The sequence below is a fragment of the Bos taurus genome, chromosome 15, assembly GCF_002263795.3.
Source record: "Bos taurus isolate L1 Dominette 01449 registration number 42190680 breed Hereford chromosome 15, ARS-UCD2.0, whole genome shotgun sequence".
Classification (NCBI taxonomy): domain Eukaryota; kingdom Metazoa; phylum Chordata; class Mammalia; order Artiodactyla; family Bovidae; genus Bos; species Bos taurus.
Genome location: NC_037342.1, coordinates 37,878,038 through 38,166,395, shown reverse-complemented (window position 1 = coordinate 38,166,395; position 288,358 = coordinate 37,878,038). Strand labels below are relative to the sequence as shown.

The following is a 288,358-nucleotide window of genomic DNA, read 5'->3' as shown; positions in this document are numbered from 1 at the left end:
GCTAAGTCGATTCAGTCATGTCCGACTCTGTGCGGCCCCATAGATGGCAGCCCACCAGGGTACCCCGTCCCTGGGATTCTCCAGGCAAGAACACTGGAGTGGGTTGCCATTTCCTTCCCCAATTCACGAAAGTGAAAAGTGAAAGTGAAGTCGCTCAGTCGTGTCTGACCCTCAGCGACCCCATGGACTGCAGCCTTCCAGGCTCCTCCATCCATGGGATTTTCCAGGCAAGAGTGCTGGAGTGGGGTGCCATTGCCTTCTCCGCTAGGTCCATCTACATTATTGCAAATGGCAACTTTTCATTCTTTTTAATGACTGACATATTACATTGTATATACATATTCCACATCTTCTTATCATTCATTTGTTGACAGACACCGAGTAATTTTTGATTTATGCTCCAGGGATAAAGATGGCATATTGTCAGGAAATCACATAGTATCTACTATTCTCTGCAGATTGAGCATGGCAGACAAGGTACAAAAGGTGAATGTGACTATTTTGAATAAAGAAGAGCTAACTGGAATCATGTGAAGCACTTTATGTACCTTCTCTTATTTAATCTGCAGTGTGAAGGAGGTACTATCATCACTGAGGTTCACAGAAGATAAGTACAGTCTGTCTTCATTATTTGTGGGTTCCATATTTGCAAATTTTCTTACTCACTAAAATTCATTTGTAAGCCCAAATCAATCCTCTCGGCACTTTAGTCATTCCCAGACAGCGCAGGGCAGTGAAAAAACTGATTTCTCCAACTTGCACATTCCCAGCTGAGGCAAGCAAGGCGACGCTCTCCCTTCTTGTGTCAGCTCGTATGCTGTAAATAAGTTTCCCTTTTGTAATTTAGTTAGCACCACATTTTTCACTTTTTTGTGCTGTTTATTTGTGATTTTACTGTTTAAAATGGCCTCTAATCATATTGTTAAAGTGCTACCTAGTGTTCATAAGTACAAGCAGCTGTGATATGCCTTACAGAGGAAACGTTTTAGATGAGCTTTGTTCAGGCACGAATTACAGTGCTGTTGGCTGTGGGGTCAATGTTAATGAGTCAATAATACATGTTTAATAAGGTGCCTTTAAGCAGAAGCATGGGCTTCCCATGGGCTTTCCAAGGGCTTTCCACGTGCTAGTAGTAAAGAATCCACCTGCCAATGCAGGAGACACAGAAGACACAGGTGCAATCCCTGGGTTGTGAAGATCCCCTGGAGGAGGCCATGGCAGCTCACTCCAGTATTCTTGCCTGGAAAATTCCATCGACAGAGGAGCTTGGCAGGCTGCAGTCTGTGGGGTTGCAAAGACTCAGACACGACTGAGCAACTGAGCTCTCACACACGCAAGCAGAAGCGTACATAAAATAAAGTTATACAGTTATATATTGATCGGTTGTGAAAATGTTTCACTGGAGACTTGCGAGAACCTAACCCTATATTTCCCCTATGAGTAATAGTTTCATATTACTAATTCAGTGTTTGCAGAGATTTACAGAACATAACTACCGTGAAAAACAAGAATCAACTGTGATATGTGTAGGATCCGACAACTTACAGGAGCGTGGAGAGCCCAGCTGCAAAGTCTTGCCTCTCTGATTCTAGACACCTGTGCTCATTTCATCCCACCCTTTCAGAAGAGAAAGAAAAGCTCTTCTGCTCAGCTTCCGGTGCTCCTTCTACTCTATGACATTGCTTTCCCTACACCTTGTTGCCTAGGTGGGAAATGAACAGGTATGAAACAACTGTGAAAAACACATCATAATCATAGCACATTTACCATCACCATTCCTTAAATATATGTGGCTGACATGGCTGCTCTATCACAACCCGTTTTCCTGCTGGAGCCCAAATGGAGTTTCCTGATTTTTAACACAAGACTCCAGGCAATCACTACCAGTCCATCAGAGTTGGCATCTATGATGAAACTTTTATCTTCCTTGTATGATGACCTGTGTTTTTATAAGATCAAGCATACACTTGTAGTGATGTGAATGAACCTAGAGTCTATCCATCATACAGAGTTAAGTCTGAAAGAGAAAAACAAATATCATATATTAATACATATATATGGAATCTGGAATATGGTATTGATCACCTATTTTCAGGGCAGGAATAGAGATGCAGACATAGAGAACACATTTGTGAACATGGGGGTTTGAAGGGGAGGGTGGGATGAGTTGACAGAGTAAGACTGACATATATGTATACACTACCATGTGTAGAATAGCTGGTGGGAAGCTGCTGTATAGCACAGGGAGCTCAGCTTGCTCTTCTGCGATGACCTAGACGGGTGCGATGAGGGAGGTAGGAGGGAGGCTCAAGAGGGAGGGGATATATGTATACATAAACTACCACACCATTTAAAGCAATTATACTCAAAAAAAAAAAAAAAAAAAAAAGCATACACTTAGAGGGTCCAAGCCTCCAGGCTTAAGGAATTTTAGAGTTTATACTGAGTTTCACTCTGTTTCAAAGCCTAGACCCTTAAGGTAGCTCTGAGTGTCTGGCTGACTCTGCTTTGGAAAGGCTTTCTGGATTCCTTTACATAGTTAAGACTGTTCCTGAAAGATTCATTTTGATGGAAACAGCCTTCTTGTTCATCTTTCTATCACCTGTGCCTAGAACACTTTTGGCTAAATGTTCCTCATGATTTTGTTCAGTGAATGCCTGGCCTCTTAGATTGCCATCTATTTTTCCTAGGGAGAATGAGCTCTGACATGGGCCAGTGACAGAATGGAATCCTTACTGGCAAGAAGCAGGGGCCAGTATAGCAGGGGTGGAGCTTTCAGCTGAGGAGGAGGTTTTGGGGGTAAGCAGTCAAGAAACTGTACATGAAACTGAATAGAGAAGCATTTGACTGAATCTCTCTGCCTCTTTTCTTCATTTCTCTTCATGTTCTCTCCTATGGATTACCTCTTTACCTCTGGTAAGATGGATTTGAGAAACCCAGGCAGGAATGGGGTCAAGGCGTACAGGGAAGAGGAGGCATGGGGTATGCTGCCTGGGAGCTCGTCTTAACTCTGAACTAGTGTTGGAGAAGACTCTTGAGAGTCCCTTGGACTGCAAGGAGATCCAACCAGTCCATTCTAAAGGAGATCAGCCCTGGGTGTTCTTTGGAAGGAATGATGCTAAAGCTGAAACTCCAGTACTTTGGCCACCTCATGCAAAGAGTTGACTCATTGGAAAAGACCCTGATGCTGGGAGGGATTGGGGGCTGGAGGAGAAGGGGACGACAGAGGATGAGATGGCTTGATGGCATCACCGACTCGATGGACATGGGTTTGGGTGAACTCCGGGAGTTGGTGATGGACAGGGAGGCCTGGCACGCTGTGGTTCATGGGGTCGCAAAGAGTCGGACACGACTGAGTGACTGAACTGAACTGAACTGAACTGAAAGGACTCCAGCCTTCAGCTTCTAGTCTGTGGGCACCAGTGTTGCCCATTCTCACACAGGGCTCAGGACTCTTAGCCCTCTACCTGCCCAATTCATCTTCCTCTCCCCAGCTCCTGTTTCCTTTCTCTTACACATAGCAGATGTGGTTTGTGAGGAGATAGGGAAAAGGAAGTTAGCCCGGGGAGACATGGATATATTTGACCGGGAGCCTAGGAAGGGAAAGTCACTCAGTGCACCAGTGTGGAATGGGAGAGTTGAAAGTACATTAGATATCTGAACCAGGTTTATTATTTTATTATTGGAAGTGGTTTTCAGTCAAAATCTCTGCCGTGGTATTGGGAGGACCACAGGAAGCTGGGGCTTCCCACTCTGCAGTGGGTTCTGGAGCAGTGTGGTACTCAAGGCCTTGGGGGACTGTGATAAAGTACCTAAAGGCATGGGCTTTGGAATAAGACTGAACTGAGTTACCATGTTCTAGGTCTGTAGTTTGGGGCAGGCTCCTTAATCTCTCTGGATTTTAGTTCTTTTATGTATAAGATGCAGATATTAATGGTATGCACTCTATTGGATTATGATTCTCACAATCATTAAAAGAAGTGAGGTCTGTGATGTTTTTGTGAAGCGTGCTTAGGAAACTCAAATGTTATCTATTGCTATTATTCATAATACTACCATCTTGTGGTATTTTCTTACACCTGGTGAGATATTTCCTTTTCTTCTCAGCTCTGAGAATGAAAGCAAAATGTACAGAATTTTGAAGAATCTGTAAGAGCAAGACAGGTACTCACAGGGACACGTGAGCCTGAGTCTGAGAAGCAATCCTGACTGTGGAAGTGTCAGGACACCCGCAGGATTGCCCAGCAGGAACCAGAGTGGGGCCTCTGGAGATCATTCATTCCTGAGATCATTTGGTGACTGATTAAAAAAGGCACTGAAGGCTCACTTTGGAAAAGTATGCCCGTATTTCCTCTTGCCCTACTTCAGCAGGCTTGAAGGGGTAAGGAGTGGCCATCTCCAACTTACCCAAGAAATGAACCAATGGCCCAGAGCGATGGCTATGAAGCTCTTGTAAGCCTTGACACGCTGGGCTTCACCTCCCCGGCTTCTGTGATACTTGTTTCCCACAGCTGGGCTCACAGATGCATCCCTCCTACCACTGCCTTGTGGAATCTCCCAGCGTTTGCCCATCACCCATTGTATTAGTTTTCAACTGCTTCTGTGTCAAATTATTACAACCTTGGTGGCTTAAACAACACAAATTCATTACCTTAGAGTTCTGCAGTTTAGAAAACCAAAATGGATCTCACTGGGCTAAAATCAAGGTGTCATCAGGGTTTTCTTCCTTTGTAGAGGCCTTAGAGGGGGCAATGTTTCCTTACCTTTTCCAGCTTCTAAAGACCACCTGCAGTTCTTGGTTTATGGCCCCCTTCCATCTTTAAAGCCAGCAATGGCAGGTTGAGTCTTCACATCTGCTTCCATCAACACATGTTCTTCTGATTCTTCCTCTTCCACACTCAAGACCCTATGATTACATTGGGCCCACTTGAGTAATACAGGATACTCTCCTTATTTTGAGGTCAGCCAATTAGCAACCTTAATTCCATTTGCAACCTTGCCTTAATTCCAGAATTCCCACTTGCCATGTCATATTACATATCCATAGGTTCCAGAGACAGCATGTGGATGTCTTTGGGGGCCATCATTCTGCTTTCAGCAGCCATTACTCACTGCGCCCTGCTCTCTGATTCTAGAATGAGTAAGCTCCCTTGGATGCCAGGCCTGAGCCATCCTCTTTGTGCTGGGATTCATGAATCCCATACTAAGGTGCTGGTCTCTAGCCTGACTGGAGACCCTCCAGTCCTCCCCTTCACTTTTATATAAAGTGATCCAAAGTGCCTTATACTGAGCATGAGGGTGCTCTGACTGCTGTGCCCAAATAGGTGGGTAGGAGAAATTATTCTTTATTTCTTCAAAAACATTCATATTCTTTATTGTGATAGCCAGGCTAACACTAGTAGATTCAATTTTTTTTATTAAAATTTTCAAACAGGGATTTCCAGTGGTAGCCCAGTAGTTAAGACTCCACGGGTGATCCAGTGGTTCAGGCCCTGCTTCCACTGAAGGGGCCACAGATTCAGCCCCTTGTAGGGGAATTAAGATTCCACATGTCACACGTTGTGGGAAAAAAAAAATACAAACATAAGAAGCCGATTTGTTCATTCTATGCTATCCCAGTCTTATCTGATAGCACTTTCATTAACTTAATTAATGCCTGAGGACAGTTTTCATGGACTGCAATAATCATTAGCTGCCAGTACTGAAAACTCTCCATTGGTGACCTGTATGTTTCTAGACACATGCATAAAGGCACACTCATCTACACGCACAGTGCTCAGTGTGGTGGGGAAAAGATGTTAAACTATGTTGAAGATGTGCTAGCTATCATCCTACCTTAAAGGGAGGGAAAAGAAACGGATCTAGCATTTATTGAGAAGCTGCATTGTGCTGGGAACTTTATATTCATAAACTCACTGTAAATCTTATTAGAACGCAGGAAAGCAGCTTTCATCAACTCCATTTTACAAATGTGAAAATTGAGGCCCGAGAGTCACATAACTAGTAATAACTCAACGTGTGACACCTGGACTGTCTGACTCTAAAACTTTTTCCTTTCCCTTTCACATGACCAGCTCTTAAAGCAAGAGAATAGATCAGAATAAGGACATTCAAACTGAGGTTAGTGGAACAAGCCCTGGAGCTTCTTGGAGATACTCAGGGAGTCTACATGTCAGGATTGAAGGTGTTTGGTAAGAGGCAAGAAGAGTGGACTGGGTTTTGGGCTCTCCCCACCTTTAATCAGACCAGCTCTACTGTTACCAGTTTTATATATTGGGATTCAATGTAATATTTCCACAGGAAAAGATGGGACGTAGTTCTGCTAACATAGACTCTTAAAGGCTATGAGACTGGAATCTGACCTCCACATCCCTACAGTTCCAGAATTCTGTCCTAGTTATGCCCAGCTAATCGGTCAATTCTTCCAGTGCCTTGATCATCCACTAAATGTGGTCAGAGGCTGTGGGAGGAATGTAGTGGTGGTGGTTTAGTCGCTAAGTCATGTCCAACTCTTGTGACCCCAAGGCCATATAGCCTGCAGGCTCCTCTGTCCATGGGATTCACCAGGCAAGAATACTGGAGTGGGTTGCATTTCCTTCGCCAGGGGATCTTCCCTACCAGGAATTGGACCCGGGTCTTTACACGGATCTTTTGATATTGATATCAAAGATATTCTGAGAGTCTGCCTAGACATGACACTGGTTGGCTCAGAGTGAGTCAATAAGATACTTTCAAAGTGAGCAGAGCCCTGTGAAATGAAGGAGATAACAACTTTGAAAATTTTAAGTTAGCACCTCATAGGCTACAATGTCTGGGTGAGTCATTATCTTAACAAAGGGTAAAATGAAAGGTACATCTTCTCTTTATGTGGGGATCTTCCCGACCCAGAGATCGAACACAGGTCTCCTGCATTGCAGGCAGATACTTAATCGTCTGAGCTACCTGGGAAGCCCCTTCACTTGGGGACACTCTTATTTCTGCTTCCCTGAGTTACTCCTTAGTAATCCCTCAAGGAAGTCTATTAAAAATAGCCAACATTTATTGATGGAGTACATTAATCTTTACAATAAGTAACTCATGTAACAGAGCCTCAGAATGCCACCCCCCTACCAAACCCACCTTGTTCCTCATTCATGGCCATAGGATTCCTGATTTTTAGCTGTGCACAAGGCTGCCTGGAATTTCCCAGCCTCTCTTGCAGCTTAGATGTGATTGTGTGACTACATTCTTGTCAATGAGATATAAGCAGAAATAGTGTATGGCAGCTTCTGGCAATTTTCTTTAAAAGACAGATGGTACATGCCCTTTACCCTTTCTTCATCCCTTTGTCCAGTCTGCTTCATGGAAGACAGATGCAATGGTTGCCAGTCTAGTCACAATCGAGGACCATGAGGCCACACAGAAGGTATGGAGAGCAGTGAAGTGGCCCTGGGTCCCTGAGGACACTGTGGAACAACTCTGGAGTTTCTACTTCAGAAACTACACACACTTTGGTGTGAAAGAAAAACAAAAGAATATTGTTGAAACTGTTTATATTTCTGTTTCTCACAGCCAATATGAATCTATATAGGATAGACCCTATATGCTATGTACTATATTTTTCAATTTTTCAAATAAGAAAACTGTGGGTTATCCAGATTAAATCATTTTCGAAAGTCACCCACCTAGTAGACGAAGCAGTTAGGATCTGATTTTGTCAAAGCAAAATATACTTTCCTCCTGTTCAGTGTTCACTTTCAGACCCCGAGGATAGTTTTTGACCCTCTATAGTTGGCAATAGCCTTTCAGCAAAGCCCTCTGATAGGGTCTGGTCATTGAATCATACTCTTCAACTTGCCCCTCCTTTATCTCTTTCAAAAATTCATGAGTTCCAAGGATCATGGTGAGGCTCAACTGCATGTCACCTTGAGAGTTCTGGGAGGTCAGTGCTGCCACCAGGGGTCTGATTGCATGAGGGCTGTTTACAAATTTTTATAGTTTACTTATTATATTTATGTATTTATTTACCTTGTGCTGGATCATCATGGCTGTGCACGGGCTTTCTCTAGTTGTGGTGATCAGGGGCTGCTCTCTAGTCGTGGTGCTTGGGCTTCTCTGTGGAGCACGGGCTCTAGGGTGTATGTGCTTCGGTAGTTGTGGCACTGGGTTCAGCAGTTGCAGCTCATGGGTTTTAGAGCACAAGCTCAGTAGTTGAGGGGCATGGGCTTAGTGGCCCTGAGTGGCATGTGGGATCTTCCTGAACCAGGACTGAACCTGTGTCCTTTGCATTGGCAGATGGATTCTTAACTACTGGGCCACCACGGAAGTCCTACATGAAGACTCTTAGACCTTCCAGGATAAAGGATAATAATGACCATGGGAACTAATGATTGAGACCCTAGACAGATGGTAACTCTGAATAGAGAGGGAATGATGAAATAGGCCTTAATCCCAGGGGGAGGGCAGAGGTGCTGAGAAAGCAGAGCAGGATGTAGGTGAGAGCAGAGTGGTAGTGGGTAGCAGAAGGGGATATCCGTTTCACTGTGGGCACACACCAGGCAGGTGAGGCAGGCTGAGGTAGATGGTATCACAGGGTGAGAAACAAGTGAGACACACGTGTTTAGATGCCAGACTACCTAAGGTTTGTTGAAAAATGTTTCACTCTTTAGAACAGCAACTTCATTCCACTTTGGGGTTAAAGAGGGCTGTGGTGCAGTTAAACAGAGCTAACACTGGGAGTAGTGATCAAGGTTGGAGGGCAGAGGAGGCAAATTGGCAGCACCAGCAAACACAATGGAAAGAAGGTAGATGCCTTCCTCTTGACTGCACTCATCTTCCTCAAAGGGAAAATCAGAACCAGTGGTGGATAAGCGGCAGGTGGCTGGTTTACTTGCAGATCTAGTTGAGACATGACCCGGGGAATGTATGACATGTTCCTTAGGAACTTCGAGGGGATATTTTAAAAATATGTATCATAAACGGAAAAATATTGTATCATTCCACTTATTTGAAGTGCTGGATGAGCTGCACTTCCTAGGTTGTGCTAGTGTTAAAGAGCCCGCCTGTCAATGCAAGAGACATTAGAGATGCAGGTTCAATCCCTTGGTCGGGAAGATCCCCTGGAGGAGGTCATGGCAACTCACTCCAGTGTTCTAGCCTGGAAAACTCCATGGACAGAGGAGCCTGGCGGCTACAGCCCATAGGGTTACACAGAGTCGGGCATGACTGAACCGAGTTAGCATGCAGCACAGATGCATGAAATTCATAGAAACAGAAAGTAGAACAGTGGCTACAAGGGGCAGGAGGGAGCAGGAAATGGGGAGTTGTTGTTTAATGCGTACAAAGTTTCAGATTCACTTCAGTTCAGTTCAGTCGCTCAGTCCTGCTGACTCTTTGTGATCCCATGGACCGCAGCACGCCAGGCCTCCCTGTCCATCATCAACTCCTGGAGTTCACCCAAACTCATATCCATTGAGTTGGTGATGCAATCCAACCATCTCATCCTCTGTTGTCCCCTTCTACTCCCACCCTCAATCTTTCCCAGCATCAGGGTCTTTTCAAACGAGTTAGCTCTTCACATCAGGTGACCAAAGTATTGGAGTTTCAGCTTCAACATCAGTCCTTCCAATGAACACTCAGGACTGATCTCTTTTAGGATGGACTGGTTGGATCTCCTTGCAGTCCAAGGAACTCTCAAGAGTCTTCTCCAACACCACAGTTCAAAAGCATCAGTATTTTGGCACTCAGCTTTCTTTATAGTCCAACTCTCACATCCATACATGACCACTGGAAAAACCATAGCCTTGACTAGATGCACCTGTGTTGGCAAAGTAATGTCTCTGCTTTTTAATATGCTGTCTAGGTTGGTCATAACTTTCCCTCCAAGGAGTAAGTGTCTTTTAATTTCATGGCTGCAGTCACCATCTGCAGTGATTTTACAGCCCCCCAAAATAAAGTCAGCCACTGTTTCTACTGTTTCCCCTTCTGTTTGCCATGAAGTGATGGGACCAGATGCCATGATCTTTGTTTTCTGAATGTTGAGCTTTAAGCCAACTTTTTCACTCTCCTCTTTCACTTTCATCAAGAGTCTCTTTAGTTCTTCTTCAATTTCTGCCATAAGGGTGGTATCATCTGCATATCTTAGGTTATTGATATTTCTCTGGCAATCTTGATTCCAGCTTGTGCTTCTTCAAGCCCAGCATTTCTCATGATGTACTCTGCATATAAGTTAAATAAGCAGGGTGACAATATACAGCCTTGACATACTCCTTTTCCTATTTGGAACCAGTCTGTTGTTCCATGTCCAGTTCTAACTGTTGCTTCCTGACCTGCATACAGATTTCTCAAGAGGCAGGTCAGGTGGCCTGGTATTTCCATCTCTTTCAGAATTTTCCACAGTTTATTGTGATCCACACAGTCAAAGTCTTTGGCATAGTCAATAAAGCATGATGCAAAAACTCTGAGGATGGAGACTGGTAATATTGCACTAAATTTTGACTGAACTCTATGCCATTGAACACACACTAAAAATAGTTAACGTAGTAAGTCTTATGTGTATCTTACCACATGTACATAAAAAGGTATGTTTCCACATGCAGGGCAACCTCTATCCCTCACTGAGGAGAGGTTAACTTAGCCACAGGTAGCCTAGCACTATGGCTAGAAATCCCATTCCTTTCAGACATTCTGCCTTGGCCCCGTCTTTGCTGTGTTCCTGTATTTAGTTGCTTCTAAAACTGGGCCCCTTCTTCCATGTTTGACTATCCCTTATTCCTTGAACTTAATGTGGATTTGACTTCTAAGGTTCAATCTCTGACATATATTCCTGGAATATATTTGCTTTTCACCTCTGTCCTGGTTATATTCCAACTGTCTGGGCAACTCTACACCTCTGCTCCCCAAAACTATTCCTCCCGCCTGGGCCGCACTTTTCCTAAGGCCCTGCCTGCCTAATCTGGCCTCCTTCAAGGGCAAATCAGACACCTAACCACCGAGGGCCACACTGCTGACTCCCTTCCCTAAATTCTTAGACTCTAGGATGAGAGCACTTATCTACATACTTTCTTGTGACATCCCTTGTTGGGGGATGATAAGACCCGAGGTCAGAAGTGACCAGACCATTCTGGTGATGAAGAGAAGATGGTGAAAACACAGGACAGCAAACAGACTGTGAGGACCTGGAGGATAGGTTGGGTGGGTGGGTGGGAGGGAGGTTCAAGAGAGAGGGGATCTATGTATACGTGCAGCTGATTCACTTCGTTGTACAGCAGGAACTAACACAATATTGTAAAGCAATTATACTCCAATTAAAAGAACCAAAAACAGACCAGCCCCAGATAACCACTAGGTAAGCAGAGAGGTCTGTGAGTGGACAGTGGCTCACGCAACCAGCCTAAAGTTCCGGGAATTCTATCAGCAGGAGCCACAGGCCATTTTATGTTTTGCTTTCTTTCTTGCTATGACCCAGATGAAAGCTGAGGCCTCCCTGATTAATGAGCCCAATGAAATCACCTCAATCACTTGATTCTACACTGTGGGATAACACACAACTTTCCTCAGATTTGGGGGAATTTTCAGAAGCTAGTAGTCTCCTGACTCTGCCCCCAGGTTTCTGTATTTAATCGTACTGGTTCTAATTTACCAACCTGTTTTCCCAAGAGCTAGAAAACACAGTGCTTTCACCAGTTCAGTCAGTTCAGTTCAGTCACTCAGTCGTGTCCGACTCTTTGCAACCCCATGAATTGCAGCACGCCAGGCCTCCCTGTCCATCACCAACTCCCGGAGTTCACTCAGACTCACGTCCATCGAGTCGGTGATGCCATCCAGCCATCTCATCCTCTGTCATCCCCTTGTTTGCCTCCCCCAGTCCCTCCCAGCATCAGGGTCTTTTCCAATGAGTCAACTCTTCGCATGAGGTGGCCAAAGTACTGGAGTTTCAGCTTTAGCATCATTCCTTCCAAAGAACACCCAGGACTGATCTCCTTTAGGATGGACTGGTTGGATTTCCTTGCAGTCCAAGGGACTCTCAAAAGTCTTCCCCAACACCACAGTTCAAAAGCATCAATTCTTTGGCGCTCAGCTTTCTTCACAGTCCAACTCTCACATCCATACATGACCACTGGAAAAACCATAGCCTTGACTGGACAGACCTTTGTTGGCAAAGTAATGTCTCTGCTTTTTAATATGCTATCTAGGTTGGTCATAACTTTCCTTCCAAGGAGTAAGCGTCTTTTAATTTCATGGCTGCAATCACCATCTGCAGTGATTTTGGAGCCCAAAAACATAAAGTCTGACACTGTTTCCACTGTTTCCCTATCTATTTCCCATGAAGTGATGGGACCAAATGCCATGATCTTAGTTTTCTTAATGTTGAGCTGTAAGCTCAACAGTTAACCCCAACCAAAAAGTCTGTAGGTTTTACAAAGCGGTAAGTAATATTACCATTGTTTTACAGAGGATGAAACTGAGGCACAGAGAGGCTAAATAACATGCTCAATGAATATCTGTAATTTGGGGAACTATATTTGACTTCTTTTGGTGTGTGTGTGTGGGGGGGTGCTGCTGTTACATTGTATGAGCTTAACCTATCACCATCTTGCATAACTTCTTTCCCTTCTTCTTTCTCTTCCCTAATTTTTTCCATCCCAGGGGGCCCTCCAAATCTCAAATTCACCTTCTCTTTTACACGAAAGGATTTCCAATCTCACTTTTGGATTCTAGCAGTTATTAAAATATTTCTTCTCAAGTAGTTAATTCTTCCCTAATAGAAACCCTAGTATATGCACGCGTGTGTTGCTTTAGTTCTCTCTGACTCTTTGCGACCCTGTGGACAGGAGCCCGCCAGGCTCCTCTGTCCATGGAATTCTCTAGGCAGGAATACTGGAGCAGTTGCCATGCCCTCCTTCAGGGTGGCACTTCCCAACCCAGGGTGGTGGTAGTGGTAAGAACCTGCCAGTCAATATCAATAGGAAGACTAGTATGTATTAACCTTTAACATAATATGATTTTCTCTACTGTTATACTCTTTTAGTTTTAAATTTTCTTGTATCAACCAAGCCAGTTTCAAAGTAAAAAGTATCAGAGTCACTCAGAATAAAAGGTTTAAAACTTCTCAAATCAGACCTTATATGATAGCCATTCCTTTATTTAACCCACAAGGATTCCCATTTTTTCCAGCCTCCTTAGATCTTGCAGCACGGTCTAAACTTGGCTGTATACCTGGGGATCTCTGGGATAAAGCCTTGGGCCAAAGTGCAGAGATTCTAATTCAGTGTATGAAAGTGGGGCCTGGGATTCTGCATCTTCAAATCCCTCAGTGATTGTTGAAGAACACTGATTACACAGGCTTCATTTCAAGGGCTCAGTAGCCGCATAGGCCTACTGTATCAGACAGTGGGGATACAGAACATTTCCATGACTGCTTGACATTCTAGTGAACAGTGCTGGTCTAGACCATTTAAGGTCCATAGAACTTTCACTGTGATGCATAGCAAATGTGATCTTCCCTTCCTTTCTCCACCTTCCCGACTCCTCTCACTCCATTTGGACTGTCCCTCCCTAGGCAGGAAACTCTCCTATAACCTCAGCCCGTTCTCTGACAGCTCCCTCTACCTCTTGGCCTTCATTTATTTGCTCATTTCAGGGCCAGGATATGATGTTAGGGTCCTCTTTGCTCCCTGTAAGTGTTTCCACACTCTTGTGAAAGACTCAGCCACTTGGAGGCCAGTGCATTTGGCTCTGGTCATGCTCCTCCTCCTTACAGATTTATTACCAGCCTCCTAGTCATCTCACTTGATTATTGAACACTCATTCATGTGAACAGGCTCACGGTGTTCTTGCTTACCTCAAACCTTGCCATCATCTCAGACGATGCCAGTGTCCAGCTAACAATTGGCCCCTCAGTTCTTTGACCTTCTCATCTCCACTTAAAACGTTAAGGATAAGAGTTAACACTTGCTCTGTGCCAATCACTAGTCTAAGAAATGAGCATATCCTGTATTAACTCATTGAATTCCATGACAGTCCTACAAGATTGATCACTGTTATTACCATCTCCATTTTATAGATGAGGAAACAGGTCTGCTGGTGGTTGTTCTGCTATTGAGTAGAGAAAGCAAGATCTCAACTCAGGCACTCTAGTTCCAGACAGTAATTGCTTTACTACTACTCCAAACTTTGTCCTTCCAGTGACAGTCTTCTGTTCAGCTTCCACTACCTCCACTTCCACTGTCGTACCCTGAACTCCACCACCTCCTCTACCTGCATCATCTTCAAATAACTCATTAAAGCATTTCATAGTCTATCAACTTCCTCTTTCTCAAGCAGATCAATAAAAGCAACATAAAAGTAATGCTAATACTAGCAAACACTTATAGAGCCTAAGTGCTTTTAACTTGTCAACTCATTGATTCCTTTTTTATGAGTGAAGGGAGGTATTATTACTATTTTACAGAAAAGGAAATTGAGGCACAGGGAAGTTAAGTAACATGTGCAATGTCACACAGCTCATTGGTGGCAAAGCTAACATTTGAATCCAGTCAGATGAGAGGCCATGTTCTCATCTCCTGTGTTAAAAATGATAAACCTGGGACTTCCTTGATGGTCCAGTAGATAAGAATCTGTCTGCCAATGCAGGGGATATGGTTTCGATTCCTGGTCCAGGAAGATTCCACATGCCACCGGGCAGCTAAGCCAAAGTGCCGCAACGACTGAAGCCTGAGCCCCCTAGAGCCCATGCTCCGCAGCAGGAGAGGCCACCGCAGTGAGAAGCTTACATTGCAACAAGAAAGTCGCCCCTGCTCACTGCAGCTAGAGAGAAGCCTGCACGCAACGACAAAAACTCGGTGCAGCCAAAAATAAATACATTAATTAATTTTTTAAAAAGAATGATAACCTGGAATTGTGGGGGAAATCATTTTCACCTGCCTTTTTTTTTCCCCCTAAAATACCCATGCCTATCCTCCAGTTTTAAATGTTTGTTTGTTTTCTGTTTTGAAAGAGCCTCTCAGATAATTTGGACATTTATTTCACATTGAGAATTGCAAATTAGATTCTCTCAGCAGCCTCCCACCCTGGTGTTCTGGTCAAGTTCGACTCACTGCTGTCCTGCCAACTGTGGTCAGGACAGCTTCACACAAACAGGTCAGGGCTAGGCCTGGGAGTGGAGGCATTGTGACCGGGACAGCTGAATGAAAAAAGCCTCAGTATCAATAGCCTGAAGAGGCTGAGGCAAGCAGGGCTGGACCAATTTCTTCATGGCTACGTAATTCCTGCTATGTTTTTCTCTCATGTCCATCTGATCAGTCCAACAGGCAGGAAGAGGAGCAACTGCTTTGCTGTGGATTGCTCAGAGCCGCAAGCAATCTGTCCTCATTAATGCGACAGCTTCTAAAACAAGAAGAAAATAGAATGAAACGAGGAAAGCAGAGAAGGTAGTCTTGGCATAGGTCCAGGGGAAAAGCAGTCTGGCTGAAACTGTTCAGCTCCCTTGGCCAGGAAGCGGCAATCTACGTAAACAGGAAGTAGAGAAGGTTGAGGGAGAGGGCAGTGGTTAGCTGGTGAGAGCAAGAGCTGACACCAGATGGGTCTAAGTGGTTACATGCAAACGTGACTCTGACATAGGCCAGGACTCTGCATGCGAACCATCTCGGCTCTCTCCTGAGAGTCCTTGTTTCACCAGGATGTCTGTGTAGTATGTGTTGGGTCCTATTCTCAAATGGATAAATCTTTGAGCACCTGTGGTGTTGTTTTTTTTTGGCTAATTGTCTGCTGGGTATCATTTATTTCATTTAATAATCTAAACCAGGGGTCCCCAACCTCTGGGAACTAATGCCTAATGATCTGAAATGGAGCCAATGTAATAAGTCATAGAAATAAAACACACAGTAAATGTAATGCACTTGAATCAGCTTGAAAATATCTCCCTACCCCCACCTAGGTCCATTGAAAAATTGTCTTCCATGAAACTGGTGCCTGATGCCAAAAAGGTTGGGGACTGCTGATCTAAACACTCTGTGATGACATGATTACTATTTCCATGCTTTTAGGTGGAGAAAATTGGCTCAGAGAGATTGTTAACTTGCCCAAATTCATTTGCATTCTACCATTTATAGAATGGTAGAAGTTTTGAAACTTGTCTTCCCTCTGAAAAGTGACTTTCATGTACAACTTATTAAAAAGAAACTGTCCAAGTTTCCTAAGCATGCTGTAACAAATGATCACGAACCAGGTGGTAAAACAACTACCAGCTTGTTTATTTTCTCATCATTCTGGAGGCCGGAAGTCTGAAATCAAGGTGTTGGCAGGGCCACACTTCTTCTGAAGGCTCTGGGGGAGAAGACTTCCTTTCCTCTTTCAGCTTCTGGGGGTTCCAGACATTCTTTGGCTTGTGCTATATTGCTTCAATCTCTTCCTTCTTCTTGGTCCCTGTCTTCTTCTCTTCTGTCTCTTATGAGGACATTCATCAGGCTGATCTCATCTCAGTATCCTTAATTACAACTTCAAAGACTCTTTCCAAATCAGGGGGCCAGATACAAGGACATGGACATAAGTTTTGGGGGGCTGCCATTGAACCATCTACCGAGGTTATCATTATTCATATAGTCATGAAGATTTTGTAATGTTTTAATTAGAACCACAGAACTGAGAGCTTATTAGACACTTATTCCCATGGCCAGATCCCCATTCTTCTTTTTTTTTTTTTGGCTGTATCGGGTCTTAGTTGCAGCACCACACGGGAGCTTTGGTGCCTCATGTGGAATCTTTCATTGTGGCTCATGGACTGTCTAGTTGTGGTTCCTGGAGCACAAGGGTTCAGTATTTGCAGCACACAGGCTTAGTTGCTCCACAGCATGTGGGATCTTAGTTCTCCGATCAGGGATCGAACTTACATCCCCTGCATTGCAAGCTGCATTCTAAATCACTGGACCATCAGGGAAGTGCCCCCACCCCCCCACTCTTTAAAAGAATGAACTTTTTCAAGATGCTAGTCTCTCCAATCAACCCCCACGCATCTTCCCAAATCTCAGGTCTATCAGAATCTCAGGGCCAGAGGGCAGTGTATCACAAAGACATATGTATGTGTTAAGAAAACACACATCAAGTGAAAGTGATATACCTCTCCACAGATGGCTGGGAATTGCTTCTCTGAAAGGATGCTGTAACCCTGGCTGATTGGTGAAGGAACCTTCAGGGTACACTGCTCATTGAGGAAAGAGAAATATGACAACAGTGGTCGTGGTCGTGGAAGCTAAAATTTAGATTAACCTGAAGAACCTCAAATTCAAAAAGCAGGGCTGCACAAAAGGGACTGATGACGACAAAGCAGTAACACTGTTGTCTAATGTGATCTGTCGGAAATATAAATGTAATCATGTCACTCTCTGCTTGAGATCTTTCGGTTGATCCCTAGGAATACTGGATAAATCCAACGTTCCTCCTCATAACACTTCATGAGTTGGTCTCTAAATTTTTAGATTCATCTCTCATCACTTTCTCTCAAAAACTGTCTTCTGCCACAACAAAGTTCTTGCTATTTCCCAAACAAATCATGTCCTTTATTGCATTTCTAGCCTTGAACACGCTGTTCCAACTGCTTGGAATCCTCTTCTCTGCCTGGTAATTCCTGCTGGCACCTCAAGACCTGTTTTCTTTGCACCTCATCTGCCATCCTTCATTAACAACCCTCCCTGCTCCCTTCCATGAGTTGGCACCTCCCTCGACTGTGACTCCACGTCACTTCATTCATGGGAATTGTTGACCTTGTCTCCTATCCAACCTCCTTCCAATACTTTGAAGGCTTTAGGAAAGAACCATGTCATACTCATCCCTAAATCCCCATGCCTAGCAGGTCCTCAATAAATATTTGCTGAAAAAATGAAAGGACTAGGTCAACATAGCTTGAAGTCTGAGATATTTGTTTTAATGCTAGTGGGCCAGTTGGACAAATCACTTAACTTCTCTGTGCCTCAGATTCCTCTTTAGTGAAATGGGTTTGATAAGAATAGTGCATACCTCAGAAGGATACATAAGCCCTTAATAAGAATGATCAATAAGCATTATCTATTATTATAACTATTAAGAGGCAAGTACAAAAAATTGTAATTATTTGAGGTGGTGAATGTAACTAACCATATTGTGGGAATCATTTCACATGAGGTACTTGCATCAAATCGTGACCCAATGATATATGTCAATTATATCTTAATAAAGCTGGAAGGGAAAAGAGGCAAATACAGTAATGAACCATCTTCTGAACTAGTAGTTTTTTTTTCTAGTATAGCGGGACCTGTATTAGTCAAGACTCTTTCAGATACAAATGACAGAAACCCAGCTCTAACTGGCTGAAGCAAAAAAGAGGGCCTAATTAACTTGTCTATCTGAAAAACCCAAGGTTATGTATATTAGCTTCAATATAGCTGGTTTCAGGGGAAAAACCAAATTGGGAAAGGAGTATGGCAAGGCTTATTTAACTTATATGCAGAGTACATCATCAGAAATGCCAGGCTGGATGAAGCACAAGCTGGGATCAAGATTGCCAGAGAAATATCAATAACCTCAGATACACAGATGACACCACCTTTATGGCAAAAAGCAAAGAAGAACTAAAGAGCCTCTTAATGAAAGTGAAAGAAGAGAGTGAAAAAGCTGGCTTAAAACTCCACATTCAGACAACTAAAATCATGGCATCTGGTCCCATCACTTCATGGCAAATAGATGGGGAAACAATGGAAACAGTGAAAGACTTTATTTTTGGGGGCTCCAAAATCACTGCAGATGGTGACTGCAGCCATGAAACTAAAAGATGCTTGCTCTTTGGAAGAAAAGCTGTGACCAACCAAGACAGCATATTAAAAAGCAGAGACATTACTTTGCCAACAAAGTCCATCTAGTTAAAGCTATGGTTTTTCCAGTAGTCAGATATGGATGTGAGAGTTGGACTATAAAGAAAGCTGAGTGCCAAAGAATTGATGCTTTTGAACTGTGGTGTTGAAGAAGACTCTTGAGAGTCCCTTGGACTGCAAGGAGATCCAACCAGTCCATCCTAAAGGAAATCAGTCCTAAATATTCATTAGAAAGACTGATACTGAAGCTGAAGCTCCAATACTTTGGCCACCTGATGTGAAGAACTGATTCATTGGAAAAAACCCTGATGCTGGGAAAGACTGAAGGCAGGAGAAGGGGATGACAGAGGATGAGATGGTTGGATGGCATCACCGACTCAATGAAACTGAGTTTGAGCAAGCTCTGGGGGTTGCTGATGGACAGGGAAGTCTGGTGTGCTGCAGTCCATGGACTTGCAAAGAGTCAGACACGACTGAGTGACTGAACTGAACTGATGAGGACTTGGCTTCTTCTGAATTTCTCAGCTCTGCCTTTATCTACTAATTTTATTCTCAGGCAAGTTCATTTTGTAGAAGCAAAATGCAGTGTCAGACTTTCATTTCCACAACTTAACAACCATGATAGAAAGATCTAGCAACGGACTTTGCTTGCGGTCCAGTGGCTAAGACTTCATACTCTCAATGCAGAGACCCAGAGTGGATCCCTGGTCAGGGAACTAGATCCCACATGCCAAAACTAAAGACCTGATGCAGCCAACAAAAGAGAAAAAGTCTGGGCTCGATTCTGACTAGCCCAAATTGGATCATATGCTTATTCCTAAACAAATCACTTCCTCTCTTTTTGTCTAGGCCTGGATCTGTGCATAACCACTGAATGACTAGTACGGCCTTTCCACAAAGACAAATTAAGGTGTGGTGACCAGTAGAAAAGCAATGGAAGCAGACAGGGACAGATTCAGGTTTTGTGGAGCCTGATACTTCAAAATTTTCAGTCTTTCCTCAATAAAAATAACACAAACATTTTTGTATTTTTGAAATGCAAAATACATTTTGAAATACAAAATTTTGAAAATACATTTTGAAATACAAAATTTTGCATTTTTGAAAATACAAAAATTTTTGAAAGTGAACTTTGTTTAGAATGAGGAAATAAGTCGCAAAAAATTACTGAAATGTGAGCGATTCAGTTCTTTTCTGCTGAGGTCTGTTTAGGCAATTTCCCAGCGATGCTTATATTTAAATGCTTCTTGATTGTTACGTGGCTTTTGCTCCCCTTCTGCAACACTCTGTAACTCCTAGAGTCTCCCAGCACTTCCTGGGACCCATGCAACTGAAAGGCTCGGAAGCTTCCTAATAAATCCGTCTCTAGACCTAGAGCAAGAAAAAAATAACAGAAACAACAGATGTCTATTTCTTAATAGAACATTCCTTGTTTTAAAGAATGGACATATATTCAAATAATTCTGCTCAGGCCACCACGTCTGGGGAAGCGTGGGTCTTGGCAGAACAAGCGATCATCATTCTGTACTTTGCGGCACTGGCCAAACCCAGCTGGATTTTTGCTACACTGATTTTAACAGCTCTGCACTCACGTAATTCAGTGCTTTAAAAGGCCATGTTTTATTTGGCACCGATGCCTTCAACAAACTAACAGGGACCGTTGGCCCCAGGAGTCAAAAGCTGAACCTGTCCTGCCACAGCTCCTGGCTGTGTCCTAAATCTCCTCTTTCTCCTTCTTCTCATCCACCTATTTTCACACTTCGTACTCCTCTTTCTCCTCCTCCTTTCCCTCCACTCTTTCTTTTTACTTCTCCTCTTCCTCCCTGAGTGTTTTGATAGCCCTTTGAGTTCAGACAGTACATCACACATGAGGCCCAAATTATGAGCAAATTCCACTGACGTCAGGCCATTTGTCCATCCAGCAAACTTGGCTCGTTTTTTGGCATCTCTAAGCTGTGTCCATTGGAGACAAGTGCCTTCAGGGCAATGGAGGCACTCCAGATGGTGGTGTTCAGATAGCCTCCGCAGCACACTGCCTCCCATCTGGGCCAGCGCTCTGAATGCCATAGGCCACCCTTAGCACATCCCCACATGCTGTTGACTCTTGGAAGGAGCGCAGCAAGCACACTGTGACTTATCAGGGGAAAGCTGCAGATGATTAACTCTGGGCCCATTATATGCTACATTTCCACCAAGCAGACTCCAGGCTGGGGGTAAGAGCAGTGTAGGAGAGAAGGCAGACCAGGAGTTTGGCAGCAATTGTAAATGTTTTCCCCAGCAAAGGACACACAGCAATAGAAAGGGGGGGAAAACACCACATTTACAGAGAGACAAACGTGGGTGCAGGTCCCTGCTATTTCCCTCATTACCTGTGAGAGTTTGATAGATTGTGGGGGGTATCTGCCAGACATTCTTTCCCACACTTCTACTTCTGGACACAGCAGCCTCTTTCCTCGGGGGCTCTTCTCTTCTACTCCATATGGCCTCAGGGCTCTGTTCTCCTACCTCCCCCCAACCCTTCCATTCTCTCTCCTCCTCAGTGATGGAACGCAGAGGGGCCAAGTACAGAGTCACAGGTCTCTAGCCATAGCGAATATGCCCATGAGTTATGCTAGCTCCTTGTAGTCCTTCCTTGAAAGTTTTCCAAATTTCTACATAGGATCAAAGCTATAAAAGAATGCTAATATACCTTATGAGTCCACAATGAGGGAGAAAGGAAAATAGCTGTCACCTAGCTAGGAAAAGCGGAGAAACCTAAAGTTGAAGAGTGGAAGCATCTAAATTTAAAAAGCTATGTCTCCACTTTTCTGAATTACTGCCATAGCTACCTAGATTTATGGGGACAGTGTGGGATTACACATATGTGAATTTTCCTGGCAGCTGAAGATTACCCTTCCAGGGTAAAAAGACCTCTTTTTTTTTTCTTTTCTTTTTAGCCATATTATTTGCAGTGTTTTCCAAAATGTTTTCTACACTTCCCTTTTTAAATGGGAGGCATCACATTTAACCTCTTCTGGGTGGCTCAGGGTCATCCAAATGAACATCTGCTAATAGGCCGTGCGATAACATGGTCTGATTTTTTCGTACGTTTTTTGGTCTTTGTTTTGTGTGTAAAGATCGTCCGACCCCGCATTTCCTAACTCCTTCCTGCTCACCCAAGCTCCACGGGGTGAGTTCCCCAAAAGAATGAGCCTCATTCATAGCCAAAGTTCTGATCCTCTTGCTGTCGTGCACACCGCTTCCCGATGTGCTCTTGCATTCCTCTGGCTCCTGAACTTCTGTTTGCTTCCTGCTTTTAGTCTGGCAGTTTCCCCTTAGATCTCACCTGTGATACAGCTGCTCTGAGACTGACCTTTGATCTTCTTCCTCATATGCCATTCTGCCTCTGCCTTTGGGCCCTGATCTGCCTCCAGCTGGCACCTGTACTGAGCCAGGCTAGGGTCCCATGACAAGAGATCAGATGTTAGTGTTCCTGACTCCTTTCACATGGTTAAATGGTTAAATGGATTGGAGTCATTTACTGCGGAGACAACCTTCCACACCACCACAACCCCCAGAATAAGACTTAAAATACCTGGGAGTGGAAGAAGGGTTACAGGAAATATTTGTACTACTGCAGAGGGCATACTTTAACTGGGTAGTGCAGATATCAGTTTTCCAGGGAGGAACAATTATTACTGATTAATTGGGGTAGGGAAGCTTCTTTGAAGTTGCGAAATTTCCAAGCCTGACAGCTAGGCTCCTTCACGGGCCCCTATCTTACCCAGGACTAGTTGTCTCTTCTTCTCCCTGTCCCGACACACGAGCCCAAGGTGACCCAGGCTACAACATTTTCTTTTTGCTTCAACAGACTCATCTCTTCACCTCCATGAAAATTGTTTAAAGATGAGTTAGTAAAACATGAAAATGTATGTTTACATGTGTTGAAAATGGAACTTATACTTCTTAAGGGCTAAAGGGGGCTCACATGCTTAAAGTATCTTAGCTTTTAGTTAAAGCTATAGGAAATGTTGCAAATGATGAATCATGCAAACATAAATGTGTAAGTATAAACTGCTTAGTTCCATATAAAGAACTCAGGAAAACGCCGATTGATCCCATGTTCTCAGTGGCCTACTGAGCAGCTGCTTTGCCTCCTTCACATGGAACTGGCCCATCCGGCTGTCCAGCCACAGAAAGTACTTAAGAGCTCCGCCTGGATGCCCCACCTCTGTTATGCACCCAGAAATTTCTCCTCTCTTTCCACTTCTCCTGCTTGTTGCTGTTCAGTTGCCCAACTCTTTGCAACCCCATGGACTGCAGCACACCAGGCCTCTCTGTCCCTCACCATCTCCCAAAGTTTGCCCAAGTTTATGTCCATTGCATCAGTGATGCCATCCAGGCATCTCATCCTCTGATGCCCTCTTCTGCTGCTCTCAGTCTTGCCCAGCATCAGGGACTTTTCCAATGAGTCAGCTGTTCGCATCAGATAACCAAAATACTGGAGTTTCGACTTCAGTATCAGTCGTTCCAATAAGTATTTAGGGTTGATTTTCCTTAGGATTGACTGGTTTGATCTCCTTGCTGGCCAAGGGACTCTCAGGAGTCTTCTCCAGCACCACAATTCGAAGGCATCAATTCTTTGGTATTCTGCCTTCTGTTCCCATTCTTACAACCGTGCATGACCACTGGGAAGACAATAGCCTTGACTATACGGACCTTTGTTGGCAGAGTAATGTCTCTGCTTTTCAGCACACTGTCTAGGTTTGTCATAGCTTTCCTGCCAAGAAGCAAACATCTTCTGATTTCATGACTGAAGTCACCATTAGCAGTGATTTTAGAGCCCAAGAAGAGGAAATCTGTTACTACTTCCACCTTCTCCCCCTCTATTTGCCATGAAGTAATGGGGCTGGATGCCATGATCTTAGTTTTCTTAATATTTGGTTTTAAGCTAGCTCTTTCACTCTCCTCCCTTCATGGATCACTGCCGCGTTGTGGCAAAGGGGCTTTCGTAACTCGATGAAGCTATGAGCCATGCCGTGTAGGGTCACCCAAGACAGACGGGTCATGGCGGAGAGTTTTGACAAAACGTGATCCACTGGAGGAGAGAACGGCAAACCACCCCAGTGTACTTACCATGAGAACCTCTCCTGCTTATCCCATGCTAATTTCTGCTCACCCTGGCTCTGGGATCCCACAGCATGCTTTTATTTTTTATTTTTAAAAAATTTTTTTTCCCTAATTTTATTTTTAAACTTTACATAATTGTATTAGTTTTGCCAAATATCAAAATGAATCCGCCACAGGTATACATGTGTTCCCCATCCTGAACCCTCCTCCCTCCTCCCTCCTCCCTCCCCATACCATCCCTCTGGGTCGTCCCAGTGCACTAGCCCCAAGCATCCAGTATCGTGCATCGAACCTGGACTGGCAACTCGTTTCTTACATGATATTTTACATGTTTCAATGCCATTCTCCCAAATCTTCCCACCCTCTCCCTCTCCCACAGAGTCCATAAGACTGTTCTATACATCAGAGTCTCTTTTGCTGTCTCGTACTTATGCAGTGGTCCTCAACCCTGGCAACACACACTGAAATCATCCAGGCCCAAGCACAACCAATTAAATGAGAATGTCTGGGGCTGAGGCCCAAGCATGAAATCCACCTCCACCTCCCCCCAGTTTCACTGAGAAAATTTCAAACATATAAGAAAGTTGAAAAAAACTTATAAATCCATCACCTCCTAGATCTTAGCATTAGCATTTTATTATACATGACTATATATCTCTTAACATTTCATTACCATGTTTATCCATCCATTAACATCCCTCTACCTATCCATTCATCCATCTTATTTTTAAATATGTTTTACTATCATCATTATTATTTTGACTGTGCCATGTGGCTTTCAGAATCTCAGTTCCCCAACCAGAGACTGAACCCAAGCCACAGCAGTGAAAGCCTGGAATCCTAACCACTAGGGTACCAGCTGCTACTGCTGCTGCTAAGTCGCTTCAGTCGTGTCTGACTCTGTGCAACCCCATAGACGGCACCCCACCAGGCTCCCCCATCCCTGGGATTCTCCAGGCAAGAACACTGGAGTGGGTTGCCATTTCCTTCTCCAATGCATGAAAGTGAAAAGTGAAAGTGAAGTCGCTCAGTCGCGTCCAACTCTTAGCGACTCCATGGACTGCAGCCTACCAGGCTCCTCCGTCCATGGGATTTCCCAGGCAAGAGTACTGGAGTGGGGTGCTGTTGCCTTCTCCAGGGTACCAGGGAACTCCCTAAATATATTTTAAAGTAAATTAATTAACAGTGCACGTGGAGACAAGGGCTACAGTTATTCCTTAATGACTACAGAGATTCCTGGAGTGATGAAAAAGTTTCAGAAACAGACAGTGGTGATGGCTGCACAACAATGTCAATGTAATTAATGCCACTGAATTGTATGAATACACACTTTTTTAAGGTACAATTAAAAAATGGCTATAATAGTAAATGTTATCATATATACATACACAGATATGTGTATGCATATGTGTTTTTTAAACCATAAATATTTTAAAAAATAAACTGCAGATGATGGTGTTATTACTTCCTAAGCCTGGATGGTGTGTATGTGTTTGGTTTTCATTATTCTTTATTTTTCTGGGCTCCAAAATCACTACAGATGGTGACTGCAGCCATGAAATTAAAAGATGCTTACTCCTTGGAAGGAAAGTTATGACCAACCTAGATAGCATATTCAAAAGCAGAGACATTACTTTGCCAACAAAGGTTTGTCTAGTCAAGACCATGGTTTTTCCTGTGGTCATGTATGGATGTGAGAATTGGACTGTGAAGAAGGCTGAGTGCCAAAGAATTGATGCTTTTGAACTGTGGTGTTGGATAAGACTCTTGAGAGTCCCTTGGACTGCAAGGAGATCCAACCAGTCCATTCTGAAGGAGATCAGCCCTGGGATTTCTTTGGAAGGAATGATGCTAAAGCTGAAACTCCAGTACTTTGGCCACCTCATGCGAAGAGTTGACTCATTAGAAAAGACTCTGATGCTGGGAGGGATTGGGGGCAAGAGGAGAAGGGGACGACAGAGGATGAGATGGCTGGATGGCATCACTGACTCGATGGACATGAGTCTGAGTGAACTCCGGGAGTTGGTGATGGACAGGGAGGCCTGGCGTGCTGCGATTCATGGGGTCGCAAGGAGTCGGACACAACTGAGAGACTGATCTGATCTGATTCTTGACAATGTGCACATATATATAGTTTTTGCTGAGAAGGAAGATTTTTTTGAAAGACTGAATAGCATTCTTTACCTGCAGGAAAATGCTTAAGTGGTTCCTTCTTCAAGAATGCCTTCTCTCTTTTCTTTGCCTACAGGAATTCTCCCTTTCTTTAAGAATCAGTGTGCCTTCCTCCTTCTGGGGGGTCTCTCCCTTGCTACTGCAGCCACTGTTAATTTCGCTTTCTTTTGAATTTGCTTAAAATCACTGCCACTCATCCTTTGTTGTTACTATTTAGTTGCTCAGTCTTTTCTGTCTCTTTGCCACCCCATGGACGATAGCCCGCCCAGCCCCCTGTTAAATACTATTTCTTTTCATTTCGGGTGGAGAGAACATGCTTGCCCTGGTCTCAGGCCCACCCCCACCCTGCCCAGGCTCTGCTCTCACAGGCTCTCTTGTTCTTTGATTCTTGATAGGTTAAAGCAATAAGAAGCACCGGGAAAGACTGGAAGCAGAGGAAGGGAGAAGCCAGGGGAGTTCTCGCTCTTTCTTTCCCTGCTTCCTGTGGAATCTGGCAGGGTCCTGGTGGACAGCCCCTCCCTTCCTGGCCCCAGCTCTCCCTTGGGCAGGTCCCCACCGTGGTTCTAGCTTCCTGTGCCTGACAGCCCAGGCTTCTGGGCTCTGGTAACATTGCCTTCTCCCAGAATCACTCATACAGCAAGGGGAACGACCTCTCGATTCTGCTAAATCTCTGGGCTGCTTCACCATTCCCTATTTGGTTTCTTCACTCTTCCATTCATCTGTGTAACTAATCCTTTGTAAGAAAAAAAAAATGTCCCTTCCTCTGAAAGCCCTGTTTATTTTCCTGGCTAGATCCCAATTGATACAATGTATAGTGAAAAGAGCACAGGCTTGGAAGCTGGAGGGATCTAAGCTTGAATCCTGTTGTTTATTCTATGAACTTGGACACGCCGTTTAACCTCATTCTGTAAACTGCAAGTTAGAACACCTACCTCATTGTGTTGCTTTGAGTGTTAAACGGCACGCCTGCACCGTAGTTAGGATTCAATCAATGGTAGCAGCTGTTATGGATTTATAAACTCCTTGACAATATGGTCATGCCATTATTCTCTTTATGTCCTAGTGCTTACATAAAGGTGTTTGTCACATCCTACCTTGTATTTTTATTTTATTTTTTAAAAAAGTATTAGGGATTCCATCGTGGTCCAGTGGTTAAGAATCCACTTTGCAATGCAGGGGACATGGCATCAATCCCTGGTCTGGGAAGATCCCACATGCCACAGGGCGCCTAAGCCCACGCACCACACTGCTGAGCCCACGAGCCACAACTACCGAAGCGCACCTAGAGCTTGTGCTCCGCAGCGAGAAGCCAACACAAAGAGAAGCCTGAGTACCGCAGCTAGAGAGTAGCCCCCACTCTGTGCAACTAAAGAAAGCCCATTGGCAGCAACGAAGACTCAATACAGCCAAAAAATAAAAAATGTTTAAAAAGACAAAGTCTGAAAAAAATGTATTGATTTTTGGCTGTGCTGGGTCTTCGTTGCTGCCTGGGCTTTCCTCTAGCTGCAGTCAGCAAGGGTTATTCTTTAGTTGCGGTGCTCAGGCTTTCCGTTGCAGTGGCGTCTCTTGTTGCGGAGCACAGGCTTTCTCGGTGCGTGGTTTAGTTGCTCCACCACAGGTGGAATCTTCCCAGAGCAAGAATAGAACCCATGTCGCCTGCATTGGCAGGCGGATTCTTAACCACTAGACCACCAGGGAAGTCCTCTGCATTTTGTTTCATCAGCAGCTTATTGAGCACCTGCCACACACTAGCAATTGTTCTAGGCACTGGTTCTAGAAAAAAAATGATGAAAAATAAAGACTTTGCTTTCAGTGTGCTTACAGTCTAATGGGAGTGAGAGAAGTGATAACTAAGTCTACAAAAAAAGCAATCTGATGAACACAGCAAACAGAGGCACGGATGACATTTATGGTACGTGGCTGAAGGAGTGAGGTGCTGACTCTGCCCAGGGGTATCAGACAGAACTTCAGAGGAGTGGGAACTCTGCTGATTCTGAAAGAAGAGAAGACATTCAACAAGCAACAAACACAGGGAAGGCGAGCTCAGGCTGAGGGAATGGAATAAGCTCTGATCAGGCATGTACACTCACTACAATTTAATGCCATTTAATGCCTTTAATGGGAATTTGTCAACAGATACCTCGAGGAAGACCTTGAAATCCTTGCCAGTTTATGGACATGGATTTGATTCTACAAGTAAAAATATCAATAGAAAAATTTGAGGAGAGAAATGATTTGATCTAACTGTAACTTAGGAAATAGTACAAGAGAGTTTGGAGGCCTTTTAGCAAGTTCCTCCGATTCTTCTGTTGTGGTATAACTCATGACACTTGGTGATTGGTTGATATGGGATGAGCAAAAGAGTGAGTTAAAACTGGCTCTAAGGCAGCATTTCTCAATCTATGCAACAGAATAGTATTTCATGAATAACAACCGTCATAGCTATTTTTTCAATGTACTTAGAATATATATATACACATATTTGTATATGTAAATTCTTTGCATTGGCCTATGTTTATACCCTGAGGTTCATCTGACCCAGATGAATTCTTGGACCTCATATCAGCTCTTCCCCTTGCTCAGTGTGCTTCAGCTTTATCAGTCACAGTTTTTAGCTTGAACAGGCCAACTTTGGTTCTGATTGAGGACTTTCACGGTTGCCGTTTCTTCTGCCTGAAAGAATTTCACTTCAGACTTTTGCTTATCCTTACATAATCTGGCACCTGTTATTATTATTATTATTTTTACCACTCTTTTACTTACTCTCCTTTTAGGCATTCTAACCCATTTGCTATTCCTTGAATATGTTAAGCACACTCTTGCCCCACGACCTGGTTTCTTTCAGCTGGAATTATCTTCCCCCAGGTTTCTGCATGGCCACATCCTCATCTCTTTCAGGTCATCCTTTGCTTATGTGTTTACCTGTTCAATGAGGGATCCTTGAAACCCCTTTAAACTTTAAAGCTAAAATTAACTATTCTTTTCCCCCCTTTTCTGCTTTTCCCCATAGCACTTAGCTACCAGGTTGCACACTACATATATTTCTTTTTATTTTCCTGTACCAGAATGTGAGCTCTGTTAGGGCAGATATTCTTTAAAAAAAAAAAAAAAAAGAATTTATTAATGTACTTATTTAATTAATTTATTTATTTTACCTTTTGGCTGTGGTGGGTCTTCATTGCTGTACTTGGGGCTTTCTCTAATTGCAGCAAGCGGGGGCCTGCTCTCCATTGCAGTGGATGGGCTTCTCATTGCAATGGCTTCTTTTATTGCAAAGCATGGGTCCTAAGGCTTGTGGGTTCAGGAGTTACAGCACATAGGCTCAGAAGTCGCAGTTCTCTGACTCTAGAGCACAGGCTCAGTATTTGGAGTGCAAGGATTTAGTTGCTCCTCTGTGTGTGGGATCTTCCCAAACCAGGGATCAAACCCTTGTCCCCTGCATTACAAGGCGGATTCTTAACCATTGGGCCACCGGGGAAACCTCAGAGCAGATATTCTTATCTAATTTTGTTTATTGCTCTATTTTCAGTGCCTAAAACATTCCTGAAACATAGTTGAAAAGTGAAAGTAAAAGTCGCTCAGTCATGTCTGACTCTTTGCCACCCCATGGACTATACAGTCCGTGGAATTCTCTAGGCCAGAATACCAGAGTGGGTAGCCTTTCCCTTCTCCAGGGGATCTTCCCAACCCAGGGATCAGACCCAGGTCTATGCGCATTGTAGGCGGATTCTTTACCAGCTGAACCACAAGGGAAGCTCACGAATACTGGAGTGGGTAACGTATCCCTTCTCCAGCGGATCTTCCCGACCCAGGAATCGAACTGGGGTCTCCTGAATTGCAGGCGGATACTTTACCAACTGAGCTATCAGGGAAAGATTGTTGGTGCTCAGTAAATATTTGTTGAGTGAATGAATGAATAAATGTTAAAGGACTCCAGTCTTTTTCTTATATCAGATCTGAAATAAAATGCCTTCTTCAGAAATGCATTATCTCACCCTCCCATCTAAAACTACCATTCTCATCCTAGTTACACTTTGTATCAATAACATCATCATGTTTTATTTTACTCATAGTATTCATCATCATCTGAAATCATTCTATTTATTTATTTTTTATTTTCTGTCCTCTCCCTCCTCCATTAGAAAGACCTGGGACCTCGATACACAGTAGGTAGTCAGGTTAAATGACTGAAAAGATCTGTGCTAAAGGCTTCACATGGATTATCTCACCTCTTTCTCCCAGAAACCCCCATTACTAGACCCTCTTTTTCTCAAGTAACAGAGGTTTAAAGAGCTTGCACAGCTAGAAAGTGACAGAGCCCAGAAAATATGCAGTTTGATTCCAGAACTCAGAGTCAGTTTATTTAACTGCAGGACTTCTCAGAGCCTCTCAGTCTGCAATCTACAAGAAAATGAAACCATATTCAACATTGCTCAAACTACTTGACCGCAGAATCCTCTTTTTTTTGTGGCATATTCCTAGAGTTTCATGGATGTATTTTGGAAATGTTTCCAAAAAGTTTCTGACCCATTTGCCTGGAAAGTTGGTAGAGCTTTATTTACAGATCAATAACATATAACTCTGTTGTAATCCCCTGTGGCCTAATAAGCCTCAGAGATATGGGATAAAAGTCTTCTCAATAGGAAAGCAAAGGCAGTCCAGGGTTACTGTCAAAAAAGCAATAGAGGAGAACAAGATCCAGGCAAGACCAAAAAACCAAAACATAGTCCTCCTAAGTGTAAGGCACAAGATCACCTTTCTTTCAGCAAAATCTATGACTGTTCAGTATGTTGGACTGAGTAAGTAAGGCAGCAGAAAGTTAAGTTTGGTTTATAACACAGAGGAGCCTGCAGATCCTTTGTGGAGGAGGAGTAGACACTGGCATTGTTTACTCATCATCTGTTCTCTTTCTTCCTCTTTCTAACATGTTTCCCCTTGTAATTTACCCTTTTCACTCAGTCTTGTGCTTCCTTAAGCCAATCACTCTCCTCGTCCATGAATGGTGTAGAAATGAATCAGTCACCTTATGCAATTCTGGTCAGTGAGACATTAAAGATGAGTCTATTTGGGGGCTTCTGGGAAAGGTTTGCCTGTTCATGGAAAAGAGACACTTGGGGAGGTATTGTTGGGTGTGCCTGTGATGCTTGGAACTAGACAGAGTTAACAATAATGAGAATGGTGGAGCAGAAAAAGAGATTATTCCTTATTCTCTTAGGTACCACTTTTTTTTTTTTTTTAAACTGGCTAACCTGGGGGGCATATTAAAGGGATCAGTTTTAGATAAGGAAATAAGTCACTCATTTCCAGGGAGGAGCACTGTGCCAGGCAGAGTTTCAGCTATGATTCCCCATTTCAGGTGGCTGTCAGTTGACTGCTTCAGGGACGAGGGGCTGGGCCTGTTATGCCTGTGGTTTGCACAGTGTTGCAACAGAGGAGAGGGCCAGTGCCAGCTCAAAGATTGCTGCTAAATTGGTCAAAGTGGGACTTTGTTGGAAAAGATATGAGGAGAGTAGCTGTCAGGTGAGTAGTGTAAGACTGGAGTAAAGAGCTCCAAACAACTGTAGCCAGGAGCTGTAGGGATCCTTCCCATTCCTACACTTGGTGCTCATCTCTGGATGCCCCCAGTTGCATGGCTGTCCGTGGGTCTTGTGAAATTCCCACTTGAAATCCACAATGCCTTCTGTCCTTCCACCCCAAAACATGAGACTTTCTGCCTGTATTCTTGCCTAAGAGTCCCCAGACACAGCCTAGAGAAGAAGCATATCCTGTCAGATGCATCTAGAGAGTTGTTGGTTACTCTGGAGGAATGGAGACTCAATAAAAATAGAAAGTGGCAGGTGGTGTCTCTTTGCCCAGATAACCCTGTCTACATGCTCCCTGCAAAGTTATTTGACAACTATGGGCTTCAGAGTCTGATTTCAGTGGATTTTTAGATCTCATTAAGGAGCAGAAGTGAGTACTCCTACCTTTATTCCATGTACTTGCTCAGATAGTTTGTCCAAGGCTTCACATTTACTAAGTAGAGGTGTGAGAATTAAAATCCAAGTTACCTACCTCCCAACATCTGTGTACATAACCATTACACTAAACCAGACCTGTCCATGTTTGTCCCAAGTAATCATGCATAAGAATATCCGGTGGGACTTCCCTGGTGGTACAGTGGATAAGAATCCACCTGCCAATTCAGGGGACACAGGTCTGATCCCTGATCCGGGAAGGTTCCACATGCTTTGGAGCAACTAAGCCTGTATGCCACAAATACTTAGGCTGTGTGTGGCAAGTGGTAAAGCCGGTGTGCGCTAGAGCCTGTACTCTGCAACAAAAGAAGCCACCGCAATGAGAAGCCCGCACACTGCAATGAAGAGAAGCCCCCACTGACCACTGGAGAAGGCCTGCTCACAGCAACGAAAACCCAGAACAACCGGAAAAAAAAAAAAAAAGGAAGAGCATGTGAAGGGCTTGCAGTCAGAAAAACATAGTGAAACTGATTCCCTCACTGGTCACAATTCCCCACCTTTCACTTCTACCTACATTTTAGTAAAGCCTCTCATTTTCAGTATGGAGCACTGGTGGCTCACTCTAGCTGTATAGTTGCACGCTTCACACCCTGCATAGCACAATTAGGTAAGTGGGTTCTCCCTCAGGCTCAAGGAGACCACCTTTGTGGGCACATCTGTCATTTAGATACGTCCTACCAGAGGCGGAGGACCCCACAGGATGGAGGAACCCACCAACTGCTAACGGTTTATTGGACAGGGAATCCCATTTACTATGATGGAAATGATTTCCCAGAAATGGGCACTTGGGCAAAGCTGTCTTAGGCAATGAAAAGGCTCAGCTATCATCAAGTTATTTGAGAGCAGCACAGAAAGTTGTCTTATTCATCACCACCTCTGGGACATTTGTTTGGGAGAAAAGAGTGGACCTTGTTTCATACTTTCATCCTTGACTTGGTACATTCATTAAGCAGGGAGCTCTGTGCCAGGCTTTCCAGCTCCCTTCAAAGCCATGAAAGAATGATAGTTATTGAAACTTGTTTATACATAAAATTTTATATTTTATAATTATATACATAATTATAATTAATTATGCTGTAAACATAATGTTTATATACTGTAACTATAATATTAATATGATTTTATGTTTTGTCATCTTATCTATGTAATTGTTATTGTCTTATAAGTTTATAATCTACAAAATGCTTATAGTGTGACCCTACATTTTTTTGGAAGGGGGAATAGGAAATTATGCTTATACTTGGAGTAGCCATATTTGCAATGGATGAGGTGGTGATAAAGTTTAAATAAACAAGCTTGGATAGACAAGACAAGAAGCTGAAGATGTTGGTCTAAAGTGCAGAGAAAGAGAAAGACAGAATGCAGCCTGCGTTGAGTGCACTGAAAGCAGGGACAAAGATGGCGTTTCTCATGGATTCCACGTGGGTTCAGCTGAAGAGAGCCAACCTGGACCCATTTCAAATTTCATTCAAGAGTTATCCTTAGAACTGTGAAGTGACCCAAACAGAGGGTTGGTTCACCTGGTTCCCACTGCTGTGGGAGGAAGCATAAGTCAGCCGATGGAAGCAAATGTTTTACCCACAGGACAGGCAGTTCAATGTGGGAGCCTCCAAAGTGCCCGTGAAACCACCCATGAGAAGAATAGTCAGCTTTGAACATCAGCCAGAAGAAAGAGCTTTAAACATTTTGCCACAGCTAAAGAAAACCAGTGCCAGAGTCCCTTGGTGCCAGTCAGGCAAGACATTTCCTGCCCCTTAGTTCTTATTCACCTCCCTCTTTTCACTTTGGATGGCAAGAGGGAAAGGAGGAGCAGAAGCATCAAGTTTCATCAAACAGATGAAACTGACTAAGCTTTCTCACTGTGAGCACTTTATCAAGGGTTCTAACCCCGTACCAGACATTCTACATATAATTTAAACACCAAATGTACATCAGAATGAGTTTCCTAAAATAATGTCCGTCTTTAAATTCTAGCTCTCTCAGCTTGGTCAGAAGAAATGTATTTTAATGTTGGGAAGGACTTGCCAGAAGCAATTTTTCAGGGGACTTGTGGGGAATCAAACACAAGATCATGCACTGACTTACTCAAGAGAAACTTAAATATTCATCTTTTTCCCCTCATATAGGAATCAAGTCACAACCTCGATCCCTGTTAACCGAGCTATAGAACTAAAAATTCTCTTTGCAAATTTCTTCTTACTTTTAGAATTATCTTTTTTTTTTTTTGGCTGCATGTGGGATCTTAGTTCCCACATCATGGGTGGAACCTGTGCCTCCGGCACTGGAGTCATGGAGTCGTAACTCCTAGACTACCAGGGAAGCATGTGGCACCCTTAGTTATGTCCAACTCTGTGGAGAAGTCTCCTGAAATATTTCTTGATACTGATTTCCAATTCATACTTTTATGGATCTACATCTGCCACTACATCTTCGCATTTTGAAAAAAATGCTTAAAATTTGTTTCTTGCATTTGTAATTAAACAGTTGACCAGTGTAAATCCAATAAGAATTTAATTGAGGCCAAATACGTGCTGCTTGTAGCATGCCTAATTATTTCCATCTTTGTCTTACTTGAATAGTCCTAAGTATTAGCATTTTATTTTTCTGCTTTCCACTTATTTTTATAAAATAGGTTTAAAGAAAATATTCAAATCACTGCATAAATCAACAGTGCTTTACAGACAATAGAACAATCCAGAAAAACAGAACCAAGGACCAGGAGTGAATGCCTAGAAAGTGTGGAATAGATATATAAGTTTGATGAATTTTGCTTGAATTTTAAGATTAATTCTTTATCATTGTAATTCTAATTCCTCGACTATTATGTTCAGGCTGCTTGAAATACCTAAATCAAGCCTTTCCAGGTTCCCAATACAAAGATGAAAATACTGGGGGAAAACACAATTTTGGTTCACTCCTTGTCCTGTGCTAGAGGTCAGCATGTGAGAACAAGATAATTAGAAGATACGTTTTCCTTCAAATAACCTCTTTGGAAATATTTGTCAAGACATTCAGTGAGAGATTTCAAATGTTACAATTTAGAGTTTCAAAATAATCCAGATAAATAAATGCAAGATGACAGAACCAAATCTTACCAACACTACTAATGTACTCACTAGTTTAATGTTTCTAATTCATGTGTATCAAAAACTTTCATCATGGAAATAGAACTATAATAAGAAATGACAAAATGAGAAAGCATAGAAGCTAAGGACTCGACCTTTCCTTGAATTGTTACTCTGCCACTTGTTAGCTGTATGATCTTGAGAATATTGCTCATCTCACTGTATCTCGGTTTCCTCCTAGATAAAAAGGGAAAGATATAATATATATAATCCATCTCCATACCAGAGTTCAGCACCAATTATGGGGCAGAAAAGAAGACAGATGGTGATGAAAGTATCACCTGCTAAACTTCTACAGACCAGGATTGAATATGTGGCTTAGATGTATCACCATCATAGGCTTTCCCACATGCAACCCCAGTGGAACCTGCTTGTCCCCCACAACCCCACCCCACAGGAGCCCAACACTGTAATCCTATAGCATGAAGGAACAGGATAGAGGGCGTGCTGTCTGTGGATCCCAAGTTAAAATGAAACAGGAAGGGGCAGAGAGAAGCATTTAAAAATTATTCTAACTCATCAGGAAGAAAACCACTCCCTCTTTCCCTGTGGAAGGAAACAGGGGTCGACAGAGAGTGGACAAAGGGTATTACATTAGTGAAGCTCCTTCTAAAATGAAAATATCAGAATAAGAGGAAGAAAGTTGTACCCCTAAACATTTCCCAGACATTTGTTCTCTTAATCCACTGGACTTGACCATTTAACTTATAATCAACCAGGCTCTCTGGCTGTGCCCTTGAGGGGAAAAGATGAGCAGATTTTCAGGACAGTACAGTTCTTACTTTCATAGGGTTGTTCCATCAGAGGAGTTAGTCATGCTCTTCTATGGGTCCTCCTGGTATACCCCAGGTCCATAGTGTTGCTTCTACCCTAGAATGTTCTGAAACAGGCCAGATGAGTACATTAAATAAATTAACTTAAAGGTAACCTTGTGCCCCAGGATGAAAATAAATTCTTTACTTATTTCCCAACCTACTTTGTTTAATACTCTAACCATCCTCAGCTGTTGGCTGGGAGTAGCTGGTTGGAAAGCTGGCCTTAGTGTAAACATGGTGGTGGATCCAGAGACTGTCAGTCCATCGAACTTCCTGCAGATGGAGATCTGAGCAGTGCATGTTCATGGCTATAGTATGCATATAGCTCATTAGGATTCCACAATGGTACCAAGTGATGACATAAACATACTCCAAATAACATCCTAACAATAAGATACTTCACATCCCATAATCAAATTCTATGGAGAAATTATATTTAAAAAAAATTAGATTCCCCCTTCTTGGAAGTGAAGTCCAAATAAGTTAAAGTCCAAAAGGATTAAAACCCTAGATCAAATTCTCTTAACTTTATGAGTTAAAGTTAAAAACATTAAAATCCAAAATTTATCTCCTCTCATTTTCCTATCCTCTTAATCTTAGTCAAGAGAAAGCAGATATGTGGGTGTGTCCCCTCAGCACCGAATCACCTGAAATCGATATGGTTCCTTCAAGAACCCAAAATTAGAATTTGTCTTCATGATCCCGACTCCTATAAAAAGTCCAAAGAATTCCTAGAACATACAGATTAAAAGAGTCTTAGCTCAAAAACTATACAATTTATAAAGCAAACTAATCCTTAGATCATAATGTTACCACAGGAAAATATGCTCCCAGATCACATCACTTAATGAGGCCAAAGACTCTATCAAAGGTACCCAAATCAAGGTGAATAGATGAAAATAATCAGGATTTCTGTCTCACTAAGATTCATTCTTTCACATCACAAATAATTATTGAATGCCTACTAAGTTCCTGGAGGTATTCTAGCAGTGAATGAAACAGAAAAGTCCTTGCCTTCATGGAGCAAAACTGCATTCTACTGGGGAAGACATTCTCTAAATGAGGTAAATAAGTAAATATGTAACATGTTAGTGACATATTGGGAGGGGATTAGAAATTTAGCTAGGATAGTCAGGGAAGGCAATTTTGAATAAAAACCTAGAAGATGTTAAAGAGCAATCCCTGGGGTTAATCTACAGAGAGATTCTTAAGGGCAGAGAAAATTGAAAGGTGGGAGGCAGGAGTGTTCCTGGCATGTTTAAAAACAAGGAGGGCTGTGTGGATGGAGTTTAGGGAGCAAGGCGATGAAAAGTGATAAAAGATGAAATTAGAGGGACACAGAGAGCCAGACAGGTGGAGCCATGTGAGCATTCAGTCTGATCTGGAAGCCACTGGAGTGGTCAGAGCAGAATATTGACTTGAACTGAGAAGATCACCTGGATGCTGGGTTGAGAAGAGACTCTAAGGACCAAGTACCAAAGCAGGAAGATCATTTAGGAAGCTATTGGAATAATCTAGGGAAGGCAGGATTGTGGCTTGGACCAAGTGAAAGCAGTGAGAGGGATGATAAGTAGTTGGGTTTCTATATACAGTTTGATGGCTGTCACTTCCAAATTTTTGGAGTTGAGAAAATGTGAGCTTAAACTCAATTGGGAGAAATCACCCATCAAGAGGTTAATTTCTCAGTTCTGATGTGGAAGGAAGAGCCAGATCTCCTTTCTCAGGGAGAGACATTTGCAGTACTTCTGGCTTCTAAAAACATTTAAAACTTTTCACATGATGTCAGTTCCCATCAGTAGGTTTTACATTGAAGTACCATTCCTTCCTGTCAAATGTATTCAAAACCTCTTACTTTCCCCTTTCCCATTGAGTCTCATGGCTCTAGGATCCCACGCTCAAGAGTGGGGCTTTATCTCCTCACATAGCCTACATGCTCTCTTATGAACAGCACTTCAATCTCAATGCACAGGGCTTGTTGCCTTCACCTCTTGCCTCCTCTGGATGACTTCCTCTTGCTTCCTACAATTGTTTCAACAGGATAATCACCCTCAGCAGTGACCTGAACTAAAACTGCTTTTGGAACCTGTACCCCTATGGGTCTAGGGAGTTTCTATTACCTATCTTAAGTCCTCCTGAAGACCTTGTCTTTCCCTTGGAATGTCACAAGCCTTCAGCAGCATTTCTTTCAGCAACATCTTTTTCTGCAGCAAGAGAGCAGACACCTCGTGTTACATTGCCTTCCTCTGTTCTGCTGTTATTTTTCAGAAAGACTCATCTGAATTTGTAACGGTTCAACCTGATTTTAGATTGCTGCCTTTCATTCTCAGCTTATAGTAAAGCTAGGGTTGTTTGCTGAATTTGAGCCTCTCCTTTCTTCTGTTTTCTTACACACTTTTAATTTTGTCTCTGTTTTTGTTTTCTGGCCCAGACATGTGTTTTTCTTACACAGTCCTCTAAGTTTTGCTTTGTGGGATCTCTAATAGGGAGACATGAAATCTATGTATTGTGTTTGCCTGAAGCAAAGAAATGCTTACCTTCACCTTTCTGAGCTGCATAATATTCCCAGGAGACAGTTTCCTAATAGGTCAATATGAAACCTAGGGTCTGGACTTAAGACTTGTCATTGTCTCTTCCCAAACTTACAGGGGTAGGACCTGTACTGCTCTGCTGCTAGCCTCACTGAGAGCAGACCAGAACACATGCTTTTTTGCAGACTGGACTATGTGAAAGAGAACGGGGAAGAGGAAAGAAACAACAAGGACCATCAATTATATTTGGTCTTTGTCATGTGCCCTGAGTCTCATCCCAAACTCATCAAAGTTGCTTATCCTCTCCTGGGAAGTAATCAGTGTATTCAGGCATGGGCAGTTACTCTAATGGATGTTCTCCCATATGCACGGCAATATCAGGAGTGAGGAGCAAGTGTTACCCTATGAAACTATGTAAAATACTCAGCATAGTGCCTGAAAAGGGGTTAGAGCTCCATGAATGTTGACTATTATAAATAGAAAAAGAATTAAAATATTGAGATGAAAATTATTTTCCAGTTCATTATTTATAGGAATAGCTAAAGGGGAAAACTATAAATAATAGAAAATTGTAAATTAAAAAATTATAAATTAGGAGCATAAATAATAGAAAATTATACATAATAGCAAATTCTACAATACTGGATTATTTAGAGGTTTTTGTTTTTTAACAGTAACCGCCTCTCCCCCCAAAAAAGAGTAAACCCCTATGCCTACATTGTCCTTTTAATGCTCATCTATGAATACAACCTACTTCAGACATGGAAACAGCCCCCAGACAAGTGAACATGATTTGGTCAAGTTTTTTCTCAGATCTCAGGACCACAGAACTGGGTTAATCCTAATCTTTGGTTATGCCACACTGTCCTCATTGGTTCCTCTCTCCCTCCTCCCATCTCTCCCTCCCTCCTCACATCCCTTCCTCCTTCCATCCCTCCTCACCCTGCCTCCTTCCAAACTGCTCCCTCTCCTAAAGAATCTTACAATATCCACACCTTATTCAGAGTGGAACAGAACTTTAGGATTCTCCTGCCCTCCCCTCCTTCTCCTTGCAGGCAACTGTCTTTAGTTATTGGGCTGAGTCTGAAATTTATTTAATAAACACTGAAAGTGACAGGCTGGCCACATCTGGAAGAAGACACTGCTGTTTCTTTTGGTTTCTCCCAGAATTCTAAGTGTATCCCCAAAGCTCAAAGGAAGGGTGTGGTTTTGACTCAAACTTTGCCCTGTTTGCCAGCCTCAGGGAGTCTGGGTTGAGTTAGGGGGAATGTAACAAAACCTGACAGTGAACCAGCCTGATGTAGTTTGGAGTTCTATTATGAAACTTCTGTGTAGTTCTGCTTTTCACCCAGTTGTGTCATAAGAAAACAACCAAAACCTTCATTTCAGTTTTTGTTAGCCATCTTTTAAAATAATACAAATACATATTCGGTATTTAACTATTCTGTAACTATCAAATTATCATATGTTGTTGAAAATGTGTTATGTAAAGACACACAAGTCAGTTTTAAACTCTTCTTTTACTTTCTTTTATTGTAAGTACAATCATATGTGTGTGCAAATATATATATATATATATATATATATATATATATATACACTATGTATAATACCACAGGCCCATATAAAAATAAACACATTAAAAATAGTTTGGGGACTTTTCATTATTTTTATTATGCAAGCAATTTATATTCATTAAAGAAAAAGTGGACAATGCAAAAAATTTAGAAAGAAGGAAAAATTATGTATGGAACAGTTTATCAGTTTATTCCACTGGCAACTGCTATTACTGTGCTGGGTGCTGAGAAAAATACATAGACGATGAGGACATGGACTGTACCCTATAGGAGAGACATATTAAGTACATGTACTTATTCAGTGTATTCAGTGAAACTCAGGGTATTCAGTGAAAGATAAAGTTTGTCAAGCATCTTCAATATTCCTACATCTTCCTGTTACCTTTAACTCATTTAGAGGTAGGCTCTGTTTACCCAGAAATCAGATGATCTGTGGGTGCCTGGCTGTGTAATGATTTAACTTGAGATCCAGCTTTCTTTAGCCTGCATGTATCTGCACTTCATTCTTTAGAGAGGCAGCAGTTGGAAAGAAATCTTTCTACTTGTTACAGGGACTGGGAGGGCTGGGTGGATGAGTGATAAAAGGTTCAGGGTTGATAGTATCCACTGAAAACAAAGAAACCACACTAAGATGAAGGTAGGAAAAGGGACATGGTTGTGAAGTGTATTAATGACTCACTCCAAATTTCACAAGCAGAAAGTTGTTTCTAAGTTATTTTAAATAAAAGTTTGAAGAGGATTTTAAGAAAATAGAGTTTAGGCAATAATTTAACATTAAAAAAAAATCTTTTGGCCTCACTGAATGTATGTGGGATCTTAGTTCCCTGATCGGGGATCAAACCCATGCCCCTGCATTGGCAGCACAGTCTTAGCCACTGGACCACCACGGAAGTCCAAATTCAGCAATTTTTGATTTGTAGATTAAGTCACACTGTCATCATGTGTAAAGTTAGAAGTCAAAATTCAACTCACAGGTTTCAGACTCACAGAGAATGAGATTATGATTAGGGAAGTAAGGGGAAGGGAAGGGGGAAGGACAGTTAGGGAGTTTGGGACCGGCGTGTACACACTATTCAATTTAAAGTGGATAACCAACAAGGACCTGCCGTATAGTACAGGGAACTCTGCTCAATGTTATGCAACAACGGAAAAAGATAAAAGAATTCGGAAAAAAAAGGTACATGTATATGTATAACTGAATCTCTTTGCTGGACACCTGAAACTAACACATTGTTAGTTAACTCTACTCAAATGTAAAAGAAAAACTTTTAAAAAAATCAATTGGTTTTACATGTGCCTCAGAGTGTGCTATTAATGGTAGACTTCCACTGGTTTCAGATAATTAAAACAGTATTTCTAAGATTTCGAGATAATTATGCTGGAATTATACCAAAGAAGTAAAATTGTGAGACTCTATATCAATAATCATTTAACACAGCAAAGAACTGGAAGAGAAGTATTTCAGTCCTTCTTAGGTGAGGTGGTTAAGGCAGCTGGACACAAAAGAGAAACAGGGAATTATCTAATTCTGACTTTCTTCCACTGATGAAGCAAAACCAGACAGTTTCTAGTTCTCCCTCGATTATGATTTTTACATACACACAACTTCTAACAAAATCAACATTAATATAAACTATTGCTTTCATTTATCCATCTACCATCCATTCACTCAGTAAATATTTATTATGTACCTGCTATGAGGGAAAGCACTTTTTCTGGGCACTGTATTACCAAATGCCTCAATTGAAGAACAATTGCAAGTCATGAAATATGGGTTCATATAATAAAATGAAGCTGTTACGAGAAACTGAGAATTTATTTACAAAATAAATTAGTTTAAACTTAAGAAGCAAATAGTAGTCAGTTTTCAAAACTGAGGGTTGTTTGTTTGTTTAGTAAAGAACACTGCTAAACTACCATGCAAGTCTCAGTTATGAGTTTCTATCACTAATGAGCAAATGAAAAATGCTTCCCATGGCAAGGAGCACCAGCAATGGATTATTTGATTCTCATTGTGATTTACTTCATTACACGATGAGTTACATTTTTTCCTGTGTTAGTTTCAGAAGTTGAGAAAAATCTGGTGGCAATACTTCATATAGGTTACAAAAAAGAAATTGTTGTTCTCCAAACTGTGTATCTGTATTCTCCAAACTCCCAAGTCTCCCTCTAGACTCCTAGCCAGCTTTTATTCATTGCCAACCAGACATTTCCCAGCTAGTGCTCCACAAGCCCACAAACGCTGTGTGTACAAAGCTTGAACTCTATGTAGTCTCCTACAAGCCTAGTCTTCTTGAATAGAACCACCATCTACTGATATCTAGTTCCTCAAACGAGAAATTGGATGCTCATTTAGAACTATCTTCGTTGGCACTCCCGTAGTTATTTTAACAGGTCTTCAAATTCTGTTAATTTTATCTTCAGAACAGATTCTTTGCTTCATCAGCCTTGCCACTGCTTTAAGTGCCATTCACCCTTATCTTGCCTGAGCCTCCAAAATGATCTTCCTGCTTCTGGTTTCTCAATACTCTACTCTATCCTCTCTACTGACATTAAAGTTATCTTTTTCTGACTTAAATACATTCATGTCAGTCTCTATCTCTCTGAAAGTCTTTGAATGGATCCTGACTAACTACAGGATTGGGTCCGATTATATAGCACGGCCTTTAAGAATTTTTGTAATCTGGTCCTAACTGTTCTTTTCAGGCCCATGTCTCCACAAATATTATGTCTTTCTACCACATGGGACTGCTTGCCTACATATACTGTGCACACTGCTTTTATATCCACATGCTTCTGAATATGGGAGAAAGCAATGGCACCCCACTCCAGTACTCTTTTGCCTGGAAAATCCCACGGACGGAGGAGCCTGGGAGGCTGCAGTCCATGGAGTCGCTAAGAGTTGGACATGACCAAGCGACTTCCCTTTCACTTTTCACTTTCATGCATTGGAGAAGGAAATGGCAACCCACTCCAGTGCTCTTTCCTGGAGAATCCCAGGGACAGGGGAGCCTGGTGGGCTGCTGTCTATGGGGTCGCACAGAGTCGGACATGACTGAAGCGACTTAGCAGCAGCAGCAGCAGCAGCAGCAACCCCTACTTATCTTTCAGAATGTAGCTCAAATATTACCTCCTCTAAAAGGCTATCTTTGAAGTCCTCTGGAAGAGTTAGTTCCGCTACTTTCTATGCTGGGCTATTCTTTGCTTGACCTTTTTGACACCCTCTCTACCATTCTCCATCTATCTTGTGCCCTGGGAGGCTGACCTCTTTCGACAACATTAACCAGGTTTTTTTTTTTTCTGACTTTCTGGTAGATTTAAACAATGAGAGGCCCTGGAAGAAGCTCAGAAGGCAGAAGAGAGTTAGATTGTAGTAATATTTCCCTAACTCCCTCTTTTCCTCCCAGGCCTTGGATTGACAAGGGCTGCATTAATCTACCAAAAGAGTTCCTGTTAGGTAAACCTTCCTTATAGCTAGAGCTGTCTTTCTGGATTTTGGTAATAGCTCCTTTCCTTTTAGGACTAGGAGTGGGAGCAGTTTTTCAATGTTGATGCTTAATTACCCCTAAATCTGCTTACAATTTTCTAAATAAATTATTAAACTCTCTTTAATCATTCTTTTTGAGTATGCCATCTGTTTCCTATCCTGACTGCTATACTGCTTTTGTACAATTTAGATATCTCCTTGGCTGTATTTGACACATTGTATTCCAATTATTTTTGCCTACCTGTTCATTTCCTCCATTAGACTCCTCAGGGCAGGTCTGAATCCAGAGAAAGAATCCTTGTGACTAGGTAGAGAAGAGCCTTCCTCTCTTAGAAGGGCTTTGCAAAATCCAGAGTGGGACAGGCAGATGCCAGAGTGAGGAGGGATCTCTACAATGCATAGAAAACCTGAAGGACCTGGCAGGAATCATTGAGAATCAGGTAAGCAACTGCCTGCCTGCCTTGATCAGAGGGGCCAACCTGGCTGAAAAGAGAGTCTAAATTTAAAAGGAAAATCAGAAAGCAGGGACTGAAAAATGACACAATTAGCTTTGTCAATTTCTGCCTCACTTGGGCTAAAGTCTGAGATCCTTTGCCTGACATTTGGAATCCAGTAATAAAGCCTTTTGGATTTCACATAATAAGGGAACCAAGAAGTATAAATAAAAGGACAATGATTCTGTAAACCATATAAGGTTTCTTAAACTTTTACAACTGTTGGAAGTAAGACTTGGAGGATCCCAATCAGTAGCACTTGTCCTTCCTGCCCAACTTTTCAACAAATTGAGAAATAAAAGACTAAGACAGATGGAGCCCAAAATAATAATGATAATAGCAATGATAGCTCACATTGGTAGAGCACTTTTGTAATAGGCACTATTCTAAGAGCTGTGTATGTATGAACTCAATCTTCACAACAGTCTGTGAGTAGATACTCAGTCCCGTTTTTGTGGGTGGAGAAATTGGAGCACAAGGAAGTTAAGTAATTTGGCCAAAGTCACATGAATGTTATTAAGTGACAGATATATTGCCTTTTGAAATGGGAGACATTTATTATGGATAAACCTGATGTTGGAGATTTATATCTATGAACAAGAAGGATTTCTAATACTGAACTTCTAGTGATGGCAGTCCTGAACTTCTACACGCTTCCTTATATGGAACTTGTTTCTGGAAAACTCGGGGCATGAAAGAGCAAAGAAATGATCTTCCTTACAGGCAGGCTGGTTGCAAGGAGAGGGAGAGAAAGAGTAAGAGAGAGAATAACAGACAGGCAGACAGACAGAAGGGATAAACAGGGAGCTTGCCTAAGCATGCCACTTCTCTTTTCATAGTCATCAATCAGATTGAGTAAATTCTCCTTTCCTGAGGAAAGATGAGGTGTGGAGGAAATTAGGGATATTAACATTAGGGGCTTCCCTGGTGACTCAGCAGTAAAGAATATGCCTTCAGTGCAGGATTCTTAAGAGATGCAGATTCGATCCCTGAGTCAGAAAGATCCCCTGGAGAAGGAAATGGCAATCCATTCCAGTATTCTTGCCTAAGAAATCCCATGGACAGAGGAGCCTGGCAGGCTACAGTCCATGGGGTCGCAAAGAGTCAGACACGAATTAGCATCTGCATAATAACAACACTAGTGGAGCCCCTTGCATCTAGAAGGAAACATCAGGAATTGGAAAGAGATATTTTCCCCCTCAATGTGATGTACCTATATACATTCCTTTTTACAGTTCTCAATATCAGTGCTACATTGTGCTGCAATTATTTGCTTGTCCGTCTCTACGTCTTCCTTCCTGCCTCACCTACATTCTTCTTAATAGCAGAAATCTTTTTCTGTTCATCTCTGAATCTTGGGTGACTAGTACATAGTACATGGTTGATAATTGCTTGTTAAGTGAAAGAACAAACAAATTTTTTGCTAAAAATCCCAGAAAATACAGAAGTAAGAATTTAACAGCACACTAGGATTTGTTGTTGGCTCAGGAATCAATTAGTTGTTTCAGCTCCTAGGCCTTAGGTCATCCTGAGCCTCTTTAATTCCTGGCTTTTATTTTTAATAAAAGAGCATAACAGGTGAGCTGGAGAAGTGGAAAGCTTCCTACTTACTGCTGCTGCTACCCATGGCTTTTCTGCAACTGGAATCAGACAACAGAAAGAAACAACATAGCCTAGCAGCTTGGCATATATCTTGGTTTTCCGTTGTCTAGAAAAAAAGAGAACTTGGATTTTGGTGGCCTTCAACCTGGTTTTGAAAACCCAGTTTGCAATTTACTAGCTGTGTGACCTTGGGCAGATTATGCTTGTGTATAGTAGTTACGTTCTAGCAGTTTTTAGGCAGCTCCCTTCTGCGAGGACGTCATCAACTGTTCAGAAAGGCTCCAGTTGCACTGCTTTGATGGAATTACTCATACCCTACCTCATTGCCTCCCTTTCTATTTTTGAAATCAGCCTGCTTTATCTTCCAGACATCAGATTTTGCTCTCTGATAGCATGTGACTCTCGAGAAATGTGATTTCTCCTTTTACTTCTTTATCCTGTTTTTCTAGTTTGTGATTGTATCTCAATTAACCATTTCCTTAGTTACTGATTGACTAATGGAAACGAGTTTCATTGACATAATTGTGGACTTTGACTACCACTGACATCTATTTGAATCACAGTAGCTTGTCAAATTGCCCTGATATTTTTACTGCATCTTCCAGAACTGTTGAAGCTTACTACCAGTGGTCCCTTCAAAATGCGGCAGTTATTTTAGCCTCTCAGTAGTTATCCAAATGTAACTAACACATGTTTCCCTGACCAATCAAGTCTGTGTATTTTGTACGTAGGAACGCATATCTCTGGTAATGCTATATGAAATTATTCAAAACCTAAGCATCTAAAGAAATGGTCATTTATCAACTAGGGCCCATAAATGAAAAATTGGGAAAGATTTCAGCAAGACCCAGTTTTTCAAAACTGGACTGCCACTATATTATGGGACAACTTCATGTCATCTTGCTTCCATTTACTAATCCTTTAATGATCCTCTTACTGAAGTAAGCCAAGTTCATTCTTGTCCTCACAGATTTAGAAACTATTCCCTGAAGGCTACTAAATAATAAGTGCCAGTGACATTTGCCCATATTTACCCAGGTTTGTAAAATGTTTCCCACCCATTCTCTCACTGGATTTGAGTTCTAAAACAGAGGATCTTATATGGAGCCATCTTTAGATAGAGTAATGATTTTTTGTTTTATGTTTTTCACACCCTAGGTGTGTTTCTGTCTCCAAGACTACTGCTCATTTATTAATTCATTTAACTAACATTTACTGAATCTGCTGTTTTAGCACTGTGCTAGAAATTCTGGGGGAAAAAAAGATGAACATGATTTGGTTCCTGCATGTAAACCAGGGAGAAAGATTTAAAATTAATCAAGAAAAATACAGTGTTAAGGGGACTTCCTTGGTGGTCCAGGGAAGACTCTGCTCCCAATGCAAGGGGCCCAGGTTTAACCTTTGATCAGGGAACTGGATCCCACATGTTCCAACTAAGAGTTCACACGCTGCAACTAAAGATCTCACATATGGCAGCTAAGACCCAGTGCATCTAAAAATAAATAAATACAATATTAAGATACTGTGATATAGATTTATATAAAAGCTGTAAGAATACAGCAAGAAGAGAGGCTAATTCAGGCGCTAGCTTTAAGGTGACTTAGGCTTCAGAGAAGAGGAAATTATTTTTTTTAAAAACTAACAACAAAATTAAACCCTGAAGCAAAGTACGATTAATTTCAATTCATTTAAAAATTTAAAAATTCCATATCATAGATTGATAACTTTTTTTCTTGGGGCTGTGGGGGACAGTATGTCAGGAGAGAGAGTTGTGAAATCTAACAAACAAGATGGGGTGTCCCTACTTCAAAGGGGTTAGAAATCATTGTCCTGCTATTCTAGAAGTTTAAATGCTTGCTCAGCTCTTGTTGCACACAATTTAGGTCATGAGTACTGGGAGAAATTTGTGCCTAATACACAGAGCAAAGGGTTTTAATAACATCACTTATCTTTATCTTAATATTTATGATAAGGTGACTACATAGTATCAGAATCTAGACAAGCATCTCCCATTTCATAAATAGGGGCATTTTAAGTTTTATACTTGAAGGATATTGGGAAAACATCCTTAATTCTTGTGTTGTGTGCATGCTCAGTGGTATCCAACTGCAACCACACGGACCATAGCCCGCCAGGCTCCTCTGTACATGGAATTTTCCAGGCAAGAATACTGCAGTGGGTTGCCATTTCCTCCTCGAGAGGATCGTCCCTACCCAGGGATTACACCAGCATCTCCTGCACTGCAGGTGAATTCTATACCACTGTGCCACCTGGGACCTAATATTGATAGTAAAGACAATAGCAATTTTTTTTCTGCTCAGTTAAAAATATTCTTGCTTTTGTGTGTGTGTGTTGGTGCACGTGTGGGTGTGTATGTGCAAGAAATGGTATTTTTAGCACTAGAACATACTGAAACCTCTACTTTTTTAAAAGCAACTCTAAAAGAAGAAAGAACAACAGGATTTCCTCTATAACTAATATTGACTTAACTTTATAGGGTCTCAAGCCTGAACTCCTCTGTTTACTCATGAAACAGATCCAGGCTATTGGTCCATTCTGATTTACTTCCAAACTTCCCAGTTCAGACAGTACAGCCAGTTTAACTCTTGGCCTCTCAGGTGACACGATTTTCAAGGGTAATAGAAAAGACACAGTGGTGCTGGGAGGTTGTGAAAGAAACCCATATTCTGGCCCACTGCCCAGTAGACAAGAGAGTCCCTCAGCAAAAGAGAGTTTCCACTGGTTACACTTGGGAGTTACCCCCAATTTAGCCTTTGTCTCAAACCATCTGGATGTCAAAAGTGCTAATAAGCAACTGACTCACTGGTGGAATAAACTCAGTCTGGTGATTTTTTCTGGAAGACTGTTAGGACAGAGATATTGGCAATAAAGCAACAAAGCAACTTCCTAAGTTTTGAAGTTGTTTGAGCTTCGCTTGTTGTAAGATGGCATATTGGTAACTGCGAAAGGGTACTGAAAGTGTCATAGTAGCTCAGCTCTTTTTGTAGGTGAAAGAAGTCCTGTTTGTATTTTGTCCAACACCCTTTTCCTAGCTCTCTTAAAAGTAGCAAGTGTGGATCCTTTCTTAGAAGCCCTGGAATTATTTCACAGCTGTGACAATTGTTGGGAAAGTTTAATGAGACCTGGCAGTTCCCTGAGAGTCATCAACATCATTTAAAATTCAACCACTAAGCGAACACCAGAGGATAATAGCTTTGAGTCTGCTTAATCACAGTATTATGCCCAAAAAAGAGATATTTGTCCTAATGAAGACTAAGTGGGTGGGTGGGTGGGTGGGTGGGTGTGTGTGTGTGTTTTGTCTGTGTTCTGGCATAATACTTTGTCATTTTCCTATATTGGCTCTTACATTGACAGAGATGAAAAATGTGAATATATGCATTTAAACAGACATTTAGGTAATGGAAAAGGTCATTTTTGTGAGATGGCTAGTGAGCACAAGTGCATTTATTTAATTTTAAGACCATGTTTCACATTTGTCAAGAATTTCAACTTCAGTACTTCATGAAATTATCTAAAATAGAGCAACACTTGTAATGCATTGGCACACAGCAACCACCTTTTTTCCTCCCATTGGGTTAAATGTCTGTTTCTATAATAGCTTTAAGGTCATTTTTCTTTTGCATTTTCCTTGGAAACTTCACACCTCAGGAAAAATATTCCAGGCACTTTCATTTTAAAGGGCAACTCACATCTGTCACATGTCATTTAAAACATCGGTCAAGAAGTTAACCTAATGTCACAACTCTCTGTCCTATATGCTAGTTCTCTATGACCCAGAAAATAAAGTTAATGAGGTACACTATGTGCTTTTTAGGCACCAGGCAGAGCTGTAAAGGCTTTACATTTAGTAACTAATTAATCCTCATACTGACCCTATGAATTAGGGTTGCTGTTCGTTGCTCAGTAGTGTCCAACTCTTTGCGACCCCATGGACTGCAGCACGCCAGGCTTCCTGTCCCTCACCATCTCCCAGAGCTTGCTTAAACTCATGTCCATCGAGTTGGTGATGCCATCCAACCATCTTGTCCTCTGTTGTCCCCTTCTCCTCCTGCCTTCAATCTTTCCCAGCATCAGGGTCATTTGAATTAGACCTCATCTAAATCAACACATATACAGAGTACATCATGAGAAACGCTGGGCTGGAAGAAGCACAAGCTGGAATCAAGATTGCCGGGAGAAATATCAATAACCTCAGATATGCAGATGACACCACCCTTATGGCAGAAAGTGAAGAGGAACTAAAAAGCCTCTTGATGAAAGTGAAAGAGGAGAGTGAGAAAGTTGGCTTAATGCTCAACATTCAGAAAACTAAGATCATGGCATCTGGTCTCCTCACTTCATGGGAAATAGATGGAGAAACAATGGAAACAGTGGCTGACTTTATTTTTTGGGGCTCCAAAACCACTGCAGATGGTGATTGCAGCCATGAAATTAAAAGACGCTTACTCCTTGGAAGGAAAGTTATGACCAACCTAGACAGCATATTCAAAAGCAGAGACATTACTTTGCCAACAAAGGTCCGTCTAGTCAAGGCTATGGTTTTTCCTGTGTCATGTATGGATGTGAGAGTTGGACTGTGAAGAAAGCTGAGTGCCGAAGAATTAATGGTTTTGAACTGTGGTGTTGGAGAAGACTCTTGAGAGTCCCTTGGACTGCAAGGAGATCCAACCAGTCCATTCTAAAGGAAATCAGCCCTGGGTGTTCACTGGAAGGACTGATGCTAAAGCTGAAACTCCAATACTTTGGCCACCTCATGCGAAGAGTTGACTCATTGGAAAAGACTCTGATGCTGGGAGGGATTGGGGGCAGGAGGAGAAGGGGATGACAGAGGATGAGATGGCTAGATGGCATCACCGACTCGATGGACATGAGTTTGGGTGAACTCCGGGAGTTGGTGATGGACAGGGAGGCCTGGCGTGCTGCGATTCATGGGATTGCAAAGAGTCGGACACGACTGAGCAACTGAACTGAACTGATATCAACACCTGTAGGCTTCTTCTTTTTTTTCATGTAAACATGTTACTTTTTTTTTTTTTATTAGAGTATAGTTGCTTTATGCTGCTGTGTCATTTTCTGCTTTACAGCAAAGTGAGTCAGCCATATGCATACATATATCCCCTCTTTTTTGGATTTCCTTCCCATTTAGGTCACCACAGAGCACCGAGTCGAGTTCCCTGTGCTATATACAATAGGTTCTCATTAGTTATCTGTTTTATGCATAGTAAAGTATACATGTCAATCCTAATCTTGCAATTCATCCCACCCCTAGGCATCTTCTTGAATTCAATTCCCAATTTATTAAATCATTTATAAAATACTTACAGAATGTATGCAAAGTACTGGGTGTTCTAGATACAAATGTTCTAGAATGTATGCAAAATGCTAAGTGTTCTAGATACAAAATATGTATAATGCTGGATACTCTGTCTTTTAGTAGTTCAGGGTTAAGTAATTAGTAGTTCTAATTGCAGCTGATTTGCTAGACATTGTATAACTGATGGAGCATATTAATAAGGCTTCAGGCCTGTGGTACGTAGCTATCTATATGGTGAATGAATTCTTTTCTATTCCAGTTAGAAGAGAGGATCAGAAATAGTTCACATTCCTGTGGGACAGACAACAATATACATTTAAGCTTTTGACTTGGGGCCGTATTGACTTTTCTGCCCTCTGTTATAATATACTCTGAAGAGATCTGGACTGCCTGGAAATCCCACAGAACATCTCACCAATACATTATTTTGATGGCATCATGCTGATTGTTCAGGACAAGTAAGAGGTGTCTAGTGTGCTGAAGGGTTTCCCTGGTGGCTCAGAGAGTAAAGAATCCGCCTGATGCGGGAAACCTGGGTTCAATCCCTGGATGGGGAAGATCCCCTGGAGGAGGGCATGGCAACCCATTCCAGTATTCTTGTCTGGAGAATCCCAAGGACAGAGGAACCTGGTAGGCTACAGTTCAGGGGGTTGCAGAGTTGGACACAACTGAGCAACTAAGCCCAGAAGCGTGCTGAAGGCCTTGGTAAGACACAGTGTTCCAGAGGGTTGAAGATAAAAATTCTCTGAAGATTCAGGAATCTGAACCTTCAGTGAAGTATTTAGGGGTCTAATGGTCAGAAGCATGACAAGGTATTCTACTCCAAAGTAAAAGAAAATTGCTGCATCTTGTATTTGTAACCACAGAAAAAGGAAACACAGTGCCTAGTAGGCCTGTTTGGGTTCTGGAGGCAGCACATTCCAAATCTACAAATACTGCTCCATATACTGAATGACACTGACATCAGCCAGCTTTGAATGGAAATGTCCACGTTGCAGAACAAACAGTCCCACCACTTGGGCCACACAGTCCAGCAGATCTTATGGTGTTGGAGGTGTTGGGGTAAGAAAGATGAACTGTCTTATGACAAGCCCCATTGGGAGAATAACAATGCAAGCCTCTGGGATTCTGGAGCAAGACCATGCCTTTTGTAGCATAGAATTATGTGCCTTTTGAGGAATAGCTATCGGTGAGATACTGGGACTGGTAGAGGTAGACTTCTTCATGGGGCACCAAGTGACTGTAGATCCAGGGCTGCCCATTATGAGCTGGGTTCTGTTGAGTATATCAAATCATAAAGTCAGATAGGTCCAATAGCAGTCCATTCTAATACGGGAATGATGCATTTAGAACCGAGCGCCAGTAAGACAGAGGACACTGTAAACTGTATGTGACTCACCATAGCTGCAACAGAACCTTTCCTCAGCTTGCTTCTAGGGCCATGTGGGAGACCCTGTATGAGCAGCTAAACAAGAAGGGAAAGCCCCAGCTTGATTTATGGGTGTGGGTATAGGCTGGACATGGACCATGGCTGTGTTATAGCCACATTCAAGGATAACCCTGAGAGACAGTGGCAAGGGGAAATCTTCTTGATGGGCAGAGCTGCAGACAGTACCCCTAGTCAGCTTCTGTTTTGTGGAATGAGAAGTGGTCTATCTAGTATATGCAGACTTGGGAAGTGGCTTGGAAAGAAAAAAAAATGGGAAAATTGGAGACAAGAAGATAGAGGCATGTAGGTGAACATAAAGGGCTTCCCTGGGGGCTCAGATGGTAAAGAATCTGCCTGCAATGCAGGGCACTCGGGTTCCATCCATAGGATGGGAAGATATCCTGGAGAAGGAAATGGCAACCCACTCCAGTATCCTTGTCTGGAGAATTCCATGGACAGAGGAGCCTAGCAGGCTACAGTCTATGGGGTCGCAAAGAGTTGGACAAGACTGAGCTACTAATATACATGCACGCGTGCGCGCGCACACACACACACACACAGATGAACGTAAAGAGTTTTGTATTATACATTACAGCTCAACAGAAAGCATCCACCATAGAAGGGGAAGTGAATAGCATGTAATAACTAGACTATTGGACATAAGCTAGTTTTTGTCATTGGCCATCCTGGAACTGCCATAACAGACACATGAACAAAGTAGCCATGGTAGCAGAGACAGTCTTACAGTCTATGCGTGGGTTCAATAACGTGGAGTTTTCATTACTGAAGCTAATCTTGCTTCTGCTGCTTCTGAATGTCCAACTTGTCAACAACAAAGACAAATGCTGATATATCATTATTTCTTCATAAGACCAGCTGAGAACTTAGTACTTAGTACAAGAGCTTAGTGGGTTGTCCTCACAGTGATAGATACTCATTTGGGGTACAGTTTTATCTTTCCTGATTGCATTGCCTCTGCCAGCACTGCAATCTGGAGGCTTAAAGAATGCCTGATTCACAGGTGTGAATCCTACACAATGAACATCTGGACAGGTGATGCATTTCACTTCAAAGGAGGTACAGGCCTGACCTCACGACTGTGGGGATTCATCAGCCATATCATATACTGTACTGTACAGAAGCACCCAACCTCACAGAACACTGGAATACACACAGTGCCTTTAAAAGGGCACTGCTCTGAAGTGACTCTCTGAAAGGATGCAGTGCTATCTTTTTGGAGAAAAGCACAGGCTTTTTTTTCTCCTCCTCCAGCTGGTCATATGAGAACCTTCTCCCCCTCTAATCCATATAGCCATAGGTATCAGCTCAGGGCAGGGATGGGTGATGTCACCACTGTGGTAGATGACATGGGGATCTGGACTAAATCAGAGACCTTTATAGGTGTCATGTCCCCAGTAGGAAGAACACAATGAACACCAAGCTCTGGAATCAGGAATAGCCTTATATTACTTCTGATAAACCACTGTGCTGCCTATACCGGAAATCCTGGGCTCTGCAGGGCTGGCGGTTCTGGTGCCCAGAAGGGGTGTACTCTCCAAGGGACAGAGCAAGTATCTCAATGAACTGTATAAGCTGGGGATCCTGCCAGGGCACTTTGGATTCCTTGTGTCCAGAGACCAGGACGCAAAAAAAGGAGTCGTCATTCTGGGAGGAGTAACCCATCCTGATCATCAGGAGAAGGTAGTGCTGCTTTTACACAAGGATAGGAATGTGTATGGAAAGCAGGTACTCCCTTGGCCCACTGTACCAATGGATAGGCATGGGCAGCACCCTTGACTTGCAAAAGGTATGACTGCCAAGGACTAGTACCCATCAGGAATGAAGGTATTATGTTCCACCCTGAGGTAAGCTAACAAGACTTGCCAAGGCGGTTCCTGAGTAATAGGAATTTAGAAAGGACAATAGAGGTGGGAGAGGGTGAGTACCAGCTGTAGCCCCAAGACCAACTGCAGCCATGGAGCTCTGGTTCATCTCACTAACTTTCTTCTAAGTTTTCTCTCAGGAAGAAAGGCCCACAGGAATCATGGAGGATCTGCACAGAGAAGCAGATTCATCCAGAGTACGGGTGGACTGTGGAAACCATGAAACTGTGCCACTGAAATCTGCAGCGTTGGACCCAAACTTCACCTGCTGCATCCACCCTTGTTTTTGCACGGGGCCATTACATCCCTTGGGCTTCCCTTAGCCAGTGATAAAAGTACACTAACCTAAGCCCATTTCTGTGATACAGCGACTCCTTTAACAGGTGACTTTGGCTTGAGGACACTCCTCTGGCTTGGCTGAAACTTTCTCAGAGCTGTGCTGCAGTAAGACTCCTTCTACCTCAATCTTTCCTCCCCTCTCTTTCACTGGTGTCAGGCTTCCATCCCAGTCGGAAGGCTCTCCCCAGTCCTCTCGCTGTCTTTTCTTTACCTTTACCAGCATTTCCCTCAATAAATCTCTTGCACGTCTAATTCTATCTTGGCATCTGCTTCTCAGAGGACACAAATTAACATAATGCCATTGGGAAAATAAGACCTTCTCTAACAAGAAAATGGTAGAGAGTATTAAGCCTCAGAGAACCTACTTTCTTGTACTGGATCTTTTACAAACTGTTGATATAATGTTTGCATTGTCATCTGAGAACACTAATTCACAATTTATTGTTTACACTACCCTAAAAAAGAAGGAAGTGCTACCAAAAGAAAATGAAAGTAGAGGAGTCACTTCCTCTTCTTTAACTGCTCTTTCACTTTTTTTTTTCTTTTTAGTTTCTATTATTACTTAAGCTGTAGTCCATTGTACAGCCTGGTATTACACACATTTATCTCCTTGCTATCTGAGCAAACATATTCCTATTACTAGAAAACCACCAAAAAGTATGTGCCATAAAGGCCTAAAAGCATAATCTTAATTCATATAAATGGGAGAATATTATTGCCTAGTCGATCATCTGAGAAGAACACCAGACTTAGGAATCTTGGAGAGCATTCTGATCTCATCTTTCCTATTATGTTTGAATACACCTCTTAAATTCCTAAAACCATATCTTACTTTACTAGAAAATAGGGGTAAAGGTATTTGCTTTCTAAGCTAAAGAAAGATATTTTCCCAGATGGGTCCTTTATATAATAACCATACTTGATGGTGTGTGTATGTGTGATATAGGAAAAAGAAGCTTAAGATTTGTGATTGGAAGTCCTGAACTCAGTCCTACAACTTGTAAGAAACCTGCACCAGTCCTGTTGCCTTACTGAGTCTGCCTTACCTTAGAGGTTGTTGCAAAGTTCAAGTGCAACAGAGCAGGTGAAAAGACTTTGTAAACTATAAAATGCCATATAGACCTCAGCTCTGATGATGGTGATGATAATTAGGGATCTTTGGCACAGCTTCTGATATATGAATGATGTTTGTAGCTTAAGAGAAGCAAGAAGTTGTGGAACTCCTTGTACTAGTCTACTTGTACTAGTCAATCTTACGGGAGATCAAGCCTGAATATTCACTGGAAGGACTGATGCTGAAGTGGAAGCTCCAGTATTTTGGTCATCTGATGTGAACAGATGACTCCTTGGAAAAGTCCCTGATGCTGAGAAAGACTGAGGGCAGAAGGAAAAGAGGGCGTCAGAGGATGAGATGGCTGGATGGCATCACCAATGTAATGAACATGAACTTGGGCAAACTCCAGGAGACAGTGAGGGACAGGGAGGCCTGGTGTGCTGCAGTCCATGGGGTCGCAAAGAGTTGGACACGACTGGGCGACTGAACTACAGCTAGTCTACTAGGGCTACCATAACAAAACACCAGACTAGGGGCTTAAACAACAGAAATTTGTTCTCTCATAGTTCTTGAGACTAGAAGTCCAAAACAAGATGTGGGCTGAGTTGGTTTCTCCTGAGGCTTTCCCACTTGGCTTGCAGAGTCTTCTTCTTGCCACATTTTCACTTGGCCTTTTCTCTGTTTAAACACACTCCAGGTGTCTCTTCCTCTTCTTGTGAGGCTACCCTGTCATCTGGGATTGGAGTTTCACTCTTATGATCTTATTTAACTAAACTACCTCTTTTAATGTCCTATCTCCAAATACAGTCACACTGGGAGTTAGGGTTTCATTATATAACTGAAGGGGGATATAATTAATCTCATAACACTAATCATTAAGTATATTCAAGGCCATTCTGTGTGTGCATGCTGTCACTTTAGTTGTGACTGACTCTTTGCAACTCTATAGACCGCCATGCTCCTCTGTCCATGGGACTCTCCAGGCAGGAATACTGGAGTGGGTTGCCATGCCCTCTTCCAGGGGATTTTCCTGACCCAGGAATCAAACCCATGTCTCCTGCATTGGCAGACAAGTTCTTTACCACTAGCATCACCTGCTGCTGCTGCTGCTAAGTCGCTTCAGTCGTGTCCAACTCTGTGTGACCCCATAGACGGCAGCCCACCAGGCTCCCCCATCCCTGGGATTCTCCAGGCAAGAACACTGGAGTGGGTTGCCATTTCCTTCTCCAATGCAGGAAAGTGAAAAGTGAAAGTGAAGCCGCTCAGTCGTGTCCAACTCTTAGCGACTCCATGGACTGCAGCCTACCAGGCTCCTCCGTCCATGGGATTTTCCAGGCAAGAGTACTGGAGTGGGGTGCCATTGCCTTCTCCGTAGCATCACCTAGATCCTGCTAAATATTGCCCTGGTCTGTCTCAGGATATTGTGGTTCCCGCATCTGGATCACTTGAGGTGTGTGGGGAAAATGCATATTCCACAACCTCATCTTGGGTTTACTAACTCAGAATTTTGGGGGTTTGGGGTTCAGCAATCTGTGTTTTTACCATGTGGATAAAAGTTGTCTATCTAAATGATTTTTGGGTATCAAAGTTTAATAGTCACCAATACAATGGAAAGAACTGAGAGAGTTTGGAGTCTGGTGCCTATATTAAAATTCTGGCTTCAACAATTACTAGCTGAGTAATATTTGCTGAAGAACTTAATTTCTCTGTGCCTCGATTTCCCCATATGTAAAATGGGTATTATTATTACTGGGCTTCCCTAGTGGCTCAGTGATAAAGAATCTGCCTGCCAATGCAGGAGATGCAGATTTGATCCCTGGATCGGGAAGATCACTACCTTCAGATTGTTGTAAGGAATAAAGGTAGAAGATTAGAGGACCTGGTGTGCTATATGTGTTTCCTAATTTTTAAATTTTTTCTTATCATTCTTCATTTTATGTTCTGATAATGGTGAACTTCTTCACCTTTATGCTCTTTTTCTTTCTTACAATGCCCTCCTCTCTCATCTCTAAATCTTAACCCATCTTTTAGATGGGTTTTTAATCCTACCTACTTCATGTCACCTTTCTTAATCCCTACTGCATTCTGGCTATTTCTTAGTGTATTCTCTTTTGCATTATAATTATTTGTATAGGCCTTGTTCCCCACTGGCCATTGACAAATGATTCCATCCTCAAACACATACACACATGCGCAGCATATATTTCTTAAGGGTAACTGGAACAAGGCTTAAACTAATAAATACTTGTTGAATGGAATTAAAGGGGATCTATTTTTTCAAGTTTAAGATTTGGCTTAATTCTTTGCAAAATACACTATTTTTATGCCTGTGATATACTACAAGAAGTAGCTCATAATTTGGAGGCGGCTGGTGTACGGGAAAATTGGAAACAGAATTTTGACAAATGTAAATATTTACAGGGAGTGAAGCTAACATTATCTCAATTCTCATGTGCCTGTAATCAAATAGAAGTGGACCCTTTAGTTCTTATTATGAATATGTGGCCAGAGAAACTGCTTGCACTGTAGCTCTGAAAGAGCAAAGAGCTTGAAAACGAGGTTGATGAAGGATGAAGGAATTTTGGTTGTTAGAGAAACTTGGAGCCTACAGTTCATTTTGAAACTATTTTTAGTAATGATTTAGTCAGGATCATTCCTATGAAGGTTTGGATATGTCTGGTCTACTTTATAGCACAATAAAAATTCATGGCTTCCTGGTTAGCTGGTATTTGTTTTAAGAAAGTGGGTTGCTGGTGCGGAAGGCATTTGAGAGGTTCTAATGAGCGGAAATCTGATGTAAACCTTTTCACCTGTGAAAAGGAGGGGTTGCTCAGGAATAAAATCTGCCATACCCATGAGGTTTCCTGGTTAAAAAACCATAGTTTTGATTTGTTTAAAGTCTTGTCCATATTTGAGTGGATGTTTATCATCCTTTCAAATGTGATTATATGTCCCCAAAAGACAGTATTAAAATCTTGAATTTATATAACGGTTCTTGTTATTTTTTCACAGTTTGCACTTACATTTAATATAGTTTCCAAGGCACCAAACCATGCTAGAGAGTTGTCACTGGTAACAGGCCAAGCATAATTCTGCTGAAGACTGAAGTTAGGTTAACTGGAGGATTGCAGTGAGTCTGGGTTATTTAGCAGGAAAAGGACTTTAAATATGCTTCCTTGTGTCTGAATTATCTAATCAGATATATATTTTTTAATGCTCTAAATATACAAATTTACATCTTGCTTTTCATTGGATTTAGTGACTTGTTTACTATTCCCAGAAGTGGTGAAAGTATTGTGATTTTAAACAAAGAATGTTAAATGAGATGACTTAAATGATCTTATCATCCAAGTCTTTTTAAAAAAGGATTTCTCACTGACTTCAAAGTGATATGAGAAAAAAAAAGAATCAGACTAAGATCATATTACTCATTAAAGCTACATAATAATCGCTTAGTTTAAAAAAAAAATCTCTCAGAGCTGTATTAGACGTTTGTTTCTGTATAATATAGAATCTGTAAACTTATTGTCTGATTTTTTATTCCTTATTTGTAGGACACCACAATGAATACAAAATAAGTACTAGTTTATAATACTTATAAAAATGTAGGGAAACCTGCAAGTACACCATTAAGGGAAATCTGTAATTATTATTTTTAATACAGGAGAAAATGTGTGTGTGGTCTTTATATTGTATCAGCAAGCTATTTACATTTCTGTGTGTGCTATGTATATTTAGCTAAAACTAACAAAGATAATGATAAAATTAAACGTAAAGCTTCTTATTGGCTAAACTTTCTAGAAAGAAACTTTTCTTAATGTCAACATAAGTATTAATTTATTCCTCAATCCACTGTTCCACATAAGGTTGACAATGGTTTGTGGATACTTTGTTGTCATCTTTTTAGGATGTGGCACTTTATGTCTTTTGTCTCCCCTTATTGCAACTTCCTTATTTTGATATGTGACAACACTCTTGCCTGATTCTCTTACTTTGCCACTTCCTTTTCAGTCATCCTTTTGAGCAATTCTTTTGCTCTTTGTCCTTTATATGCTGATACTCCTCAGAATTCAGATACTGATCCTGTCCTCACACTATATACTCTCTTGGGGGTGTCTCATTTCCCTCCCAGGGTTCCATTCTGCCTGCATACTCTAGGCTTTCAAACTCTCTTTCTAGTCCACACTGCTATCTTGAGCTTCAAACTCATATATCCAACTGCCAAGAAACATCTCCACTTGGATTTAAACCTGTTCAAGGTGAAATTCACAATCTCTGTTACCAATGATTACTCTAATATTTCCTATCCTAGTTAATGGTTTCAAGATATTGTAGTCGCCTAGGCTAGACCTAGGGAACCCTCATTGAATTCCCCCTTTCCCTCTATGGGACTGATCTGAAAGGTCTGTAGTTGCTTTCTACTAATTCAGTCCTTTCCTTCCAAATGTACTTCCATTGCCTTAGAGAATTTTATCGTCCCTCTGACCTATTATAAAGGTTTCTGAAATGATTTTCCTGGCTTTGGTTTCACACTCCACCAAACTATTCAAGTGGTGCTAGCATTGAGATTTGAAATGTACAATTAAAATTGATCATGCCCCTCCCTTCCCAAAAAACGATCATGCCTGTTCCTTGCTTAAAAACCTTTAACAGTTCCCTGGGAATTCCCTGGCTTCCCAGTGGTTAGGACATGGGCTTTTCCTGCCAGTGAACCAGAGTTCAATCCCTGGTCAGGGAACTAAGATCCCACAAGATGCACGGCTTCGCCAAAACAAACAAACCCCTTTAAAGTTCCTTATCTCTCACAGAATAAATTCCAATCTTCTCAGGATGGCTTCTAGAGCATCCCATAATTTGACTTCCACCCTCCTGAGTGTTAATCACTTAGTCATGTCCGACTCTTTACAACCCTGTGGACTGTAGCCCACCAGGCTCCTCTCCAGGAATTCTCCAGGCAAGAATACTGGAATGGGATGCCATTCCGTTCTCCAGGAGATCTTCCCAATCCAGAGATCGAACCTGGGTCTCCTGCATTGCGGGCAGATTCTTTACCATCTGAGCCACCAGGGAAGCCACCTATCCAGCTTCATTTCTCCATGTCCACCTTCCTTCCAACCCAAATGACACCTACCTGGTAACAGATCCAAAAGTGTCTGTGCTCTCACACCTCCGTGTCTTTGCACATGCTGCTCTGTGTGGATGCTCTACCTTCTCCTTATCTACCTGGGAAACCTCTATGTGTTCTTTGGTACCCAGGGTAGCGTGTCTTCAAACCGCCGCTATACTTTTTTTAAAAATTAATTTAATTGGAGGCTACTTTACAATATTGTGGTGGTTTTTGTCATACACTGACATGAATCAGCCATGGGTGTACATGTGCCCCCTATCCTGAACCCCCTCCCACCTCCCTCATCCCATCCCTTGGGGTTGTCCCAGTGCACCTGCTCTGAGTCCCCCGTTTCATGCATTGAACTTGGACTGGTGATCTATTTCACATATGGTAATATACATGTTTCAATGCTATTCTCTCAAATCATCCCATCCTTGCCTTCTCTCACAGAGTCCAAAAGTCTGTTCTTTATATCTGTCTCTTTTGATGTCTTGCATATAGGGTCATCATTACCATCTTTCTAAATTCCATATGTATAAGCGAATATACTGTATTGGTGCTTTTCTTTCTGACTTACTTCACTCTGTATAATACCTTCCAGTTTCATCCACCTCATTAGAACTGATTCAAATGTGTTCTTTTTAATAGCTGAGTAATATTCCATTGTGTATATGTGTATATAGCTTTCTTATCTATTTGTCTACAGATACTTTTAAAGAGCTATATTAGAGCATTTCATATGTGCTGCACTTGTTTACAATGTTTACATATCTTGTCTTCTACCAAATGGAGGGCAAAGGCTATAGCTTATTCATATTTGTACTTTTAGTATCTAGGGCAATGCTTGGCACAGTCTGAATGAATAGACTTTTGCAAATAAAAATGTTTGTCTTTACTGTGATTTATGTTATTATGGATGAAACTGGTTGTAAGGTTTGACTTTTTTTTCTTTTTCTCCATGTTATCATTGATGGGACCTTAATCAACATCTTTTTAGCAGAATGGGATCTCAGATGTGTAAACCCATAAAATTATGATAATACTGTGTAGTCAGTCATTCCTTTAAAAATTAATGTATTAAATTTGTTTGCATTTATAGTAAAGAATTAGAATAGAGCATAAAATCCCTATAGCATTTGCCTTGTGATGAAAGAGAGCTGCTAATTTATCTATCTGTGTAGTTAGAAAGACAGATTCCTGGTTGATTGATATAGCATTGAAAGGAATTCTTGAAAACAAGTTGAACAGATGATATAATCTGGGGATCTTGGAAAAACCCAGCATTGATAGAATCCTGGAAAGTCCGGAAAGGATGAAGAATGTTAAGAGAATAGGATATAAGAAAAATAAACTTACATTTATAAAGCATCTAGTCATTGGTAGTCATTTTACAGATTAACGATGACCCTATGAGGTAGACACTGTTATTCCCATTTTGTAGATGAGGCAGGTAACATGAAACATTAGGTAACTTCCAAGGTCCTGCAGCTGCAAAGTGGTAACTAGATCTGATTGACTCTAAAGTTTCCTTCCCTCGCAGCATGCTGCCCTGACTTTCAAAGTTCCCAGAGCTGCCCTGCTGCAGTGTGGAGCTTAGCAACACACACAAAGACACATTATTTGCTCCTCTTTGCAGTGATCATATGTATGTGGCTCACTTACTAGTTAACAGCAATCATTTTATTTCCAATCCCAATGCTCATTTTGAAAAATTTAGTAATGAATAGTCTTGCCTTTGTTGATGATGCTAGATAATGAATTGGAAGAATCTTTCTGAGCTTCTCTTAAAAAACAACACAAATACATTTGAAGTAGGTTTAGTGGAGAAAGCATACTTCTAAATTTTCCTAGTGTGCCTCACTTCTGGCTCCACTGGAATCCAGAAACAACGGCTGCCTGGGGTAAAAGGCAGTTTGCTCTTCCTGCCTCCTGTACGTTGCTTAGCCTGGCAGTGTGTCACCCTCCTGGGCAAGAATCCAGCTTGTGGTAGTGAGGTGGTTTTGTGGCAGAACTCCACAATTAACCACAAGTTCAGTGTCAACGGTAGGCTGCCACCGTCGTGGCTGTGACCCTTCAGATCTGCTGGGATAGCCAGAGCTGAAGAAACTACCGCTTGTCTAAGGAGGGAACAGGAAACTTGGAAAGAGTCTGCATTGCTGTTTATTGTTCAAGATTCGGGCTTTAGGTTTAATTAAAAAAAAAAAAAATCCAAGCAATTTCAGATTAACAGTTTCAGGTCTATACTTTGACCAGTTACTTTTGGTAAGAATATAGTGGATTTGCTTCATAGATACAGTTGTTGCTCTGAAAAAGAGACATAAAAAAAGGAAAATTCTTAAAGCAGTAGAATATATTCTTTCATGGCAAAAGAAATCTAGGTACTATCACTTGAGTAAAAAAAAATAATTCGCCCACACATCTCTTAAACATTTACCTTATAGTGGAAATCAAATCAAGCTTAATAATTTCTATAAATCTAAGAGAAAGTGTTCTTTTACTGATTTTGTGCAAATGGATGTTAAGAAAAATATTTTTCAGTAATAATATGGAAACTTTAAATCAGGTATTAAAAGTTTCAGTGAAAACTCATTGACTAATAAAACAATAACAAAACCAAAGGGCATGCAACTAAAAAACTCTGATGTAAATTGTTTTACTTCAAAAATTTTTGAGCATTAACTGAGTGCTTATGCATTAACTGAGTGCTTATGCATAGGATGGAGACTAAGACAGGATTCTTATGTTTGAGGAGTATATTGAAGACTTTACTATGTAAACAAACAAATAGAAAAGGAACATTTGTATAACAAATCGTAACAATAAATTCCAGTTTCATGTTAGGACCATACCATCTCTCTGCTGCTGCTGCTGCTGCTGCTAAGTCGCTTCAGTTGTGTCCGACTCTGTGCGACCCCATAGATGGCAGCCCACCAGGCTCCCCCGTCCCTGGGATTCTCCAGGCAAGAACACTGGAGTGGGTTGCCGTTTCCTTTTCCAATGCATAAAAGTTAAAACTGAAAGTGAAGTCGCTCAGTCGTGTCCAACTCCTAGGACCCCATGGACTGCAGCCTACCAGGCTCCTCCATCCATGGGATTTTCCAGGCAAGAGTACTGGAGTGGGTTGCCATTGCCTTCTCCATACCATCTCTCTAGCCTCCTCAATTCCTTACACTTTTGTTCTTTCCCGCTTCATATCTTACACTCCAGCCCAATGCACTGTTCTTCCAAAACTTTAAACTCACTTGCTTCCTTTGTCCAGGCTATCTTTTCTCCTATTTTATTTAGTTAATGTCTCATCTTTCAGTGAAAGTGAAAGTGAAGTCACTCAGTCGTGTCCGACTCTTTGTGAACCCACAGACTGTAGCCTACCAGACTTCTCCGTCCATGGGATTTTCCAAGCAAGAGTACTGGAGTGAGTTGTCGTTTCCTTCGCCAGGGGATCTTCCCGACCCAGGGATGGAATCCGGGTCTCCCGCATTGTAAGCAGATGCTTTTACCGTCTGAGCCAGGAAAGTCTGGAAGGCATCTTTCAGTATGGAGCCTCAAAATCTCCTTCTCTGATTCCTCAAGAGCATTACTCCTTGCCCAATACTCCACCCTTGGTCTGGGTTAGGTTCCCTCCTCTGAGCTCGTTCAGTACACTGAGCTTACTTACTTTTCTAGCTTTCACCATGAACCCTGAAGGGAAGGAATCCCATCTTTCATCATTGTATCTTTGTCAGCTAGCACAGTCCCCAGCACAATGTCAGGCACTTGATAAACGTTGAATGAATGAATGCATTCATTACGGGAGAGAGGTTCATCGCTGGCAGAAGGGAATGGTGCGTAGGAGAGCCGAGGAAGTAAAAGAAGTGAGGGATTAAATATAGAGATGAGAGAGAAAAGAAGTGAGGGATTAAATATAGAGATGAGAGAGAGAAGGTGGGCAGAGGGGAGAGAGGGAGGAAGACAGCCATCCAGATACTGGGGAGAGGACAAAACTTGAAAACGAGCTGAGATGACCACACAGGAGGGAGACTCCAGAGAAGAATGACTCTCTCCTTTCTTAATAGTTCTCAAGCACATTCCCAAGTTTTTTTTTTTTTTAATCATGTATTCTCTTGTGCTCTTTAAAGATCTATGTACATAGGCCCTACCTCCCACATAAAACTGCATCTTGAGGAAGCTTCTAGAAGTTTCTACAGTAGTTTTTAATTATTCTGACTAGCATCTAGCATGACGCTCTGCATATAGAGGGCAATCAATAAATACTTGTTGAGATGATCTAAAGAGTGAGTCAAAGTGAGGTTCAGATTCTGAGATGAGTATTAGCTGGAAGAAAAATAGGTAGTATTAACACACTTAGATGGAGAAGGCAATGGCACCCCACTCCAGTACTCTGGCCTGGAAAATCCCATGGATGGAGGAGCCTGGTAGGCTGCAGTCCATGGGGTTGCTAAGAGTTGGACACGACTGAGCGACTTCACTTTCACTTTCATGCATTGGAGAAGGAAATGGCAACCCACTCCAGTGTTCTTGCCTGGAGAATCCCAGGGACGGGGGAGCCTGGTGGGCTGCCATCTATGGGGTCGCACAGAGTCGGACACTACTGAAGCGACTTAGCAGCAATAGAAGCAGCAACACACTTAGGCAACTGCCACTGCATATTGAAAACAGAACAAACCTTTCTGTACCATAGGAATAGAATATACCTTTCTTTCCAGAGAAAAGCCAGTCTTCTTGTTTTCAAATGTAAGTTTGAAAATGTTATTTCTTTCATTCTTTCAATACCTTTTAAAGTTTTCTCCTATCTTAAGAAAGCCTTCTAGTTTTGGAATTTGGAATCTCAGTGACACTGCTTAATTTATTGGCTATTTATGAAAATTTCTTTTTCAGACTGCTTTATATCTTTATCCCTGAAAAATTAGGATTGCTTTATTACTGAATTCTGAAAAGTTACATTTTAGAAAGAGAACGCAATCCTAACCACTTTCCAAAATCCAATTCAGATCCATTTTACAGTCTATTACAGAGGCTTTAAATCTTCCTTCCTTCTTCCCTCCCTCCCCTTTCCTCCTTTCCTTCCTCCCTCTCTCCCTTCCTTTCTTTCTTTCCCCCATCTCTCCCTCCCTCCCTTCCAAAATTTTTTCCCTTTTCTTTCCCTTCCTCCCTCCTTCCCTTCTTTGTTTCCCTCCTTCTCTACTTTCTTCCTTTCTTTTGGCCCAAGGATTCCAAAGAGGGGCTTCAGATCAGAGTAGGAGGTGTCAGAGACCTGCTAGTAGTCAGGCTCTGACCCAGGACATCTCCACTTCAATAACGGTGTTTGTCACACAGTCTTGTCCAACTTTTTGCGACCTGCATGGACTGACTGTAGCCTGCAAGTCTTCTCTGTTCATAGAATTCTCCAGGCAAGAATACTGGAGTGGGTTGCCACTTCTTTCTCCAGGGGATTTTTCCGACTTAGGGATCAAATCCAGGTCTCCTGCATTGCAGGAGGTTTCTTTACCCTCTGAGCCACTTCAGGGAGGCCCACTTCAATAACAAGTCTGCTTTTATTTGCATAACAATTCTTTTGAAGAAATTTGAAAACTAGGGCTGAGAGATGACAATACAGAATAAGAACTGTAATTTAAAAAGTTCTTAAAGAACTGATAATCTTTATCTGCTACTGTTCAACTGTTCTTAGCAAATCTTTAGGCTCCTCCTTAAATTGAGCTGAGGAGTCAGAACCTGAGAATTCACTTAATCATGGAACAGTGATAGTGACTGGATAGAGTCTTAGCCCTCATCCATTCACCTTTACCCACCCTTTCCTACTTATATTCCATGATAATATGATTACCAATATGTGTAGGGACTATGATCCATTTAAAATTTTTAATTTTGGAAGGGAATTTCTGGGAATCCTGCTCTAGAAATGGATTTTCTTTACATCTGGATTTTAGAGTTTAGGAAATCCTGTCTTCTTTTAAAAAGGAGACTGAAAGCACAAGGTATAAGGATGAGGAGTTAAGACTCATCAGAGGACAGAAGAAGTGGGGAGGAGTTGCTAAGACCTAAGAAGAGGTCATGTGTTATTTTGGCTTCCTTGAGGACAAAGGACAGAACAAGAGAATTCACACAGAGAGCAATTTCCAAACAAGGAATAATGAGACCCAGAGGTCCCACATGAAAAACTGGGTGTTCTAACATTTGGGTTGAGCCCAGCAATGGGACATCTCATTTGGTGCCTGTACGCTTAGATAAGTGGGCAGGCAGTGGCATCTAGAAGGCCCACCAATCGGGTCCTTACCAGTAGACTACTGTTTATGGGCAGAGCTTTTGGCCCTGACACTGGAATGAGCCAGGCACGATTTTAGTTCTTCCATAATTAATTGCATCATTGGCAGCTTATTGATTTGGGGACCTAATATAGAGAACAAAACAAAATTCTCATCCTATAAACTGGGGCACATGGGAAAACTGGGTCTTCAGGGTTTGAGGGCAAGGACCTCCTATTCAGAATACAGAAATAGACGGGGGTTGCACTGCACCAGAAGGACTCAGGAGCTGGGTGGTAAGCACCAGGATCCTATGTGAGGGATCAGTAAACTGGAAGAATGAGTCCAGTGGGGAGATTATGTGTCAAGACATGAGGGAAGGCAAAGTCAGGTAAAAATGAGGCTGAGATAGAGATGGTTGAGAAAAGTCAAAAGTATGTTATCACTTTAGGTCTTTTTTTTCCACAACAGATAACGTTCGTACATTCTTAAACCCAAAGACAGGAGCTAAATAATTCTACTGGTTGCTTAATAGTGGCAAAAAAATAAATAATTTGAACTCTAAGACATGTGACCTACTAATAATCTCAGACAAAAACTGTAAAGAGAGAAGGAAGTTGTTATAAACATCGCTAGCTGATTCATATTTTTAGTTAAGTAAGTGAAAGCGTTCTTCCCTGGTGGCTAAGACGGTAAAGAATCTGCCTGCAATGCAGGAGACCTGGGTTCCATCTCTGGGTTGGGAAGATCCCCTGGAGAAGGGAATGGCTACCCTCTCCAGTATTCTTGCCTGGAGAATCCCACGTACAGTGGAGCCTGGTGGGCTACAGTCCATGGGGTCACAAAGAGTTGACACAACTGAGTGACTAACACTTCCACTTTTAGTTAAGTTAACTGATGGTCTTTGGGCATGTCCTTACATTTTATTTTGCAATCTTCTCAGGTGCTGGAATTGGTTCAGGGAAGGAGAACTGGGAAGTACAAAGAGGACTTTGCATTTTATTTTCCAGATAATAGTCCTTGGATACAAATCCTTTTATCTTTGTCAACACAGAGTTTGCTTTAGTTTGGTGGTATGAATAATTCAAAGGTTGCTCGTAGCAATTGTTGTTGTTCAGTCGCCCAGTCGTGTCCGACTCTGAGATCTCATGGACTGCGGCATGCCAGGCTTCCCTGTCCCTCATCATCTCTTAGTTTGCCCAAGTTCATGTCCATTGCATGGGTAATGCAATCCAGTCATCTTATCCTCTGACACCCTCTTCTCCTTCTGCCCTCAATCTTTTCTAGCATCAGGGACTTTTCCAATGAGCTGGCTATTCGTATCAGATGACCAAAATACTGAAGCTTCAGCTTCAGTCCTTCCAATGAATATTCAGAGTTGATTTCCCTTGAGATTGACTGGCTTGATCTCCTTGCTGTTCAAGGGACTCTCAGGAGTCTTCTCTAGGAACACAGTTTGAAGGCATCAATTTTTTGGTGCTCTGCCTTATTTACTTTATTACTCTTAGCAATACTTGGATCCTAAAAATGCCTATATATTTTTGGCATGTAGAAATCACAGCTTTTTAAAACTGGAAGTGATTTTAAGATCATCAAAATCAAATTGCTTCACTTTACAACTGTGGACACTGAGGCCTGTAAAAGTTACATGACTTGCTTAATGCTGGGGTATGAATGGCTGGGCCATGACTAGAAACAATGAAATGGATTTCTAGTTTACCACTATTTCCATTACCATGCCTATCCTACTTCAGATGATAGCCTAAGGTTTTAAAACAACAGTAATAATGATAACAACTGTATTTATTAACAACTTTAATCTGAATTTATTATATCAGAGCAATTTATTATTTCCAATTAGAATTTATAATGGGCATTTCAGTGACGCTGACACTAGCCTGCCATGCCCTTCTGTACAAGCTCAAAATGTATCCATCAAGCTTCCTAATTTACTCTTTGGTAATGATGAGTCCTGTTTATTTTTAAATACATTTAAAAATGTATTTGCGGAGTTCTGTTGAAATGAGATATTTTTAAAAAGAATTTCAACTGTCCTGGTGAAAAAAAAGACCCCATGGATTTTTATCTCTTAGGGCAAGCATTTGAGTAATCAATTTGAAAACTCTATTACATATTTTTTCCTTTATCTAAGAAGCAGACAAAAATTCTGGTCTTTTTTCATCTTGGTCCAATTCTTGTGCTAATTTCACTGTGATTTCTGCTATGCATGTGAACTATGACCATATACAAAAATGGTCTTGGCTGTGGGCAAAGATTAATTGGTGAAAAATGGGCCTGTTTGTGGGATTTACCACACAGTAAGGTTTCACATCTCCCTGGAAAAATGTGGAATTAGCTCTTTGAGACATGCAGGCCTGTCATGAGGTGGAAGGGAGAGTTTTGGAGGAGGGAAACACAGTTCAGTCACTAAGATAGTTATGATTGGTGAGATTCCAGAGCAGTCCCTTCCGTACAGCAGTTCTTCCCGCTTTCGAGTCCGTGTTTCCCACATGTAGCTAGTTTCATCAGTAATTCACAGATAGCATCTTATTTGGCTTCTCTCACGGCCAACTGATCCAAACCTGGCAATGGTCTTGGAGTGAACTCCTAATCCTCCCATTCCCCCCACCCCCAATATGCAGTTACAGTGGAAAGCCTTCAATGTGGGAAGATCTTTTCGACAACAGATTTTCCATGCTTCCTGAGGCAGAAACAGATGTGGACCCACTGGTAGTTTGGCAAGGGTGCAGGGACGATGGGACGGTAGCTCCTCCCTTTATTAAGATGGTTCTTGAGGAAGACAGACTCGGTAATACCGACTAGGATGCTCCCAGGGAGCGCTCGACGTACGTGCTCCTCCCTAAAAAGCCACTGCAAGGGCCTGCTGCATGGCTCAAGAATCCCCGCTGCTGTTAAGGACAGACCTAGCCACAGTGATCAAGGCTTCTTCCCCATGACTTTGGTGGGGACTGGCACTTACCAGGTCGCAGCTCGGCTTGGACATCCCAAGGGTCCACCCTAAACTGGGATGGGGGTAAAGGCGGGACCCGTCGCCTCCCCACCTCAACTCGGTTTCTCTACTAGGCACTCCCCTTGGGGACCATAAGCGCCCTCTTTCCCTACGCCCCCAGTGGTAACCTGTCGGAGCCTGCCTGAGGTCTGTGACTTACCCCAAAGGAACCTGAGCGCCTGGGGGGAATCCCAGGATGGCGGGCTTGCCCCCTTCTATCCGAAAAGGGTCCCTCCCATTCCTCCCAACCTGGATCGGTCTCCGGGCGGCCGCAAGCCGCGCTCTCCCCAGTCTGGGAACGCTGAGGCGGCTGGGGTCCCCAGCCCGCGATGGGGCAGGCGGCCGGCAGGAGCGGCGGCGCCCTTGGCTGCCGGACGGGCCGGGGCGCGGGCGCGCGCAGGCGGGCGGGCGGGGCGCGCACCCGGCCGGGACAGCGGCGGGGGAGGAGCGCCCGCCCGCCGCTCGCGCGCCCAACGGACCAGGCTGGGGCCGAGAGGTAACTGTTGCAGCCCGCGGGAGCCGGGAGGCGACGCGGACACTCCAGTCCCAAGAAGTGCCCGGGGTAACAGGAAGGGGGGCGGGGTCCGGCCACCGAAGTCCCGGAGAGGAGCCCCCTCCGCCCCTCTTCTCAGCCAGCATGTCCCGGACCCCGCCGCTCCTCCACCCGCGCGGCGGGGACCCCGGGCCGCGGCGGCGGGCGCAGCCCTGACGCGCCGCCGAGCCGGGGGGCGCTCCGAGCGTGGGGGCCAGGCGGGAGGGAGCGCGAGCGGCCGCTGCGGTCCGAGCGGGGCGTGCCGAGCCCCCGCGGCCACCGGGCGTCCCGGCCATGAGGAGGGACGAGCGAGACGCCAAAGCCATGCGGTCCCCGCCGCCGCCGGACGGGGCCGCCTCGCCCCCCGAGAGTGTGAGGAACGGCTACGTGAAGGGCTGCGTGAGCCCCCTGCGGCAGGACCCTCCGCGCGGCTTCTTCTTCCACCTCTGCCGCTTCTGCAACGTGGAGCTGCTGCTGCCGCCGCCCGCCTCCCCTCAGCAGCCGCGGCGCGGCTCCCCCTTCTCCCGGGCGCGCCTCTTGCTGGGCGCCTTGGCCGCCTTTGTCCTCGCCCTGCTGCTCGGCTCGGGGCCCGAGAGCTGGGCTGCTGGGGCCGCCCGGTTGCGGACCCTGCTGAGCGTCTGCTCGCAAAGCCTCAGCCCCCTCTTCAGCATCGCCTGTGCCTTCTTCTTCCTCACCTGCTTCTTGACCCGGACCAAGCGGGGCGCCGGGCCGGGCCGGAGCGGCGGCGGCTCCTGGTGGCTGCTGGCACTCCCCGCCTGCTGTTACCTGGGGGACTTCTTGGTGGGGCAGTGGGAATCCTGGTCTCGGGGGGACGGAGACGCCAGGGCCCCGGTCCCGCACACACCCCCAGCGGTGGCGGGCCGGTGGTTCTTGGTGCTGAGCTGCGTGGGCTTGTTGACGCTCGCGCAGCCGGGGAGGCTCCGGCACAGCATCGTGGTGCTGCTCTTCTCCAGCTTCGTCTGGTGGGTGTCCTTCACCAGCCTTGGGGCGCTGCCTCCAGCCCTCCGGCCCCTGCTGTCCTGCCTGGTGGGGGGCGTCGGCTGCCTGCTGGCCCTGGGGCTGGATCACTTCTTTCAAATCAGGGAAGCTCCCCAGCAACCTCAGTTGTCCAGTACCGCAGAAGAAAAAGTGCCTGTGATCAGACCCCGGAGGAGGTCCAGCTGCGTGTCATTCGGAGAAACTTCAGGCGGTTACTATGGCAGTTGCAAAATGTTCAGGAGACCTTCGTTGCCTTGCATCTCGAGAGAACAGGTATGTTTCCAGAAAGGAAAGGTTTGCTAAGGAAAGGAGGGCGGTTTTATCGCTTCAGTTCCTGAATTGAATTAGTGCGTTTGAAAGCTTGTTTACTTCCAGGGTGAAAAAAAAAAAAAAGTTTTATTCTGGAAATAACTCCTAAAATACAGGAAGCTTAGAAAAACAAAAACAAAAAAACGCAGAAGTACCATTTATCTTTGAATAGAAATGAAATAGCAGACTAAGCATGCTACACTTTTTAAAGAGATTGTTTATGCAGTAGATGCGTTCTCAGAAGAATGAAGTGAATTATTTGAAGAATTACATTATGACACTTCTGGTGTCATTTATTTGTTGCTGTAATAATGGTGCTGTTTCCCTCAAAGATAACATACAGCCGTTAGAATGAGTGAATATATAGATGTGTGAATTTTAATCGGTATTAAATAATCAGTATTATTCTTGATAATAGGACAAATCTTAGGTCTTACAATTAAAAGAAAAGTGATGAGTTTTGGAACAGAGACTTGTTAACTTAGATGAAAAGACCGTTGGGGATAATTTTAAGAGGTTTCTTCCCCCACCCCCACCCCAAATTTCAGCAGTAATAAGCTAATATAATCTTTTACAGACTAACTCGTGGTCCTGTGTGTTTGTTGCATAATTAGGAGAATGTTGTAACAATTTAACCTTTAATCTTAGTAATGTTTGGAAATATACCAAAAACGTTTACAATTTATTTTTCTGTAGGTTTACATTTTTTTTTTTAAGGAATTGAAATCATTATTAGGGAAAGAGTTTGTCTTGATAGCCTAGGGAAATCTTACCTGTTCTACATTAGGAAGAAACTCACTAAGTATAGCTACTATTCACTGAGCATTTTACTAAGTGCAAAATACTTGTATTGTCTTAAACCTTCACAAGGACACTGTATAATAGATGACATTAACCTCAAGTTAGAGATGAGCAAACTGAGGCTTATAGAGATTACCCAACTTCACACATTATCATTAACAGTGGAAGTGCTGGGATTTGAACCTAGATTTTTCAGTTTTCAATACCTTCTTCTAAGCAGCTAAGAGGATAAATGTAGAGGTTTGCTTAAATGAGCAAGTCTATGGGGTCGCACGGAGTTGGACTCGACTGAAGTGACTTAGCAGCAGCAGCAGCATCAGGAGTTTATACCCTTGGTTTTCAGACTTTTTGATTAGTGAAACATCTTACACTGGGGACCTAATATATCTGAAACAGAAGTTTCTTATTGTTACTAATTCTGATTTTTTTTTTTTGCTCTTTGCTCTTCAATATAATCTATAAACTACTACACTATCTGTAGTGCTCAAAGAGACAAACACCTTGCTTCCTGAAAAGTGTTTTCAGAGGCCGCTTTTGTGGTCTGTATTTGGTCAAATGCTTGAAAAAAAATTGTTCAAAAAATATCATGCGTTTTGTTTTCTCAGTTTACTACCAATGATAATAGTAGACAATGCCCAGGAAAACATGTATCAGGAGAAAAATTGTCAGAAGAAGATTCACTGTAGAGAAAAGTCATACCAACTATTTTCATAGACAGGAATAACATTGGATGGACATTTGACTTTGTGTGAATAGATTGCATTTTTTAACACCAGGAAAGTGTTTTAACATAGTTTCATTACACTGGTAGACACTTTTCCTGAGCGTAGTAGTATTACAGTTTAACATAATTGTAGTGTGTTGGAGTAGTGAATTATGGCTGTTATCTTATTAATTGAAAATTCCTGGTTTGGTGCTCTTTCCATCACAGCAACCTTTTTTCAACAGTTAACCAGGTGTGGCATTGTTATGCTAGGTAGCTTTAATTGTTATTTGTATTAGAGGAAAATACAATTTGTGCTTTTAAAAAAAGGCATATTTTATTAGTACAGAAAACACTTCACATTCCACTATGAATAGGAACATTTTTTGGGGGGTCTTAAGTATATGCTAATAGTTCAGGGGTTTATATATGGTTAGCTAATGTTCAGGGTCAAACTATAATATTCTTTTGGTAATACTAGAAACTACTAGATGTTTTTAACTTGGCAGACATTGTAATAATGAAAATTTTTACTTATGCTTTTTTCCTGAAGTTCAGCAGTGGATCTGTGGTTTTGTTTGCATGTACCTTATATGAAAGAAATTAAGTGGAAACCTATACTTTTATAGAAGTAAAAGATTAAGGGATTTTCTAATTTTAAAAGTGCCAAACTTTGTATGTGATCATTGTAAAGTCACTCTCTTATTTCAGAAAATGAAGGGAGACAAACAGTTTTGGGTAGAATCTGATATTGGGGAAAGTGCCCTGGATTCATAGAGATTCAAGGGTAAAGTCTTGGGTCTACTGTCATATTGGAAAAGTTGGTGAGCTTTTCTGAGTCTCAGTCTCTTGTCAAATCAGGGGATCCAGTAGATGAATTCTATACCACCTTTCAATTCTAGAACTCATTTCTTGTAGTTAGTTTACATTTTTTGTAAGCTACAAATGCAAGTATAAAAAAACTTCACAAGTTAATAGATCTTGAAGTTTTACTTAAATGTTTAATGTTGATATTGCTAGCCTATATTTTCCAAGGTATGATAACTGAAAAATATTAAGAAATAGTCTGTATTTTTTAATAGAACTTTTCTTTTAACCCGTATATGTGGACATTCATTTTTGGATTGATAAATTTATTATACTTCATTTCCTTACGAATTTAAACATTTTTATGAACATCTTTGAAAAGCAATTGAAAACTCGTGTCAATAAAAATGTTTTTAATTGTGTGAAAGTAGATGTTAGGTAATTTTTAACTTTTAGATTGTTATGTTGGATACTGTATTGAAGCATAATAGCATATGTTTGTAAAACATGATTTTCACAGTTAGGTTTACTGTTTAGTTACTGCTGACTATGTTCCTCCTTGGGTTAATGGAAAGAAGCACTAAGTTTGGAGTATATTTGCCAAGATTCAGCTGAAACTAATAGGAAGTTAAAAAAAATTTTTTTTAGTTGCCTATATGAGATACTTTGGCCAGAATTTAACAAACTACATTTCTGTGTCATTTTCATTATACTTTCTACAGTGGAGATTTCAGCTGTAAACCAGATCATTTTGTGTGTGATAGACTAGGTAAATACGAGGTTAGTCTGTTTGTGAGATATTTTTCTATACCTAAAATGCTGAGTGCTTTCTAAATGGTTAGGTAAATATTTTAAAATTCTGTGGCCTTAAAGCACATAAATATTATTTAAAGTGTTAATTTTATTTGAAAAAGGATACACATGTAGTATGAAGCTTTTAAAAAGATTTTAGTTTAAGTGATTATTTTCCTAAGGAATTTGCAAGGCATAACCTTCTATGAATTTTTTAAAGAATACTGTGAAATTTGGCCAATTCTAATTTCGTGTTAATATTTTACAATGAAACATCAGCCTACATAGTGTTTTTTATGCTTTATTTTGTAAATATTATATGTACCTTGCCATCAGAGTTATCGTTCAAAAACAGATTTTTATCAAATCACTTGCTGTGTTTCAGAAATCTCTTATGGCTTTTCATTGTACACAGAATAAGGTTCATGCCCTTGACCCTTACTTGCACAGCCCGTAATTATCTGTTTTTAGCCTTGTGTTTTGTTTTTTTAAAAAGCCGTTAGAACTTATGGAACACCTTTTCCCTGCATCCATCCATGGCTCTAGCTGTTTGAGGACTGCTTATTGTTCCTGATGTGTATGTAGAGTTTTTCTTTTGCTTTTACCATTCACACTGATTAAAATCTCCTTTAAGAAATGTATTAAAATGTGTTAAGATTAAGAAGCCTTTTGATACCAAAGGGATGCTCAAATTAAGTGTATAAGCTGAGAACAAAACTGCGTGGTAGCAGAGTTGGCCGCGTTTAAAAATAAAAGTTGACAAGTCCTGTGGAGCAGTGATGTGATGATGTGTGAGAGAATATTTTCATTGTACCACATGAAACAGTAACATCTCCATAGTTTGTTTTCCCACACAGAGTGGAAGGTAAACAGGGCCAGCCATAAGTAAAACTTTGGCTTCAGTCAAGTTTAGTGAAGTTTGTTTTTCGTTGTCCTCTGATTTTTTTAATCCTTCTCAGTGGCAGGCCCTTTTCTGAGTCTCTTTCCTTGTTCTCTTTCAGTTACCAAGTCAGCCTGTTTCCTTAGCGAATTCTCCTGCCTTCTTAAACCTTTCCTAAAGCAGAAAGAATCTATACATGCTGGAAAAGTTTATCTAGAAATTAGCATGTTTATATAGATATAGAAGAGAGAAGAGAGAGAAGAGATTTGTAGAAAGGAAAAAAATTCAGCTCTGGAGAAAGAATATTGTCTCTAGGTTATGACATGAGATATTATTGGGATTCAGGACTAGAAGCTTCGTCTTGACTCCAAGTTCCCCTAGTGCTTGCTATAAAGAGCATATGCGCCTGTGGTCATGGTTTTCCAAGGCTGTACTTAATTTGCCAGCCATCTCCAATTACTTGATAAACAGTGTCCCTGGTTAAAAGAGGTTGAGGGTAGTGGTGGGAGAGAAAGGGAAGTGAGAGACAGGAGGTACTCTTGAAATCACATAGTTCATGATGACGTCATAGGTAAACTTGGTACCTGATATTGTTATTTCAGGGTGACTTATTAGGATGCAGCTGGACTCAAACTCAGGTGCCTTCAGAGGCCAGCCACAGAGCCTTTTTTTACGTTGTATGTTGAGGAAGGAGGGGAGGTGAGGAAGAATGGAAGTGAATGGACTGTTGCCTGCTTTACCTAAGGGCTTTCAGTTTGACCAAAACAAACTGGACAGCTGTGTTAGCCAAGCAGAACTTTAGTAGAGCTGGGCTCTGTCTGCGGGCAGTTCCTGACAGTTTATAACATTGTTCACCATATTATTTACAAGCTGCTTCATGTTTGTTTAAGAGATTGTTGGAAGTCTGTTCTTGGAATTTGGGGAAGAGGAGTATTTCCTACTTCCTCTTTTATAGCCTACAACTTTTTCTCCAGTATTGATTTACCTGGAAGGTATCTTATCTTTATAGATTTTTCCCTCCTCTATCAGATAGAGTACATTATTTGGTTGCTTCCTTACATTTTGTAAAACTTGCTTTCAGCATATTTTAAAGTTAGTGTTCTTGGCTGGAGAATCCCAGGGACGGGGGAGCCTGATGGGCTGCCGTCTGTGGGGTCACACAGAGTTGGACACAACTGAAGCGACTTAGCAGCAGCAGCAGCATTTATATTTGTTAATGAGAAATGCCATACATAAAAGACTGTACATATATATATATTTTAAATATGGTTTAAGGAAGAAAATAAGACAAAAAAGAAAAATATCAAGTATTTACCACTCATTTCCTTTGTGTTAACTTCTTTTGTATCCCCTTTTCTCTGTCCCAGAGACAATACATTTATCTTGATTTTTTTTTTTTTTTTGCTATTCATTCCTTTACTTGGCTTTATAACTCCCCTGAACATGGGCTTCCTCAATGGCTCAGTGGTAAATGATCTGCCTGCAGTGCAAGAGACAAAGGAGATGTGGGTTTGATCCCTGGCTTGGGAGGATCCCTTGGAGAAGGGAATGGCTACCCACTCCAGTATTCTTGCCTGGAAAATCCCTTCAGCAGAGGAGACTGGCAGGCTATACTCCTTAGGGTTGCAAAGAGTTGGACATGACTCTATTATTATTTATTACTAAATAATAGAAATAATATGTTGTCATTATTGTCTGCTTTTGAACCTTAACAGAATCATGCTATATGAATTTTTCTGTAACTTTTTTGCTTAACTTTTGAGATTCATTCGTGTTGATGTGGATAGATGTTGTTCATTTTTCAATGCTGTATAGTATTTCATCTTATGAGCATAATAAAATTTATCCATTCCACTGTTTATGGACCTGTGGGTGGTTTTCAGTTGTTTGCTATTATCTACAATGCTGCTGTGAAATTTTTTTTTTTTTTTTGCTTTTTAACATTTCTAAAACTAGAAAATGTACCACTATACTCGAAAAGAACTAAGATTAAACTTATCTGCCACGTCAGTCAGTGTAAATGAGCTAAACTTGACTTAAAAATAATTGCTTTGACTCCAAAACCAAACAGTTCAGTTCAGTTCAGTTGCTCAGTTGTGTCCAACTCTTTGCGACCCCATGAATTGCAGCACACCAGGCCTCCCTGACCATCACCAACCCCTGGAGTCTACCCAAACTCATGTCCATCGAGTCGGTGATGCCATCCAGCCATCTCATCCTCTGTCGTCCTCTTCTCTTCCTGACCCCAATCCCTCCCAGAATCAGAGTCTTTTCCAATGAGTCAACTCTTCGCATGAGGTAAATGTCTCCTAGGTGCATGCATGCATCTAGAATCGCTAAGTTGTAAGGCTTTCCTGGTGGCTCAGTGGTAAAGAATGTGCCTGCCAATGCAGGAGACTTGGGTTTGATCCCTGCGTTGGGAAGATCCCCTGGAGAACGAAATGGCAAGCCACTCCAGTATTCTTGCCTGGAAAATCCCATGGACGGAGGAGCCTGGTGGGCTACAGTCCATGGGGTCTCAAAGAGTCAGACATGACTTAGCGACTAAACAACAACGAGGTATGTTCATATTCAAGTTCACTATGTGTGGTTGGCTGAATAATGGCACCCCAAAGGTGTCCATGTAATAATCCCTGCAATTTGTGGGTGTGTTGCCTTATGTAGCAAGGAAACTTTGCAGATAGGATTAAGTTAAGGATCCTGAGGTGGGGAGATTATCCAGGATTATCTTTTTAGACCCAATGTAATCACAGCTTCCTTAAAAAATGAAAGAAGAAAGCAGAGATCGGAGGAGAAGGGACAATGGAAATAGGATTGGGGTAATATAGTGTAAGACTCAGTCTACCTTTAGCTTTGACAGTGGGAGAAGGCCAGGAGCCAGAGAAAGCAGGCAGGCTCTCGAAGGTAGAAGAGACAGGGAAGTGGATTTTTCCAAGTCCTCAAAAGCGGCAGCCCTTCCAACACTTTGATTTTAACTTAGTGAGACCTGTGTCAGACTTCTGACCCGCAGAACTGTAAGATGATAACTCGTTTTATGTGACTGAGTTTGTGGTAATTTGTTACCGGAATGTATTAGTTTGCATTAACGACTAACAGTTTGCATGGGTTGCTATGCCAAAGCACCCCAAACCCAGTGGCTTAAATAACAGAAGCTTATTGTCTCACAGTTCTGGAGTCTAGAAAGCCAAGGTCAGACTGTCCCAGCGTTGGCTCCTTCTGAGGACTCTGAGGGGAGGATCTGTGCCATGCCCGTCTCCCACCTTCTGCTGGTTTTACTGGCAATGTTTGGCATTTTCCAGCCTTTCAATTTGTCACTCCACCTCTGCCTTCATCACATGGCACTCTCCCCATGTCTCTTCTTACGGTCTTCCCTCTGTGCCCTGTCTCTCTGCCTCAATTTACCCTTTTTATAAGGACCCCAGTCATATTGTACTAGGGCCTACATCCTAATCACCTCATTTTAATCTGATCACTTCTGTAAAGACCTTGTTTCCAAATGAAGTCACATGCTAAGGTACTGAGAGTTAGGACTTCAGTATATCCTTTTTTGAGGGACAGGGTTCAACCCATACACATAGCCGTAGAAAACTAAGACCCTCTGGGAAGTTGAATTGTTTTTCAGAATGGTCACGTAATTTATGTTTTGCTAGTAGAGAATGAGAATGCCCTTGAACCAATGATTCCTATTTACTGACTTTAATTTTTGTTCGTCTAGTAAAGTGTGAAGTGTATTACTTTGAGATTTTAATTTGCATTTATATAGTTACTTAATAAGGCTGAATATTTTTTATGTTTATGGAGTGCATTTATTATTCAGGGATTATGTGTTCATGTCTTGCGCTGTTTTAAAAATTCAGTTTTGTTCTTTCTTAGTTCATGAGTTCTTTATATATTTTGGATATAATCTTTTATTGGTTATTTCGGTTGTAAATATCTTCTTCCAGGTTTCATGGTGTCTTTGAAACTGAGGTTCTAATTTTTAATATTATCAAGGCTACTAGTCTTGCCCTCTAATGGTGTGAGACCCTCCATGTCTTCCCTACTGGAAGTCAGAATAGACTCTTGTGTTGTTTTTTCAGAGTTTTAAAGTTTTGCCTTTCAAATAGTTTTCATCCACCTAGAATTGATTTACATGTATAATGTGATACAGAGGTCCTAGCTCATTTTTTACCCATATAGCTCTTTTTTAACCCATATACCCACTTACATCAACACAGTTCATTGAAAAGTTTATTTTCCATTTATCAGCAGTGCTGCCTCTGTCCTGTATCAAATTTCACTATGTGTATGAGTCTATCCGGCTTCTCTGTTCTGCTTCATTGATTAGTTTACGTGCCCTGTGTTAGTACCATGCTGTCTTAATCACAATAGCTTAGTGTGACAGTATACTGTAAGTCCCCTCTTCTTCTTCTTCTTTTTTTCTCCCCATCTTATTCTTCAAGAATCTGCCGTTTACATTAGGACCTTTGCTTTTCAATATAAATTTTAGAATAAGTTTCTCAGGTTCTACAAAAATTCATATTGGGATTTTGATTGCCATTGAATTAAATCTTTTGAACAATTTAGAGGAGAAGTTGACTTTGAAAATTTTAAGTTGTATTTTTCTAGAAATTTTAGTATAACTTGTCAAATTTATTTTCTTTATAATATCTTTTTATTATGTTTACTTTGTTCAACATCTGCTTTTTTGTCTTCTTTTTCATTCCTAACATCCTTTCTATCTTTTTTCTTTGTTTCTGAATCAATCCTACTAGAAATTTGTTTTCTAATCTTTTTAAAAAACCAACTCTTGGGACTGGTACTTGTTTTATTTATATCAGCTCTTTTATTGTTTCTCTTTTTGAGTTTATTTTCTTGTTCCTTTTTTTTTTTTTGACTGCACTAGAAGGCTTGTGGACCTTAGTTCCCTTACCAGGGATTGAACCCAGGCCCTTGGCAGTGATGAGAGTAAGGAGTCCTAAACACTGGACTGCGGAGAATTCCCTCTTGTTCCTTTTTAAAATTTATAATTGAGTTGCTAAGCCCATTTTAACTTTGCGCTTTTCCAGCGTATGTATTTAAGGTTATACATTTCTCTCTAAATATTGCTTTAGTTGAATTTCACAAATTTGGGTGTGTAGTATGGTTATCGTTCAGTCCAAAGAATTTTCTAATTTTCATTTTGATTTCCCTTTTTGACTAACAATTATTTAGGAAAAAATCCTAATCATGTGCAAGTTTTCTAGTTGTTGTTGATTTCTGATCTAAGTGTCATGTGGGCAAAATATGTGGCCTAACATATGATCTACTGCTGCTGCTGCTGCTAAGTCGCTTCAGTTGTGTCGACTCTGTGTGACCCCATAGACGGCAGCCCACCAGGCTCCGCCATCCCTGGGATTCTCCATGCAAGAACACTGGAGTGGGTTGCCATTTCCTTCTCCAGTTTTCATAAATAATCTATGTGCTTGAACAAATACATTTTTCAATTGTTAGGTACACTATTTATTAGCTATCTGGTTGATAAAGTTGTAAAATGTCCTTGTCATACCTTCTGTGTTGTTATTGACTTTTTTATCTTCTTTACCTGTCAGAAACTGGATAGAGTATTAAAAATCTCAGTTTCTTGGTGGATCTTTCAAACCACCCCCCGTAGTTTGTGGGTAAATGTGTAGAGACTAGAACTTTACAAATTGGATGAAATTACTTATTGGAGGGACAGCAAAAAGGATGCATGAGAGAGAGCACATATCAAATGTTTAGTCAATGTAGGTAAGTAATATGCTAAGTGCCACTTTCAGTATATAACAAGCCCTTAAGAACTCAACCAATGGAAACAACTAAGCTACAAGTTTAAGCATTTTAGAATATATCTTTTGAAAGAAATCACTGAGTAAGAAAAATCTTGGATCCCTAAAAAGAAGTGGGAGTAGTATGGGGAAGGAAAAAATTTCTTTTCTTCCCTTGTAGGCTCTTTGGCTGAGCTAGTAATTCAATTGATAAAAGACAAATTAACAGGAAAAAAACAAATTTAATTTTGTGTGTATGGAAGCCTCATAAAAAAATGAGACTCAAAGAAGTGACCCAAGTAGAAAAATATCATACAATTAGAATCAGAGTACTTATTTAGTTTTTTATCTAAAGTAATGCTGCATATGTAGACTTAGGAACCTTAAGTGAAAAATGTAAAGTGGTCTCAGATAAATAGAAATAAATTAAAATTCTCTAAGTAAAATAGAAGTAAATTCAGATTTTCTTAAGACATCAGATAATTCCCCCAGATGAAGTTCCAAGGAAATTGAGCAGTACATAGTAAAAAGTGAGCAAAACTTGCAAAGAAATAGGACACTATGAATAAGAACCTACAGAAAAAGGTATGCAACAAAAGAAACCCACAAAGGTTTCAGAGCTTGGAGCTATTATATATAAGATATCAAAAACATGTTTAATATGCTTAAATGAAATAGAAGCTTGGGGAAATGTTTGCAGAACAGAGGATTAAAGAATAATCATATAGATTTGAAAATAGAACTTTTAAAGATGAAAAAATTATCACAGATTTAAAATCTGATGCACATGTTAAACAGCAGTTGAGTGACAGAACCTGTGAATCAGAATATAGATCCAAAGAAATTGTCCATAATGTTTTGCAGAGAAAAAAATAGATGAAGTTATAAAGAGGGATCAAAAAAGTTAGACAATAAAAAGTTTAACATGAATTTAACTGAAGTTCCAAAAGGAGATAATAAAAGGGAGAACAGGCAATATCTGAAGAGATGATGGCTGTAAAATAGAACTTTACAGAACTGATGAAAAATACCAGCTGATATCCAGAAAGCCCACTGAATCCCAGCAGAACAAAGAAAAAGAAATCCACCCTTAGATGCCTTTGTTGCAGAATTCAGAACACACACAGAAGAGAAGTTCTAAAAGAGAGCAGAGAGAAAAGAGAAGTTGCTTACCAAAAAAAAATGAACAGCAATTACACTGAAAGATGACTTATTAATAACAGAATGGAAGCCAGAAAACAGTTGACTGTTATTTGTCATGTGCTGAAGGAAAATGGCTGTCAAACTAGTAAATGCCCAGTAAAATCTTCTAGAAAGAGAAATAAAAACTGAGTTTTTTTTTGTTTTTGTTTTTTTTTTTTTACCAGCAAAAGTACACATACTTCAGACAGGAAGAACTGAAATCAAGAAGGAATGCTAGTGATAAATATATAGGTAAAATTAAGTAGCCTTGATGTCCTGAAACATTACTCACAGCGCCAAATTTGTGAGGGGAAAACAAGCCAGAACTGTAACTAGAAAAAAATAGCCTTTACCTTGGAAGGAAAAATGAGAATAGTGAGATGCCCTGAGAGTCTTCTCTCTATAGTGAGAATACTGCAGTGGAGACACAGAGAAGTATGAACATTTTCATATGAAGAAAGAGAGGTCTGAAGATATTTCATCTCTGGCTGTCTGAAAGGTGAGTGGTATTGTTAGTCAATGTAGGCAGTTTGGGAGAAGCACCTGCTTTAGGAGAAATGACAAAGAGCTTGGTTTTCTTGATTAATGCATGTTTTCTCATGTGCATACTTGCTATGTCCAAATGAGATGTAACCTTCCTGACAACAGGGATCAAACATCTCTATTTAGTATTTCTCATAGTATATTTTGGAATTGACAGTGGTTATCTATTATTGTATTTACTCTTACTGTCATTTCTCTTGATAGTTCATGTTGATCTTGAGTAAGGAAAGAACTCTAGGTGGAGATGGGTCTCCATTCCCTACTGTCTTTGGAGTTCTCATTAACAATAAGATGTGTTGTACAATGCTGAAGCCAGACGACTTCAGAGTTTAAATGGCATCTCTGGATGCCAGAGGGTATTTCCAGGATATTAGGCAAAATATTAACTTCTCTGTACTTCAGTTTCCCCAGGTATAAGCTGGAGGTAATAAAAGCATCTGTCTCACTGATGTGAGGTGGTGTTGTGAGGATTAAATGAGTTAATAACCTGTTGTTGTTGTTTGGTAGCTAAGTTGTATCTGACTGTTTTTGACCCATGAACTGCAGCATGCCAGGCTTCCTATCCTTCACTATTTCCCTGAGTTTACTCAAATTCTTGTCTATTGAGTCAGTGATGCCATTCAAGCATCTCATCCTCTGTTGCCTCCTCCTCCTCTTGCCCTCAATCTTTCCCAGCATCAGGGTCGTTTCCAGTAAGTCAACTGTTCGCATCAAGTAGTAAAAGTACTGGAGCTTCGGCTTTAGCATCAGTCCTTCCAATGAATATTCACATTTGATTTCCTTTAAGATTAACTTGTTTGATCTCCTTGCTGTCCAAGGGATTCCCAAGGGTCTTCTCTAGTACCACAGTTAGAAAGCATCAATTCTTTGGTGCTCAGCCTTCTTTCTGATCCAGCTCTCACATCCATACATGACTACTGGAAAAACCATAGCTTTGACTAGACGGACCTTTGTCAGCAATGCGATGGTTCTGCTTTTTAATACTCTGTCTAGGTTTGTCATCGCTTTTCTTCCAAGGAGCAAGTGTCTTTTAATTTCGTGGCTTCAGTCACTGTCTGCAGTGGTTTTGGAGCCCAAGAAAATGAAATCTGTCACTGTTTCCACATTTTCCCCATCTATTTGCCAAGAAATCATGGGACCAGATGCCATGATCTTAACTTGTGAAGTTCTTGAAACAGTGTCTGGCACCTGGCAAGGATGCCATGCAATATTAGTGTTGTTATTATAGTTAAAATTTTCATTATTGAACTGCTTGGTACTTTATGCCAGATTACTTTAAAATCAATAGTAGTTCAGTTCAGTCGCTCAGTCGTGTCTGACTCTTTATGACCCCATGAACCGCAGCACTCCAGGCCTCCCTGTCCATCACCAACTCCTGGAGTTCACTCAGACTCCCGTCCATCGAGTCGGTGATGCCATCCATCCATCTCATTCTCTGTCGTCCCCTTCTCCTCCTGCCTTCAGTCTTTCCCAATAGCAGGGCCTTTTCAAATGAGTCAGCTCTTCGCATCAGGTGGCCAAAATATTGGAGTTTCAGCTTCAACATCAGTCCTTCCAATGAACACCCAGGACTGATTTCCTTAAAGATGGAATGGTTGGATCTCCTTGCAGTCCAAGGGACTCTCAAGAGTCTTCAACACCACAGTTCAGAAGCATCAGTTCTTCTGCACTCAGCTTTCTTTATAGTCCAACTCTCACATCCATACATGACTACTGGAAAAACCATAGCCTTGACTAGACATTACTTTGTCAACAAAGGTTTGTTGTACTTTGTTAACAAAAGACACAACACTCCAAGGAATAAGCGTCTTTTAATTTCATGGCTGCAGTCACCATCTGCAGTGATTTTGGAACCCAAGAAAATAAAGTCAGCCACTGTTTCCACTGTTTCCCCATCTATTTGCCATGAAGTGATGGGACTGATCTGATCTGATCTGATGGGACCAGATGCCATGATCTTAGTTTTCTGAATGCTGAGCTTCAAGCCAACTTTTTCACTCTCCTCTTTCACTTTCATCAAGAGGCTCTTTAGTTCTTCTTCAATTTCTGCCATAAGGGTGGTATCATCTGCATATCTGAGGTTATTGATATTTCTCTTGGCAATCTTGATTCCAGCTTGTGCTTCATCCAGCCCAGCGTTTCTCATGATGTACTCTGCATATAAGTTAAATAAGCAGGGTGACAATATACAGCTTTGACGTACTCCTTTTCCTATTTGGACCCAGCCTGTTGTTCCATGTCCAGTTCTAGCTGTTGCTTTCTGACCTGCATATAGGTTTCTCAAGAGGCAGGTCAGGTCTGGTATTCCTGTCTCTTTAAGTTTTCCACAGTTTATTGTGATCCACATGGTCAAGTGCTTTGGCATAGTCAATAAAGCAGACATAGATGTTTTTCTGAAACTCTTGCTTTTTTGATGATCCAGCGAATGTTGGCAATAAATCAGTGGTAAGGTTAATTGAAATTTATATTTTTCAGACAATGCTTTTTATTGTCCTGGAACTCCTTTTGCAGCCTGTATTGAGTAAAAAGGCTGTGCATAAGGGATTATATGGGGAAAAATCTTTTAGCAGTTGTTTATTATTAGGACAACAAAGATGCAACTGATGAGTTTAAAAGCGATTAAAAGGGATAATTGGGGCTTCTTATCTTTTGAAGTTTCAGAGTTAAAGGTTAAGAACCTTTGGTCTACCAGATGAAGAATCTGTCAGCTACTGCAGCCATCATTTTTGTCACTTAAACTTTTGTTCCAGTTGGTCACTTTGGGGTTGGAGGTACACTGGAACTTCAAACAAATGCCTTCACTCATAATTCTTGCTTTATAGCTCACTGTCTGCTAAGCATGCTGACAGTTATGCAGCCCCACCCCAGGGCTGATAAGAGATAGACAACAGATGATCGAACAGAAGGAAGAGAAACTGTATAAAAAAAGTGATTCCTCCAGCCCTCCAGTCATTAGGCACTGAGCTTTACTGCTTCTTCAATTTAACACTCTGTTCTACCTTTTAAAGTTCCCTAAAGATCTTTCATTACTTACATGGTAATGGTTTAAAGCAGACAGAAATAATTATGGATGTGAATTTTTACAAATATATGGAAAAATATTTTTTGCTAGGGGGAAAATACCTACATACACATAGTGAACACCTTATTTACTACTTTATACGTCATTTTATAGTTTGCTTTTGTTGTAAATTAAGTGGTTCAGTGGTAATGAATCTCCCTGCAATGCAGGAGACACAGGAGATGTGGGTTTCCCTGGGCAGGGAAGATCCCCTGGAGGAGGGCACGGCAACCCACTCTAGTATTCTTGCCTGGAGAATCCCATGGACTGAGGAGCCTGGTGGGCTACAGTTCATAGGGTCACAAAGAGTCGGACATGACTGAAGTGACTGAGCACACAAGCACCATAACGAATGAGCTTTACTATTTGAAAATTTATTGCTTCAGCAAACATTGCTAAGACAAAAGTTCTGCTAGGAATGATGAGGTCTTTGAAGAAGAATCATGTACATATATTACACCCAGCTGCTTAGTATAAGATGAAAGTGAAGGTTTTATTTTAAATGAGAAGACACTGTAATTTAGTTGTGTCTGAGGGGTCTCAATAAATAAAACCCACATTTCTTTCCCAAATTCTGAACAAACTGAGAAAAGAGTGACAGATGAGAGATCAGAATACCACCTTTATTCCTGATAAAGCTCATGTTGCAGGACATAGGTTATGTATGCAGGCAGTTTTGCTTTCTAGTCATAAAGCCTAGAGCTAAATAGATATACCTGCACACAGGCAGGACAGGGCCAGGAACATCCTCCCTGCTTGCTAGGAGAGCCCATCTGTGGAGGAGCACTTGAGAATTACTTCCAGCTAGCAGGTAGGCCCCCAAGAGCAAAAAAGCAACAGGTAGAATTATGCTTAAGTAATTCTTTAGTCTAAACTTACCAATCATGTAAGTTACTATTCTTCTAGGAGAAAAATAGTGAGGGAATAGCGAGAGGCCAGGGGCTTCCCTGGTAGCTTAGCTGGTAAAGAATCTGCCTCCAATGCAGGAAACCCTGGTTCAATTCCTGGGTCAGGAAGATCCCCTGGAGAAAGGATAGGCTATCCACTCCATCATTCTTGGCTCCCTTGGTGGCTCAGACAGTAAGGAATCCTCTTGCAATGCGGGAGACTTGGGTTTGATCCCTGGGTTGGGAAGATCCCCTGGAGGAGGGCATGGCAACCCACTCCAGTATTCTTGCCTAGAGAATCCCCATGGACAGAGGACCCTGGCAGGCTCCAGGCCATGGGATCGCAAAGAGCTAGACATGACTGGGTGACTAAGCACACAGAGGTTAGAAAGTTAAGGGGAAATTCCAACTCACAGAAACTCGTAGGATTGAGGACAAGGCATTGCCTTTCAACATGAAAATAGGAAAAGCCATTTGTAACCCTAACACATTTTATGCAACAAGTATTTTAAATTTTGCATGGCCTCATTTTTGCTACTGTAGTTTTTCACATAGTTGCATGGCATGTACTTAATTTTAAAACTGCTACAGATTTTACTTTTGTTCTTTTTTTTCCTTCTCTTGACAAAACTGAGTCACTTCCTTCTCAGTGTTCACCTACTATTGTTCTTAACACTGAATATATTTGTTGACAGGTCTTTCTTGCCTCTTTCTTGCCTTCTTTAAATGCACAGATAGTTTTTCATTCATTTATGTATGCCCTGTGCTTGGCATATACCAAATAGGTTATTGCATTGAATTACTGCATTAAATACTCTTCTTTTTATCACTTAACATGGCATTATTTTTTCCTAGTCGCTGGATACTACTTATAATTCCAGGGCTTCCCTGGTTATTCAGATGGTAAAGAGTCTGCTTGCAATATGGGAGACCTAGGTTTGATTCCTGGGTTGGGAAGATCTCCTGGAGAAGGGAATGGAAACCCACTCTAGTATTCTTGCCTGGAGAATTCCATGGACAGAAGAGACTGGTGAGCCACAGTCCATGGGGTTGCAAAGAGTTGGACATGACTGAGCTACTAACACACAGGCACACACTTATAATACCGTTGTCGAAAATAGCAAGAGGAGGAGAATTCCTAAAAAATACATTCTTGAAATCACAGAACCCAGCAGTAATCTTCTCTAGCCAGGGGAGGGATTACTTTAGGAGTGACAGAGTTTGTAAGTGAAGTGTAGAACATTCAGAGCTGGGAGACTAATGTAGACCTTATGGGTAGGAATTCCCTCTTAAAAAAAGAAGTGGCTTACAGTGGTGATTTGAAGTGACATTGGAGTGGTTCAGTAGTGCTATAAACAACTTTGATGTTAGTTTTTCAGATATGGCTTACAAAAAATGCTTAAATTTGGTTTGAATGGTTCTCAGTTAACCAGTGTTGATAGAAGGAAAACTTTCAGTGCTTAGATGCACTTTAAAAAAAATTTCTAGGGAGAACTTTGCATACAAATCTGCTAGTTTTTATAGTTTGCCAAAGAGGAAAGTGAAAGTGAAGTCACTCAGTCGTGTCCGACTCTCTGCGACTCCTTTGACTGTAGCCCACCAGGCTTCTCCGTCCATGGGGTTTTCCAGGCAAGAATACTGGTGTGGGTTGCATTTCCTTCTCCAGGGGATCTTCCCCACCCAGGGCTCGAACCCAGGTCTCCTACGTTGCAGGCAGATGCTTTACCCTCTGAGCCACCAGGGAAACCAAAGAAGAAGATGATAGTAAATTATTAGTTGTAATTATTTAGCAAGCTCCAGAGATGTGGTTATTTTAAACTAAGTACATTTATGCCTGGTAACTGACATTTATCTTTTTACAGGTGATTAGTTTAAAAGCATTTTTAATGTGACTGTTTCTCATATGTTTCCCCCTGTTTCTGCTTACTGACAGATCTTGATGAAAATAGTTCATTATTTCCCTAAAAAGTAAGAGTTTTCATTTTACACTGTTTCTCTTACTGTGCTGTGATAGAAGGATGCCTTAAGTGCTTTATAAAGTCTCCTTGCCATATAGTAAGTGATCTCAGACTTTTTTGTATCTTGAGTTTTTACCTGCTCTTTAAAGGTTATTTTGCTTGCTTGCTTATTGTTCGCTGTTATTTCTCACTTATCAATCTTTAACACACATCCTCCCTACCTTTCCAATTTGCTACTGATTATCAATAGTAGGTCAGGAAGCTAGTTAACCAAGCTAATTGGAATTGGGTGTAAATGTAAGGATGAAAAGGCCTGAAAGTCTTTCTCATGGATAAAGTGTATGGACTTTGTAACATCTATTTTGTCTGTTCAGAGACCTTTTTTGCTTGTTTTAATAAAGAATCTCTGGATAAATGAGGTGTTAGCCGTATTGATTCAACATAAGCAGCCACATATAGATTTATTTTTCCTTTTCTTTTTTAGTGAGATCTACTGTACATACTGTAAAGTGAACAAATGTTAGGTGTACAGCTCAACAAAACTTCATATACGTATATACCCATATTATTACTACTCAGATCAAAATAAGGAGCATTTTCAGCACCATAGGTGGCTCCCTTGTGTTCTTGCCCAGTTAATCGCCACATCCAGAAATGTCCACGATTCTGACCTTTATCCTAATAGATTAGCTTTCTTGTCTTTGAATCTTTATAGAAACTGAAATTTGGGTTTTGTATTTTTTTTTGTGTCATGAAGTATTGTTCTTTTTATTTTTTAATGTTATGTCCCCCCATTTATTCTTTTAAAAATAATTTTATTTGTTTTTGGCTGTCTGGGTCTTCCTTGCTGCGAGGGCTTTTTCTCTAGTTGAGCAAGTGGGGGCCGCTCTTCACTGCAGTATGTGGGCTTCTCGTTGCGATGGCTTCTCTTGTTGCAGAGCACAGACTCAGTAGCTGCAGCACAGGGGCTCAGTAGTTGCAGCTCCCAGGCTCTAGAGCACAGCTTAGTAGCTGTGGCCACAGGGTTAGTTTCTCTGCAGCATATGGGATCCCATGTCTCTTACATTGGCAGGTGGACTCTTGACCACTGAGCCACCAGGAATGCTCCCCACTACCCCCATTTACTCTTGAAACATTCATTCAGTGCCTACTACAGTAAGAAATTAATGATTTGGGAGAGTCAAAGATAAATCTAGCGCAGGGAAAAAAAAGTGCTATAAAGGAAGTATAAACAGAGAAGGTGTAGGCAAAGAGTGGTGATGTGTCAGTGAGGTCCTTGGCAGAAAATAGATGATATACTCAAATGGGTAAACTTGGGAGAGCTTACCATAGGAGTGATTTATAGAAGTGTGGGAAGGGTTAAGGGAAGCTGACATGGGATAATGAAGTATCTAGTGAGCAACAGTAGGTAGCCATCACAGCCTTTGGACACGTAAGGGCAGGAATAGGAGGTTATTGTCAAGACTGTGAGGGCATTTGAATAGAAGCTTTGGCTTCTGGTAGATTACTAACTAGAGGTGACATTACTCCTCGCTCATTCTTTTCCTGTCTCCATTGGCTGAATTTACCCAAAAGACTGGGCAAAGGAGACTGTTATTACAGTCTATTCAGGACAGCCTTCTGGGGACAGACAACAGAGTGGAGAAAAATGGAGAATGGCTCTGGAGGGGCAAATGAAATATACCCAGCACAACTGGCTTTTTAAAAGCATAGTAGAGGACTTCCCTGGTGATTCAATTGGTTAAGACTCTGCACTTCCACTCGGGGGGCATGGGTTCAATCCCTGGCCAGGGAACTAAGATCCTGCATGCTGCGAGGCGTGGCCAAAAATAAATAAGTAAATAAAATTTTAAAATGAAAAACACAGTATATACCATTCTCTGCAGAAGTGGAATAGCTGCTTAGGAAGAGAAAATCATGAAAACAAAGGTAGAGAAGTAGTGAAATAAAAATTGTGCTCTGAAAATGGAAAGTATTTCAGTTTGGAGTCTGTGCTGAACAAAGAGGAATAGTAGGCCATAAAAATGGGTAGTATTTGCAGGGAAACATTAATTTTTACACTGCTTTTCCTCTTTTTATTAAATTTACATTATATCATGGCTTTTATAAATGCATGAGAATCAGTGTTGCCTTCATCATTAGGTAGAAGATATGGAGTCAAGTTTTGAGCCTTAGCATTGCCATCTGAGTGTGTTGCACATGGTGACGGAGCCCTAACAGTAGAAACAGCAGGAGTCATTTAGAGAGTGAGGTTAATAGTTATGAATGTAGGCTCTGGAATTGGATTGTCTGTGTTTGTAGTCTGGCATCAGAATTCATTTTCCAGCTTGATGACCTGGACAAATTACCTAATCCAGGCCTCAGTTTTCTCATTAGTAAAATAGGCATAGTCATCATAACTTTACCATAGAGAAGTTGTGAGTATTAAATGAGTCATTCATATGAAGTGCTTAGCCCAGGGCCCAGCAGGCACTGTCAAGAGATGTTCTTAATATCTATTTTAAAAATTATATTTAGGAGGTTTTACTTGTCTTCAAATATTTAAAAGCTTGCCCTATAAAATAGGGATTAAACTTACTATTTTCATGTGAACTTCTGGGGTCAGAACTGAGATTAAGGCAATGGCACCCCACTCCAGTACTCTTGCCTGGAAAATCCCATGGACAGAGGAGCCTAGTGCACTGCAGTCCATGGGGTCGCTAGAGGTCGGACACGACTGAGCGACTTCCCTTTCACTTTTCACTTTCATGCATTGGAGAAGGAAATGGCAACCCACTCCAGTGTTCTTCCCTGGAGAATTCCAGGGACGGGGGAGCCTGGTGGGCTGGTGTCTATGGGGTCGCACAGAGTCAGACACGACTGACGCGACTTAGCAGCAGCAGCAGCAGCAGCAGGCAGTTTTTTGACAAACATGAGAAAATCTTTTGGTCATTTAAAGGTGTTGATCAGAGTTGATTACTTCATGAGCTAATGATCTGCATGCCAGGCGAAGTATTCAAGAAAAGACTGGGGATGTTTGAAAGAATATTAATGCATCATGAAAACACAACAAAATCTTCAGGATACCTCACAACTGTAGCTTTATTCTTCAGAGTCTGTAAAAGTTGAAACACTGGATAAACCATGTTGATTTCCTTTTCTCCTTCTCTGTTTATTCCTCTTGACAAGGTCAATCCCTCCTGCCCTCCCCCCTTCCTTAATCCATCTTAAATGTCATCTTTCTTTAGCAATATTTATTGAGCACATACAAATGTGCCAAGTTTTGTTCTAGATACTGTGATTAGTACTGGGAACAAGATGCATGAAGTTCTTGCTCTAATGGAGTCTTAAAAATTGTAGCACAGGTAAATAGAAAATAAAAACATGGTAAAATAACTTGAGGTAATTCTAAATTTCATGAAAAAGTAAAATGGAATAATGGGCCAGGGTGGTGGAGGTGGAGGTGGTGCTTTAGGTAAGATCGTCAGGGAGACCCTCTCTGAAGAGACATTTTAACTGACACATGAATGTTGAAAAGGCACTGGTCACATAAGCTCTGGGGGAAGAACATTCTGGGCTGAAGGACCTAGCAAAGATAAGGTCCCTGTGGTGGGAAGGACCCTGGCATACTTGGGAGTTAGTAAGAAAGATGGCTGGGTAGGGAGTGGTAGGAGAGGTAAGAAGCACGTGCATCACATAGGGCCTTGTAGACCATGTTGACACTTGCACTTCTTTCTAACTGCATTCTAACGGGAAGCCATGAGACAATTTCATGGTATAATTTATGCTTCAAAATTACTATTCTGGCTTTTTTTTAATCGACTATTGGTGGGGAGTCGGTAGAGTGGAAGCAGAAAGGTAGGTGGCTGTTGCAGTTGTACAAGTGAGAGAAAACTGGCTTGGACTATTTCAGTAGACTTTCTACCTCTACCCCTCTGATCCCTTGGATAGAATGTCCTTTTTTTTTTTAACATTTATAATGTTTTATATATGCTACTGTTAAAGTGCCTGTAGTTAAGTATGTGATTGCCTTCCTGTTTAGATGTTGAGCTTCTTAAGCACAGGGGCAGTGTCATCCCTCTTGCATTCCTTATCCTCAGTTCCGTAGGTAGCGCTGTAGTTAATGTAGCACTTAATAAGGATCTATTAAGTGAATTCAGGCCTGTTCTTTATTAGATTAGAAAAGTCTCTTTCTGTTCTTAGTTTGCTGAAAGTTGAATGTTGTCAAATGAGTTTTCTGTGTCAAGTGTTATGGTCATAAAGTATGTCTTTTTTGTTTCTTTACATTGTTAATTTGTCGGATTACATTGCTTGTTTTTTGAATATTGAACCAGCTTTTGCATCACAGGGTTAAGTACCACTCGGTTCTGGTGTATTATTATTCTTGTGCATTGCTGAATTTGATTTGTTAGTATTTTATTGAGAATTTTTGCATCCATGTTCATGAGGGATATGTATATAGTTTTCTTGGTACTGTTTTTGTCTGATTTTGGTATGGAGTAATGATGTCCCAGTATGAGTTGGGAAGTATTCCCTTTTTTGTTTTCAGAAGAGAATATGTAGAATTAGTTCTATTTATTCTTTAAGTATTTAGTAGAATATTCTAGTGATAGCATTAGGGACTAGAAATTCCTTTTTTCTCTTTGGAAAGCTTTAAACTGTATATTCAATTTATTAATTTTCTCTTGTTTTCCTGTTGCTTTTTCATTGATATGTGATTTTATCATTGTTACCTTTTTTCTGCTTGCTTATAGGCTTATTTTGTTCTCTTTCTAATTTAAGGCGGAAGCTTAGATTATTGATTTTAGATTTTTCTTCTTTTCTAATATTAATATAGGCATTTAGTGTTTTAGCTTTCCCTCTAAGGACTACTCTAACTGCATGTCATAAATTTTAATCTGTTATATCTTACTTTTTATTTGGTTCATATTATTTTCTAATTTTCCTTTAAATTTTCTCTTTGAATTATAGCTTATTTAGAAGTTATTTAATTTCTCAGTGTTTGGAGTATTTCTGTTATCTTCTTGTTGTTGATTTCTAGTCTAATTTTAAATTTTATTACAGTTAACTTTATATAATTTCAATTCTCTACATATATTAGATGCCTGTGTATTATCTTTTCTTTGCTGTGTTTTTCCTGGATAGAGTTCTAGGTGGTAGGCTATGTCTATGCTTCAGTTTTGAATAATGCCAAATGGTTTTGCAAGTGAAATAACTACATAAAACTACATAAAACTTTGTATAGGTAGTGTGTGTGTGGGGTGTGTGTGTGTGTGCGTGTGCTCACTCACTTAAGTTGTGTCTGAATGTTTGTGACCCTTTGGACTGTATTGGTAGAAAAATTATTAATTGTGACTTCCCAAATATTTATTTAAATTAAAAAATCATAGTAAGTTTATAATAAGTTATATTGAATTGATTTGAAATATTTGAATTTTTAAATAGAAATGGAAGTTGTATCCCAAAGAATATAAAAGTTGAAAAATATTTTAGTAGTTAGAAAGCCATGTGGGGACTGTGAGGAAATATTGTTAAATGCTGTTAGAGAAACAATGGAATTGTGTTCATTTAATATTAATGAATTCTGAAGGTTTCCTGGAAATTTGATTGGTTTTGCTGCTAATCAAAAGTAGTTTAAGTCCATCTAATGCATGGTGTACCAAGAGCAGATGAAAGTTCCTGGGGGAGCTTTCCCACTGACGTATAATTTGAGATAGGATTATATTAATAGTTATGGAGCTACAGAAAGTTGCCACTGTTTCTATTTTCTTGCCTACCAAACATATTTCTTATCGCCTCTTCACTCATAGATCATACAGGTTACATAAAATTCACTTTACTTATTGTCTAATACATTCATTTATAATCTTAAGATTATAATTCTAAAGGTGAAATGGATCTTAATTGAGTAATTTAGGAATTTACTCAAATCACTACATAGTTTCCTTGTTTTGAGTAACGCAAAATGTGTAGTTCTCTTATTGTACAGGTTCAAAACGTTCCTGACTAAATAGATAATTTTCTTTTATAGTTGCATTCAGAATTTTATTTCTGTGGTAGTAACTTGGAAGTATGCAGTTTCCCTTTTCATTTCATTTTATTGAAATTGATTTTTGTTGCTGTTTTTGGTAAAGAAATTTCAAATTTCACTAACATTTGATTTTTAACCATAGGGAAAATGTGTTTTCAAGAAATTAGAGATTTGAATTTGAAATACTTTTTATGTTAAATGTTCTGCCAACTTTTTGTTTAACCATGGACTCTTCATAACATCAAAGAGTTGCATGTTTTAGAGCTTAGAGAAAAATGGACACAGTGAATCCTAGCAACTGAAGGCAAATAGACAGATACGTCAGTGCCACGCTTATGTCAGCAGTTTGTCCTATTTGCTTGGGAACTCTTTTGTTTTAGTAGTATGTTTACAATGGAGTCTTTCACTGGAGCAGGACTACATGACTGAATATGTACTCTGTGTTGTCTGAGGACATTCTGTATACAAATTTTAAGACGTGTATGCAGGCATATTTATTGTTATTTAGTTATTGATATTTAGTCTTATTTATTGTATTTGATTTCTTTCTCAAAAGTCTTTTATCTGTTCATGTTTGATAACTTGCACTAGGCTTTGCATTTCTAATTATGGTGTTCTTGTATAGGGTACTGAGTGTGATTCCAGGTTAGGTCTGTATGGCTTATGAGCTACGTGACTTATTTTTAAAAGGGAAGTTTAAGCAGTAGAATAATCTGTGTTCTTCTTGAACAAGGCCTATAATTTCATTGTGCCTTAATTTTCTTAAATGTTACTCTGAAAATTTTTTACTAGGAGTTTAAAAGGTATTGCTGCTGCTGCTAAGTAGCTTCTGTCATGTCCGACTCTATGTGACCCCATAGATGGCTGCCCCGTCCCTGGGATTCTCCAAGCAAGAACACTGGAGTGGGTTGCCATTTCCTTCTCCAGTGCATGAAAATGAAAAGTGAAAGTGAAGTCGCTCAGTCGTGTCCGACTCTTTGTGACCCCATGAACTGCAGCCCACCAGGCTCTTCCGTTCATAGGATTTTCCAGGCAAGAGTACTGGAATGGGGTGCCATTGCCTTCTCCGTTAAAAGGTATTACTAAAATGAAATTAGTACTCTGAATTGAAGATTATAGGTTTGAAGCTTGAAAAGAGAATGAGTCTAGAGATCAACTTTCAGAGCTACTCAGTATGTTTCCCTGAAGGCCTCGGGGAAGTGTGATGCCTTGGGGTCAGGCTTTTTCCTGCAGAGCACAAGGCTGACATATCACTTTCCCATAGAGTTGATAGTCTAGTCACTACATTCTAGAGTGAGGATTATTTGCTAAGTCATAGATGAAGCTTGAGAATAGATGAGATGTTGAGCGGGGGGTGGCGCAGGTGGGAAAGAAGTGCAGATGAAATTAAAAAAATTAAGGACAACATGACTTTGGGAAGTATCTGTATTATGCAGGTTTTCAGGAGAAAAGCAAAAATTGTGGGAAATACTTCTGTTTAGTGGTTGGCATGTCACAGAGCAGTCCGTGAAGAAGAGTGGTAGGATGTGGGAGATTTACCACTTGTGCAAATTTCTTCTATGACTTGGGGAGAAAGGTGTTCACATGGCCACACATTTCTATAGGCTTTCCAAAAGTAAAGTATTTTAAGTGAAGAGTGCTGTCTCTTCCCATTCTTCATTTTCCCTCATGTCATGTAGCATTGGAGTGCCTATAGGTATTTTTGGGATCCAGCTAATGGAAAAGGAAAGTTGAACTGGGGATACATTTAGTTTGGGTAGCATATGTTTATGTGGTTCATTATTACTTCAGAGGATAGTTAGGCATAGGAATGTTCCTGTTCCTTCTGCTATAGTAGGGAATGACATTTGGAATACAGTTGACTCTTGAATAATTCAGGTTTGAACTGTGGGGGTTTACTTACATGCAGATTTTCTTTTTTTAGTAATAAACAACTATAGTACTATGCTATCTGCAGTTGGTTGACTCCGTGGATGTGGAACCGTGGCTATGAGGTGCTGCCTATATGGTGGGCTTACTGTAAATTATATGCAGGTTTTCAGTGGCTCTGAGGGTTGGCACTATTAGCCCCGCAGTTGTTCAAGGGTCAACTGTGCTCTTGTTACTTACTGTACTGACTCAGTGTTATAAAAAATATGCAAGGCTAGAGATTATAGATGATATAGACACATTCTACAGAATCTGACGCTAGAAGTATGTGAATAGGGTAAGAGAAACACAATTTGAAATATACAGAACCAGAAGTTAGTATGGAGAAAACTCTTTTGAACCTGATAGCTTATAAAGAAAAGAAACAAAGGTAAGTTTCCCCAGATTTGACAATACTAAAATTTGTGACACAGTAAATTTACTAAATACTAAGTTTATGACATTGCTAGTAACAGTTTGTGAACCTAAAAGAATATTTTCTAAAATGTGAGTAGTGATTTAGTCATCAGAAAGTTTTTTTTAAATCGGCCTCTTTATGAAAAATCTTACGTATTTCCATCTCCTCATGGAAAATCATAGAAAATCTTACATATCATTGTCACATGAAGAAGTGTTCATGAAAAATATACAATTAAAATGTAGAAGACGTATTCTGGAAGTTTGTCAGGGAGTTTATTACTGATAGAGTTATGATGTTATTTTTCTATATTTTAGTGAAACTTGTGATTCTCCCCCCATTCTAGATAAGTATTCACCTTTATATCAAAGTTCATATTTGTAATTTTGCTTTTTTGACTTAAAGAGGTTCCCCTAAATTGTTTAAAGTCAAGGCCCAACAAAACCTGGGAGGCACAAAGTCATGGATGTCATGAGGATAGTTTAAAGATGGAGGATGTGTTCTGTTTTAAATGATGCATTGAGGTCGTACAGAAGGCAGTGTGACTTGGTGACAAAGGTCGTTATTGGTGGTCATGTGAATTTGGGAGTAGGGAGTGGAGGTTGTATACTTTTTGAAGGAAGTGGCAGTACGTCAAATAACACTGTTTTGCAGGGGTTAAAGCAAGGTCCAGGCAAGTTTTATGTGTGTGTATGCTTCAAAGATAGATGCATATCTAAATTTGTTAGAGAGGCCTTCCTGATGGTACAGTAGCTAAGAACCCACCTGCCAATGCAGGGGACAGGGGTTTAGGGGTCGCAGAAGATCCCACATGCTGTGGCACAAATAAGCCTGTGCACTACAACTACTAAGCCTGTGCTCTAGAGCCCAAGAGTCACAGTTACTGAGCCTACATGCTGCAACTGCTGAATGCTGTGCACCTTAGAGCCTGTACTCCACAAGAGAAGCCGCTGCAGTGAGAAGCCCGTTCACTGCAGCATAGCCTCCTGGTTGCCGTAACTAGAGAAAGCCCCCCTGCAGCAACAAAGACCCAGCACAACCACAAATTAAAAAAAAAAATGTTAGAGAGAGGGAAAAGATATATACATGGTGTACATATATATGTGTGTGTGTGTGTGTGTGTGTGTGTGTGTGTATGTGTGTGTGTGTGAAATGAAAGTCACTCAGTTGTGTCCAACCCTTTGGGACCCCATGGACTGTACAGTCCATGGAATTCTTCAGGCCAGAATACTGGAGTGGGTAGCCATTCCCTTCTCCAGCGGATCTTCCCTACCCAGGAATTGAACCAGGGTCTCCTGCGTTGCAGGCAGATCCTTTACCAACTGAGCTATTAGGGAACCATATATATATATATAAATATATATATATATTTATATATGCATATATATGTGTGTGTCTATGTATAGATACACATATATAGCACAGAAGGAAAAATTAAAGAAAATAGCAAGAGAAGTTAAAGCAAAGCAGAGATAGTAGCTAGAGCAGAGAGGTGAGGAAATGGGGTTAAGACAAGAGAGTGCATTAAACAGAATTCAGTGAAGGTGCAAACATTCATCCTTACACACTTAAGTAGTGTTTTTTTAATTGAGATTTAATTGATATATAACATTATATTACTTTCAAGTGTACAAATAATGATTCAGTACTTGTGTTTAATGCAAAAAATGTCTAGGTAACATCCGTCACCTTATATAGTTATAAAAATTTTTTTTCTTATGACAAAGACTTTTAAGATTTACTCTTTCAGAAATTTTAAAATATGCAATAAAGTATTATTAAAATAATCACAACTTATTTTATAACTGGATCTTTGTACTTTTGACCTCCTTCACCAATTTCGTGCACTCCCACAGCCCCAACTGTAGCAAACCACTAATCTGTTCTCTGAAATCTGTAGCTTATTTGTGGATATATGGACTCACACACACGTATCACAGTTCCTACTCCTTCATCCATCAATGGACACTTAGGTTATTTGCCTATCTTGGCTATTCGTAAATAATGGAGGACTTCAGTTGTTGTATAGTTATCACTGTTTTAGCTCTGTGTTAATGCTGAGTATTAACAATGCTAGTTTTCTAGCCCCAAGCACTTCTTCCTGAAACTGTGACCTACTCTGTGCTTTGTTGTTTGATGTTCAGTCTCAAAGTCATGTCTGATTTGCAACGCTATGGACTGTAACCCACCAGGCTCCTCTGTTCATGGAATTCCCAGGCAGGAATATTGGAGTGGGTTGCCATTTCCTTCTCCAGGGGGTCTTCCCAACCCAGGGATCCAACTCGAGTTTCTTGCATTGGTAGGTGGATTCTTTACCGCTGAGCTACCAGGGAAGTCAGCTCTTTGCTTAGTTGGCTCCAGAATAACACAATTTGTGACGTAATTGGAAGATAATAATCTTTATTAGTTTAACCTGTTAAACTCAGTCTTCTAAATTCTTGTTTGTATAAAGTGATTCAACCATATTAAAGATATATATCAAGTCTTTTGCTGGTAAGGGTATATAAACATTTTTATCAAAGACATGGAATACAGTCATCTTCTTTTAGTTTTATAGATATTATGCAAAAGGGAACAAATTGGGAGTCAGGATATTTATTACTACTTTTCCATTCCATCCACTAGTATTATTAAGTGTCTACTGTATGCCAGACATGCGTCTAGGTGCTGGGGGAGAGCTATGAACAACATGGCCAAGGTCTCTGCCTTCGTGTAACCTACATTCTAGTGGGGGAGATAGAAAATAAGCAAATAAGCACATATATTATCAGATAGCAATGTGTGTCATAAAGAAAAGTAAGAGAGAGATGACATTGTATTGAAGGAGGATATTTAGATAATTTGATAGGAAAGCCAGGTAGGATATTTAGATAAAGTGATAGGAAAGCCAGTTGGGATATTAACAAATCACTTTTTGTCAGTATATTTAGAAACCTATTTTATGCAAACCAAAATGTGTTTATGAAGATCAAACCATTTAAAATTGAATAGGAGCAACATCTATTCACCATAAATTTCTTATGTCTATTATTATTAATAATAGTACCTGTCCTGAAGTTTTGTTAGAGTTTAAATAAGATTCTGTATGTGTATATATGTGCAAGTATAGCCTTGGCACAATGCTTGAGTTATTATTGACTCTCAATAAATGTTGAGTCTCCTTTTTAGCATGACTTTATTTCCATTTATTTTATATGCATTTTTTTGAACCAAATAGGTTATGAGTTGACCAAGTCCTCTGTTAAATGCTTTCTTTTCCTGCAGATAGTTCCAAATTCCAGATTGAAGCTTTTTTTAAAATTTAGAGAATACAGAAATTTTAAATTGAGGTATAACATATACACTAATCTTAAATATACTGCTCAATGAATATTTTCATAGGTATATACATATGTAATTACCACTCAGATCCAAATATACAACATTCCAAACACACCAGAAGAAATCTTTGTTTATTCTTGGAGACATTACTCCCTCCATATATTAACCACTATTCTAAGTTCTATCTCCATGAATTTGTTTGGCCTATTTCTGAATTTCATGTAAATTGTTACATAGTACATTATCTTTTATATCTGGTTTCATTTGCTGAAAATAACCTACAATATCCAAAAATATTGTTCAGTATATTACTAGTTTATTACAGTTCTGTATAGTATGGTACAAATGTATTATTCATTCTCCAGTTTATAGACACTTGAGTTACTACCATTTGGGAGGAACATTTACGAATAAAGCTGTTGTAAACATTCTTATACATCTTTTGGTGGACATATATTAATTTTTGTTGACTATATACCTAGGAGTTGGGTTTACAGAATCATTGGAGGCTTCTCAGGTGACTCAGTGGTAAATAATCTGCCTGTAATGATTGAGCTTCGAGTTCCATCCCTGGGTCAGGAAGATGCCTTGGAGAAGGAAATGGCAACACTCCAGTATTCTTGCCTGGAGAATCCCATGAACAGAGGAACCTAACAGGCTACAGTCCTTAGGGTTGCAAAGAGTTGGACACGACTAAAGCAGCTTAACATGCACGCATGCAGAATAAGTATATATTCTTACACAGAGTGAGTATATGTTTGACTCTTGGCAGTTAAGTGCCAAGTAGTTTTCCAGAGTTGTATCAGTTTACACGCCCAGTAGTAGTTGATGACGAGTTCCAGTTATTCCACTTTCTAATCAACACTTCCATTGAATGTGTAGCCATTCTATGAGTTGGATAGTGGTGTGTTATTGTCACTTTAATTTGCATTTCTTGGACGCTAATGATGTTTGAATACTTTTCTATATATTGATGGGCCATTTGGATTTTCTCTTTTGTGAAATTCCTAACTAGATCTTTTGCCCATTTAAGAAAATGGATTGTCTTTTTTTTTTTTTTTTTTTTACTGACAGTGGATTGTCTTTTTTTTTCCCACTTGCTTTATAGTAGTATTTTATATTCTTTATGAATTCTAGATATAAAACCTTTTCTGGATTTACGTACTGGTAATATCTTCTGGTCTGTGGGTTATCTGTTTGCTCTATTAATATTTTTTATTTTAAATTTATTTTTTAATTGAAGGATAATTGCTTTACAGAATTGCGTTGCATTCAGTTCAGTTCAGTTCAGTCGCTCACTCGTGTCCGATTCTTTGTGACCCCATGAATCCCAGCATGCCAGGCCTCCCTGTCCATCACCAACTCCCGGAGTTCACTCAGACTCACGTCCATCGAGTCCGTGATGTCATCCAGCCATCTCATCCTCTGTCGTCCCCTTCTCCTCTTGCCCCCAATCCCTCTCAGCATCAGAGTCTTTTCCAATGAGTCAACTCTTTGCATGAGTTTAGCACGCACGCACGCATTCATCAAAAGATATTCATGTTGATGTTTGGCAGTCAAACATCAACATGAATATCTTTTGATGAATGCGTGCGTGCGTGCTAAGTCGCTTCATCTGTCCAAATCTTTGCAACCCTATGGACTGTAGCCCACCAAGCTCCTTTGTCCATGGGATACTTTGGGAAAGAATACTGGAGGGGATTGCCATGCCCTCCTCCAGGGGATACTCCTGACCCAGGGATCGAACCTGTGTCTCTTTTGTCTCTTGCATTGGCAGGCAGGTTCTTTACCACTAGCACCACTTGGGATGAACTAGCACCCCTTTTGCTGAACAGAAGTTCTTAATTTTAATGAAGTATAACTTATTTTTTTCTATTAATAGTTTAGTAACTTGAGTTTTTAGTTAGCAGTTTTAGTGACCTTTTGAATATTTAAAAAAATTTTTGCTTACATGAAGATCATGAAGGTATTTTCTTATATTTTCTTCTAGAAGCTTTGTAGTTTTTACCTTTGGCTTTTAGTTTTGTGGTCTACCTTGAATTAACTTTTGTTAATGATGTGAAATTGAGCTCAAGGTTCTTTGTTATTTCATACTAGTTTCCAAAACTCTAGTGCCTTTGATTGAAAAGACTGTCTTTTCTCCACACAGATTTTCAGTGACATCTTTTTCATAACAGGTGACCATATATGTCTGGACTTGTGTTTGAACTCAGTATCGCTGGTATATCTGTCCATCCTTTGGCCATTGTCACACTATCACTTTATAATAAATGTTGAAATTTGGTTAAGTCCTTTAGCTTTGTTCATGTTAAAGTTTGAACTTGGCTATTCTAGGATCTTTGCATCTCCAGATAAATTTTTGGATTGATTTGTCAGTTTCCACAAAACGTCTTGCTGGGATTTTGATTAGGATTGAATTGGGCCTATAAATTAATTGGGGGGGGAATTGGTTATCATAATAATATTGAATCTTCCAAACTATGAACCATGTGTATTTCCCCATTTCTTTTCATTTTTAAATTTTTTTCTCATTTTTTTTCAGTGTAGTTATCTTACTTATCTTATGCAAAATTTATTCATTATTTGACTTTTGTTATTATATAATACTGTTTCATAAATTTCATTTTCCATTTGTTTGCTGTTACTTTATAGAAATACAGTAGAAAAGTCTTAAACTCGTATCAAAACAACCTTACTGGGTTCTTTTATTCATTGTAGTTGCTTGTTCATAGATTGCTTTGCATTTTCTTTGTATATAATCATGTTATCTGTGAGCAAGAACAGTTTTACTTTTTCTGATCTTTATACTTTTCTGCTGTTTTATTGTCTCATTGTAATGACTAGAATCTCCAATACTAAGTTGAATAGGAGTGATGACAGTGGACAATCTTGTTTTCTCCCCAACTTCTGGGGAATAGAGTCAGTATATAAACGTCAAAATTGATGTTAGCTGTAGGTGAGGATGTGTGTGTATTTTTTTGTGTAAAAGATACCTTTTATCATATTAAGGGGCTTCCCAGGTGGCACTACTGGTACAGAACCCACCTGCCAGTGGAGGAGACATAAGAGATGTGGGTTCAGTCCCTGGGTTGAGAAGATAAACTGGAGGAGGAAATGACAGTCCACTCCAGTATTCTTGCCTGGAGAATCCCATGGATAGAGGAACCTGGTGGGCTACAGTCCACAGCAGTGCGAAGAGTTGGACAGGACTATAGCGACTTAACACAGATCAGATTAAGGAATTATCCTTCTATTTCCAGATTGCTAAGAGGTTTTTAAAATTATGACTGTTAAATTTTATCAGATACTTGTTCTGCATGTTTGAGATAATCTTAGGATTTCTCTTTTTTATTTTGTTAATGTGGTGAGTTACTGTGGTTTATTTCCAAATGTTGAGACAACATTATTTTCTTGGAATAAATCCCACTTAGTCATATGTATTATCCTTTATTATATTTTGCTGAATTTACCTTGTTAAATTATTATTATTAATTTTTTAGAATTTTCATCACTGTTTATGAGAGACGTTGCTCTATAATTTTCATTTCTCATAATGGCCATGTCAGGTGTTGGTTTTAGGGTCATGCTGGCTTCATACAATGACTTAGTATTTCCTTTTTTTCACTATTTGCTAAAAAAAAAGTTGTGTAAGATTGATTTCTGCTACTTTTAATTTGTGAGATCATCTTTTTTTTTTCTTATAAAGCTTATGAAGTAGTCATCAAAATATAGAGTATGATTGTCTTCTCTATAGTTAGGGAACCAGAATTAGGCAGCTGGTAGTTACTGATCTGATTATTAAAAACTAGATCTGTCTTACTTCAAAACCTATGATGCATAATGTACATGGAGGAAAGTGACTGACCAAGTGGTCATATGGAGGTCTTAAGAAATATTATTAACAGAAGTTATTCCTTTGAAAGCTGAAAGAACTTTTGAAAATGTACTTTCTGCTAGCCTAAGAATCACACCCTTGATGACTGCTTCTTAGCTGTTTGTGAGGGTTGTGGGTTAAAGTAGCTTAGCTTTATAATTCTCAGCTGGCTCTGTCCAATGAAAAGCTCGTCCATTCCAAAACTGAACAAATCAGTTTTATTTCTCTGTGGTAACAAATGGTTACTTGGAATTTACTGGAATTCCTCTTTTTCCAAATCCACATAGTCCTGGCAAAAGTTCTTTGACTTTGTAGAAGTTAAGATATTTCCTTGCATATGATAGGTTCAGAGAGTCAGCTTATCCTATACTGACAGGACCAAGGATAGGGGAAAAAACTTTATACAAAGGAAATATAAGGTGGTTTTTAAGACTTATCTAGTACTTTATTTCCCCTCAACTTCAGGCATTCTCATCAGAGACCCTTTCTTATAAAAAGAAAGTTAACTTTTATTCCATGTAGAAGCATCTCCTCTTTCTAGGGGACACAAAATACATGAAAAGGGGTACTTGTTCGTCAGTCACTAAAAACTTTAGGTTTTCAAGCAGTTATTTATTAATGACTTCTCATTTTATAACTTTCTGTTTTATTTTTAGAATTGTATTGGAAATGCTTGATTCCTTTATGATTTTTCAGCAAGTTATAATGTTGTTTAGTCACTAAAATTTATATTGTGCCAGTGACATTATTTTCTTCCCTTCGTATGAAAGCCTCAATAATTTTTTCTCGTTTCCAGTTAATTAGAAAGTCTGGCTCCCTTTGAAACACTTTCTCATTTTTAAAGCATAAAGTGTTATTTAGTGAAGCTTACAAAAGAATAATATCAGAGAAGGTAATTCTTTTTAGGAGAAAAATATTCTGTGGTAGTGAAATCTCAGAGTTTGAGAGCTGAAAGCTTTTCCAAGAGATCATTTAATCGTTTTAGTACTTGGGATATTGATATCTTAATGGGATTATTTTGCTGACAAATGTAGTATTTATTGCTTTCTAAAATCTTTGTTAATTATGGGTGCCTCCCACAATGGAGACACAAATTTAATTTAAAGGAATAGATATTATCGAGATAATATATAAACAATTTATTCAGTTTTTCATATACTAAAATTCGATGGAGAGCATTAGGTATTGTGCCGGGTGCTCGTAGTTATGAAAGCAACACAACTGTTGCTCTCAGTGGTCACAACCATTGGGGAGATAAAGGAATAGCTGTTATTTTTAGTCTTGGTAGCCTTTAATATTAGAGTTAAAAGTATTGGCCTGCTAGTCTTTTACTTTACATCTTATTCTTTTGCCATTTTATAGGTCTAATTGGTTAATATGTGGATTCTAATGTTTAGTGAGGTTAATTATTAGTATGAGAAGGATTTCATTTGATTTCTATATAAAACCAAATGAATAGACTTGATAGTTAATTATTTGTGCTGAATAATAAAAGTTTAAGTTTGGAGGTTCTGTGTATTAATGGAATTAGAAACGCTTGCCCTAAAAGTTGTATTAAAATTCTGAGATAGTAGAAGAGGAAGTGGATTGATTTTATTATAATAACTTTGTGAATCAGGAAGAAATTTTAAATTATCCAGGTAAGCTGTCAAAATGAGAATTTAGAAAGGAATGTTTAGATGTTGAATTACTTATGAACTGACAACTGTAATAATCTTTTGCCACAATTAATATCACAGTACAGTGCTTTGAAAACTTCATAGCAAAGGCTTGTCAGTTTATTCATTTTTAGGAAAAAATTTTAGGGTATTATTTTTTAAAATATTTGTTGAATAAAAAGAAAAATCACTAATATTCCAGGTGAATTTTTTCTTCTAAATGAAATTTTCTTTTAACCTCTGTTTTCACTTGTAAAGTTCAAGTGATTTTATTGCTGGCAAGATCTCTTGACTAGTGAATTTATTCTCCTATCGTAAATGTTCTGATGTCATCATTCTCTTCTCTTTCTTTTATCGTGGCTGTCATTTTATGGGAAAATGACACAGTGAAAGGCAAAAGGTTAGCTGGAAAGGAAAAGAGATGAAACTGAAACTAAAAGTGACTAAATATATACTAAGTTATCAATTGCTATTTGCATATTATCCATGGTAAATTTTATTTTTGTACTGGCTTTTCTTTGGTTTTTTTTAGGAGCCCTGCTTGGAGTATCTCCTTTGGTCATTTAGTTAACAAAACTAAGGGCTGATTATGTGCCTAACATTTCTGTGAATGTCTAGCTCATTGATTTGTGATAGTACCCAGTTTTAATATTAACTTTGTAAAATATATAGAGCTTAACGTTCTCCATATATGAGGCTTCATCTTCCCAACAGATTATATTTTCTTGGTGTATTTTAATGGCAAAAATAAATGGGTTTATTCATATTCTGTCTTCCCTTAGCACAAATGAATAGTTTTAACTATATTTCCTGTTAGCATTTTCTTAAGTTTTACTAAATGAAATGTCTAAAATGAGTAGTAGATATTTCCTGTGTTGCAATTATCTTTGGATTCCAGTTATTATACCATCTCTTTACAACTGATAATCAAAAATAGTTTCAAAAACTTGAACCATTTTAGCATAAAATTTTTGTTCTGCTTTTATAGTACATTTTTGTTTCATCCAAAGTAATACATACACATGGTTAAAAAACCAAATAGCACTAAAAGATTAACATGAAAAATTGCAGTCCCCTCTCTAATTCTTCCCCTCTCTCCAGTTCTGCTCCTCAGACATAATCACTCCTAATTCTTTTCATTATTTCTTGTGGTATTTATCTACATAATTAAAAATAATATGCCTCTTCTGCCAATTTCTTGACTTAAGTAATTCTTGTATGTAATTGAGATTTTAGGTTTCAGAGTCCTCCCCTTTTACTCTTATTCCATTCTTTTACTATAGCTATGTCCCAATTTTAAAATCTGTTTTTGGTATTTACATTCTCAGATTATAAAAATATTTTTTACTGTTAAATTAAGTCTACTTTTTAAAAAAGCATCCACTGTTACTGTTAAAGAGTCTGAAACTAATCTTGATTTTTCTCTGGAAGCTTTTAGGATTTTCTTTATCTTGGTCTTCAGAACTTTTGTTATATTGTGCCTTAGCCCGTCTTTTTTTCAGTCATGTGCTGATATATATATATTTTTAATTTAGGAGATTGATATCTTTTAATTTTGGGAAAATTTCCTGTAGTTTTTTAATAATTTCTCTTTTTTTTCTTCTTTTCAATTCTTTCTTTCTGGATTTACTATTAATTTGCCATTGTTTCTCCTATTTGGACATTGTATCTCTTGGGTTAATTGCATAATTTTTTTAAATCTTTTTTTTTTTCTTCCAAAGTACAACTGTTAGGATTTTTGTTTTTCTTACTGTCTTTCACTTTATCTTCTCATCCTTCCACTGACTTATAAAATTTTTTTGCCATGGTTTTAATTTCTCCTAGAGCTTTCTTATTCTCTGTTCCCATTTTAATATTACATTTTTGTTTCATAGATAGAATATCTACTTTTATCTCTGAGATTATTAATAACAGTTTATTGATGATTTGTTCTGTTTCTTTTTCCTGTCATTTCCTAATTTCTTGTGGCTCAATTTAATCTTTGCCTTTCTACAGGAAGCTTTCATCAGATCCTTATAGTCTTAGTCTCGCAAAAGCAGACTCTTAAGATAGGGAGATGATTCCAGGAATTATAATCAGAGAGAATGGGGAAGTGAGACAGTACAAGAGGAAAACTGTTTAATAGTAAAGAGTATATTGATTGAGTAGGTTACCACTGTGGGCACAGCTAAGGATTCAGTATTACTAGAGACTCTCAGACTCTGTGCTGTCACGTGTTGTTATTTAATATTAAATTAAATAAAATTTAAAATTCAGTTTTTGTTCACACTAGCCACATCTCAAGTGCACAATAGCCACTTGCAGCTAGTGGCTACCATATGGGACAGTGTAAATATCAAACATTTCCTTGGTGGTTTAGAGCGTAATAACCACAGACTTGTCTATCTGAGGTGCAGGAAAACTGAGCAGTTTATCTACCAAAATCTGTCCCTTGTTGGTTAAAGTTGCTCCTGGTGAGGTTAACTACCTGTTACTTTTGGCCTGTATCAGTATGCTATGTCACGTCTGCTTTCTACTGCTGATACCAAATGCAGAATTTCTCTAGATGTCTGGTCTCTGTAGAATTCCTCCAGAGACCAACATTCTGGTCTGTCAGTCTGAAGGGAAGTAATGGCTTGACTGAGCATGATGGAGGTAGCATCTTAATTAGTATGAATATGTAGGTTTTCAATCAAACTCCCAAGATTTTAGTGGGAAGTCTTACCCCAACATTCTGTGGCATTGAGATCTTCAAGTTCTAAGTATTTGGAGGGTTCTGTGAGTAAATTGATTTCCTATTCTTTTTCCCTACTATGGACATTATTTAGGTTTCAATCTTTTTTATCTGAGGATTACCACCCCTTTGGAGCTTAAAAAAAATTATGACATATAGTGTTTCAAACTTATGGAAAAGTATAAAGAAAAATATACTTGCAATTCTTGCAATACTGTGGTAAACCCAACTAGGTCTTGATGTGCTGTTTTTTCTCTTCTCTTCCTTTTCTTAATGCCAAGATATTTTATTTAATTACATTTTAGGAGACTTGCCACCACTTGTTGATACCAAGGCAGCTAAGCTTATATTGGTTTTTCTCCTCTACTTTGCTGTTTAGTTTGGTAATATTTTATTGAGAATTTTGTGTCTATTTGCATAAGATATTTTAGCATTTAATGTTCTTTTCTTTTAATGTCTCTTCTCATCTGATTTTGATGTCAGGGTGGCACTATACTTATGAAAAAAGTTGGTGAGTGTTACCTCTTTTTCTGTAATCTGAAACAGTTTGTACAAAATTGGGGTTAGTTGTTCCTGAAATGCGTGTTTGAACTGCTGAGTTCGGGGCTAGTAGTATTTTTTGTGTGTGTGCCACTCTCCTTCCTTCTGTTTTAATATTTTTCTTTCTCATATAGAAATATCTTTTAGTTAGGTTCAGCTAGTGTAAGCTCTTTTTGTGTGTCTGAAAGTTTTTTTGTTTAACTCTCACTCTTGAATGATAGTTTACCAAGACATAAAATTTTTGATTGTCAGGGTTTTTTTTTCTCTGGAGTTTTTCTTCCTCAAATATCTTCTGAAAAATTTCCAAATTTCTTCTTTAAAAAAAAAAATGTATTTGTCTGCACAAGGTCTTAGTTGTAGCATGCAGGACCTTTTAGTTGTGGCATGTGAGATCTAGTTCCCTGACCAGGGATTAAACCTGGGAAACCTGCATTGGAAACTCAGAGTCTGGACCACCAGGGAAGTCCCCCCCCCAATTTTTTCTTTTTTAAGTTTGGCTTGATGACCAGGGGCTTGATATTTAACTTAGGTCTTATCTAAATATTAGATCTGTAGTCTAACAAATGGAAATTAATTTTTAAATGGGTATCCCAGTTTCTAATTACACGCCAGTTATATTTGTGACAAAAAAGTTCTTTGTAGTCTCAAATATTTTTAATTTTAATGAAATCATTCTCTCTGAAAGATTAAATCAGCATTTCTGAATCATAACTCCATATTAGAACCTACTGATTTGATTGGTTTGGGATGGGGGTCTAGCTAGGCTTGAGTTATCTTTTGATGTGCCCAGATAATTCTAATGTATGGATAGAGATTAAGAAACACTGAGTTACAAATTGATCTGTGCATTCAGTGAAATTTTAATACAAACTTCAGGAGTCTTTTTGTAAAGTTATTGATCAGATCAGATCAGTTGCTCAGTCGTGTCCAACTCTTTGTGACCCCATGAATCACAGCACGCCAGGCCTCCCTGTCCATCACCAGCTCCTGGAGTTCACTCAGACTCATGTCCATCGAGTCGGTGATGCCATCCAGCCATCTCATCCTCTGTCGTCCCCTTCTCCTCCTGCCCCCAATCCCTCCCAGCATCAGGGTCTTTTCCAATGAGTCAACTCTTCGCATGAGGTGGCCAAAGTACTGGAGTTTAAGCTTCAGCATCAGTCCTTCCAAAGAAATCCCAGGACTGATCTCCATTAGGATGGACTGGTTGGATCTCCTTGCAGTCCAAGGGACTCTCAAGAGTCTTCTCCAACACCACAGTTCAAAAGCATCAATTCTTCGGCGCTCAGCCTTCTTCACAGTCCAACTCTCATATCTATACATGACTACTGGAAAAACCATAGCCTTGACTAGACAGACCTTTGTTGGCTAAGTAATATCTCTGCTTTTTAATATGCTATCTAGGTTTGTCATAATATATTGCTCATTAATAAATGGGTATGAATTATGAATACATATAACATGTGAATCTCAAATCACTAAAACAGCATGCTAAATGGAAGAAGCCATATACAAAGTAATAAGTGCTGTATAATTCAGTTATATAAAATCCTAGAAAATGAAAATAATTTACAGTGTCACAAAACATCTGCTGCCTAGGGCCATCAGTAGGGGGAATTGAATGTAGAGGAATTTGAGGGAACTTATGTTGGTAATGGAAATAGTCATATCTTAATTTTGGTGATAATTACACAGTTATACAGTATTTGCCAAATACCATCACACTGAACATTTTAAACACCTATAAGTAATTTTTACTTCAATAAGTCTGAATTTAAGAAAAGTGGCACTGGATTGGACAATCTTGTATTCTTGTCCAATTATCGTAGTATATAATTATGTGTCCTTTTCAGTTTTTATTTATTACTTTACCATTATGGGTTTATACTAACAGTTTAGTTTGTGTTAAAATTTGAAAATCAGAATTACATTTCAAGAAAGATTATAACTTCTGTTTTTAACTTTGTGTAAGTGCACTGTGTGCATAGAATCTTTACTATAGGGCTTCCTCTTCTAAAACAAACCAAAAATAAACAAACGGGGAATTGTAGCTTTTAAATACTACAGAACAAAACAGTCCTAACATGTAGTCTGAAACCAGAGAATAAAACAGGTAAAAACAACTTGGGGGATGAAATTGTAGCTTCTGGCTTTTATTTTGTGACTTCAAATCCATGTTCGTGGTTAAACTACAGTGTTCATGGTTGAATGTGTAATATTTACTATGGAGAAAGTATATGTATGGTCTTGGCTCATTTAGAAATGAAATAATTTAACCTTTAACTGAATGTTGATATAGCATGTATTTTAAGTGTATGTTACAATTGCATCCTGTTGTATAATACTGGGAATGTTTTTATTACTTATATAGTAATAAGGTGAAAACTGTGTACTGTTTAAAAAATATGTGCAGCGTCACTTCAGTCGTGTCTGACTCTGTGTGACCCCATAGACGGCAGCCCACCAGGCTCTGCCGTCCCTGGGATTCTCCAGGCAAGAACACTGGAGTGGGTTGCCATTTCCTTCTCCAAAGCAGAAAACTCAAAAGTGAAGGTGAAGTCGCTCAATCGTGTCCGACTCCTAGCAACCCCATGGACTGCAGCCCGCCAGGCTCCTCCATTCATGGGATTCTCCAGGCAAGAGTACTTAAGTGGGGTGCCATTGCCTTCTCCAAAGAAATATGTGGATACTAGCTATTTCAGATCTTTCATGTTGAGCTTATTAAAAAAAAAAAGGTTAAATACCCTTTTGTATATGTTGAATTAACTGCTGTACAAAACAGGATGCAGTGACCATGTTTTTAGACTGATAGAGCGATTGTAAACAGAGGCAGAAGGGCTGAATCAGGCAGTCCAGGACTTTGACAGTTGCCCTGGAAATGGTGTGCATTATACTTGCTAGCAGTAATTGCCCTCCCTCCTTGTTTCTCCTCCTCCACCTCTTCTCTCCCCTCCCTTTCCTTCTTATTGATGATGGCAGTGCAAGTCAAATTCGGATATTGATCTAGGCTCACACTTAATGTAAATAATTTTTAATTGAGTTAAATGAATGAAAATCAAACTACATTATATATAATACCTGAAACTAAAGGCTCAATAAACTGACTTATCTTTTAAAGTATTACATGTTCTTAATTCTTAACATCTGTTTTTCAGTTAAGAAGGTAGATTGAATTTGTAATTTACTAAGTGACCTTAGATAAATTAAGCCCGCTTTCTCAGTTTTCTCATTTGTAAAATGACAACGGTAATAGTACTGCAACTCCTAGTGTGATGTAAGGATTAGACGAGCTAATGTGTTTAAGGTGGTGGCACATAGTAACTACTCAACAAACGTTTACGTACCATCATCACGATCATATCAAAAGCAAAACTTCTGTATCTCACTATGGCTATTTTAATATATGTGTTACTAAGCAATATAATGTAGTTTAAAGAAAAATGTTGGTAACGACACTTTCAAAGAAACAAAATATATTGTAAATTTTAGATCATATATATGATTGGGGTTTTAAATTATATTTGTTGCCAGTGTATTAGGTTTATGTAATGATCATTTAGACAGGAGCAATATTCATTCATTTTTTAGAATTCTTGGTCATTTTCATAGATTTCAAAATAGCTGTAAAGACATAATTGTGGTTTTCATATACATATATTTTCACATTTTGGTGGATGCTATATTAGATTATATTGCCAACATCTGAGAGAATGTAGTGGCAAGATTGATTTCTCCCTAATTCAATCATCTAGCAAATACATATTGCGTAACTACTGTGTACCAGATACTGGGGATATCACAATGAAGAAGATAGTCAAGATTCCTGCTGTCACAAGGCTTAGAAATCATTGTTGAGGAAAATACTGGGGAAAAATGATTGGAAAAATAATACATAAAAGAACAAGACAGCTTGAAATAGTGTGATAAGTCCTGAGAAGAAAATAAAATAGGATGGTGGGGTAGAGTGTGCCTGGAAGGACTAATTTATACTCCATGGTTATAAAAGTCCTTTGTAAGAAGAGGACATTTGAGCTGAGGCTCGAATGATGAGGAGATAGTCTCATGAAGAACTGGAGATGGATTTTCTGGTTAGTGGGAATAGGAGTGCAACTACTTCTCAGGCTTGATGGGCTTGGTGTATTTGAATACTTTAGAAAATGAGTATTGCTGAAGGATAATGATTGAGTGTAAGAGTGATAAAGGAGACAGGGTGTAAAGATAGGCAGGGACATGTATTTCACATATAGCCCTGGGAATCATTTTGTACTCTGTGAACTTTGATGTCACTAACAAAAAAAAGAATGGAAAACATGTGGTTGATATTAACAATGTGGCTTTTAGGAAACCAAAAAAATATCCACAAAGGTTTTTATTGGGGATTTGGAAGTATAATAAAAGAAATAATTGTTAATTTTATAGTCTCTGGAGATAAACCAGGCCTGACTGATTCCTGGCTTCTTTTTAGTGAAATAACAGGTTATAAAAATTGTTTTAAAAGCAGTGGAGGAGAAAACTTGTATATATAGCACCTTTTCCTTCCATTATTTATATATGTATTTGTTATATAACTACATAAATATGTTTTTATATGTGGATGTATATATACACAAGGCTTCCCTGGTGACTTAGTGATAAAGAACCTGCCTGCCAGTGCAGGAGATGGCAGGTTCAATCCCTGGGTCAGGAAGATCCCCTGGAAAAGGAAATAGCAACCTACTCCATTCTTGCCTGGGAAATCCCATGGACAGAGAAGCCTGGCAGGCTACAATCCATGGGGTCACAAAAGAAAAAACTTAGCAACTAAACGACAACAGATGTATATAATGGAGTCTAATAGATCTAGACACATACATGAGTATTAATAATTTTGGTTCATGTTTTATGAATGCTATTACAAGATATGAACCTTTCATATTTATATAGAATTACCAACTATGCAGTTTGCTAGTAATTTTTTATTTTGGATTAATGTACTTTGAAAAGTGAAAACGAAGTCGCTCAGTCGTGTCTGATTCTGTGCGACCACATGGACTGTAGCCTACCAGGCTCCTCTGCCCATGGAGTTCTCCAGGCAAGAATACTGGAGTGGGTTGCCATTTCCTTCTCCAGGGAATGTACTTTGAGGAATTGCGTTAATCTTTCAGTCACTGGAATAGTGACTAAATAGTTACTAGTGAATAGTGAATAAGTCACTCTTTACTTCATTCAACTTGATAATTTAGTTGAATATCATGGATTTTATGAAGGGACTGGCTGACTTGTTCAAGTTTTTCCTTATAAATTTAACTTCTGTCATGTTGGTAGGTAATTTTTCTCTTTTAGGGCCATAGGCCACAAGTATCCTTTGCTCTGGTCAGCCATCTAGAAATTTTGTGCCATTGATAATTACTAGAAAGATAATAATAGAAAAATATTGGCTGTGTGTGCAGCAACTGCTAATTTCCCCTTCTGCATTGGAGACTAGAATTAGAATATGAAAAAATACAGTTTTATGTTATTCCTAGCAGGTGATCATTCTTTTTATTTCACTTTCAGTTGTGATTGCTAGTTTACTTTTGATATTTAAAAAATTGTCACAGATTAAAAAATATAAACAACTCTGCTTTTGATTAGCAGTTTAAAAAGTAGAATAAGATGTAAAATGGAAAGTAAAAGTTCCTGACTTTTACATTCCAGTCTTATTCCCCAGATATGAACATTGCTAACAGGTCCTTGTGTTTCCTTCTAGAATTTCATATGCTTATGTAAACACATGTAAGCATGTGTTTGTGTATGTAAATTTACATATATAGTATGTCCTCCCTTCCTTTTTCTTTTTACATATATAAGACCTGCAGTACTGTTATACAACATTTTTGTCACTTAACATTTATTATAGGTGTCTTTCATAGACCCATCTTGTTTTTTTATAGTAGCTGCATGGTAGTCCATTCTTTAAATATAGTGTAATGTATTGACCTGGCTTCTATTGATAAAGGTGCTTCCAGTTTCTTATAATTTGTGTACTTGCATCTTGTATAAGTTTATCCTTAGGCATATGCCTTTAAAAGTTTTAGAGCAGTTGCCAAATGGTCCTTCAAAATAGTAGCAACAGTTTATATGCCCCACGTTTGTGTTCTAGTACTTTCCCTTCATATTCTAGCTAATGCACAAAAAAGAAGAGTTGATAGTAAATAGGTAAATTTTAGTGATAAAATATTTTGGGTTATGGCAAAAGTACCAATTATTTTCATTATTTTTTTAGGCCCTTGTGACATATTTATAAATACTTACGTGGCAGAATTTGAATTTTACATTTAATTTCAAAGATAAGTAGCACAGTGCTCATCATAGTTGTTAGAAAACTAATACAGGCCATGAATGAGCTAAAGCAATTAAAATTAATAATATTTATTTTAGTAGTTTTATATGCAAGCTAAAGTTCATGTAATTCAAATAACAATAAGTACAATTTTAGACTTCTCAGTATAGACTTTATCTGTCATTAAATATAGTTAATATAGTTTTTAAATGAATTATTAAAATGGATTTAAATTTTACAGATTGGATCAAGCAATCTGATACTATTAATAAAAAATACAGAATACTATTGGGCTGGTTGACAAAATTAGAATAGGGCAGTAGATTTGATAAAAGCATTTAGCAGTGTTGATTTTTCTGACGTTAACTGTATGGTTATGTAAGAGAATATCCCTATTCTTACAAATTTACACTGAAGAATTTAGGGATAGAGGGTATGATATAAGAACTTTTCTCTTAAAAATTTCAAGAGGAAAAAAATAGAGTAAGCATGCAAGAGAGTGTATATGATAAAACAAATGGGACAAAATGTTAACAATAGACAGGTCCAGGTAAAGGACAAACAGGGCTTCTATGAATTAAATCTTGTTTTGCAACTCTTCTGTAAGGTTGCAGTTATGTTCAAATAAAGTGTTTTTAAAATGGATTAAAGATTTTTTAATGAAGATGAGCTGTTTATAAACCCAAAGATCTTTTTTATAAACTCAAAAGATTTTTGATCAGTGGTATTTTATTATGTAGCAAGTTATTGTGGTTCAGTCACTAAGTCATGTCACCTCTTTGTGGCCCCATGGACTGCAAAACGCCAGGCTTCCCTGTCCTTCACTATCTCCCACAGTTTGCTCAAATTCATGTCCATTGAGTTGAGAGTATTAACATGTACTAAGTAGGGAGAAATAATTCCAAAATCTAGCTGTATTGTCAGAAATGCTACTAATTCTGTTCACAGAGTTTCTCATGAAGAACAGTATGGCTACTATGAGTAGCAGGTATTAACTATTGTGTTACAAACTAAATATTTTTAGAATCTTGAATTGAGAAAGACTGGTTATGGACTACATGTTAGGACTGTGAAGAAAGTGCAAAAAGTTTGTGTGGTAGTAGGGGTAGTGAGGTGAGATTGGGGAATTGGAAGGAATTGGCTAGAGAGTTCAGAATTGGAGAAAGTGAATTTGGAAGTAAATTTTCATTTAAATGCTACCACTGTAGAGTGTGTGGTTTCCAGTCTTTTCGTACCTCATTTATTTTAATATTCACCTCTCCCCCCAACTCCGATGTGTTAAAAATTCTGGAATCTGGATGTGCATTACAATCGATGGTATCTGACAATCAGTGTCAGTGTGGGTTGAAAGTCAGTTTTTGCATAAAAGATTTGTGTTTGCTTCTGGCATTGCCTGGGGTCCTAGCAACCTGAGACCATTTTAAATTAAATTTAGTGGTTGAGTATTTGAACTGCACTAGTAGTATGAATTCCGATTACAAGTCTGTTAGTTCTGGATGGTGTTTCAGATCTGAAGCAGAGTTATTTGCCCCCCAACACACACCTTCAGCTTGTGCCAAAGTTAAGAAGATAAGTTTCTGTGCTGTTGCTTTTCATATAATACGTTTCTCTTTTTTCCTGTGTACTTTATGACATAGCTTTATTATGGGGCTTCCTATTACCCTCCTCATATTGGGCATTTTTTTTTTGTTCTTAGTTGTATACAAGAATCACTTCAGTCGCTCAGTCATGTCTGACTCTTTGCGACCCCATGGACTGCAGCACGCCAGGCTTCCCTGTCCAACATCAACTCCCGGAGCTTACTCAAACTCATGTCCATTGAGTCGGTGATGCCATCCAACCATCTCATCCTCTGTCGTCCCCTTCTCTTCCTGCCTTCAATCTCTCCCAGCATCAGGGTCTTTTCCAGTGAGTCAGTTCTTCACATCAGGTGGCCAGAGTATTGGAGTTTCAGCTTCAGCAGCAGTCCTTCCAATGACTATTCAGGACTGATTTCCTTCAGGACGGACTGGTTGGATCTCCTTGCTGTCCAAGGGACTCTCAAGAGTCTTCTCCAGCACCACAGTTCAAATGCAGCAATTCTTCGGTGCTCAGCTTTCTTTATAGTCCAACTCTCACATCCATACAAGACTGCTGGAAAAACCATAGCTTTGACTAGATGGACCTTTGATGGTAATGTCTCTGCTTTTTAATATGCTGTTTAGGTTGGTCATAACTTTCATCCAAGGAGCAAGTGTCTTATAATTTCATGGCTTCAGTTACCATCTGCAGTGGTTTTGGAGCCCCCAAAATAAAGTCTGTCACCGTTTCCATTGTTTTCCCATCTATTTGCCATGAAGTGATGGGACCAGGTGCCATGCCTAGTTTTCTGAATGTTCAATTTTAAGCCAGCTTTTTCACTCTCCTGTTTCACTTTCATCAAGAGTCTCTTTAGTTCTTTGCTTTCTGCTGTAAGTGTGATGTCATCTGCATATCTGAGGTGATTGATATTTCTTCCAGCAATCTTGATTCCAGCTTGTGCTTCATCCAGTCCAGCATTTCTCATGATGTACTCTGCATACAAGTTAAATAAGCAGGGTGACAATACATAGCCTTGATGTACTCATTTCCCAATTTGGAACCAGTCTGTTGTTCCATGTCCATTTCTAACTGTTGCTTCTTGACCTACATACAGATTGCTTAGGAGGCAGGTCAGGTGGTTTGGTGTTCCCATCTCTTTAAGAATTTTCCACAGTTTGTTGTGATCCACACAGTCAAAGGCTTTGGTGTAGTCAATAAAACAGAAGTAGATGTTTTTCTGGAACTCTTGCTTTTTTGATGATCCAACGGATATTGGCAATTTGATCTCTGGTTCCTCTGCCTTTTCTAAATCTAGCTTGAACATCTGGAAGTTCACAGTTCACATACTGTTGAAGCTTGGCTTGGAGAATTTTGAGCATTACTAATAAGAATAATGGTGATAAAATACCCTTTTTCCCTCCTCCTGGCTAACTTTCACATCCTTCCTATTTGAATGAAAGTGGAAATGTTAATTGCTCAGTCATGACTGACTCTTTGTGACCCCATGGACTGTAGCTGGCAAGGCTTCTCTGACCATGGAATTCTCCAGGCAAGAATACTGGAGTGGGTTGCCATTCCTTTCTCCAGGGGATCTTCCTGACCCAGGGTTTGAACCTGGGTGTCTTGCGTTGCAGGCGTATTTTTTACCATCTGAGCCATCAGAGAAGCCCTACTATTTGGATATATGTCCTTAATTATATTATTCCTGTTTATGGTTTCACAGTATCTTTAATCTTGCCTGACTTAGAGGAATCCCTCTAAAAGTAAAACAGTACCTGCATTTATAGTTCAAGCTCCCTTGGTGAGAGGTTGCAATGTACAATGTATCACTGTCCGTTTCTGATTTGGAAGACATTTGGGACGACATTATAGAAAAGGTTAATGAGTATACATATGACTTGGAATTAGTCCTGCTTTTAAATCAGGACTTTTACTGGTTACTTAAGCTTTCTGAACCTTAGTCTCCTCATCTAGAGAATGGATATGGTAATACCACTCTGATGATGTTATTGTGAGCCTTCCACGGAAATATCATATGTAAAGGTCTAGTGTGACATCTGGCATGGGTGTGGTGCTGAATTTTTTGATTAATTAATTGTTTTGGGTTCCTCAGGATATTCCCTTCAACCCAACCCCTCTTTTAGAAATGAATCTTGGCCACCCATTCTCCCCCTACCCTAGCCCTCCCAACCATCAAAGAGGTGGGCACATTACTCATTACATGTGCTTTAAGTTCTGCTTAAATGATAAAGCTAAGGAGACGCTATCAGGGATAAGAGTTGAGTGTGGGGGGAGGGTGGTTAGGGAGAGACACACACACCAACCAACCAAAGGAGACCTACTCCCATTTTTTGAGGCCCTCCTTTCTATAGTTTTTCTTTCAGAACTATGCCAGTTTCTGCCCAGCTTTATAAGCCACTAATGTCTTTTTTGGGGGGCTTAATGTGGCTTGAGTTAGCTTTCTGTCACTTGCAATGCAGAGTTCTGATGGGTAGAATAATGATACTATTTGTCCCAATAATTTTTCTTGCTCAAAGAGCTACCTTTATTGTTTCCATGTTGAATATTCAGAAACTGGTGTTTGACAGACCATTAAATGGAGGATAAATGCCTGGGGAAAGACATAAAATTATAATTTTTTAAGGGAATATTCCTGAGTTTAAGATGTTTTTCTTGTCACATGATTCTTTCTAGTGATGCTACAGAGAATACCATATTTAAAGTAAATTTCTATTTAAACTTGCAAAGAAAAATTGCAGTATGATTTTAATTAGAAACTTAGCCACATTTATAAGCGCTGATTAAAAATATAATGGTCAAAAGGGGATAAAATTTCATTTGCAGCTTTTCGTATGTTGGTTCTTTACTGATTTTGCTTTTTAAGACTCTCAGGTAGAGTGCTGCTGCTGGTGCTAAGTCGCTTCACTTGTGTCCAACTCTGTGCGATCCCATAGACGGCAGCGCACGGCTCCTCCATCCCTGGGATTCTCCAGGCAAGAATACTGGAGTGGGTTGCCATAGATAGAGTGAGCAGGGCCTAACCTGTCTGAAGTTAAGGCATGACCAGAATGCAGGCAAGAGGACCAGAACGGTAATGAATCAGTGTCAGCATTCACAGCTGGTAAAAATGCTCTTTGTGTTCTCAACTGGAATAGTCGGTCTGAATAGGGGCCAAGGATCATAATATGGCCACATGCAAATCTGCAGTTTGATTAGAACCTGAGAACAGGTTAGGGAAGAAAATTATTTCCTTTAAAATCATGCTGCACACTGAATACTTGGAGTGATAGAAATGCTTTAAGCTGAGAAACAAGAAAAAATTTAGTCATGTTGCAAGTCTTAGGATCGCTGTGTCTAGAGTATAGTGCAAAAACTTCTACCATGTGTACTTCTGGTTTCTTTATGTGTGTTTGCATTTCAATTTTACCCAAGATTGGAAAAGTGGTTTACGTGGGTGTGCAAGAGATGTGTTTTAAAAGTAGATAATAGTCCTGTGGATTGACAACTAATCTCCTTTGCAAGTGGTTGCATAGGAGAATTACATACAAGTTCAGTTCAGTTGTTCAATCGTGTCCAACTTTTTGCAACCCCATGGACTGCAGCACGCCAGGCCTCCCTGTCCATCACCAACTTCTGCAGCTCACTCAAACTCATGTCCATTGAGTCAGTGATGCCATCCAACCATCTCATCCTTTGTCATCCCCTTGTCCTCCCACCTTCAATCTTTCCCAGCATCAGGGTCTTTTCAAATGAGTGAGTTCTCTGCATCAGGTGGCCAATGTATTGGAGTTTCAGCTTCAGCAACAGTCCTTCCAATGAATATTCAGGACTGATTTCCTTCAGGACGGACTGGTTGGATCTCCTTGCTGTCCAAGGGACTCTCAAGAGTCTTCTCCAACACCACAGTTCAAAAGCATCAATTCTTCAGCACTCAACTTTCTTTGTAGTCCAATTCTCACATCCATATATGACTGCTGGAAAAACCATAGCTTTGACTAGATGGACCTTTGTTAGCAAAGTAATGTCTCTGCTTTTCAATATGCTGTCTAGGTTGGTCATAACTTTTCTTCCAAGAAGTAAGCGTCTTTTAATTTCATGGCTGCAATCACCATCTGCAGTGACCTTGGAGACCCAAAATATAAAGTCTGACACTGTTTCCACTGTTTCCCCATCTGTTTCCCATGAAGTGATAGGACCAGATGCCATGATCTTCGTTTTCTGAATGTTGAGTTTTAAGCCAACTTTTTAACTCTCCTCTTTCACTTTCATCAAGAGGCTCTTTAGTTCTTTGCTTTCTGTGGTGTCATCTGCATATCTGAGGTTATTGATATTTCTCCCGGCAATCTTGATTCCAGCTTGTGCTTCTTCCAGCCCAGCATTTCTCATTACCCTCCATATAAGTTAAATAAGCAGGGTGACAATATACAGCCTTGACATACTCCTTTTCCTGTTTGGAACCGGTCTGTTTCATGTCCATTTCTACCTGTTGTTTCTTGACATGAATACAGATTGCTCAGGAGGCAGGTCAGGTGGTCTGGTATTCCCATCACTTTAAGAATTTTCCACAGTTTGTTGTGATCCACACAGTCAAAAGCTTTGGCATAGTCAATAAAGCAGAAATAGATGTTTTTCTGGAACTCTCTCGCTTTTTCAGTGATCCAGTGGATGTTGGCAATTTGATCTCTGGTTCCTCTGCCTTTTCTAAATCCAGCTTGAACATCTGGAAGTTCATGGATCACATACTGTTGAAGCCTGGCTTGGAGAATTTTGAGCATGACTTTACTAGCATGTGAGATGAATGCAATTTGCGGTAGTTTGAGCATTCTTTGGCATTGCCTTTCTTTGGGATTGGAATGAAAACTGACCTTTTCCAGTCCTGTGTCCATTGCTGAGTTTTCCAAATTTGCTTGGATATTGAGTGCAGCACTTTCATAGCATCATCTTTTAGGATTTGAAATAGATTGTATGTATAATTACATACAGGTCCTCCTACTAATGTCAGGTTTAAATAATGTCATAAAGCGTAGTGTCTTAAAAATACTTTGACCATACTAGAGATTGTCCTATGATTCCTTTAATGCCTCATGAAGTTGTACGAAAGAATGATATTGAGATCCTTTACTGTCAGGCACATAGACTTGCTTCATTTAGTATTTATTAAAAAATTTGATCACCAGTTTATATGTAGGACACCATGATAAATACAAAAATGCAAGAAATAGTCTTTAGGCCAATTACATTCATACAAATATCTGTTACTCAAAGCATTATATATTAAATATCTTGTGCCGACTATCAGTGTTTTAAGGTCTATAAAGTCTTATATAGCAAGATTTCATTAGGTAAAGATGGTAAAGAAAAACACTTTCAGCAGAGGAAATAGCATGTGATGGAAACAATCTCAAGTAATACAATTTGGCTAGATTTCAGGGTGTTTCTACTGCTGTTTTGTATTTCAGAAGAGTTGTGGGAAAACACATTTTACCACAAGCTGGGTAGTACTGGATGGTGCTGGTGGTGGTGGTTATGTGTGTGCAACTTTTAATGACTATAGCAGGTGGTTTGATTATTGACTAAAGAGAAAGCCTACTTTCTCAGCATCCTAGGTAATCTAACCTGTGATAATTTTTCATTACTTTGACAAGGGACTAGGGAAGAGATTCTAGTCCAGGGGAAGAGACAGTTAGATTCAGAGAGACTGTAAATGTGTGAGAGTATGTATGTGTGTGGTGCTAGTTATGACCAACCTAGATAGCATATTCAAAAGCAGAGAGATTACTTTGCCAACAAAGGTCTGTCTAGTCAAGGCTATGGTTTTTCTAGTAGTCATGTATGGATGTGAAGAGCTTGCTTCTCTATTTGTGGATCTAAGTTACAGAAAGATGTATATTACTTTGTAATTCATGTTTATTATTGAGCCCTTGAATTTTGGCGAGTATGGTTAAGAAATGGAATTTTAAGTTTAATTTTGATTAAATTGTTACATATGGCTAGTGGCTGTTGTATGGGACAGCATGCTTATAGAGCTTAAACAGTTTTGACATGTTTTTAGCTCTATGGTATTGAAAGGGCTGACCAGATAGTGTTTTCACTCACATATGGTTAAAGTAAACACATTTTAAAAATAGAATATTATTTTAAGTGTATTTGGGCCTTAGAAAGCATCACTAGGAACAAAGCTAGTGCAGGTGATGGAATTCCAGTTGAGCTATTTCAAATCCTGGAAGATGATGCTGTGAAAGTGCTGCACTCAATATGTCAGCTAATTTGGAAAACTCAGCAATGGCCACAGGACTGGAAAAGGTCAGTTTTCATTCCAGTCCCAAAGAAAAGCAATGCCAAAGAATGCTCAAACTACCACACAGTTGCACTCATGTCACACGCTAGTAAAATAATGCTCAAAATTCTCCAAGCCAGGCTTCAGCAATACGTGAACCATGAAATTCCAGATGTTCAAGCTGGTTTTAGAAAAAGCAGAGGAACCAGAGATCAAATTGCCAACATCCTCTGGATCATGGAAAAAGCAAGAGAGTTCCAGAAAAACATCTATTTCTGCTTTATTGACTATGCCAAAGCCTTTGACTGTGTGGATCACAATAAACTGTGGAAAATTCTGAAAGAGATGGGAATACCAGACCACCTGATCTGCCTCTTGATAAAACTATATGCGGGTCAGGAAGCAACAGTTAGAACTGGACATGGAACAACAGACTGGTTCCAAATAGGAAAAGGAGTACGTCAAGGCCATATATTGTCACCCTGCTTATTTAACTTATATGCAGAGTACATCATGAGAAACGCTGGGCTGGAAGAAGCACAAGCTGGAATGAAGATTGCCAGGAGAAATATCAATAACCTCAGATATGCAGATGACACCACCCTTATAGCCGAAAGTGAAAAGGAATTAAAAAGCCTCTTGATGAAAGTGAAAGAGGAGAGTTAAAAAGTTGGCTTAAAGCTCAGCATTCAGAAAACGAAGATCATGGCATTTGGTCCCATCACTTCATGGGAAATAGATGGGGAAACAGTGGAAACAGTGTCAGACTTTATTTTTGGGGGTTCCAAAATCACTGCAGATGGTGATTGCAGCCATGAAATTAAAGGACGCTGACTCCTTGGAAGGAAAGTTATGACCAACCTAGATAGCATATTGAAAAGCAGAGACATTACTTTGTCAACAAAGGTCTATCTAGTCACGGCTATGGTTTTTCCAGTAGTCATGTATGGATGTGAAAGTTGGACTGTGAAGAAAGCTGAGCACCAAAGAATTGATGCTTTTGAACTGTGGTGTTGGAGAAGACTCTTAAGAGTCCCTTGGACTGCAAGGAGATCCAACCAGCCCATTCTGAAGGAGATCAGTCCTGGGTGTTCTTTGGAAGGACTGATGCTAAAGCTGAAACTCCAGTACTTTGGCCACCTCATGTGAGGAGTTGACTCTTTGGAAAAGACTCTGATGCTGGGAAGGATTGGGAGCAGGAGGAGAAGGGTACGACAGAGGATGAGATGGCTGGATGGCATCACCGACTCGATGGACATGAGTTTGGGTGAACTCCAGGAGTTAGTGATGGACAGGGAGGCCTGGTGTGCTGCAATTCATGGGGTCGCAGAGTCGGACATGACTGAGCGACTGAACTGAACTGAAATGTTTTTGGTGGTTTCATAAATAAAATTTGAGATTATCAACTCTATTAAAAACTAGTTAATAATTTAATAATTGATTACATATACTCTTCCTAATACCAAATACTGTATGTGAGTGTTAAGTGATATACTAATAATGGAATTATTAAAATGATGATGAAAGAGCCATATAATAAAAGAAGACAGAATAAGGACAGGAGGGGAAGAAGAGTCTATAAAAGTCTAGGTGGAGATTAAGTTTGACCAAAAAATTTATCTATACCAACGATCAGAATAAAAAGAGAAATCCAATAAAAAATAACACCTTTGAATAGTAAAAAGACATATGCCATTTTGTCAAGAGAAAAACTTCTATAAGATGAAACAGAAATTTATTGAATTTTTATAGGGGATGTTGAATAGCATAATGGGTGGCATAATTTCATAACAATTTTATAAATGATGGGAGACATTTTCATCATATTGCTTACATCAGGTCTCGTTAAAAATTTTTGAAGACCTAAAGTCTGCCAGCGACTATGTGAAGAGCTTAGGAGCAGATCTTTTAGCTCTTTTGAGTCAAGATGACTGCAGTCTTGGCTGACAGCTTGACTACAACTTCATGAGAACTGGAGCCAGACACTCAGCTGGGCCATTTTCAAATTATTTACCCAAAGCTATGAGATTTAAAAAAAAAAAGTTTGTTTCAAGCTGCTCAGTTTGGCATAACATTTTTTCCCCAGAGGAGATAACTAATATATATTTACTATATGTTTATTATGCTGTGATTTTTTTTTTTGAGGATGCAGGTACTTGGTATTAAATGTTGAATAGATATAATTTTCTAAACTTAAAAAATTATTTATGAAAATATATTGAATTTAGTTTAAGGTAATATAAGTTAGAAAAAGGTAAAAATAAGGTACTTAAATTCGCCAACCTAAATGGCTATTTGAATGAATGAAAAATAGCTAATAGTAGCTAACATATAGTGAACTTTTTCTGTGTGTCAGAAACTATGCTAAGCATCCTATGTGCAGTATGTATTTGATCCTCACAGAATCCCATGAGGTACTTCAGGCTTTAAGAGATTAAGTAACTTTCCTAAAGTTACAAGGACAGATGCATTTGGGATTTAAATCCAAAGCCTTTTGACTCTAGTTTAGCCAGTCAGTGTACCATACTGCCATCAGAGAACTTCTCAGGTTCAGAAATCCATGGCCTGAGCATCTGAGGAATTCTTAAATTTTGGCGGATGCTGGAGATGCAGTGGTGAAGAAAGTGAGACACAATCTCTGCTCTCACAGCATTTATAATCTTGTGAAAGAAACAGACATCAGTAAAATAAGTATTTACAACCTGAGGGAAGTGCTATAAAACTGAGTACAGGGAGATTCTTTAGTAAATAAACTGAAACAGGGAGATTCTTTAATAGAAATACAGTCCTGTTGCAGGTGAGTAATGACATGCTTAGGAGCTGAAAGAAGACTGATGTGGTTGTAGCACAGAAAGCAAAAAGAAGAATGATGTGAAATTAGGCCCGAAATATGTGCACGGGCTAGGCTGGCCAGCCTTGGCAGGTGGCATATTGTTATTCTCCCTAAGAGGTATGAGAAGCTTTTGAAAAGTTTTATGTAGTAGATGTTAAGGCTTTCCTTTGGAAAAGATGATTGTAGCTGAAATATGGACAATTAGATTGTACTGTTACCAAAGTAACTGTGGGGAGATTATTAGGAAGTATTTCAATAATTCAGCTAAAGAAGATGGATTAGGGTGATGGTGAACGTCTTTTCAGAAAAGGAAATAGATTTGAAAAACGGTTGCAAGATAAAGTCCACAGGACTTGGTGATAGATTGATTACCAGGGGCTGGGGGAGGAGGTATCAAGGATGACTGAAATATTTCTGACTTGCCTATCTGGATGGATGGTGATGCTGTTTATTAGGATACAGAATATTGGAAGTGGGACAGGCTTGGTGGCAAACTAGTTAGAGTTCACTAGGTAGCTTTTACTGAATTTGAGCTCACTAGTTAGCTCTCTTGCTGAATTTGACATACCATTGATTCATCCATGTTGAAATCTTAAGAAACATATACGAGGTTGGATTTCAAAGAACTCTGGCCTAGAGGTAAAAATGTTCAAAAAATGGGCAAATAGATGGAGATTAAAGTGTTAGGTAAGAATACCTTGTGAAAGCTAGTGAGAGGAGAATCTAGAAATTGGGGTGCTCCATATTAACTGGCTAACCAAAGAGAATACAAAGGAGAGGGTAGGAGGTTCTTTCACTCCTTACTCATCCATTCAATGAATATTTGAGTGCCTGCTATGTATCAGGCAATATTATAGGATCTAGGGTATGGCGGTGGACAAAACCATCAATGTCTTTACCCTCTTAGAGCTTGCACTATAGAGGACAGTATATAAGTAAACTAAATAATTCAGATAGGGACAAGTGCTAGAAGGAAATAGAAAGGGATTATGTGGAAGCATCTGAGATGGGGAAGATTGAAAGAGGAACAAGGTTTTTGAGGTAGATAAAGAACTTTCATTTAGCCTGCTACTTTTGAGGTATCTGAGAGCCAAGTGGGTGACAGTGACTGCTTCCGGCTAGTAGATAGCACCGTCATTCACGCAGTTCGTCAGTCATTCTTTATTCCTTCTGTTTGTCTTAAATCCCATATTCAGTCTCTTAGAATAACTGCTGACAACTCTCTTTAAAATACATGCCCAATCTGATTACTTTGATTACTGATACTATCTCTTCAGTGGAAATCACCAGTTCTCCCTACCTAGACAGTTACACTAACCTCTTCTGTGGCCTCCCAGCAGCAGTCATGTCCCCATGTAATCTGTCTGGCACATTGCAGCCAGAGTGGTCTTTTGAAAATGAATATCTTACAATGTCACTTCCTTGATTAAGTACTCCAGTCTTTCTCCCTGTCAAGTTTAAACACTTTACCATGGCTATAATGCTCTATTAGACCTGGTCACATTCTGCTTTTCTCACCTCACATTCAGATGCATTTTCACTCTACTTCAGAGTATCAGCATTATTCTTGAATTTAGGGTATTTACATTTGCTGTTTCTTCCTCTTCGATGCTCTTCCTGTATATTTCCATAGACCTTGTTCTCATTTCATACCAATTTCTGTTCAGGTGTAACCTTGTAAGAGAGGTTTTTCCTGACCATCTCTTCATGACTGCCTATCATTCTATATTTCCATAAGCCACTTTATTTTTCTTCATTCCACTTACCACCCACCCCACACAGACACACATTTGTTTATTATCTTTTTCCCTATCTAAAATTCAGAGACCTTTTCTGATTTATCTCTGTATCCCAGTAGCCTGTAATAATGCCGGGTGCATAATGTGTGAGTTCAATAAAGATTTGTTGAATGAATGAATATTTAAGTCTAGTGCTCAGGGGAGAGTTCAGTGCTGAAATGTAAATTTAGGAGTAGCATAGAGATGGTTTTTTAAAACCATAGGAGATTATCAAGGGGCACTGTGTAGCCATAGCAGAACAGGGGACCCAGATTTAAGCTGTGGGCTACCTTTGCACTTATAAAGCAGAATAGAAGAACCCAGGAAATTAGGAATACCAGAAAAGAAACATCAATGAAACAGAGAGAGGAAATATTCTAAGGATACAGCTGTGTTGAATGATACTGAGAGGGTGACCAAGATGAGGTTTGTGAATTTAACCATTGAATTTGACAAGGCGAAGCCTGTTTTGTGGGCTTCAGGACTTATTTCAGTGGGATGGTTGGGGCAGAAATGAGATTTTAGTGGCAGGAATAAAGGTCAAGAAGTAGAAAGAGACAAGTAGAAAAGTCCTTCGAGGAGTCTTGCTGTGAAGGGGAACAGAGAATTGGGAGATCACTGAAGGAAGGAAATGAAAGCATGGGAGGGCTTAAACATTTCCTATCCATTTCTCGTCTTGGGATCCATCCGTCTTCTCTTGGATTGAGGTTGAGCTGTCATCAGTTAACTGGTGCATTTGCTTATAATGTCTTTTTGCGAGAACCTAGCTTCCTCCCCCGGAGAAGGCAATGGCAACCCACTCCAGTACTCTTGCCTGGAAAATCCCATGGACGGAGGGGCCTGGTAGGCTGCAGTCCATGGGGTTGCTAGGAGTAGGACACGACTTCACTTTCACTTTCACTTTTCACTTTCACGAATTGGAGAAGGAAATGGCAACCCACTCCAGTGTTCTTGCCTGGAGAATCCCAGGGACGGGGGAGCCTGGTGGGCTGCCGTCTGTGGGGTCGCACAGAGTCGGATACAACTGAAGCGACTTAGCAGCAGCAGCAGCTTCCTCCCTAAACCTTCTATTTACCAAGATACTTTTTCTTTCTTCATTTCATTAGAGTCCTTGATAAATGCTTTCTGTTTCTTTAAGTGATAATTCATTAGTAAATTAAGCTTTTCCAGCTGTTTGCTTTGCTTGATGATTTTATTGCATTGCATAGCCATCATAGATACTTTCAAGTGTCAACAGTAGCAGTAGTGATTGTAATAAGATGCTAATGTGTATTATTTACTGTGTACATGGGATATTTTGAAGAGATTTTCATGTGTTTATTGAGTTAGTATTTCAAAACAACCCTGGGAGACAGGTGCTATTATTATTCTAGACAGAGGATCCAGGAATATGAGGTGCAGAAAGCTTGAACTAATTTCCTCAAGATTATACAATTAGGAAGTGGCTGTCAGTATTGTCGGAGAGCTTTTGCTCTTAGGCACTATGCTAATCTGTCTCTACCTTAACAAAGCAAGTGTCTTCAAGTATGTTAAACATTTATGCCTTTGGTTAAACGTTTTGGTAGTCAAGAATTCTCCTCCTCTCCCTTTATGTCTGTTATATGAATTCATGTTTTGGACTGGGTTATTGGTAATTCCATTATTTTTACAATAATCAGGTTTCAGAGATAGATGAAACATTTAATTAAATAATGACTGGAATAAAATTTACTAATCAGATAGACTTGTTTCCTAAATCTCATTTCTTTCCCTGTATCTTTTTTGGCCTACCTCTGTTAGCTATGAACTTTAATTTTAGATTTATTTGTGCTTATATGAATAAGCACTATTTATTCTGTGAGTAATTTAATTAACCTTACAAGACTTAAAATTTCCAGAATGTCAGAGTAGCCATTATCAAGTTCACACTTCTTAAACATACTCTTTTGGATTCATGACATTCCATTTTGACAGTGATAAAGAGCATACTCATAGGCATCATTGAAAAAGAATGTTGGAACTGTTTATGTGATAGTTCTACACATTTCTTTCATTTATCTAATACAGAAGGGTCTTATCAACATGCCTACAGTAGAGTTTATAATATATGAGTAGATTTTATAAGATAATTAGTAATGTGTTTAATGAAAGATAAAGAGATTTTAAGAATTTAATTTTGGAATTATTTTAGAATTAGAATTTAAAATTTTAAATTATGAATTAAGTTTACTCATTTCAGGTCATTGGCCAAATCAAATGTGGCTGATAAAATGATGATGATGTCCTAATATTGAAAGGCTAAAGTTTGTTTAAATAAATTTTTGTGTTTTTATGAAAGTCACATTTAAAATTTAAAATAGTTTTACTGCTACCATTGTGAAGAAACTGTAAGAACCTAGATTTAGACAGTACTTTTCCCTGGTGGCTCAGATGGTAAGGAGTCTGCCTGCAATGCGGGAGACCTGGGTTTGATCCTTGGGTTGGGAATATCCCCTGGAGAAGGAAATGGCAACCCACTCCAGTATTCTTGCCTGGAAAATCACATGGACAGAGGAGCCTGGCAGGCTACAGTCCATGGGGTCACAAAGAGTTGGACATGACTGGCTGACTTCATTTTTTTTCTTTTCATGTTAGCAATATAAAGAATGCCAGAGGCAGTGGAGAAAAGTTAGGAGGATCAGAGAAAAGAAAGAGGAAGTAATATTTTTTTGAGCATCTCTTACACTCTTAGAAACTCAGTGGTAGGGTTTTTACCTACATTATCTCATTTAATTCTCACAAAACTCTTGTAGGGTAAGTATTAATCAGTTACCTTTTAAAGATGAGGAAACTGATGTTACAAAGATTATCTTGATCTTTATCAACACAGGTAGAATTAGAATTAAAATCCAGAGCTATTTGATACTATACTCTTGCTTCATGGAGTTGTTCTTTGACCTGGCTAAGCAGAAAATTATTTTATGTAATAGCAGAATTTCTATGATATTTAAATTTTAGTCATGTAGTTATCATAAACATCAAGATACGACACTACTTCTAAATATGCTTACAAGTCTTTTCATAGATGCATATCTTTTCGAGTTGCATATCTGCCTTATCTGTCAGTGATATAGAATACTTAAAAGTAATTAAAGTAAATGTCTCAAATATGTATGGTCATTGATATTTTTCCACAGCCCAGACATTTTTATAGCAGTGTGACTCCAGATCATGCTCACTACCATACTGAAGATAACTCATGAACAATCTTATCTTTATCTCCACCCAGTTCATTTATCTTCTGTAGGAGCTCCTAAGTTAGACAACCTTCCCTTTTACTTCTGATATAGTTTTAGATAAGGGCATAATAAGTGTTTCTTGGAGATATTTTCTTTAGCATTTACCTTAGAACGCCAATAGCAAATGCATCCTTGACTGTTGTAGATAAATAAGAAAGCATCAAGCCTTTTATTGATGATCATAGTTCAGTTGTTTTAGGAATTCCAAATAAAATGATAGTAGTGTATTAATTTGATGATTCTTTTTGAAATTAATTTGAATATAATTAATCTCAGTTCAGTTCAGTTGCTCAGTCATATCCGACTCTTTGCGACCGCACGCTAGCAAAGTAATACTCAAAATTCTCCAAGGCAGGCTTCAACAGTACGTGAATCGTGAACTTGCACGTTAAACTGGATTTAGAAAAGGCAGAGGAACCAGAGATCAAACTGCCAACATCTGTTGGATCATCGAAAAAGCAAGAGAATACCAGAAAAACATCTTTCTCTGCTTTATTGATTACGCCAAAGCCTTTCACTGTGTAGATCACAACAAACTGTGGAAAATTCTTCAAGAGACGGGAATAATTAATTTACTTCTGTGTTTACTCCTTTTTTATATTTTATAACATTTCAAAGATCGCATTGTGCTTATTTCCCCAGTGACCTCTGACCAAAAGCAATAAAGTTCTAGCCTGGGTGGAACCTGGCTAGTTGTAGTTTCTCAGATTTATATAATGATAAATGTTGCTTTAGTAAAACTGAGTCATATTTTTCACTGCCCCCTGTATTATTCCATCTTGGTTGCAGAAATTAACTACTACATAGTGAAATACCAAGATTTTACAGGTTTTTATATTTTAATTTGTAAGCCAAAAGTTCTACTGAAACATTCTATTATTTGTTACTAACAGAAGTCAATTTTGACTGTTTTAAAAACTGAAAAAGAAATGCTGAAAGAATATAGAGCAGCTCAGAGAGTCCCTGGGAAATCTGGAAAACTAGTCTCAAAAAAAGGACAAAAATAAAGAGAAGTTGCACAGCAGCAGACAGGACTACAGCCCCAAATCACAGCACAGCATTCATCTGATGAATATATGTATGGCTGCCACCAACAGTGACTACTTACTGCACCTTAATTATCCTAACTCACAAATGTTACTTGTTAGCTCTGACACTGTTATGTCAGAACCTTGGTGTTGCTATCACCAGTTTCCATCTGTCTCCAGAATGGATTCTCTAATGTTCCCCCCCACTGTATCATTATCCCCCCAATTTAAGGCCCTGATGTGTGTTTCTGAGTAGTTGATTTAAAGACATATGCTAATACCATAACTCCAGAAATGATTGGGAAGTGAATGTCTGACGTTTTCAGGTTGTGTAGAGGGCAAGTGAACTCTGCGGGCCATCAGAATTCATCAGGTAGGGAAATGCTCAAATTCTGAGGTAGAGAATTTCTCAAATATAGAATTTCTCAACAGTCATCAGGAAGAGAATTTCTCACATGTAGCGTTTCTCAGATAAGAAATGTAGAGAATTTCTCAAATGGGTTTTATGTTTAGAATTTTGTTCCTATTCTGAATAGTAACTCTTGATTATACCCCACTACTGTCACTTTACTTTTGTATAGTTTGTAAACTTTTAAAGCCTTTTACTTTGATTTTATCCTTATGACACCCTTATAATGTCAATTTTATAGATGTGGAAATTGACATATATAGAGGAAAAATGATTTCTTTCAGATCAGTCTTCTAAATAGTGATTATGTACTTTATTTAAGGACTTTTTGGTATATAACTAAGTCAGAGCATGTTTTAATGGTTTTTTTTGATAATGTACTATTATTTCAATATTATTACTTTTTTTTCCTTAGTAGAAATGCTTTTCTGTATGGTGCTATTTAGCCATCTGGCTGTAATTTAGTTCCCATAAAGGAACTGCCCTCAATGGCCTTATGCTAGTAGCTGCTGCTACTGCTAAGTCGCTTCAGTTGTGTCCAACTCTGTGCGACCCCATAGATGGCAGCCCACCAGGCTCCCCCATCCCTGGGATTCTCCAGGCAAGAACACTGGAATGGGTTTTCATTTCCTTCTCCAATGCATGAAAGTGAAAAGTGAAAGTGAAGTCGCTCAGTCGTGTCTGACTCTTAGCGACCCCATGGACTGCAGCCTACCAGGCTCCTCCGTCCATGGGATTTTCCAGGCAAGAGTACTGGAGTGGGGTGCCATCACCTTCTCCAATATACTAGTAGAAAGAAAGAAAGTGAAGTCGCTTAGTCGTGTCCAACTCTTTGCGACCCCATGGACTGTAGCCTACCAGGCTCCTCTGTCCATGGGGTTTTCCAGGCAATAGTACTGGAGTGGATTGCCATTTCCTTCTTCAAGGGATCTTTCCGACCCAGGGATCGAACCCAGGTCTCCCACATTGTAGACAGACGCTTTACCGTCTGAGCCACCTAGTAGAAGAAGACAGAAAATAAAGGTGAAAACTAATAATGGTCAGCTGTTGATAAGTGAGGGCCATGGTCAAAATTAAGTAAGGAAAGGTAAAAAGAGAGTTCTGAGGGTGGAGAGGGGAGTTGTAATTTTAAACAGGATAGTTGAGGAAGACCTTCCTAGGAAGTTGACATCTGAGCAAAAAAAAAGACCTAAAAGAGGTTTGCGAGGGAGACATGCAAGTATCTTGAAGAAGAACATTTAAGAACAAGGGCATTGGTTCTGAGACAGGCGTGTGTCTCACATGTTCACGTTAAGCAAAGGAGACGGTATGTCAAAAGCTGGGCAAGCAGAGGGGCAAGTAAAAGGAGATAAAATAAAAATAATAAAAAAGCTTACTAAGAAATATTTTTTTCTTCTATCTAGATTACATACTGGTACCTAACTGTCCTGAATGTTTCCATTGTTAGTAAGAATTGTTAATGCTCAAACAGCATGTCAGAGGATGGATGGGGTTTGAGTGACTGTACTTTATTGGGGCACCTAGGTTGAAAACCATGGCTCAAGAATAGTTGGATGTGATGAGTAGGTCAGATTAAATATCCTCTGAAGAGCTATTTGTAATTTGAGGCCTTTTTTAGTGTCATTTTTAATGGTTAAATAGTTTTGAGAGGAAAATAATTATATTAAAAATACAGCTATTAAAGAAAATATACTAGGATGGATCATGTATTTGCCAAATCAAAGAGAACAATTTAAAATATTTCAGGTTAAAACTTTAAATGATACAATAGACCAGTTAGGCCTAATTGATATCTATAGGACATTTCATCCCAAAACAATGAATTTCACCTTTTTCTCAAGTGCTCATGGAACCTTCTCCAGGATAGATCACATCCTGGGCCATAAATCTAGCCTTGGTAAATTCAAAAAAATTGAAATCATTCCCAGCATCTTTTCTGACCACAATGCAGTAAGATTAGATCTCAATTACAGGAGAAAAACTATTAAAAGTTCCAACATATGGAGGCTGAACAACACACTGTTGAATAACCAACAAATCACAGAAGAAATCGAAAAAGAAATCAAAATTTGCATAAAAATGAATGAAAATGAAAACGCAACAACCCAAAACCTGTGGGACACTGTAAAAGCAGTCCTAAGGGGAAAGTTCATAGCAGTACAGGCATACCTCAAGAAACAAGAAAAAAGTCAAATAAATAACCTAACATATCTAAAGCAACTAGAAAAGGAAGAAATGAAGAACGCCAGGGTTAATAGAAGGAAAGAAATCTTAAAAATTAGGGCAGAAATAAATGCAAAAGAAACAAAAGAGACCGTAGCAAAAATCAACAAAGCCAAAAGCTGGTTCTTTGAAAGGATAAATAAAATTGACAGACCATTAGCCAGACTCATCAAGAAACAAAGGGAGAAAAGTCAAATCAATAAAATTAGAAATGAAAATGGAGAGATCACAACAGACAACACAGAAATACAAAGGATCATAAGAGACTACTATCAGCAATTATATGCCAATAAAATGGACAATGGGGAAGAAATGGACAAATTCTTAGAAAAGTACAACTTTCCAAAACTCGACCAGGAAGAAATAGAAAATCTTAACAGACCCATCACAAGCACGGAAATTGAAACTGTAATCAAAAATCTTCCAGCAAACAAAACCCCAGGTCCAGACAGCTTCACAGCTGAATTCTACCAAAAATTTAGAGAAGAGCTAACACCTATCCTGCTCAAACTCTTCCAGAAAATTGCAGAGGAAGGTAAACTTCCAAACTCATTCTATGAGGCCACCACCACCCTAATACCAAAACCTGACAAAGATGCCACAAAAAAAGAAAACTACAGGCCAATATCACTGATGAACATAGAGGCAAAAATCCTTAACAAAATTCTAGCAATCAGAATCCAACAACACATTAAAAAGATCATACACCATGACCAAGTGGGCTTTATCCCAGGGATGCAAGGATTCTTCAATATGCGCAAATCAATCAGTGTAACACACCACATTAACAAATTGAAAAATAAAAACCATATAATTATCTCAATAGATGCAGAGAAAGCCTTTGACAAAATTCAACATCCATTTATGATAAAAACTTTTCAGAAAGCAGGAATAGAAGGAACATACCTCAACATAATAAAAGCTATATATGACAAACCCACAGCAAACATTATCCTCAATGGTGACAAATTGAAAGCATTTCCTCTAAAGTCAGGAACAAGACAAGGGTGCCCACTCTCACCATTACTATTCAACATAGTTTTGGAAGTTCTGGCCACAGCAATCAGAGCAGAAAAAGAAATAAAAGGAATCCAAATTGGAAAAGAAGAAGTAAAACTCTCACTGTTTGCAGATGACATGATCCTCTACATAGAAAACCCTAAAGACTCCACCAGAAAATTACTAGAACTAATCAATGATTATAGTAAAGTTGCAGGATATAAAATCAACACACAGAAATCCCTTGCATTCCTATACACTAATAATGAGAAAACAGAAAGAGAAATTAAGGAAACAATTCCATTCACCATTGCAACGGAAAGAATTGGCTGTTAAGTTTTCCTTTAGCCAGTACTCAAACACCTGCAGATCAGATATGTTGATTATCCCAAGAGGACATCACTGTATTTGTGATTTTTTTTTTTTTTAGTTAGGAATCATACTAAGCCTAGGGGTAACTTCTATACAGTATGGATATTAGAATTTCTAGAATAAATGCCTTAATTTTTTCCAACTAATGTTTGTTTTGGACTTCAAGGCACAATAGTCTTATTATCTGGTTTCCGTGGTTGACTGCCACAGACAAAAAGCTTGAAAATTAATTGTGTGAGTATTACAGTAGAGGTGTTGAGGTTAATCCATTTAATTTTTCTATAATATCTGCTGGCTATTTGGGTGCTACTAAAACAAATGAATTTTCTCAGTATGCTCAATTTTTGTAACTTTTATTGTTAGATCCAGACTGTAAAGCTTTGGGGTGGGAGGACAATGTATGTATTTAAACTGCATTGGCAGTATAGATCAATAATATCTACTGAACACTTTGTGCTTAAACACAAACACTATGTTAAGTGATTTATACCTGTTATCGTCTTTAATTTTAAGTCCTTTGAAATTGATTACAAAATTAGCTCCATTTTTACAGATGACTAGGCAAAGTTAAAACTTTTTCCAGGGTCACACAGCTGTTTAAGTAGCAGAGCCAAGATTTGAAGTCAACTCTGGGAAAGCCATACTTTTTATTGCATTGCTGCTGCTACTGTTATCTGTTTAACTCTGTTCTACAGATGAGGAAACTGAGGTACAAAGAGGCTAAGTAAGTTTCAAAGAACTTTGACTAATTGGCCCCCCTGCTGATTCCTCATCTGTTATCTAGAATAAATGCTAAGAATGTGTTGCCTTTCTTGATTCTGGTAAAGTGACAGCTATTAACAAAATTTGATTAGTTTGATACATTTCATACACAAAAGTAATATAAACATGTTAAAAAGCATGAAAACGTTAGAAACCTCCTAGATGATCTTAACAAAATCTGTGTTGTTTTAGAACTGCAATTTGAGAAGGACTTTACTCAGATGCTAATTTTGATCCTTTTTAACCAAAGAGCAATCCACAGGGATAACCAAGAGATGGCCCCTGTCTGAAATGAGCTGTCCTTCCACTGCTCTCACTATCCTCCCCCATTCCGGTATTTTCATCCCTTTCCTCCCCCCAACCCCCTTTTTTTCTGGAGTAATCAGATCCTACTTAACCTTCTTCCTTAAAAACAACTTCTTCTTCCTTTGAACTTCCATAATAATTGAACTGTTTTTCTCTTGCTCAGTGTATTCCTTCATTGTGCTAAAGTACATTCTCAAGGAACCTTTGAAGAAAGACTGTATGAAAGTATGCTTTCTGAATTCTTGCATGCTTGAACATGACTTTATTCACCCCTAGACTTGATTACATAGTATATGTATAGTTTTTAAGTTGTTTGACATTGCTGTTCTTCAGAGATTGGAAGGTTCTGTTGTCTTCTCTTATCCAGTATTGCTGAAAGTTGAATTCCAGTCTGATTGTGACATTTTTTAAAAATCTCTGGAAGTAGAAGGGGTTGGTCAGTATGACAGTTCCTTTCTTTATTAACAGGAAGGTTTCTGAATTGGCATCAATTCCTACATTTTATACTCTTAAGTCCTTTGTAATAGAGAAAGTACACAGAGAATCTATAGAGAATAGGAGCCAATCTGCCCAGATGTGAATCTCAGCTCCATCATTTACTTGGTTCTGTGACCTTGGGCAAGTTCTATACCCCAGTTGCCCCTGCTTTGAAATGGAGATGATGATAATAATTGCACCAACCTCACAGGATTACTAGAATGATTTAATATTTATAGATCCTTAGAATTGTAATAGGCATATAGTAACACTGGGATTAGCAAACTACAACTCTTGGGCTAGATCCAGGATTTGGCTTCTTTTTGTACTGCCTGTGAACTAAGAGTGGTTCTTAAATTTTTAAAGGAATGTTCAAAGCAACAGCAACAAGAAAGAATATATATGGCACAAAGCCTAGAATATTACTGTCTTACTTTTCCTGCCCCTTAACACATTAAATGTGATAGTTTAAAAAATGATAATAATGTAGCTGCAGGAGAATGAGGAAGATAGAAGTACTTATAAAGAAGTTCAGAAAATCTTTCGACCTTTGCCCCTGAATTTTATCCCACCTAATTTTTATCAACCTTTTGGTTTTGTAATTGTGACATAATTATGCATCAATTACAGTGAGCACTTTTGTTTGAAGAAGTATATTTTAAATGTTGTAGAATATGTTCAGATATTTATTAATGCACCTTTTAGCTTTCACTGGGCTTCTCCAGTGGCTCAGACAGTAAAGAGTCTGCCTGCAATGCAGAAGGCCAAGGTTCAATCCTTGGGTCAGGAAGATCCCCTGGAGAAGGAAATGGCAACTCACTACAGTATTCTTGCCTGGAAAATCCCATGGATGGAGGAGCCTGGCAGGCTACAGTCCGTGAGATTGCAAAGAACACAACTGAGTGACTAACACTTTAGCTTTCTAAGAACTATAGGTTTTCTTTGGCATTTCATTTGTCTTCATTGTAGGGTCTGGATAAATTTTTTGACTAATAATCCAAGTTCTTTCTTTGTCTCTACCTTTCATTGTAATTAAAGTTAAACGCAAGGTAATTATGGCAAGAATAATTTACAGGTTAATTAGGAAGAATTGTTATTACAGAGGAGAAATTTAAAATTAGTTTTACGTGTATGGGTTAAATAAACAGCACCCAAGGGTGTCCCTGGGAGGCCCGTGGAACAGGCTGTGGTACCATAAACCAAGAGGGTATAATGAGGAAAGCCAAAAAAAAAGGCATGGAACAGAAGAAACAGGAATGTAAAAGGTTTGGCAATGGTAGTGAATCACAAGAAACTCTCTCTTCCGCTGTTTGTTCTTGGTTAAAAAAAATACTAAGATGTGAAAACCAAGTCAGTTTTTTGTTCCAGCCTCCTTCTTTAAAAAGAAAAGCAAGTGACAAAGATGCCTCGCATTTACTGTTCTCTCTGACGTATGGCGTTCACGCTTGTATTGTGCCATTGTGGAAGAAAGTTCACTTCTGATGTAATATATCTGACCTTCCTCAGTTCTTGGCAGTTCTGTTTTCTTGAAACACGTGTTGGTCATTACTCTGTCTTTTAGACAGTCAGTAGGCATTCATCCAGGAAAGAAACTAACAATAAGCAAATGAATCTATATTATGGCTAGGATAAAAAATATTGGCTTTTGAAACTGTACCCTGGGGTATCTTTTTTGTTGCTGTTGATCCACTTTTCCATTAGAAAATTTTAGGGTAGAACACATACTCTGGATTTTGTCATTGTCATTTTTACTTTTCCTAAAATTATAGTTTTGTCCATCCATAAGCAATTTGGATATTAGCATTTGTACTTCAGGCAATCAGAATCGATGCTAAACTCAGTAATATTCCTAGTTAGTGTTTCTTGCTGGGATTAGAATTTCTATTCTTCAGTTATTACAGTGCAGATTGCCTTTCATTGGATTTCAAAATCTATTATTACCTAACTAGATTCTTACATTTATAATTTATAGACTGTTAAATTTGCAGCAATGTATTTTTAGAAACATAGATTAAACATTGTAAATTTAATATTTCTACTGAAAAACCTTTAAATTGTATTACATACATACTTAAGTTTAATAACCACAATATACACTATATTTTTCATGGTTACAGAGAACTTAGAATATTAATATACTAAATACTAAACTCTTATAATATGTATAAGAGATTTCCTAGTACAGTATTCTCATTTTAGTCCAGTAGCACCCTACAGATGAGAAACGTGATATATAGAGGTTATATGACTTCCCCAAGGCCCCATGGCCAGTATGTAGATCCAGGTCTCCTCTGAAGTGCTTTCATCTGTTATACTGTGACTTCTGTGCATGCAGAAGGCATGAGATGGGAGATCAGCTTCATCTAATCTTAGCAGTATTGCTATTTTGAGTAAATTTCTGATAGGTCTTGCTATCAGAAAATCAAAATGAAGAAAGCAGAAGTGTACAAACTATGGAATTTAGAAGTAGAAGGGAATCTTAGCTTTCTAGTACACTGGTCCCCAGTGGCTGCACCTCAGAATTAACTGAGTTGCATTTAAAAACGCTATTTCCCTGTACCTGCTCCCAGAGAGTTCTGATTCGGTAGGCTCAGTCTAGAGAGTTGTACTTTTTAAAAGGTTTCTTAAGTGACTCTCATGATGTTTGGGGACCTCTGATAGTCTTTACCTTTGTTTTATGGACAAAAAAGTTAAAAGCCAGAAAGGTGAAGATGGTGCGAGTATGTGGTAATACGTGGACTCAAAAGTATTCTCTTGAATCTTAGCCCAGTGCTTTTCCCCTGTCTACTCCTGGCCTGTAACTGCTTAGATATCTTTTGCCTGAGACACTTATAGGTACTCCCAAAGTACTATAATAATGAAGAAAAGATAATAATTTTGTCCATATTTTTTCTCAGTTATGAAAGTCATTTTGTATTTCAATAGTATTTACTGTATACTGTGCTGCTTTCTAGTGTCAGCCCACTTTTCTACCTCACATTTTTGTTGTTTGGCAGTAATTTTTCATAGTGTATTTGCCAGTCTCATCAACATTGACTTCAGAGCTTTAAAATACTTCTTCAAAAGTTGTCCATAAATTGAATGTACTTTTATAAGAGACTCTAGAAGGTGGGAAAAATTTGAATAATAGTTAAATGATACGTTTTCTTGTAGTTGGGCAGTTTATGGTCTGGTAACTATGTCCGGGAGACTATATTACTTGTATTATGGTATTTGTTAATAAGAACCAAACCATATGCCTGGCCAGAAAGAGAAAACACAGTAGTTAGAAGGATGATAACAATTAAAATGTCTAGCAGAAATACATTCCCAGCGCTGTGTTAAGTGCTTTGCAGACGCTACTTCATTTACTCCTTCACAGTAATTCTTGGAGGTAACTTTCCTGTGAGAGATTTTTTTTTTCAAAGTACAGTACACCAAAGAAGCGTGCTAGATCTTTTTGATAGAAAGTATAAACTATTATTATCTCTCCTCTAGATGAATAAACAGAAGAATATTTTAAATAACTTACTTGTAATCATGTATTTAGTAAGTGGCAGATCTAGGACTTGAACTCAGTCCTGACTCTAAAGTCCATGTTCTTGATTCATTGTCACTGATGCTCTTTTTATTTAGCAAAACTTACCGGAGTTCCTGTGCTGTACTTGACATACTACTAAACCTGAAAAGTCAGAAGTGATTGGGTACTTTGCCCTTGAGATTGGTATAGATGGTAATCCAGAAGACAGTAATTAGAGTTGTCATTGAAATTTCAACTTCATTCAAGGTGTATGGAACTTTATTGGACTATTGTACTAATTTCCAGAGATGTCACATTTTTCTTTTTTGTCAAACAAAGGAAAACATTCAGATGAGTGTATGATAAATGTGAACTGACTGCAGTACTTGAAAAGAAGGCGATGGCATTGAGAATCATACCTCTGTACTCCAATTTGAAGGAAGGTGAAAAGTTCCTAGATAGAACAAAATCCAGGGGGTACAGAGCCAATGTTAGGGAAATAGGGAGTAGAGGAATGTGATGCAAAGGAGGAAGGGGAAAACTAGGAACTTTGGAGCTATATGATAACTGTTAACATTTCCTGTTTTGAGGTTATGAAGCAGGACTAAGAAGAAAGAAAGGGGATAGATGAAAAAGTTGCTTTTAAAAACTTTAAAAAATATTACTAGATTTATCCTAAATAGAATGTTAGATCTTCTGGTGAACAGAGTGGAAAAATAAGGGGATATTGTCTAGAACTACAAGGTGAAAGAAAGCACTTTACTTGCACTATTTAGAAGAGATGGCCACACAGTAGTTGTCAGGCTAGCCAGAAAGAGCTGTGCAACTTCGATTAAAAACTAATTAAAATTTTAAAATCTGATCCCTCAGTCACACTAGTCACATTTCAAATGCACAGTAATTATACATGGCTGATGGCAATCAAATTAGATAAAACATTTCCATAATGAAGAAAAAAACTTTTATTGGACAGCACTGCATTAGGCTCACCATATGCTTTTGGGGTATATATTCAGGATTTGGCAGAGAGCCTTTTAAAATTTATCAAAGATAGGGATATACTGAAGAAAGATAGTAGAAAATAGATAATCTAGTTTCGATGGGCTTTCCTGGTGGCTCAGGCGGTGAAGAGTCTGCCTGCAATGCAGGAGACTTCGGTTCTATCTCTGGGTTGGGAAGATCCCCTGGAGAAGGAGGTGGCACCGCTCCAGTATTCTTGCCTTGGAAATCCCATGGATGGAGGACCTGCCAGACTACAGTCCACTTGATCACAAAGAGTTGGACACGACTGAGCGACTTCACTTTAGGCTTTAATCTAGTTTTATCTGTGTTCCTGTCCCTTCCAAATGAGGGCTAAGCCTTTAATCTAGGCTTGATGCCCTGAGACTGGGTGTTGGTAGGGTGTGCCCGTGACTGGAGTACAAGAGCTAGGGTGAGGATAGCCTTGGAAACAAGGCACAGAACACAGTCTGACAGACTAAATGAGCAAAAGATGCTCAGTAAGAGCACATAAGAGATAGCCTGAAGTATAAAAGGACGCAAGAGCCCCAAGGGTTGGTAAAAGCTTGTTGAAGTGCAGTCATCTTTGGGAGTGTCTGTGTAAAGCAAGAATTTTAAAGAGGATACAGGATTGCTGCTTGTGGCAGATTTTGTAAGGCTTTCAGATCATAAAGAAAATGAGCTCTCTTTTATACACATTTTATTTCAGTATTTTTTTGGCAAGGAGAGTGATCTACTTTCTAACTGTAAAGGGTGGAACTAGAGTTGCCCTAAGGGAACTGAAGTCTCAGATCAGTGAAGATTATAGGAGAGTATGTGGTTATTCACAGACATAGTCAAACATCCTAATACAGATGGATTTTGTCCCAGGGTATGGAGAGAATTTACAAAAGAGATTAGCAAACAAAAGCCTTTATTTTTCTTGGAGGCACTGTAGAGAAAGAAGAAAGTTCTCAAATGCTGGAGACAGGTACACAGTACTCTGATTTTCAGAGGGAGGAAAAATGGGTTCCACAAACAATAAATGTATTTGTTTGGCATTAGTCTCTTTCTGAAAAGATGAAAAACATGGATTTTGAGTACCTGAGAGAGGAGGTAGTGGAATCAGCATGGGCTCACATGCATAGTTGCAACAGATTGGCCCCTTGGATCCGTGTACTAGCTGTTGCATCTTCCACTTTTTCAGAAAAGTTTGAGAACTCGTGTTAAATTTTTAAGTCAGGTAAAATTCATCACTGAGACCATCTTGTCCTAAGCTTTACTTTTGTTCCGAGGTTTTTGATTCCTGATTGAATCTCTTGTAGATTTGTTCAGATTTTCTGAAGAATTTCTTCTAGAGTCAGTTTTGATAGTTTTTTTTTTTTTTTAGGGATTTGGCCATATATCACCTGTGTTATTTAATTTATGGGTTGCAAGAGAGTCAGATATGACTTAGAGACTAAAAGGTAACAACATAGAATTCATAGCATTTTCTTATGATTCTTTTTACTTGTCATATCTGTAGTAATGGCCCTACTCTTTTTAGACTTTAGCAGTTCAAATTTCCTCCTGATTTTTCTTGGTCAGCCTAACTAAAAAATGTACCAAATTTATTTTGATAAAAAAGAAACCAACTTTTGGTTTTGTTGATTCATTGTATTGCTTTTCTGTTCTCTGCTTTAGCTCCATTTTAATCTTTATTATTACTTTATTTCTGCTACTTTTTGAGTTGAAGTTACTCTGTTAGCTTTTTAATTTGTGATCTTTCTCTCTTTTTTTTTTTAATGTAAGCATTTACTGCTATAAATTTCTCTCTGAACACTGTTTTAGGTTTTAGAATGTTGTTCTCATTTTTATTTGCCTCAAAATATTTTCTAACTTTACTTGTAATTTCTTCTTTTGACCCATTTAAGAATATAGTTTAATTTTCAAATATTTGTGAATTTTCCAGTTGTCCTTGTTCTTGATTTCTAGTTGCATTCCATTGTTTAGAGAACATACTTTGTATAATTTCAGTTGTTTTAAATTTACTGAGACTTGTTTTGTGTCCTAACATATTTGACTCATCCTAGGATATGTTCTGTGTACAGTTTTGTGTGTGTTGTACTGTACATACCTGTTAAGTCTAGTTGATTTACAATGTGGTTCAAATCCTCTATTTCCTTATACCTTTTCCCTGCTAGATTTCTCCACTGTGCCTTCTTTTGCTTTTAATCGATATTTTCTAGTGTACTGGTTTGATGCCTTCCCATCTTTTTCTGGATTTTTTTTGTATTGTTTTTTCCTTAGTTGTTACCCATCTCATAACAATTAAGTTTGAATTGATTCCAACATAGTTTCAATAGTATTTGAAAACTCTGCTCCTTTATAGCTCTGTTCTTGATATTTTCTGTCAAATTTTTTGTTTCTATGAAGGGGCCATACTTTATTTACGATATGTAACATAACAGTTTCTTTAACAGTGTCATAAATTATATTATCAGTTTACACAGACCTGAAATATTAATAAGATTAGATCACATAGTTTAAAATTATGTTTTAAAATGCTAAGAATTACTTCAGACAATATTATTTTAGAGCCATATTATTCATATTGGACCTCAGACTTCAGAATTGGTTTTATAATGGGTAGCTGTTCTGCAACTTATTCTTCTCTTGGTTATGTAGCTGTTATGCTTCATATTGATCATAGATTGGTCACAATCTCAGTTTACCATTGGTAGCTGTTTTGATTTGAAGCAGGTGGCCTGAAGAAGCAGCATCCATGAATTAAAACACTAACACTTTTTCTGTGTATTTTAAAAATCTTTCTCAGAAATAGAAAGGCTTTTCAGTACAGAGGTGATTTTAGAACTCAAATAAATATTCTTTCAGGTTTCACATAATTAATTTATATTAGCTTGACTTTTGTATAACAATATTCACTTATGTAAAATAACTGCTTATTTTAACATAAAAGTGAGCTAAGAATTCTATTTTTACATAGAACTTCTTATGAGTAATTATTTAAATTCTGACCCAAATAGATGGTTATTACATTTATTCTTTAATAATTTTAAAATGGGAAAAATTATTAACAATGAAATTCTCACCATCTGATTTTTTTCACTTCTCTTTCTCTCTCTCTCTCTTAATATCATTCATTATGGCTTTGGACAGCCTCCGGGCACCTGCCTGTATTAACTACAGTATAGTTAAAGTGAAATGAAAGTGGTAATTTTCTTCATCATTTGAAATATCTATACTACACTGATAGTACTAAAAGAAAAGCTAACGTTATAAATGCTTAAAGACTTACCTATGATACAAGGAGCTTTTTATATGACTTGTTTTCCATCTGGGTTAGTATATACATAAAGCAATAGAATATTCAAGTTAGGAAGGAAGTAAAAGATCATCTAGTCTTACTTTTCTTGAACACATACCTAAATAATATACTAGCTTCTGCAAGGACAGAGCCAATGGTGAATAACTCAGTCCTTCTGAAGATGATACATCTCATTTTTGAATATCATTAACCAATTAAAAGGAAATGCTTATAGTGAAGCAAAGTCTGTCTCCCTGTGTTTCTTTTTAAGTCATTGGCCCTAGATTTCTTAGAGGCTGTAAAGAATAACCTAAACTGCCTTCCTCATAACAGTTATGAAATATTTGAGGACAGCTTTTGTGGCCCCTCTGTTTTGGTCTTCATTGCTGAAATTTCTCTGCTAGATTAAAAATGTCTAACTCCTTCAGTCATTCCTCATGTGTCACACTGTCCTTCTCTATCACTGAGAATGTCTTTCAGATGGCCTCTACCAGGGGCACAGACCATGAACAGAATTCAGGGAATCCATGGATTTGGATATTTTATTAGTCAAGTTTCTCCAGAGTCTATCTTTTGAGTCAGCCTGTCCTAGTCTTTATAATTTCTGAGTTACTATTATTGTATTCTCTGCTCTTTGTTTTTGTCATCCACAAATATGATAAGCAAACCTTTTGTATCACAGATTGCCACACCTGGTGCCCATCAGAATCAGCTGAGGAACTGTAAAAAACAGACTCTGCAGTCCTACCTCACACTTAGAAATACTGACTATGCACCTAGTGATTTTATAGCACTCCTGGCACTTGTCTGTGGGTTCAAATGTGGAACCCATTATTTTATACCGTACATGCTATTAGAATGTTATAGGTGTTGCAGTAGCTATGTCTCTTCAAGTTGACCTGCAGTACCGTTAAGTTCGAACAATTTATTAATTTATATTATAGTGCTATAAAATTCATACTTCCCCATTTTGATCAGATTTGAGAAATGAACAGTTTACCTACCTCACTTGTTTGATCTGCCATCTAACAGTAAATCTTGTCAAAAAAGAGACTGTCATTCATTTTTCTAGTGACTTGATATAAATTTCTGATCCCTGCTTTTTCACCTAATTTCTTGCAATTCATTCCTTAAATCTTGTTTTTGATCCATTAATATCAGCTTCATTATTTGTGTTGGGTTCCTTTAGAAATCAAGACTAAGACGAGGATGTGGAGTGGTCAGTTTAATTTGAGAGTGGGAGTGGAATTGGAAGGAAGTAGAGGAGAGTGAAACAAGGAAGGAGGAAAAGCCCATATACGAATGTATTACCAGGACTAGATTATGCTGGGATTTCCTGAAGAGTGTTCAGAATGCCAATCAGGTTTTTTGGGCTGTGCCACTTGGTTTGTGGGATTCTAGTTGCCTGATCAGATCAGATCCAGGGATCAAATCCAGGCCCCCCTGAAGTGGATGCGTGGAATCCTAACCACTGGATGGTCAGGAAATTCCCACTGTTGCTTTTTGTTAGTTGAGGGTTGCTCTCCCTCCTCAACCTGGGGGAGTTAACCTGCTTGCTCACAGGCTGAGTGGCCCAGTGTAGTGCCATTGAAAGCCCTGAGATGGGAAAATGGGAAGATGAGCTAATGCATGTTTAAAGTGGTTTTCTGGGGACTTCCCTGGCAGTTGGTCCAGTGGTTAAGACTCCAGACTTCCACTGCAGGTCACAGACAGCTTCAGTCCCTGATCAGGGAACTAAGATCTCACATGCCATATGGTACAGCCAAAATAATAAAAATCAATACATCAGTAAATCAGCATTCTGTTAATATGAGTTTTCCCAGGACACCACGGCCATGACCAGAAGTGGGCTGAGGAGCTGTGACATGGGGTGCCAGTGGTCCCAGCTACAATTATCTTTTACATTTTATGGAATCCGTTGTTTTTTTCTCTTCTTTTCCCTTTCAGAAGAAAATTACATTTGTTTGTTTCTAGAATCCTTCAGTTAGAAATGACCTCATGTGTTAGTTCTCTCCATATCCTTTGACTGTAATTCATCTTTACAGGGAAATTGAACTTACCTGTACTGGGCTTTAGTTCCAGCATTACAATGTTAGCTCACATCTTTTCAATCCCTGACACAGAAAAATGGGACAATCTAGGAGGCAGAGTTTTGCTTTCTCTGTTAGGATTAAAATACTTTCTGAGATAAGTTCTAACAGCAGAAAAGTCCCTTTTGATGTCTCTTGTATTTTACAAGTCATAGATGATTTTGAGGTTTGGCCTTTTTGAATGTACTGGTCAATTTAAATTTCTTTTCCTAGCTCTGTTAAAGTTCATCCCTTCCTTGAATTTTCTGCTGTGGAATCATGGCTCTGTTTTCTGTGATAAATTTGAAATGTTTTCTTAAATTTAAGGAGTCACATATGACTGTCTAAACTTTCTCTCTATGGCGATCGCACTGTTTACATTTGCTTCTTGGTTCTGGTTAGCACTGGACCCTTATTGTCTGTCTGTGCAATACAAAGGCTTCTGTCTTTTTTTTCCCCCCTCCTGCCCCATTCTTTCTTCTTTTTTCTCTGTTCTGTTCCTTCTTCCTCTGAAAGCTATCTAGTGTTTTAATATGGTCTATTGAATTTTCACATTCTGAACTGTCCTTTCTGCTCTCATTTATCCCATTGCCTTGGGACTCTTATTCAATGATTACAGCTCATCTGATAAACTATTTGGAGCCCAGATATTAGGAATGGTAATGTTTGGGAGACAAACATAATTGTCTTTTGTCAGGAACCTAAATCCCTGTTTCCCAAGCCCCACCTTTTTTTCCCTTATCTTTGAGACATGGGGTCACAGGAAAGATCAACTGACTATTAACACAATGGAAAAGGAATTTAGTTCTTTGGAGGGAGAAATATAAAAGTTTCAGCTCAGGTGGTTTTATCCTGAAGCGAATATCCATGGAGTTTTCTTCAGTACATATTTTAAAATCATTTTATTTTATGGCTAGTTAAAGAAAGTTACGGAGAAGGCAATAGCACCCCACTCCAGCACTCTTGCCTGGAAAATCCCATGGATGGAGGACCCTGGTAGGCTGTAGTCCATGGGGTCGGTAAGAGTCAGACACGACTGAGCAACTTCCCTTTCACTTTTCACTTTCATGCATTAGAGAAGGAAATGGCAACCCACTCCAGTGTTCTTGCCTGGAGAATCCCAGGGACAGGGGAGCCTGATGGGCTTCTGTCTATGGGGTCGCACAGAGTCAGACACAACTGAAGCGACTTAGCAGCAGCAGCAAAGAAAGTTAAGAGGAAAGAGGGAGCACAGATCATAGATCTGCCAGTGGCACAGATGAAAATATTTAAGAGAAGACTAGGGAAAATCAGAGTGGCACTGTGGGATTATATTAAGTATGATAAAGTGAGTTCTGCATTTGTTTAGCCACTGTGTATCTATGTGTGTGTTTCCTGGTATACGAGATCTCACATAGTAGTTTTCAATAAATGGTTGTTAATTATGGTAAGGTGGTATTGATGTAATATTGTTACGTAGGGATAATGATCATGGTGTATATCCCAAATATGAATGTTTCCTAACCAGCACCAGTGAAACTTGCATTCTTAGAAAAGCTATCACACTAACTTACTTTTTTGCTTGCCTTTCACTCGAACATATGGAGTAAAATTTGTGCTGGATGACTTTCTGAGTATTGTAACAGCTTTATTTTAAAAATCAAGTTGTGAAAAGTGAAGTGAAGTTGCTCAGTCATGTCTGACTCTTTGAGACCCCATGGACTGTAGCCTACCGGGCTCCTCCATCCATGGGATTTTCTAGGCAAGAGTACTGGAGTGGGTTGCCATTTCCTTCTCCAGGGGATCTTCCCAACCCAGGGATCGAACCCAGGTTTCCTGCATTGCAGGCAGACACTTTACTGTCTGAGCCACAATGCCAAACCAGCACTTTCTCTGAATGTTTAGTGATTTGTGTGAGGATATTTGAAGGAGACGCTTCCAAAGTCTGCAAAAATTTCATGTCAAGAAGATGATGTTTTTGTAAACATTTCAGCAGGTCACAGTTTTCTTAGGCACACCTTGATAGCTGGCTTTTATTTACTCACTTATCCATTCTCTATTTCTTTAGAGTGCCTTCCATGAACCATGTACTTTGTTAGTGACTGAGGATAAGTAAGGAAGGAATCTTGCCATCAAAAAGTCTAAAAGGTAGAAATGTAAACAAATACTTGAATTTTAAAGTCAAAATAAAATTGGATGCTCTCAATGGTGGATTTTTAAAAAATGAAATCTCTTCAGGAATAATAACATTTGACATTATTGAATCCTTGGTTCATAAATTGAGTTATTGGGTGTTTAAAGTTGACATATTCTCAGATGCCAATTCTGATTTCTTTAGTAAAGTTGAAAATTGTTTAAGAATCCAATAGCTTTGATTTCCTTAGGTAAATGTTAAGCTAGCTATTCATCCCCTATCTTCAGCATTCTCTGCCAGAGAAGTATTGTTATTTTTATGCCCCTGTGTTTAAGTGATAGAGCTAATTTAGTTGAAAATAGAATGATGTCTGAATTTATCCCTTTTAGGGGATCAGAGGGGAGCAGGGGCTACCATCTGGCCCCATATTGTTTTTACTTTTTTAGCGTAATACTTAAAAATTTCCTCATATTTATTACTGTTTTCCATAGAAAGATAATATTTTCTGCAATGTCCAGTCATTTCAGTTCAGTTGCTCAGTCGTGTCTGACTCTTTGCAACCCCATGGACTGCAGCATGCCAGGCCTCCCTGTCCATCACCAACTCCCAGAGTTTACTCAAATTCATGTCGGTTGAGTTGGAGATGCCATCCAACAATCTCATCCTCTGTCATCCCCTTCTCCTCCTGCCCTCAATCTTTCCCAGCATCGGGTCTTGTCCAGTGAGTCAGTTCTTCGCTTCAGGTGGCCAAAGTATTGGAGTTACAGCTTCAGCATCAGTCCTTCCAATGAATATTCAGGACTGATCTCCTCTAGGATGGACTGGTTGGATCTCCTTGTAGTCCAAGGGACTCTCAAGAGTCTTCTCCAACACCACAGTTCAAAAGCATCAATTCTTCGGCATTCAGCTTTCTTTATAGTCCAACTCTCACATCCATACATGACTACTGGAAAGACCATAGCTTTGACTAGATGGACCTTTGTTGGCAAAGTAATGTCTCTGCTTTTGAATATGCTGTCTAGGTTGGTCATAACTTTTCTTCCAAGGAATAAGCTTCTTTTAATTTCATGGCTGTAATCACCATCTGCAGTGATTTTGGAGCCCCCAAAAATAAAGCCTATAACTGCTTCCATTGTTTCCCCATCTATTTGCCATGAAGTGATGGGACCAGATGTCATGATCTTAGTTTTCTGAATGTTGAGTTTTAAGCCAACTTTTTCACTCTCCTCTTTCACTTTCATCAAGAGGCTCTTTAGTTCTTCTTCACTTTCTGCCATAAGGGTGGTGTTGTCTGCATATCTGAGGTTATTGCTGTTTCTCCCGGCAATCATGATTCTAGCTTCTGCTTCATCCAGCCCAGCGTTTCTCATGATGTACTCTGCATAGAAGTTAAATAAGCAGGGTGACAGTATACAGCCTTGATGTACTCCTTTCCCTAATTGGAACCAGTCTGTTGTTCCATGTCCAGTTCTAACTGTTGCTTCCTGACCTACATACAAGTTTCTCAAGAGGCAGGTCAGGTGGTCTGGTATTCCCATCTCTTGAAGAATTTTACGGGGTTTGTTGTGATCCACACAGTCAAAGGCTTTGGCATAGTCAATAAAGCAGAAATAGATGTTTTTCTGGAACTGTCTTGCTTTTTTGATGATCTAGAGGATGTTGGCAATTTGATCTCTGGTTCCTCTGCCCTTTCTAAAACCACTGTTCCTCTGCCCTTTCTAAAACCAGCTTGAACATCTGAAGTTCATGGTTCACGTATTGTTGAAGTCTGACTTGGAGAATTTTGAGCATTACTTAACTAGCATGTGAGATGAGTGCAGTTGTGCGGTAATTTGAGCATTCTTTGGCATTGCCTTTCTTTGGGATTGGAATGAAAACTGACCTTTTCTAGTCCTGTGGGCACTGAGTTTCCCAAATTTGCTGACATATTGACTGCAGCACTTTCACAGCATCATCTTTTAGGATTTGAAATAGCTCAACTGGAATTCCATCACCTCCACTAGCTTTGTTTGTAGTGATGCTTCCTAAGGCCCACTTGACTTTGCATTCCAGGATGTCTGGCTCTAGGTGAGTGATCACACCATCGTGATTATCTGGGTTGTGAAGATCTTTTTTGTACAGTTACTCTAATATAATTCTATAAATACCTTTAAAGTAATGATTATATTCAATCAAAATCACTTGTTTGTGGGCTGGTACCAATATTTGCCAGTCCCTGTCTGTATGAAAAGAAATTTTCAAAGGTGACATATATAAGATCATTACAGATGAACATTAACAGGTGACACTGATGTTGAGGATAGGGAAAAGCAACTATATAAAGGAGTCCCAATTAAATGAAATGCTCCTTCCAGATTCATTTCATTCTTCCCATGGGCAGAACTTCATTACAAAAACTTCAACTGTAGCAATATGTTTGTAGTTATAGAAGCCCTACATAGTAGCTTTTGATTTTGCTTTTTGGCTTACAAAGTCTAATATATTTACTCTCTGGCCCTTTAAATAAAAAGTGCTAAACAATTACTCATTTGTTTTTAAGTATTCTCATTATTATCCAAACACAAAAGTCTATTGGTGAGGTTTCAGCTGTCAGTATAGAAAAAAAAAAAACACATCATTTCTGGAACAGACTTTACCATTTAATCCAACTTCTTTGATTTAGTGGATGCTAGTCATTGGTAGAAGTAAAAACAGAAGTAAGATATTCTTATTTTCTGTCTAGTATCCTTTCTAGTATACTTTGTATGCAGGTGTTCATGCTGGGTGCTAAGGATATTAAAGGAGAATTATGAAAAACAGTGCCTAAATCACATGATGTAGGGTAGTACATCAGCCATGGTTTTAGGGAGAAACAAATGGCACACTAAAATGGAATAACTGAGGATCATTATAGGATTTCCCTCATAGCTCAGTTGGTAAAGAATCTGCCTGCAGTGCAGCAGACTCAGGTTCGATTCCTGGATCGGGAAGATCCCCTGGAGAAGGAAATGGCAACCCACTCCAGTATTCTTGCCTGGAGAATCCAATGTACAGGAGCCTGGCAGGCTGTAGTCCATGGAGTCACAAGAGTTGGACATGACTTAGCGACTAAACCACCACCACAGGATCATTTAATAAAGAACTATTTATAGCAGGAACCTGGCCTGTCCGGTGTGGGGTGTGGGTGACCAGCAGTGGCATTGCCGCTTGGCATTACCCACCAACCGAGGAAGGGGGTTTCCCTGGTGGCTCAGATGGTAAAGAATCTGCCTGCAATGCAGGAGACCCAGGTTCAAGCCCTGGGTTGGGAAGATACCCTGGAGAAGGGAACAGCTACCCACTCCAGTGTTCTTGCCTGGAGAATTCCATGGACAGAGGAACCTGGCAAGCTGCATACAGTCCAAGGGGTTGAAAAGAGACGGACACAACTGAGTGACTAACACTTTCACTTTAATTTGTAAAAGTGTGAAGAGAGGTAACGGAAATAACCCTTACTACTGCCTGAAGAGACAAGGGATAAAACTCTGGGAGATACAGAAGAAGGTCCCTCACAGGAGCTGCAGCTTTAGAGGAGGAATTGAGCTACTGTGAGCCTGTGCTGTCTCAGAGGGAGCTGATGGTATCCTCACCTATAAATACCTCGGCCTCACTCTCCTCCTGCCCTCTCCTCTCCTGCTGGTGCCTCCTGTAGTCCCCCATGAAAAGCCAGATGACAACCTTTTGATGCAGTCCAAAATGCTCAGCCTCCTGAGAGAAAACTGCCATTTAGAGAGTGGATCTGAAGGGACAAATAGAGAATATTCAGCATAGGGAGCAAAATTGTTTATACAGCAATGCACACTAACATAGTCTTAAGTGTGAGCAATCTAGGCAACATGTATTTTGGACAATAGCATATAAACAGATGAAATTATATTCAATTAAAATCAATTAAAATCAGAAAATACCATTTTCTGAGCATTTTCTGTAGTGCTTTATGTTTTATAAAGTACATTCTTAATTTTATATTCACAACAGGTTTAAGATAGTGCATTCTTTTGTATGCTGGCATCTGGAACAAAATAGCTTAGCCCCTGGTTTTCTAGGAGAAGGCGATGGCACCCCACTCCAGTACTCTTGCCTGGAAAATCCCATGGGCGCAGGAGCCTGGTAGGCTGCAGTCCATGGGGTCGCGAAGAGTCAGATACGACTGAGCGACTTCCTTTTCACTTTTCACTTTCATGCATTGGAGAAGGAAATGGCAACCCACTCCAGTGTTCTTGCCTGGAGAATCCCAGGGAAGGCGGAGCCTGGTGGGCTGCCGTCTATGGGGTCGCATAGAGTCGGACTGAAGCGACTTAGCAGCAGGAGCAGCAGCAGGCTCCTTCTTCTATTGCATAAAGTTGTTCTGTTCTCTAATAGAAGCAAATGTTGTTTTTAGTGATTAAGAACTCAGCTTCAGCAGTAGACCAAGTACTATATGCCAGGAAGGCAAGTAATGTATTATAATTATTTATCATTTGAAAATTCTTTACTTTCACATTCTAAAAATTTATTTACTTATTTCTTTGGCTGCATCGAGTCTTAGTTTGGCACTTGGGATCTTTGGTCTTCATTGCAGCAGGCAGGATCTTAGTTACAGCAGGAGATTCTCTTAGTTGTAGCATGTGGGACCTCCTGTTCCCTGACCAGGGATTGAACCCAGGCCCCCTGCATTGGGAGCCTGGAGTCTTAGCCACTGGATCAACAGGGAAGTCCCATTTACTTTCATATTTTTGTAAACTGATCTTTGCTGTGGGGTAAGAGAGACTTATATAGTAGAGATTCTTAGTATGATAATGAATTACAAGCATTCCAGTGAAATATTGTTATTAAAATTCTGGATCTTGTAGGTAGAAAGACCAGTTTGAGTTCTTGTTCTGCCACTCAGCTGTCATGTAAACTTGGTCAGTTTCGTCTCTTGCAGCCATGATTAATTGTAAAAATGAGGACAGCATGTCATATGGTAAGCAAGCTCTCGCTAAATATTTAGCTACTATTAGCATTAATAGGCTACATAATCAAAATTTCAAACTTATAAAATGGGAAAAGTGGGACTTCCATGGTGGTATAGTGGATAAGAATCCACCTGCCAGTTCAGGGGACATGGGTTCGATCCTTGGTCGGAGAAGATTTCACATGCTGCAGAGCAGCTAAGCCCAGCACCACAGCTAGAGATCGTGTGCTCTAGAGCCTATGTGCTGCAACTACTGAAGCCCACATGCCCTGGAGCCCATGCTCGGCAACAGGAGAAGCCACCACCATGAGAAGCCCACGTACTGCAGTGAAGAGTAGCCCCCGCTCACCACAACTAGATAAAGCATGCAGGCACAGCAGTGAAGACCCAGTGCAACCAAAAATAAATAATAACTAATGTGACAAGTTACAGGTTAATTCTTTCTACAAGTATTTATTAAGCAACTCTTATGTGCTAGGTGCTCACTTTGCTAGATGGTGGGATGACCTTGTCCTCCTAGAGGCTGAAGGTGCATAATTTGCATCTGATTTATTTAATAGTTGGTGAATCAGTAAATAGTGCCTGTCCTGACTCCATGTTGCCAGGCTGATAGTTTATCGAGCTGAGTTCATTAACTATCAGCTACAAAAAAGAGTAGGTTAGTTTATTTTGTAATAGGTTCATGGTCAAAAAATAGCACCATTTCCCATTGTGCTGGACTCAGTAATCTCAGCAGAATGCTAGGTTGTGTGCATTTGTCCCCTAATGAGTGAGTAACCATTAATTGGGGGAGGGGGCAGGGGGACAGATAGTTAAGAAGTCTTTTTAAATTGTTACTAATATATTGATCATTGGTAGACCTTAATATAACAGTGGGTTCCCTTTTCTTTGCCAGTTGGAGTAACTAATGGTGAGTATTATTTGTGCAGCACTGTCAGAAGGCTTCATGTTTGAAAATAAATTGATAGCAAACAAAAGAGTCAATAGTTGCTCTGAGTTTTTAGATAGGGTCTCTAGAGTTATTTGAAACTTGCTTTTGATCTGTCGGTTTCTTTAGCCGATCCATGTTACATTGTAGTATTAGCTAATTTAAATTAGTTTCCAGATTTTCATGATTTTATACATGGAAAATTAGTGTTTAGTGGTCTCTTAGTAAAATTTTTATTTAAATGTGTTAAATTTATCTCTGTATTTAAAAGGTATTAAAGTCATTTTCCCTATGCAAAGCATAAAACTTTTAGTACATTTTGTTTCATATGTTTGGGATACTGTGGGATACTTTGATGATCCCTGGGGAAATCTGATTTTTTTTTTTTTTTGACTAGAGGTTCCATTTTCATATCAAGTCACTATGGGGCTATTATCTTTGCTTAATTTTTATCTGTTATCATGACTAAACTTGTTCACTCAAATATACTGCTGCCAACTTGAGTAATTTCCACCTGACTGATAAAAATGCCAAATGAAAAGTGGTAAAATTTAATATTAAGTGGAAAAATAGTTTTGTTAGTATACATTTTTAAGTTTCTTGGTTAATTAAAATCTACTTTGATGCTTTTTATAATTTTCTTTAATACTTCTATCTCCTAAATTTAATAATCTGTTCTTTAAAAAAAAAGAAAAAAGGCAAGAAAGGGCATAGTAAATTTATCTCTGTTACTTAAAATTTTACCCCTGAGAAGTTATATAAACCAGTGGTGAAAGAGAAAATGAAAATGTTAGTTTCTCAATCATGTCTGACTCTTTGTGACCCATGGACTGTAACCCTCTAGGCTCCTTTGTCCATGGAATTCTGCAGTGAAATACTGGAGTGAGCAGCCATTCCCTTCTCCAGGGGATCTTCCCAATCCAGGAATCCAACCCAGGTCTTCTGCATTGCAGGCAGACTCTTACCATCTGAGCCACCAAGGAAACCCCAGTTCTAAAAAAAATAAATAAATAAAACACAGAAAAAGGCCTAGTAAATGTATCTCTGATACTTAAAATTTTACCCATGACAAGTTATATAAACAAGTGGTAAGAAAACACTTAAAAAAATAGGTTTGTTTATTTTTATGTTTTTGGCTAAGGTGGGTCTTCGTTGCAGTGTGTGGGCTTCTCATTGCAGTGGCTTCTCTGGTTGCAGAGCACAGGCTCTAGGCACGCCGGCTTCAGTAGCTGCAGCGCTGGCTCAGTAGTTGTGGTGCACGGACTGTTGCTCCCCAGCATGTGGGATCTTCACAGACCAGGGATCAAACCAGTGTCCTTTGCATCCTTCGCATTGCAAGGCAGATTCTTAACCACTGGACCACCAGGGAAGCCCAGAAAATATTCTTACATATACCTGTCTACTTTCCTATATAGTCCTTTTTATATAAAATGTCCCTTATGTTTTGGAGATGTAGCCATTTGACAGAATAAGAGTTCTTTGTTTGTGGTCCTGAATCTTTATTATATTGGCAATGTGGTAGTTCATATTGAATAATCTAAGTCATGATTGTGGCTTTCTAAAGGAACTTCCAGTTGCTACTTTCAAAAAACTTTATTAAAGAATTCCTCCATTGTAGCCTTTAAGTATTTCTTTTAAGTGGTCAGCTACATTAAGAGATTAAGAAATAGGAAGTAGAGAATAGGAACCAAGGAAATTGGGAAGGTTTAACTCAGATGTAGAAAGTGGTAAGCAGATTTTTGTTGTTAGATTTTCCCCCGTGGGTTTGGGGAGATAATCATATGTGAATTTGGTTGGAAAGATGAGTTGGTAGAATTATAAAAGGAGAAGGGGTGGCAGAGAATGAGATAGAACCACTAACTCAATGTACATGAATTTGAGCAAACTCCAGGAGATAGTGGAGGACAGAAGAGCCTGGTGTGCTACGTCCATGGGGTTGCAGAGTCCAGTGTGACTTAGCAACTGAGCTACAGCAACAACAAATCCTTAGGGGAAGACTTGTCTCATTTAAAACCAAATAGTTCCTTTGTTTTACTTGACTGCTTACAGGTAGATGTTTTTAGTTGAGTGATTTTAGGTAGAGAGTAGGAAAGACAAAGAAAAATCACTTAATTACTCTGGTCCTTGTTTTCTTTATCTGTAAAATGAGAACACTGGACTTAACTTCTAAATACCCCTAAGTTCAAATATACTCTGAATATTTCTAACGGGAGCGTACCATAATATATGGCTTTGAAGTTTGATTTTACTGTATAAAGTAGATAAAATTGATGGGAAGCTGTTGAAAGTGATCAAGGCCTGATATGATAAAAATCCGAAAATACGGTTATGGCAAAAAATCAGAAACATCTAGATCGAATTGAATTGTTATGGGGAAGAGGAAGGAGGAACTAAAAAATGAGTCATTTATTCACTCAACGAGTTACTTTAATTATTTATAAAAAGTGATCTCATAGGTTGAAGGTAATAATACCTGTATATCTAAATTAGGCTCCCACAGAGTACCTAATGTAGTAAACACAAGGTTTTCAGAGCCTCTTTTGTTGCCTATGGTTTGCCATACTTGAGGTTGCCTGCCCCCTTCAACTAGGTTTTTCTTTTAGTTGCAATGAGGTAGGAATTTGAGGACACTAAAAGACTTGAGACTGATTAAAAGTCACCATTTGTTCTCTTTAAAATGCATTACCCAAACAATATTTAGCTATTACCTACAATGATTTCCACCCTCTCTCCAAATGGGCTGGACATGTTTGAAGACGGGAAATCTCCATAATCTGAATGGTTTCTGGGCCCATAGTTCTGGGCACTGATAGTTCTAATGATCGAAGACAGGGTGGAGTGGGCAGATTGCAAGAGGGTATCAAAGCCTGAAGCTGAACCCTTAGAGGGAATTTCTAGATTTTTTCCTACAGCAGTATTCTAACCCTCTTCAAGTACTCCTCTTGGGGCAAAGATTACACATTATTGGCGAAATACACTCTCTGCTCATGGCGAAATACCATTGGGATTCTCCATTGTGTTGTTTGGGAATACAAAGCTTATGTGTCTGCATAAACATTAGAGTCCTAAATATCAGGAGAGTCAAGGAGAATTCCTAAACATAGGGACTTCCAGCAGAGAATTTGCATGTTATTTTATTTTCCATATATATATATATATATATATATAATTATTTTACCAGTAAGACTGGTGTCTGGTTGGTTCATCATTCTTAAGTTTAAACTATATCTGTTCTCAGATAAGTTATAATGGGCAATCACAGAAGAAAAAAAAAACCAATCTGTTATATTTGCTTTGTTAGGCAGGGGGTATGCCTGCCTAGGACTAGATAGTTCCTTTGTTTTTCTTGAATGTGTGCAGTTTGTGGATCTTTCAGCTCTGTGAGCAGTATAGAGTTGATGTGGGGGCGGGGAGGAGCAGAGCAATGTAGCCTGCTTAGTAGCTGAGAAGTAGTACAGTAAAGTGTTTGAGAGCCTGGGCTCTGGCATAGAGTATAGAGGAACATGTCTTTAGATTTTAGGTCAACCTTAAATCCCCAGAAGGCCACTGTGATTTCCCAGTTTTTTTTCCAAATCACAGTCGAGTTTGTAGCATATTCCTATTGAGGTGTGGAACGTTTTTTTCTCTTTTGCTCTTGTTCATAAAAATATTTATTAAGACATTCCTCATGTGATCCTGATGGAGAAAGAAATGGCAACTCACTCCTGTATTCTTGCCTGGAGAAACCCATGGACAGAGGAGCCTGGCAGGCTACAGTCTACGGGGTTGCAAGAGTCGAACATGACTTAGCGACTACACCACCACCACCATGTGATCCTGAATTGTTACATGTTTTAGTAAGGTCTTTTAATATTAGCTATTGTTAATTTAATATTTTGCTTAAACTATACTGAAAAATTATTTTTGTTGTTGTTCAGCAACTGAGTTGTGTCTGACTCTTTGTGGCCACATGGACTGTAGCCCACTAGGCTCTTCTGTTCATGGGATTTCCCAGGCACGAATACTGGAGTGGGTTGCCACTTTCTTCTCCAGAGCATCTTCCTAGACCAGGGATTGAACCCACATCTCCTGCATTGGCAAGTGGAATTTTTACCACTGAGCCACCTGGGGAAGCCCCAGGTGTAACTTAAAAGGAAAATTATACAGTAACTTATATACTGTAAAATTATACAGTAACTTAAAAGGAAAACACTATTCACATTAGGGGGAAAAACGGAAGTTATAGGCTTGCAATTCCTTTTTTTTTTCCAGTTATTTTTGGTACATTCTCCCCAGAATATGTATCTCTCAGTAGGAATGTAGAGACCATGTCTGAGATGGAGATAGAATTCTGCCTAACGATAGGGTAGAGAAACTAGTTGAGGTACGTACCAAGTTATACATCTAGAAGAACACGGGTCTAGAAGAGAAGCAGGTAGGTAAAAACTTGAAAACATCTAGAGTGGATAAGAGATTAAGAATACTGATAAGATAGATGCTATTTCGTATATTTAGAAAATGACTCTCTGTGCTTGAATTCCCTTAGCACAGCTAATGAGACCTTGGTGTGTTAAACTGTTTTAAAATGATTCTGAAAGATTAAAAATAAAGTAGGTGTTTTAATTCAATTTAAGAACATCAAATGATAAAAACAAGTCTCATAAGATCAATAGGCTATAAATGTTTTAGTTGGTACTTTTAAAGATTAAAGCTCTTTTTCAAACATTCTATGACTTCAGTACTTCATATTTTTCCCACTCAACCTATATTTGTACCATCCCTTTAAATATTGTTGTTTCTAGTTTGGAACTTTTGAGAAAAAAGCCCAAACTTACATGTACACTTTAAGTGCTATGTTATAAATTCTGAATTATCAGTACAGCTTTAGGAAAAAATCTTCATTGGAGTGGCCTGGCATGTTCAAGGACCACCTAGTATAGCTCAGAGAGAATTATAGGAGAATAATTGGAAACAAAAAGTAAACATTACCCTTGAGGAACTCTGCTATAAATGGGAGCAAAGAAATGGGATACAGGCTGAGTGTAAGATCATGAAAAAGTTTGTGTGTGTGTGAGAGGTGAGAAATTGCGGCATGTTTATAGTCTAACGGGAATAATGGCAATGATTTAGTAGAGAGAAAAAATGATGGAAGAGCGAGGGAGAGAGCTGCTTGTGAAGCATTCTCAGGTAGACACCTGGATTGGATCTTGGGATCAAACCCATGGAGGAGGGCATGGCAGCCTACTCCAGTATTCTTGCCTGGAGAATCCTACGGACAGAGGAAGCCTGATGAGCTACAGTCCATGGAGTTGCAAAGAGTCGGACACTTCTGAAGCAAGATGCAGGTACCAGCAGATTGGATCTAGACCATTTATGGAAAAGTGAGTCATTGACTAGAGCTCAGCAAGTTCAACTGTACTAACAGAATGAAATGCAGGAAATACGGGATCAAGTATTGGAGGGTAATCTATGATTTGATGATCTATTTTTATTATTTTTGGAAAGAAATCTCATTAAAAGCTTAAATAATTATCCTTTCAGCATAGTAGTAGAAAGAGAATAAAATTTGAAGGGCGATAAATCTGAGTTCAGATACTCGCTCTGCAATTTACTGCTGCTACTGCTGCTAAGTCGCTTCAGTCGTGTCCGACTCTGTGCGACCCCATAGACGGCAGCCCACCAGGCTCCCCCGTCCCTGGGATTCTCCAGGCAAGATACTGGAGTGGGGTGCCATCGCCTTCTCCACTGCAGTTTACTAGCTGACACCTGATAGAACTTGGTTCACAATGTCCCTGTATTTAGGATTGCAAGAAATATTAATGGAATTCACTCCAAGGTGGTTCAAATAAACCTTAAGAGAAGGAACAAGCCTAAGAGGGTGATCAAGGGATGGTTAGGCAGCTCGAGAGCTAGTAACACTAGAAAGCTGTTACCTCACCTGAGGCTGATAGAGCAAGGATGGAAATAGTGTTTCCAGAGTCACAGCTGAAGTTGGGAAGGGAAGACCAACTGATTAAGAGCTGTAGTCATGGAGGCAGCAGAAAGGGCACAACCATTTTCCTCTCCTCCCACACTCCAGTTTCCTGCCATCATCTTCCAACCTAAGTAGAAGTCAACTGCATGGCAGCTTGGGAGATGCAGAGTGTCGGGGTCAGCCTTCCCATCATGGAGAGGAGGACAAAGAAGGGATCTGAGAGGCAAATGGAGAATAATTAGTATAATCACTAAGCCTTAACTTCTCCATATATAAATGGGGTTACTTGCACAATTGTTGTGATTCCACATGGCTGCCAAGCACCTGCCATATTACTAGCACATAGTAGTGCTGATAATATAGGATGGTGTAGCATAATACATGCATATGTATGGCTGACTTCCTTCGTTGTTCACCTGAGACTGTCACAATATTGTTAATCAGCTATACCCCGATACAAAGTGGGAAAAAAAAAAGATCGTTTAGCATAAAGTTTAAGAATCCTTAAAAAGCTTTGCAATGAGACAGATCTGAATTTAATTTCTGTCTCTGCCACTTACTAGTCATGTGACTCTGGGCAGGGTACTTCACCTTTTTAGTCTCTGTTGTGTCATTTGTAAAATGGGGAAATAGGCTTACCACAAAGAATTCTAGTGAAGATTAAAGAAGCCATGGTATATTAGGCGGCCGACGGTGCTGGTGCACAGCGTGCAGGCTCAATCACCACAGCTGTAGTCGTATGTTTTGATTGATTGGTAAGGATAGCAAATGAGGCTAGTTTCCAAGTAATACTAGTCTCCACCCCCACCACACACCCCGCCCCCCCTTTTTTTGGCCCTTATTCTCAGGTTTCCACCCCACCACACAGGAGAGACACACACACCCTTTTTTTCTTGCCCTTATTCTCAGGTTTTCTGACTGGGGCCTTTATTTGTCATGCAGGGGTCAAGATGACTGTCGTTGCACTTTAGACTATTAGAAAGTACAGTTGTACAGTTTTAGTTTAGCTTTTTAGGGTGTCCATTTATTTTATGTTTTTGGTTTATGGTCAATAAACATAGTTAAATGGGCCTAAAGTTGAAAGGCACAGAAAAAGTTGAAAGTACTGAAATTTGAGAAATTAACCTAGATTTATACACGAAGCTCAAGTGAAAAATGCTGAAAATAAAGTATGTTTTAACAGTTAATTCACAGCTGTTACATAATAGCTAATCTTTCAAATTTCACATAAATGTCACAGTTCTGTAAGCTTAACTTGAGGACACATATATGTTTTTCTTCTTGGCTACATTAGGGAACAATGAAGTAAAACCTCATTGACGTAATTGAACCTGATAACATCTCCTGGTTGTGCTGCTGATGTTTCACTGTGGTGGTGGTGGTTTCATAGAGCTCTGTAAAGCATGTTGGACTTACAAACATATTCAAACAGAAACTTTAATCAGGATTCAACTTTTTAACCACAAAGAAAAGCTGAGTTTATAAAAGCACAGTTTTGGATTTACTTTATCAAATCAACTAAAAGAATTTTTTTTAATAATAGGCATCTCATATGTTACTTAAATTGAAAATACTGTTTTTAAAAGTATTTTTGAACAGATGTCTACAGTGTGTGAAAATACTAATTTCTGATACTGTGTAAATTTGAATTTAGATGGAAAGAGACAAATGGAGTACTGGAAGCTCCTAAAAACAGCAATTAAAATTAATCCTTTCATGAAATGTGGAGAAGGCAATGGCACCCCACTCCAGTACTCTTGCCTGGAAAATCCCATGGACGGAGGAGCCTGGAAGGCTGCAGTCCGTGGGGTCGCTGAGGGTCGGACATGACTGAGCGACTTCACTTTCACTTCACTTTCATGAAATGACGTCTTATCATATAATAGAACCATGTTTTGAGAACATACCATAGTCACTAAAACTCTTTTTTCACTTGATTCAAAATTTAATAATATTTGAATTATTTATCCTTATATTTATTTATAGGATTTCCTTTGGTATTGAGAGTGAAGTTTAGGTTTTGCTGACTTTGGAACAATTGATATAGAACATATATTGGCTACTTGGAAGTAAAATTGTAAAAGAGCTATGTGTTATTTTGGAGGAATGAATGCTTCTACCAATGTTTCTTAAACTTTTAATATTCATGCACCATCCACTGTGTATTCAGTATGTGTGGCGGTTACCTACGAGTATTAAATAAATGCATTAAAATGACTCAGTTTTTAAAAATGAAATTAGTGAACATTGTTTGCAATATTAAAGATATTTGTTTTAGCTCACTGATGAGTAAATCGGTTGTGTGTTGTAGATTCACAACCTATATAACACAATCTGTATATCCAACCAGATTCTTTTCTCTATTTTCTTAAATTGAAAAAATTAAAGCAAAATTGTAATTTACAGTGGGATGCAGCAAGTAGTTTTTCTGACGTTGATTCTGAATACTGAAATCCAACATGGACCCTGTAATCATAAAGAGATTTCTCACTGAAGATTACTTTTGAGGCTGTGTCTGTTGCTAAGTTAATGGGCATTGTCATGGTTAAAAACTTGAGAAATAGAAGCTCTTTGCATTTTATTGCAAAAAATACTTCTATCTGCTATTTATAGTTTTTATTTGCACTGCATTTTCCCACAGCACACCGAAAAGATGTACTTTGTGTGGCCAAACATTGAATGCATTTACTCTTACACTATTTCTCTACCACTGAATCGTGCCCAGCGTGTGTGTTTTAACCACCAGCCGTTTTCTGTGAATAAAGCAGTGATAGATCTGCAGTTAAGAGATATTCTCATTGTTTAGCCAGGCTCTTCTTTGATGTGCAGTAACTGATTGAGAACTAATTCCAGCACATTTCCAAGTCTGTATCATAGTTCACAAAATAATGATTAAATAGGAAAAAAATCCTATTTTGTAGTATGGGTTTTTCAATGATAAAAAGGTTGCCCCCCATCGTCTGTTGTGTGTATTGAACATAAACCAAGAACTGGTCTAGATTAACCCCATGTGTGCATTTACTCTTTGCAACCCCACGGACTGTAGCCCACCAGGCTCCTCCGTCCACGGGATTCTCGGAAGGGTTGTCAGTCCCTTCTCCAAGGATCTTCCTGACCCAGACATTGAACTCAGGTCTCCTGTACCGTAGGCAGACTCTGTTACCATTTGAGCCACCAGGAAAGCCCCTAAAGTATTTGCTATGTACAAATATGACAGTAATTACTCTTACCTTATATGCCTTTTCAGTTCTGTGATGTTCCAAAGTGTTGCATAGTAAATACATTTTGGAGATTTTTTGGTCTGTTCTCTCTTCCAGCATAAAGTTTATCATCTGTGTGGCTAATTTTACACATCTCTTGGCAATAGTTTATCTTCTTTATATGCTTTTCCTTTGGGGAGCACAGAATCTGAATGGTGCCTCCAGTTTATGTCACTTCTATTTTAGGAACAGAAATCTTCAGTTTCATATAAGAAAGCTTTATGTGATTGTTCTGGAAAAGTTCTACTGGTTTACCAAAAAGGCTTCACATTTTGCGTGACTGTCATAAAAGTTTCAAAGTAGATAACATGCAGTCTAAAAAAAAAAAATTCCAGTTTTTAGCTGGTTGTATAGTTTAGTAATATTTTTGCTTTTATGGTTTTGTGTGGTATTATCACACCCACAGATTTGTAGTGAGTTTGTATTAGAGTATTGTTCTTGATTTAGGCTTAACATTTATTGGGAGTTATTTATGTTACTGTTTTTGTTAGTACCTTGAGCTTTAGGAAACCAATTTTGAGCCATTTATTTTTTTGATTGGCGACATAAGGTGTAACACAATGCCAAGAATGCAAATTCAACAGATAAAAGCAATATTCAAATAACATGAAATATCAAATTTTATATCAAATTGGTATAAACATCTCTAAACATTTACTCTTCATTTCTGTACTTTTTTATTGTGGACCACACATTGAGTAACTCTGCTCTAAGATGTGTCTTGCTGTAGCTGTATGATTCCTGATCATACATCTTCTACTACTTAGGCAGAAATTTTGTTTTCTCAAAATCACTAATATTCTACTTGTCCAGTTTACACAGAAGTCAGTCTTCAGTTCCTAATATGCAGGGGATTTTAGACTAAGACCTGCTGCTTTTTGGCAAATGTATTTTTGATCACAGAGAAAGTGACTGCAAATAAGACTGAGCTACTGCTCAAGAGTTTATTCAAAACCAGAGTAGTAGGTGGGAAACAAGGAATGTTAAGAAACCCTCATGATGAAAGTATGCTGGAGTTAGCAAGAAATCAACTTCTACTCAGACTGATGAGGAGAAATGAGGCACAGGTATGTCACCATTTGATGGTACCCTTGTAGAAGAAATGTGGGAGTATGGATTGGACAATAGCATGTTAGGCAAGTTTGCAGACTCAGACACAACTCTCATAGGTAATCTTTAGTGACCCAACCGGTGGTCCTGTCTTCATTCCTGTCCACTCTGTACTTTTTTTTTGGTGAATTTAAGGAAACATCAGATTTACAAATGTCATGATGATGACAATTTGTAAATTTGGTAATTTTTATTGGTAAATAGTAAATAGAATGGTAAATAGGCTAGTCAGCATTCCACTCTCCCAAGAAATTTGGACAGGCTAAAATCAGAACTGAAGTAAGGTATTGCACTTGGGACTAAAAAGCCAGTTGTGTAACCATAGCATGCAAATGGAACATGTATTCCCTGGTGGCTCAGATGGTAAAGAATCTGCCTGCAATGCAAGAGACCCAGGTTCCATCTCTGGGTCAGGAAGATGCCCTGGAGAAGGGAATGGCAACCCACTCCAGTATTTTTGCCTGGAGAATTCCATGGATGGAGGAGCCTGGCAGGCTACAGTCCATGGGGTCATAGAGTCAGACATGACTGAGCAACTAACACTTCTACTACATTTTATGACAAGTATACAAGAAACTTAGGGATTTTAGGTTACTCTAATCTTAATGTGAATGTTCTTAGGAAGTTATTAGTGTCTTAAACTGCATTAATTAATGTCTTTGTATGCTGCTTAAATCACAGCCTGAAGCAATTCTATGAGGACCACACTTAGGACTGTATAAAATACTGTGTAAATTTGATGAGTCTACTAATATATATTAAATTCTTTTCATGTTGCTGTACCATAGCAATTTTGCAGGTACTAGTCCATGAATTTTGTAAGCGATTGTAGTATGTCTGGATTTTCTTTGGGAAGAAATATGTTTCTCTTCACTGGCAAGAGATGACCTTCTGCAAGGATGTTGACAAAAAGTTGGTGATAATGACAAATAATGATTTTTAAAGGGGGTCACCAAGCTGTAGCCCACTAACCAAATCCTGCTAGCAACCTTTTGTGTGTGGCCACAGAGCTAAGAATATTGTTTTTTTCATTTTAAAGGATTGTAAAACAAAAAGCAAAGAATATGCCATGGAGACCTTATGTGGCTTACCAAGCCTAAATTATTTGTACCTTTACAAAAAAATTCTGTCAGCTTCTAAATGAAATATTGGACCAATGAAAGAAGAAATAACATTTTAAGATCTTTTGCATCAGGAGCCTTATGACTAGAAACAAATATTTTAGTACATAGAAATTGTGTGATTGGATTACAAATTTACTAGGCTCATGTTCACGGTTAGGGTTCAAAGCTATGTAGAAAATTGTCATTATATCAGTTATTTAGGCAAAAGGAAGAAACTTATTTATCAATTTAAGTAAATTTAAAAGAAATTAGCTTTAATCGTAGTTAGCAGCTATAGCTTGCCAAATTTGAGCTAATTTTGTCTCCTTGAGCAGTGACTGTTGGATGGGGAAGTAGCCCCACAGCCTGCTAGGAAGAGACGGGCAGGAGGAAACTAGTCTAGTACTAAGAAGTTATTATTGATAATCTATAAAGAAGAGAAACAGGGAAACTAATTAAATCTGTGAATCAAAAGGGTTGTGTGTAACTTTTTATAAATCCACTCTTTTATGCTTTATGTAAACCCCAGGCAAGCTTTTTAAAGGTGCTTTGGACAACAGAGCCTTGTTGCTAGGGAAGTAGCACCACCTACTGACACTGGTTTAAAATGACAAATTATGAGCCTTTGGAGAAGGTGGGAAGCGGGGAGAGCGGTGATTTCTCATTTTACATGTATTTTTAGTAAATGGATGTGATTTTGGATTTATATTTTTGGTTCTGTGGTAATAGATATTTTAAAGGTTAATATAGCTTAGTTTAGTGACTTTATTCTGACTGTCTTGCTTTTTCAATCACAGATTGTGTAATTAATGAAATATTCCATCTAGAGATCATTTTTATTTTCACCTCCCCAATTTCTCTCCCAAAATTTAAGCTGTTTTTGTATCTGTAATTGAAGATGCTCCATTTTGTAACTAAATGAATTCTTTTATTTATTTTTTCTTTCAGATGATTCTTTGGGATTGGGATTTAAAGCAGTGGTATAAACCTCACTATCAGGTAAATATAAATGATATCACTAATAATTAACATCTGTAATCAAATTTTTGACATATAAAATTACATTCAAAAGATTTCTATGCCGTAAGATTTTTCTTTAGCTGAATTAAAATAACCAAAACTTCATTTAGGTAGATTTTTTTAAAATAAATTTTAATTGCAAAGGAAAAGAAAATGATCAGTAACCAAACATATATAGTTACTTTTTAAATGTTGCTGGTACAGTCTGGGCTTATCAATAGAAAACTGCACAGATGAATGAATTTTCACAAATTAAAGTTCCCATGTAACTAGTACCCATAACAAAAAATAGAACATTACCAGCATCCTACAAGCCTCGCTTGTGTACCATTCTAGTCATTACATATGTCTCCAAAGAAAATCCCTATCCATACTCCTAGAAATTAGTTTTATTTATGAAATGTATATATATAGATAGATATACACATATGGAATCATACAAAATGGACTTTTTTAAAGATTTTTCATCACTTTATGTTGGTATCAGTGAAACTGAAAATAGACGTGTAGGAGAACAAAGGAAAATCAAACATCAAGGAATAACTTTGTTAACTTTTGATATATATCTTTATAGATCTTTTCCTAGTTTTCTAGTGTACTGAAATGTATAGTTTATATAATTTTAGTACAAAAATGGTAGTATTATATTCCATGTGCTATTTTGAAACCTGATGTTTTTTTATACTAACAGATAAACATTAATAAATATCAAATCCTTGTCATACGTGTGTACGGAAACATTAACTATTTATCACATCTATTTACTTAATGTTAGTTGTTCAAACATAACACTTTGAAAAATGAACACCCCTTTGAATGGTTGAGTCTTATTTTTAAACAATAAATGGCATAACCACAACAGCCTATATTCTCTGATGTAACTGTTAGTCAGGTGAAGTGAGGAAGGCTACATCTGACCTGTTAAATAAAAGGGACTGGGATTTCTTGACCTCAGTAGTGGCCTTTGCCTCAGTCATGTCCACCAAGATTCTCAGTTTCCAATGAAAAGAGTATCTATGTGCTCAGTCACTCAGTCGTGGACGACTCTTTGCGACCCCATGGACCCCACCAGGCTCCTCTGTCCATGGAGTTTTCCAGGCAAGAATACTGAAGTGGGTTGGTATTTCCTTCTCCAGGAAAAGAGTATCTAAATTACTGCTAAAATCTAAAGATAAGTAAGCAGTGATGGTTCACACATGGGCTTGTAGTCCCACAGAATTTTATTTCTTCTACCTCTCTTTTCCTTTCAAATAGTCCTTTAAAAAAAAAAAATCGAAATGTAGGGGATTCCCTGGCAGTCTGGTGGTTAGAACTTGGTGTTTTTACTGTCCTGGTCTCGAGTTTGATCCCTGGTCGAGGAATTAAAGATACGGTAGGCCACGCAGCATGGCGAAAAAAAGAAAAAATTTGAAGTGTAACACTCATGTATAAAAGTGCACAAGTCACAACTGTGCAACTTGATGAATTTTCTCAGAGTGAATATATACATGTGACCATTTTTCAGATGAATTCAGCACCCCAAAAGCCCCCTGCCTAGTCATCAGCTTTTCCCAGGTGTTATTTCAATACTGATTTCTGTCATCACAACTTAGTCTTTTTCTGAATTGTAAGTAAATGGAATCACTCATATGTGTTTTATGTTTTACTTCAAAATTTTTCTGTAAGATTAATTTGTTGTTATGTGTAGTAGTAATTCACCTACTCTTATCCCATTTAGTGTTTTATTGAATGAATATACAATCAATTCATCTAGTCTATAGTAGACTGACATTTATTTTTCAGTTTTTTGTCTATTTCAAGCTATGCTGCTGGAATATTCTTGATGTCTTTTGTTGGATGTTAGAGGGGGGGTATGCATGTATATGTTCAGTTTTAGTAGGAAGCACAAGATAATTTTCCAAAGAGATTGTATCACTTCTCCCAGCCATCAGCAGTATATAGATGTTTCCAGTTGATCCACATCTTTGTCAACACTTGGTAGTGTGTTTTAAATCATTCTGGTAGCTGTTGAAGAGTATCTTATTGTAGTTTTAATATTTGCATTTCATTGATGGCTCATCAGGTTGAGAATCTTTTCATGTTAATTTGCTACACAGATATCCTCTGGTGAAGATCTTTTCTCCATTTTTTCCCCAGCAATTATCTACATTTTACTTAGTGATCAGTAGGAGTTCTTTATGTATTTTGGACATGAGTATTCCTTAAGAAATCTTCTCCCTGTCTGTGGCTTATCATGGTGTCTTATTGAAAACACTATTCATCAATCATTTCCTTTTATGTCAACTTATTTCGTTTTTATTTAGTGTTTTTTGTATGTGTCCTACGTAAGAACATCTTGTTTACTCCCTGGGCAGTGTCTACCCTCTCCTGTTACCTCCTAGCAGTTTTATTGTTCTACTTTCCATTTTTAGATCTGTAATACATCTAGAATTGATTTTTCTGTATTGTGGTTTATGTATCAAGACAGCTTTTTCCCACATGGTTATCTAATTGATCCACTTCCAGTTATTGAAAAAAATATATCTTTCTTCTTTGCACTGTATTATCACCTTTGTCTTTTAAGTGACAAAATGTAGATTTGTTTCAGGACTTTCTATTCTGTTTGTCAATTTGTCTCTCCTGAAACACTGATACCAGACTCGTTATTTTAATTACTATAACTTTATAATAGTGTAAGTTCTCTAGCTTTGTTATTCCTCAAAATTATCTTGGCTATTCTTTAATAAACTTGAAAATTTCCATATCCAAAAAAATATACTAGGATTTCGACTGAGATTTTATTGACTCTATAGATCACTATGAGGAGAATTTACATCTTTATAATACTGAGGCTTTCAATACATGAAAATGGTATATTCCTTCACTTATCTGAGTCATCGTTTATCTTAATAATGTTTTCAGTGCAGGTGTCATGCATCTATTTTGTTAGATTTGTTCTTTGATATTTAATTTTTAAAGTTGAAAAATGTAAAAGGTAGCAATTTTTAGAAATTCCATGTTTTTAACCACTTGTGCTGCCCCATGGGAGTTTAATTGATTTTTATATATTGACCCATGTATCCAGTGTCCTTGCTAAATTTACTTATTAATTCTAATAGCTTGTCTGAGGATCCTTTTAGAGTCTTTAGGGATATAATAATGTCATCAATGAATAAAGACAGGCTTATTATTTCCAATCATATGAGGCTTTTCTTGTATAACTATATGGTTTAGGATTTCTAATGCAGTGTTGAATAGAAGTGATACTAGTAGATAGCCTTGTCCTCATCATGACTTCAGGGAGAAAATATTCAACATGCTCACCACTAATGTTTAATATAGGCACCCTTTATCAGATTAATGAAGTTCTATCCTAATCCCAGTTCACCAAAAACTTTTTTCTTCTAAGTCAGAAATGGGTCTAGAATTCTATCAGATGCTTTTTCTGTGTCTATTGAGATGATCCCTGAATTTTCCCCCATTTTTTTCTATTAATGTGGTAAATTAATTATGGGCCTGTGTTGAACCATCCCTGGATTCCCAGATAAAGAAAATTTGATCAAGAACTGTTTTCTTTTTAAAAATATATATCACTGGATTTTATTTATTAATATTTTGAATTCATGCTTACATGAGAGTTGGCCTTATGATTATTGTTTTTATCATGTTTTTGGCATAAAGGTTATACTGGCCTCATAAGATAAGGTGGGAAATTCCCCCCACTTTTTTTCTGTTATCTAAAAGAGTCTAGTAAGATGGGTTTCATTTCTTCCTTTGGAAGAATACTCTGGTGAAGCTATCTCAGTTTGGAGCTTTCTTATGGACAAGTTTTAAATTATTAAGTTTCTTAAAGTTTTAGGACTATTCAGGCTTTCTGTCTTTTCTTGTTTCTTTTGTTCATAGTGTTCTCAGAACTCTTTGGTTTTGTTCCCTCCAGCATTGAGACTGCTGACAGCTTTATTTTACTTTCAAAATAGAAATCTTTTTGAGGATTTCTGTTTGGTTTCTCTATCTTTTGGCCTCTGTTTACAAATTGGCAAATATCTCCAGCGGGGAAGGCAGCTTCAAATTCAGGCTTGAATCTTTGTTCTCCTCTTCTCTCTGGGATCTTGCTTGGAAGTGTTTAAAGCTCTCTGTCTTTATAACTCTAAATTCCATATTTGGTCTCCCAGCCCCTTGAGACTATAGAGAGCTCTTCATAGTTCATCAGGCACTCTATCAGATCTAGGCTCTTAAATCTATTTCTCACTTCCACTGTATAATCATAAGGGATTTTATAAGCTAATATTATATTAATTTCAATAATAATAAATACTAAGCATCTCTGAAATTATAGCATAAGTTAGGAGTTAACAAGTTTTTTCCTATTAAGGGTCATATCGCAAATATTTTAGCATTTACAGGGACACACAGCCACCTATGTGCGCCCCCCTCCACTCCCGCAATAACTGGTAAAATGTAGAATTTATTCTTGACTCTGTGTACAAAAACAAGAGTTTGCCAAATATATAAGCTGATGGGAAATAATTTAAGTTAAACTTAAAATTATAACAAATACTTTGAATATTCAGTTCGATTGGAAATAAATCAGGTCATGTCAGTCTCTTGCTCACTATGCTGCAATCTCACCCAAAATAAAAACTAAAGTCCTAATCACGGACTTAAAAGACCCTGCACAATAAGGTCCCTTCCTTTCCTCCCTTTTAGTTCTCTGACTTCATCTACGCATTCTTTTTCATTTACTCTGCCCCTGCTACACTGGCCTCTTTGTTATTCCTCAAACTAGCCAGACAGGCTTCTGCCTCCGCAGATTTGCACGTGCTAGCCTGTATGCTGGAATGCTCGTTCACATTTGTCGGGTTTTAACATCATAAGTAGTGCATTCTTTTCAGTGCCCTCCATCACTTCCTTTCTCTTTTTCTTGCTGTGTTTCTCCCTGGCCTGCTCAAAATCTGTGACTTTCCATCGTCCATATTCCTTATTCTGGAATCTGATGTTCTCAAATATTGGTTCCAACATGCTTCTCCAACCTTATTTTGTACTGCTCTTTTCTTTTTTTAAATATATAACATATATATATATATATATATGTTACACTCCCCCCCTCCCACACACCCCTACCTGTGATAGGATATCTTATAACCGTCACCCAACAGCAAAAGGTAATGTAGACTTCCAACCTAGCCACAGACTGTGATGCTGGTAGGCTCTTCCTTTCTTCAAAACTGAATGAGTCTTGCCAACAACACCAAGGGCAAATTGATCTGGAACTCCATTCATATGAAGTGGCCAGAGAAGTATGCTCATTCTCTACTAAGCATGAGACTCTCCTTCCCCAGCAAGGCAGGGGGTGGCCAGGTCTCCCCAACACAGGTGCCTGGCCCAGAAAGTGCTCTTTGTCCTGTGACCTGCAGACTCCCTTCCCCGACTTTGCAGCAGATAGCCCAACCTGGGGAGTTCCTCAGTCGTGGCTGACTCTTTTCGACCCCATAGACTGTAGCTTGCCAGGCTCCTCTGTCCATGGAGTTATCCAGGCCAAAATGCTAGAGTGGGTAGCCATGCCATTCTCCAGGGGATCTTCCCAACCCAGGGATCAAATCAAACCCAGGTCTCTCACATTGCAACTCCCACCCCTAGGCACCAGCCCTGGTGGAACCAGAAGGAAATCAAGCAGACTAAAAATACCACTGTGAATGCCCTGAAAATTAAATTTCATTAGAACTACAGCCTGAAAAAAGCAGTATAGGACATAATACTAAACCTAAACAGAAAGATCACCTCTTACTATAAAAGGTGTAAATAGGACCCAGAGTCTTCTAGCATAGTTACCAAAATATTGACAAGAATTTTGAAAATCACCTGTCATATCAAGAACCAGGAAACTTACAACTTGAGTGAGAAAAGACAATCAATTATTAACACCAAGATGAATCAGATTTGAAACTGACTAGAAATTATAATAGATTTAAGGGACTAGATCTGATAGACAGAGTGCCTGAGGAACTATGGACGGAGGTTCGTGACATTGTACAGGAGATAGGAATCAAGACCATCCCCAAGAAAAAGAAATGCAAAAAAGCAAAATGGCTGTCTGAGGAGACCTTACAAATAGCTGTGAAAAGAAGAGAAGCAAAAAGCAAAGGAGAAATGGAAAGATATACCCATTTGAATGCAGAGGTCCAAAGAACAGCAAGGAGAGATAAAAAAGCCTTCCTCAGTGATCAGTGCAAAGAAATAGAGGAAAACAATAGAATGGGAAAGACTAGAGATCTCTTCAAGAAAATTAGAGATACCAAGGGAACATTTCATGCAAAGATGGGCTCAATAAAGGACAGAAATGGTATGGACCTAACAGAAGCAGAAGATCTTAAGAAGAGATGGCAAGAATACACAGAAGAACTGTACAAAAAAGATCTTCACGACCCAGATAAGCACGATGGTGTGATCACTCACCTAGAGCCAGACATCCTGGAATGTGAAGTCAAGTGGGCCTTAGAAAGCATCACTACGAACAAAGCTAGTGCAGGTGATGGAATTCCAGTTGAGCTATTTCAAATCCTAAAAGATGATGCTGTGAAAGTGCTGCACTCAATATGCCAGCAAATTTGGAAGACTCAGCTGTGGCCACAGGACTGGAAAAGGTCAGTTTTCATTCCAATCCCAAAGAAAGGCAATGCCAAAGGATGCTCAAACTACCACACAATTGTCATCTCACATGCTAGCAAAGTAATGCTCAAAATTCTCCAAGCCAGGCTCCAGCAGTATGTGAATCATGAACTTCCAGATGTTCAAGCTGGTTTTAGAAAAGGCAGAGGAACCAGAGATCAAATTGCCAACATCTGTTGGATCATTGAAAAAGCAAGAGAGTTCCAGAAAAACATCTATTTCTGCTTTATTGACTACGCTAAAGCCTTTGACTGTGTGGATCACAAGAAACTGTGGAAAATTCTGAAAGAGATGTGAATACCAGACTACCTGACCTGCCTCTTGAGAAATGTGTATGCAGGTCAGGAAGCAACAGATAGAACTGGACATGGAACAATAGGCTGGTTCCAAATAGGAAAAGGAGTACGTCAAGGCTGTATACTGTCACCCTGCTTATTTAACTTCTATGCAGAGTACATCATGAGAAACGCTGGGCTGGATGAAACAGAAGCTGGAATCAAGATTGCTGGGAGAAATATCAATAACCTCAGATACGCAGATGACACCACCCTTATGGCAGAAATTGAAGAAGAACTAAAGAGCCTCTTGATGAAAGTGAAAAGAGGAGAGTGAAAAAGTTGGCTTAAAGCCAACATTCAGAAAACTAAGATCGTGGCATCAGGTCTCATCACTTCATGGCAAATAGATGGGAAAACAGTGGAAACAGTGTCAGACTTTTATTTTTTTGGGCCCCCAAATCACTGCAGATGGTGACTGCAGCCATGAAATTAAAAGATGCTTACTCCTTGGAAGGAAAGTTATGACCAACCTAGACAGGATATTAAAAAGCAGAGATATTACTTTGTCAACAAAGGTCCGTCTAGTCAAGGCTGTGGTTTTTCCTGTGGTCATGTATGGATGCGAGAGTTGGACGATAAAGAAAGCTGAGCACCGAAGAATTGATGCTTTTAAACTGTGGTGTTGGAGAAGACTCTTGAGAGTCCCTTGGACTGCAAGGAGATCCAACCAGTCCATTCTAAAGGAGATCAGCCCTGGGATTTCTTTGGAAGGAATGATGTTAAAGCTGAAACTCTAGTACTTTGGCCACCTCATGCGGAGAATCGACTCATTGGAAAAGACTCTGATGCTGGGAGGGATTGGGGGCAGGAGAAGGGGATGACAGAGGATGAGATGGTTGGATGCCATCACTGACTTAATGGACATGGGTTTGGGTAGACTCTGGCAGTTGGTGATGGACAGGGAGGCCTGGTGTGCTGTGGTTCCTGGGGTCACAAAGAGTCAGGCACAACTGAATGACTGAACTGAACTGAGGAATTTTAAAGTGGCCATCATAAAAATGTCTTAATAAGCAGTTACAAATCTTTTGAAACAAGTAAATGAAATAGAAAATCTCAGGAAAAAAAGAAAATAGAAGTTACCAAAAAAGGGGGGAGGAAGCTTATAGAGCTACAAAATGCAATAATGGAAATTAAAGCAAAATGAACAAAATCTTAAGGACCTGGATTCATAATCATCTGTGTCTGAGCAGGAGAAAGAGTGAGTTTGAAAAAGTATCTGAAGAAATAATAGCTGAAAACTTCCCAAATTTTGGAAAAGATGTAATTCTGCAAATTCAAGAAGCTGAGCAGGGACTTCCTGGATGGCCCAGGGGCTAAAACACTGCACTCCAGTGCAGGGAGCCTGGGTTCAATCCCTGGTCAGGGAAACAGATCTGACATGCCGTAACTAAGAGTTTGCATTCCGCAACCAAAGATACTGCATACTGAAACTAGGACCCGGTGTAGCCAAATAAATAAATATATGTATATATTTAAAAGCTGAGTGAATCTCAAATAGTATCAGTGTTTCCTCCCCCCAAAACAAATCTTCTGTAAAATATGTTAATTAAACTTTTGAAAATTAAAAGCAAAGAAAATATATTGGAAGCGGCCAGAGAGAAATGACACACGGCCTATAAAGGAACACCCAAGTCAAATGACAACAGATTTCTTAGAGTGTGGGAAAACAGATACTGTTGTATACAATTTGTGGAAATACTGGTTTGACCAACATATGTGAGGGTAGTTTTATAGTGGTTTTAACATGTTCATTTACTTTGCTTCAGTAGTTCAAGTTAACGGGAAGCTATCTATCAGAAATATGCTTAATTATCTACAGTGACGTATTAAGAGAGGTGTTCGCTTATAAAGACTAGAAATAGCTGAGCTATGGCCCAATAATGGGGAATGTTTTAAAATAAAGTAATACAAAATAATACTTAAGAAAAAAGAATTCCTCAAAGAGCAAATACATTATTAAGCTAATTATTGGTCTAACTTTCATAACACTTCTCAATTTAAAAATGTGGTGAGGATACATAACTGTGAACTCAACAGATACTATGAATAGTTATGAACTATAAACACACCCAAACGTAAATTCAAGGTGCAATAAAACAACAGAAGTAACATTTAATTCACTATTCTGATCACCAGAGCACTGATTTCTGTGGGTAATTGAGTTGAACATAATACATATGTATTTTTGAAAAGTAAAAATATATGTATTTATCAATGAAACATTTATAAATTAAGAAAAATGTATTTTCTGTCTATTCTTCAGGACTCAGCCTCATGTTATTCCTTCCGTATTAACCATTCAGTTCAGTTTATCACTGTCTCCTTTGATACCACATGAGATATACTAATGAATAATGTAGAAAAAAATTAAAGTTCACAATATCTGTTATATACTTCATCAAAATTTTAAGCTTAGAATCATACTGCTTATATCATTTATGCTATGTCCAAATAAGTGAAAATTAATATTTAATAGGATTCAATTACTTAAGCTATTGTTAGATGGACTTTGATTTAAAGTTTTTTTTTTTTAATTTTGTGTCTAACAAATATGTTATTTTATGTCTTGTTTTTTTTTTTTTCTTTTCTAGATTTCTGGAGGTGGAAGTGGAGTTGATCTTTCAGTGCTAAATGAGGCTCGCAATATGGTGTCAGATCTTCTGGTTGACCCCACCCTTCCTCCACAAGTCATTGCTTCCCTACGGAGTATCAGTAGCTTGATGGGTGCTTTCTCAGGCTCCTGTAGGCCAAAGATGAATCCCCTCACACCATTTCCTGGATTTTATCCCTGCTCTGAGATAGAGGACCCCGCTGAGAAAGGAGATCGAAAACTTCACAAGGTCAAAATACAATAATCAGCCAGCCCTATTTATCATGTTTAATAATGTTTTTGAATTAAAACTGCTCCTTTAAATCTTAGATAAAATAGAATTTCTTTTTAAAGGGCTTGGTTCCTTTATAGTACATTGAGTTGCTTGGGACTTCAGAGGTAGTTATAATTTCAAATAGTTCAGTATGAAGCAAGCTTTCAGTTTTCATTCTGAATAATATTACTGTAATTAGCAGTTATAACTTCATTGGTAACAACTATTTTTTATTATCTTTAAGAAGCAGAGAACAGAAGGAAAATTTATTTTCAGGCTATACAGCAAACTAGTAGTCAAATTGTGTCATTAATCTATTTTATTTTTTGGAAACCAGGAATTCTTTTTGGACCAATAAAAAAAAAACGATCATTATAATAGTCATGAAATTCCATAGCATTAAACTGATTTTCACATTTTTTGGAACTCTCTACCTACCCACTGGAGATTACTGTAGCCCAATAGGCACTGATTTTTCCATCACTAGACATGGGATTGATTTTTCTTTAAATATCACTGACTCAAAATAGGATTTCCTTTAGAAAATAATAAGTACTATTCTAAATAGGTATATATTATGCATGTTCAGAGTGCTTTTAATTCTTTTATTTGGCTATCAGTGGTCAAATTGATACCTTTACCTGTAGTTAATATCATAAAACTTTAAAAATAGAAATATTTTAGAGATTATTTTAACTGCTTTGTTCTACTGGTTAAAGAAACTAAGAGAAGATGAAATTCCAATCAGTTAATTTTCATTGTAATAGTGTATACAGAGTTTAGAAAAAGTTAAATATAGTTTTTGGAGACTTTGATCATCAATTCATTTTGTTAATTCTCAGCATTGTTATATAGAAAAAAAAAATAAATATATAAAAAAAAAAAAAAAAGAAATGTTGAAAAATTAAGTAAGCCTGATTAGGGCAAAATTTTGGTAATTATTGATCACAAATCTGGATCATAAGTAGTTGTGATGCTCTATTTTTAAAGTGTATAGAATAGCAGCTGCCTTATTCAAAACCCAATGGTAGTTACACACATTTTTTTTAAAGCACTCTACCCATGAGAAAAGGATTAATCACAGCATCAAATAGGGATAGCAATAACTTCATCAATAAAATAATTAATACATTTTGAGTTATTAATGGTTTTCATTTGGTATGTTGCTCTTCCTTTATATTTTCCATTGGCATTTGAGGTTTCAAATAGTAATTTTAAAAAGTAATAATTCTTAAAACTGTTAGGCATAAAAATTGCATTGAGGGAGTTCACTGGCAGCCTCGTGGTTAGAATTCCAGGCTTTCACTACTGTGGCTGGGGTTCAGTCTCTGGTTGGAGAACTGAGATCCTGCAAGCCATGCAGCCAGGCAAAGAAATTTAAAAAATCACATTGATATCAGTATTCTGTTTGTTACTATGTTTACTATATAGAAAAGTGTACTTGTACATTTTAGAAGCATTTTAAACAAACAGGATGCCTAATTGCCTCATTTCCTGAACGAAATCTAGGTAATCAGGTTTATTTCAGTACTCCAATTTACTGATAGGAATAAGTCACAGAAGAATCAGGAAGTAACCCTTATTTCTTTTCTTTGTGTTCTTTTAACTTCTTACTTAAATTTTATATCTACTTTATCTCTGCTTTGGAAAAGAATATAAAAAGCCTGGTGTTACTTAAAAGAGCAAAAGCATTTATGAAAAAAGTAAAGAAAAGGGACTTAGATGATTTAAAGTAAATGTCTTATATGCATGATAAGAACTAAGAAAGATTATATGGACCTAAATTATAGTCAGAAAGGATGGTACATAAACAACTTTTTCAATGTAAATGTAACTAACATGTTACGTAAACAGCTTTTTCAGTGTAAATGTAACTAACACTGAATCTTTATAAAATCAACATCCTTGGGAAAACTTAAATATAAGACATATTTATCTCTCTGAGATGGTTTCATGTCTGCTCATAGGGGAAATTCATAAGAAGCAGAAACGGTTTTATGTCAATTTCACTAAAAAACCTATTCAGAGTGGTCAAAAATGGAATATTCTGGTTTAACATTTGGATTAACCAGAGAATATTTTCAAAAATTAGGATAAATATTCTTAATGTGAAAGGTGTTCTGAATTTAATGTAGTCATTAATTCAGAAGCTCAGAACTCTGCAGTTTAGCCTCTATGTACATTAGCATTGTACTTAAAATACAAAAGATTTAGGAAATAGGGCTCATCCCCGATCCTAAGCTTGGCCTCTAAAAGTAGTTTTTTCAGGGTACATCTACTTTTTAAATTGTCAGTTGCTTATTTCTCATAAAACTATGAATAAAATGTACAAAAGAAAAAAATTTTGGTTAAACTATCAGGAATTCAGAAACCAATTTTTAAATAGGAGGAAGGTAAATAAAAGAGCAGTATAGAATGTGATATTTGGAGTAAAACATATTCATTCTGCTTCTCCTGTACATGCTAAAAATGTACAGTTGCTCCCTGAATGACGTGGGTTTGAACTGTGTGGGCCCGCTTGTGTGCAGTATCTTTTTCAGTAGTAAATACTACAGTTCTACACCATCTGCGGTTGGTGGAATCCATGGATGTAGAATCTCAGATATGGAGGAAGAACATGTAGGGAGGGCCCGCTGTAAATGACACCTGGATATTCAACTGCATGAAGGATATTGGTGCCCCTAACTCCCAAGTTGTTCAAGGATTAGTTGTACTTTGTACTGATATTTTCATGTACCATCTTTAGCATCACATTTACAGCATGTTAAAGGGTAACAATTTTAACCACTGTTAAATTATTCAACAGGGGCTGAACAGTAGGAATAGTTTACCAACCCCACATCTGAGGAGGAGCTCGGGAACCTCAGGTCTGCCACCTATCGACCAGACTTCTCCAAGGTGGGAACGCAATAATGGCAAACGGCCTCACCAAGAATTTGGCATTTTAAGGTAAAATCCCAGAGCGTTTTCAAGAAGCGTGAATCTCTTACAGCCACTCTGTTTCTGTGAATGAAGTGTGAAATAATTCTGAAAGCCTAAAGGAACCCTGGAAGTGTTTTAGGTATAGGACAGCATGGTTTGTAACGTGGCCTGGTAGAGAAACTGATCCTTAAAAAGAAGGTAATCTGCCTTCTCCACCCAAAACAGGCAAGTTGGGTACAAAGCATGCTGGAGACCTAAGAACATGAACCAGGGAGGCAGTATAAGAAAACGAGAATCGGTTTTAGATGTGAAACTGGGAAAGCCACGGTAGAGGTGGCCAAGTTAGAGGCAGTCATCATCCACGGCTGAGTTTTCATGTTGGTCAATAGTTTCTGACTTGTGAAAGCAGGAGCACCCCCAAGGTTCACCCCAGATGCTGCCTCAGACGTGAAGTATATCGGTAGCAGGACACTTTCAAGCCCTTTCCTACTGGGGAATTAAGACTACTAATACATTCTGTATCCTGTTGAGGATTTACCTGGAACTAAGCAGTGCTTATGCTGCAAAGGAAGTGCGTCGGTAACTACAGCCAGGTGAGGCTGGGAGATAGCAGGACCTGATCTTCTGAATGTAAGCATATCCATTTACTCTGCAAACAAAGGATTCGGTACTTTGCCTTTTAATGGCCAGGACAGATATTTATCTCCTGTGTGAGTTATAGGCGTCTATGTAGTCAGTTATATAACCATAGTTAATAAAATTGTAATCAATGTAAATTTCCTATTAAACCATTCTTTTAGGACTGAGCATGTGTTGGTCTTTAATAACTTGATCTGTGTAGTTACACATTTGAAACAGTAGGTGGCAGTGTTGGATCAGAGCTATTTCTGTTCAACTGTATTAGCATTTTATATATGAAATATCAGAGAATTGTAATTTTCCAGATTCTTCTGTGATTTATTAATTTGAATCTTCTACAATACGTTCAACTAAATGAAACTGCATTTTTGTAAAAGAAAAACAGTGAAATGATATATAAAACAAGAATGGATTCAAGTGTGAAGAGAACGTCACAGGAAAATGAGCTTTGGTCCAAAGCTTGCCCAGAGCTTAAACATGATAATAGTTTTTGTTGCTGTTGTTTGTTTGTTTTTTTTTTTATAACGGAAGCAGGATATGACGAAATAAATGACGTTAGGAACTGAAAATATGACAGGTATTTCTTAACCCTGGGAGACATCATCTTGAGAATAGTTTTGAGTTTAAGAAAGAATGATGAAAATGATTCTATTTTTTCATCTTTCCGTCACACTGACGTAACAGCAACGCTTTTAAAATTAAATGTCTGATACATTGAGTTAAGGTTATTTTTATCCTACTGCCTCCACATAATCGATAATAAAATAGAAACATGGTCCAAGGAAAACTAATTTTTATATGAACATATCAGAATTAAAGGTAAATGCAGGCAGATTCAATATATTTACTTAATATTCATTAGAACAAAATTATTATGCCTCATAAAAGATTTAGAACTTTAAAGTATAAAGTAATTGGTGGTATTATGAAACATCTCCTTTAAAGAGGCGAGGTTAGAAGGAATTTTTCTAGGGTGCAGAAGCTGAAGCTGCTCTGTAATGAATCTCTAAGTGTACTTTGAACATAGGGTAAAGGGGAACATGTGAAGCATTTACAAGCCTCTTCCTTTTGAAATTCAAGTCTCTGGATCAGTGCTGTCCAGTAGAGATGTCACGATGGGAATGTTTTATAGCTGTGTGTCCAGTTTGGTTGCCGCCAGGTATGTGTGTCTGTTGATCACTTGAAATGTGTCTATCATGACTAAGGAACTTAATTTAAAGTTGATTTGATTTTAATTAGTTAAAATACAAAGAGCCATACTCAGCTGTCATACAGACCTAAACGGCAACCGTATTAGACCGCACAGCTATAGATCTTTAATGTATGGTGACGTTTTGTTTGGGGACCTTCAGGTTTTAGAAGCGCAGAACTAACAGGCTTGTGACTGAACTCATGAGGCATTCGTTTCAAATTTATTAGAGTGCTCCAGAATGGAGAGCACATTTCCTGGTTTTGATATGAATGTAGCTCTACATTCTGATCATAAGCTTCTCTATGATTTTAAATGACCCTGCCCATGATTTCAACATGATGTAAATATTGAACCTCTTGTTCCCTGAAACTGTGTCTGAAACCTCATTTCTCATCTCTCCGGCTGCTTTTCCCTCTGTTACTGTTATTCTGTCCTCATTTCCTGGCACAGTGCTGGCTGTAATCCTCTCGTTTTGTGGTTGCTTACAAAACTGATCTACCTAGAAAACCTTGGTGTTGTCTTTACATCCTGTTGCCTTACTCTACAGATAACAGCTGTCACGTCTAATCTCCAGAGCTTGTTACCATTCTGTTCCCTTTTCCCTTTATCACTTTGCCTACATTATTTCATGCTTTCATTATTGCTTATGTGGGCTGTTGAATTATCCTTCCCATTTCTAATATTCTTCACTACCCAATCCATCTTCTACCTTCCACCACAAATTGTCCTTAAACAAAATTGTAATTATATTGTTTCTTCTAATCATTAAGTTTTTGAACCTTTATCGTGCCTGTAGAATACTGTCCCAATTCCTAGCCTGAGATTTGAAATTCTGTTAATCCCTCATGACAAAGCTACACCCTTACTTAGAAAAATTAAACAGAGATAGATGAGCAGTCCCTCAAAGAGGAGTAGAAAAATGGTTTGGGGAGCTCTCTACATGAAAATAACAGGCACATAAGTTGTGTTAGAGTCTTCCTTAAAGAAGACACTTCCTTGAAGAGGAAACTTCATTGAAGTTTTCTCATAAAACTTTTTTAGTTTCACTCCCTTAGAAAATTAAGCTGAATTATACTTTTTAGCTGCCTTATTTGTGTAAAGTGTAATATAGGACTTAATTTTGCTTTTTTTTTTTTAATGCTTTGCCTGGAGAAAAAAAAAGAAGTATTATAAACTTTGTGGTAGGTATACTAGGCAAAACATAAGAAGAGGTAGTTCTAGTTGAACAGCTGCTGTGTTACCTATTCTTCTTGCCAGTGTTCATCTCAGAGAGGACTTGAGAGGTTAATTAAGAAGGCCATTACTTTTTAACACTAGAATAACTCCAGTATCACTTTCATTTATCTGAAACTCCAGGCAAGTTAAACTGTTTGATATTCCCTCTGTTTGTGCACATGTATGCCCCTCTACCTAGAATAGACCTCTCACCCTTACTTCTGTGTGTCCTTAAAGACTGGGCTCAGATGTCACAGCTACAGAGTAACACCCTGACACCCCCTCCTTTGTTCTCTAAGGAAAAGTAATCTGTTTTGCCTCTGAGTCTCCTTAACACGTTTTCTTTGCTCTTTCATGGAAATTTTCATTTCCTACCTGTTTTAGACATTATGACCCTTCTGAGACCTGCTGGACTACTGTGAAGAGTTTGGGATTACATTAGATCTTTGAAGATAAAAAGCTGCTTAACAAGTATCTTGCAGGAGTATGCTATCCACATGACACTGGATACTGTTTTCTGCTTCAGTTTCAGACGTAGGATGAAGTTTTGCTGGTCAGGAAATTCCAGCAAGGTTGAATTTATGTTTTGAGGAGTTAGCTGACAGTTGAATTATCCAGGCACAGCGTTAGTATCTAGAGTTGAAAGCTTGGCTGAACTGTTGTCCATGGACTGCTGGGACCCAGACCCTCCCTGTGGACAGATGGTACAAATTCAGAGCTCACAGCCCATTTCCTTTGAACAGATTTTCCCTGGGGAAACACAGGCAAATCCCATACCAAAACTTTGAGGGCTATCAGCTGTAGGTACTCCCACACCAAAGAAAGAGGCTTGCCTTTAACCTATTCTGATTCATCGTTCATCATGGAAAGTGCTCTTTAATTAAACCTAATAATGTTGCCTGGCAATAGTATGTCCCCTAAATAATGTACTTGGGAACCAGCTTCTCAATTATGTGTCTCATAATTTATTAGCGAATTATACTAAAGCCTGGACCCTATTTGAACTGCAGAGATTCAAGACAGCTAACTGGTGTCATCCCACTCAGTTCTTAAGATAATGACTCTGCAAAATCTGGACATTGTACAGCCAACAAGTTTTTACAGCTACTTAAAAAATAATAATACATGAAGTGATATAAACCTTGTCAAGGTAATTTGCATTGATTGTCTTAGAAATCAGCTGTTAATATATGGTTTAACTCTATGACCATAACATTTGACATCTCTTGCAATGTAATTCTGACTTTAATCATCTTCCTGCCAACTATTAATAATCACTGGGACTCCTAGCCTATCTTGCCCTCTATTTTCTTCAGTATTGTTTTATATATCTTATTACAGTAAATATTTATCTGGTTTTAGGCAAAGAATTAATGGGATGATTATGGAACTGAGCTGAAAACCTGTAATTTGACCTATACTTCTCAATTCTAAACAACTAACCATTTTAATTACTAGAAGACACCCCCTCCTCGCCCCCCGTTCAGGTAGAAGACTAGGGAGTGTGCTTCAAGGCTCTTCTGTGAAGGAGAAAAACCTGTCTTTGTTTTGAATATTAATAAGGAAGTAGGTGTTGGTAGAGTACACAGATTGTTCTATTTGAATATTGCCCTGGGTGGCATTGCTACTCTTCTTTCCCCATCTCTCCCACTCCTTTTGAAGGCAATGAATATTCAAATACAAAGAATGATTGCACACTGGTAGGGAGATGAGTTTATTGAGTGTTATTATGTACATACTGCCTTTTTTTTAAACGCTGTGAACAAATTATTATTACTATTAGCTTGAGCAAAAAAATTACAAAATCTAGTGGAGAAGGAAATGGCAACCCACTCCAGTGTTCTTGCTTGGAGAATCCCAGGGTCAGAGGAGCCTGGTAGGAGGCCATCTATGGGGTCACACAGAGTCGGACACTACTGAAGCGACTTAGCAGCAGCAGCAGCAGAGGCTAGATGTTATCGTAGAAGTTCTTTATTCTAAACCTCTAATTTTAACAGATGGAGAAACACACAAAAATAACATCAGAATTGTCTTGTGGAAAGAGCATACACTTCAGAGTCAGAAAAATTTAAGAGTCAGAGAAATTTGAAGTTGAATTTTATCTCTGCCACTGTGAATTTTAGCTTAACACAATACTAAGCCTCTCAAAGCATCAGGTTTCTTATCTAATAACAAAGTGGTTCAGATGACTAAAAGAGATGAAGTATGCAAATTACCTAAAATAATGGATGATACGTAATATTTAAAATAGTGCTATTATTTTTATAATTTTTATTCACGAAAATTTTTCTGTTGATAAATTGGTTGCCAACTGTTTTTACAAGCCTTCTGTTTGTTATCCAGAATTTTTTTCTCTCATAAGATTATAAGACAAACTAGATTTCGAGAAAAAGGCCCAAAGAAAGCCCCAAAGCAGGAGTTAGTGAAAGAGTCCGTTCACTCAGAACTGGAGAGAGAAAAGATCTGTTCTCTTGAAAAGTGAGAATAGCAATCTAAAGACAAGATCATTCATTTAATCCAGTAATGCCTCCTGAACACCTTTACCAGGCACTGACTGTGCTGTATCCACAACTGAATGAAGAGGTGTATCTTATGGCCCCTGAAAGGAATTCACAAGTTAGTGAGGCATAAGAATCTGTGAACACTGAAACTGTAATATGGTATGGATATATATAATAACAGACATGGACAAAAACCTCTAAGGCCACAGAAAAATAGATCTTTCTTGAGTAAGGGTATGGGAGTACACAAAAAATGGAGTTGGAGGGAGGGGGAAGCTTACTGAGAACTCAGCCTATACTAACAAAATGTTGAGTGAAAAATAAAGACTCGAGATTTGTTCTTAATCCTGTGGCAAATTGCCCACATCAGGGTTGACTAACAGAAGAAAACAGGCTAGTGAATATCTAAGAAAGGAAGTACTATATGTATGGCCCTCGGCCAAGGGCTTTAAAATATGTAATCTTAAAATGCATTTTATATATCAATTGGTATACTGTGATTGCTCACCTCTATTTAATTTCTTCATAAGAACCCTAAAACCTACAATAAATATTTCAGTTACAGGATATGACTGTGTTAATGGGCAATCAATTATCTGTGCAGAAGGGGAGCAGAAGATGGTGAAAAACTGTATGTTTTAGGTCAGTAATTGTCAGTGAGGTCCCTGGACCACCTAAGCACTTGTCAGACATGCCAATCTGTGACCTTTTCCCAGACCTATTGAATCAGAAATCTTTGACTCTGAAGTGTATTTCACCAGTCCAGTGATACGGATAACCTGCTTCTTTCCAGGGTTCAGCAAATTACAGCCTATGGATCTAATGAGGCCCATACCTGTTTTTTTGTCAATAAAATTATATTGAAAACCATGATTATACTCATTTGTTTATCATTGGTTAAGGCTGTTTTTATACCGCAGTGGCAGAATTGAGTAATTGCAGAGACCTTATGGCCTGCAAAGTCCAAAGTAGTTACTACTCGGTTCTTTACAGAAAAGTTTGCTGGTGCCTGGTTTACTCTGGATGTATAAGCAGATATTTGCTAATGAATTGAAGACCATAAGGAAAAAATGAATTTTTCATGTTTTTAAAAATCTTAACCTGTTATCTTTCCCTTTTAGTCAAGGATGCTATCTAAATGGGCCTTTTAGTTCAAATCTACTGACAGTCCCGAAGCAAAGGTCATCATCTGTATCGTTAACTCACCATGTAGGTCTAAGAAGAGCTGGTAAGAAATCATTCTTTGTGACTTAAATATGGGAGGTCTCAAACTATATGGTAGTGCAAACTTTTCATTACCTATTAATAGCTGAGAATATATTTTCTCAGATACAAACAGAAACTATTCTTAGCTGAGAACAGGGTTTTAATTACCTATTCATAGATGAGATGGTTGGATGGCATCACTGACTCAATGTACATGAGCTTGAGCAAACTCTGGGAGATAGTGAAGGACAGGAAAGCGTGGTGTGCTGCAGTTCACGGGGTCGCAAAGAGTCAGACACGACTTAGCAACTGAAGAACAACATTCATAGCTAATTTTGAATACCATTTTATGTGTTCTGAGTTAACATAAAACTAAGCAGTTTGGGTTGGCTATTAGTTGACAATTTGCTCATTCATTTGTTAATTTTTGAACATATACTATGTATCAGGAACTTTGTTAGACACTAAGGATTCAGGGATAAAATATAGAACTATTTAACCTGAATAGTTGTAGACAAAGAACAAAGGAAAACCCTCAGTAAAGGGCATTCTTTTGTAGCATGGTCATTGTAGAGGGAGGAAAAAAAAACTTAATATGAGAGTAGGAAAAATCCTGACTGTATCCTATATCCTAATAAACCAAAACAAAGCAAAGTGAAAGCAAAGTCGCTCATTCGTGTCCAACTCTTTGCGACCCCATGGACTGTAACCAGGCTCCTCCATCTGTGGGATTTTCCAAGCAAGAGTACTGGAGTGGGTTGCCATTTCCTTCTCCAGAGGATCTTCCTGACCAGGAATCAAACCCGGGTCTCCCGCATTGTAGGCAGACGCTTTACCATTTGAGCCATCAGGGAAGATATATCCTAATAAGCCACCCTTAATAGAATCTTTGGGGGTGAGGTGGGGGCTATTAATTGACATATTGTTTTAGGTGTACAACAAAATGATTTGATGTTTGTATATACTATAAAATGATCACCATAATGAGTCTACTTAACATCTGTCACCATAGTTACAAGTTTTTTTCTTGTGATGAGAACTTTCAAGATCTATTCTCTTAACTTTCAAATACACAATACAGTATTATTAACTATAGTCACCAAAGATGATGAAATGGCATATTTAAAGTATTGCAAAAACAAAAATTGCCAACCTGAAATTCTTTATCCAGTGAAGATATCCTTTAAAATTTAAGGTGAAATAACAAGTTTTTTTATACAAAAAGTAAAATGTATTGCTTGTAGATGTGCACTACTGAGAATTTAGCAAAGAAAGTTCTTTAGGAAGGAGGAAAGTGATCCACATTGAAGCATGGATCTGCAGGAATGAATGAAAAGCACTGGGAAGCCTAAATATGTGGGTGCATGAAAACAATGACTCCCTGCAGTTTGCATAATGTATAAAGAAGTATATGGAAACAGTGGCATAAAGGGTGGGGAAAGGGGTACATTGGATATACTAGCAGTGATTGAAAAGTACTAAAAAGTTCTTAAAAGAAACTTAAAAGAAACTAATACTTCAAAGATGTACATTGTAATATCCAGTGTGACAGTCAAATAAAAAAAGTGTTAGTTGCTCAGTGGTGTCCAGCTCTTTGCTACCCCATGGACTGTAGCCCACCAGGCTCCTCTGTCCATGGAATTCTCCAAGCAAGAATACTGGAGTGGGTTGCCATGCCCTCCTCCAGGGGATCTTCCTGACCCAGGAATCAAACCTGGGTCTCCTGCACTGCAGATAGATTCTTTACCATCTGAGCCACCAGGGACAAAAATAGGAGCAAAAAACTAAACTGTTGCAGAATTTTGGAAGTTAACAAAGGCCAGAGAACACACTAGAAATCATCTGTACAAGAGAAACTACTGAACCTTGGTGAGGCATTAGGTTCTGTGACAATTTAATTGAAAGCAGTTCCCAAACCCTCTCTCCCCAGCTCGGTGGTACTACAGCTAAAAGCCACTAGCTTTGCAGTCATCAGAGTCTGACCTCTTTAAAAACTGCATTAAAAGCAACAACCTGAGAGTACAGTAAATGTTTTGTCCAAACTCACTGGAAAAAGTCCTTGTCCCAGGTTGTTGTGGATAATTCACTTGACTGAGAGCTCAGCTCTTCAGAAAAATAACAGCAACAAAAAACACCCACACCCTCTGCCAGTAACATTTTGAGTGGGTAAAGCTGTGATATCAACTGAGGCAAACAAGAACTGACTGGAAATTTAAAAGGAAATCCTGGACACTAGATGACCACAGGAAAGTGAAAAGCTCTGGTATATTCCTGAAGATCTACTAGGCTGAGCACATTTTCAGGGCTGTGCACATGCTCAGGAAAGATGTGTGAAAGGAGAAGGCCCTGGTGGCTCCACCTGTAGCTGACCTTGAAGTGCTGCACAAGCAGGAAGTAAAAGCTAAAGCTGTTTTGTAAACTGCCTGGAAATTTGAAGTTGTAACTTTTCAAACATATTCTCATCAATAGATGACGACACATAGGCAAGACATTTAAAGAAATTTTCTGTCTCAACTAAATCATACTGACCCACGGGTGACTCTTAAGAAGTCAAGCATAAATCAAAGAGGAAAGGGGGAAAAAAGGCATCAGAGCACTCAGTGGCTACACACCTCAGTGAAAAAAAATCTACATTATGAGTTCAGGAGATCACTCAATGAATAGTCAGAAATAAAATGAACAAATACAAAATAAGCCACATAAACCTTGAGGGTGGGAGAGATCTGATACTAGAATTGTTACAGTATAGTATCTAAAGTGTCCAGTTTTCAAAAAAAAAAAAAATTATGAAGCATGCAAAGAAACATGAATTTTTTGCCATGTAGACAATGAAAAACAGCCAACAGAATTTCCCTGAGTGAGCTTGGAGTTTGGATTTAGCAGTGGCTTTGAATTTGCTACCATTATATCTTTAAAGAACTTAAGGAAACCATAAAGTAAGAAGAGTATGACAACAATATCTCACTAAAGAACGAATTTAAAGAACTAGAAATTATATGATAAAATTATAAAATAATTTAAATAATTATAAAATAGTCATCACTTCTACTCAATATTGGGTTAGAGGTCTACCCTGAGAAGTTTAGGTAAAAACAAATGAAAGGAAGATGTAAAACTATTTGCAGACAACATCATCCTATATTTATAAATCCTAAGAAATTCCTTAAAACCTATTACAACAAATAGACAAATTAATCAGTGTGGCAGGATACAAAATCTGTATGCAAAAATCAGTTACATTTCTATATACTAGCAATGAACAGTGCAAAACTGAAATTAAGAATTCCATTTAAAGTTAGCATCAAAAAGAATAAAATGCTTTGGGATAGATTTAGCAAAACAGTGCAAGACTTGTACACTGAAAACTATAAAACGTTGAAATTAAAGAAGACCCAAATATGATTTTGTTGTTGGTTGGTACTGCACGGCATGTGGGATCTTAGTTCCTCATCCAGAGACTGAACCTGAGCCCCCAGCAGTGGACGTGTGGAGTCCTGTCAGGGAATTCCCAGATAAATGGAAAGATATCCCATATTCATGGATCAGAAGACTTGGTGGTGTTAAGAGGGCAATAGTCCTCAAATTGTTCTAAACTTAGTACAATCCTTAACAAAATCTGTGCTGGCTTCTTTGCAGAAATTTGACAAGCTGATCCTAAAATTCATGTCAGAATTCAAGGGACCCAGAGTAGCCAAAACAATCTTTAGTAAAAAAGAAAAAAAAAAAAATGGAGAGACTCATTCACACTTATAAATTTAAACTTGCTACCAAGCTCTGGTTATCAAGACACTGATTGACAGTGACACTGGCCTAAGGATATTCCAAATCAATGGAGTAGAATTGAGAGTCCAGAAATAAACCCTTACACGGTCAACTGATTTTCAGCCAGCGTGCCACAGTAATCCAGTGGGGAAGGAATAGTGTTTTTAATAAATGATGCTGGGACACCTAGATAGATACAGATATGAAAAAGAGTGAATTTGAACCATACCTGTCATCATACTCAAAAATTAACCTAAAGTGCTCATAAACTCAAATGTAAGTATGAAACCATAAAACTTGTAAAAGAAAACATAAGAGAAAATCTTTGTGACTTTGGATATTCTTAGATATGACACCAAAAGTACAGTGCATGAATGAAAAAAATTTATAATAGGAATTCATTAAAATTAAAAACATTTGCACTTCAAAAGACACCTAAAGAAAGTGAGAAGACAATCCATAAGATGGGAGAAAATATTTGCAAATTATAATTTGACAATGAACTTGTGTATTCAGAATAGACAAAGATGTCTTCAGTTCAGTTCAGTCGCTCAGGCATGTCCGACTCTTTGCAACCCCATGGGCTGCAGCATGCCAGGCTTCCCTGTCCATAACCAACTCTCAGAGCTTGCTCAAACTCATGTCCGTTGAGTCGGTGATGCCATCCAACCATCTCATCCTCTGTTGTCCCCTTCTCCTCCCTCCTTTGATCTTTCTCAGCATCAGGGTCTTTTCCAGTGAGTCAGTTCTTCGCATCAGGTGGCCAGAGTCTTTCAGAAGACATCTTACAACTCAGTAATAAAAACACAAATGATCTCACTAAAAAATTGGTGAAAGATTTGAATAGATGTTTCTCCAGAGGAGTTATACCAGTGGCCCTTACCCACATGAAAAGATACTCAGCATTATTAGTCATTAGGGAAATGCAAATCAAAACCACAGTGAACCATGACTTCACACCCACTATGGTGTCTATAATTCTCAAGGCAGTTTAACAAGAATTGGAAAAATATTCAGAAGTAGGAACACTCATACATCACTGATGGGAAAGTAAAATGCTACCGTTACTTTGGAAGACAATTTGGCAGTTCAGTACTTGAATAGAGAAATAAAATTGTGCTATATTCATACATACAATTTTATATGTCATTCAAAATGAGTGAACATGTGAAATATCTTTTAAAAATGTTGAGTAAAGTAAGCAAGGCATAAAAGCATTTATACTGCCTGATTCCATTTACAAAGTTCAAAGAAAGTGCAAAACTAATCTAAATTGTTAAAGAGATATATATGTGGTACAAATATAAAGAAAGACAAGAAAAACAGTACCATAATGTCAAAGTAATGCTTTCCTTTAATGAAAGGACTGAGAATTAGATACTGGACATGGGTTTCTGATCTCTGGCCATGTTTTATATTTTAGCCTGAGTGGTGAGCATTCCTGTTATAACTTTTCTGTATGTTATATTTCACAGTTTAAAAGGTTTAGAATAAAAATGGTGACTCTGTATTGTAGAAACTATTTCTTAAGGGTTGCTAAGGGTTTTCAGTACCATTCTGTCCTCCTCAAAAGCTTTTCTACATTATATCAAATTTCTACTCTAAAATTAGTTTATCCTTTATTCTTCTCAGCCTGTTTGTCAGAGTTTTGGACACTCACTAGGAGAATCCCAGGGATGGCGGAGCCTCGTGGGCTGCTGTCTATGGAGTCGCACAGAGTTGGACACGACTGAAGCAACTTAGCAGCAGCAGCAGTATAATTAGAGAAAAGAATGCTGAAAATTGGAACTTTAGTCTCCAGTTAATAACTAACATTATTTTGGCAGGCAAGATAGTTCCCCTCTCTAGTCCTCAGTTTCTTCTTCTGAAACATTTAAGTGTTTGACTAGATTATTTATAAAAATCTTTTTTTCAGCCCTAACATTATATGAAATTATAGGAGCCTCTAAACAGGTCAGTTTGATAGAACAGCAGCGGCAGCCCTGCATATGTAAAATGAAAATGCTGTTTAATTCACAGGGTTATTATGAAGTTTAAATAAAAGAACACACATTGTATTTGTCAGGGTTTTCCAGAAAAACAGAACAGGATGTTTGTGCATGTGTATATACCCATACATACATACACATATATTGGAGAGGGGGACAGTGATTGACTGATTAATGGGCATTGGCTTGGCAGATTGCCAGGTCCAAAACTATTAGGGCAGCTGCCAACCTGGAAATTGTAGCAGGAGTCAGTATTGCAGTCTTGACTCTGAAGGCAATCTGAAAGCAAAATTCCTTCCTCTCTGGAGGGGCTCAGTTTTTTTTCTTAAGGCCTTCAACACATTGAATGGGGCCAACCCACATAGCAATGGGTTATCTGCTTTATTCAGTCTAGTGATAATCACATCTGAAAAATACCTTCACAGCAACATCTAGACTAGATTTTAACCAAACAACTGTGCATGATAGCCCAGCCAAGTTGACACACAAAATTAACCATCACACGCATCTGTAACTATGTCTGAAAATACCATGATACCTTAATAACTGTTATTTGCTTTCTTCTCTGATTCTCACTTTACTTGAATCTTTTTTTTGAAATAAAGTTTTAAATCTACCTACACTTCTCCAGATACACCCTTAGTTCAAGGCACCTAGCAAAGGCTCTTGAATAAATCAACAGGATTAGGGATGTATTTCTGAAGCACTTTTCCCCTCTTATTTTAGCACTCACTCAGCACTTGTTTGTATTTTCCACTAGCCTTTTTTAGGTTTGTTGAACACTGTAGGGATGGCATCTTTTTCTCTGTTGTGAAACCCAGCACATTTTCCAGCATATAATAGGCTCTCAAATACTTGTTGAATGAATGAACGAGCTCGGAAAGATGTAGATTTTATTTAAGGGATCTGCTGTTGTGTTTATATAATTTTATCATATGCTCATATAATTTTATCACACTCAGCTTGCTTAGTGCTACTAAGAACTCTGTTTCCAAAATAAAAATGAATATTATTGTATTGAAACAATACAGTAAAGATGGTAAAAATGGATAATCAGGCTGGTAGGGACACAAAATGTGACAGATGAAGATCAATATGGATTAGGAAAATCTGTACCACACATTATCGTGTACACACGTTATTATCATTATTATGTACGTTTTCCTCGTACTCTTAGTATTTACTGTTATGTGTCAGCCTGCCACAGGGTGCTTATTCCACGGTCATTGATGATAACAAATATAGTCTATATTCTGCCGGAATTCGTAGAATGTCTTGATGATAGCTCCATGTAGAAATGTAGTTTTATCATTTAATTGTTAATGCTTTGCTTTCTTTAAAGAAGGGGAATGCTCTTTATAAGTACCCAAACATAGACAATAAACAGATACATGCATACATAATATCTCTTTCTTCTCTTTCAATTTTTAAGGTGGTTTACCAAGCATGAATTCACCCAGTCATGGACCAGTGTCTGCTGGCTCTCCAGCTAACCGATCACCTATAGAATTTCCTGATACTGCTGAATTTCTTACTAAACCACCTGTCATTTTACACAAATCTCTGAGCAGTACACCCAATTCACCAGATTTTTATCAGCAGCTTAGAAATTCTGATAGCAATTTATGTAACAGGTAAGTTTCCCAGATGTTTATGGTTTCAAAATATAGGTTATTTTAATAAAGTACTCATAGTTTTCTAGTTCTGTATTATAACTAGATGATTAATACTATATCCTTTTCTTCATCTAGTAGTTTTTATTCTAAACAATTGTTTTTTCATTTCACTGCTATTATTCATTTCCCAGCTAAATGATCTCCATCTAAAGGGAAATATAATGGTATTTTATCCATCATAAGATATCAGTAAATGTATGAAAATTATTTTAGTACTAATAATTTTATGCACTAATTTAGTACTTACTTACAGTAACCAGTTCATTTGGTGTTCATTTTCATTTCTGCTTTTACGATGGTGTTTACCTCCGATCCCAGGGTTACTTTAAAAATATGTTATTTCCTTCACAGGGACAAAGATGTTTTCTAGGATAAAGCCTATTAAGTTTATAGAGAGATTGTAATATTAGGGTATTTTGCAGTTGGGATCTTACAGTTTAAAAAGAAACAGATTTTCTGACTGTATTTAGATAAAAACAAAAATTGTCTCATTTGTCATATATACATATTTACCTGTTTTATTTTACAAGCTGTGGACATCAAATACTGAAATATGATTCAGCATCTGAACCAGAGTCTGGTACAGACTGCCACAGGGAAAAGTCAGGTGAGACTGCAAAAGTCATATGTCTTTAACTTTAAGAACAATCTTAACATTGTTTTTAAAATGAATAAATGAGTTAAGATATCCATCTTTAAAACGAAGATAACAATGTTTTGTCTACTTTACAGAGGAGTTATTAGCAAATTATAAATAATAGATGGTGAAAGTATTTTGAAGGGTAAAAATGTGCTGTATAAATTAACATAGTCTTATGTTACGGTTAGGCTTCATAAATAGTGAAATTATATTAACATTGAAATTTAAATTGCATTATGTAAGCTCGGGTTTGCATACATTTTAATAATTACACAAACAAGTTGTTTTAAAATTTAGTCAGTTATATCATTCTGAAACATACCCTCAAAAAAGGAATATTGTTGGTGATAAAATTATAGTTGTTTTATAATTTTAAAACACTGATGACTCAAGCATCCAGTAATAGTTAACTAGGTAACTCAGAGCAACATACCTCCTGAAGGTGGCTAGAAAAGTTACAAACTATTAATATTAGCAACAACAATCTGCTTGAAGCCACTGAAGAACTCATAGGCTCCTCAGAATATCCAGTGTAAGACCTGGAGGAGAATAGAGACTAAGGAAATGAGTCTCGAGTTTGGGGCTACCGAAAGGTGTTTGCTGCTTCCAGAGGGGCCAGTACTGATAGAACAAACAGTCCCTTTTGGTAGCTTCGTGGGACAGCTTCTTGGGACTACGGAGATAAAGATTAGAGTTGAAAGGCTGCCATGACAGGATTAACTTGGTAAACTCTGCAGTACTGCATCTTAAGAATAAAGGTAAACCAGAAATAGATAGGCTCTTTCAGGGGTTACAGGTGAATATCAGTCTCTTCACGTACTTTGAAACTCACCCTTCCGTAGTATACAATATAATAGTTTTGGGGGTTTACATTTTAAAAGATTAAAAAACAACAACAAAGAAGACCAATCCTTCACATACTTCCAAAAACAGTAGAGCAAACTTCCCAACTCATTCTATAAATAAAACCAGAATTATTCTGACACCATAACCAGACAAAAGCATCACAAGAAAAGACAACTAGAGACTAACATTGCCAATATCCTTAGCAAAATACTAGCACACTGAATCTTGCAGCATATAAAATGTCATATTCATGACATTGGTATTTATACCAGGAATGCAGGGGTGGTATAGCATTTGAAAATTAATTAATGTAATACGCCCCATAAAGAGGGGGGGAAGTCACATGATAATTAAATAGATGCACAAAAAACATTTGACAAAATCCAACACTCTTTCATGATGAAAACACATAGTATTAGGAAAGTTCGTCAACCTGATTAAGGGCATCTTTGAAAGAAACACAAGTTTAACATCATCCTTCCTGGAAAAAGACTGATGCTTTCCCACTAGGATCAAGAATAAAAGAAAGATTTTTGCTTTAAACACTTCTATTCAATATAGTACTGGAGGTTCTAGCCAGGAAAATTTCTAGAAAGATAAAAAGATTAGGAAATCCTGAATGGAAATAAATAAAACTCTTCTTATTCACAGATCATTTGTTAAAAAATTCCAAAGAATACACACACACACACACAGAGTCACAAGAGACAAAATCATGTACAAAATCAACTGTATTTCTATATACCAGAAATGAACCCTCATAAACTGAAATTAAGAAAACCTTTCTAGGACTTCCCTATTGGTCCAGTGGTCAAGACTCCACCTGCCACTGAGGGTGTGTGTGTGTGGGTGGTGTGTGTGGGTGTGTGTGTGTGTGTCCGTCCACCTGCCAGTGAGGGTGTGTGTATGTGCGTGCTCAGTTGTGTCCAACTCTTTGTAACCCCATGGACTGTAGCCCTACAGGCTCCTCTATCCATGGAATTTTCCAGGCAAGAATACTGGAGTGGGTTGCCATTTTCTCCTCCAGGGGATCCTCCCAACCCAGAGATCAAACCTGGGTCTCCTGCATTCCAGGCAGATTCTTTACAACTACACCACGGGAATTCCCTGGCCAGTGAGGGGTACACAGGTTCAATGCCCGGTCCAGGAGGATTCCACATGCCACAGGGAAGCTAAGCCCATGTGCCACAGCTACTGAAGCAAGAGAAGCCACTTCAATGAGAAGATCATGCGCTGCAACTAGAGAGAGTAGCCCCCACACTCCAAAACCAGAGGCACTTAGCAACAAAGAACCAATGCAGCCAAAAATAAATAAAATTACCAAAAAATTCCATTTACAATAGTATCAAAAAGAATAAAGTTAGAATAAATTTAACACAAAAATAGATTTATAAAAGATTGTTGAGAAAAATTAAAGTCTAAATAAATTGAGAGACATTGCAATAGCAAACAGATTGGAAAAAACAGTACTTTCAACAGGGCTGTTCTTCCAAATTGATCTATAAATTCATCCGAATTCTGATCAAATTCCGCAAACAGATTGGAAAAAACAGTACTTTCAACAGGGCTGTTCTTCCAAATTGATCTATAAATTCATCCGAATTCTGATCAAATTCCACAAGGCTTTTTTTTTTTTAAGTAGAAATCGACAAGTTGGTGTTAAAATTTACATGGAAATACAAATGACCTAAAAGTCAAAACAATTTGGAAAAACAACAAATTTGGAGGACTGATACTACCTGGTTTCAAAACTTATTTCCACTTCAAAAGATACCAGTAACAAAATGAAAGACAAACCACAGATTGGGAGAAAAATTTGCAGTTATACATCTGATAAAGGTCTTATATCTGTGATATATAATTTTTAAAGCTCAATAGTAAGAAATCAACTAACTCAATTAAAACACAAGCAAAAGATTTTATATTTTGTGTTGAAAGACTTCTGGTGAAGGATATGAAGGATATAGAGAACGGGTAGTAAATACATGAAAAAATGATTAACGTCATTAGGGAAATGCAAATTAGTATTATACTGAGATACCAGTAAACTAGAACAGGCATGATCAAAAAGATAGACAATGCCATGTGTTGGCAAAAATGCAGAGAAATTGGAACCTTGTGCATTGCTGATGGAAATATAAAATGTTAAAATAAACCCTCTTCAGAAAACATTTTGACAGTTTCTTTAAAAGTTAGACATAGAGACTTCCCTGGTGGTCCAGAGGTTCACAGGTTTGATCCCTGATCGGGAAACTAAGATACCGCATCATGCTGTGTGGCGCAGCCAAAAAAAAAAAACCAAAACACAAACCAACAGAAAAATAAGACATAAATTTACCATATTACCCAGCACTAACAAGGATAAGAATTTACTCAGAAAAAATAAGAGCACTCAAAAGACAGGATTGTGTCTGCTTATGACATCTTTATTCATGATAGTGCTAAACTGGAAATGACCCAAATGTTCATCAACTTGTAACTGAATAAATATTGTAGGATTCTAATTAACAAAAAAAGAACAAACTTCTGATATATGCTGCTATGTGGATAAATTTTAAAACATTATTTTAAGTGAAGAAAACCAAACTAAAAAGATAAAACACTGTTTGATTCTATTTATATGAAATTCTAGAAAATGCAAATTTATAGTGACAATAATTGGAATAGCAGTTGCCTGAGAATAAGGCATGTAAATAGGCATGAGGATATTTTTTGAAGTCACTTTAGTCGTGTCCAACTCTTTATGACCCCATGGACTGACTGTAGCCCACCAGGCTACAGTGTCCATGGGATTCTCCAGGCACGAATACTAGAGTGGGTTGCCATGCCCTCCTCCAAGGGATCTTCCCGAACCCCCATCTCTTCTATCTCCTGCATTGGCAGGCGGGTTCTTTAACCACCTAGCCCCACCTGGGAAACCCCTTTTGAGGTGATGTGAACGTTTTAAAACTAGATAGTCATGTATAGAGAACAGACTTTTGGTTGCCAAGAGGGAGGGGTTTGGGGTAGAGATGAGGTGGGAGGTAGGGATTAGCAGATGTGCAAAGGATTCTCTATAGAATGGGTAAATAACAAGGTCCTGGTGAATAGCACAGAGAACTATATTCAATGTCTTATGGTAAATCATAATGGCAAAGAGGACTATAAAAGAATGCAGGACTTCCCTGGCAGTCCAGTGTTTTAGGACGCTGTACTTCCACTGCAGGGGCTGCAGATTCGATCCCTTTTGGAGGAGCTAAAATCCTGCATGCTGCTGGGCCAAAAAAATTTTTTTTTATTTAAAAAATTAAGAAAGTAAAGAATATATATATATATATATGAATAACAATCACTGCGCTTTACAGCAGAAATTAACAAACCTTGTAAATCACCTGTACTTCAATAAAAATGAATAAATAAGCCTAGTTTTTCTGAAAGTCAACTCAAATGAGTGCTCTGAAAAACACTTAAAAAAAAACTTTTATTAAAAAAAATCCCTACATGTTGAAAAATAAGTAAATCTGAAGTTTGTGGCTTGGTAAATTTTCATACATCTAATATACATATATAATCAGCACCCAGATCCATAAAATATTACCAGCACCTCAGAAATTCCTCCCATGCCTGCTTCCAGGAATTGCTCCCCCAAAGATAATGTTTATCCTGTCTTTCAGTATTCATGTGTATCATTTTGATATGTTTTTTAATTTTTCATAAAGAGAATCACAGAGTATACCTGTGTCTGTCTTCCTTCATTTGACACTGTATTTTTAAAAACTATATTGATGTTTATGATTGTAGTTTATTCTTTTTGCTCTGCAGTGTTCAATTGTGTGAATACACTACAGTTTATTTATTTTACTGTTGATGGGTTTGGGGAAAGTTTCCTGTTTATCTATTACATATAGAATGAGTATGAATAGTTTTTTGCATATGAATGAATGCTGTTAGCTACCAATGCTACATCCCATTTCCATGCAGTTTGGGGAAAAGAACATTATTAATGACATTAGTAAAGAAATAATTCATGACATTGTTTTAATTTTTAGATGTGCCTTAATCTCATCCATAATTATGACTTTAGAATTTTCATATCCAAAACTCAAATAATTTGAAGTATTAGAAATTGTTTACTTGAAATTGGTTTTAAAAAAATTCCTATTGAGAGGGACTGCCATTTTCAGTTTCTCATTTTTACAGTGAATATTCACACATCTCTTTCATCCATGAGTAGCTGTATCAGGTGAAACATGGCCTGAGCACAAGGTGCCTACGCCAAATGGTCCAGCAAGGTACAACTTAATTGTGTCAGCTTAGATTGAATGCCAGTGTGGTTCAATTTATCCGAATATTTTTTACAAACTTTTCTTATAAAGTTGTTCATATAGGACAAGTTTTATTCTTGTTTATTACTTTATATATGTTTGGAAAGGTGGCGAAGACAATACCGTTTTCTCAAAAGCATCATTCAACCTTACCGAAGCTCAACAAGAAGTGGAAACAGAGAACAGAGACGGCAGAAAATTACTTTGGGAAGGTGAAAATCACCTAAAAGCAGCAGCACAGAATGAAGAGCAACCAAATGTAAAAGATAAACTTTCAATATGATTATGTTAAGGTGAAATATATTATTAGTTAGTACTAAGTTTATTATTTTTTGCCCAGCACAAGGTTTTTAATACAATAATTTTCTTAAAGTTTTTACTGAAAAGTCGCTGTGACACCTGAAAGAAAAATTTCTTTAAATAAATGAGGGGTTTGGGATTAACATATACAGACTACTATATATAAAATAAACAACAAAGACCTAAAGTATAGCACAGGGAACTCGATTCAATATTCTGTAATAACCTATATGAGGTAAGAATCTGAAAAAGAATAGATATATGTGTATGTATAACTGAATTACTTTGCCATACATCTGAAACTAACACAACAGTGAAAATTAACTATATTCCAATATAAAATAAAAATTAAAAAAAAGGAAAACCTTGAATTTAAAAAAATTACGTTAAAATTCATCATCCTAGAACTGAGTGCATTCACTTTTAAATGAACACATTTCTTTAGTTTTATAGTCAATATATTATTTTCTGTGCTAATATTTTCATTATATATGTTAAACTGAGACAATAAAGTATGTGCAGTCATTAAAAACAATGAAAGTAATCTAAATCATAGGACATTTTTTTCTTAATTTTTTTTTCAAAATTCAAGCTTTTTAGGGGGAAAAAATCCATCCATTTCTTTTGAGAAGTTATCCTAGTAACAAATGTCAGTATAAGGATCTAAGTTTCTATCTGTTATCCCGTGATCTCTTTAACTTCCAAAATGAAAATGATAAATTTTAGATTTGTGTAGTCTTTTGGAAATAAAATATTTTTATTTATAAAAGTAGTATAATGACCAGTAAGTCTTTTGATGCCTAGAAGACATGTTTATATTTAAGAATAACCATTATAAAAAATAATATTGACCATTTTTTATTCATTTTTAAGTGTTCTCATTTAGCTGTGGATACAACAATATTTATAAAAGGTAAGGTTAAGTTGGTTTGTTTTTTCCCCCTACATATACAGATTGAACAAGAAGCATCACAGGATCTGATTTTAATAGAAGATTATGACTCATTAATAGAAAATATGAGTAACTGGAATTTTCAAATTTTTGAACTTGTAGAAAAGATGGGAGAGAAATCAGGAAGGATCCTCAGTCAGGTTTGTTTCACATCTCTACTGCTTTAATTTTTCCTTGAATCTTTATAAAAAGCAAATTCTTAAGATTATAATACTGGTTTACATATAAGTTCAACATTATTCATTGAATTTTTTTTTTTACAAATAAAGTTTTCAGTAGAAAATTTGAAAAGAGAAACCTATAATATGTAAAGCCATATATATATATATATATATAAGCACAATCTATTAATATATCAAATCAGATCAGATCAGTCACTCAGTCGTGTCCGACTCTTTGCGACCCCATGAATCGCAGCACGCCAGGCCTCCCTATCCATCACCAACTCCCGGAGTTCACTCAGACTCACGTCCATCGAGTCAGTGATGCCATCCAGCCATCTCATCCTCTGTCGTCCCCTTCTCCTCCTGCCCCCAATCCCTCCCATCATCAGAGTCTTTTCCAATGAGTCAACTCTTCGCATGAGGTGGCCAAAGTGCTGGAGTTTCAGCTTTAGCATCATTCCTTCCAAAGAAATCCCAGGGCTGATCTCCTTCAGAATAGACTGGTTGTATCTCCTTGCAGTCCAAGGGACTCTCAAGAGTCTTCTCCAACACCACAGTTCAAAAGCATCAATTCTTCAGCGCTCAGCCTTCTTCACAGTCCAACTCTCACATCCATACATGACCACAGGAAAAACCATAGCCTTGACTAGACGGACCTTTGTTGGCAAAGTAACGTCTGCTTTTGAATATGCTATCTAGGTTGGTCATAACTTTCCTATTAATATAAGGTACTTATAATTTATGTATATATGAAAAGTAGTTTAATTGTTCATAATAATGGGGTTTAATTTATACTAAAGAAGTAATAAAGGTTCACTTTTTATTGAATCTTAAGATTTAAAAGGACATGAAAGGTGATCTAGCTCTTTGGACTGAAACTTCAGTTCAGTCGCTCAGTCGTGTCCAACTCTTTGAGACCCCATGAACAACAGCACGACAGCCCTCCCTGTCCATCACCAACTCCTGGAGTTTACCCAAACTCATGTCCATTGAGTCAGTGATGCCATCCAACCACCTCATCCTCTGTTGTCCCCTTCTCCTCCTGCCTTCAATCTTTCCTAACATCAGGGTCTTTTCAAATGAGTCAGCTCTTCGCATCAGGTGACCAAAATTTGGAGTTTCAGCTTCAACATCAGTCCTTCCAATGAACATCCAGGACTGATCTCCTTTCGGATGGACTGGTTGGATCTCCTTGCAGTCCAAGGGACTCTCAAGAGTCTTCTCCAACACACTTCAAAAGCATCAATCCTTCGGTGCTCAGCCTTCTTCACAGTCCAACTCTCACATCCGTACATGACCACAGGAAAAACCATAGCCTTGACTAGACGAACCTTTGTTGGCAAAGTAATGTCTCTGCTTTTGAATATGCTATCTAGGTTGGTCATAACTTTCCTTCCAAGGAGTAAGTGTCTTTTAATTTCATGGCTGCAGTCACCATCTGCAGTGATTTTGGAGCCCAGAAAAATAAAGTCTAACACTGTTTCCACTGTTTACCCATCTATTTCCCATGAAGTGATGGGACCAGATGCCATGATCTTCGTTTTCTGAATGTTGAGCTTTAAGCCAACTTTTTCACTCTCCACTTTCACTTTCATCAAGTGGCTTTTTAGTTCTTCTTCACTTTCTGCCATAAGGATGGTGTCATCTGCATATCTAAGGTTATTGGTATTTCTCCCAGCAATCTTGATTCCAGCTTGTTTTCATACAGTCCAGTGTTCCTTAGGCTTCATCTTTTTCACCTGTCCTCCCTGTCCTGGTGGCTCAGACAGTAAAAGCATGTGCCTACAGTGCGGGAGACCCAGGTTCAATCCCTGGGTTGGGAAGATCCCCTGGAGAAAGAAATGGCAACCCACTCCAGTACTCTTGCCTGGAAAATCCCACGGACAGAGGAGCCTGGTAGGTTACGGTTCATGGGGTCACAAAGAGTCAGACACGACTGAGCGACTTCACTTTCCCTTTCCCTGGGCTTTACCCAAGGCCAGGTGGTCCACTTCATGCTAGAACCATGGAAAAATACTTCCATTTTACCACCCAGACTCAAGGTTCTTCCTTATGGGTCTACACAACAGGGTCAGATTAATCTTCCTGAAATAGCACTGTCATTAACTCCAAAGTATCTTATTAATGAAATGAGAGAACACAAGGATAAAATATGTGAAAAAAAACACATAATTTATCACGTTGAGTCAGAGAAGGCAATGGCAAGGCACTCCATTACTCTTGCCTGGAAAATCCCATGGACAGAGGAGCCTGGTAGGCTGCCGTCCATGGTGTTGCTAAGAGTCAGACACAACTGAGCGACTTCACTTTCACTTTTCACTTTCATGCATTGGAGAAGGAAATGGCAACCCACTCCAGTGTTCTTGCCTGGAGAATCCCAGGGACGGGGGAGCCTGGTGGGCTGCCATCTATGGGGTCGCACGGAGTCGGACACGACTGAAGCGAATTAGCAGCAGCAGCATGTTGAGTAATTTAGGGTCAGAAATGTGATAAATATATTGTTCTGACATCTCTTTAACGCCTAGGGCTATACTAGAATACAATTCATAAGCCCTTCAATAAATTATGACTGAAAAGCTGAAGGGAAGAGTGGAAAATTTTTAAAACTGGGATATGATATGGTAATCGTTCTCTGGTTTTCAAGGGCTTTGGGGTAGTATCTTCCTTCATGTTTTGGAAAGAAATCATTGTAGGAAAATTTTTAATAAATTATTAAGTTAGAGACATGTACATAGTTAGCTTTGCCAATGCAAATCAAAAAACATTACACTCAACTAGAAATAGAAATTCTGATTTTTAAAGTGTACTTTCTTTTAATTGACATTTAGGTTGTGTATACCTTATTTCAAGACACTGGCTTATTGGAGATATTTAAAATTCCCACTCTACAATTCATGAACTACTTTCATGCTTTAGAAAATGGTTATCGAGACATTCCTTGTAAGTATTATATATTATTTAACTTGAAATAATACTGGTTTTGAAATTCCTTGTAAACTCCCTTTAGATGGTCCCTTAAACACTTTTTAAATTGCATGTTTGGAAGAATTGAAAAATAGTAATTTAAAAAGAAAATCTACATCCTCCAACCCAGAGTTAATTGACTGCTGTTAACATTTTAGTATATATCCTTCAAGACTTTTTCTTATACATATACTTATTTTTTATGAAGTGAATCATACTATTAATACCTTATTTATAGTCTGCTTTTTCATGTAATTATATAGTATAAGTTTTCTGTGTTAATTATTTATATGAATACCTTATCATTTCAGATGTTTGGTAATATTGTCATGAGTTTCCTAAATTTCTTATTTTAAAATGTTTAAAATTTACCCACAGAATTTTTTAACTGTGTCCTGACTTGTGGAATAATTTTTAATGGCAATTTGATTTTATGATAAAATAGAATTTTAATTTTATAGTAGAAAAAAATACAATTTTCTTTATGATTCATTCTACACTTAACCTCCAGGGGAACATTCTTTGGAGAAATAGCCAATTATTCTTAAATTGGCATGATTCATTAATAATAATGATGCTTAATAGTTTAACGTGCATTATATGTACTATAATTATCACAAAGTATGTATTTTGAAAAGTGGCTGAATTTTACAAATGGAATAAGATGATACTTTAAGGTGTACTTCAAGATCAGAGGAATGGGAAAAAGAAAGGAATGAGAAAAAGAAAGCCATGGTGAGGAGTCTTCACTGTCACGTCCAGTTAGGATATACTGGTTAAGATGAGTCTCTGGGGACTTCCCTGGCGCCTGCTAGACTTAGTGGTTAGGACTCCGTGCTTCCTCTGCGGGGGTCATGGGTTCCATCCCTGCTCCGGGAACTAGATCCTGCAAGCCAAATGGCATGGTCCAAAAACAAGCAAAAGTAACCTTAAGTAAGTTAGCCCCGGAATGATGCCTTTTCTTTGATCCCTATACTATGTTTTCATAGTATATGTGAAAGAAACGACAAAATAAGATGAAACAAAAACCTAATTGTTGGAAATTATTCTAAGCCATATGTTTTATTTAGGAGGATACAGTGAGACTAGAAAGTACTTTTTAAAATGTCCTATGTTAAAAATAACAAAATAACCATTTTTATAAAACATTTTGGTGACTTTAGATCACAATCGTATACATGCCACAGACGTCCTACATGCTGTTTGGTATCTGACAACACGGCCCATTCCTGGCCTACAGGAGATCCACAGTGATCATGGAGCAGGAAATGAAACAGGTACTCCCTTCTACTAATCTTTCCTTAAAGTATTTCATTAGGCATTATAAATCAAACTATCTCATTTCATTATCTCTGTTCTCTTAGCATTTTTATTAAGCCACCTTTGTTATAATAAAGTGAATGGGAAATCTCTCAGTCATGTCTGACTGACTGCGACCCCATGGACTGTAGCCTACCAGGTTCCTCTGTCCATGGGATTTTTCAGGCAAGAATACTGGAGTGGGTTGCCATCCCTTCTCCAGGAGATCTTCCCAACCCAGGGATTGAACCCAGGTCTCCCGCATTGTAGGCAGATGCTTTATTGTCTGAGCCACCAGGGGTATATATAAAGTATTATGTAAATTTTGATGAATGCAAATTGGGAAACTTACTACCCGTTTGAAGATTCAATACTACTCAATTTACCATGTTTCTTGTCTGTGTCCCACCCTGCTGGTTCTTCACTGAGATAGCCAATATCCTGAATATTATGATAATCTGTTTTGCTTTTCTTTCAGTTCTTATTTTTTCTGTTTTAGGTATATCATGCAAATTTAAAACATGTAACATTCCCAACAGATGGGGGACATGTTTAAAAGCTTCACATAAGTATTTAAACAGTGATATTAAAAAAAAATTGTTAACATTCAAATTTTGTTTCCTTATCATAAATATAACTGTATTGATGCAAATGTGATGAATTGTAACATTCACAGCTCTTTTATTCTAGTTTATAAAAGAGGGGAGGAAACCTCTATCTAGTGCTTTTACTGTCATGGCTTGGGTTCAATCCCTGATCAGGGAACTGAGATCCTGAAAGCTCTGCAGCCAAAATCTTAAAACATTGAAAAAAAGAGAGGAGAAATACTCCAGTAAGAAATACACACAAATCAGGACAGAATTTGTTCAGTTACAAATGCCTGAGAATTGTTATCATACTAATCAGTGTCAAGGTCTCAGTCTTAGCCACTTCTTCACATTCTTTGGTGGTTTAGTCTAAAGGACTACACCATTGTTTGATGGATTTGCCAGATGTCACTGATTCATTTTTCTCTGCCATCCATATTTACTTTCATACTGATCTTCCTTCTTTCCAGTAGTTCTGTGCTTCCATCAGAGATTGTTTTCTTCAGCCTTTTTGTTTGTAGATGTATTTATTTTATCCTAGAAGAATGCATCCTTATTCCAGCACATTTGTAGATATCATTATATCTTCGGACATCTATAATATCTGTTGACAAATCAGCCGTAAGTTTATTTCTCCTTAATGGTACCATGTCCCTTTTCTTTTTGCTATTGGTTTTTAGCATTTTGTGCATGGTACACTCAGGTTATATTCTTTGTATTCATCTTATTTGGGGGTTCAGTGAACTTCTTGAATATATTAATTAATGTCTTTTATTGGTTTCTATCATACTCTTCAGAATTTTTCCAGCCTTCACTCACTAGCCAATTCCAAAGCTACCTCCACATTTTTAGATATTTGTTACAGCAACACTCTACTTCCAAGTGCCAAAATCTATATTATTTTCCTATGGCTCCTGTAACAAATTACTACAGACTTAGTGGCTTAAAATGATACAAATTTGGGGGATTCCCTGCCAAAGTGGTTAGGACTCTGTGATCCCTAGTCAGGGAATTAAGATCCCACATACCATGTGGTGTGGTCAAAAACAAAATACAAATTTATTAACTTATTATTCTGGATCCAGAAGTCTGAAAATCATTCAACTGGGCTAAAATCCAGGTGTCAGCAGGACTGTTTTCTTCCTGGAATCCCCAGTGAAGAATGTTTCCTTGCCTCCTCCAACTTACCCAAGCCACCTGCATTCCATGGCTAATGGCCCTTCTTCAAAGACAGCAGCATAGCAGCTTCAAGTATGTCTCTGACCCTGACCTTTTCATCCTTCAAAGGAATTAGCAAAAAGCGGTACAACTACAACCTTGGTTTTCTGTCCAGAGTACACATTCCTGATGGTGAATCTCTCCTCGTATTTTGTGCAGTCTGGACAGGTTGAGGATTTCCCAGATTTACCTTCTTGCTTAGCAATTCTTCCTCACTCTCCTCTTACATTTTATTTCAAACAGTAAGTTAGCAGGCTTGTCTTTAATACTTTCCTTGGAAATCTCCTCAGCTAAATATCTAAGTTCATTGTCTACATGTTTTGTCTTCCATGAATACAGTGCAACCAAGCTTTCTGCTGCTATATTAACAATCACCCTTTTCCTTAGTTTCCAATGGTGGGTTCTTGGCAGTGTCCTTAACAGAAGTTTTCCACCATCACCCTGTTCAAGAGGATTTGAGTATTCCCTAAGGCAGTGTCTTGTTTTCTGTGCTCCTCACTTCCTTCTGAGTTCTTACTAGCAATGTTATAAGTCCTTATACAATATTATGGAATAAAGTATATGTAGAAACAGTTTTCTTTGGAAAACCAAGTAGCTGCTGAAATGGAAAACTGTGGTAGAAACAAAGACTATAAGGACTATGAAATGCACTGCTTTATTCTGACTACAGTAGAGAATAGAAAAAATGACTATGACACCAAAAGTAACAGCAACAAAAGCAAAAATAAACAAGTGGGACTGCATCAAACTAAAAAGCTTCTACACAGCAAAGGAAACAATTTTAAAAATGAAAAGGCAACCTGCAGAATGGGAGTAAATATTTGTAGTTCATATACTGAGTATAAGGGGTTAATATCGAACATACATAAAGAACTTATACAACTTAATACCCCAAAAAATCCAATTTTTAAACAATGGGCAGAGAAACACAAATCAAAACCACAGTGGGCTATCACCTCACACTTGTTAGAATGGCTGTCATCAAGACAAGAGGCAAGTTTCGGCCAAGATGTGGATATAAGGGAACGCTTGTGCACTGTTAAAGGGAAGACAGGTTGGTTCAGCCACTGTGAACAGTAGTATTGAGATTTTTATTTCTCAAAAAAATAAAGTAGAACTATCATGTGAAGGAGCAATTTCTGGGTATATATCCAAAGGAAATGAAAATAGAAGTTTGAAGAGATATATGCACTTCCATATTTATTACTGCATTATTCATAATAGCCAAGACATGAAAATAATCCATGAATGGATAAAGATGTGTGTGTGTGTGTGTACATGTACACACAATGGAATATTATTCAGCCATGAGACAGGAGGAAATCCTGCCATTTGCAGCAGATGGGCCTTAAGGGCATTATGCTAAATGAAGTATCAGACAAATACTTTATGATGTCAGTTACATATGGAATATAAAAATGCTGAACTTGTAAAAACAGAGAATGTAATGGTGGTTACCAGAGGCTGGGGGTGAGGGAATTGGGGATATGTTGTTTAAGGTTACAAACTTGGAGCTCGTAGATAAATAAGTCCTGGAGAGCTAATGCACAGCATAGTGGTTATAGTCATAAACACTACCTTATAAAGTTCAAAGTTGCTGAGAGACTAGATCTTAATTGACCTCATCCCAGGAAAAGAAATGATAATTATGTGGTGTCGTAGAGGTGTTAGCTGATGCTACAGGTGGTAATCATATTGCAGTATACAAATATATCAAATGAACACATTGTATACCTTAGATTTACACAGTGTTTCACGTTAATTATATTTCAATAAAAAAAGAAATGAAATAACAAGTTTAGAGTTTTAATGAATGGTTAGAGAACCAGATAGTTAAAAGAATTCCTTGACTTTTCTGGTGGCTAAGTGGTAAAGAATCCACCTGCCAGTGCAGGAGACTTGAGTTTGATCCCTGATCCAGAAGGGGTCCCACATGCCGCCAAACAACTTAGGCCTGTGTGCCACGACTACTGAGCCTGTGCTTTAGAGCCCAGCAGCTGCAACTGCTAAGCCCACCTGACGCAGCTATGGAAGCACACACCCTCTACCGCCTGTGCTCCACAAAAAGAGGAGCCACTGCAAGAAGCTGGAGCACTGCAACTAGAGGGTAGCCCCTGCTCACCACAACTAGAGAAAGGCCTGAGTACCAGTGAAGAACCAGCGCAGACAAAAATAATTAGATTTTTTAATTAAAAAAAAATTCTTAATTATTATAGTAGGAGGATCGTAACTTCTGAAAACATAATCCGAAGTTTGATCCTGAAGTTACCTGAAATTCAATGCAAGTTGAGTTCATGGCCTCAACTAGGCCTCTTATGTCAGAGCTGTGGTATTGATTGGAAAAGAAAGGACCCTTATAATTGGAAGAATATTTGAGTCGATTTCAATAAATCTGATTACCTTGAACCCCTCATATCTTGCTGTACCTCCATGCTGAAAAACAATCATTTCACCTTATGTTGGTTGCCTGAAGACCTTGTAACAACCTCACCTGAGATTCTTGACTTGTAGGTTTATGCTAGTTCACCTCTAAACCTAGTCCCACCACCTCTCATTTCTTTGTGATCCATAATTAAACTCAGATCTGCCACAATCTAAGTCTGAATACCAAAATAATTTCCTAAATTTATATTGGCAGAAACCTGAGGAACATATATGGGAATGGATTTTAAGTGTTACATCAAGACAAAGGAAGGTAATGGTTGATCTTTCTGAATTTACTGATGTAGGTATACCTATTGGAAATGTGGGTTCTTTTCACTTTGGGGCGGTTATGAATAAATGCTGCTATGAATATTCATCTACCAGCTTTTGTGTGGGTTTATGTTTTCATTTCTCTTGGCCATCTACCTAGTTTTATGGAATTGCTGGGTCATAAGGTGACTCTGTGATTAACATTTGGAGGAACTGCCAAACTATTTTCCAAAATGGTTGCACTATTTTACATTCCCACATGCAGTGTATGAAGATCCCAATTTATTATTATAATAAATTAATATTAATTTATCTGCCATTTATCATTATCTGTCTTCTTGATAGCCATTCTGTGGTTGGTGTGAAGTGGTATCTCACTGTGGATTTTTTGATTCACATTTTTCTAATAGCTAATGATGTTGAGCATCTTTTCATGTTTTTTAGGTCATATGTATATTTGTCCTTTGTCCATTTAAAAATTTTGTCATTTGTCTTTTCATTATTGAGTTGTAAAAGTTTTTTATATGTTCTGGATACAAGTGTCTTATTAAATTTATGATTTGCTGCTATTTTCTCACATTGTGTTATCTTTGCACTTTTTTGACGATGTCTATCAAAGCATAAGATCATGGCATCCAGTCCCATCACTTCATGGCAAATAGATGGGGAAACAATGGAAACAGTGACAGACTTTATTTTCTTTGGCTCCAAAAATCACTGCAGATGGTGACTGCAGACATAAAATTAAAAGAAGCTTGCTCCTTGGAAGATAAGCTATGACAAACCTAGACAGCATAATAAAAAGCGGAGACATTACTTGGCTAATAAAGATCTGTCTAGTCAAAGCTATGGTTTTTCCAGTAGTCATGTATGGACGTGACACTTGAACCATAAAGAAAGCTGAGAGCCAAAGAATTGATGCTTTTGGACTGTGGTGTTGGAGAAGACTCTTGAGAGTCCCTTGGACTGCAAGGAGATCAAACCAGTTAATCCTAAAGGAAATCAGTCCTGAATATTCATTGGAAGGACTGATGCTGAAGCCGCAATATTTTGGCCACCTGATGTGAAGAGCCAACTCATTAGAAAAGACCCTGATGCTGGGAAAGACTGCAGGCAGGAGGAGAAGGGGATGACAGAGGATGAGATGGTTGGATGGCATCACCAGCTAAATAGACATGAGTTTAAGCAAGCTCTGGGAGATGGTGTGGGACAGGGGAGCCTGGTGTGCTGCAGTCCATGAGTTCACAGAGTCAGACTTGACTGAGAGACTGAATGACAACAATCAAAGCATAAAGTTTTCAATTTTGATGAAGTTTAACTAATTTTTTCTTTCATTGCTCATGCTTTTGGTGTCATATCTACAAAGGGTTTGTGTAACTTGAGGTCATGAAGATTTACTATGTTTTCTTCTAAGGGTTTCATAGTGCTCTAAGAGTTTCATAGTTTAGGTCTAGGATCCACTAAAACTAATTTGAGGGGATGAAGTAAGGAAGAGGTCTAACATTCATCTTTAGCATATGGAAATCTAGTTGTCTTGACACCATTTGTTGAAAAAATTTCTTTATGTATTCTACATGATTGGTTCTTAAACGTTATAAAATCATTTCTGCCTTTTAAGATGTGGCATTAAGTGAAACAACATGTATGAAAGTGCCTTGTATCATGCAAAGCATAGTTGGCTCTCAACAAGGTCTTGGCTCCCTTATCCAAATATCAGTTGACCGTAAGTATAAGGATTTATTTCTGGAGTCAGTTCTGTTCCATTAATCTATGTACCTATCCTTATGTCATTACCACACAATCTTTTGTTACTAAAGCTTTGTAGTAAACTTCAAAATTATTCTTTTTCAAGATTGTTTTGGCTAATCTGGATCTCTTTCATTTCCATATGAATTTTAGGGCCAGTTTATATATCTCTTGTACAAAAAAGCCAGCTGGGACATTGACAGGAGTATGTTGAACCATAGATCATTTGAGGGAGTATTGCTATCTTAACAATATTAAGTCTCCTGAACCATGAGCATGGATATTTTTCTACTTATTTGTCTTAATTTCTTTCAACAAAGTTTTTTATTTTTCAGGATACTGGTTTTTCACTTCTTTTGTGAAATTCACTCCGAAGTATTTTAGTCTCTTTGAAGCTAGTATAAATGGAATTGCTTTCTTGGGTTCATTTTTTGATTATTTATCCCTAGTGTGGAGAAATAAAATGGATTTTTTGCATATTGATCTAGTACCCTGCAACCTTTATGATCTCATTTTTAGTTTAATACTTTTCCAGTGGATTTCTTAGGATCTTTCTGTATACAGAATCATGTCATTTACAAATAGAGATAGTTCTGCCTCTTCCTTTTCAGTCTCTAATGCCTTTTTCCGAGGCCTCCTTTTAAATGGAATCTTCAGTACTTATGTCTAGTTGTCTGGCCATTTAGTTGTCTTGCCATGTATTTTTTTTATACTAGTAATTTCAGATTAAACATACACAGACTAATGTATTAAGATCCTAATATGTCAATTGTAAGTATATACTGAGTTTAAAAGGATTTTTTGCATTTTTTAATATTTTATATATATATTCTAAATTCTAGGGGCACTACAGAATGCATATAATGCAGAAAAAATTAAAGTTTTCACTCTGATATTGGTAATTTAAATCTTGTTAGAAACTTGAATGTTTAAATATATCTTTATTCATACATTTAAGTATCTTGTTTTTACTTTTTATTTTTAAAAGAAGCTCTAGTGTGGGGAATTCTAAAACTCAATTTAGGTGCAAAATATAAACAGCATGAAAATAATTAGGTATCTTTATAACTATCAGTATTGTGTATTTAAGTTATTATGTTAAAAAACCCTTGTGATTGAAAATATTAAATGAACTAAATCATGATAAAGTCCTTTTGGACTTTGACAAGTCAGGACATTATTCTGTTTCCCCTGCTGAACACAACCAATGAAATTTTGTATCTCTCTGATATCTTTGTGGTTTTCTTTGCTGTCTACTCACAATATACTTTATTATTTCCTTCTTAATACTTTAAGATACCTTTAGCAATAACAATTTGAGTGACCATCTAAATAGGTATAGCCACCAAATTACCAAAAAAGGAGAAACAAATGGTAAGGTGTTAAGGACATCAAAAGCACAGTGCTGAGAGTAAAATTATTGTTTCTAACTAGAAGATACAAAGAATTATACTGACTGGATCACTCCTCAGTTTTCCATACCTTTTCAGTTTTCAGAGTTTTTCTTTACAGTATTTTATAAGGGGCTTCATGGAAGGAAAAAGAAGAGGAAGTAGTGTAGTCAGGGTTACAAATGAAAGGAAATCTATTTGGGTAAGATTTGAAAAGCATGTATGTTGAAATGCTTGCTTTGTTAATATATTAAGTTCCTAAGTCTCTATAGTGTTTCATGTAATTTTATTCTCTAGATTGTTTTTTCCTATTACTCTGGCCATTATGTTTAACCTTTAAATAACAAAAGTTTAGAAAATCAGAGGTTTCTAAGGATAACCACTAGCTTGAGTTAACAGAGCATCATGAGAATCCTGTCATGTCGTGTTTAACACTGCTCCTCTCTGTTAGCATGTATGTTGGAAATAGCATACTATTTTATGTCCATGTTTAGAGAGTATTTCTTAGGTAAGTCAACAAATAAGATGATCATATTACCTTTGGGAAGCTCCTTTTAGCCTCACCGTAAGGATTTTATATGTAATGCTCTTTCATTTTGCTTGTTCCTCAGCAATTAACCCTGAGCGAATTGCTTACATTTCGTCGAGGAGCTGCTCGATTCCAGATGAGAGCTATGGCTGTCTATCTTCAAACATTCCTGCGCTGGAACTGATGGCTCTGTATGTGGCAGCTGCCATGCATGACTACGACCACCCGGGACGGACAAATGCGTTCCTAGTGGCTACCAATGCCCCTCAGGTAGGAGATAACTTTCAGAAAGTCTGAGGAATGATGCTGAGATTTTACAGCCAGGCTACATTTCCCTTTGCACACCATTCTTCAGTTGAAGCATTTTGCTGTTGGATAAAACACGTTGTTATGACATGTGCTAAAGAGTTAGGGAAAGATATTCAACTGGAAGATAAATAAAAATATTCCTGAAAGAATAATTCACTGTTTTTATAAAATTCTGGAGTCCTGTGCTGTCAGTATCTTTGCCTTTGATCAAATTGGTAAGATTTTGACTAGCTGTTAAGACTTACTCTTCCTTCTAGCCATATCCTTCATATGCCTAAAAACTGTAATAACTGAGAATTGTTATTATTTTTGTTATCCTCTTTTTGTCCTCTAAGACATGCCATAATATGCATTCTCTTAGCTCAGCATATATTCATATATGTAAAAAATCTTCTAGTACATTGTTTTTGAATTCAGTACAGTTGATAAGGTGCAAGATTTCTTTAGGGTCACAATTTGCATAAGAGGTAGGAGTTTCCAACAAATGGATGCTGTAATTATAATAGCTTTAAATATTAGGACTTGGAACTAAATACAGGCAGCCCTCCATATCCAGGAGTTCTGCCTCCCTGGATTCAATCAACTGCAGATCAAAAATATTTGAAAATTTTAAGAATTCCAGAAAGTTCCAAAAAGCAAAACTTAAATTTACTGCATACTAGTAACTGTTTACATTGTATTAGGTATTATAAGTAATCTAGAGAAGATTTAAAGTATACAGTGGATGTGCGTAGGTTATATGAAAATACTGCATTACTTTATATATATTTTATATGAGCATCTGCAGGGGTCCTAGAACCAATTCCCTGAAGATACTGAGGGATGGCTGTGCTTGGTTTTAAGCAGAATTTAGTGTGATGACTTAGCAACTAAAAAACAAAAAGTATGGTTGTGAGTTTTTGTTTAGGCAGATGATTCCTGAAATGTCAGCTTTGTATTTCTGCCTGCCTGCCTGGCTTACAAAGAGCAAGTTGTCCATATTGTTTACTGAATTCGTCTTACTTCCTCACTTTGTTGCTCTACGTTCAAACCTCAGTTCTGATTCTTTCATCTTTTATAGCCATTCTCCCTGTTCCTCTTCTCATTTCTCTTTCTTTCACACACTCCCAGCACTTAAAATATAGGAGATAGTTTCTCTAGCCAGAACAAGAATAGGATGCAGAGAGAGAGAGAAAATTAAAAGTGCTAGGTAAATCATTTTCTCTAATTAGACTTTATTCATAGCTCATGATTTCCAGGTAACTTTTAGATGAATTTCAATCTAGATATTAATGTTTTTCCACTTTCTAAGAATTGCTTTGGGAGATATTACCCACTTATATTGGGGGCAGGAGGAGAAGGGGACGACAGAGGATGAGATGGCTGGATGGCATCACTGACTCGATGGACATGAGTCTGAGTGAACTCCGGGAGTTGGTGATGGACAGGGAGGCCTGGCATCCTGCGATTCATGGGGTTGCAAAGAGTCGGACATGACTGAGCGACTGAACTGAACTGAACCCACTTATAAGCACATTTCCTCATTTGCAATCCCACTCTGCAAGAATCAGATGCCCATTTTCTCTAGCCTAGCACTTCATAATCTTTGAAAATCCTAGTTCTATAGCAAGTCACAGACTGGCACAATAGAAAAAGTACTAGTCTTGGGATGGAGAGACCTGCGCTTGATTTCTGGTTACCCACTATTAGCTGTGTGACATTAGGCCATTAACCCTTACTTTCTGAACCTCAAAATATGTACCTGATGTGAGTATGGGTAAAAAGAGATAATATTTGGGAAGTTTTCTGCTGGATCAGATTATCACGTAGACAGAAATTATTTACTATTCTATTCCACTCTCTACTTTCATTCTCTCTTGATCAGCATTGAGTATAGGTGAGTCAGACTTGTATATTACCTCTTCTTCAAGGCTATTACAAGTCAGTGAATTCTAGTGTTGTTTGTCTTGCACTGCAGATAGTTTAAAACAATGACACATGAATGTATTCAATAATTTATATGTACTCAAAACTGTTGTCCTGAACAAAATACAAACATAAAGTCTAGACACTGTCAATAACTATATGTTATTTCTAAACTCTCATTGTTAAGGACAGCCAAGAGATGAAGCAGTGAGAAGGGCCGGAATGAAAAGGAAATTGATCAGAGAGTTCAGCTGTGAAAAAGTATAGCCTTTTCCCTGGTCTCTGCGCTTACTTCCTGATGCTCTTCAGTCCGGGTTCAACACACAGCAGCCAGAGGGGCCCTGTTCTGCCCTGAACCCTCACTCCTAGTAAAAGACAGTCATTACAGTGGCTCAGAAGGTCCTACACGACTTAGCCCCCATTAGTTCTCTTTAAACTCACTCAGGTCTAGCCTCACTGGGTTCCTTGCTATTTCCTCCTGTGTCCCAGGCACACTCCCTTTCTGAGAACCTGGCCTCCTTCTGTTCTCTCGCCCGCAGTGCTCCTTCCCTACACATCTATAAAGATCACTTTGTGACTTCCTTCCACCTAAAATTTCAAAAGCTCCTCCATGACACTCGTTATGTTCCTCCTCTGTTTTTTCCACAGCAGCGACCATTTAGCATACTATGTATTTTGTTGTGTATATTTTAGTGGAATATGAATTTCTATGAGGCCAGACATTTTTCTTTTATTCCCTAATACCTAGAATGATGCCTAGCACACAAAAGGCATTCAGGAAACATATACTGAATGTTGAAGGATGCCTAATTTCTTTGCTCTGCTGGGCTGCTAAGCTTGTCTGAAATATACTCTATTGTTCCCAAAGTAATGAGGTTCACCAGACCTTCTTCAGCCAGTGCCTATGAGATAAGGACTCTTGTGAAAACGTGAGGCTTAACCTGTTTATTAGGTAATAAAGCAGTCTCTCTCATTTTAGGAAGCTCAATAAGTCTAATCAGGCCATAATTAGTGAAAGATATTATTTCTCTGGTGTATGATAAAAAGGGACAATAGGGCATAATACCACCAATAGGACCAAGCATTCTCCTTTCTCATGGTAAGGGAAGTGTGTGGGAAGACTTAGGAAGACTATTTTGAATCCCTGCCATAGAAGGGGAAACATTCAGTCAAGTTTATCCTGGAGGGACATCAGTATTAAAATTATAAGAGATTTCTGAGCTATTTTCAAATGAATGGATGGCTGGAAGATGCTGATTAGTGATTGAGATATTACCGTTTGAGTTGGATTGGCCAAAAAGTTTGTTCGGTTAGTGAACACATTCAATAAAGTTCTTGGTGAAAATGAAATATATGTCTTTTATTTGTACTTAAAACTGAACGAACTTTTTTGCCAGTGCAGTTGGCCAAAACATTTTGATTTGGGGTCAAAGGAAACAATACTGAGAACTATAGATCTGAGACAGTCATAAACATTTGTCCTCCCAAATATGGATCAAGATGGCAACTAAGCAGGTACGTTTCCCCCCCTTTCCTCCTGATCAAAATAATAATAAAAGATAAAACGCATTACAACAGAGGGGAGTAGGCAGAAGGATATTATCACCAGTAAGTTAAAGAATTTCATACTGTTTTTGGAAAATGAAAATCATGTGGGCAAATATAATGATATTAAAATACACTAGAAAGGAAGCCAAGGTTTGAGTGGAACCCTGGCGACTCCTGATGCCATTGCCCTTGTCTGCTACACACATGCACACACACCTCTCCCATATAACATACACCATACACCTTAAAGCAAGGCTACCGTGACTTATCTATTCACTTCTAGGCAGAAAACACATCTCTTAAATACTGAAGGAAATGGCCAAAGAGATTTAGTACTCCAGAGTAAATCCTTCTCATTTTGGAAATCACACTGGTAATTCCAAAGCAAAACCTGCTGGGTAAACAAGCCCCACCCACATTAACAGGCCTCCTACTCATCCTTCCCAATTAAAGAGACTTAGCAGTAAAACTTACACAAGGCTATGAAATGCATACTGAAGGACAGGCACTATTCTAGGCAATACTGTTGAACAAAACAGGCAAAAAATACATTCTGCCCATATGGAACTCACATTCTAGTAAAGAAAAAACCAACAAGTGTGTGTGTGTAAAAGAGAGATGATTATAAATGCTAGGAAAAATGTAAAACAGGGGAGGAGATGGTGCTGGCATAGAAGGATTATTTTCAAGTTAAGAGTTCTGTATCCAGCTAAGCTACAGTTGAGTGTTAAGAGCAAAATAGAGAGTCTCGGGTATACAAAGATTTAAAAAAATCATGTTCCATCCATCCTATCTGAGAAAGGTACATAAAAATGTGTTTTAGGCAAAACAAGAGTGATAAACTATGACAAGGGTCTTAGAAGACACAGGATTAATCACCAGAAATCTTAGGACGCAGAACTTGAGGGTAAAGGAGTCCCTAGATGGAAGCTGCTTATCAAAACTGTTTCTTTAAAGAGAAGCACTTCTTAAAAAAAAAAGTAGCTGCATTGTTTTCTGCTGCACCTAATTTGTTTACTGCCTCTATTGGATTTTCTTTTCAGTTAGGAATATTAGTTTTTTAATGAAAACAGTCCTTCTTAATCCAAGATTCTTCACTTCAGAAAGATTAAAATACCTTCTTATAATCTTACGACTGTGACCTAGAGATTTACTTTAACGTCTCCTTTTTCTTGTGGTTCAACAGGAGACATTTGTTCAGATTTGTCATAGCTTCCTGTTTGATCTAAGTGTTTATGTCTGATGGGTTTTTCTTTTTGCTCATTTATTGAAAAGTATTTATTATTTGTTAAGATTAACCCCATCCTTTTGTATTAAACCTCATTCCATTTCAAATCTTTTTGACTCTGGGTAAAAGTAAACTTTATGACCAACTAAATTGCTTTACCATGTTAGAGAAGAAATTTGCTTGTGGAGACAATGAAGATTCATAGTTAGAGAAAGCAGGTAGCAAGTTGCTTTAGCAAAAATTCAAAGAATGTAAGTTACTGCAGCTCTGAATTAGGGGGGAAACGGTCTTCATTTTCTAGTTGTCAAGGTGCCTTCAGTAAAAGCCAGCTGAGGCTTCATTCATTATCTGTTTTACTTGGAATGTTTTCCTCCCTGAAGTTAAGCTTTGCTTGTTGCTATGTGTGTGACCGTCCAGTGTTCTTTCTAAAGTAGAATCTGCCTCTTCCTTACTGCTCCATGATTCTTGCCTCCACAAACCCATGAGGTAGTCAGTCTGTTCACTGGGGTCCAGGAGAGGCCTCCGTCCCCTTATTCTCCAGGTGGGTTTTTCCTTCTTAGGCGATGACTTAGATGGCCTTTCCTCAATCCATTCCCATGTTTACCATGTCTTTAAAGCTTCTAGTATTGTGATTATATCTAGATTCTAATATTGATTCAGATTTCTTTCCATCCTCAGTTTTATATTTCTTTGGTAATGTCAAAGGGCAATTTGGATGCTGCAGGAATTCTGAACTACTGGTTTTTGTTTTCTTGTTTTTTTAACTGATCTCATTAACTGAGAGTTTAAGTCCGGTAGCTTTATAGGACACTCATTATGCACTGTGGTTTATTGACCTGGGAGTTTGATTACTTCTTCATGAACAAAGTTGTTCTGATCATTTATCAGTCTTTATTGGATTTAAACATGAGTTAGTTAAATCACTTTTATATGTAAGTTGACTTCTTAGCAAGTCTTTGACGTTGAACATGTTCAGTGTTTTAATTTGACACGTATATTGTAATATGATTACCACCAGAGCAATAGCTAACACCTCCATCACATCACATAATTAACTTCTTGGTGTGTGTGGTAAGAATATTTAAAATCTAGTCTTTAGCAACTTTTTAGTTCATAATATAGGATTGTATAATCACAATGCTGTACATTAGATCTCCAGAACTTATTCAACTTTAAAATATATATATTTATTTACTTGGCTGTGCTAATTCTTAGTTGCTGCCCACAGGATCTTTTTTTTTATTCCATAATACATAAGTTTTATTGAAGTATAGTTGACTTACAATGTTTCAGCAAGGTGATTCAGTTATACATGAACCACATATATTATTTTTCAGATCGTTTTCCATTATAGGGTTCTTACAAGATTTTGACTGTAGTTCCCTGTGCTGTACAGTAAATGCACACAGGATCTTTGATCTTCGTTGCAGCATACAGGATCTTTAGTTGTGGCATGGGGATCTCATTCTGTGCTCCCTGCATTGGGAGCATGGAGTCTTAGCCACTGGACCATCAAGGAAGTCCCATTCATCTTCTGAATGCATGTTTGTGCCCTTAGACCACTGTCTCCCAATTTCCCCATCTTCTTGTAACCACCTAGTTCTACTGTAAATAGAGTTCAGTTTTAGATTAAACATAAGTGATATCAGCATTTGTCTTTTTCTGTCTAACTTATCTCACTTAGCATATTGTTGTCAAGGTCCATCCAGGCTAGGATGCCCTTCCTTCTCATGGCTAACAAATACTCCACTCTGTGTATATATATTGCATCTTCTTTATCTATTCACCCACTGATGGACATATATTTTTTTCAACCTTTTTGTGACCCAAAGTTTAAATCATCACTGCTAACATTAAAATCAAATGATGTTTTAAAAAAAATCAAATGGTAAATATCTATGTTTATATCTCGACTATAATTAATTTTTACAGATCTGTAAAATGACCTAACTAGGCTCAGAATATGCATTGTAGCTGAGATTATACAATATTCTTATCTGTCTTTTTTCATTAGAAAGTGCCATGAAAATAGGGACAGTGTTTTTATTTTTTATTCTCAGCCTTTAGCACTAGCTATAAGAGTTCTTTTAATAATTACTATGCTTGGGGGACTTCCCTGGCAGTCCAGGGGTTAAGACTTCCCTTTCCAATGCAGAGGTGTGGGGGTTCGATCCCAGGTCAGACCTAAGACCCCACATGCCTTGTGGCCAAAAAGGAAAAAGAAAACAATACATAAAACAGAAGCAAATTAAACATCTTAATTACCATGCATATTTAATAATTTAAAAAAATTTTTACTTGTGAGAGATGGAAGAAGCTTTAAAAATTCTGTAATCCAGTGATTTTTAGAATCTATATTCCCAAATCCTAGACTACTGAGGAGGTACCTCAGGGTCTTCCACTGAAGTGAAATGGGAAATACAGTGCCTAGATCTACACCACTTGGACAGAGGATTTGTGCTTTTACCTGTTTGATACTTCTCTGACTCCCAGGTCCTGTGTCAGCTGGGAGTATAGGATGTGCCTTTCTCATACTTACGGGTCTCCAGCTCACCATGCACAGAATATTCTGGGTTCCTCTGCTTAAGTCACCACCACCATTCATTCCATGCTAACTAAAGAATAGTAATATATCCCGAAACCTGCTCTCTCTGTCCCTGATGATTTTATTTACAGAAGCTTTATCTGAGAAGTTTCACTGCTTTAAGGAAGCAGACCTCAAATATCAACTTTATATCTCTTGGTAGGCAGCATGGTGTCTGCAAGGAAGATGAACCTTGGAGACAAATTACCCTTTCACTTACTAGCTATGAATGCTGGAAAAGTGTACCTTATCCTCTTTGCACTTCAGTCTAATCCTTTATCAAATTATCAACCCTTCTACACAAGTATTAAAATGCCTGGCATGTAATAGATACTCATTGTATTCTTCCAACATGATCCTAACTCTGTTTATTACTAAAGTTCAATATCTTTTGAGATGCCTGCCTCATTTTTCTTGTTCCTTTTTAGGCAGTCTTATACAACGACAGATCTGTTTTGGAAAATCATCATGCTGCATCAGCCTGGACTCTATATCTTTCTCGTCCAGAATACAACTTCCTTCTTAATCTTGACAATGTGGAATTCAAGCGCTTTCGTTTTTTAGTCATAGAAGCAATCCTTGCCACAGATCTTAAAAAGCATTTTGATTTCCTTGCTGAATTCAATGCCAAGGTTTGTTATGCAAATTAATTCCTGGTTTCAAAGCAGAAATTATTGTCGATGTTACTGACAAAAGGTATTTTTTTAACGTTAAGTCAGAATATCACTCATGAAGTCATGATAAATCTGGTAAGACAATATATATGCCACTATTAAAAAAATTATAACATGTCCAAAAATAACGATTGCTTGTGACATTTCCAATTATGTCAGTTGAAGCTTTCAGGGACAGATTTGAGAAAGTTATGCACAGTGCCAAGAAAGGCATTTTATGAAATTAAATATGTGTTTCTAAGAAGCCAGTTATTCCTGCTTTGCTGTACCTGTTTCCCTTCTCTATGTTGTGAAGTGTTTAACTGGCTGGTGTGGGAATGGAGAAGTACTTGAGAATGAAGCACTCATTGAATTGCTGTCTATTAGGACTGCCCACTGCGTGCAGTCATCCTAGTTAAGAATAAGGCATACACAGGCTGAAGTTGCTGTCCTCACAGAGCTCACATTCACCATGGAATTGATCACTGCCATTGTGTGATGGTGGTACTAATGGGAGCGTGTTGTATCCCTCAGAGGTTGGGGTGAAAAACCGTTGAGAACCACTGCTTTAGATTCCTGAGGGAAAGAGGCCCCATATTTTGCAGGCAGGAAACCATTGTTTTCTTGATAACATCCTTGCCCTAAAGGAAGGTGTTACCTTCAGGGTAGAGGGGCTGGGTGTCAAAGGAGTACACACTTAACCTCCTGGAAGGAGGCCTGTATGTGTCACTGTTGTGATATTGATAAATGAAAAAAAAAATTTATGAAAATTTTTATGAAAAATTTATGAAAAAAATCAGCACAATATCAGTTTGCCTTTAAACTTACTTCATAGCTGTGTAGCTCTATTAATTTAATTTTTATTTTTACTTAAAATTCATTTAAACGCTTAAGTCATAGTAAGTAAACAGAAGTTCTTTTTACAGGTGAAAGATTAGCCCAAAACTTTGGAATCTGTGTTCCTCAGAGATATCTGTTTGTAGTCTCAGGAAAATGTCACATGAGTGACACATGGGGAACAGCTTGCAGATCTTAGTTCCCTGAGCAGGGATTGAACCCAGGCCTTGGCAGTGAAAGCAGAGTCCTAACCACTGGACTACCAGGGAATTCCCTAGACTACATACTTTCAATCTTAAGAGCTTGCCTTTCTTTTAACTGTTTTCTGTGGTGGTGGTCTACATAGAGTTCCTTTAACAAAATGGGTGGATGCCAGGGAATTCCCAGGAGGTCCAGGTTCAATCTGCTAGGGAACTAAGATCCCTCAAGTCATGCAGCACAGCCAAAAAAAAAAGGAGGGAGGATGGTGGATGCCACTAAAAATCTAATATTACAGTACAGTTCCAAAGTCACTAATCTGGCCCTCTCACTTTATTTCTTACAAGAGAAATTTGAGTTCTTGAAAGGCATGGTAATTTGCCTGATAACTACCATTTATTTAAATAACAATGTTAGCGTTTACTATGAACTGTGCATTTTTCATTCGTTAATCCTCAGGCAATACAACTAGATTGATATTATTTTTCCTATTTTATAGATGAAGAAAGATAGACTCAAAGAGCTCAAGTAATTTTTCCAGCATTACTCAATGATTGGTAAATCATACTAAGGCAGGATTTAGAACCATAGAGATCAGCTTTTAAGACTTGTATTCTTTCAGCTATATCACTGTGCCTTTTGCAGTTAGATCTTTAAGCATGCCTTTCTGAGACAAATAGTTACAATTCTTATATGATTTGCTTTTGCATATACATATATATTTTATGTCATATATACTAATATGTACAATATACAATATACACAAATTATAATTTTCTGCAGTAATCACAAATATTGAAACTCATGGTTTGTTCTGCTTGTATAATACAGTGCTCTCCTTCCACTGAAACAAAGCTGTAAATGACACTTCAAAGAGAAATTTAACCCATAGAGGTACATGTCATGGCACAAACAAAAGAAACATTTATTGAAATTCCTTCCTGTCCAGAGGACAGGAAACAGTTTTAAGATAATCCAGTAAAAAACAAAAGTTGGGGAATTCCCTGGCAGTCCAGTGGTTAGGACTCCATGCTTTCACTGCCATGGGTGAGGATTCAAACCCTAATCAGGGAACTAAGATACCACAAGCCAAACAGCGCAGCCAAAAATAAACAAAACAAAAAACAGACTCTTGTGCCCTCAGTACCTACAATAATTCTGTTTTTCCAATGATAGGCCAATGATGTAAATAGTAACGGTATAGAATGGAGTAATGAAAATGATCGCCTCTTAGTGTGCCAGGTGTGCATCAAACTGGCAGATATTAATGGCCCAACCAAAGTTCGAGACTTGCATTTGAAATGGACAGAAGGCATTGTCAATGAATTTTATGAGCAGGTAAGTTGAAACATGGGATTGGTGGGACTTTTAAGAGCTGTCATCTGAAGACACTGCCTTTTGGATTTGGACAGCTACATTAAATACTTGAAATGAGTTGCTTTAACCAAAAATGGTTAGAAATTGTTGCATTTGCTCTGGTTTTAATATTGTCTCAGCTCCTTTGCCTTTGTTGCTAAAATTGAAAGACAGAAGTTAAAAAAAAAAAAAAAGTAATAGCTTATTGTCAATCTGGAGTAGGTTGAATATACTCCAGTCTAGAGCTAAGGGAAGACTACATTATGATTCCAAGATCCCTTTCAACCTTGAAAACCTATATAACCTAAGCATAATTTATTTCCAAAAGAAGCTGTTTAGTTGATTCAGCATATATTTAGACTGTATTTTTAAAGTATCAAGCCATTTTCAACTCTGCTATAGAAAGACTGCCTTAGAAACATCAACTGGGTTGATGGGTTATGTAGGATCAAAGTCCTGGCAAAGGGTAAGAAATCAGAGCTAGAAATGGGGACAAAGTAGACACTCAGTGGCTTTCAGGGTTCTAAGATATCAACATGCTGTTTTTTCATGGGTTTTTAAATGTTGTCTTTAAAATGATCCTACTATTTTGCAGTCTTTACCTATTTTTTTGTACAATTTTGAGGCTCCCTACACTGTAGAAAAATACTGATTTCCCCACAAGTCTAATGTTACATTATCTCAAATACAAAATAACATACATACTCTTAACTGGAATTGTATTCCTTGGGAATCCTTACTAGACCCTGATCAAGAAAGATCAAGAGGTTTACCAAGTAAACTTCTGGGTCAGGGCTTTCTCACCATGAGTTGCTACTCTGGTAGGAGTGACGCACTGCATACTTACAAACCATGCACACTTATCTGTTACACCTTGTCACACCCAGACTGTACTGAGTGACCAGCAAATGTACCATGTCTTTCACCTACCTTAGCTAAACATCCCAATAAAATAGTGTATACTGTGCTGTTTACAAGTTAACAAAATACCATACTGTGTAATTATGAAAACAGATTAGTAAAATCTTAGTAATAATCTTAGAATAATTTTCACTGATACATTTGAACTAAATTATGTATAATTTTAAGAAATAAAGTTATAAATATTTAATTTGTAGATTGCAGTATGTATAGTGGTTTGCATATTCCTATCCTCATTCTCAGAGATAATTGAAGACTGCCTCAGGCTTCAGTTCATATTCACAAAAGAATTTTATGCTAGGGAAAATTCTGTCTTTATATTATCTGTACAAACATTAGTAATAAAGTGGTAGAAAATGCCCGTTTTAGAAAATCCACTAATTCAGTGAAAGAAAATGAGATAATTTCATTTAGATGCATTTTATAATATATCTTTAAAGTATAGAGATTAATTCTTATTAAGCAAACTTGGAAGCCATGCCTGAGGTTGAATCCTGGCTCTTCTTCCTTACCAGCAATGTGACCTTGGGTAAGTTACTTAACCTCTCTGTGCCTCAATTTCCTCATTGAGAAAACAGGAATATTGATGGTACCTACCTCATAAGGTTGCTTTGTGGATTAAGTGAATTAATACATGTCAAGTTCTTATAACAGTTTTCTGACACATAAGTGCTCAATAAAATATTATAATTCCAGGTCACACAAAAAAACAATATTTCAGACAGTTTCACTTAATCTTTCTAAGTTTCATTATTCCTGTGTCAAAGGAGAAAAATGATATACTTGATAACCCTAACACAGTGGTCATGAAGGTTAAATGTGTATAGGAAGTCAGCCCTCATCAAAACCATCAGATTTCCTTCTGTCTTGTTATGCTATTCAGCTTTCTTTAGATACGGATGCAAATTTCTAACCTTGCTCAACCTTTTTTTTAATTAATTTCATTATACTGTCTTTATTTGTACTTCTATAGCCATTACATCAGGCTTCCTTGATAGCTCAGTTGGTAAAGAATCCACCTGCAATGCAGGAAGATCCTCTGGAGAAGGGATAGGCTACCCACTCCAGTATTCTTGGGCTTCCCTTGTGGCTCAGCTTGTAAAGAATCCTCCTGCAAGGCGGGAGACCTGGCTTCAATCCTTGGGAAGATCCCCTGGAGAAGGGAAAGGCTACTCACTCCAGTATTCTGGCCTGGAGAATTCCAAGAGGTTGCAAAAAGCCCATTACATGCCATGGGCTTAGAAAAACCAAATTCCTATTTAAAAGTCAAATGTACGAAACTGTAGAATCCTATGAATAAACCCACCTAGATACATTTTTTAAATATTATTAATGTTCATCCTCACAGGAAACAAAGCCATGTAAGTTTTTTAATCTCAGGACAGTTTCTGGTTGTCTCCTCAGGATTGTGTTGGCTCAGCACAGATACACACTGCTTGCCTACAGAACTTGTGCACTGTGAAGAGTATTCACCCTCCACCAGTTCAGATACTCGGCACTAAAATGTTAATATTGTTACTACTGTTTGAGGACTGCTCAGCACCGTGCTCAATATATACTGCTTGTCATCCTATAGCAACCCTGTAGATGATTATTCACATCTTACACGTGAATTAGGCATAGAGCTGGCCCAGCACCACACAGGCTGTAGGCAGCAAAGGAGGTTCTGAAATCATGTGTCTGATCTCCAGCTGTGCTCTCCAGAGCCCTGGGGGCCAGGCAGTTGGGGCAAATCCTCACCTCAAAACACCTCAAACACAATTGCTCTACCTCTTTCTGTTTTACATATTCTAATTTAGATTCATTAAAGGGTTCTGCTGTTACAAAAAAAAGGGAGATGTTGAAAAGCATTAGAAAAGTCAATTCTACATTTGAGGTACAACTGCAACAAAAAATGTTTCTATTATACCATCTCCCCCCTAGGGGAAAGAGGATCTATGTCTGATACTATAGAATTTTGACAATTTATATAGAATTTATATATTCTAGTAGTATAATTTTGATTTGTTCATAACTATTTGCTTAACTTAGTTGAAAAGATGTATATTTTTCTTGCTGCCTGTATATCAACCATACTGGTTGACTGGGAGTGTGAGAATAAAGTCTTGTTTAGGATTTTTCAAATAGTAGAAAAAGTTTTATAGTTGGAATGACAGAGTAATTTTCATTGATACTTCTTTCTAAAAATTATTTTGAGTTAGACTGTTCTTGATTAAAAAAACCTCAAGGTAAATTTTAACAACAAAGCTCAGTGATTCTCTCAGCAGTTAAAGATGTACTTTCCTTTTTAATATGATCAGGGAGATGAAGAAGCAAATCTTGGTTTGCCCATCAGTCCCTTCATGGATCGTTCTTCTCCTCAACTAGCAAAACTCCAGGAATCTTTTATCACCCACATAGTGGGTCCCCTGTGTAACTCCTATGACGCTGCTGGTCTGCTACCGGGTCAGTGGATAGAATCAGAAGAGGACGATGATACTGAAAGTTGTTATGAGGAAGAAGATGCTGAAGAATTAGATACAGAGGATGAAGAAATAGAGGACAATCTAAATTCTAGTAAGAATATAGGGATACTGTCGTTTCTTTAATGTTGTTAATTGCAAATGTCCATTTAATTTGGATTTGGGTCTTTCCTTTTAAAGATACAGTAGTTATATCTTAAGTACTGTCTAAGTGTGCAGACTGAATAATCTCGGTTTGAGTAGCTACTGCTTGGGCACCATGTGAATGCTATCATACAACAAGCATTCTGAGTTAAAGCAGCATCTCTGGAGATGCTGTCCTCCAGCCAGTGCTCTTCAGCAGGCTCTGCCTGTGCACGCATGATGGAGCTGTTGCCAAATCTGAACTTAGGTGAGGTGGCTGGTCTCAAGGACTAGTCCTCCTTTGCCTAACCCCTTCTCACACCATGCACTCCTGTTAACATACCCTTCATATAGACTTGGGAATAGTTCATTCAACCCAGTTGGGAGAAGAGGAAAATATATACTCTTTTGACTCTGAGGAAAACCAAGCTTTATAGCATTATGGCTTTGAAGTACCAAATTGTAAGGCATAGTTTTTCTATATAAAGCAATATAAACCAACGAGTGTAAATGGAAGATGAAAAAGACATTGTCACCTTTGCAACTATAAATTAAACTAGTTATTTGCTCTTTAATGTAGGGTTTAAATTATATCTAGCTGTTTTTGTTTCCCAAGCATGCTATATAAATCAGAACAGATAACATAGCGTGGAACAAGATAATAAAAGAACTTTTCCCCACCCTACCTTGTATTCAGGAGTAGCATAGTGAAGAGTAATTGTATGGCATTTCCATCTGATGTCATCTTGGGAAAGTTGACTTGTAAAAATTATTTATGCTCACCAAAATTTTGATAATTGTGTTTAATTCAACACCTTTTTAAAAAATCCCTTAGAAGGATGGTTTTTAACTTTGCATTATTATCATTTGAAATTTCAATACTATCCTCCTTTTGCCCCACAACTCCCACCCCCACCATCTTCCCTAATACCTTATTTTTTACCATAATACTTAACACTATCCAACACACGAGTGTCTTGCTTCTTTGCTTATCTAGGTCTTCCCACTAGAAGGAGAGCCCCATGGTGCAGAGATTATTTTAATCTTACTATAACTTTAAACCCAGTGCTTAAATAAATGCCTGGGATGTAACAGGCGCTCAGATATTTATTGAATGATTGAATCATATTGCTATGATTAGAATACACATGTGTTAAATTTCACAGAACCACAAAGACGGAAAGGCAGACGGCAAATATTTTGTCAGCTAATGCACCATCTCACCGAAAACCACAAGATATGGAAGGAAATCATAGAGGAAGAAGAGAAATGTAAAGCTGATGGGAATAAACTGCAGATGGAGAATTCTTCCTTACCTCAAGGAGATGAGATTCAGGTCATTGAAGAAGCAGATGAAGAGGAAGAGAGACAGCTGGAATAAAAGAAAAGGCATGTTGAAGAAGTGCCTTGGGCCATGCCTTATGTCGATGTCATTGCCCAGTGCTCACCACCCTGACTTGGAGCTGACCGCTCCTAGGTCGACAGGCCCTAACACTGTGAGAGGATCCTTGCTGTGCCAGCGTTTCCCACTCCCATGCACTTTTTCACCACACGGATGAAAAGTATCCTTAAGAGCTTGGTTTCAGTTGACTTGTGTTGCCAAGCCCATACTCAGTGCTTTTACTGGTGTATAAATACTTTGTCATAATACTGCTTTGCTGAGTAGAAGGCTTTTATTGTTCATGAGGCAGGAGCTGTACCTAAAAACTCAAGTAATTCACTGTAGTTTCCTAAGTGGCCAACTTTCTGCTTTCTTAAAGACATGATTTAAAAAAAAGAAAAAACAACAAGGGAATTCCACTCAGCGCCTTCACTGCTATGGCCCAGGTTTAATCTCTGCTTGAGTTCAGTCCCCGGCCAGGGAACTAAGATCCTGCAAGCCGCTCAGCACAGCCAAAAACAAACAAAAAACCCCCAAACAAAAAGCCCCACAAAACAGGATTCATATTGTATTTCCAAATGTGTCTTTTATGTCTTTGACTGTTTTGGGGGAGGTGGGGAGGAGCAGTCTCTGTCTATCTAAAAAGAGAAATCCAGTGTTGCCTTCCTGAGGGGTCTGTTTAATGCAGTACACTGTTCGGTGTTCTCCAGCTAGGTTTATCCATGAAGGACTGAGTAACCTTTGTTATATTTAACAAAACCCAGGTGCATCAATTTTTGATGCTTTTTACTGTTTTGTTTTTAAATCTACTACTACGTGTATGTTCTTTCTCAGAGTATTCAGGTTTGCCGTGGACATCTGAAGTCTGAATTCCAGTCTTATCAATTTTATATTCCATGGTTGAATTTTAAAGCTGTTTAGGTTTAACAATGAAGGAATTTTATTCTTTAGTCAAAACTGTTCTTATTTTTACTCTTGCTCAGGATTAGTATTTGTAAACACTGAGTTTAATATAAACACAAATTTGTCAGAAGAAAAACAAAAACCTGTCCTAATATTGACATTAACCTTTTATGAAACAAGCATTATTCTCTCTTCTTGAATTTGAGACTAATTAAAGCCAAGGAAAAGGAGATGTCTGTCTTTTGCCTTACTACAAAAATCAGATGCAATTAATCGTATCAAAGATAAAGAACAAATGAAATAGTGTGTGCTCTAAAGGTCACATGTTGAATAAGTAATTGAATATGTGCTTAATCTTTAGATCCCTATCTTGGGTGTCATGTGTTTAGTTACTATAAAACCCATGTTCATCTTTCTGTTAATCTCCTTTTGCCTTGAGACTACACAACAAAAATGACCTATGACTACTCAGTACATCTGGAGCCCAACTACAAGTCTAGTTTCTGAGATAAAGTAAATGATGGGAGTACTTATTTAATTTTTATATTAAAAGTATTAAATATTTTGGTAATACCATTTACACAAAAGCATATTAAGATAATTCAATGAACCATATTTACAATGTTTATAAACTTGCTAGGGTCCAGATATATACCCTGGTTGTGAAAAATTTTTGAATATATAAAGTACAAGCCAGAATGATAGCAAGATGGTAGGCCAATATTTTCCATTATTCTTAAGAGACCATATTATATTTTGAATCCATGTGGCTTTGGAAAATAAGTTATGTAACATTTTTTGTTTTCCAAGATAACTCCTTTTTTAAAATTAATTTTTATTAGCGTATGGTTGATTTACAACAGTGTGCTGGTTTCTGCTGTATGGCAGAGTGAGTCAGTTATACATATACCCACTCTTTTAGGTTCTATTCCCATATAGGTCATTACAGAGTATTGAGTAGAGTTTCCTGTGCCAGGTAATTCCTTTAAAGTATGATGTCAGCAAGCAATTTCTTAACTATCTAGATTATATAGCTTATCTGAAAGATATCAGTTAAGGACCCATGGAAGTGTTGAAAGTTTTGATCCTGTATAATATCAGAATATTTAATGAATCACTAAGCTTTATTTATTTGATACTTTGAGTGCTGAACTCCTTCCTACTATTTTTGCTACCATTGTCACATCATTGTAAACCGGTCCCTCATTACTGAGTAATAAAATTGTATCTAATTTACTGAGTTTGCCCTTACAGTGTATATATCCTTTGCTTCTGTTTTTCTAGAGTACATTTTCTGTCCTGCAGAAATACATTTCTGCTACTGAAAAGTACATATATATATATAAAAATTCATACACATGCATATGTACATAATGAGACAAATTTCCTTACTATTTTACTAAAACATTGTATTGGGTTTTTTAATGTATATTTTTATTTTCTCAAAAGCAGCATGTTTTTATGCTATTATAATGATATTACTGAAAACTCATTAAGTTAACCTTTAAATTATTTAACCTTTACTAAGTAATTGACATATATTAAAATAACCCAAATACTAAAAAAGTATTCTTCCTGAAACTTAAATTCATAAATTGTAAGAAATGAATGTGAGTGTATGTTAAGTATAAACAGCACTAGTAGATGGAATCTTACTTGAGAAATTGCAGCCAGTCGTATTGCAGGTCCTATTTTGGTTATTAATGAGACTAATTTTTTAATTAGAATCATTTTCATCATGAATTCGCTGTTTTAAGTCACTGGTCTTACAAATAATCTTGTAGTGCTATAATATCTGTGTGTTTACTGACATTTTTCTCCATAAAAGGCTATTTTTTAAAGTTACTTCATGATTTGAAGACTGTTCTGCTCTTCTCACTCTGATGCTGTTAAATTTTTATGCTTATTTTTATAAGAATCCTAGGAATTCTGGCACTGCTTCAGTCTCTGTCTATATTGCATCATCTCATAGGAACAACCTTCACAGAAGAGATGAGTAGAGCCAAGCCATTCTTTACTGTAGCTGCCAGGCCAGTCAGCAGCTCTAGAGGGTGTTTGTTGGGGGTTGGGGGAGCAGTGACTGTTTTGTGGAGCAGGGATGAAAGTGTCCCAGAGATTTTAATGCTGAGAACTGAAGACTTAATGAGTTAGCTCAGAGGTGATGCCTTGTGGACAGAGAATAACAGCATGTGTAGAGGCCAGGAGAAGAGAAAGCATACCCACCTTGGAGGAGCCAAGAGATTTAGGGTAGCTGGGACTTAAGAGTGCAAGAAGGAATGGTAGAGAGAAGGTGGTTCATGAAGGGCCTTTTAAAGCACAACAGGACACTTAAAACCCTTTCAATTTTTCCCCATTTCCCTTTGGAATAAAGTTTAATCTGTAAGTGACAATTAGATTCACATTTTGTGAGGATCATTCAACTAACATACCATGTTGAGTGGAAGAGTAAGATTAGATATGGGGAAACCTCAGTGATCTAGATAGACTAGGATGGGTTGTAGGACAACAGTAAAGCAAATGGACTTAAGATTTAAAACATAGAATCAATTTGCCCCAATTAATTGGATGTGATGGTAAGAAAGATGATGAGAGTAACTTTCAGGTTTCTGATCTGGACAACTGTCAGTGTCATTCACAGAGGTAGGGTATGCCAGAGAAGGAGATTTTGGATGTGATAGTGAGGTGTGTATGTGTTCTGTTGGTTCTCTCTCTCTCTGGAGAACTTTGACAAAACAGCCAAACACAAGGAAACAGACGTAGGAAAGAATAGCAGAAATAGCCGATTTAGACGTCCCAATATCTTCAGACTATACATCGCATTATCAAAAACAATACAAAATAATGATGTATGAAATGTTTAAGAAAATATGGAATGACAAAGGTGAACAAGCAGTAAGAAATTTTAAAAGTATCCAAACTTCTCAGCACCAACAATGGAAACCAGAAAAGACTACATTATCTTCTCATACTCACGATGTGTTAGGCGTTATTCTTAGTGATAACTTCGATATGTGATAAAAAAAATATGTAAGATGCTTAAATCACAATCCTTATAATGTAGGTATATTATTGTCACAACCCTCATAATGTAGGTATATTTTTGTCACAACCTTTATAGGTATTATCATCTGTTTTGTAGGAAATTCACCAGGTACATAAAACAAATGTACTTATCTGTTAGTCTCAAAGATGCATAAATCAAAAGTTGGTAGAACTTTTTTGGTAGAGAAAATGGACAAATCTACAACTCAAGCAGGAGACCTAACACTCAGTAAGTTAAATAGACCAGAAATTAGTAAAAATAGCACAATGAACAGTCTTGATTTGTTGGACATACACTGAACCTCAAATCCAACAAAGAATATTTTGTTAAACATTGAAGGAACATTTATAAAAGTTGACCACAGGAACTGTATTCAATATCCTTAATAATATCCTAATGGAAAAGAAAAAAAAGTTGACCACACGCTTGTCTATAAAACAAGTTTCAATAAATTTCAAAGATGTATCAAACCATGTTCCATGATCACAAAACAATTAATTAGAAATAAATAGCAAAGAACTCTGAAAACTATGAATGCTGGATAGATTTAAGAAATTGCTCCTAAATAACTTCAGAGTCAAAAATGGTAACAGGAGGGCGCTAGTGGTAAATAGCTGCCTGCCAATGCAAGAGATGTGGAGTTCGATCCCTGGGTCTGGAAGATCCCCCGGAGAAGGAAATAGCCCACTCCAGTACTCTTGCCTGGAAAATTCCATGGGCAGAGGAGCCTGGTGGGCTACAGTGCTTGGGGTCATGAAGAGTCAGACATGGCTGAGCACACGCATGCACCCATTTCACAGGTGAGGAAAACAAGACAGAGACCACATGACTAGAAGCGAAAGAAGAGGACAAACGGGAAAACTGGCAGGGAACTACTGTACGTGGATGACCTTCCCTCTTGGCCTGTTGCTACACCTGAGAACCTTGCTCTGGAGGGGTCCTTCGAGTTCTCTACTATGAAATGTTCTCATTTCCTTTCATAGCCTTTCACAGGCTCTTCACCTGGGAAGCTTTCTAAACCTGATGCCCAGGCTACAAACCAGACCGGTTTAATCAGAATGTGGAGGAAAGGGTGGAACTTAGGTATCAGCATTTTGCAAAAGTCCCACGAGGTTCCAGTGAGCATCCAAGGTTGAGAATCAATAAACTAGAAGTGCATGAGGGGTGGGCATGAAGGAGGAACACCCAGATCTGCCTTACCCTGCCTGTCACCCCCACCATCTTCTATCACCTGCTCCTCAGGTACCTCCTCCCTGTCCTAGGGCTGCTGCTGAAGCTCCAGTCAGGACACACCCCTTAACTGCTTTCCCCTACATTTGCTGTCCCCTTCCTGTTGACGGCCCAAAGGGACTCTGCAGGTTAAACATTCACAGCCAGGAATTCCTGAGCACTCCTGTGGTTAGGACTGTGTGCTTCCACGCTGGGGGTATGGGCTGGATTCTTGGTCGGGAATCCTGTAAGCTTGGAGGTGTGGGGGGCGGGGGGGGGGGGTGAATTCACAGCCATCTCTAGGTGCCCTGGATTAGTCTGTCAGACAATGGCAGAAACTGTTCTTGCTCCTGATTCTAATGGAATAAGTTACAGTAAATGGTCTTCTAAGAAGCCCAGTCTCCTTAGACAAATGGAAGTAAGCAAGGGCTGCCTCTAATGGGATGAAGGACCAGAAATGAGCTGTCTAAATGGAGTGGTGTCAAAGCAGCTGCTGTATTAAGTGAAAGACACTGAAGGCTTCAAATCCTTGTTAACTGGACACTCCCGGTGAGGAGGTGCAGCAAAAGAGACCTGCAGAACCCAGGCTTCAGGCTCCAGGGTGGGATTTCCAATTAGAAAAGGCCCCAAGGGAGATGTTGTGGGCAGAGGTCACCAGTTCCCCATTTACTTCCTATATCCTTCCTTTGCCCCGTCTTCCCACCCTCACCCCTGCTCTGCCCTAGTGTTTGAAAAGATTTCTTGGAGTCATATTCTTACTTAGTTTAAGAGGGAATTTCTGTCCCAAACCCCTCCTCTGGGCTCCGGTGTCCTCCACTTGAGTGTTAAGAGCAGCCGAGATTACGATGCCTGATACCTCCTGGCACTGTTCCGTTCTGGGAACCAGGACTCTCAGGAGTCACTTATCAGGAAACATTTTTCATGTCCATAATCTTTCCCATTAAGAGGGATGCTGCTCAGCACTGTTTATCCATTATTAATTCACTCATTCAACAAATATTTTCAACACCAACAAGGTGAATCTCCTGTTTCTTCTACAAGTACTGGACAGCCCAGGAGCAGAGATAAGTATGTGCACATGGCAGGACACTCACTGGAGTTGCAGCTCAAATGCTACACAGAGATGTCACTGACAAAAATCCCTTGTCGATATGCTCAAGTTCATGCTCATTTGATCATGGGCAACCACATGGATTTAGAAAAGGCAGAAGAACCAGAGATCAAATTGCCAACATCCGTTGGATCATCGAAAAAGCAAGAGTTCCAGAAAAACATCTGCTTTATTGACTATACCAAAGCTTTTGACTGTGTACACCACAACAAACTCTGGGAAATTCTTAAAGAGATGGGAATAGCAGATCACCTGACTTGCCTCTTGAGAAATCTGCATGTAGGTCAGGAAGCAGCAGTTAGAACTGGACATGAAACAACAGACTGGTTCCAAGTAGGGAAAGGAGTTAAGTCAAGGCTGTATATTGTCACCCTGCTTGTTTAACTTATATGCAGAGTACATCATGAGAAATGCTGGGCTGGAAGAAGCACAAGCTGGAATCAAAATTGCTGGGAGAAAATCAATAACCTCAGACATGCAGATGACACCACCCTTATGGCAGAAAGTAAAGAAGAACTAAAGAGCCTCTTGATGAAAGTGAAAGGACAGTGAAAAAGTTGGCTTAAAGCTCAACATTCAGAAAACTAAGATCATGGCATCCAGTCCCATCACTTCATGGCAAATAGATGGGAAAAGAGTGGAAACAGTGTCAGACTTTTTTAGGCTCCAAAATCACTGCAGATGGTGACTACAGCCATGAAATCAAAAGGTGCTTGCTCCTTGGAAGAAAACCTATGACCAACTTAGCATATTAAAAAACACAGATATTACTTTGCCAACAAAGGTCTGTCTAATCCAAGTTATGGTTTTTCCAGTAGTCACACATGGATTTGAGAGTTGAACTATACAGAAAGCTGAGTGCCGAAGAATTGATGCTTTTGAACTGTGGTGTTGGAGAAGACTCTTGAGAGTCCCTTGGACTGCAAGAAGATCAAATCAGTTAATCCTAAAGGAAATCAGTCCAAATTATTGGAAGGACTGATGCTGAAGCTGGAACTCCAATACTTTGGCCACCTGATGGGAAGAACTGACTCCTTGGAAAAGACCCTGATGGTGGGAAAGACTGAAGGCGGGAGGGGAAGGGGACAATAGAGAATGAGATGGTTGGATGGCACCACCGACTCAATGGACATGGGTTTGGGTGAACTCCGGGAGTTGGTGATGGACAGGGAGGCCTGACGTGCTGCAGTCCATAGGGTTGCAAAGATTCAGACACGACTGAGCGACTGAACTGAACTGACTGAATCATATTATTTGCAGTATGTAAGGAGATTTCTGGGAGGAAAAAGTTAGACTGTGGTCATTCCCCTGGTTGATGTGACGATTATCTTGCACTTATACAAATATGTAATCGTTATGTTGCACATATGAAACAAATATGCTAACTATGGCTATAAAAAAAAAAAGACCTAGTAAGTGGTGAGGGGAAACCAGTATTGTAGACACAAACACTTTCTGCTTATGTGTGCCAGACTAATTTCTAGACCCCATCTGCTGGCAGACATTGGACACTTACACTGTATACATCGATTACACTGAATACCGCTTACACTGAATACGTCGATTTCAGAAATGGACAGGACAGAGTTTGCCTGTAAAGGTCCACCTGTTATAGCTGAACTTGGCAGGAAAAGGTAGACAGTAATACCTGCAACGCCTTAACCTTCTGAAGACAACACTGAGACAATTTAGGGATTGAATGAGAGATAGAAAAGAGAAAGGTCTGATTGCCTACCTTTCCTTTCTGGAAAACATTGTCTCCAGTGGTTTAGACCACCTTTTTGGAACCATATGACCTCTGGCCACAGTTGTCTGATCCAAGAATTTACACCAAACCCAAATTCTAACCCATAGATTAAGCTTTAGTCCATCACATTCCTCCTTAAGAATTTGGACTAGTAAGGAACTATCAGATAAGAGATGCTGGACTAAAAGGTCATTGCAATGGGTCTAATTCATATGTTGAAACCTAATCCCCAGTGAGATGATGTTTGGAAGTGGGCCTTTGGGAGGCAGTTAGGCCAAGAGGGCTATTATGCACAGAAGGATTAACATCAGAAAATTTGGGAAGTTCCCTGGCAGTCCAGTGGTTATGAGTGCCATGGGCTCAGGGTTCAGTCTCTACTCAGGGAACTAAGATCCCACAAGCTGCTTGGTGCACCCCCTCAAAAAATTTTTTTATTAATGTAATTAAGCACTTTAACCAATTAAAGGAGAAGAAAGAATTACTACCTCGATAAATGCAAAAAATAATAAAAGTCAATCATTTAAGAAAAAGAAGAGGAATGAAAAAAGAATGGATGAATGGAAGAGAGGGAAAAAATATCAACCTAAAACGTAAGTTTGGGGGGTATGCATAAAAGAAATGACAGTGTCCCATATTTAACAATGAAATGTCAGTCATTCCCTCAAACAGACAAGAATGCTCACCATCACTTTTCATCAGCACTCTACTGGAGGTTCTAACCAAAACAGTAAGAAATAAAATCCATTAAAATTGGAAAGGACAAAACATACCAGTCATTATTTACAGACGATATTACTGTCTAATAGGAAATCCCAAAGAATTGAGATAAAGAATTAAATTATTCAAAATAGAAAGTTTGGCACTATTGTCACATACTATCGATACACAAATTTCTACTGCATTTTTCCCCATCAGCTCAGGTGGTACAGAATCTGCCTGCAATGCAGGAGACCAAGGTTCATCTCTGGGTCGGGAAGATTCCCTGGAGAAGGAAATGGCAACCCACTCCAGTATTCTTGCCTGGAGAATCCCAGGGACAGAGGAGCCTGGTGGGCTACAGTCCGTGGGGTTGCAAAGAGTCGGCCACAACTGAGTGACTAACACTTTCATTGCATTTTCAGAGAACAGCATCAAATTCTGCTGTCACCAGTTTCAGCTTGGAAATGATCCCCAAGTTCAGGGTCCCAGACACACTTTAAAATCTCTTGAGGCTTCACACATAGTCAAAAGTCCCAGCTGGCAGGGGGCGGGGGAGGGGGAAGGTGGGGGGGGGTGGGGGAGGGCGGTCCTTGCTTTTTCAAAGGAAAGCTTTTAAAGAGGATATTCGCAGTTAAATGTCATCAGGAAGACAGACAGTGTAAGTGGAGATCTGGTTGCTAACGCTTTGTCTCGATCTGTTTTCCCTTAATAGGTGTTTCAGTATCATCAGCCTGAATGAAGACAAAGAAGATCCAAAAAGATATAAAATATCCACCATTAAGAAGACTTAGTATGATTCATTGCATTTAAGTTCAAATAACTGCTTTCAGAAAAATGGAGAAGGGCTGATTTAATAAGCCCTCTCATGATAACAGCCCTGGAAGCTGTTGTCAATTACCTATGTTCCTCTGGTTAAGGAAAAAAATAAAAAAGCAAAAAGTGTCTTAACTTGCATTCCTCAAAATATACTGTCTGCATCCACCCCATTCTGAAAGAGCCAGATAAAATAAATGGAACACTGGTAAATTAAAAGTCCAGAGAAGAGTGATAAGAGCCAAATCAGATAAAGAACCTATGATATTTTAGCCGGGAGAAGCAAAGATTCACAGGGGAACCAAAGTGGAAGCTTTCTTTAAATGTTTAAAGGTTGGGTGTGGGGGACATGTTCAAATACCCATGAGATCAGACAGAACGTTCAAATAATGACATGAACTTCGATGGTGTGGACTTTGTGTAGTACATGTGTATATATCATGTAAAAAAACACAGTTCAGCTCTAATTGTTTTTTGCTATTCAAAACGCCAGCCCAGCATTGATGGAAATGTCACTTCTTTTTTTAAAGAAAAGCTGAAAATATGGATATCACAAGAAATCTAGATTTTTTAAAAACATATTACAAGAAATCTAGATTTAAGTTTTATTTAAATCAAACCTAAAAAAAAAATTCTGGAACAAACTTCTATGTAGGAGTGTGGTTTCCCCCACATCACCAATGAGCAATTCTCCGAGAGCACCTGAGTGTCCTACAATTCAACTCAGACACTGTTTACCCAGAGATAGCATCAAATCCCACAAGCTGAGCGCTCAGTCCCACAAAACAGCTCTCCCCCTCAGATGCCAGTCTCAAGTCCACGTTGTTACCTGTACTTCTCACCAACCAGCTATAAACCAGACTCCCACAACCCTCTCCTTGGATTCAATTTGCTAGACCAGCTCACAGAACTTAGAAAACCAATTTACTCACCAGACGGAGTAGCTTTTTACTGAAGATATTAAAACATAGGAGCCAACAGCCAGATGAAGAGATTCGTAGGGCAACAAAGGAAATTCAGTCCTCTTGGAGTTTGGAGCCTGGTACAGCAGCCCGTTAGAGACATTCTGCTTTACCAACCGGGAAGTCTTCGAAACCCTGCCTTCTGGGTTTTTAATGGAGGCTTCACTACACAGGTGTGGTTGATCAAATCTGTAGGCACTGGTGATTAACTCAATCTCCAGAATCTGTTTCCTTCTAGGTAACCAGGGGGCGGGGCTGAAGTTTCAACCCTCTAATCAACTTGGTTCCCTGATAACCAGCCCCAGTCTTTAGGTGCGGTCCAAAATCACCTCATTAACATAAACCCAATTGTTGTGGAAAAACGCTTGTTATGAATAACAAGACACCCATTTTGCCTTTATGCCTCTTTAGAGTTTTTTTAGGAATTGAGGACAACAGACAAAATACTGTAACAAAACTTGCTCCCACTGATCCTGTTGTTTAGGAAACCTCCAAGGCTTTGGGAACTGTGAGCCAGGGAACTGTGGATGAAAACCAGATACTATATTTATTGCGAGTTTTTGAATCAGGAATTTAGAAATGGCTCAGGATCTCTCTCCTGGGTTCGTAATTAGATGATAGCTAGGTCTGCAGGCATCTCAAGGTTTAAGGAGAATTTATTTCCTTAAAGTTGGCTCACTTGCGTGGTTGGCAGGTTGGCAAGTTGATTTGGGCAACTGGTCAGTTCAGTTCAGTCACTCAGTTGCGTCCCACTCTTTTCGACCCCATGGACTGCAGCACGCCAGGCTTCCCTGTCCATCACCAATTCCTGGAGCTTGCTCAAACTCATGTCCATTGAGTCAGTGATGCCATCCAGCCATCTCATCCTCTGTCATCCCCTTCTCCTCCTGCCTTCAATCTTTCCCAGCATCAGGGTCTTTTCCAAGGAGTCAGTTCTTCACATCAGGTGGCCAAAGTATTGGAGTTTCAGCTTCAGCATCAGTCCTTCCAAAGAATATTCAGGACTGGTCTCCTTTAGAATTGACTGGTTGGATCTCCTTGCTGTCCAAGGGACTCTCAAGAGTCTTCTCTACCACCACAGTTCAAAGGCATCAATTCTTTGGCTGTTGGTGGGAGGCCTCAATTTCTCTCCACATGGGCCTCTCCCCAGGACTTGCTTGAGTGTCGTCATGGCGTGGTGGCTGGCTTCCTTAGTCAGAGAAACCAAGGTGAAAAGCTGCAATGCTTTTAGACAAGCCTTAGAATTTATACACCACCACTTTCATCACGTTCTATCCCTCCCACTGACCAGCTGTGATTAACAAGGTTATTAGACCAGGTGAGGGTCACTGAGGGTATTTTCGGAGGTTGGCTACCACATTCTGTATGTTGCTGTTCCTTGTTTTTTGTTTTTTAATGTGATTTATCCTGGAGCTCTCTACAGATCACTCCAAAGAAAACTTCCTGACTCTAAAGTTATTACTACTATAATAGTATATCTTATTACAGGCTATACTATTCCTCTGTTGATAGATATGTATTGTTACATTGACCTTTTTTGTTCCCTTTTGCTATTACAAATAACACATCAGTGAATAACCTGGCACTTATGTCTCTTCTTAAGTGTTCAAGTGTATCTGCAGGAGAGATTCTAAAGCAAAATACATCTATTATTTGATAGATAATGCCAAATTCCCTTCCAGAGGAAATGTGTGTGAATTTGTAATTTCATCACCCACGTATGAAAGGGCATGTTTCAGCACTACCTTCTCAATAGAGATTATTGTCAAGTTCTATTGCAGGAAGGGGGATGCCTTCCAGGGCCCAAGAGCGAGCACTCGTAAATGTATTGTCCAAGGGGACACATGCACTGAAAAAGCAAGAGATTTTATTGGGAAAGGGTGTCCAGGTGGAGAGCAGACGCATAAGGGAACCCAGAAGAGCTGCTCTGCCACATGGCTCACAGCATCAGGTTTTATGATAATGGATTAGTTTCCAGATTGTCTTTGGCCAATTATTCTGACTCAGGGTCCTTCCTGGTGGTACAGGCATTGCTCAGCCAAGATGAATGAGAGTGAGAATTCTGGGAGGTGGTCGGACATGAGACGTCTCCTTTTAATTCTGCCGGTTTTTGGTGACTTGTTAATTCCGTGATCCTTACAAGGGCCTCCCGTCATAATAACTCAAGCAAATGGTCACCATGGTGGCTGGCCAGGTGGGCAGTTTCAGTCAGTGTGTTTCCCCTAACAGTTCTATGATTTTTGCTATATGATAAATGAGATATGTTATCTTAGTAAAGTTTACATTTGCATTTCTTTTTTGAGTGAGGTTTAGTTATCTTTTAGATGTTTACAATGTGGTGTATGTTATGTGAACTGTCATAACTGGCCCTTTGACCAACGCTTCCCTGGTGGCTCAGACAGTAAAGTGTCCGCCTACAATGCAGGAGACCTGGGTTCAATCCTGGGTCGGGAAGATCTCCTGGAGAAGGAAATGGCAACCCACTCCAACACTCTTGCCTGGAAAATCTCATGGACGGAGGAACCTGGTAGGGTCCATGGGGTTGCAAAGAGTTGGACACGACTGAGCAACTTCACTTTCTTTTCTTTTTTTCTGACCAATGTTTTCTAATGCATTTATTAAAACTTTTCCTTCCGTGTTCTTATATTAGGGAGATTAGCCATTTGTTGGCAATAAGATTTGCCTATATCTTCCCAGCTTGTTTCCACTTATACTATTGTTGGCCTTGTAGTGGATTTATGTTGTTGTTTTTATTTTGTGTTTTATGTTTCTATAGTATATCCTGCAGTAGAATATGTAAGGCTATATAAAAAATAAAAAAGTTTTATATGTAGCAATATGGAGAGATCACCAGGATAAATCATATTAAACAAAACAAAAAAAAAGTTTACAGAATGTAAACGAAGGAGGTAACAGCCATTCAACCTTCAGCCATTGCAGCAGCTACTCCACCCCCCCACCCCACCCCCACCCACCACCACCACTGTGCACACCCTAAATGGAGAAAAAACAGGATACTGGCTATAGAGAGTTAAGGTGCATGTCAAAGGAAGAGTTTAAATAGGCCCAGACGTGCATCTATCCATACACAGAAAAGTGCTAAACTCATTAACTTTAGAAGTCTGCTTTTTCCTTAATTAGCAGTAATATTTCACTGTTCGACCACTGAGTTTCTGTTTGCTTGCTTTTTGCAAAAAACTCCAATATATCCTGCCTTCTCCCTTATCTCCAAGAGGCTGTATCTAAGGCTTAAATCCTCAGTAATACCCCAAATAAAGCATAATCCTCAACATTTAGACTGTCCATTTTTTTCAGTCTATAGTAGTAATATCAAGCATATGCCATGGGATATGGGTTCAAATGTTTTAACTGGTTACCAAATGACTAAAAGTAGTCGTACCATTTACTAAAACGTCCATCTTTACTCCACTGACTTGATTATTCTTTTATGTACTTGAATTTCTTTCTTTTCAACTCTATCCATGCCATGACAACTATTTTAATTAGCCAAACTCAAAAGTATATTTCAAAACCTGATGGGGTAAAACCCCCACACTGGTATTGTTTGTGGCTATTCTTTTACCTTTTTATGTGAATTTTAGAAACAGCTTGTCTAGTTTTATGGAAAAAAAAAAATAAAAGAAACTACACGGTTTCATTAAATTCACACCTTAGCCTAGGGAGAACCAACATCTTTGTGTTGTCTTCTTATCCAAGAACATGTTTATTCAGTTGTCAAAATCTCCTCATTAGCTCTGTAGGAGAGCAGAATTTACCACCCTAAAATTCATCTCTATGACATATTGTTTTAAGCTGATCATTTTCAGAGAAACAGCAGACTTGGGGAAATCTCTAAAACCTCAGTGAAGTTTACACTGTTTAGGGAAAACTCCAGTTTTAAGGGTGTCTCTGTACCAGAAAATGAACAAAGCTCCAGAAACTCTTGGGAGAAGTCAACGACTTAAATCTGCCTCACACTCGCCTGTTTACTGTGCTTTTCTTGGTAACCTCCCAGAACTGACTTTTTCCCACCTTGATCATCCTCTTCTGTCTTTAGCTGAGAAAGGTATTTAACCTGAGGGCTTCAGCCATTTTGGCAATACTCAGTGTTCTGAGGCCCCTCCCATCCATGTATATATGTTTTTAAATTGTTTGATTTTTTGTTAATCTCTCAATTTAATTCTTAGATATACAAGAGGAATGCAGAAATGTACAGGAAAATTTCTTTCTCCCTGACAGCTCCTTCAAGAATGTTTTAATGTTTTCCCCACTCATCTTTTGCATGTTCTTGTTGTTTCTAAGGGGCTTCCCTGGTGGCTCAGCTGGTAAAGAGTCTGCCTGCAATGTGGGAGACCTGGGTTTGATCCCTGGGTTGGGAAGATCCCCTAGAGAAGGGAAAGGCTATCCACTCCAGTATATGTTTATTATGTTTATTCCAAGTATTTTATTTTTTTTGAAATTGAAAAATAGTACTTTTTCTTCCATATATCTACTAATGGTTGCTGTAATATATAACAGCTATTGATTTTTTATATGTAAATCTTATATTCTGCTAAGTCATGCTGACTCTTTGTGACCCTATGGACTACAGCATACCAGGATTCCTGGTCCTTCAGTATCTCCTGGAGTTTGCTCAAACTCATGTCCATTGAGTCGGTGATATCATCCATTTCATCCTCTGTTGCCCCCTTCTCCTTCCCTCAATCTTTTCCAGCATCAGGGTCTTTTCCAATGAATCAGCTCTTTGCATCAAGTGGCCAAAGTATTGGAGATTCAGCTTCAGCATCAGTCCTTCCGATGAATATTCAGGATTGAGTTCCTTTAGGATTGACTGGTTTGATCTCCTTGCTGTCCAAGGGACTCTGAAGAATCTTCTCCAACACCACAGTGCAAAAGCATCATCAATTCTTCGGCGCTCAGCCTTCCTTCTAGTCCAATTCTCACACCTGTACATGATTACTGGAAAAATCATAGCTTTGATGATAGGAACCTTTGTCAGCAAATATCCTATTACTTCATTAAATAATCTTACTTTCTATTTCTTTTCATAGATTGTACAGGAATACAGTCATATTATCTGCAAATAAAAAGTTTTACTCTCTCAAAGTCTCTTAATCTAATGTTGTTACCATGCTAGCGAACACCTCCAATACAATGTGAAAACAGAATGGTGAAAGTGGACTCATTTTCTTGTTTGTAACTTTACGGGAATCCCTCCAATATTTTCACATCAGTTTTGGAATGTGTGTATATAATACATGATGAGGGACAGGGAGGCCTGGCATGCTGCAGTCCATGGGGCTGCAAAGAGTCAGACACAACTGGGCAACTGAACAACAACATATATAATACACATTATACTTATATATATATAATGTATATACTAATTGCTATATATATATATATAGTATATATATGTTGTTTGCATGTGTGGGTATATATATATAGGTTTTTTGTGTGTGTCACACCATGAAGCATGTGGGATCTCAGTTCCCTGACTAGATAGTGAACCTCCACCATTGCATTATGCTCGGAGTCTTAACCACTGTACCACCAGGGAAGTCCCCTAGAGGTGTATATATGTATATATTGATGTATTCATTCTATCAATTTGTATTTCACTCAATGCTAAATTTTGTCAAATGTCTTTTCAGTATGTATGAGCTTGTCCATATGAGTTTTCTCTGTAAATGATTAATAATAACATTTTCTAATATTGTAACCATTCATATATTCCCAGAGTAACGACTTAATTGGAATGTATTAATTTTTAAGTGTACTACTGGATCCTTTCTTAATAACTTATTTGCTGCTGCTGCTGCTAAGTCACTTCAGTCGTGTCCGACTCTGTGCGACCCCATAGACGGCCTCCCACCAGGCTCCTCTGTCTCTGGGATTCTCCAGGCAAGAACACTGGAGTGGGTTGCCATTTCCTTCTGCATAACTTATTTAGAACATTTAAATTGACATCCAGGGGACTTCCCTGGTGGTCCAGTGATTCAGAGACTCTGTGCTTCCAATGTAAGGGACACAGGTTGATCCCTGATCTGGAAACTAAGATTCCATATGCTGAGTGGAGCAGCCAAAAAAAAAAATTTTCCTTTTCATTTCTCTGCTCTCTCTCACTCTCTCTAATCACTAAGTTGTGTCTGATTTGTGCAACCCATGGACTGTAGCCTGCCAGGCTCCTCTGTCCATGGAATTCTCCAGGCAAGAATACTAGAGTGGGTTGCCATTTCCTTCTTCATTCTATGCTCTAGAAGAGCTCAAATAGTTTTCTGAAGGTCATCTTTGGCAACTTTTTCTCTTATGAAAACTAGACTTTGGTAAATTATGTTTTCATGGAGATTATCCATTTCATTCAGGTCTTCAAACTTCTTTGCACTGAGTTCTACAAATCAATTTCTTACGATGATTAAAATTCTCTTTCTGGAAAGAGATATAACTTTATGAACATTAAATTTGAAATGCAGAAAATTTTCATTTATCACAAAATATTATTTTGTTTGTAGTGTTCCTCCCAATATTTTATCAAAAATTTCAAACAGAAAAGATGAAAGAATTATAGAAGAAATACCCTTAAACAATCTAGATGCTAGAATTCACATTTTCCTATATTGCTTTATCACATATTGATCCATTTACCCTAACTCCCCTCATTCAGCCATTCTTTTTTTTAACCATGCATGTAAAAGTGTAAAAACCATTAACTTGGGGTCATACAAAACAGATGGTGGGCCAGATTTCACCTGTGAAGTATAAAACTGTTGACCCCTGATTTAGCATATGGATTTTTTAAAAAAGGATACACCCTGTTGGTCTTATTTTCTATTGTCTAACTCATTAATTCCTGTTTATCCAGAATTCGTCATTTCTTCCTTCTACTTTCCTTTGGTTTGCTGTTTTTCTAATTTTAAAAAAAGCATGCCTAGCTCATCCTCAAGATTTTTCATTTAAACAAGTACATAGGGCCATGAATTTTCTTCTGAAGACAACTGCAGCTGTATTCCATAGATTCTGATGTTTTTATCATGTTTTCTAGAAATTCTCCAATTATTGTTTCCATTTTCCCCTTGTCCAATGATTATTTTACAATTTTAATTTCAAGATACGAAGGCAATCTTGGTTTTTGGTTTTATTATTCTGTTATTAATACCCATTCTTATTATCTTATGTTCAAATAATGAAATCTGTAATATTTATACTTCTGAAATTTTTCAAAGTTCAACTTTTGATCCATTGCATGGTCAATTTTCATCAACATGTATAAAAATGGCATACTCTATTATCAGATATAAAATTTGATGTGTATTCCTCAGTTCTACCTTACTGATTATGGAGTACAGACGACTTTATTTTTTTTTTTTGCCTCACTTAGGGCACGCAGGATCTTAGTTCCCCAACAAAGGATTGAACCTGTGCTCCCTGCAGTGGAAGAGTGGAGTCCTAACCACTGAACAACCAGGGAATTCTTAGCATAGGTCTTCTTTATCTTCATTTTTTGAGATCCACTTGTTTTGTCTTAGGTTGAGAGAAGTGAGTTAGTTTCTTAGTATTAATATACATCCATACATTTTTCCTTGTACCTCTTGCCATCTTTGCTTCATGAAAGATGCTGCTTTTTGGTGCAACAGTTATTCATAATTATTATAACTTCTTCTAGAATCAGAGTCTTTAGGATTAAAGAGTGAATTTCTTTGTCTTGTTTATGCTTTCTGCCTTGAATTCTACCTCGTTTTATTAAGATCATGAGTCATGCTTTCTATTTGCATTTGCCTGGTATGACCTTACTCATCCTTATATTCTTAACTTTTTATCATTTTTTTAGATGTCTCTCATATACAACATAACTATATCATCAAGTTATCTCTGTGATCCAATTTGAATATGGTTTTAATAGGTAAGATAAGCCTATTTAGTTCTCTCATATAATCTGTTCTTTATTAAAATATTAATTTTAGTTCTGACATTTAGGAAGCCTTGTATTTTTTTGTGTGTGTGTGGGCTTGTATTTTTGATTTAGTGGTCATCTTTATGCTTCTACCTTTTTATAATATGTTTGGATAATATCTGCTTCTCTTCTAAGAGTAATAAATTAGGATGGACATTTTCTTCTTCCATGTCCTCCAGGACCCAATTTTAAGCAGTATTACTACCATTTACTTTTGTACTCTTAAATTTACTCACACATTTACTACTTGATTTGTCAAATTATATCCTTTGACTTCTAAGTATTATACATGAAGCAATGAGATTTATTCTACTTTCCACCTTTTTTTCTCTCATTTATTTTTGTTAAGATACATTATTTCCACACTGTCAGAGTATAAACTTTTACATATTATTTTGTTGCACTTATTCCAGCCTTTGTTTTAGTCTTAGTACTATAGTTAAATATTTTCAATTCTTAACACTAGCCCTTTTGCTGATGTCTCCCCAGTCATCACTTGGTTGACTGAAATTTGCCCTCCCACCTGATTAATCATTTGAATTATGTAGAACTTTAGGTCCAAAATCAGACCAAATTAAGGGGCTGCCAATCGACAGCTCCAATCCCTATATAGGAGCACCACTAGCTCCCAGACATAGTACTCAATTTATTTAGACATTTACTTTAGCGCTGGGAGCACATTCTATAACTGCACAAACAAGAAGGGAAAGCAGGGTGGGGACAGGAGCATCAACATGATTTCTTTCCACTCTTGCTGTCCTTATGTACTACTCTCCTTCACCACTTGCTTTTTCCATAATCAGCTGTGAAGAATGAGCTCCCATCTCTACCTCAGGCTTTGTCTATGCATGGTCCTATCTGTGGTTCTTTCAATATTATCCCATTTACATTCCATCTTTTAGAACCTGGAAGTAGCTGATTCACTAATATATCCCTCCAACCCCATCATCAATGCCTTTATCCCTTTTTCTATCCTTATGGTTATTTCAGTGGCATTTGTAAAGAAATAAGTATGCTCAGTTGCTATCTTAAACCATAAGTGAATTCTAACATTTTAAGTTAGTAGCTCACCACTGACTGATCAGAGAGAAGGCCTTCTCACTATAGTAGATCGATAGTCTGTTACAATGTAGTTCCAAAAAAGAAATATTGTCCATTATGGATTACTTACTAAATTCATGTTAATTTATATTTTTCTAAAATTGCAGTATTTTACTTTTACCAGTTAATTGGCTGAAAAGAGTCAAGCGCTGACAGTATGAAAACAACTTTATGAACTGTAAGTTCAGTTCAGTCACTCATATGAACTATAAAGCATAGTATAAATTATTGGGTGCGAGTAAAAAGAATAAGAGATGGTCTGATGACCCCCTGACAAGAATGTGCCTCTTACAAAGAAGCCCCTTCATCCCTCTTCAGAAGAGAATACATAAAAAGAAGCACCTGGTACAGAGTCGCAGTTCTTACCTCATGGATATGAAATGCCCAGAATGCTGTGAAGATCACCACCATGGTTAGCCATGTGCTAACTAGGACTCTGGCAAAGTCAGCAAGACTCCACCACCCACAGCAGGAAAAACAAGGCTTACAAAAGGATGTTCCTTCAGATGGAAGCACTAAAAGCACTCTGAATCAGGATGAATGAGGAACCATCCCAATAAACAGTTTGGATTAAAAAAATACATGGATGAGGTGAAAGAGGGTCATGCTTTTCATTTCCCTGTCTGAATGCCTACTTCCTTAGCCATAAAATGAGCACATCAAGTGAGATCAGACCTCTTCTAACATTAACAAGTTGTGAATCTACATACTTAAATAATTTTCATCAGGTTTGCATTACCTTGATTAGGGAAAAATACAACATTTCCTTCGATACAAGGTAAAGAAAATAAATAGCATATATATATCTCACGTTTTATTAATCCAATCATTTATTACTGGGCACTTGGGTTGCTTTCATGTTCACAAGACAGGTTTTTTGTTTTTATTTTGTTTTTTTGGCCATATATCACGTGGGATCTTGGTTCCCTGACCAGGGATCGAACCTGTGTCCCTTGCATTGGAACCACAGAGTCTTAACCAATGGACTGATAGGGAAGTCCCAAGACACAGTGTTAATGAGTAGACACATAGCTTAGTTAGGACCTATGGGACACAAAGAACAGTCTTAAGGGAACATCTGAAAAGCTCCTTTACTCTCCCAAAAACAATCCAAGCTCAATATCTTGAAAGGACATGGGCAAAGAACATGTACTTCCATAAGCCAGCCTTAAGATAAAGCTAGTATCATCTGGAAAGCAAACTTGAGGGATATGAAGAAACAGGATCTTTATTACACCATGAAGCATCTAGGTCATGCTACCTGTCATTTTTAAATACATTATTATATATCATTATCAATATCATATCATTATTATATATCATAGGGACCCTCATATGTAGGAAAAATGATACAACTCTTATGAAACTATAGTACGAAGTAAGACTTGAAAGTATTAGCAGGTTTTATATTAAATATACTGTATAATATATATTCTGTCATCTATCACTGAGTCTAATAAAATACCTCTGTAGTCCAAACTCACTTATTTGGGTTCTAATTTCTTTAGTCCACTATGAAACTGGACTGGATTGTGTGGTAACACAATCTACTAATGACAATACCTGATTAGAAAGGAGCTGGCACTGGCAGCTATTTGAAGCAAATCAGAATAGACTGCACCTCTGTTTTCCTCAGATAATTCCACCTTATAAGTCATAAGACTTATAAGGAAAAAACAATGGCTAAGGCATATTATTGAGCTTCTCTTGTAGCTCAGTCGGTAATGAATTTGCCTGCAGTGCAGGAGACCCAGGTTTGATCCCTGGGTTGGGAAGATCCCCTGGAGAAGGAAATGGCAACCCACTACAGTATCCTTGCCTGGAAAATCTCACGGACAGAGGAGCCTGGTGGGCTACAGTCCATGGGGTGGCAAAGAGTTGGGCACGACTGAGCGACTAACACTAATGCATATTATTATGGTAGATGTTTTTAAAGAAACATCTCTGTTCATTTGGTTTTATGATGCTGTGATTCCTGTCCAAACACAGGAATTAAATAAGGTTTGGGGGTGAGGCAAACAACTTGTTCCACAAAACATCTGTGTACTTTCAGCGTCTTTCTGCACAGATGAGGTAGGGCTGGGGTTGCAATGTCATGCCTAACCTGGGCTTCAGATTTGGAACCAGTTCATGTGGAAAATGCAAATGAAACCTCTGAAGCAATGCTGTGAAAAACAGGAACATTTCCATCCGAGCCAGCTGTTCTCCAAGACAATGTCTTCTCCCTAAACAGAAAGCAGGCATAATGGTTTTTTAAAATTATTTACCAAAACTTATGTTTAATACATATCTTTCAGGAACTCTGGTATTTAAAGAATGTTAGAGGAAGTTAAGTGGGCCTTAGGAAGCATCACTAGGAACAAAGCTAGTGGAGGTGATGGAGCTTCCAGTTGAGCTATTTCAAATCCTAAAAGATGATGCTGTGAAAGTGCTGCACTCAACATGTCAGCAAATTTGGAAAACTCTGCTCAAACTACCGCACAACTGCACTCATCTCAGAAGCTAGTAAAGTAATGCTCAAAATTCTCCAAGCCAGGCTTCAGCAATATGTGAACTGTGAACTTCCAGACGTTCAAGCTGGTTTTAGAAAAGGCAGAGGAACCAGAGATCAAAGTGCCAATATCTGCTACATCATCAAAAAAGCAAGAGAGTTCCAGAAAAACATCTATTTCTGCTTTATTGACTATGCCAAAGCCTTTGACTGTGTGGATCACAACAAACTGGAGAATATTCTGAGAGAGATGGGAATACCAGATCACCTGACCTGCCTCTTGAGAAATCTGTATGCAGATCAGGAAGCAACAGTTAGAACTGGACATGGAACAACAGACTGGTTCCAAATAGGAAAAGGAGTACGTCAAGGCTGTATATTGTCACCCTGTTTATTTAGCTTATATGCAGAGCACATCATGAGAAACACTCGGCTGGATGAAGCACAAGCTGGAATCAAGACTGCCGGGAGAAATATCAATAACCTCAGATATTCAGATGATACCACCTTTATGGCAGAAAGCAAAGAACTAAAGAGCTTTTTGATGAAAGTGAAAGAGGAGAGTAAAAAGTTGGCTTAAAGCTCAACATTCAGAAAACGAAGATCATGGCATCTGGTCCCATCACTTCACGGCAAGTAGATGGGGAAACAGTGGAAACAGCGGCTGACTTTGTTTTTGGGGGCTCCAAAATCACTGTAGATGGTGACTGCAGCCATGATATTAAAAGACGCTTACTCCTTGGCAAGAAAGTTATGACCAGCCTAGACAGTATATTAAAAAGCAGAGACATCACTTTGCCAACAAACGTCTGTCTAATCAAAGCTACAGTTTTTCCAATAGTCGTGCATGGATGTGAGAGTTGGACTACAAAGAAAGCTGAGGGCCAAAGGAAGAATTGATGGTTTTGAACTGTGGTACTGGAGAAGACTCTTGAGAGTCCCTTGGACTGCAAGGAGATCCAACCAGTCCATCCTAAAGGAGATTAGTCCTGAGTGTCCATTAGAAGGACTGATGTTGAAGCTGAAACTCCAGTATTTGGGGCACCTGATGGGAAGAGCTGACTCATTGAAAAAGACCCTGATGCTGGGAAAGATTGAAAGCGGGAGGAGAAGGCGATGACAGAGGATGAGATGGTTGGATGGCATCACTGACTCAATGGACATGAGTCTGGGTAAACTCCAGGAGTTGGTGATGGACACAGAGGCCTGGTGTGCTGTGGTCCATGGGGTCGCAGAGTTGGACATGACTGAGCGACTGAACTGAGAGGAAGTTATGTTTATTAAAGGATTTTCTTAAGCTCCAAAGAATAGAAATGGGCCCTAGCATTTCAGTTCCCAGGGCCCATTTTTTACCTTCTTTTGTCAGGTCATGTACTTTTGTAAGCTCATTAGTTCCAGTCTCTGCTTCCTTTGCAACGGAGCCTGAGATATGCCATGAAAGATCTAAGGTGTAACACTTAGTTCTATTGACCCGGGAGAAGTTCATTTCATTTCAAATGACTGTATGTGTACCCTTCCCCAATGAAAAGATTTCTCCAAGCCATCTTCCATGGGTCTTGTGATCTATGTACTTTTTCTCAGGAGATGCAATATTTTTGGAGATAAGGTATAATAATTAAAAATCAGGAGAGCTAGATTCCAGTTTCACTTTAAATTATGATGCCATTCCTGTCCCTGGGTCTCAGTTTCTCAAGGTGCCTGTTACTGACTTCCAGCTCTACAAATTTTTGATTACAAGTCAAAATTCACAAGCAAGAGATTTTCAATAAAAGCCAGAGCTTCTCATCAGTTACTTTCTAGCTGCTAAATTATGCCTTGTTTATTTTGAGTAAAAACAGGTGTTAATGACATCTAATTAAACCATTCTCTCCTATAAGAGTCAATGCTGTTTTCAGAGTTGGGATATTAATTCTGCAACAAAATGCTTCAGATTAAGATGTTACACATAATTAATCATCACTATACTTTGTTCTAAAGTTAAGCCCCTGTGAAAAAGCTCTCTTACCTAGGGAAAAGGGAATCAAAGCTTCCTTCTTGGCAAAATGTCCACTGCTGTCCAAAAATCGCTCTGGATAGAATATTTCTGGGTCTCTCCAATACTTTTCATCAAAGTGTACAGAATAAAGATTTGTGATTACTGTTGTGCCTTTAGGAATGGAATAACCACGTACAACTGCATCCTCAGAGGTTGCATGGAAAATCCCCAATGGCACTATGTTACAGAACCTTAAAACTTCATGCAAAACTGCCTCGGTATAAGGCATTTTGCACTTTTCATCCCAAGAAGGCTTCCCACTGGGTCCTATAATCAAGTCAATCTCTTTCTGAACTTGTCCTGTAAGAGAAAAAGTGTTCCCATTATTATGCAATTCTTAGAATTATATCTAAAGTAAACTCTCTTTAGGATTAAACAAAAGATAACCAGCCAACATGCCATGGGTACATTCAGATTCAGATTTTTCATTATCTGGGAGTTCTACTTAAATACATGCCACATATCTTATACAACCAGTACCTGAGACTCCAAGTAACTGTGCTGTGAAACACACGTAGGTAATAAAAATTAAACAAATCTAGAATTAGAATAACATTACTCTCATCAAGGAAAAGAATGAAGCATTAGAAACTTCAATTAAAAAAAAAACCAGGGTTGGTAATGTTCATTGCAGCACTATTCACAATAGCTAAGACATGGAAATAACCCAAATATCCATCAACAGATAAATGGAAAAAGTTGTGAGAGAGATATATATATAAAAACACACACATACACATACAATGGAATATTACTCAGTGAATAAAAGGAACATATTTGAGTCTGTTCTAATGAGGTGGATGAACCTAGAGCCTATTATACAGAGTGAGGTAAGTCTGAAAGAGAAAAACAAATATTGTATATTAATGCATATATCTGGAATCTAGAAAGATGTTTCTGATGAACCTATGTGCAGGGCAGCAATGGGGACTCAGGGGCTTCCCTGGTGCTCAGACAGTAAAGAATCTGCCCACAAGGCAGGAGACCTGGGTTTGATCCCTGGGTTGGCAAGATCCCCTGGAGAAGGGATCCCCCTCCAGTATTCTGGCCTGGTCAATTCCATTGACAGAGGAGCCAAGTGGGCTATATACAGTCCATGGGGTCACAAAGAGTTGGGCACAACTGAGTGACTTTCACTTTCAATGGAAACACAGACATGGAAAACAGACTTGTGGGCACAGGGTTGGGGGTAAGGAAAGGGTGGGACAAATGGAGAGTAGTATGGAAACATATAGACTACCACATGTAAAGAGTTAGTGGGAATTCAAATCTGGGCTCTGTAACAACCTAGAGAGGTGGGCTGGGGTGGGAGGTTAGGAGGGAGGTTCAAGAAGCAGGGGACATATGTATACCTATGGTTGATTCATGTTGATGTATGGCAGAAACCAATACAATATTGTAAAACAATCATCCTTCAATTAAAAATAAATAATTTTTAAAAAGCCAGGGTTGGGACTTTCCTGGCAGTTCAGCTATAAAGACTACATGTTTCCACTGCAGAGGGCATGGGTTCAATCCTTGGTTGGGGAACTAAGATTCTGGATGTTGCGTGGTGTAACCAAAATCAAACCAAAACAAACAAACAAACAAACAAAAATTCCCAAAAAACTAGGGTTCAGGTTCTGGCTTAGAACTAGAAGGAAGTGGGCAAATCAGTCACTTAGCCTTTTCCCTCATTTATAATACAGGTATTGTAAGATTTATATCTGAGGTTTTTACATGAATTAACAGTTTTTAAAACCTTATAGCTATTCAGTACTTCACTTTTTGGACAGCATAGCAGGAGTTCCTAACTGAAATGCTTTGTATACAGCCAAAGACTGTAAAACATGTGTGAGCCCTAAATGTAAGCACAGATCTTAAGATGATGAGAATCCTCACCTTGAATGTTAGGATAAAGGGCCATGAAAAGAACTGCCCACCGCAGCACATTAGTTGTAGTTTCAGTTCCAGCAATGATGAGTTCACCCACAGAGAAAATTAAGTTTTCTTTGGAGAAAGTAGATGATGGGTCATTTTTACTTCTTTCCATCTCATCTAAATAAGCATCAACAAAATGCTGAGGTAACTGAGGTTTTCTGTTGATGGAAGCTTTTTCAATAAGCCTAGACAGAAAGTCATAGACCACGGCTGCATTTCTAAACAGTTGTTGATGTTTTCCAAAAGGTAAGATGCCAATCCATGGAAAGGCATTATAGAGGAAGACTGTGGCGCTGGCAGCTAGTTCCACATTTTCACTAAATAACTCAATCATGTGCTGAAAATCAGTGTCTTCATAAGTGAATCGTTCTCCAAAAATGACCAGATTGGTTATGTTTGAAACAGCATTTGTTACTAATTGTTTTAAGTCAAAAGGGCTACCATTGTATGTTTCAACAGCATCAATGAAAAATTTGGTTTCTTCTAAGATTTTAGATTCAAAAGATTTCTGGCCATATCCAAAACAGCGAAAGCTATTTACAGCTAATTTTCTGTGATCAACCCATCCTCGGCCATATCTGGAATTCAGTAAGCCTAAAAAAAATAAAATAAAAGGGATGGTTAGTAATTTTTCTCCCAATTATCTTTTTATAAAACTATTAAAAAATTTTATTAGTCCTACATCCCTGTATCTAACAGTTAAAAATGCTATGGTGGCAGAGTGGGGTTGGGGAAGATGGTTATTCATTCTTCTTCAAATTTTCTATAAAACTAAAACTAGACCCAGCAGTCAAGCCCTATTCTTTACTCCTCAGTAGCCATGGAATACTATAAACCGATACACTTATCTATACTTCCCTGAGGACAGGCAGAAAAGACCTATAATCTCCATCACAAGAAACTGAACTATGTTGTGTAATTGAACCTGGGTGAAGTAAGCATGGATGACTTTATTATTGAACTTCTACTACAAGCTTATTACAAAAGACAAATGACTGTGTGTTCTGTTGGCAACTTTTTATTCTGGACTAAACACATACTTGAAAAATCATCTTTCTAGAATTAGAAATTTTCTGCTTTGAGAGACTAGATTTTAGAATGCAAATTACTCCCATGAAAGGCATATGTAACATGATAATATAACTGGCAGAGGCAAGGATGGCCTGAATGAGGTAGTGGAAATACTCAACCCAAAAGGAGGTGCTAAGGACTGAATGTGCTGCCAGTTCCCAGTGTGATGGTATCAGGTGGTGGGGCCTTTGGGAAGTAATTAGGTCATGAGCCCTCATGAATGAGTTTGTTGTTGTTTATTTGCTAAGTCATGTCAGACTCTTTTTGACCCCATGGACTGTAGCCTGCCAGGCTTCACTGCCCATGGGATTTTCCCAGCAAGAATATGGGAGTGGGTAATTTCCTTCTCCAGGGGGTCTTCCTGACTGAGGGATCGAACTGGTGTCTCCTGCACTGGCAGGCAGATTCTTTACCACTGTGCCTCCAGGGAAGCCATATTAGGTCATGAGCCCTCATGAATGAGCTCAGTGCCCTTATAAGAAGGGATGTGGGTGGAGATGATGGCCCTTGGTTTTTTGAGGATACAGGAGAAGACAGCAGTCTACAGTCTATAGGAAGCAGGCTCTTTCTAGACACTGTTCTGCTAGCACCTTGATCTTGAACTTCCTAGCCTCCAGATCTGTGACAATAAATGTTTATTGTTTAAGCCACTCATCCTCTATATATTTTTGTTATAGCAGCCCAAACTAAAAAGACAAACATGAAACTCAAACTTCTAATATTACTTGCCTTAAAATTTCAGAGTCTCCACAGAACACTCTGCTGTTCTATGTACTATGGAATATCTTCCCTTTAAATCAACTATCAAGAAAAAAAATATCCTCGGCACATATATTTATGTAACATGTAGTTCACTTGGAATTTCATTTGTAATTGGTACATAGGTCTACCTATCATGAAAAACGTCATGTTCTCTAGTCTACCTGAGGTGCCTATATAATTCACATTTCAACAACTTTTGTGCAACAGCTGTTGCACAAAATTTGGAACTTAGACATTGGATGAGATGGCTGGATGGCATCACCGACTCAATGGACATGAGTCTGAGTAAACTCCGGGAGTTGGTGATGGACAGGGAGGCCTGGCGTGCTGAGATTCATGGGGTTGCAAAGAGTCGGACACAACTGAGTGACTGGACTGAACTGAACTGATGATAAAGTTAACCATACATAAGAGGGTCTTTAAGGCTGTGCAACAATCTTATATTCCATACTCTCTTTTCTTCCCCATACTCCCAGATGACTATTCACTCAACATGAATGTATTTCTGGAGCTAAAGTGCCAGGGATATATATCAGTAAAAAAAGAGGCAAAGATGGCTCTTTCTCATGGACCTTACATACTACCGAGAAGAGTCAAACAAATTCTTTAGCAAGGTAAGAGACGTAAGAGTGGTCAGGAAAACACTCAGTGAGAAGGTGACATAAGTAAAGGCATAGAGGATGGAAGTGAGTCAGGCAGATATCCAAGGAAAGATCACTGCAGGTAGAGAACTAGTGCACAGGCACTGAGATGACAGCAAGCCCAAGGGAAATGTATGCATATAGGATACATGTTTGTAACATATGCATATAATTACATATAAGACGGTACACAGGAACCTGATTATAAGCCTACACTGGCCAATCTGTATGCCTAGGCATGGGCCAAACCCACCAAAAAGGGGCCACTTTTTCCTATTCAAACAGTGGGTTTATGGTGGATCTGATTTCCCAGTTCTGAGTATATAGAGTTTAGTGTACATGTATCTTAATATCACACATCTAGGGAATTCCCTGGTGGTTCAGTGGTTAGTGGTTAGTTCAGTGTTCAATTTGATCCACACTTTCACTGTCGTTTGCCTGTGTTCAATCCCTTGTTAGGAACTAAGATGCTACAAGCTACACACTGTGGCCACAACAACAACAAAACTCCACATCTAATTTTCTGTTTTTTCTCTTATTATTTCCTTGAAAATCTTAAGCTGAATACTTATTATTTCTTCATGATAAAAACAGTCTAAACTATAAATTTATAGTTTCAAAAAACAGTTCAGTTCAGTCGCTCAGTCCTGTCTGACTCTTTGCGACTCCATGAACTGCTGCATGCCAGGCCTCCCTGTCCATCACCAACTCCCAGAGCTTACTCAAACTCATGTCCATCAAGTCAGTGATGCCATCCAACCATCTCATCCTCTGTCATCCCCTTCTCCCCATGCCTTCAATCTTTCCCATAATCAGGGTCTTTCCAAATGAGTCAGTTCTTCCCATCAGGTGGCCAAAGTATTGGAGTTTCAGCTTCAGCATCAGTCCTTCCAATAAAGAATCTGGACTGATTTCCTTTAGGATTAACTGGTTTGATCTCCTTGCAGTCAAAGGGACTCTCAAGAGTCTTCTCTAACCCCACAGTTCAAAAGCATCAATTCTTCAGTGCTCAGCTTTCTTTACGGTCCAACTCTCACATCCATACATGACTACTGGAAAAACCATAGCTTTGACTAGATGGACCTTTGTTGGCAAAGTGATGTCTTTGCTTTTTAACATGCTGTCTAGATTGGTCGTAGTTTTTCTTCCAAGGAGCAAGTGTCTTTTAATTTTATGGCTACAGTCACCATCTGCAGTGATTTTGGAGCCCAAACTATAAACTCTCTTTGTTTCCACTGTTTCCCCATCTATTTGCCATAAAGTCATGGAATTGGATGCCATGATCTTAGTTTTCTGAATGTTGAGTTCACTCTCCACTTCCACTTTCATTAAGAGGCTCTTTAGTTCTTCTTCGCTTTCTGCCGTAAGGATGGTGTCATCTGCATATCTGAGGTTACTGATACTTCTCCTGGCAATCTTGATTCCAGCTTGTGCTTCATCCAGCTCAGCGTTACACGTGATGTACTCTGCATATAAGTTAAATAAGCAGGGTTACAATATACAGTCTGTTGTTCCGTGTCCAGTTCTAACTGTTGCGTCTCGACCTGCATACAGATTGCTCAGGAGGCAGGTCAGGTGGTCTGGTATTCCCATCTCTTGAAGAATTTTCCACAGTTTGTTGTGATCCACACAGTCAAAGGCTTTGGCATAGTCAATAAAGCAGAAATAGATTATTTTTCTGGAACTCTCTTGCTTTTTCGATGATCCAATGGATGTTGGCAATTTGATCTCTGGTTCCTCTGCCTTTTCTAAACCCAGCTTGAACATCTGGAAGTTCATGGTTCACGTACTGCTGAAGCCTGGCTTGGAGAATTTTGAGCATTACTTTGCTAGCATGTGAGATGACTGTAATTGTGTGGTAGTTTGAACATTCTTTGGCATTGCTTTTCTTTGGGATTGGAAATTCTTTAGGATTACACTCTTTCCAGGGGTGTAAAATAGCACAGTAGAAGGGTGTGTGCTCATCTTCTCCTGCGAGAACTCCAAAACTACAACTCACTGCTGAACAACCGTCGACTGGAGAATGTTGGATCCCACCAAAAAAAGATACCCCATGTCCAAGGGCAAAGGAGAAGCCCCAGCAAGAGGGTAGGAGGGGTGAAATCGTGTTTAGAATCAAACCCCTTATGCACCAGAGACACTCAGAGGGCTCAAACACACCTTGTGCACACCAGGATCCAGAGATGCTACAGAGACTGAGACTGAGCCAGAGCTGTGTATGAGTGTCTCCTGCGAAGGTACGGGCCAGCACTGGCCAGCCACAGGGGCAGGAGCTCTGGGTGCAGTAGACCTGGGTATGAATGGCATAAGCCCTCTTGGAGGAGGTCGCCATTAACCCCACCATAGTGCCTCCAGAACTTACACAGGACTGGGGAAACAGACTCTTGGCAGGCACATACAGAATCTTGTATGCACCAGGACCCAGGAGAAAGGAGCAGTGGCCCCACAAGAGACTGGCCCAGACTTGCCTGGGAGTGTCCAGGAGTCTCTGGTGGAGGCTTGGGTTGACCGTGGCCTGCTTAAGGGTCAGGGGCACTGAATGCAGAAGTGCATGGGACCTTTTGAAGGAGGTTGCCATTATCTTCATTACCTCCACCATAGTTTGGCCTCAGGTCAAACAACAGGGAGGAAACACAGCTCTACCCATCAACAGAAAACTGGATTAAAGATTTACTGAGCATGGCCCTGCCCATCAAAACAAGACCCAGACTCTCCCTCAGTCAGTCTCTCCCATCAAGAAGCTTCCATAAGCCTCTTATCCTTATCCATCAGAGGGCAGATAGAATGAAAACCACAATCACAGAAAATTAACCAAACTGATCACATGGACCCCAGCCTTGTCTAACTCAATGACTATGAGCCATGCCATGTAGGGCCACCCAAACGGGTGGGTCATGGTGGAGAGTTCTGACAAACCAAGGTCCACTGGAAAATGGAATGGCAAACCACTTCAGCATTCTTCTTGCCTTGAGAACCCCATGAACAGCATGAAAAGGCAAAAGGATAGGACACTAAAAGATGAACTCCCCAGGTGTGCAGGTGCCCAATATGCTACGGGAGATCAATTCAGTTCAGTCGCTCAGTCGTATCTGACTCTTTGCGACCCCATGGACTACAGCAGGCCAGGCCTCCCTGTCCATCACCAACTCCCGGAGTTTATCTAAACTCATGTCCATTGAGTTGGTGATGCCATCCAACCATCTCATCCTCTGTCATCCCCTTCTCCTCCTGCCTTCAATCTTTCCCAGCATTAGGGTCCTTTCAAATGAGTCAGCACTTCCCATCAGGTGGCCAAAGTACTGGAGTTTCAGTTTCAGAATCAGTCCTTCCAATGAATACTCAGGACTGATCTCCTTTAGAAAGGACTGGCTGGATATCCTTGCAGTCTAAGGAACTCTCAAGAGTCTTCACCATCACCACAGTTCAAAAACATCAATTCTTTGGCGCTCAGCTTTATAGTCCACCTCTCACATCCATACATGACTACTGGAAAAACCATAGCCTTGACTAGATGGTCCTTTGTTGGCAAAGTAATATCTCTGCTTTTTAATATGCTGACTAGATTGGTCACAACTTTCCTGCCAAGGAGTAAGCGTCTTTTAATTTCATGGCTGTAAACACCATTCTGGAGTGGTTTTGGAGCCCAAAACAATAAAGTCTGCCACTGTTTCCCCATCTATTTGCCTTGAAGTAATGGGACCAGATGCTGTGAACTTAGTTTCTGAATGTTGAGCTTTAAGCCAACTTTTTCACTCTCCTCTTTCACTTTCATCAAGAGGCTCTTTAGTCCTTTGCTTTCTGCCATAAGGGTGGTGTCACCTGTGTATCTGAGGTTATTGGTATTTCTCCTGGCATTCTTGATTCCAGCTTGTGCTTCCTCCAACCCAGCATTTCTCATGATGTACTCTGCATATAAGTTAAATAAGCAGGGTGACAGTATACAGCCTTGACGCACTCCTTTTCCTATTTGGAACCAGTCTGTTGTTCCATGTCCAGTTCTGTTGCTTCCTGACCTGCATACAGATTTCTCAAGAGGCAGGTTAGGTGGTCTGGTATTTCCATCTCTCTCAGAATTTTCCACAGTTTATTGTGATCCACACAGTCAAAGGCTTTGGCATAGTCAATAAAGCAGAAATAGATGTTTTTCTTGAACTCTCTTGCTTTTTCAATCATCCAGCAGATATTGACAATTTGATCTCTGGTTCCTCTGCCTTTTCTAAAACCAGCTTGAACATCTGAAAACTCACAGTTCACATATTGTTAAAGTCTGGCTTGGAGAATTTTGAGCATTACTTTACTAGCATGTGAGATGAGTGCAATTGTGTGGTAGTTTGAGCATTCTTTGGCTTTGCCTTTCTTTGGGATTGGAATGAAAACTGACTTTTTCCATTCCTGTGGCCACTGCTGACTTTTCCAAATTTGCTGGTATATTGAGTGCAGCATTTTCACAGCATCATCTTTTAGGATTCTAAATAGCTCAACTGGAATTCCATCACCTCCACTAGTTCCTAGTGATGCTTCCTAAGGCCCACTTGTCTTCACATTCCAGGATGTCTGGCTCTAGGTGAGTGATCACACCATCGTGGTTATCTGGGACATGAATATCTTTTTTGTATAGTTCTTCTGTGTATTCTTGCCACCTCTTCTTAATATCTTCTGCTTCTGTTAGGTCCATACCATTTCTGTCCTTTATTGTGCCCATCTTTGCATGAAACGTTCCCTTGGTGTCTCTAATTTTCTTGAAGAGATCTCTAGTCTTTCCCATTTTATTGTTTTCCTCTGTTTTTCCCCACTGGTCACTGAGGAAGGCTTTCTTTTCTCTCCTTGCTATTCTTTGAAACTCTGCATTCAAATAGGTATATCTTTCCATTTCTCCTTTGCTTTTCATGTCTCTTCTTTTCACAGCTATTTGTAAGTCCTCCTCAGACAACCATTTTGCCTTTTTGCATTTCTTTTTCTTGGGGATGGTCTTGATCCCTGTCTCCTGTACTATGTCACGAAGCTCCATCCATAGTTCATCAGGCACTCTATCAGATCTAATCCCTTGAATCTATTTCTCACTTCCACTGTATAATCGTAAGGGATTTGATTTAGGTCATACTTGAATGTGTTAGTGGAGAAATAACTCCAGAAAGAATGAAGAGACGGAGCCAAAGCAAAACAACACCCATTTGTGGATGTGACTGGTGATGGAAGTAAAGTCCAATGCTGTAAAGAGCAATATTGCATAGGAACCTGGAATGTTAGGTCCATGAATCAAGGCAAACTGGAATTGGTCAAACAGGATATGGTAAGAGTTAACATCGACATTTTACGAATCAATGAACTAAAATAGACTGGAATGGGTGAATTTAACTCAGATAACCATTATATCTACTACTGTGGGCAAGAATCCCCTAGAACAATGGAGTAGCCATCACAGTCATCAAAAGAGTCCGAAATGCAGTACTTGGATGCAATCTCAAAAATGACAGAATGATTTCTGTTCATTTCCAAGGCAAACCATTCAATATCACAGCAATCCAAGTCTATGCCCCAACCAGTAATGCTGAAGAAGCTGAAGTTGAATGGTTCTATGAAGACCTACAAGACCTTCTAGAACTAACACCCCAAAAAAGTTGTCCTTTTCATTATAGGGCACTGGAATGCAAAAGTAGGAAATCAAGAAACACCTGGAGTAACAGGTAAATTTGGCTTTGGAGTACAAAATGAAGCAGGTCAAAGGCTAACAAAGTTTTGCCAAGAGAACGCACTGTCGTGGCAAACACCCTCTTCCAACAACACAGGAAAAAACTACACATGGACAGATGGTCAAAACCGAAATTAGACTGATTATATTCTTTGCAGCCAAAGATGGAGAAGCTCTATATAGTCAGCAAAAAACAAGACCAGGAGCTGACTGTGGCTCAGATCATGAACTCCTTATTGCCAAATTCAGACTTAAATTGAAGAAAGTAGGGAAAACCACTAGACCATTCAGGTATGACCTAAATCAAATCCCTTATGATTATACAGTGGAAGTGAGAAATAGATTTAAGGGATGAGATCTGATAGACAGAGTGCCTGCAGAACTATGGACAGAGGTTCGTGACGCTGTACAGGAGGCAGGGATCAAGACCATCCCCAAGAAAAAGAAATGCAAAAAAGTAAAATGGCTGTCTGAGGAGGCCTTACAAATAACTGTGAAAAGACAAGAAGCTAAAGACAAAAGAGAAAAGGAAAGATATACCCATTTGAATGCAGAGTTTCAAAGAATAGCAAGGAGAGATAAGAAAGCCTTCCTCAGTGATCAGTGGAAAGAAATAGAGGAAAACAATAGAATGGGAAAGACTAGAGATCTCTTCAAGAAAATTAGAGACACCAAGGGAACGTTTCATGCAAAGATAGGCACAATAAAGTACAGAAATGGTATGGACCTAACAGAAGCAGAAGATATTAAGAAGAGGTGGCAAGAATACACAGAAGAACCACACAAAAAAGATTTTCATTACTCAGATAACCACGATGGTGTGATCACTCACCTAGAGCCAGACATCCTAGAATGCAAAGGCAAGTGGGCCTTAGAAAGCATCACTAGGAACTAGTGGAGGTGATGGAATTCCAGTTGAGCTATTTAGAATCCTAAAAGACGATGCTGTGAAAGTGCTGCAGTCAGTATGCCAGCAAATTTGGAAAACTCAGCAGTGGCCACACAACTGGAAAAGGTCAGCTTTTATTCCAATCCAATTCTAATGGAATGTTTTTCATTCCAACTAAAGGCGATGCCAAAAAACATATATTTTATCCTAAATATTATTCTGATCATATCATTCATTTTCATAATTTCCTAAAAGGTCTTCTGTTATACTTGTGGTATAATTTCTTTGTTGGTCTAATTATTACTTAGAAGAGTATTTAAGAAGTTGGAGATTTGCTTTTTAGTTATACTATTGCTTTCAAGGTTCATCATACCCTGGCCTGATAATTCAGCCTTTTAAGTTGGTATTTTCTTTGCACAAGTTGATTGGCTTTGCAATTTAATAGTTACTTTTTATCTTCTTCATTTTAAATCTATGTATATTTTAGTCTATGTAACCAAGCTATTGCATTTTTCTTGGAAATGAAGTGTGAAGCTCTCGTTAAATTGGAAAATTTTGAAGTTCATAAAAACTCATACTATTAACTATGAAAACGGATGTATAGACATCAACATTCTATGTTAGTCTTCTGTTGCTTTCTTCTCATCCATTAACTTTCAGCCTTTCTCTCTTGTTGAATATATAATCATCTGATACTGATCAAGACTAAACCATAGAGAATACTAGTCCTTCACACATACCGTACAGTTCTTCATTTACATATCATATTAATTAGTAGTTAAGAAAGGCTGTTTCAGGGTTTATAAACTTAGAAGTAAAATGATCATAAAATGTCACCAAGCACTCAAGACTAGCTTAAAACATACTTCTGATTCCAGTATGTGTGCACACATATGTATACTTGTTTCACAAAACCTGCTTGTGCTAATTCTTTAAAACATCATTTACAGTATTTATTAGAACTAGATTACAAGAGAAGAATTAGCGTGTAAAATATGAGTGTAATACAGCCTAAAAGTCCTCAAATGTTAGGTTCTAAAACTTAAATTAACTAATTAATGCTTTCCTATTAATCAGTATGAATTTCTGTCCACAATCTTCAGGCACTCTGTCTACCAGATTTAATCCCTTTAATCTATTCATCACCTCCACTATATAATCATAAGGAATTTGATATAGGTCATACCTCAATGTCTTAGCAGTTTTCCCTATTTTCTTCAATTTAAGCCTGACTACTTTTTTTCCAGTAGTCAGGTATAGATGTGAGAGTTGGGCCATAAAGAAGGCTGAGCACGGAAGAACTGATGCTTTCAAATTGTGGTGCTGGGCAAGACTCTCTGAGAGTCCCTTGGAGAGCAAGGAGATCAAACCAGTCAATCCTAAAGGAAATCAACTCCAAATATTCATTGCAAAGACTGATGCCAGGCTGAAGCTCCAATACTTTGGTCACCTGATGTGAAGAGCTGATTCACTGGAAAAGACCCTGATTCTGGGAAAGACTGAAGGCAAAAGGAGAAGGGGGCAGCAGAGGATGAGGTGGTTATGGTTAGATAGCATCACACATTCAACAGACATGAATTTTCACAAACTCCAGGAAATAATGGAGGACAGAGGAGCCTGGCGTGCTGCAGTCCACGGGGTTGCAGAGTCAGACATGACTTGTAACAGAACGGTATAAATTAATCAGTACAACAGAAACCAATCTCTACTATGTGATTGTTGTTGTTCAGTCCCTAAGTCTGTTGTTGTAAGTAAGTTGTTCAGTCACTACTATGTAATAAATTTACATAAAATAAGAACTGCGATTTATAATAGTTTAGTAAATCACTAGATAGGTGAAAACAAACATACCTCCCATTTTTGTCATCTTCATGAATAAAGGAAGACATGGTCTGTCTGCAAAAATTTCACTTTGATGAACAAGGCATTCCTTTACTACATCATAGCCATTTAGAACCACAGCTGATATACCTCCAAGATCCAAACTGAAGATCTTTGAGAAGAAAAGAAAAACATTTAAATGGAAAAATATATTGAGAAATATAACCAGAGAAATCTACATGTACTAAGTCCAGCTCTCTCAGTATTTGTTATTTCTTGAAAATACTGGCATTTATTACCAAGTTGACTGTTTAGAGTGCCTATCAAGCACAATGATTTCATTACACATTCAATGACTGAAGACATAATCTTGTAAATGCTGTAATGCAAACAGTACCAGATTGAGGAGGTCTGGGTTATACTTTAAGCTTTGCCATTAAACAGATATAGGTCACTGGATAGAACCCTTAATGTTTTTGGGCTTCGGGGCTGCTATAGAAAATCAAGAAATACTTGAGTTATATGCGCTTTTAAAATTCATTCCAACTCAAAACAGTCAATGATCTCTCAGAACCTCTGTTTATTTCCAAGAAAAATTGAGGAGGTGACTCCATCTATATATCATTTATTATTCTAGGTTTAGGTAGGGGAGGGGATTGTCGAAGGCCCAAGAGACTTGAAACTGAAGACAACTTTTGCTGGGGCCTGGGATATGTAATCCCAAAATATGCCTCAATGGCACATTAATTATTTTGAATTAAAAGTTAATGAAGAAATGGCCAACACAAAAAGGATACTCTAGGGAGTTCGCTTGTGGCCTACTGGTTAGGTCTTGGAACTGCCATTGCTGTGGCCTGGGTGTGATCCCTGGCAGGGAACTGAGATCCTGCAAGCCAAAATAAAAATAAATAAAAATGAGGGACACCTCTCTCTTTTTATCTCCCTGAAAGTAGGAAATAAATCTCTCATGTGAAAGGTGTACTCTCTGCATATGGAGGTTGTTGTGCTGGTGTTAGTTGCTCAGTCATGTCCCAGCTCTTTATGGCCCCACAGACTGTAGCCCACCAGGCTCCTTTGTCCATGGAATTCTCCAGGCAAGAATACTGGAGTGGGTTGCCATTTTCTTCTCCAGGGATCTTCCCGACCCAGGGATTGAACCTGGGTCTCCTGCATTGCAGGCAGATTCTTTACCACCTGAGCCACCAGGGAAGCCCTCAGTTCAGTTCAGTTCAGTCGCTCAGTCGTGTCTGACTCTTTGTGACCCCACGAATCGCAGCACGCCAGGCCTCCCTATCCATCACCAACTCCCGGAGTTCACTCAGACTCACGTCCATTGAGTCAGTGATGCCATCCAGCCATCTCATCCTCTGTCATCCCCTTCTCCTCCTGCCCCCAATTCCCCCAAGCATCAGAGTCTTTTCCAATGAGTCAACTCTTCACATGAGGTGGCCAAAGTACTGGAGTTTCAGCTTTAGCATCATTCCTTCCAAAGAAATCTCAGGGTTGATCTCCTTCAGAATGGACTGGTTGGATCTCCTTGCAGTCCAAGGGACTCTCAAGAGTCTTCTCCAACACCACACTTCAAAAGCATCAATTCTTCGGCACTCAGCCTTCTTCACAGTCCAACTCTCAAATCCATACATGACCACAGGAAAAACCATAGACTAGACAAACCTTTCTTGGCAAAGTAATGTCTCTGCTTTTGAATATGCTATCTAGGTTGGTCATAACTTTCCTTCCAAGGAGTAAGCATCTTTTAATTTCATGGCTGCAGTCACCATCTGCAGTGATTTTGGAGCCCCCAAAAATAAAGTTTGACACTGTTTCCACTGTTTCCCCATCTATTTCCCATGAAGTGATGGGACCAGATGCCATGATCTTCGTTTTCTCAATGTGGAGCTTTAAGCCAACTTTTTCACCCTCCACTTTCACTTTCATCACCCTAGGACTCCTTATTGCCGATTACCAAAGACAGGGAATTTGGGGCTGAGAAGCATTTTTTAAACAAATCTTGTTATTTCTTTAATTTACTGCCCAATCACAAGACCTGTTTAGATTCTTCACTAATTGGGCACCCAAAACCAAAGTTTTTCTTGTCCTGTCAATTCTTTGCAAATTTATTGGTTCTTTATCTAAAAAATATAAAATCTGCCTGCTTTCGTCATTTCCTCCATCCCATTTCTACGAGACCTCCATGCGCATGAATTCTAATGTGTTTCTTTCTCTCCTGTTACTCTGTCTTGTGTCAATTCTATTCTTAGTCCAGCCATAAGAACTCAAGAGGGGCAGAGGGGAAAATTTCCCCTTCCTCAACAAAACATACTGAAACTCACTGGTTTATTTATTTAGGCCCCTGAATGCCATGAAGTTAACAGAGGGCCCTAAGGGTATCTGACCTTGGAGTATAGGCATTTGCCACTTTGGTATAGGTGGCTGCCTCTGAGCTAAAAGATGGAATATCCATCCTGTTCCTTGTTGTAGTTTCTCACATGCTTCACTACAGGTTCCCTTAAAATGTCATACCTCCGGTACTCTATTCTAGTTAGCCCCACATAGGGGCCTAATCCAGTGAAGGAACAGTGCTACCTTATCAGTGAGATGCAATGATTGCTTAACCTCATCCTCTCAGGCACTGGCTGAGAACTTAAAAAAAAAAAAAAATTTGGCCATATAGCCCTGTTCATCGCTGTGTACAGGGCTCTTTGCTGCAGCATCCAGGCTTTCTCCTGTTGCAGTAGTTATCCTGCAGTATCTTAGTTCCCCAACCAGGGATCAAACCCATGTCCCCTGCATTGGAAAGCGGATTCTCAATCCCTGGACCACCATGGAAGTCCCTAGCTGAAGGTTTTTGAGTGCCAAAAATACTGAGTCAAGCCTCATTTTTGTGCAAACAGGCAGAATGGATTTTGGCCATGATTCACACAATTTTGGGGGGGTGGGATGGAGGCTTAGCAGAGAACTGAAGTTCAACAGAAGTATTTACAGAAGAAAAAGTGATAAAGACCTCCAAGTAGCAACAGAATCAACAAACTGAGCAAAAGAGTTTTTGGCACAAGGATGTACCCTGCTAACGGAGCAGAAGGTACACCCGGAACTTTGGGGAAGAGTCGTGGACTGACTGCCATAAGCAATGGTATGTCAATAGCGGCAGTGTGAGAGTTTCAGTACAAAGGAAGTGATTATCAGCTGAGCAAAGGAGGGGCTCTTTTCAGTTTGCAAAGCAGTAAGGGGATGGTCTTAAAGTCTTTTCCCAGAAGCATAATTTTAAGTAAATACAAAGAAAAAATCCTCCTCCTGTGTGCCTCCTCAACTTTCAGCACTCAATACTTACAACACCAGATGTGTGATTTTCCATATATCACGTAATTCTGGGACACCAGGTAGATGTCCTAAACTATATTCAGGTCCCAAACTGCCCATGGTGTTTGTTGTTTTGGATTTTTTTTTTTTCTTTTAGCCACACTATACAGCATGCTGGATCATAGTTCCCTGATTACAGATTGAATCTGCACCCTCTGCAGAGGAAGTACAGATTCTTCACCCCTGGACAGCCAGGGAAGTCCTGAGCTGGCCATGTTGACTCCATTTTTCACCCAAGCCCCACATCACTTCTCAGCCGTCATGATGTTTCAACTTAACAATACAGACAAAATATGACAGTTTCTTACCAGCTTCATCACTAATCTTTCATTTAGTGTAATCTTCATCACTCTAATCTTTCATTTCTCCTCTATATGATCTCAATTGCCTCTTGTCTCTTTACAGGTGACTCTCAACATGGCATATTTCTGCTTCAAGGCCTTAGTACTTGTTCCCTTGGCCTGGAATGTTCTTCCCCTAGATATTCCCATAGCCTGCTACTTCACTTCCTTGCAGTATTTTCTCAGATGCCTTTTTTGCAGTGAGGCCTGCTCTAACCCATTAAAATTTCACCCCCTAGTATTCTTCATCTTCCTTACCCTAATTTAGTTATTTTATACTTTATACTCTAACATGTTATATACTTACTGTGTTTACATTGTTCCTGTCCTGCTCACTGCCTCCCTTCCATCACTATAATATAAACCACACAAGAGCAGGGATTTCCACTTGTTTTGTTCATTGCTAAATCTCCACAATTAGGATAGTACATAGCATATGCTAACAACTGATAAATATATGTTGAATTAAAGAAAAGTGGTGGAGAAACACATTTAAGCATATTTTACAACACTATAGACTAAGTGCTAATAACAGAGGAATGTAAAAAGTCCTTTGATAAAAACTGGTAATTGCCATATACTTTTCAACATTTGCTTGGGCTGTATTCTCATTTGGAATGCCCCCCTTGACTGCCATACTGTCCAAACCACCAAGTCTTTAGGGACCAACCACCATGAAGCCTTTCTTGGTGCATTCTCTTTTTCCCTTGAACCACCACAGCACATGCTTAAAAGCTCCCATGGCACTTAATTCAATACTACCAAAGGTGGCGCTAATGGAAAAGAACCTGCCTGCCAATGCAGGAGACACAGGTTCACTCCCTGGGTCAGGAAGATCCCCTGGAGTAGGAAATGGCAACCCACTCCAGTATTTTTCCCTGGTAAATGCCATGGACAGAGGAGTCTGGTGGGTTACAATGGGTTACAGACAAAGAGTCAGACACGACTGAAGCAACATAGCACTGGCACAAAAAACCAGAAGCATTATATGAATGCTTATCTTCTGCTTGTTGGCTAAATTATAAACTCTTTTGATTCAGTGATTTCATCCCTTTCATCTTCGAACACTCCATAAAATCTCATTCAATGCCTTGCATAAATCTCAATAAATGCTTACTGTATAAATAAATTATAGGTTGTCAACTCCACTTGCCTCAAAGTAATTACTTTATTATCCTTATGTGCATTACCTGAAAATAATCTGTTAAAACCCCTCATACTAGTTTTGCTAGCTAGGGAATGCTTCTGAAATCTGGGTTAAGATTAGTCACTGCAGAAGCTTACACATTCAGGATGGATCTCTAAGGTAATGTTAAGTCTCAGTGTGGTACACTTCTATATAAGAATGTCTTTAAAATGACTGTATAAGACTTGAAGACTGGCTGTCTTCCTTTCAAGAATTACGAAGGAGAATTGAATTCACAGACTTCATAAAAGTAGTTGTCACTTGAAGTGATTGTCACTTCTCATAAGCAATTTTAAAGTCCATGACTTTCTCTGAGCACACATCTCCAGATCATCATGAAACATAGTAGAAAAATAAGATTCTATTTATAAGACATATAAACTTTCCACAACCTTCTAGAAGTATAGAAGATAATAGTTTCCTTCCGCTTCCAAGAAAAGTATAGTACATTAAAAACTCAAACCAACTCTGAGACTTTGTCATAATTGGAAAATATCTCTAAGACAATGAGAGACCTGTAGGGGTGTTTCACAACTAAGATAAAGAACAATCAGATTAAAGGGTTAATACTTTAGGTGGTTTTCAACTTAAGTCTAAAATAGACTTATTCAAACAATGTCTACTCTTCAATGCATACATCCTTTCAATTTCTGCATTTTCTTCTCCCTCCACTCTTGGATATAATAACACAGTTAGTCCTATTTGATTTTACCACCTTAAGTAAAAAGACCACTTTGTAAAGATCCAAAGTGGAAATGAAAGTTGCTCAGTTGTGTCCGACTCTTTGCAACCCCATGGACAATACTGTCCATGGAACCCTTCAGGCCAGAATACTGCAGTGGGTAGCCTTTCCCTTCTCCAGGAGATCTTCCCAACCCAGGGATCGAACCCAGGTCTCCCACGTTGCAGGCAGATTCTTTACCTGTTGAGTCACAAGGGAAGCCCAAGAACACTGGATTGGGTAGCCTATCCCTTCTCCAGGGGATCTTCCTGACCCAGGAATCGAACCGAGGTCTCCTGCATTGCAGGCGGATTCTTTACCAACTAAGCTATCAGGAAAGCCTGTAAAGATCCATGGCTGCCTTAAATAGTTGTACTAGCAAAAAAACTGGTAATTCGTGCCACAAATCCATTAAACCAGAGCTACCTATCCCAAGATGACAATCTTCCAACACATTCATATATTCTATTGTTTATCATCAGATGGGATAGGGGTTCCCCAGAAAGAAAGAACCAGGAATGGCTTTCTTAAGAGAAGTCATTTTCTGCCTAAGCCATCTGGGGATCTAAGCCTGAGTATGATACTTGCCCTTGTACAAGGTCTCAGTAATTAATCTTAAGGGAATAAAAGAACAAATGATTTATCATGCAAAACAAGTAACAATAGCAAAGATAATGCATCAGCTGTAAAAAAAAATCCCAGTTCTCTTTAAATGGTAAACATTAGCCTGAAGTGTTCAACCACCACATCAACTAGAACCTAAGAAATGTTGACCTTTTTTGAAAGAGGACTCAACCTCTGGTCTTGTTCTTTCACATCTTCTGATTTCTCTGTAATACTGATGATACTTCATACCAACACACCAGAAATCAAATACATTTGATGAAAACCATGCAAATACACTCACGAACTGGAGGATGGAAAATAAAATCTAAGAATTATATATATTTGCTTTAAGTCCAGCCTTCCTATAGTGATAGAGACCATTAGTGAACTGCAGAAACTTCGAATAATTCTTGTAAAAACTGGTTTAAATATGAATGTAACCCCAAACCTGAATGCCACAACTGCCCAACAGTCCTGTTTTTTCACAACACACACAATTTGTGGTTGATCATTAATGCTTCTCTCTCACTGGACTGTAACTACCTAAAATCAGGCTGTGACTGCTGTCAACTACTTCCAATTGGCACTTGCCATCTACCTCTACATCAAGTGCTGTTGCACCTGCTGACCTTCACTATGCCCTGAAGGCAGTCAGGATGGAGACCAGGAAGGAGGCACTCCATTCCAAAAAACTGGCAGAACAGGTCTTCAGATAGGTTGCTATTTTCAGAAGCTGAATTTATGAACCCAATTCTAACATCTCTTCATTTCTAGAAAAGCACTCAATTCATTCATGGTGACATCCTCTCCTCACAACTACTAAAACCTTCTGCAAAAATATGTGCCCAGATTACATGAACAACCCCTTCACCAAAGTCACATAAATATCGGCCTTACCCCATTGCCTCTGGAACAGCTTCTCAGAGCTATCTGAGGTGCTGTCTCCCAGGCTGCAGTCCTCATTTTGCCCCCAAATAAAATTTAACTCCCAACTCTCACATCAGGCATTTTTTTATGTTGACACTGCCTTCTTCACCTCTTCATCACAGAACCTATCAGAGTCTGGCTAGTAGCTTCCTATAAAGGAAAGGATTTAAAACAAATCAACTGAGCTGGGTCAAGGCGTTTTCTGGAAACTTCTGCCTCCTCCACGTTAGAACACTCTTCCCAAGGCAAGCTAGGACTCTGGCCTTTCTCTTGCTTTTGGCAGCTGTGCAGCAACCCTACAAGTCACTCAGCAGGTCTGCGCCAAAATTTCCCCCGCCGAAAAAAAGTACTAGAAGACCTGCCCTGGAGAGGTCACACTGCAAGGGAGGCTCCGTGTTTGCTGCGAGGGCGCTCCTATCTCCAGGTAGACAGCACAGCAGTGGGACACCGCACTGATTTCACTCATTAATTCATTCGCTCTTTCACAGTCCTTCACCTGCGCTCCTCCTCACAGCAGACGCCTAGACCAGCCGTTCTCAAATGCAAATACCCAAAGACCTCCTATTAACCATTAACTCAACCCTGAAAATCCCCAGAAGCCGTAAGGGGACGCTAACCTACGCGCGCGGCGTGAGGTTCCGTGAACCCGAGAAGCCGGGCGCGTGGAACGAACGTTGAAGTCGGCGCCTGTGACGCCCGACGGGGCGTCCGGCGCGGGTCCAGGGTCCCACTGCACATGCGCGGGAGCGGCACCTCTTCGCCCTCGCGGGCGGGACAATCCCGCCCAGATTCCGCGGGCGTCGGTGTGGGCGGGGCTCACGGATGGGCAGGGCTCTCCTTTCCCCAGCCCCCGGCAGTGGCGCCGCCTGAGGACCTTGTCCCTTGGCACAGGAAGCGGGCTTGCTCCCACGCTGCGCGCACACGGAGCAGGGTCCCGACAACTGGCAACCACGAGCATCGGACTCCCACCCCCATCCCCTACCCCGGGGAGGAAGGCGCGGGCCCTCCGTCGGCTGTACCTCGCCGTACACCTGGCTCTGTTTTTTCATGTAGACATGGGGGAGTTCGGCCGAGGCGGCCAGTGAGTAGATGTTGCCGATAAATGGCAGCCCCGACGGTCCCGGGGGGAAGCCCGACGGCCGTCTCTGCTTCAGCAGCTGGCGGACCCCCAGGGCGAAGAGAAGCAGGAAGAAGACCCCGCCGAGGGCTGCCACGAACGCCTCGGCGCTGTGAGGCTCCCACATGGCCTGGGGCGGGGGCTGCAAACCCGCGCTGCCCTAGGACCCGGGGAGAGCTCCAACCCCACCGCATCCTATTGGTCCATTACCCCCGAGGTCCCGCCCCATTTCTATGGCCATTGGCTGGCTGAGCGTAGGGCCCTCGGGTTTGTTACTGCTGGCTTTGTTCTGGTATGGGAGGGTGTGCAGCCCTTTTGATTTATGCGCGGCTCACTGGAGCAGGCGGATCCAACGTCCCTGGCAGCCAGCCCTTTCTGTGGCTATCCTTTTAAGAACCAGGTCTGCTTGTATCTGACCAGACAACTGGAGATTATCAACGCTGTTGTCTTTAGCAGAAGCTGATACTCTTCAGAGTTTCTATTAAAGAATTGACCTATCAATATAAAAAGAAAGTAATCTCAAGATTTGGCCTTTTTTCATTTATCCTTTTGTCCTTACGTTATAAGGTGTTTTTACATGTGATTCCCTTATGAATTGTGGTTACATGATATTTAGGCAACCTGAGTGAATTACATATGTTTTCACAGCTTTCTGATCATCCCCAACTGGTTACTATTTGGCCGTCACAGAAGGCTGTCTGGTCTACAGTTGTCCAGGGATAGTGCTTACTGTTCAAACTTTTTGCTTCCAGGTACCTAAAATTAAGCAACTGATTAACTACTTGGAAAATTCTGTTTGCTATTTCTGCTTCTATTCCTGTTTTGTATTGGGAGTTCCTTGCAACACAGGACTTGCTGGCCACGAGACACTTGTAACAGCTGCCCTTTGTGACTGAGCAGTAGCAGGAATGTTATGGTCCTTGTTAGCTTAAGGCTTATTCATACTGCAGATATTATTTAAGTATCTTCCATGTAGTAGTATGCAAAGCAATGGAGATGATATGTGAAAAGAAAACCACTATCCTCCTAGAACTTACATTCTTGTGAAAGGGAAAAGTAGTAAACACATTAGTAAAGTAATTGTAGATAATAATAAGCAGACAAAATGAAAATGTGTTATAGAAAGTGCTTGGGCATGGGAAAATCCTTTATCAGATGAGAGATGTCAAGAAGTCTCTTTAAGATGACATTTGAACTTAGATCAAATGATAAGATGTGTTAGTTTCCTACTGTTGCTGTAACAAATTACTAGAGTGCCTTAAAACCACAAATTTATTGTCTTACAGATTTTTGTCCTCAGAAGTCCAAAGTGGGTCTTAGAGGCCAAAAGTTAGGTGTTTGTATGCCTGCATTCCTTCTAGAAGCTCTATGGAAGAATTAGTTTCCTTGCCTTTTTCAAATTTTAGGGGATATGCACATTTCTTAAGGCATGTTCCCTTTCCTTCATCTTCAAAGGCAGCACATTGGATCTCAATGACCCTTCTGCCCCCTTCTCTGCCTGCCTCTTCTACTTAGGACCTGAATAATCCAGGATAATCTCCACTTCTCAACGGACAGATGTTTATCAACCCAGGGATCGAACCTGGGTCTCCCACACTGCAGGCAGACTCTTTACCCTCTAAGCCACCTGGGAAGCCCTTATCAACCTTAATTCCATTTTATTGCTCCATGACGTGAAACCTAACATACTCTGGTTCTGGGAATTAGGATGTGGATATATTGGAGGTGAGGGGTAGGGATGGAGGGGCACTCAGGGGAAGAGATATGGGGAAAATACTCCAAAGAAGGAATGCCAAGAGCAAAGGCCCCCATCTGCTAAGCAAGCCTTGTCCTCTGAGAGTGTTTCTAGTCTCTCTATATCTCTGATGCAAGAACACTGAAGGGGAAGCTAGGTAGTTCGTTAGCCTTAAGTTTTCCTTTTTAACTGTTTTGAGCTTACTATCTGGTAAATGGACTTCTCCAGTGTCCTGTATGTTTCACAGGATCTCCAGCCACAGAATATCTACCTACTGCCTATTACAAATGCCTAATATATTACCTTTAGGGATTCCTTAAAATTCTTATTAATCAATAACTTTCTAGTAAAATGGAAAAAATAATATGTTAGGTGACCATTCTAAACTTAGTCCTCAGTGTCTAACCAAAGGTCGGTGGAAATGGCCCAGGGAGGATATTGGCATTGCAGGTGGAGCACAGTGATGCAGAAGCACCAGGAATGGAGTCATATCACCTACTGGATGTCTGAGGTCAGCCCTTGCCTGCTTTCCCCAACATCATCCCGCTTGTGTTGTCTGGCTGGCCACAGCTGTTAGGCAGTATGGTGCTTGGTTCAGGAGTGGCCCCCTTCCATCATTTATTTTCAAAAAGGATTAATTTTCACTCCCCAAATATTCTCCCTTTCACATAAAGTAAGGAGCATTTCTCCTTTGGCATTTTCCCCCTGCCTACGTTAGCAGAGGAGAGCTGAAGCCTTGACGGCAGCCTGACTCACTAACAGCACTGATGAGATGCCTCATCCCCACCCCCACTGCCCCTTGGGGACACTGTGTGGGAGGTCGTCACGACTCACTTAGAGTCTCTCAGAACACAGATCCTTCCTGTCATCGTTTACTGTGTTCTCTCAGCACTCAGCGAAGAGAAAGCCCTCTCTTTGTCCCCCCTCCCTGCATTTGCTCCTACAGTGAGAGAAAACAACCAATATTATGTTTGTCTCTGGACTTTATCAGGACAGGGATGTTTGGTAGAACAGGAAATGAAGTATTTCACTGTTTCACGGCAGAGATCCCTTCTTCAGTATGCAGGGCTGAATGGCTGCCTGAAGAATGTGAAAACCCTGTACATGGCTCTGCTGTTTCTATGTGCAGACAGGTAATGGTTTTAAAGAGTGTCTGTGCTCCAGCGGAAGCCTCTTTTTTGAACTCGGAAGCCTCCCTCCAGGACACATTCTGAAGGTTCCCTGTCAGTTCTTGGATGCCTGCTCCCATGGTCTGAGCCCTGGGTGCCCACCCAACAGCCCTTCCCCCAGCCTACAGTGATGCAATCAGCACAAGGGGCCTTGTTGGCACATTTCATTATGTACACTCACAGTTGTGTTTCATCCGAATGGAAGGGAGGAAGAGTTGAAGCCTAAGGCAAAAAAAAAAAAAAAATCAATACCGATGTTGGCTCATTAAAAACTTGGTATCTTGTTCATCATGAATTTTTTCTGCATTTTTATTTCAAAGTGTTAACATTAAAATATCACCTTGATTACTAAGCTTTTTGGTGCCCCCTTAATTTGCTCCCAAGGGGAATACCTCACATACCTCACCAGAGTCTCAGCCCTGGAAGGGTACCTAAGTGATGATTTTGTTAACAAAGTGTTATGTAGGATGGGTTTGTGCACTTGAATTTCGTTGATGCTCCTAGGAGTCAGGCAGTGAGGTAAAGCTGGTAAAGTGTGGCACTTCTGCATGGGATTTGAGGAAGCTTATGAAAGCCTCCCTTAAACCACTAAAAAAAAGTTCCCACCATGCCTGAAGTTCAGTCTTTACTATTTAATTTGTATGAGTTAAACATCCCCCCAAACAGCTTAAATTGGAAAATGCAGACCCCAATGGCAGGAGAGTAAAGTGTTTAAAAAAAAAAAAAGTTCTTAAAAGTGCGCTTATATGTGAATGTGTTTATTTTCGCTTTTTTTTTTTTTTATTTTTTTAGAGTCAGGACAGAATGGGAGGTGAGAGGACACTGATCTGTTGGAGTTGTCAGCATGGTCATGTTGATGGTGGTGGGTGTGAGGATTTAAGAAACTGATAAGGAAAAAAGTAGTTTTCAGTGAGAAACTTCTTTCCTTTCACAATTTTTCCGAAGGCTGTAGACAGGTCACACTTCATTCGGGAGTCATTTATGCCATTTCCTAGGAATGCTCAGCCAACCACCCTCTGCCACAGCCTCTCCTACAGCACCCTACTGGGCCATTTTCTAATCTGGACGACTTCTCTTCCCTCCTTTATGTTTAAAGAGATTAGAAGTCTAAAGTGGATGGACAAACACTTAGTGACCATCTTGCTGAAAACCCTCTTCCAAACATGGTATCTGAGACTCAGTGGAAATGTAATTCTCTATCCAAGGTAATGCAAGGCAGCACCAGTGGAACCAGAAATCTGGGCTCTAGACTTGGCACATGTTTCTTCAGTCATTCATCACAGAATTATTAAGCACCTCCTAGACTAAATGCTGGAGATGTAATGGTGAGCAAAACTAGCTATGGTCCTCACTTTCATGGTATTTACAGTCTATTGGGGAATGTGTACATAAATCAAATAATCACAAATAGATGTATCATTACAAATAGTTAAGTTTTCTGATGTAAAGAAATAGTATTATTAGCCTGTATAACACAGGAAGTGTAATCAGTGGAGGTCAGAATTTGCTGTCTGGGGCACGGGACTAGCTCATAGCCAGGGACTTGTATTCCCCACAGTCATACTGACTGCAAAGTTTACTGAAATTCTTCTCAAGCAACTGGGCTTCTATGGAACTTTGAGTGCCAAGTAGGAAGAGTAAGGAACTAGAACACGACAAGTCCATTCTTTAAATCTGTGAACCTCGCTCAGAGAGTCACTTAAGTCCTAATTTGAAGCCTTTTTACTCTTGCTTTGCAAAAGATCTTGATAAATATTCTTAGACTGTGCTTCTAAAAAGAGTTAACTTTGAAGAAGCAAAATAAACAGTAGGTTAAACTGAACATGCTTATTAAAGAAGATTGGGCTTCCCAGGTGCCTCAGTGGTGCAGGTTTGATCCCTGGGTTGGGAGGATCCCCTGGGATAGGAAATGGCAACCCACTCTAGTATTCTTACCTGGAGAATTCCATGGACAGAGCAGCCTGGCAGGCTACAGTCCATGGGATTGCAAGGAGTCAGACACGACTGAGCATACACACACACATTAAAGAATATTAAAGTTATTTTAAGGACATTCTAACTTTAGAGCACAAGGGAAATGTAGTGTATTTTGGCTAAGTTTGTTTTAAACTAAGGGTTTGGTTGCCATTTAATAAACATTGTCAGATATATTATCACTAAAAAAATCTCACAATCAAAATACTTCTAAGGACAAAATATGTCTGTGAAGACTAAGTTAGTTTGAATTCATAATGGATGTAATACCTCTTGGCAAAGTTGGCTGACAGGGCCCTAATTTTCTGCCAGATAAGCCGATGAGACATGAATCATATTTACTGAACATAGAATCAAATATTTAAAAGATGCACACTAGATAACTGCAAATGATTTTATTTTGCATTTAGCTTCAGTTTACTTCAAGGAAAAGAACATTTTCAACATCAAGCATGCATACATGCGGGTCTTCCATGCTATTTTTTCTGCAAGTTTCTTTCATTGCAAATTACAAGAATAGAGTTCAGCTGCTAACAGGTAGCTAGTATTGTTGCCTTCAAGTTAAATGGGGAAACAGGCTTATAGAGGGTTTGGCCCATGGTGACATAGTAGAGGACACAGTATTTGAACCCAAGTCTATCTCTGAATCCAGATGACATTGTAGGGAATATTCTCAAAGGGTCGGGTCTTTGCCTTTCAAACTCAAAAACTAGAATAATCACAATTATAACTGCAAGGAGCAGTTTTTGTTTGTATGCTTGCTTTTTCTGCACCATGGTGTGGCATGTTGCAGTGAGGGATCTTAAGCATGTGGGATCTTAGTTCCCCAACCAGGGCCCGAACGTTTGCCCCCTGTAGTGGAAGTGTGCAGTCTTAACTACTGGATCACCAGAGAAGTCTGGAACAGTGTTTTGAAATGAATAGGATCTATGTTTCCCGGCAGATGATCTCAGTATCACCAGGAGACACTGGAAAACAAGTGAACCCAAGTTAGAGGGATTTCAGATATTGAGACTCTCTGTTCTGTATCTAGACACTGGGCTCAGCAACTCTGCTGTGGATTTTTTTAAGGTACGGGCCAAGAGAGGGTTAGAATGTGGCATGCATGTCTGTAATACCCAGCCACCAGCTGTGCCATTTGAAGTACTGGGCTGGTCACCTTCTTCCTGGAGTTATTTCACTACTTGGTTCTGAAGATCCCTGTGGTGCCGGCCAAAGGCTTTGGAGCCACGTTGGTGGACATGATGTTCCTCTTAATCTTGCTCCCAGATTTGCCCAGGAAGCCTGCCATCTTATGGGTCATGCCAGTGGCGGCATTACTGGTTCTCTCCTGGGCAATGATGCTGATTTGTAGGATGGAGAAAAATGAAAAGATCTGTCAGTGAGAGGTTGAGAGCAGGTGCTGCCCCATGGGACCATCAGTGGAAAATTACTACTCTGAGAGGCACCAGTGAACCTTAAATGTTTCTGCTAAATACGATCATCACAGTAGAAAAGCCTAGAGCATTAGGGAAAATACTACAATCACTCCCTGTAGACATTTCCAGGGGTATCATAAAACAAAGGGGGTTTGGGTCACTGGTCTTAGAACATAGATCTGTAACAGCCATCTTTTCTGTGTAAATTAAAAATCATCCAAGGCTTATGAGATGAGAGAGACACTTATGGCACTATCCCAATCTCAATTTTTTTTTTTTTTTGGCCAACATGTGAGATCAACATGTGGCCAACTCGTGAGTTCCCCACCCAGGGATCAAACTGGGACCCCCTGCATCAGAAGCACAGACCACCAAGGAAGTCCCCCAATCTCATGTTTAAGGATATGTCTTCCTGGTATGCCAATGGAGAAGGTAAGCCATGTTCTGAGAGGGATACACAGATTTACCCGAAGTCCTCAGTTTCATACTCCAGCTCACTGGCCTTCTGCACATAATATTTCACCATTGTGGCCAGTAGGAAGTACGATTCCTCCTCAGTGAGTGTAGCTGGTACAAGGCCATTTTTCCAGACCGACCTGGGGAGGAGAAACAAGAGCAACAGGTGCTCTGAGTCCCTGAAAGTCCTCATTCTAGGATAAGCAATGAAGTTTCTTGGATTCTGGGACTTCCCCTACAGATGTGACTAAACCAGCTCTCAATGGACAGGGCGTAGGCCATTGTTCATCCAAAATTGCTGCTTCACCAGGATTTAGGATCTGGTGTGACCTAGAGAAGTGGCTTGGTCCAAGTGGATCATATAGACTTGTGAAAGGTGATGGTTAGATTTTCAGGAATTTTATGAGCTTAGTATAAAATATAGCCATTATTAATTATTTAAATCTGAAAATGGTTTCACTTTAATGTAATTTGAATGAAGGTGAGAAATTAGATAAAATATATATCAGATTTTATATATCAGATTTAATAACATTTATTGGCAAAGCAATTAGCAAATTAGGATGCAATTCATTGCACAAATTATGGTTAAACTAGTAACTAGGTTTCCTAAAGATAAAAATGTCTGGTAAAAATCAACAAAAGAATGCTATGAGGTTCACAGTATATGAAATTTGCAAGGAATATAATGTATCATATGTCTATAAACTGTGTGCTATACATCTTTATCTCATAAAAAATTTATGATAAACGTATCTACATGTTTACATTCATACATTACCACCCCCTCATAAGAGCCAGATTCAGCACAGCACAATTGAGAACATAGAATTGTATAATTCCAGGGGCTGTGGGAAGTGACAGGGCTCCAGGCAGGGCTGTCTTACCTGAATGGTGCTGCCTGGAGCATGCCTGCCTGGTGGATGATCAGCATGCTGAGGACCAGGAAGAGGGGCAGCTTCGAGAACCCCATGATACCTCTCTGCAAGAAAAGAATGTCACCACCTGTAGCAGGTCTAAATTCCGTGAGCCCACAGACCTGGGCTCTGCTCCTGCCTATGCCTCTAACTCCCAGTTGTCCTGGTTTCAGGCTGGTCATTTCACTCCCTTTCACCATCATATGCGCAATAGCTAAGTGAACCACTAGATGATCCAGTAAGCCTGTAGAATGCTTGGTTTAGCAAAGAAAACTGGCAGGAAATTGGGTGAAAAGATGTTGGTCTATAGGTCCCTACCAACACCGTACACACTTAGGACACACTGGGAGTACCTGTGACCACCAGTTTCCTGCTTGTACAACCCAGAACTGTCCTGCTGGTGTGGGACTTTTACTACACATGGTGGGGGAAGGAAGTTCCCAAGGACAAATTTCTGCTGTTGGAATCCCCAAGAAACTGAAAGACCAAATTCCAATGCTCAGCTGTTCACATTGATAAATATGACCAGTAAGAATCAATCTGGAAGTCTCAAATTGGGACCCAGGACTTAAACTGGCAAAAAAAAAAAAAAAAAAAAATTCCCAGAACCCACAAATGAGGGCTTCTGTTTAATAGCTACCTGTCCCTGTTTCCCACCTGCCTGCACTGTCCTGGATTTGAAACGCATTTCCCTTGGTCCACTAGACATAAAATGTGACCCATGACAGCACTGGCTTCATAAAGGTACTCCTGCATCAGGATCAGCCTGCAGTGCCCTGGGGAGCTTCAGCATCCCAGACTGACCTAAGTACATGAGCCGCGAGAAAGAGACTGGAGCCAGCCTGGGCATGAGGAGAGTGAAGAAGGGAGTTTGCAAACTGAGACCATTCAGGGTTACCTGTGGAAGGCGCCTTGCAGAGTAACGCAGTGTGTCGAAGAGACCTGGACAGCAATGGACAGAGCCGTTGAGACAAGAGGAGATCCGCTAAGAAAAAGTACTGGAGAGAGAGAGGGAAGCAAGGGGAGAAAGAGAAACAGAATCCCAGCTAAGCAGGAATCTCCGGGCTTACCTGATAGCCGGCACCAGGTGGCTGGGAGCAGAGGAAGGAGCAGCAGCAGTAGCTTTGGCGGTGGGCAATGGCACTCTGGCAGAAGTGGTGGAGACACTTGAATGCCTCTGAAACCTCCCAGCGCGAGCAGCTGCTTTTATTCCCGCTGCTCTGGGTCTAGGGGGGGTTCCAGGAGCTCCAGGCAACCAATGAGGGGAAGGATGTGAGCCCCAGAAGGATTATGTCACCACTTGCATCCAGAACATGGAGCATCCAGAAGTACCATCCCACTTGAATTTGCACTGAGGTCATTGATGGCGGGGGTAGGAAGGGGACACAGAGTGGGGTTGGTGAGGACAAATGAAAAACACAGGAAAAGTAAGTTGGAATTTGAGGACAATTTGACGTCACGGTTAATTTTACCTGTTCGGTTTCAAGGATTTTGAACAGGCACGCATCCCACTCCATTCCTAGTCCTGTAGGGTAGAATCCAACATTACAGGGAATCCTGAATCCCCTTGATTTGACCATAGACCCCTGTCCAAGAGCACTTCAGGGTTAATGCGCAGCAGAGTCGATGATTCTGTGCCCAAGCAGGGAGTCAGATTCAGGCAGCAGGAAGCGTGCGTAGGAGAGCAGGGCACGTGGAGATAAAGCCGTGGAAGTCTAGGAACTTTGACAGATTTCAGCTCTGTTCCAGCTGTAACTTTGCCAGGTAATAAGATTGCAGGCTAGAAACTAGTAAAGTCTCAACATACTTATCTCTGAAATGGGAATCATATTCCAGTCTTGAAGGAATGCTATCATTACTAACCATGTACCTGTTCTCCACCCAGTTAGGGATCTAGAAGAAGTTCATAGAAGATTCTGTGAGATCACGATACATTTTCCCAATCAACACCCTCCGCGGCTACCTGGAGTCATGCTGGGTGGTCCTTCATTGGTTAAGGAGGGGCTGGATGCCCGGCTGAGCCTGAGCAGGGAAGTGCAAGGCTTAGATGCCTCCCAGCTTCCAAGCGGACCTCTAGACCCACGCCTCCTCCCCCACCATTCATGACCTAATGCTCACCCTCCTTTCCCAACCATTTGCCCAGCTGCCCGCTGCGGTTTACCAAGATGTTCCAGTGACCTGTGATGGTAGCCCTGCACTCTAATCTACTGCAATTCAGTCCTCTGCTAGAAAGCCCGCCAAGACTGATGGTGCTGAAGAGTCCTGCGGGAGTGTAATCCCGTGCTGGCTTCTGTCTACTCTTACACACTCACAAAACTCAGTACTGACTCCAAACGGGTGAGCGCTCCCTAACCACAGGCACTCACAAAATGACACTGGTGCACCGGGGCATCCAGGTGATGTTCACAGTCCGGCAGCAAGCGTGCAGCACGCAGGAGCAGAATTACGCCCTACTTCCATGACTCTCTGGAATAAACGTGTTCTCTAAAACCCGATTGCCCAGTACCTCGACCCTCCTACACCCTGGCCAACAGGTTTCTGGATCTCTCTGTTGGAGTGACTGCTCTAAGCCTTCCAGGAAGGTCCGAGGTCCTGGCTTGTCCTTAGCAGGTAGAACGCAGAGAAAGACGCTTCTCCCTGTACACAGGATCGCTGGGTCTGAGCGCACAGTCGGTGATCCACACAGCCTGTAGAGACCTCCAGCGCGGCAAGAACTGCAGCGACATTGCGGAGCGGGGGAGCTGGGGGTGGGGCACAGATCCCAGGAGAAATGATTCTAGCTGAAACGAGACATGAGTGACCGAGTGACAGGTTCACACCCAGACCTCAGTGTCAAGAAATCTCAGTGTTCCATTCGACACGCCTGCTTCGCGGCACATCTCTTCCATTTCAGGTTCGTGGTCTCACGGCTCAGAACGTGAACCTCGAAGCTGCTCTTATTCCAGTTTTCTGCTTTTTAAGCCCAGGAGTGGCATCAATTCAAGGGAATAAAATCTTGGGGCGGGGAAACTGGGTGTCTGATATTGACTCTCTTCAGACCGGGCGGGAAGGGACGCGGAGATCGGAGTAACTAGAGGGAAGTGCGCAAGTCCAAGTCTATAAGGAAAGCTGAGCACGGAAGAACTGATGCTCTTGAACTGTGGTGTTGGAGAAGACTCTTGAGAGTCCTTTGGATGGTAAGGAGATCAAACCAGTTAATCCTAAAGGAAATCAGTCCTGAATATTCATTGGAAGGACTGATGCTGAAGCTGAAACTGCAATATTTTGGGCATCTGATGTGAAGAACTGACTCCTTTGAAAAGACCCCGATGCTGGCAAAGATTGAAGGCGGGAGGAAAAGGGGATGACAGAGAATGAGATGGTTGGGTGGCACCACTGACTCAATGGACATGAGTTTGAGTAAGCTCCGGGAGTTGGTGATGGACAGGGAAGGCTGGTGTGCTGCAGTCCATGGGGTCACAAAGAATCAGACATGACTGAGCAACTGAACAGAACTGTTACTTCCTACTCCCCGGGATTTTCCTGACCCAGGGATTGAAGCTGCCTCTCTTGTGTCTCCCGCATTGGCAGGCGGATTCTTTACCATTAGTGCCACCTGTGGCTCAGACATAAAGAATTGGCCTGGCATGCTGGAGACCCAGGTTTGATCCCTGGGTCATGAAGATCCCCTGGAGAAACGAATGGCAACTCATTCCATTATTCTTGCCTGGAAAATTCCATGGACAGAGGAGCCTGGCGGGCTGTGGTGCACATGGTCTCACAGTCAGACATGACTGAGCAATAACACTTTCACTTAACTTTTCAGCACCACCTGGGAAGCCCGTGGCATGACTTGCAGGGTCTTAATTCCCCACTCTTACCCTTCGAAACAAAAGTAGTCTTTGTTTTGTGGAGTCTGAACCACTGGACTGCCAGAGAATTCCCTTGGGTTTTCTATTTCTTTTTGATTTAATTTTGGTAGGTTTTATGTTTCTAGGAATTTGTCCATTTCACCTAGGTTATCCAATTTTTTGGCATGTGGTTTTTCACAATAAAATTTCATTTTTTTAATTTGTATCAAATTGGTAGTAATGTCCCTCTATCATTTCTGATTAAGTAATATGAGTCTTCTCTTTTTTAATTAGTCTACTAGGTAAAACATTGTCAATTTTGTTAATGTTTTTGAAGAACCAGTTATGGATTCTTTGATTTTTCTCTACTGTTTTTTCTCCCTCTATTTCATTTACCCTGCTCTCTGGTGGCTCTGATAAAGAATCTGCCTGCAAAGTGGGAGACCCTGGGTTGGGAAGATTCCCTGGAGAAGGGGATGGCAACCTACTCTAGTATTCTTGCCTGGAGAATCCCATGGCTAGAGGAGCTTGGTGTTCTATAGTCCATGGAGTCACAGAGTTGGACTCAACTGAGTGAAAAACCCTTACCCTTACAGTCTTTATTACTTCCTTTTTTCTGATGTCTTTGCATTTAATTTGTTCTTTGTTTCTTAGTTTCTTAGGTTGTTAAGTTAGAATGTTGATTTGAAATCTTTCTTGTTTTTTAATTAAGCATTTGAGGCTATAATTTCCTCTTTAGCATTGCTTTCATAGCATCCTATAACTTTTAGTATGTTGTATTCTTCATTTTCATTCATCTATAAATATTTGCTAGCTTCTCTTATGATATCTTCTTTCATATCAAAGCATGATTTCACTTTCACAAATTTGTGAACTTTTTTTTTTTACATGATGGAATATACAAAAAGGAAAATTTTTTTGCTGGCTGCAGTCTTGATGGTGTTGAAGACTTACTGTGGAACCTAATCCTCAT

At 39.1% G+C, this 288,358-nt stretch overlaps 2 protein-coding genes and 1 long non-coding RNA gene across 9 annotated transcripts; 1 reads left to right on the top strand and 2 right to left on the bottom strand.

The window, feature by feature from the left end:
* Window positions 1-63,039: 63,039 nt before the first annotated feature.
* LOC132342325 (uncharacterized) lies at window positions 63,040-71,462 on the bottom strand. The gene is made up of 2 exons (XR_009490657.1): window positions 71,374-71,462; window positions 63,040-63,201 (listed from the first exon to the last, which is right to left on the bottom strand). It is a non-coding gene; the product is annotated as an uncharacterized lncRNA (long non-coding RNA).
* Window positions 70,883-232,909, top strand: PDE3B (phosphodiesterase 3B). Its single transcript, XM_002693045.7, has 16 exons — window positions 70,883-71,950; window positions 168,612-168,662; window positions 178,258-178,506; window positions 181,337-181,479; window positions 188,121-188,227; window positions 195,388-195,589; window positions 196,162-196,238; window positions 201,529-201,680; window positions 202,676-202,813; window positions 205,666-205,777; window positions 206,965-207,078; window positions 215,348-215,535; window positions 223,268-223,471; window positions 225,704-225,865; window positions 229,105-229,360; window positions 230,556-232,909. Exons 1-16 carry the CDS (start codon window positions 70,973-70,975, stop codon window positions 230,768-230,770), a joined length of 3,348 nt encoding a protein of 1,115 aa, XP_002693091.1. The 5' UTR covers window positions 70,883-70,972; the 3' UTR covers window positions 230,771-232,909.
* Window positions 232,910-251,114: 18,205 nt separating this feature from the next.
* Window positions 251,115-276,377, bottom strand: CYP2R1 (cytochrome P450 family 2 subfamily R member 1). Of its 7 annotated transcripts, none has more exons than XM_059874949.1 (5): window positions 274,740-275,361; window positions 267,659-267,800; window positions 256,717-257,349; window positions 254,806-255,135; window positions 251,115-252,534 (listed from the first exon to the last, which is right to left on the bottom strand). In XM_059874949.1, exons 1-5 carry the CDS (start codon window positions 274,803-274,805, stop codon window positions 252,359-252,361), a joined length of 1,347 nt encoding a protein of 448 aa, XP_059730932.1. In that variant the 5' UTR covers window positions 274,806-275,361; the 3' UTR covers window positions 251,115-252,358. The 7 variants fall into 7 exon arrangements, with proteins under 7 accessions (XP_059730932.1, XP_024831282.1, XP_005216114.1 ...); XM_024975514.2 differs by lacking the exon at window positions 274,740-275,361 and adding an exon at window positions 271,297-274,722; NM_001434817.1 differs by lacking the exon at window positions 274,740-275,361 and adding an exon at window positions 275,789-276,051 and having other exon boundaries at window positions 251,122-252,534.
* Window positions 276,378-288,358: the final 11,981 nt, after the last annotated feature.

Excerpts from the sequence above, each read along its gene's own strand:
- PDE3B (XM_002693045.7), top strand. The coding sequence starts at position 70,973 with ATGAGGAGGGACGAGCGAGACGCCAAAGCCATGCGGTCCCCGCCGCCG. Across the intron at positions 71,951-168,611 it reads CTTGCATCTCGAGAGAACAG|ATGATTCTTTGGGATTGGGA; the intron begins GTATGTTTCCAG and ends TTTTTCTTTCAG. Across the intron at positions 229,361-230,555 it reads AGAGGACAATCTAAATTCTA|AACCACAAAGACGGAAAGGC; the intron begins GTAAGAATATAG and ends TAAATTTCACAG.
- CYP2R1 (NM_001434817.1), bottom strand. The coding sequence starts at position 276,013 with ATGTGGGAGCCTCACAGCGCCGAGGCGTTCGTGGCAGCCCTCGGCGGG. Across the intron at positions 255,136-256,716 it reads CCTTTATCCTAACATTCAAG|GACAAGTTCAGAAAGAGATT; the intron begins GTGAGGATTCTC and ends TTTCTCTTACAG. Across the intron at positions 252,535-254,805 it reads TTTGATTCCCTTTTCCCTAG|GGAGAAGACATTGTCTTGGA; the intron begins GTAAGAGAGCTT and ends CTTTCTGTTTAG.